At 51.0% G+C, this 281243-nt stretch overlaps 2 protein-coding genes and 3 long non-coding RNA genes across 7 annotated transcripts; 3 read left to right on the top strand and 2 right to left on the bottom strand.

The window, feature by feature from the left end:
* Positions 1–29528: 29528 nt before the first annotated feature.
* Positions 29529–35215, top strand: LOC129653995 (uncharacterized). The gene is made up of 3 exons (XR_008715339.1): positions 29529–29757; positions 32529–32597; positions 34846–35215. It is a non-coding gene; the product is annotated as an uncharacterized LOC129653995 (long non-coding RNA).
* Positions 35216–74307: 39092 nt separating this feature from the next.
* H6PD (hexose-6-phosphate dehydrogenase/glucose 1-dehydrogenase) lies at positions 74308–114482 on the top strand. Its single transcript, XM_055582388.1, has 5 exons — positions 74308–74699; positions 88765–89401; positions 90844–90961; positions 104438–104707; positions 105952–114482. Exons 1-5 carry the CDS (start codon positions 74695–74697, stop codon positions 107313–107315), a joined length of 2394 nt encoding a protein of 797 aa, XP_055438363.1. The 5' UTR covers positions 74308–74694; the 3' UTR covers positions 107316–114482.
* A 12778-nt stretch (positions 114483–127260) lies between these two features.
* Positions 127261–138591, bottom strand: LOC129653086 (uncharacterized). Of its 2 annotated transcripts, XR_008714954.1 has the most exons (4): positions 138366–138591; positions 136057–136555; positions 134615–134802; positions 127261–127595 (listed from the first exon to the last, which is right to left on the bottom strand). It is a non-coding gene; the product is annotated as an uncharacterized LOC129653086 (long non-coding RNA). The 2 variants fall into 2 exon arrangements; XR_008714953.1 differs by lacking the exon at positions 136057–136555.
* A 64-nt stretch (positions 138592–138655) lies between these two features.
* SPSB1 (splA/ryanodine receptor domain and SOCS box containing 1) lies at positions 138656–208924 on the top strand. Its single transcript, XM_055582389.1, has 3 exons — positions 138656–138850; positions 197649–198479; positions 206899–208924. The coding sequence occupies exons 2-3, from the start codon at positions 197786–197788 to the stop codon at positions 207024–207026; spliced, it is 822 nt and encodes a 273-aa protein (XP_055438364.1). The 5' UTR covers positions 138656–138850; positions 197649–197785; the 3' UTR covers positions 207027–208924.
* A 42709-nt stretch (positions 208925–251633) lies between these two features.
* On the bottom strand, positions 251634–267945 carry LOC129653083 (uncharacterized). 2 transcript variants are annotated; one of them, XR_008714952.1, is made up of 5 exons: positions 267907–267945; positions 265235–265378; positions 263391–263677; positions 257589–257659; positions 251634–255024 (listed from the first exon to the last, which is right to left on the bottom strand). It is a non-coding gene; the product is annotated as an uncharacterized LOC129653083 (long non-coding RNA). The 2 variants fall into 2 exon arrangements; XR_008714951.1 differs by having other exon boundaries at positions 251634–255021.
* Between the last annotated feature and the right edge of the window lie 13298 nt (positions 267946–281243).

The following is a 281243-nucleotide window of genomic DNA, read 5'->3' as shown; positions in this document are numbered from 1 at the left end:
GATGTCCTATCATGTTGCAGGTTTCTCAAAATACCACTCATGCTCATCACTACTTTTAAATTATGGTCATTACTTGGCCAGCTGCTGCTGGATCATATTTAATGTGCTAATAGAGGCACATATGTTTGTGTATTAGTCACTCAGTCATATCCAACCTTTTGGGACCCCATGGGCTGTAGACTATCAGGCCCCTCTGTCCATGGAGTTCTCCAGGCAAGAATGCCGATGTGGGTAACCATTCCCTTCTCTAGGGGATCTTCCAGACCCAGGGATCAAACCCAGGTCTCCTACATTTCAGGCAGGTTCTTTACTGTCTCAGCCACAAGGGAAGCCCAGGGGCACATGTATTACTCTAACAAATTTGGTTTTATCAACTATTTTGATAATTATGTTACACTATGTGCTGTGCTTAGTCGCTCAGTCGTGTCTCTTTGTGACCATATAGACTGTAGCCCGCCAGGCTCCCCTGCCCATGAGGATTCTCCAGGCAAGAATACTGGAGTGGGTTGCCATGCCCTCCTCCAGGGGATCTTCCCAACCCAGGATCGAACCAGGTCTCCCGCATTGCAGGCGGATTCTTTATCATCTGAGCCATCTGGGAAGCCCAAGAATACTGGCGTGGGTAACCTATCCCTTCTCCAGGGCAACTTCCTGACCCAGGAAGCGAACCGGGGTCTCCTGCATTGCAGGCGGATTCCTTACCAGCTGAGCTACCAGGGAAGCCCATGTTACACTATATTTGCTATATAATCCATGTATTTTTTCCATCTTTGGGTCTATAGGCACTGGTAGATGGGCAAAGGGGTCACGATATAACCACAGTCAAAAGGCTGCTCCCAGGGCTTGTCTCCATGCCGCCTCTGCCTTCATCCCTGGGACACACAGGTCCTGGATCCAGACTCACACCCGGACTCCACGTCCTGACCCGGCTGTGAGGGCACCTCTCGCCACCAGGAGGCGCTGCTTCCTCCGTGTCAGAGGAAGCCCAGGGGCAGATACAGGGCTTCCTCCCTCCATCTTTGTCCTAATTAGGGCTGGTTAACGGAATCTCCTGGCAACTTTTTTCCTCTTCTCATTCTCCGCTCCCCCACGCCCTTCTCTTCCTCTCCCCCATCCACTCTCTCTTAAAATAAAACTTTCTATAACGGAAAATTTCAAAAATGTACAAAAGTATATGCGAACCCACCGGATGCCATGAGTCAACTTCAACAATTATCGCCTCATGACCAACCTTGTTTCACCTACATCCTACCTGGGGAACTTTCTAAGTATGTAGATACCCAGGTCCCACCCAAGATGGGGGAGTCAGAGTCTTAGGGCTTAGGAAGCTCCCAGGCCGCCCTTGGGGAACCACTTTTACAAACTTGGCCCCGCCTCTGGGATGCCGGCTCCGCCCCCCAGCCCCCAGCCCGAGCTTGCGGGCCTTCTCCCATCTCTGACCCAAGTCCTGTGGCTCCCATCACCCCTCTCGCTCAGGCCCCACAGGACTCCCGCACAGCTGGTCCCTGCCCTTTGGTCGCTCTTCTGCATCTATCTGAGAGCCAGTACTAAGTGACCACACTTCACACCCTTGAGCAATCTGCGGCAGCTACGTTCTGTTGGCTCCTGGGTCTTTCGCTGCCTCTTCCTATGGACAGAGAACAGGCCCCAGAGTCCATCATTTCTAGACTGGAAAGATACTGCTAAGCTATTAAAACTTGACTGTGAAGCGTTCAGTAAAATCTCAGCGATGAGCTGAACTGGGTCACCATCACCCCGCCCCCACTCTGCAAACCCATAGTTGAAATCCTGACCCTCAGGATTTCAGAATGTGACTGAATTTGGAGACTGGGTTTCCACCCCCCACCTCCGCCGCCAGTATTTAACTGTGACTGCACTGGGTCTTAGCTGTGGCACCAGCATCTTCGATCTTAGTTGTGACATGTGGGATCTAGTTTCCTGACTAGGGACTGAACTTGGGACCCCACTGGACCACCAGGTAAGTCCCTGGATATAGGTTCTTTAATGAGGTAATCAGGTTAGAGGTCATCAGGGTGGGTTCTAATCCAGTAGACTGGCGTTCTCATAAAAAGGGGAGGTGTGGTCACAGACAGGCACAGATCATGTGAGGACACAGGGAGAGGAGGGCCATCCATGAACCAAGGAGACAGGCCTCAGATGGGACCAGCCCTGCCGACACCTTGATCTTGGACTTCCAGCCTCTGCCACTGTGAGAAGACAGATTTTCTGTGGTTCTTTGTTAGTGCAGCCCTAGCAGAGTAACACAACCCCCGAGCAGAAACAAGTCACAAAACAAGAAACATTCCTGAGTTCTGATGAACCAGTTTCTTATGGCTGTCAGAGGCAGCCTCAAGCACCAGACCCAGGTTCTGTATTTGTGTGTGTCCCCTGAGAGGCCCTGGGTTCAGCCAGAAGGAGAATTCTGGTTCCACCCAGTCTCCCTCGCCCCGACTCTCTGGGTGGGTCGGTCACCATCTTTTGCTGCAGCACCTGCTCTGTGCCAGGCTGTCTCAGGAAGTGGTCACCAAGTCCTGATCCCAAACCGGGTCATGAGTTTGACCTGGGACAACAGAGCCCTCATGACCTCCAGCCTGAAGGCTTATGGCAGGTGTTAGACAAAAGTGGCTACACAATTCATGGGCCAGGTGCACAGTGAAATTGCAGGTCCTTGTTCCAAAGTCGTTACCAAGTTCCATTGGTGACAGCCCAGATGCAGGCCCTGCTAAGCACAGGGTCCTGTGATGACTGCACAGACTGCATCCCCTGAAGCCGCCTTGGCTCTTAGGGAACAGCAAAGGGAGGAGCGAGGCCAGCGGCCAGGGCACAGCAGCCTCACCAGGAGCCACTGACTTGTCACCAGCACCTAGAATCAGCCACCTGCCCCTTCAGATCTGAGCCTCATGGAAGCTTCCAGACCATGACCTGGGGGAGATGGCTTCTATATTAAAAGTTAATAGTTTCATCTCTTCTCTCCTATTTGGATTCCATGTTTTAGCAGTGACTTCAAATAGAAAAAGACAATCCTTAAAGTTTGTCATTTAGAGACAGGATAATCTGTGATTTCTGTGCATTATGGAAATTAGACTAAGGCCTGATGCTCTGTTCTGGAATGATGCCTCAGGATCCTGGGGATGGAGTGACGAGGTACCAGCCTGAACAATTACTACAGAAACACCAAAGGGGCACAGGGCACCTCTTAGTTAAAGAGTCCAAGGACCTATGTATTTGGCTGTTTACTTTGGCAATTCCAGTTCCAGCAAAGGATGGATTTGTCCATAGTGGCTCCAGGTAATGTCCAGAGAGAGACGCAGGGGATGAAGAGCGAGGGAACCCCTCCTTCCTCTGTGTAGGCATATCATTTATTTGTGAGTTTCAAACAATAAATGGGGCTCTGGCGAACTCATGTCTAATGAAAACAAGGCAGCTCCTAGGATGGCAGGCACACTTAGGCAGGATGGGACCAGGGAGCTGGGGGATCCAGGGGGCCAGAGTGGCAGGATCCCCCTTTGAATGTGTGTACTGGGACCAGCAGACTGCAAGTGCATCTCATCTGCACCCTGAGCCCACAACTCACACTGACCAGGGGAGCCCCTGACTGCATCTAGTGGGGTGAGAGGTTTTCCCAAGGATCCAGCAGCTGCTGCTATAAGAGGCCTCTGGGGAGCAAAACTCCCCCAATACCCCCTAGTCCCTGGGCATCCCTACTAGCACCCTGTCTGGTGTAGGGCATGGACTAGGTGCTGAATTAAAGCTTTCATTTTGACCAGATTCCTCACCACACCCACCAATTTTAACCACTGATCCTGGGGGGAGAGAGCCCCAGAAAAGAGTGGCAAAGATTATTTCCTTCCCACCTGCCCCCCCTCCCTTAAATGTATAAAGGCTACAGTTATTTTGTACATGTTCAAGTGCAGGCTGGTCAGACAGAAAAAGTAAGAAATTTAGTTTTAAATATTCCAGGAAATCTCAATTTAAATTACATCAGTTCTTATCTGGGCCTCAGTTTCTGATCTGGAAAATGAGATTGTACTACAATGAACTTTCCCTAACGTATGATTCAGAGAGGGGACAATTCAGGTTCCTGTTGGGTTTTAAGAGCTGTGTAGGGTCCCTGTGGTCATACAGACAAATTAGGGAACAAAATGACCTTGCAGTTCATTTGTTGAAAGGACCCTTAATTATTGCCTCACCTCAGAGGCACCATCTGATGCTTCACCTAAAGAAAGTGTGTTTTTAAGGGCACTGGTTTTGTGGATATGTTTAAATATAAATGTAATACATATGTGTGCATGCATACATACATATATATATATATGTATACATACACACATGTTTTTGTTTTCAATAAACTTTAACTTTTGGAATAATTTTAGATTTACAGAAAAGTTGGAAAGAGAATTCCCTCATATCCTTCACTCAGTTTCCTCTAAATGTTAACATTTTACACAACCATTATCAAAACTTAGAAATTAACATTGGTAAATGTTAAAAGATCTTTCTAGGGTTTCACCAGTTTCTGTACTCATGTCTTTCTTCTATTCCAGGATCCAATCGAGGACACCACACAGCATTTAGTCAAATATATGTTGTAACTTTTTATTTTGAAATAACCATAGATTTACAGAAAATTGCAAAAAACAAAACAAAACAAAACAAAAAAACAGAGACATCCTATGTACTTTTGAGTCAGTTTCTCTCAGTAACTGTAGGACAATACTGAAACTAGGAAATGGATATTACTGATCCACAGAACTTATTAAATATATAGGCTGACATATATATATTTAAGTGATTTTTTTGGTTTTTTGTTTTTTTGGCCTCACCTCATGTCACGCGGGATCCGAGTTCCCTGACCATGATCGAACCTGCACCTCCAGCCTTAGAAGCACAGAGTCTTAGCCACTGGACCACCAGAGAAACACCTGCATATACATTTTAACCAAATATATGTTTTAACCTCTACTTTGCCTCAGTCAAGAAGAACAGATACTTTCCCCAAAAACATAAAACTTGCATTTAACTCTACCTGCCTCCAAACTAAAGTCCAGTCATGAAGTTCTTGGTCCCTCTCTCCAACCCACCAGCTACAAACTAGGATTTGCCCATTCATTCCCAAAGAAGTGCACTCTGCCCCAGGGCCGGACATGCTCAACTTAAGGACCCTGAACTCCCCAAGTTCAAGGCCAATGTGCATGCATGCATGTGTGTGTGCGTGCACGCAGGTATGTTTGTATGGGTGAGAGAGACAGACAGAGACAGGGAAGTAGCCCTCTTTACCAGTCTATTTTAAACTCACTCCTGTGAAGCCAACACCACCCCCTCACATCTCCACAGGAGAGGAGATAAAGAACTAGATGAATATCCAAGTACATGTCTTCTGTCACCATCAGATATAAAGATGACAGAAATATTCTATCCATCCGTTCTAAAGACTACAGGAGTAAATTCAACTGCCATGAAGACATCAGTTTTATCCGAGACCCAAATGGAACCAGAGACAACCTGATCTTTGTTTCCTGAATGATCATCCAGGGATGTCTACAGGTGACCTCTATCTGAGACAGGTCACAGATAAGTGACCTCTATGTGAGAAACAGATCATGTTTCTGTGCTGACATAACTGTGCACGTGTTAGTCGCTAAGTCGTGTCAGACTGACTCTTTGTGATCCCATGGACTGTAGCCCGCCAGGCTCCCCTGTCCGTGGAATTCTTCAGGCAAGAATACTGGAGTAGGTTGCCTGATCCCCTTCTCCAGGGGATCTTCCCGACCCAGGGATCAAACCCAGGTATCCTATACTGCAGGCGGATTCATTACCACTGGGCCACCAAGGATGCTCCTTGCCGGCATAACTAAAAGCAAAGCTAGACAGGAAAAGGCTACTTTGCAAATGATTTTACCTGAACTCAAATTAACACTCTAGTTAAATCATAATCCAAACCTGTGGTCCCTTTGGGCTTCCTTGGTGGCTCACATGGTAAAGAATCCATCTGCAACGCAGGAGACCTTGGTTCGATCCTTAGGTCAGGAAGATCCCCTGGAGAAGGGAATGCAACCCAGTCCAGTACTCTTGGCTGGAGAATTCCATGGACAGAGGAGTCTGGTCCCTTTATTTGAGAAGTTCAAGCCCCCAAATCAGTTGGTGGTTGGAGAAGGCAGAGGCATTCTTTACTTCAGCCTAAAACTGGGGGAAAAAATGTAAAGACTTTGGCTTATAATCGATCCCAAATGCTGTCTCGGTCAGAACTCCCGTGAGGGCTCTGGGCTGGCTCTGTCACTGCAGCCGGCATCCCAGGCACGCAATGGCCCTGCTGCAGCCCACACAGGCTCTGGGGAGCAGAGAGGAACTGCAGCCAGGCGGCCACAGGCATGGCCAGTGCAGTGTGCATGACAAAGGGATCCTCTCTGAAGCCAGCCCGCTGAGCAGAGGAGGACCGGACCATTCCCACGGGAACAGATCTGGCTGCCTGCTTTGCTTTCCAGCAATCAGAGAAAGGGGACTGGCTTAGCCTGGAGGAGGGGCTATCAGGCAGAGTGTGTCAAGGCCAAGGTTCAATTTCAAATCCCAGAAAACCATTCTAAGGCCCTTCTGACTCTTACAAAGTGGTCAGAATGGAAATAGTCTCCTCTCCCTTCCAGAGTTTAGAAGCACAAAGAAAGACAAGACAAAGCTAAGAGATGGGGTCCAGTTGGGTGGGCATGAGCAGGGGAGGGGCCCTGGGCAGTGGCTGGAGGGGGAGCAGCAGACGACACGCAGAAGTTGCAGGAGGGCCGGTCACAGTAGGTGCTGTCCTCAACTGCATCAACAGTATCCATCGCTTCATAGACCCTGGAGGCTTGTCTTACTTTAGTCACTGGGGTCAGAGGAGTCAGCCACTGGCATGTGGCTTTGCCTCTGGGATTCAGGTGAATTCCTATAAGCACTATATGGGAGAACAATGGGGAAAATCAGCGGGACAGTGAACTGGGGAACTCACCACTCAGTGTCAGCAAGTAGATAGCAACAGCAGGAAGGCAAGGACCCCAAGCTGGTTTGGCAGGCTCTGGGGACACACAGGGCCTGTCTTGCTGTTGGGTTATCCCGGGCTTGCTGGAGGCCATGGGGTGTGCCTGGTGATCCAAGACTTGGAAAAGCCACTGCTGTCTTGGCTCTCCATCCTTTGGTGGCTTGGATCCAGTTCCTGTTGCCATGGTAATCTGGCAGGCCTCACAGCTCGCTGGACCCAAAGCTGGCATCGGTAGGTGGAACTGGTGGGACCCGGAGAACCACACTCTCATCTCAGCTGAGCTCCCTTGGGGCAACCCTTCTTATCAGACACTAGTGCAGAAAACACCACCAGATTCTCCTCCCCATCAACTTCCTGGGCCTGGCTTCAGATGAAAAGAAAAACTCTCCCCAAGGCAGACACATCTCCTAATGCCCACACAGGTACCTTCTCTGAAGCATATGATTGCATTTGAAATTTGCTTCATGCAGGGAGGGAGAGAGAGTAGAGGGTGTTCACATTCAAATCACTCGGCAAAGGGGGTCCCCACAGGTCAGTGACACCATCCCAGGCCCATCTCTAATGACACGAGCCTGCAGTTAGGAGTACAGAGTTCTGAGCCAGATTGCTTGGCTCCCCTTTCTATCAACTGCATCCTTTGTTACTTTTAAAATTTATTATTATTGTTGTTTTCAGCTACACTATGTGGCTTGTGGGATCTTAGTTGCCCAGCCAGGGATTAAACCTGTGCCCCCTGCAGTGGAATCACAGAGCCCTAACCACTGTACCACCAGGAAGTCCCATCCTGTGTTACTTTTGCTCTTGGTACTTCTGTTTCTTCTCTGAAAGGCAGGGTAACAACAGATTCTTGCTCCTGAGATAATACATAAGCCCTAGGATGCAGGGCTTCATACATAGTAAGTGCTCCATAAACATTGGCGATTATCATTCCTACGTGCAAATTCCTCCTAGCCAGAAACCATCCATGGCCCAGCCTGTGCACCTTTTTCCTCCACCAGTTATAAGCAGGCAGCTCCAGGGGCCCAAGAGTTTGCTTCCCCAGCAGCCCTTACCAGCTGCCATGGCAGGGCAAAGCCTCCGACATCCTGTCCCAGCATCCCATGATGGTTCAAGTGTCTTGCCCCTTTCTTCCCTCCTGGGCCCACAACGTGCAGCACTTCTAGGGCAGTATACTTGCTGATTGCTTCCTGCATTATTACTCACAACAACCAGCTAAGACACTGCCAAAGAAACACTCACAGCTGGCCCCGCCGATGACAGGGGGCAGGCCTGTCCTGCCTCTGCTTGAAACCTGCAGAGAAAGAAATGGGGAGGGGAGGAAAGAGGATGGAGGAGAAAGCTGAGATTGCAAAGACCCCAGCAGGGCTGGCCCATGACCCACACTGATCAGGAGGAAAAATAAGCCAGCGCTTCCCTGGATGAGAAGTTAGAAAATGACAATAGTTTAAAATTCATGGGGACTTTCCTGGTGGCCCAGTGGTTGAGAATCCACCTTGCAACCCAGGGGATGTGGGTTTGATTCGCGGGGGCAGGGAACTAAGATCCCACATGACCTGGGGGGCAGCTAAGCCCAAACGCTCCAATAAGAGAAGCCCTTGTCCTGCAACAAAGACCCAGGGCAGCCAAAAAAAAAAAAAAGCAAGCAACAAAATAAAGCAGCAGTGACTGCTCCCAGATCCCAGGCACGGTCTGGAGTGGATCCATCAGAGTTCTGACAAAGGAGATATGGATGAAGATTTATGTCAAGGAGTGGACTCATGTGCTCACAGGGGCTGTTAGGCCAGGCTGAAGTCTGCAGGGCAGCCTAGCAAGCTGGAGACTCCTGGGCCACAGCAGACACTGCCATCCAACCACAGAATTTCTTCCTCTTGGGTCCCAGCTGGATTCTTAAGGCCTTCAACTGACTAGATGAGGCCCACCAACTCTCCTGGATGATCTTCAATCAGAGTCAGCTGATGGTGGATGACGACCCACCTGCAAAATGTCACAGCAGCACCTAGTGTCTGGCTGGGTTCCTGGGTCCCACAGCCTGCTCACGCAGACGCCTCCAACTGACCATCACAGAGAGGCAGCCTGAAGATTGCGTGACTCATGGCTTTGGATGCAGACCACCCAAGGTGTGTGTGGGGGGACATGCAGCGGGAGTTCTCTACCCCAGCAAGGGAAATCCCAGAAACCTGTGTTCCAGGCAAGGGGGTACAGAGGAAGGCAGCTCCCCAGCCAGAGGAATCTCTCTGCCCGAGAAGAGAAAGCCCCTGGGAGGGTGTCCCACACACATGCTGCAGGAGGAGGGCACACAGGCTTATCCCTTCTTGGCTACAAAATGTCCAGTGGGGCTGATGGAATGACTGCTTACCTCAGTCTTCTGCCCCCAAACAGGTGAACACGTCTGTATGCTAACAAAGCAAGGCAGGGGACTTCTGGTGGTCTGGCTAAGACTCTGCTCCCAATGCAGGGGGCCCAGGTTTGATCCCTGGTCAGGGAATTAGACCCCACATGCCACAACCAAAGATGCCACGTGCTACAGTGAAGATCAAAGATCCTGCGTGCCACAACTAAGACCCAGTGCAGCCAAAGAAATAAAGATTTAAAAAAAATAAAATAAAAGCAAGCCAGGCGTTATCTTTTAGTGTGGGAAAATGCCCCAAATATGTCCAGTTTTACCCCAAAAGTAAGTCCTGGCAGAACACTTTCATCAGGTTAGAGCACCAGTTTTCCTGTGTGTAAGCATCGGTTTTCCTGAGTTGCCTGGGAGCTTGGAAAGGGGCAGATTCCCAGCCCTACAGTGGAGCTTCTGATCCAGCAGGTCTGGGAAGGGGCCAAAGGCACTTCCTGCAGCGACCATACCCTCCCGTGAGCACAGGAACAAGAGGGGTCTGAGTCTCCCCTTCCCTTGACTCCCAGCCTAGGCCAGCCCAGGCAGAGGACCCTGGAAACTGGAAGCAGAGGCAGGCTTCCCACTGTGAAGATGACTACATGCAGATCAAGGGGCAGCGGCACGCCTGGCCAGTGTGGGCGCTCTCCGGCTGCAGTCCCGAGTGTGGCTCTGCCACTACCGAGGGTGGGAGGGCTGTGCATGTCGTGGGGACAGGGCATGTCTTCATCCCTGGCACAGGTCCAGGGCAGGTGTCACAGGGTGTGGGAAGGATGGAGACGAGGGGCCTGTCAGATCCGGGTCCAGCCCACCCTCAGGCTCAGAAACAGTCTGGAAGAAAAGATGCCTCAATGACTTCCATGGTGGTCCTGCAGTTGGGACTTAGAGATTTCAGTGTCCAGGTCTGGGTTCGATTCCTGGTGGGGGGGGGGCACTAAGACCCTACAAGCAGCTCAGGACAGCAACCCTCCAAAAGAAAGATGGCTCCAAAAAGCAAGATGTGGGGCTGGGGGTATCTAAGCCAGCCCCGCCCCCTGATTTCCATGCAGAACCCCATTTTCTGAATCTAGGCAGCAACTTTGATGAAGAGGTCTACCTAGGGAGGCTGCCTCACTCCCCTCCTCCCGTCCCCACCCCAGGCGCCACGGCTGATCAGTCAGGGCTTTCAGATGGAGAGGACAATCTTCCAGAGAGAGGAGGCCAGGACCTGAGGAACAATCTTTCCCATCAGAGACAGGAGGCTAGCGTGAATAATCAGTCAGTGCCTCAAATCTGACTGCATTCCATGAAATCTACAAAACACACCAAGTTAGCAGTCTTTCACGGAATCAGACTTTACTGGAAAGTCACGACCCATGTGAACATACTTTTTCAATGTACTTTCCTTTCTACTGAAACGCTTTGGTCCACTTGCCAGGTGAGCTTCTGCTGCATTAACACAAGATGTTTAAAAGGCCTGGAGTTCCGCTCAGAGCTGTGATGATACTTCTCTTCTCCTTGTGTGTGTGCTAAGTTGCTTCAGTCGTATCCTGCTGTTTGTGACCCCTATGGACTGTAGCCCACCAGGCTCCTCTGTCCATGGGATTCTCCAGGCAAGAATACTGGCGTGGGTTGCCATGCCCTCCTCCAGGGGATCTTCCCAACCCCAGGATCAAACCCACGTCTCCTGCACTGGCAGGCGGGTTCTTTGCCACTAGTGCCACCTGGGAAGCCCTTCTCTTCTTACAGGGGCCCTTTTGAGCCCCAAGCCCGATACATCTTGCTATAGAGCTAGAGCTGCCGGCCCAAGGAACCAGGAATACAAGAAAATACAGGGAACCAGAATACAAGAAAATCAGAAGTCATCTTCACCAGGGGCGTTTTAAGTTCCTAGCACTTAAATTTTAAGCATTAAAGAAAAAGTGGATTCTGAGAACAAGGCTCTTGAATGTCACCATTCCTGGGAAAGCAGGACCCGTTCTCCATCCACGGAGATGTGGAAATTCACTCAGGAAGCCTTCCTAATTCCACAGTGCATCTTTCAGAAAGCATGAATGTCCCCTTCATGAACCCATAACATATTACTTTCACTGGGTGCTGAAGACTCAATGGGGAGGATGTCCTAGGTCTTGGGAGACTCCTGGTAAGAGAGAGAGATATGGGGAGGAAATCACAGACGTGCAAAATCATAACTGTGAGCAGTTCTGAACCATAGGAACAAGTGCTTTGTAAGAGCCCGGCCTGGTGGCACAAGCAAGGTACTCAAAGAGTCACGGCTTTGCGTCACACACTCCTCTGCAAAGCTTTGCAAGGAATCCAAGACATTTCATACCAACCATAAGTGTCCTCTTGCATTTCAAAGTGATGTCAAAAGTGGGAGGAAGGATTTCCCTAGTGGTCCACTGGTTAAGAATCGCCCTGCCAATGCAGGAGACAGGTTTGATCCCTGGTCAGGGAAGATTCCACATGCCTTGGAGCAACTAGGCCTGCACACCACAACTACTGAGCCTGTGCCCCAGAGCCTGTGCCCCACAACGAGAAGCTACCACAATGAGAAGTCCGCACACCGCAGCTAGAGAATAGCCCCTGCTCACAGCTATAGAAGAGCCCAAGCAGCCACAGAGACCTAGCACAGTCAAAAATAAATAAATAAATAAATATATTTTAAAAGGAGAAAAGCTCGAACTCTTAAAAACCACTGGCCCAGATGTTTAAGGAAGAGGGCCTCCTAGGAGGTAAAAGGCTAAGTGTGGATACCATGATTATCTAAACTGCTCTTGCATTAAGAACTGCGTATTGAAAAAAATACATGTGTTTTGGGAGCAAGAGTTACTGCCCCCAAATCAGTCACAGATCTGAATAAATGTAAATTTTTGATGTGGCAATATGGCCCCAAATTCACACCCTCTCTCCACCTACTCATAGACTCTGATTTGATGCAGTTTATCTACCCTCCTCTCCTGGTCACATGGGCCTCAAGAATTCCATCACAGTAACCCCCTCCTCCTTGCCACTGATTGGCTGGGGCTGGACAGGGGGCATTGGGAAAAGTTTCCTCACTTACAATAAGAGACCCCAGGAAGAGTTAGGCAGGAGGTGAGCTGGTGGGAGACAAGTCAGTATGTGGAGGATGGCAGAGCAAAAATAGGGACAAAGTCTTAACTCCTTGACCTTGTTGAGTCCTGGATACATAACCCATCACAAAACTCCTCTATCTCTGCACTTATGTTTTATAAAAATTTTAATGTTCTGATCATTTGTTATTTTGAGTAGTGTTTTCTCCTACTTACAGAAGAAGGAATCCTAACCGATATATCCCATAATCTAAGCAATTTGAACACCACAAATTACTTTGGAATTAAAAATGAAAAAAAAAAAAAAAAAAAAAGGGCAAACCACTTAACAAAAAATGTTATGTTACAAAAGGTTCAGCAGCAGAAGCAGCTTCTGTGTCCTCTCCCTGCAAAGTGCAAGGGCAATTTGAGACAAACATGGCATCTGCTCTGAGCACCTGGGTGATGTTCCCGGATATTGGCAGATAGAGGAGGGCATGGACCGCAGAGAGGAAGCAATGCATAAGTTCAATTTATGCCGTACAGGACAAAATCAGTCCCCATTTCCGGCTGAGAGTCCTGGCTTTGTTCTTCAGATCTGTGCTTTTCCCTGCCTGCCCTCAAGCCAGAACCACTCCCCCGTCCCACCTCAAAGACTAAGGGGACAACTTCTGGGCTAAATAAAATGTGGGTGAAAACCTGGACACTGGCTCTCACAAGTCTAGTCCACCTTAGCAGGAGAGGTGATGTGAAACTTCAAACAATTTCAAAATAAAACTCTGCCCAAGGGCCGTAATGTAAGTTTGAGTTTTGGAAGGAGCCCAGCACCCTTCATGCTTCTGAGCTGAGACTCGGCGTGAGGCAGCTCAGCCCAAATCCGCTTGTTGTTGTTTAGTCAGTAACTGTGTCCAAATCTTTGTGACCCCATGAACTATAGCCCGCCAGGCTCCTCTGTCCACGGGATTTCCCAAGCAAGAATACTGGAGTGGGTTGCCATTTCCTTCTCTAGGGGATCTTCCCAATCCAAGGACTGAACCCACGTATCCTGCATTGGCAGGCGGATTCTTTACCTGTGAGCCACCTGGGAAGCCCAAGGAGCCTGGATGCTGAATGGCAAATCAGGAAGGCAAGGTCCAGAAACGAGAGATTTTTTTTTTTGTAACTGTGAATGAGGAGCCTGTGGAAGGAAGGCTTTGTTGTGGTTAGGTGGGCTGTTTTCCTTTTCCATAAGGAGGATTTAAGGGCTCCTGTGGTGGCTCAGAGGTAAATAATCCACCACGGATTCTATCCCTGGGTCTGGAAATCTCATGGACAGAATAGTCCATGGGGTTGCAAAGAGTCAGACATGACTGAGTGACTGAACAACAGCAACAACAACAATCTAGGCTCCGTAAGAAACCTGCTTTTCAGAACCAAGGACCAGACAATTAGATGTGTTTTTATGAGGCCAAGGCCAAGTTTCCCACATACAAACACGGCAAGTACTCTCCAAAGAAACTCATGATTTCTCTTGAAAATCTCAAAGGCTTTCTTTTCCCCCAAGTCATAAGTGTTGCCTGAAGTTGACAGTGAACTAAACCAGCAGAAAAGATAAAAAGATGGATTACCTGGTTTGTGGGCTGAGGGAGGACCAGGGATGGGACCCTCAGCTGTGGCCCAGAGGCCACTGGACTCGCTCCACCTGTCCGACCTGCCGGGCTCGCCTCCACCTCTGGGCCTGGGCTCGCTGCCAGTGCCCAGGCCCTGCCTTAGGTGTGCATTCACCTGCAGAGAGGTGCTGGCACCCAGGGTCCCCTCCCCTCTCTGCCCCCACCGTGTGACCTACTCCCTCCACCTGCCCAGCCTCTCAAGCACTGGAACATCCCTCTGAGTCACCTGGATCCTAAATCTACAGCTGGTGGAGAAAAAAACAAAAGGGGAGAGGAAGAAGGGAGGAGGAGAGAAGAAAAACCCAGCCCCCACACCCGCCAACAGTGCCCCGGTGATGGGTAGAGGTGGAGCCAGGTGGGACCAGGAGCCTGGGCAAGACCTTCGCGGGGATCGTCAGGGTCAAATTCCAGGGCTGCTCTTTTCCACTGGGTGGCTATTCTGGGAAAGTAGCTTTCAGCCAGCCGCTGACAGATTGGCTACCACAGAGGCTGGAATCCGGAAAACTCAGAGCTAGCACAGGTAAGGGCAGGGAGAACAGCCCCAGGGAATAAAGGGTGCCCCTGAAACTCCGCTCTGAGTGCACACAGACCCACTCACCCCTCTTGGTCCCAGCCCTTCAGGAAGCATCCCTGGGTGCCTGGAGTACTGACTGTCTGGTTTGAGAGAGGAGGTCCTGGCTTCATGTGCTAACCGGGGGTGGATGGGCACATGTTGGCGGGGCTGGTGGCATCTGGTACAGCCGGCTAGCGTCCTGCCATCCAGGATGAAGGGCCCTTGGCAGCCAGATCTAGCTTCTGGTCCCTTCTGTTCTCTGGCCAGTCCAGCCCAAGTCAATAGCAAGCATGGAGCTCTCCACACAGGCTGAATGTGAGGCCACAGGTGGCGCCAGGGGGGTGGGCCTGGGCATCCCAACTGCTGTTCAAGTTCAGTTGCGTGCTTCAGAGGTAGCCAATCGAGCCGAGCCTCGGGGAGCCACAGCAGAACAGAAGCACCGATGCCGGAGAGGAGAGCTGTGGGCACACGAGATCTTCCGATAACTAGAGTTTTCAAGTGCAAGGCAGGTGTTAAGATCTAAAGCCCCCACTTGGAAACCAGAACCGATTTCCCTAAGGAGTCAGTGAGGCAGGAAAAGGAGCCCAAGAGAGGACCAGTCAGAACCCAGCCTTCTTTCTCGGGGTTACAGCCTCGCTCACCAAGTGGGTAGAAGGCGTGGTCTCTGACCTCAGGATTGCATCAGTCCTCAGGGCTACATTGAGCTTTGTGCAGCCCCACCTCAAAGGCAGTAGCTTTCTCAGGGCCTCAAGAGGAGCCCCCAAAAGGCCAGGCCTTGCCCAAGGGTCCTGATGCACAGCAGTGGGTGCACTCTGGGTGGGTGGGTCCACCTGGAACCTGTCTCTCCTTCCCCCTTCTTCCTCCTCATCCTCCCCCTCCCGGCTCCTCCTCCCCAGCCAGTCCTAGGTCAGAGGCCTTAAGAAAATCCCCCAAGCACTGGCCAACTCCAGACCGCTCTGGCCCTTAGATCATCTGCTAGTCACTGGGCTAAGACCCAAATGAATGGGAGAAAAATGTTTGGCGATTTCAGAAAACTGAACTGCAAGGGTGCTCACAGTAAAATCTTCAGCAGGAGCCTCGCGTGTCCTTGAATGCTGGAGGCAAGGGCTTCAGAAGCAGAGCTAAAAGAGAAGTGTCTGCCTCCAATTTAGCAGACGAGAATCTTTTAGATTTACGTACAGAGTCCCATGATAAGTCATTTGGGATCCCCCAACGTAGGAAGGCTCTTGTGGTTAGAGCTGGGTGAGTCAACGAAACAAACAAATGAGCTCGATGAGGTCAGCCTTTTGGAAAAGGAACAAAGAAAACTGCACCCAAGTGAGAAGCAGCTCATGATGCCAAGGCAGTGATCACTGGAAGCCCAATCCGAGTTCTCGAGTCCAGGGGCTCTCAGTAGGGGCAAGTCTGTCCCCCGGGGGACATCTGGCAACGTATGGAGACCTTTTTGGTGGTCACGAGCAGAGATGGAGATGCTACTGGTAACGAGTGGGTACAGGCCAGGCAAACTGATGCCATCTCACTGCACAGGACAGACCCACAGCAGAGAATGAACTGCCCCAAATATCAACAATGCTGGGACTGGGAAACAGTTCTAATACCACAAAAAAGACTTTCCTCTCTTCTTTAAAAGTCCTGGACAAACGGTCACCTTTAATCACTGGACATGTCCTCAGCCCAGAGGGCCACCTGCTACCTGCCAGGCTAGGTGATCACGGGTCAGTATCTTTGCAGGCAGATCTACGTACAGACCCCAGCTTGAGCAAGCTGCCTGGCTGCCCCAGCCCAAGGGTCCCCATCCTCAGAACTGACTCCTACTGTGCAGCTGCAGAGACCTCCCAGTGAAGCCATGGAGAGGGAGTGGTGGCAGTCCTCATGGTCACAGCACACAACCTCACCGGTGACAGGTGCTTCCCGGGCATCAACGACCTTTCACATACTTTGTCACGCCCAAATAAATAAGAGCCCTGCCCATTAAAGCAGTCTTTCTGCGTTCCTGACCTTCCTGGCCAGTGAGACACCCAGGAGCCACACGTCCAAGGGTGCAGAGGGATGGGGACCTCACAGGAAGGCAGGGGACCGAGGGAAGCTGGGAGCTGAGAAGCTCGAGCCCCCCATCCTGAGCTGAGTCCAGCCAGACTCCATCCTCTGCCTCTGCAGACAGGCTGAGGGTTGGGAGTACCTGAGTAGCAGTTACCAGTCACCTGGTGAGCCCCCAGAGACTGGAGCTGGGCTGATCACCCGGCATCTGGGGGTGACCCTGGTTCTGAGCTGCAGACCCCACAATCGAGGGTCTGGATATGAGTCCAGCAGAGACAGAGGCTCATCACACTCCTGGAGGTTTTTCTACCGCGATGCTCAGTCAACAGTCAACGGAAACCATCCTGAGGGCTGGGTGGGTGTGAAGGACCAAGCCCAGGCTGACAGTGGCCGCCTTCAGGGAGTGGGGAGGCCCAACCCACTAACTTCATCTACCTCAGAACTGCTTGACTGTTCTTTTTAAAACAGTTTTTTAAAAAATTATTTTGAGGTGGACCATTTTTAAACTCTTTATTGAATCTGTTACAATTAACACTTCTGTGTTTCAGTTTTTGGCCAGGAGGCACGTGGGATCTTAGCTCCCGGACCAGGGGTCAAACCTCTGCCCCCTGCATTGGCAGGCGAAGTCTTAACCACTGGACCCCGTCAGGGAAGTTCCTGAACTGTTTGACATTTTATGAGCATTACTATTAATTTTATAATTTTAAAAGAACATGAAAAAAGATGACTGAGAGCTGAATATCTGGTGTCCAGGCCCTCTTTTGTGGGAACACACTTTGCCTGCTCAGGGCTCTCTGCACGGCCGTCTTGCAGGGACTCTGGACCCCGGGCGCCAGATCCCAGAGAGCTGCCCTGGCAAGACTCTGAGAAGACCACAGAGAAAGGGCAGAGGCAGTGAGGGAGGGCAGCTCTCTTCTGACAACTGCAGGGAACAAAGACGGCCCAGCCAGGCCAGCAGCCTGGGTGGGAAGGAGGCTGAGGACGCGACACCCCACGTCTCCTGCGACACTCCCTGAGCAGTTGACTGTCACCATGATGGTCTGAAAGACCATCCAAGTCCAAAGACCAAATGGATCCAAGACGAGGTTCTGGATCCATTGCTCACCCCGAGGTCCACAATGTGGAGGAAAGCTGTGCTCGGTTAAAATGTGTCTCCCACACCCCATTCCACCCCTGCCCCCCTCACACCTCTAGGCTCAGTGTCTCTCCTCACCCAGTCTGCTCGCAACTGGAACAAGGCCCAGACTCCCTGAAATGCCATTTTGACCTTCATGCACCCCACTTCAGACCCACGGAGCCCGAGCTCTGGTTCTTCCAGGTCCAATCGGTTTCCAGCCCGAAACCAGCGCTGTCAGCGCCGCCCAGCCCCTCACTCCTCTCCAACCCCCAGTTCTGGGGTGAAAGCGCCCGCACAGCAAGCCGCTGACAAAATGAAAAGACAGCCTACTGAATGGGAGAAAATTTGCAACTGACACAACCAATAAGGAGTTAATGGCCAAACTATATAAATAGCTCATCTAGCTAAAAAAACACATACAATTAAAAATGGGCAGAAGACATGAATAGATAACTTTTCTGAAGACACACAGATGGTCAACAGGCACATGAAAAGATGCCCCACATCACTATCATCAGAGAAATACAAATCAAATCCCCAGGCAAGAGATACCACCTCATACCTGTCAGAATGGCTATCAAAAAGATTACAGATAACAAATATTGGCGAGGATGTGGAGAAAAAGGAACTCTTGCACACTGTTGGTGAGAATGCAAACTGGGGTAGCTATTATGGAAAACAGTATGAAGCTTCCTCAAAAGAGATAGAAATAGAACTATCATAAGATCAAGCAAGTCCACTCCTGGGTATATATACCCCCAAACCGAAAAACACTAATTCAAAAAAATACATGCACCCCAATGTTCCTAGCAGCATCATTTGCAATAGCCAGGATGCGGAAGCAACCCAAAAGTCCATCAACAGATGAACAGATAAAGAAAATGTGGTGTATAAACATATAATGGAATACTACTCAGCCATAAGAAAGAATGCAATTTTTCCCATTTTGCAACAACACAAATGGACCTAGGGGGTATTACGCTTGGTGAAGGAAGTCAGACTGAGAAAGACAAATATTGTATGTCATCATTTACATGTGGAATCTAAAAAATAAGCAAATGAATATAACAAAAAAGAAGCAGACTCATAGATATAAACTAGTGGTTAACATTGGGGAGAAGGGGGAGGGGGCAAGATGGGGGAGGGGACTAAGAGTTACAAACTACTATGTAAAAAAGTTACAGAGATATATTATACAGCACAGGGAATATAATCAGTATTTTACAATAACTTTAAATGGAGTATAATATATAAGAATTCTGAATCACTATATTGTATATCAGAAACTAACATAATATTGTACACCAACTATACCTCAATAACAAAATTATTTTAAAAACTAAAAAAAAAAGAATATACAGGTGCGAAGGCAAACAGCACCAGTATTCCCAGTGGGTTAAAAGGAAAAGTCACTCCGATGCTATAGCAATGCTGCCCTATTGGTTTCCATAAGGAGGGAGCAGCTCCCTGAAGACCCAGTCTGGGATCTGGACTCTGGAAGTTAACTGGGGGTCTGGGTCGCAGTGGGGAGAGTGGAAGAGATACAGAAGCCAAGCAGACATTAATTCACTGCTCTGGGCAGTAAATTAATGGAGGAACCTACTCCGTGCCCCCCACCCCCACGCCCAGAGAGAAAGCTCAGGATCGAGGTTGTTTCTGAGGCCGGGCAGGAGAACTCAGTGAACCAACATGGTCAGACAGCTCACCCACCACACCACCTGTGTTTGCCCAGTGTGTCCGACTCTTTGCAACCCCATGGACAGGCTCCTCTGTCCACGGGATGTCCCAGACAGGAATACTGGAGTGAGTTTCCATTTCCTATTCCAGGGGATCTTCCCAACCCAGGGTTAGCTCTGTGCTGTGCTGTACTTAGCCGCTCAGTTGTGTCTGACTCTTTGTGACCTGATGGACTGTAGCCTGCCAGGTTCCTCTGTCCATGGGGCTTCTCCAGGCAAGAATACTGGAGTGGGTTGCCATGTCCTCCTCCAGGGGATCTTCCCAACCCAGGGATCAAATCCAGGTCTCCCACATTACAGGCAGATTCTTTACTCTTTGAGCCACTAGGGAAGCCAAGGATTAGGTCAAGGCTGGCCAAATAGGAATTATAAAGGAGGGATGTTTGTGGACCCCAGTCCATCCACTCTGCTCTTGTCCCCACATATTAATGGCTCACTTTTCACCTACGCCCCCAAACTATGCCTGATCCCTGACCACTGAGCTAATAACCCTGTCGTTAAAAGAATCAGACATGCTGAGAGGCAAACTGGCTGGCTGGGCAGGAAACTCAGCCCATTCAGGGGATTTTGCATCTGAGTATAGAATAAATTTGCTGTTTGGCTTAAGCCAAAAGAATGAAGCTCTAATTTGTAAATTTCAGCCACAAACCAGCTCTCTCAAGGAGACTGGGTCTTGGTGGCAGGGAAGGGTGAGCGTTCCCTGAGATTACACACCAGAACCTTCTGCTCACCCTTCTGCAGGCTCTCCTGCCTCCATGCCTTGCTGGCCAGCCTCTCTGTCTTGGGCACCCTCTTTCCAGCTTCAGCAAATGACTTTACATGTCCTTCAAGTCTTAGCCAGCCCTCCTCTCCTGGGGGAGGCATGGTACCTGCCCTGGCTGTAGGCTCCCCCACCCACCCCAAGCATCATCCATCAGCACCCTCAGCCTGCTCTCAGAGTCAGAGTTTGCATGCTCCACTTGTTAACGACCAGGCTGGGCTGCAGGTGCATTGGCTGTACATGAGGAGGCACGACACAGGTGATGCAGGAGATGAGAAAGTGTTTCAAGAACTTTAAGTGTAAGGAATTGTTTACACGTTAGATCCTCTGAGCGCATCTAATCGGCAAGTTAACGGTGATTTGGACTCTTCAGAAGTTTGTTAGTTTGGTGCCTGAAACCAGGAATGCTGCAGCCCAAAGGAACCAGTCAGTCAGCCCGGGCAGGTGCACTGACCCAGACGGGTCAGAGGTAGTGGGTGGGGGGCTGGGGGTGGTCCACTTAGCTGAGTGCCCATGCTCAGAGCAGACCTCAGACATCCAGAAATGCCCCCGGGACTGTGAGAGAATATATTGCTGTTGTTTTAAGCCATCCAGTTTGTGGTCATTCGTTACAGCAGCCGCAGGACACTCATATGTCCCTGGGGTCATCAGTGAACTCACTGCAACAGGAAGAGGGAGGGGGCCAGGGCTTGTGGTTGAGAAGAGGCCCCCGAGCAGCCTGAACTCCTGCCCTTCCTCAGGATGTACTGTCACCCCAATACTGTGCATTTTCTGTTAATCAATACTTTCCTTGGATAAACCTAGTTACCCCAACTTTACAGCTAGCTGAAATTCAAAATCAAGTAAGTGATATGACTAATATTAAATGAAAGCAGTGAATCAAAGTTTTGTTTTCAAATGACACCCACGCCTGATTTTGGGGTGGGGGCAGGATTGTCCTTGAGATCCACTTATCAGCTCATTCTTTAATCTGCCTACAATGCGGGAGACCCGGGTTTGATCCCTGGGTTGGGAAGATCCCCTGGAGAAGGGAATGGCAACCCACTCCAGTATTCTTGCCTGGGGAATTCCATGGACAGAGGGGCCTGGCAGGCTACAGTCCATGGGGTCGCAAAGAGTCGGATACCTGAGTGACTAACACTTTACACACAATGCTAATCAGATATAGGGGGGTTTCATGCCCCACAGTAATTTAGAAGCAGCCACTCAGACGGCAGGAAAAGGTTTGCTGAAATTGGATTCACTGGAGAAACCAAGCAGAGACAAATGAGGGGTGCAGAGCAGAAGAAGTGGAGATGCTCCAAGACACACTCGCCAACACTTAAAAAGAGCACAGGGAGCACAGCTCCGGGCTCGGTGAAGACCTAGAGGGGTGGGAAGGGGTGGGGGTGAAAGAGAGGTTCAAGAGGGAGGGGATATGTGTACACATATAGCTGATTCACTTTTCTCTACAGCAGAAACTAATGCAACATTGTAAAACAATTATACTCCAATTTAAAAAATGAATAAAAAATAAAAGAGCCAGGGGCCCTGAGGCCGGGGCCTTCAGGCCATGATTCCATACTACACAGCACAGCCTTGCATCTTCAGAGTGATGATCTGGCTAACAGAAGGTAAAATGGTATTTATTCTGCTTTAAGAAACATACTGTTCCCTTTGTCCGCCTGTCCCCACAGTGAACTCCAGGCTGGTCCCCCCGCCCACGTTCCCAGGCAGAGGGCATCCCACCCTCTCCTCTTGTTAACTCTGCCCTGGATTCAGTGAGGGGACTGGTGAAGAGCTGAGCACATGACCCAGAAGGGGCTCACCAAGCGAGCCGGGATCAGGGACACATAAATGGATGGATAAAGGAACAAGAAGAGATGGGTGAACTTCAGATTTTGATTAAATGTCTGAATTCCTCCCTGGGCTTGGCCCTTCTCTCTGCTGACTCTGCCTCAAACTCCTGCGGCTCCATTTCTCTTTCAGAAAATTCCTGGGACCATTTAACCATGGAAACAGCCATGACGATATGAATGGCCCAGAGGGCAGGTCCTCAAAATCCAGGGGGATCAGGAAAAAATGTCAGAAATGCTGCTGGTGTCCTAACTTAAAAAAAATTGTAAATAGCTGGCATGACAAGAAACTATGAGGACAAAAGGCCCACAAATAGAATTAGAAATGGTTGTGGGGGACTTCCCTGGTGGTCCAGTGGCTAAGACTCCAAGTTCCCAATGCAGGGGGCTTCAGTTCAGTCCCTGGTTGGGAAACTAGATTTCACATCCTGCAGCTAAAGATCCCACATGCCCCAACAAAGACCTGGGGCAGCCAAATAAATAAAATAAGTACTTTTTAAAAAAGAAAGAAATGGTGGTGGACAGATCCCTCAGGGCCCATGAGGGTGGCTTCTTGGTGGCCCTAATGCCATCTTCTCCCCTTGGGTGTGGATGGGACCTGGGACTTACTTCTGATTGCGAGAAGAGGGCTAAGGTGGTGGATCATGGACCTTAAAAGTGCCTTCACACCATCCGGGTTCTGGGATGCCCTGAAGTCTTTCCCACATTGTGGGGGTGGGGGAAGCAGCAGAGTGATCACAGCTGCAGACTGAGTCATGCTACCTGCACTCAAGCCATAACCACACTTGTGCCAGGGAGGTAAACCCTGCTAAGCCTCAGTTTCCCCATATGTAAAATGGGTACAATAGTAGCTTCCTCACAGCCTTGCTGTAAGGATTAAATAAGGTAATATTTGAAAAGTGCTTAGCACAGCATCTGGCATGCAGTAAGCACTCAACAAATGTTTGCTATTGGTGCATTACTTATTCACCTTCTGTTGGCCTGGCTGGACCATAAAGTCCACGTGGGCAGCAATGGTCTGTCTTGCCCGCTGTGGCACATAGCCTTGAACATGGGGTGGATCACGGAGTACGTGTGAACCATACCATCCTCTGTGAGGCAGGCAGGACGGGAATGTTTTTATTCCAAGAAAGTGAGTTGAGAGATGTTAAATTCTTGCCCCAAAGCACCGAGGAAATGGAGGGTAAAACAAGGACCGTCTGGATCCTAAACAATGTTCTTTCTATTTCTCCACCGCCTTCAGCACGCCTTCTAACAAAGTTAATTTGACACATATTTAAGGATAAGTGCTAGCCTGTAGTACAGTAATTAGGCTTAAATGGAAACAATTCACATAAATGAACATAATTAGCACTGTGTGTACACACTCGAGCTTGCATTTCTGGAAGTGTTTGGGAGAAGGTGTGATTCTCTAGTAAAGAGGAGAGACTGAGAGGCTGGGAAGGGTTTGCTGTCTTTTTTTTTTTTTTTAATTTGGTGTAGGAGGATGTGGCTGAGGAGTGGCGTGAAGGGAAGTTTCTGAAGTATTCTGGGGTTAAATGGCTTTTGAGGGGATGGGACAGTCCTCAGTGTGGGGGCCAAGGTGGTGGTGGGGTTTCTGGAGACATATCAGGCCCCAAGGTGCAGACTCGGTCTGAAATATTACTCTGGGTCCGTCCTCCCTTCTCCCCTGCTAAAAGTCTACCACAGCCGCCCGCTTACCCTAGCAGGGTCTCTCTACATCCCAGCCCACATTCCTCCACTGGCTCGGCCCCTGATCAGGGAGGTGGGCGTTAGTGGCAAGAAGACAGCCAGGTGGTCCCTAGGTGAAGGAAATTCAACACGGGCCCCCAGCCAGCTGTTTCTCTGCACATTATGAAGAAGTGTTTCTCTGCATCTCCAGGTTGGAGGCAAGGCTTTGAATTTGCTTGGGGTTTGGGCAGGTAATTCTGGGAACTAGCTTGCGGTGATCCAGGGGGAGGAACTGCTCCGTGGCTGATGTCATGGGCCAGGTTTAAACCTGCTTCACCCCATCACAGGTGGTGGGTTTCCTAATCAAAGGGGGTTACAACGGCAGTAGTTACCCACTTTCAAGCCTAGTTTAAATAATTTTGTTGTGAGATGATGTGACAACCTCAGAAAATGTTTTACCGTCAGGTTTAGGAATCAATTCGGCTCAAGTCAACTAACACCCCTCCTCCAGTGTGGACGTCCCTCCCCCACTACAGTCAGGCCAGCTCTTTCGCCTCTGCGTGGAACCTCCCTTTCCTCTGCCCACTTTCCCATCTACTGAGTGTCGAAACTCCACTTTCCTCATAGGAAGCTGCGATCAGCCTGGGGCTGATCTGCCAAGTGGAGGATGGGCCAGTCCAGAGGAGGTGATGGCAATTGGGCAGGAGCTGCCCAGACTGGTGCTAAGCTGAGGCAGGGAGGCCGGCAGCAGTGACTCAGCATCACTGGCAGGAAGGGACAAGACGAGCATCAAATGACGGGGCAGTAGAGGTCAGGACTAGACTGGTTGACCATAGACGCCATTTATGGGAGCTGCTGGAGCTCGGTTACCGCTCCGGTGCATGTGTGCTAAGTTGCTTCAGTCATGTCCAACTCTTTGTGACTATGGACTGTAGCCCCCCAGGCTCCTCTGTCCATGGGATTTCCCAGGCAAGAATACTGGAGTGGGTTGCCACGCCCTTCTCCAGGGGATCTTCCCCACTCAGGGATCGAACCCTCATCTCTTACGTCTCCTGCATTGGCAGGCGGGTGCTTTACCACTAGCGCCACCTGGGAAGCCCATTACCACCCGCCCACAGCCAAGGATATAAAGGATATGGGAGCAGAGAGTATTCTTTCTGCATCCACCCAAGGCATTCTGCTCCACTTAAATCTCTGCAACACTAGTTAACAACAACAAAAAGGAAAGCAGCAATTTTGGGGAAGGGGAAGAAAGGGATATCTGCAATGCAAAAATCTAACAAACAAAAAACTTCAAAAACCTCACTACATTCTATCAGTGTAGAGGAAGTTTCTTCTGATTTAGTCAAAGATTAAACATGCTTGATACCTAACAGCCACCACAGTGCCCTGCTGCATGGCTGATGTACATTATCTAATTGATTTTACACTATGAAGTAGGTCCTAACACAAGCTCAGCTTTACAGATGAGGAACCAAAACCCAGGCAGGTTAAGTTGTATTTGCAGATTCATGCAGCCAATGACAGAGATGGGCCTGGCAGGCAAGTCCTTGACTAAAAAGCCATGAGCTTCATGGACTTTGGGGTCCCAGGGGGAACTGAGGTGCCTTTGAAAGGAGAGAAAAGATCCATACTTGCTAATGGACTGCAGCATCTGGCAGCGTTTGCATGGCATCTACAGCCAGACCCTGAATGGGAGCGGATACCCAAGGTCAGCCACCCAAAGCTTTCACTCCTAAGGACTCTTCTGTCATTGAAACTGGGATTTCAAGTAGTTCTTACCAGTCCTCCTGACTAGCACACACATCAGCCCTGGTTGTCAGACAGCCTAAAACAAAATGATGCCGATTCTGTGGGTGCTAGAGCCAGGACTCTCTTCCTCAGGGTGTCTCTGTATTCTTCCTGTGAGACACAGGCAACCCTGACAGCAAAGGCCACCACTGCAAACTCGGCAGGAACTGCTAGAGAGCTCTGGGGGAGCCTACACCCACACCACTCCCTAGGGACCTAAATTCCGAGGTCCTTGTCGCTTTTCAGCAATTAAAAATGATGATCAGTGATTCCCTGGTGGCTCAGTGGTAAAGAATCCCCATGCCAGTGCAGGGGAAAACAGGTTCGATTCCTGGTCCAGAACGATTCCACATGCTTCGAAGCAACTAAGCCTGTGCACCACAACTACTGAGCCCACACCCTAGAGCCCGGGAGCTACAACTACTAAAGCCCAAGCATCCTAAAGCCTGTGTTTCACCACTGCAATGAGAAGCCAGAGCACAGCAACCAGAGAGTAGTCCCCACTCTGCGACCAGAGAAAGCACTCACGTAACAGCAAAGACCCAGGACAGCCAAAAAAAAAAAACCAGGATCATAACAGATAACCAACAAGGACCTACCGCATAGCACAGGGAACTGTACTTAATGTTTTGTAATAACCTATAAGGGAAAAGAATCTGAAAATACATATATATGTACAAATGAATCACCTTGCTGTACACTTGAAACTACCACAACATTGTAAATCAAATATACTTCAATCAAAACAAAACGAAACCAAAAAAAATATTGCCAAGATTGATATCAAAACAACAAAAATGAAGATCCTGATCTCCTCGACCTATCTACCCCACAGAGACCAGAGGATATACTGTCAGGCGCTCTACTGTGGCTGGGTGGCGCGAGGGGGCCTGGTTACCCAAGATCTGACCAGGTGGAGGCTGGGGACAGAGACAGGGCATGGGGACAGGCTCTCTGTCCTCCAGCCACCCCTGGGGGGCAAAGAGCTTCAGCCAATTCCACCCCACCCACCCACTTTCATAAGAACTCTCCACCCAGTCTAACTATGCCATAAATGCATCAGATTCCTAAATATGTCTCATGGATTCCTAATTTTGCTAATGCCATTCCCTTCAATTTACTTTTCCCTCTCCGCAGAATCCTGGCTGCTCTCCCAGGCTCAGATCATATCCCTTCCAGTTCCACAGACTGCCTTGGTGTCTCCCCAGCCCTGTGAGTCCCATTTAAAATCCTGTTACATCCCCCGCTGGGCCTTTAGGTACTCAGCACTGCACAGCAGTCCTATGACATTTCATGTGTCCATCTACCCAACAAATATTTATCAAGCACGTGCCATATTGTTCTGTCACTTTCCTTGTCCATTCTCTCTCCATCTCCCAAGGTGACTCCTTTACCTCTTCTCAAGCTCTCCCCCAAGCCTCCCCAAACCCCCCTCAGCAACCTCACCCAGTCTCAAGGTATTAGGTAGTCACTAAGATTCCCCTGCCCTAAACTCTCTCCTATGCTCCAGCTGCCAGCATCAATACCATCTCCACTCGGGTGTCTAACAGACGACCTACTGTAGCCAGATCAGAACCTTGTAGCCTGTGCCTCCCAGTTCTCCCCACCTCCATAAATGATTCACCCATCTGTGCAAGCCACAAACTTCAGTCATTTTCGTCTCTTTTTTCCCTGCCCATCCTCCCTTGTCCATCCAGCTACAGACTCAGTTGACTCTACCTTCAACAACTATGGCCTCTATCCCCTCTGGGCTACAGGCCTCCTGCAGCCACTGTGGTCTCTAGCAGGACCAAGGAATCGCCTCTAGTAGGTACTCCCTAGCTGCCACTCCTGTGTATGTTCTCTACACAGCAGCCTGAGCCATTGTTTCAAAACATAAGATCATGATATTTGTAGCTCAAAACCCTCCAAAGGCTGGGGAACATCACCCTTTGGATTTCATTCTAAATTCTCAGCCCTGCCCAACTTAAACAGTTACCACTCACCTCCAGCCTCTCTGGCTTCCTTGTAAATTTCTCAAATGCACCTTTGCACTTGCTGACCCTCCCACCTAAAAAACGCTCCCCTCACTTTACTGACTTAACCTCACCCTCCCAGGGAAACAATACCCCTCCCAGCACTTCACCCTCCAACTCCTTCACAGTATTTATCATGACCTAACATTATTTGAAATATTTATTTTGTTCATTTATTTCCTCTTTCTTCCATCAGAAGATCAGCTGCGCCACCAAAGCAAGGGTCTGCCTGTCTGGCTCATGGGGGTATTCTCAGTGTTAGATGATGCAGGCACACAGCAAGGATTCAATAAATATTTGCTGAATGAGTGAATGAATGGGTGCTGACAAGTCATTTTCTTGTTGCCTACTTTTGACCTCCTCTAACCCGAGGCTGAGCAGCCTCTAACCAGGGGCAGCATTTTGCGCATGCTTTCATTTTCCTGTACCTGCTAGCCCAGGGCCCAGTTACAAGGGCAGGTTCAGGGCTGGGGAAGACCTGCTTGTACCATCAATGGTAAGTGCTGCCTGGATTGCGGTGAAGAGAAGGACCCGAAGCCAGTCTAGGTTTAGCATCATTGATTTGTGATGGGTGCCAAGGGGTGGGGCGTAAAAGTGCAGTTCTTGGGGACACCCAGCCTGGTAACCAAGGGGTTCTTGAGGCCAGAGAGAAAGATGGACTGGCAGGTGGAGCAGGACTGTCTTGGCCAGTCCTCAAGGTTGGGAAGCTCAGGAAACAAGCCACTAACCCACAGGGCAGCTGATGCCAGTGGCCTCAGGGCACCAGCCAATGTCCCCATCAGCTCTCTGCTCTTGGATAGATCTTCAAGGGGAATAACAGGGAGTACAGGAGAACCCCCTCCTCCCTAGGCCTCCCATCTCAGCCACTGCCATACAGAGGCTCAAGGGAGCGGCCATTGTCGTAGAGGTCTCTCAGATCTGGGGGCAGAGGCAGAACTGGCCCCACATACCTCACAGGGAGCCATTTTGCCTTCCTGACACGATTTCTGGCCAGAAGAGCTCCACAGGCACTTATCCAGGACGCCCAGCCACTTCCTGCTGCAGGAGACCAGCGAGGGTGTATGGGAGCCTGGGGGCGCAAACGCCCTGGGCCTGTCTGCCCAGCACGTGGTCCCTTTGCTCCCTGTGCCCCAGCAGCACAGAAACCGTGAAGCACTGGCAGGTCCCCTATGAGGTGCCAGCCTCATCCACCTAAACTAACGGTGGGCGTCCAAGCATGGCTCCTGTGCCTACCAGGAAGGTGAACTAACTACCGGAAGTGCCATCCTGACCCGGAAGTGCCATCCTGATCCGCGTCCCCAAGCCCTGACAGCGTTTCCACCAGCTGGGGGTGCGGTGGGGGTGGGGAGGGGGTGGGGAGCAAGGAGAGACTGGGATGGGGAGGAGGAGGAAGACAGCCCTCCGGACTGGAAGTTTGAAATCCTCTCTTTAAAACACGAACTGGCGGGCTGGACTTCTTATATATAACACTCCTTTAGTGACTGAAGCACTTGTCACAACCACCTTGGGGACTTAGCTTCAATGCCCTCACTTTCAGGAAGTCAAGGTATTTGCTCAGATAGCACGTGGCTGAGCAGCGGCAGTAAAATCAGAATCCCCATTTCCACTCTTAGACCAGTGAGCCCTCCAGGCACCCACGACGGAGACTGAGGAGGAGAAAAATAACCAGCCATGCAAAAATAAAAAAAAAAAAAAAAAAATCCTTTCAAGATTATGAAATCAAAGAGCATTTTGTTGTTTCTTGGACGTTCTTCTTACTACTCTGAGGCCGCACAATTCAACAGACTTCTCTTTATTGTTGTTAAAGCACTTGCTCTATCTCCTGCCTCTTTTACCAACTTTCACACCAACCGAGAACGCAAGCGTTTACCTGGGATCCATCCTTGGACGGCGAACGGGTCGCGCAGGCTTCCGGCCTCCTCCTCCCCGGGGTTTGGCTCCAAGGCTCCCACAGAATCTCGAAATCACCCCGGATCGGCGCGGCCACCGAGGGAAGCAGCCCGGCTCTGAACAAGCCCAGGCAAGCCCAGGCAGAGCCCGCTTCGCGGTCCTTCCTCCTGCGCGAACCACCCGGCCCCGGGGCGAGAGACGCGTCTCTCTGGCCCCAGATCCGTGGAGTCGTCTCTCTCCAGAGGACCGGGCGCGGGCCCTCTCCTCCACCTGAGAAGGAAAAGGGCGCAGGTAAGGGCGCGGAGGGGCGGGTGGGGGCGGCGCCAGCCCTCAGGGAACTGGGCGGGAGCGCTGCAACCACCCGAGTCACGTCGGGGTGGGGTGTGCGCTAGGACAGAAGACCGGGGTGCCGCGGCGGGGCGCGCTGCCGGGGCACCGAGCACGCTCCGCCGTGGAGCCGGTCCCCCATAGGCATCGGGTCCCGGCCCCTCCACCGCTGCCGCCTGCGGGGACTGGTGCGTCCTCTGCGACAGCGCGGACAGCGCGGCGCCCCTCGTCTCCTCCCGGGGCGCGCTCCCGGAGCCGACGACCGGACTCCATGGCCATCGCGACTCTTCCGGGAGCTTCTCGCCGCTCTGCGGCGGGACCGAAGCCCAGGCGGGCCGAGGGGGGCCTGTAAGAAAGCAAACGAAACCATGGGGCCCGCTCGCCGCAATGCCCAACCCGCGGGCCTCAACCCCAGGAAGAGGGAAGGAGAAACCGCGTCCCGAGCGCGGATGAGGGAGGTGTCCCAGGTCTGGACCTGTCGTGTCCGGGACATAGCCAGCCCGGAAAGCAGGGAAGGACCTAACAGCCCAGATTCGTGGAGCCGGGGAAGGACTTCTAGCGCCAGAATCAGACACCCGGCAGGGGCCACCGCCCGCCGGCGCCCCGCCCCCACTCACCGCGCCCCCAAGTTCCGGTGCTGCTTGCCGCCGAGGTGGCTCGGCTCGCGCGTCCAGGGGCGCAGAGGCGGGTGGTGGTCATCGCCGAGATGCGGCGCTGGAGAGTTGGGCGCGCCGGGCGGGGACCGCGCGGGGGCAGGGCTCGGCTGAGCTGAGGGGCCGGGTGCAGCCCCCAGCATCTGCCTTACAGGTCCCCGGAGGCACAAATGCGGACGCGGCGAGGCGCCGGGCAGCCCTTGAGGTGCGCGCCTCCCTTTCCTCGCGGTTTCTACACTGCCCTGCGCATGTCGCGGGACGCCCCTGGGGTTGATGGGGACACATGTGCCGCGGTGGCCCCGAAGACGCCCTTCTCAGTTGTGGGGAGAGGATTCCCCAGCCACCACCCCGCCCCCAGCCACCATAGATCCTACCCAATCCGATCAGGTTTGGACCTGGGACCCTTGGGAGACAAACTGCCCTGCGGCCCTCACGGCCTGGTATGAAGGAAAGAGGAGTTACCCAGGCCTCCCCCTGCAAGAGTTCTGCGCTCAGGGCTGTTGCTTCCTCCGAGGCAAACCCTCTTAGCAAACTCACACTTGCGGTACTCTGCACGTTATGCACCGAGACCCTGCAGGAACTTGTTTCCTCCACAGGGACACAACTGAAGGACTAGGGTCTTCTTGGCCCCATGAGACACCTGCATCTTGCACTGGGAGAAGATGGTCCTTGGCGGGAAGTGGCTGCTGCCCCAAGCATGTCATCACATGCACACTGCGGGGAGCAAGTGAGGCCAGCTGTGAGCTGACCCCATTTGACAGATGACAGTCCCCAGCTCACAGGGATGAGTCTGCGTGGAGCCCATGTTCCCAGCCTTTTCCAGGGATTCTAGAAAAGTCCCAGAGAAGGAAAGAGCCGGTCAGAATGCCCAGATGCACTGGATAGCTACCTTTCCCCACATGGGCAGTGGGGCAGAGGACCATTTCCCACCCACCCTCCCCCCAGGGTGGCCATCACTGTACGGTAGCTTGAGTGGGGAAGGTCTTTGCAGATCCTCAAAGATTCAGGAGGATTTAATGAGGCCAAGGCTTCCCTCGTGGCTCAAACAGTAAGGAGTCTGTCTGCCATGCAGCAGACCCGTGTTTGATCCCTGGGTCGGGAAGATTCCCTGGAGAAGGGAATGGCATCCCACTCCAGTATCCTTGCCTGGAGAATCCCATGGACAGAGGAGCATGGTGGGCTATACAGTCCACGGGGTCACAAAGACTGAGCGAGTAACACTTTCTTTTCAATGAGGTCAGTGGCTCTGGAGGTGGCACAGGCGACAGAAGGGAAAAGCTGGTTCTAATTCTGATTCTGTGTGTGACCTCAGGGAATAATAATAATAAAGCTAACTCACACTGAGTGCTCAGTGTGCCAGAAAGAAAGTAAGTGAAGTCGCTTAGTCTTGTCCGACTCTTTGTGACCCCATGGACTGTAGCCTTCCAGGCTCCTCCGTCTATGGGATTTTCCAGACAAGAATACTGGAGTGGGTTGTCATTTCCTTCTCCAGGGGATGGCTTCCCTGGTGGCTCTATCTGCCTGCAGTGCAGGAGACACTGTGTGCCAGGCATCAACCTAAATCCACCCTAGATAATAATCTCTTTCAATTCTCAACACAGTCCTGTGAGATACATACCAGTACTACCCCATTTCCAGGTGAGAAAGCTGAGGACCAGAAAGGTAAAACTTGGCCACCATCACAAGGGGGAGAATGAAGTGGAACCAGGACCCATATTCATTCCTTTCTGACTCCCAAGCCTCACTCCTTAAGCAATTGCATCTGGCCTCAATTTGGCAAATTGCTTAGCCTCTCCACGCCTTGGTGTTCTTGTGTGTACAGACAGCATCAGGCTCACGGTATGGACTCAATATATGTTGGTGGAATGAATGAACGACCCCCACACCCCTCAAGGTGGTCGTAAAGACTGCAGTAAATGGAGTTGCTGCACACAGCAGCACTTCATCAGCTTACCTAAGGAACCTCTGGAGCCCTGGGCCCAAGGAAGCTATAGTTCCCTGCTCCACACTTATGGACATTTGGGAGCATTTCCAGCTGAGACCTCCACCCTCACTGGTCCTTTCTTCTCCCTTTCCTTTCAGAGCCACCAAAACGCCTTGACCTGGCCGGCTGACAGATGAAGGAGTACATTTGGGAGACTCCAGACTCCGGTAACTAGAGGACTTGAAATAAGATTTATATCCACTTTTCCATTCAGAGGCCAAACCACATTCAGGCCTCTTTTTTACCCCCCTTAATCATGTTTGTGTAAGTGAGGACTGGTTTATAAAGGCATCTCCATATGTCAGTCTGTCTCACCAAGGGTGTTCAGCCCATCTGTATTTCCCCTAGAATTCATACCATACCCAGATGCAGATGTACACACACCCCTGACTAGCAAGCAAGGGCACTATAGAGAAAGGGGGCTACAGAGGTAGCATGCACAAGCTTCAGTTCATGGCCCCCACCAGACACAGCTTCAAAACAGTACACTCGGGAGGCATTCATGTCTTAAATTTAACCACAGAAGCCCTAGAAGTCCTACTTCCGAATCAGCCTATGAGATTGATCTTGTCCAAAAATGTGAATTAAAAAAAAAAAAAGAAAGGCTAGGGACTTCCCTGGTGGTCCAGTGGCTAAAACTCCGTGCTGCCAGTGCAGGGGACCCAAGTTTAATTGATGGTCAGGGAACTAGATCCCACATGCTGAAACCAAAGATCCTGCATGCCGCAACTAAGAACTGACAAAGCCAAATAAATAAATATTTTAAAAAACTAAATGTAAAAAAGGATAGTGATATCCTAGGATTACATCACACTGATGGTTGCACAATTTTGTGAATCTAGTCTCCCTCCATATCTAAGTGGGGGTCAGTTCCAGGGCCCTCTTAAGATCCTCAAATTTGAAGATGCTCATGGTAAAGAACCCGCCTACCAATGCAGGAGACCTAAGAGACTCAGGTTCGATCCCTGGGTTGGGAAGATTTCCTGGAGAAGGAAATGGCAACCCACTTCAATATTCTTGCTTAGACAATCCCATGAACAGAGGAGCCTGGCAGGCTACAGTCCATAGGGCCACAAATAGTCAGACATGACTGAAGTGACTTAGCACACATGCAAGTTCCTTACATAAAATAAGGTAATATTATATTTAAATATAACCTATGCACAGTCTACTGTGTACTTTAAATCATCTCTAGATCACTCATAACACCTGATGCAATATAAATACAATGTAAATAAGTATAGCATTGTGTCAGTCACTCAATTGTGTCTGACTCTCGGTGATCCCATGGACTGTAGCCTGCTAGTCTCCTCTGTTCATGGAATTCTCCAGGCAAGAATACTGGATTGGGTAGCCATTTAAGTTTAACGTAAATGATAGGAAAATAGTTGCTGGCCATTGGCAAATTCAAGTTTTGCGTTTTGGAACTTTCTGGAAATAGTTTCTTTTAATTTTTTTCAGTCAACTGTCAGTGAAATTCATACAACTGATATCGATACAGAACCCATGGATACAGAGGGGTGACTGTATACTGGAACCCACCAAACTATACTTTTAAGTGGTGAAATTTACGGTGTGTAAGTTTTATCTCAGTAGAGGGAAAAAAGGGGGGCACCATTCTTCTTAGTGGCCCAAAATAAATGGCATGAACCCAGCACGTTTCTGAAAGCCCCAGAACTCTTTTTTTTTTTTTTTTTTTTACTCCAGCACGCTTGATAAATGCTAACTCCCCTGACTCAGAAGATTCCTTGGTGGTCCAGTGGTTAAGACTTTGTGTTCCACTGCAGGGGTTGTGGGTTTGATACCTGGTTGGGGAACTGTGATTCCGTATGCCACAGGAAACAATAAAAAGAAATAAATAAATTGGGCCAAGATACAAAAGAAAATCTAATCCTGGTGTAGGTAACACAAGGGAGTCGGGCATCCTGTGGCAGTTCTGCCTGGACCCTGGCAGGTACTGATAAGTCCAAAGCAGCCTGTCTTTTATGCCCTCGAAGACAGGACTGTGGTGACACAGGGTCTGAGACTGGACCCTGCAGAAGAAAGGGGGCTTGGCGGTGGGGAGGACTTGCCTATTGCAACCCTGCGTCTGTGAATGACAGATGTTGCTGCCATACTGGTAAACAAGGATGCTGCAACCTTCAAGCCACCACATTACCAGCCACCTAGACCATAAGCCCTGAGGGAACTCAGGATGGAGGCAGGAAGCACCCACTCCCCAGCTAGAAGTCAGCCGCTGCAGCCACCGCCAGGGGGCACCCTGAGGAGACTCAGGATGAGAAAACACGGTATTCTGGCCCAGAGAGCAGAGGGCATACCAAGGAATGACGTCAGCAAGCCCAGACCTTTTCAACTTTCTCATGCATAGACAGGCGCTAAATTCCTTAACTTGAGATGTCTGGTATTCTTTAACAGTAAGGTGGCTCAGTGGTAAAGAATCCGACTGCCAGTGCATGAGACAAGGATTCAATCTCTGGGTTGGGAAGATCCCTGGAGGAAGGCATGGCAACCCACTCCAGTATTGCCTCGGGAATTCCATGGACAGAGGAGCCTGGAAGGCTACAGTCCATTGGGTCGCAAAAGAGTCGGACATGACTGAACAACTGAACAACAACAATAGCAGCAATATTTTGATGTTCTGACTACTTGGTCTTTGTTGCAGAAACTCCTATGTATCCTGGCTCCTCGCTTGCCTCTTTGGAGCAGTCCCACAGGACTATCTGAGAGGTTATGTCCTGGGCTTAAGTTCTTTAAAGGTGTCCGCCAAATAAAACAAAACTCTCAGCTCTGAGGTCGTGCTTTTTTTTTTTTCAGTTGATATACCGGAAAGTCATTTGGTGGGCCCATGGTGGATGGGCCAGTGTGGGGATCTATGTGTAACCTGTGGGGGTGCTCCAGGGAGCCTGCCTAGCCCTTGCAAAGCCCTTGTGTCAGCAAGCACACTCTTCAAAACCCCACTTCTGAATAAGGAAGCGCAACTTGACTTGTTGGGTTGGTGAAGAAATCTCCACTGAATTAAAAATAGCAAATAAATGTAAGAAGTCAAAATGCTGTACAAAGGGGAGAATTACTTTAAGTGTTTACTCATGGCTATGCTGACTGGGCATTTTAACTAAACACAGCTTTATGTTTCTCCAGCTCCTAAAGTTGCCCCATGGCTTGTGCATCAAATTCACATTTTTTTCTCATTGAGGACAGAGAGAGGTCTAATTATTCTTAGGAGATAGCCCTATGGAGCAGTTGATTGATTGATAGATCAAGCACTTTATTTCTTTTTTAGTTTTTTTTTTTGGCTGTGCTGCATGGCTTGCAGGATCTTAGTTTCCCCAACCAGGAATCGAACCTGGGCCTCCTGCAGTGGAAGCACAGAGTTCTAACCACTGGAAAGTGAAAGTGAAAGTCACTCAGTTGTGTCTGACTCTTTTGCAATCCCATGGACTTCATGGAATTCTCCAGGCCAGAATACTGGAGTGGGTAGCCTTTCCCTTCTCCAGAGGATCTTCCCAACCCAGGGATCGAACCTAGGTCTCCTGCATTGAGGGCGGATTCTTTACCAGCTTAGCCACAAGGGAATCCCAGAATACTGGCGTGGGTAGCCTATCCCTTCTCCAGAGAATCTTCCCAACCCAGGAATCAAACCGGGGTCTCCTGCATTGCAGGTGGATTCTTTACCAACTAAGCTATCAGGGAAGCCCCAACCTAACCACTGAACCGCCATGGAATTCCCATAAGCATTTTATTTCTGATGTAGATAACTGCCTTATTCTATTGATTAGGAAGGAAAACAAAAAAAAAAAAAAAAAAAGAAGAAGAAGAAGAAAAGAAAAGTCAACCCACGCCAGAAGGAAAAGTGGCTTGTCCTATAGAAGAGAGGGTCATCCTTGGAGGGTTGGTTGAACACAGTTCCATGCCTGGGCTTTGAGGTTGTTGAGTGGGGAATGTTATAGAAATGCCAAGGACATGGGGCTTCCCTGGAGGTCCAGGGGTTAAGATGCTGTGCTTCCAATTTAAAGGGCGTGGGTTTGATCCCTGATTGGGGAACTAAGATCCCACATGCTGCGAAGCATGGCCAGAAAAAAGAAAAAAATGCCAAGGACAGGTTAGGACCCCCATGAAATGGGACAGATGTTAAAGAGATACAGTAATTGGTGGAATGAGCCACCCACCTAAAGTAAGTCTACCCCCAAAGGAATGCTGAGGTCAACGAGAGAGCCGGAAAGCCTCCCAGATCCTAGAATATATAGACATTCCAACATAGGACCATGGGGATTACACTTATGAATGATGCCTCAGGCCCCTGTACTTACTGGAACCCCTTTTCTGGCCGGCCACACCAACACCCATCCTCAACCCTTTGGGTGGATGCTACCAACTTCTGTATTTGCAGCCATCACCCCTTTCTCCTTAGTTTGTCAGGTTAGCATCACCTCTATCTTTCTATAAATAGAAAGAATGCTTAGCACAGCCTTCAGAAAATCATGTGTAGCAAGCATCTGGAAGAGATAAAGGGCACTCACAGGACATCTTTGCTGGAGCTGGGTCTCCTTCCCTGGTAGGAACGCCTTGGGAGAGCAGCTGCTTTGGGCCTCCAGGGAGCTGGGGAAGCCAAGAAGCAAAGCAGTTGTGAAAACCAATGCAATTCCAGCACCAGGTGTGCAGGGAGGTGGCCTGCAGGTGCCTGGCAGGCTGCTCCAGTCTCCTTCACCAACCTTCTCTCCAAAAAGGGACTTTGCTGGGAGGAACTTCTCCTTCGAGTTAAGGCATTGCAGTCCCCAGGAGATGCCTGAGAGAGCGTGTACCTTCCAGAGACCCGTGGGCACTGGTGTCCCCAACAGAATCTATTAGTACAGACATCCATGGTGGAAGATAGAGATGGGCAGATGCAACCGAATGTGGTGCTCAGGCCGCTAGGCTAAGCACAAGTGCTAAGCGGAGGCTCCTTAGTGACCTGGAGTCTCTCGGAGCTTCCAAGGTAGCCTGGGAGACCTGTGGGGTGAAGGCCAAAGGGGAGGGAGCATCAGAAACAATCTGGACCCATTTTCAGATTTTTATCCGCCCTATCTTACTCCTCCTGTTTTGAAGAAAAACCTAATTTGTACTTTTCTTTAAAAACCACTTATGTCTGGTCCACTCCCTGTTATCAAATAAGCACATTTATCACACAGACGGAAGCCTGGTGTCTCTGAGAACTTGAACGGACTGTTTACAACACTGGGGCTGCAGGACAAGGTGACCTTCAGATCACAAAGGGGCAGTGCTTTGCGTGCGGCAGGGCCGGTCAGAGGACATGAGGCATCCAGGCCAATGCCGCGTCTAAGGCAACCTGGGAGTTTACAGGATGGAGAGATGTCAAGACAGGATTAGAAAAATGCATTTTAAACATTTAAAATTTAATGCTCTTAGATGTAAGTCATACAGAGAAAGACAAATGTCCTATGATATCACTCAGATGAAGAATCTGATAAAAAATGATATGAATGAATTTATAAAACAGACTCACAGATTTCAAAAACAATCTTGTCACCAAAGGGGAAAGGTAGGGGGAAATAAATTGGGAGCTTGGGATTGACACACACACACTGCTATATATAAAATAGATAATGATATTCTGTGATAACGTATATGTGAAAAGAATGAAAATATGTATGTGTGTGCATGTGTGCTAAGTCGCTTCAGTCACATCTGACTCTTTATGACCCTGTGGACTGTAGCCCACCAGACTCCTCTGTCCATGGAATTTTCCAGGCAAGAGTACTGGAGTGGGTTGCCATGCCTTTCCATCTCCTTTCCTCCAGGGCATCTGCCACACCCAGGGATCAAACACACGTCTCTACATCTCCTGCACTGGCAGGCACAAGACAAGCCCTGAATATATGACAGTGAAAGAGAAAGGCTTAGTCTCTCAGTCGTGTCTGACTCTCTGCAACCCCATGGATTATAGCCCGTCAGGCTCCTCTGTCCATGGGATTCTCCAGGCAAGAATACTGGAGTGGCAGTCATTCCCTTCTCCAGGGGATCTTTCCAACTCAGGGATCGAACCTGGGTCTCCATCATTGTAGGTGGACTCTTCACCGTCTAAGCCATCAGGGAAGCCTGAATATGTATAACCAAATCATTATGCTGTACACCTAAAACTAATACAACACTGCAAATGATTATGTGAAAGTGCAAGTTGCTCAGTCGTGTCCGACTCATTGTGACCTCATGGAATATACAGTCCATGGAATTCTCCAGGCCAGAATACTGGATCGGGTAGCCTTTCCCTTCTCCAGGGGATCTTCCCGACCCAGGTATCGAACCCAGGTCTCCCACATTGCCAGTGAATTCTTTACCAGCTGAGCCACAAGGCAAGCCCAAGAATACTGGAGTGGGTAGCCTTTCCCTTCTCCAGGGGATCTTCCCAACCCAGGGATCGAACCCAGGTCTCCCACATTACAGGCAGATTCTTTACCAGCTGAGCCACAAGGGAAGCCCAAGAAAACTGGAGTGGGTAGTCATTCCCTTCTCCAGTGGATCTTCCCAACCCAGGAATTGAACCAGGGTCTCCTGCATTGCAGGTGGATTCTTTACCAACTGAGCTATGAGGGAAACCCTGTAAATGAATTATACTCCAATAAAATTTAAAAAATAATACAGTAAAGTCAAATGCTTTTAACACACACACACAACTCAAATATAAGATAATTGCACTGTATACTAGAAATTATTTTTAAAAATCTAAGCGTCTTTTTTGAACATGGAGCCGAGGCCAGATGTCTCAGCCCCAGCAGACAGACCCTGGAGCAAGTTGCCCCAAGAAAATAAGTGACAGGTATTGACGAGGCACTGCAGCAGGCATCTGAGCCCCAGGACAGGACAGGTCAACTTCTAGGCACACTTATAAACTCAAGTGACTGGCACACTGGCAAGATGTCTGAGTGCCCACTCTTGACCAGGCTTGACTCAAGGAAGAAGGAGCAAAGGGTAGACCTGGAACCATTAGGTGTCACTGAGAAGTGACCCTGTCCCTCAGTGCCCTGCCACCCTATTGTCATACACTGAAATGCTCTTGATTTTTTTAACTGAAGTATACTTGATTTCCAATGTTTCAGCATTGGATTTCCAAATTTCAGCCAAGTGATTCGGTTATACACATATATATTCTTTTTCAGATTCTTTTCCATTATAGAGCTTTCCTGCTGGCTCAGCTGGTGAAGAATCCACCTGCAATGTGGGAGACCTGGGTTCTATCCCTGGGTTGGGAAGATCCCCTGGAGAAGGGAAAGGCTACCCACTCCAGTATTCTGGCCTGGAGAATTCCATGGACTGTGCAGTCCATAGGATCGCAAAGAGTCAGACATGACTTTCACTTTCACTTTTCATTATAGGTTATTACAAGATATTGAATATCGTTCCCTGTGCTATACAGTAGGTCCTTGTGGTTTATCTGTTTTTTATATAGGAGTGTGTATCTGTTAATTCCAAATTCCTAATTTATCCCTCCCCCCTAAATTCTATTGACTTTTTAAAAAATATTTCCCAAAGAGCCTCAGAACCAGCATTTCACTTATTTACTTATCTATTTATTGGCTGAGCGGCATGTGGATCTTAGTTCCCCAACCAGGGATTGATCTTTCTCCCTGCATTGGAAGTGTAGAGTCTTAACCACTGGACCACCAGGAAAGTCCCTCTATTGATTTTTTTTAATGGCAAGTATCAGGGGACTTCCTTGGTGGTCCAGGGGTTAAGAATTCGCCTTGCAATTCAAGGGGTGCAGGTTTGATCCCTGGTCGAGGAACTAAGATCCCACAAGCCTCGGAGCAACTAAGCCCTCCTATGTTAACCTCTGAAGGCCTCGCGCCCTGGATCCCACACAACACAACTAGTCTTAAGCGCCCCAGCGAAGGATCCTGCACGAGGCCAACAGAGATCCTGTGTGCCGCAACTAAGACTCCATGCTACCAAATAAGTAAATATTTAAGAATAAGTAAGCAAAGGCAAGGATCATACCCTCTGTTGTGTGTACCTACTCACAGCTCAGATTTTCATGTCAGTGGATGCTTGTTGGGTTGAACCAAATTATCAAAGAATTCTTTGGGAGAAATAATTTATACCACTAGAGTAAAAAAGTTATGTGTTGTCTACTGGTCCTATTTGAGATGCCCCCAGTCACATTTCTTGGTTAAATTTCTCTACTTCTGTCAAGTTTACCTGCATCTAACCAGGGGTCTGGCAGCTCCCTTGCTCTGCAGCAGTTACATTGACAGGCCCATGCGGTGAGCTAATGACACAGTCTTACACCCACCCCAAACTGGAGAACCAAGAACTCCAGAACCCCTGGGCAGGATAGCATGCCATCTAAAAAGCATATTTTACCATAGAGAGCAAAGGTCATCTCATGACACGAGAAAATGAGCTGTCTTTTAGATAATTGCAGTAATTCACCTCTGAGTAGCTGAAGGTTATTAGCAAGAAAAATTTTAGTCTCAAGGGTATTCAGGTTGGTCTTCCTCACAACTGCAAATCAGCATTAAACAAGTGGGACCACTGGGGAAAACAGGGAACTCACTGGGCATGAGACGATGAGCTGAGATGCTGAATAGAAATCCCCAAACAAGGACAGAAAGACAGACCATCAGGGGAGAGACCAGTGGGGAAAAAATGAGGCCAAACCCAGTGGTTGATTCACGTGGACTCCGGTCTGGGTTTGCTACCGTCCTTCTGTAACATTCCCCAAACAAGAGGTGGGCATAAGGACCCACTTGAAATCCCAGGGTGGGCTGAACCTCCTGCACATGGACCAGTATGCCCAGTGCAGGGTTGCTGGTGGTCCAGCCATCTGTCCTTTGCCACCCTGTTCAAGGATGGCCAGCTCTCCCTGTGAATTTTGTGAGATTTCCTCAGATAACAGAGGCACAAATGACTCATTAAGCCTACTCTAAGAACTGTGAACAAAGAAAACCACAGCATACCCCTCTGTATTGAATTCCCCAAGACCTTTCTAAGAAGCCAAATGAAATGTGGGAGGACCCAGGAGATGACACACATTCTGAATGGCAGGGAAATTTCTAGGTAAACTTTCTGTTTTATTGGTCAAAACATAATCCTGAAAAACTTCTGCCTGAATGCATGCTGCTGCTAAGTTGCTTCAGTCGTGTCTGACTCTGTGCGACCCCATAGATGGCAGCCCACCAGGCTCCTCTGTCCCTGGGATTCTCCAGGCAGGAATACTGGAGTGGGTTGCCATTTCCTTCTCTGGCCTGAATGCATGGGACCAAATAAAAACTCATATCCCCATTTCCCCAAACCGCCAGGACCGCAGTGAGAGGCTGGGTTTTCTTCCTGAGTCCTGGGCTGCCCTCTGCTGGAGGAAGTCTGAGCTACAGAATTAATAACTGAACTGGTAGCCACCAGGCTTCAGTGGCCCCAAATTCCCAAAACTCCAAAGAGAAACAACTAGAAAAGAAGTCCTACGTTTTCTCCCCTGGACACTTTGCCCAGTGAGAGCTGTAAACCAGAGGTGCTGCAGACCTGCTCAAAAGCAACGTTCAGTTCCCAGGACAGCACTGCCTGATGTCCAGTAAGTTTTGCTCATGGTCTTTAGAACCTGATATCAGTGTCACCTCCAGGTCCCCAATTTACTTACCTTGTCCTGTTTCACTGGAGTCAGGGTGCTCGATGGGTCCAGCGCTGATGACTTTGTCCTTGTCCGACGTGCTGGTTGAAACACATCCCAGGGACTCACAGACCCGCCCTTGTGCTTCCTGTCTCCTTTGGGCAAGTCAGTTAACCTCTCGGCCTCACGATCCTTGTCTCTGAGCTTGGGCTGCCATCAGATGATTTCAAAGTATCTTTCATGTGTGGGGCTAAAGTTTGCATGCATAAGAGGAAAGGTAGCTTCTGATCCTTAACCAGATCTGCTGAGAATGGGCACAGCAGAGAAACCGCTGACTCTGCATTGGGGGAAAAGCAAAAGTGGTCAGTGGAGAAAGCACCTTGAGCCAAGATCTGGCCCTGGGACCCCATGATCCCAGCAACACCTTGGAGCCTCTTCCTGTCCTCTCCACCTGCCCCCTCCCCCCCCCCCCCCCCCACCGCCTGCCTCTTCGTCCTCCCTGTCTTCGGAACCAGGTGGGCACCACCAGTGTCCCATTTCCAGCTGAAATCCAAGCCCACCACTGGCTCTCATGGCCCTCACCTTTGCCTTACACCTCAGTTCCTGGAGGAGGCCCGGGGACTCGGCTGGCCAGTTGGCTCTGCCTGGAGGGTACAGGCAATCCCTCGGAGAGCTACCTGCCCCTGCGTCCTTGGCAGGAATACTGGCAGCCGCAGCACTGCGCCTGTCCCAGACTGAGCAGGAAGGCTTCTGGTGTCAGTTCTGGGGCAGCCTCCGGCTGGTGCAGGCCCTCAGACTGATGACATCAGCAGGGAGCAGGGTCTGCAGGCCCCTCGACCCCTGCCATCTCCCCCTCCTCTTCCTCCTCTGCCATCTCCTCCTCCTCCCAGCGCAATGCAGGCTTCAAGGGCAGTCTCCAAGGTGGAGACGCTCAAGCGAGCCATGGGAGGGAGCGGCCCCCAGCACCCAGGCTCTCCCTGCAGAAGTCCAGGGCCCAGGACAGTCAGAGGCATCAGTCTCCGAACTGTCTCAGCCCCAGAAGAGCAGGCAGCCTGACATCACTTCCCATCTTGCCCAGGAGACAGGTCCCAGGGGACGAGTTGGGCAGCATTTTCATGGCCCTGGTATAAATGAAGACCTGCACGGGAGGCTTCTATTCTGAGCAGAAAGTGCTGCCCAGACCCCCTGGGGAACTTCTCTGTCCCCGGGTCCCTGACTCCTGCCCCCTCAACCCTCACTTCATCCAGGAGGGTCCACAGCGGCCAGACACCACCCATACCTGCTGGCTCAGCTTCCCTCTGCAGGGGAGCTGGACTCCCTCCTCATCCAACTTTAACCTTCTTCAACTAACTCCATGACACTGGGAATAAAAAACCTCTCTCCCATCACCTTTGTGCCTCAGTCCGTCTCCATGGGCTTTCCCAGACATCCTGAGTGGAGCATTCAAGGATATGGTCCGAGAAGGTTCCTCTGCCATCACCCAAGAGGATGCCGGAGTTGAGAATCCCTTCTTACCCCCCAGCTGGAAAGGCAGCCTCACTTTCCAGACCGGTGTCCACGATTCAGAGCAGGAGGTCCAAAGCCAGGGCCCAAACACAGCATCCCTGGGCTCGTCTGAAAGCCTTCACTCTCCCAGCCCTACCGAGGTGCCACACAGTCTTGTTCTTCTATGGAGGTTTCCGCAAATCGCGCCCCACACTTGGTAGCTGCTCCGTACAGAAGCAGGTGAAAATGATCCATCCAAGGATGCACGAAGACAGTCGCTGGTACCAGAGCCCGGCTTGTCATCCTTCCCAGCCGGGAAGGAAGGCTGCCTCCGGCTCCAGCCCTCAACTCCGAGGAAGTCGAGTCGTGCAGAAAAGGTTGTATAAATAAAGCCCGAGACTCACTCACTGCACCAATCAGAGGCCGGGTGCTGTCTCGGCGCTGGCTGCGCGCAGCCGCCGGGAGGTGGCCGTCGGGACGAGAGCGCGGCAGAGGCGCGCCGCCCGCCAGCCCGGAGCAGTGGTGCAGGGCCTCTGCGCCGCTCGCTGCTGCAGCCCCGGCGGCGGCCAGCACTGCTGACTTGGCCCCGGGCGGCGGGGAGGGCGGGGGAGGGCCTGCAGCGGCTTGGGTCCCCACCGCCCCTGCGCAAGGAGACCCGGAGAACCAGCAGCGCGGGCTCCGCGGGCCAAGGCCGGGGCAGGTGATGGCGGGGGGAGAGAAGAGGGCGAGGGAAGCCCTGAGTCAGCACTGGTGCATCGCGAGCCGCCGGGGAGCCTGGGACCGAGACGCTCACCACCCCTCCCCGGCCCCTCCAGGCACCCTTCCCCCCATACCCCCGCCCCCCACCACCGAACTTAGGGACCAGCCCTAGCTTTACTGTGTCCCCGCAACAATTACAGGGCCGGGATGCGCCTGTTGTAAGTGGTCTGGGAGGTGGAAAGAGAATTCTTTTTAAAGATCAGCCCAGTCCCATGTCACCTCCTGGAACTTGTCCACCGGCAGGGAGGGGGAGAGTTGCTTCCTGTTCCCACCCTCCTGCAGCCCCTGGGCTAGTGGGTCTGACAGTGGGGGAGATGGAGGCAGGGTGGTGGTCCTCACCAACGGCACTGATTTTCTTCCTGCAGAAACTGGTCCCTGGCTGTCCAGCGAGTGAGGCCAACTTTCTCCACACCAGCTCCTCAGCAGCTGGCTTCCCCATCCTACTTCCTGAGAGATGAGGGCCTCCAGGGGCCTGCCAGGGCTAAGACCCTGCACACCTGTCCATCCCAGAGGCTCTCAGTGTCACTTTGCTTACTTCTTCCCCAACTGCCTCGGTTCAGTCGTTTCGGCCCTGACTGCACCCACGTGAGGGAAGAAGAGCTCTCACCATGAGAAGCTTGTAGAAACCCCTCATTTCATCTGGTATTGGCAGCACATGTCATTTGTTTTCCAAGCCCCAGTTATGTGCGTGGCTCTGGGGTCACCTGCTCCCCTCAGGGCACATTTGTGAAGTTCCTGCCTCACCTGACCTCCCCTTTGGGAACCAAAGACCAGTGGACATGGGTGGGATGCTGAGATCAACAGTGGCATTTTCTCTGTAGCCATGGAGGGGTGGCCGCCTTCTTGGCTAATTCCAGATACAAAGGAATTAATTCCAGATGTACAGGATGCTTGTTTTTTAATCCAGGCAGGGGAGGGAGGTGCTGAGTTGAAGAGGAGTTTGCCTAGGGCATGCCAACTCTAGTCTCTTGCTTCGCAGGGTGGGAAGGCCACTGACACCTCTATGACACTGATGAGGGAAAAATTCATCAAGGTTTGTTCAAACAGCACATCCTAGCAGCTTTCTGGGCTGTGGGGGGGGGTGGGTGGGGATGCAAGTTCTGCCTGATGCACCAGTGAGGCTCCAGGGTCAGCCCCACATGATGCTGATCATCAAAGACCCTAGTGTGTGGGACCCCTGTGGCTCATCTGGGTGCCCCCAGGCTCGAAGTCTTTCACATCCAAGGATGTTAGTCTGGAAAAATTAAGTAGCTGTATATCTCAGGGGGTTCTGCAAGCCCACACTACAGATTTATGAGCTGAGGTCAAAGATGGTGTTAAATATACAGGAAATGTATAAAAATGGTTGGAGCAAGACAGAGGGACAGGGGTGTTGAAAGTGAAGAAGTATCAAGATGCCCCTAATTTGGGAGGGGGAGCTGTTTTCACCTACAGAAGGCTTTTCCAGTCTAGGCAATTATACAGTCTAAAACCCTACAAAATGTTTGTCTATGAGCCCAAATTTCCCCAAAGGCTTGTGGAGGGTTTGATGGGACCACCTCTCACATCCTGAGGAGCTATGGCTGGTACAGCCGCTGCCACAGTGCAGGCAAGATTTTCTAAAGATGAGCCCCCAACTCTGACACCCAGCAACCCAAGGAGGTCATGGCACATGGCCAGCCTTAGCCTATTGCTGCTTCAGGGACTTGCCTGGATACTTTATATCTGAGAGGTTTCCTGCGCCTTGTTAGAGCAGATTTATTGCCAGACCTAAAGTTATTTTTGTTTGTTTGTAAAAAGATACCTTTTTGCTTTGGGAAGAACCACATAGGAGCTCAGCCTGTCTAGTACCCAGGACCACCTAGGCACATTGGCCCTGCGTGACATCACCCCCAGTGCAGACCTGGATCCAGGCACTCCATGTCCCGGAATGCCATGCCAGCAGTGCCAGCCTTGGCACTCCTCCAACCAGCACCTACTGAGGCAGCAACTACCTTTGGGTGGCCTTTCAGCCAGACAGGGAGGAGTCTGGTCCTGGAGACAGAGCTCAGACGCCTTGGGCTCCTTGTGTATCTCCCCAGAAAGAGCTGCCGCCCCAAGAGTGCTTTAAGCTGCTCTTGTGCAGTCCCCCTCCTCATTTAGATGAGGTTTCTAGGACCCCCTACAACTGCCTGGCACCCTGTGCATCAATCACCATTCAACACTACTACTAGTAACACATCCTTTCTTAAATGCTGCAACCTCGGCCCTGTGGTCGCAAATCATCGTTTGAGTTTCCCACCAAAGCTCATCTCAACAAACCCACAAGAAGAAAACCTCCATCCCCAATGAACAAGGCAGCGAAAGCTGCTTCTGTGTTCCCAGGGTTCAAGCCAGGCTGCAAAGATCACAATAGAGATCAGACCAGAATTCTCCACACGGTTTAAAGAGCCAGTTAACCCGACACAAACGCACACACGCACGCAGGCACGCACGGAGGCAAGGACTAAGCTGAAACTCATCAGTGAGTCTGTGGGGTCTCCCCGTGTGCCCAAGCGTGTGGACCAACCCAGAGTCAGATCCTGAACGCACTTTGGATTTTGCCCAGGGCTGAGCGCTCCCCAGGCTGAGTTACCCAACGGGCTGACCCAAGAGTGGGAGTCCCTCTCTTTCCTCTTCCTTCTGCTGCCTCCTCCTGCCGCTGAGGTTCTGCAGTCACTTGAAGGAGAAAGATTTCGCAGTACGGCATTCTTAAAGCTGCAGTGTCCAAATTTTCCTTCAAACCCCAAGTGTCACAGACATCCACTCACTTACCGGGGTCCTTTGCAGAGGGTGGGTGGGCCAGGAGACATGGGATAGGAGGCTTGGAGAAGCCAGGCAGGTGGGAATCAGAGACTCAGACTCTAGCAAGGGTAAAAAGGAGAGGCAGACTGCACCGTGAGAGCCTCTGCAGTTAAACCAGGTTGCTGGGACTGCAGCAGACTGCAATGGAGTAATTTTTTTTTTAATCACCAAACCCCCACCAAAAATTTCCCCCCAAACTTTTATTTATTGTAGCTGAATTAAAACGCAAGGTGCAAACATGAAACCAACATAAGAAAGAAATCCGATTTTTTTTTTTAAACAAGAATTCGCACCTCATTTAACAATTGTTTTGGAAAAATCTACTCTTGTGAGCAACTGACTCAGCTTTCCTTACACAGAAAGCCATGCGGCGAAAGACCTGGATGAACTTCATGGAGCCAGAGTTTCCTCAAAGTGCAGGGAGAGGGTTTCAGCTTTTTAGAAAAGAAAGTTTTTTTTAAACCCAAAGGAAAGGGGATTGTTCTGCCTGGCCATCTAGGGAGTGGGGTAAAATGAACTGATCTAGCATCCAGAAACCCACACACCCCTCCCAGAAAGTTACCTCTCTCTTCTCTGCTCAGCGGCTGCCGGCTGCTCTCCTGCCAGGATGCCGGCAAGTTGCAGACTGCTGCTGGGGAGGCAGGACCCAAAATAAGAAGTGTCAGCCGGGTCCCTGCACCGAAATGATGCCAGGAGTCAACGCTGCCGGCGCGGGGATGGTCTCTCCCCTTTTCCCTCCCCCACCCGGCTTTAATTTAAACCCCTGACACTGCAAGATGCCTGCTTCTACAGAGTCACATCTCCAAAAAGCCTCCTCATCGCAAGGTCCAAGGCTTTTGCTCCACCTTCTGCGTTTGTTCATCTGAAGATGATTTTCTGGCCAAAAAAAAAAAAAAGAAGAAGAAGAAGAAGACAGGGACTGCAGAATCCTTAATTCTTTCCTTCTTGGGACTACATTTTGGAGGAGGTGTGACTTGTTTAGAAGTTTGAGAATTGCAGCCTGATGCCCAGGAAGGAGCAGAAGCAGTGAGTGACAAGCCCGCTTTGCTTCAGGCGAAAGTCTACACCGTCACTTTACCCAAAAAATGGACAGAGGTAGACCTAGGGTGAAAAATATAGGAAAATTCCTCTCTGTCTGCTGGCAAATTTTCAACAGTTTGGGAAACCTCTATTTTTGCTTTCCTTCAAGAAAATCCCATTTTAAAAATTAGCAGGCACCTAAAATGTAAAAGATACAAAAGTGTACATTTTGTCCTGCCACGTCTGGGATTCTTGAAGTTTTTGCTCCTACCTCCGTGCAAGTTAATATTTAAAATGGAGATGGAGATTTAATTGGGAAAATTCCAGGAGCAAGAAGCCCTTTAAATGCAGATATGTTTAAAACAGCACATCCTAACATAATCCACAAGAGATAAAGCAGAAGAGTAAACTGAGAAGGAGAGTAGGGTGAGGGGTGAAAAAGGAATTCCCAGATTTTGCATTTAACGCAAACTCAGAGTCTGAGAAAGGTCAATTAAGGAGAAAGGCTGGGGGAGGGGAGGGGAACAGAGATTCCTAAATAAATTGGTCAGAAGGACCGACTGCATCAATTTCACGTACACTTCATTACCAAAGTAAAGCCTGGTGTGTAACTGGTTTCTAAAGAGACCCCGAGGGAAGGCTCTGCAGCCGGCATTCTGCCCGGGGACACACAGGGCCACACTGCTGCAGTGCACCAGCCACGACGTGGGCACCGCATCCGCAGCCGCCCTCACCCACCTTCCTGGCACTCGGGTTTTGGCAGAGACGCGTAGGGCTGTGCACCATGGGCTATGCTGGCAGACAGAGCCAAGGACCTGCCACCATCAGGCTAGGGGCCCCCTCCACGGTGCAGCCCTGGTTGTGGCAGGGGGTGGCCACAGACTCATGGAGGGTCCCAGTGGAAGGGACCCCAGAGAGCAGGCAGCCCCACGCCCCCATTTCACAGACGGGTAATCCTGAGACCCAGGAAATGGTAGGACCTCTCCCAAGGTCACCTGGCCAATGAGAGGCAGAGCCAGGGTTAGAATCGGGGTCCTCCCATCCTTTGTCCTGTGAGTTTCTCACCCTATTTGCCATTTCCCCTGCCCTGTAGAGGAGCCGTGTTCCTCTGCCCCTTCCTCACGTGACCTTGAGGATCACCTCTCTGTTCTGTGGTCAGTCTCCCCTCCCTAGATGGTATGCAGACTTAGGCCAAGGAGTTTCAACTCTCTGGAAGCGGGAAAATTCCCAAGTCATTTTCTCACTTTCAGAGGCAAGACCATACTTAAGGCCTAGGAACCAAAGCAAGGGTTTTTTCAGTCTTCTCCTATTTTGAGACCTACAGGGCCATCTGTGTTGTTCTAGGGCTACTGAAACAAAGTGCCACACATTTGGTGGCTTAAAACAACAGACACTGATCGTGTCATAGTTCTGGAGGCCAGAAGTCTAAAATCAAGATGTCAGCAGGGCAGTTCCCTCTGGAGAATTCATTCCATGCATCTCTCCTGGCTTCTGCTGGTTACTGGTGATGCTGGCCCTTCCTTGCTCAGTTCAGTTCAATTCAGTCGCTCAGTTGTGTCCAGCTCTTTGCAGCCCCATGTACTGCAGCACACCGGGCTTCCCTGTCCATCACCAACTCCTAGAGCTTCCTCAAACTAACGTCCATCCAGATGGTGATGCCATCCAACCATCTCATCCTCTGTCATCCCCTTCTCCTGCCTTCAATCTTTCCCAGCATCAGGGTCTTTTCCTTGTAGATGCATCACTCCAACCCCTGCCTCTGTCTTTGAGTGGCATCTCCTCCATGTAACTTCTTCCCTTCTTGTTTGTCTCTTCTATTATAGGGACCCATGTTATTGGAATTAGGCCCCATTCTAATCCAGCATCATCTTGTCTTGAGATCCTTAATTACATCTTCAAAGACACTTTGCCCCTATAAGGTCAACTTCAGAGGTTCTACATCTTTCAGAGGGGAAGGGCCATGCTCCACCGCTCTGCACTGTCCACTGAAAATTTTCATATGAGACCCAACAGCAATGGAATATCACAGCACTGATCCCACCCCAATCACTGGAGGTGCCATAACACAGAGCCTTTTGGTTATAAGGCATCAATAAGAAGTTATGAGAAGTTAATCATGCCATTTGCAGTAACGTGGGTGGACCTAGAGATTATCCTACAAAGTCAAGTAAGAGGAAGACAAATATCATTTGCTATCTCTTGTGTGTGAAATCTGAAAAATAGGATACAAATGAACTTATTTACAAAACAGACTTTGAAAACAAACTTATGGTTACCAAAGAGGAAGGGAGGGATGGATAAATTAGGAATCTGAGGTTAACATATGCACACTATTATTTATAAAATAGATAACCAACCAAGGAGCTATTGTATGGCACAGGGAACTATATTCAGTATGCTGTTATAGCCTATATGGGAAAAGAATATGAAAAAGATTGGATAGGTGTATATGTATAACTGAATCACTGTGCTATACACCTGAAACTGACCACAATATTTTAAATCAAGTATGCTGCAATATATATAAAAATTAAATTAAGGGACTTCCCTGACAGTCAAGTGATTAACAATCCACCTTTGGATGCAAGAGGTGCGGGTTCAGTCCCTGGTGAGGGAGCTAAGATCCCACATGACTTACCAAAAAACCAAAACATAAAACAGAAACAATATTGTAACAAGTTCAATAAAGACTTTAAAAATGGCCCGCATCAAAACATTTATTAAATAAATTTTTGAAAAAAGAAGCTAAAAGCTATGTGTACAGAATGGCCTCCAAGTGTCACTTTGGTTAATTCTTTCAACAACCCTCTGCAGCAGGTACTGTCATTACCACCCCATTTTGTGGGCTGTGCTAAGTTGCTTAGTTGTGTCTGAGTCTTTGTGACCCTATGGACCATAGTCCACCAGGCTCCTCTGTGCATGGGATTCTCCAGGCAAGAATACTGTTGTGGGTTACCATTCCCTTCTCCAGGGCATCTTCTCAACCCAGGGATCGATCACCCTATTTCACTGTGAGGCAAACTAAAGCACAAAGAGGTTCAGGTCACACAAGCTACTGAGCAGCAGCATGGAGACCATCTGGCTCAGAACCCTTGCTCTTGATCACACTTCTGCTCCCTTGTGCTGGGGTTGCACATACTCTTCTCTCTCTTGGCTCGACATCATTGATGTTCTGTCTAGTCTGCATCTCCAGTTGGTTTCTTTTACAGATATTTTCTGGGCATGTTTGGATGTGTGCTCTGTGCTGGTCCATCTTCTGGTCAATGTTTTTTGTCATCCCTACACCCCTATAGTCAGAGCTGTGTTTTTTCCAAAAGTCATGTATGGATGTGAGAGTTGGACTGTGAAGAAGGCTGAGCAGCACCAAAAAAATAATGCTTTCAAACTGTGGTGCTGGAAAAGACTCTTGAGAATCCCTTGGACAGCAAGGAGACCAAACCAGTCAATCTTAAAGGAAATCAACTCTAAATATTCATTGGAAGGACTGATGCTGAAGCTGAAGCTCTAATACTTTGGCCACCTGATGTGGAGAGCTGACTCATTGGAAAAGACCTTAGTACTGGGAAAGGTTGAGGGCAGGAGAAGGGAGTGACAGAGGATGAGACCGGTTGGATGGCATCACCAGTTGGATGGCTCAATGAACATGAGTTTGAGCCAACTCCAGGAGATGGTGAAGGACAGGGAAACCTGGCATGCTGCAGTCCATGAGGTGGCAAAGAGGCAGACACGACTGAGCCATAACAACAACCAGGAACACCTCTGCAGCCTTTAGACACACTGGAGGGACTCAGGAACATTAACTATGTGGATAAGCCCAAGGGGTCATCCTAAGAATGGAATGCACATCTAAAATTGTCACTCCTGATTAACAAAACATCCGTCAGGTCAGTAATTAACACGAAATGAGCATCCACTTTCAAATCAACAAGAAAGAAGAAACTTGGTAAGAACAGTGGTCTTTGGGAGCTGCCAACACTGTGGGTCCTTGCGTTGGGTCTTCTGTCTCAGGCTGTTTTAGTTAATTTGGTGAGCCTTTCCCTTTCTTCTAGAGTTCCAACCCCTGTTAGATTTCTTCTCAGCCCTTAAGTCCTCATAGCTTTGGCTATGACTTAGACCTTGAGAAATAACTGGGGCTGTGTAGTTCCTCTTTGGGTTTCCTACACTGGCATGGAGCGGTTTGCATGCACAGGGGTAGAAAGCAGATACAGTTCCAGTTTTTTTCACTGGCTGCCTTACGTGGGGTTAATATGCAACAGTCCCACTGTCTCTTACGTGTTCAGTAGCAGTAATAGAAGTCTAGGTTCCAAATACTACTAAATACATTAGGTTCTAAAATATTACTCTAGATCATATCTTCCCTTTTTTTTATAAATACAATTTTATTTGTATTTAATTTATTTATTTTGTCTGCAATAAGACAGTTCCCCAACTAGGGATCAAACCCATACCCGCTGCACAGAGTCTTAACCACTAGACCACCAGGGAGGTCCCAGATCTTTCCCTTTTAAGGAGAAGGCAGAACCCTCAAAGGCCCAGAGCTGCCTGGAGATAAACTCTAGATGGCCATATGACTCAGGAGATTCTCTGCCTCTTACATCATAAAAAGTCCCTTGACCTTTACATAGCAGAGCATCTGGGTTGGAACTAGAGAACATTGTAGAGTGCATCACAGTGCCTTTTCTTTCCGGATGAGTAAAGCTTTCTGTGATGACTTCCATGTGCTTGGCCTTTTCTCTATCAACACAAAACCACCATCACCAGGGAGGGGTCCAAGAGGGTGGCTTTCGTGTTCAGCGGAAGACAAAGTCTTTGCCTGCCTTGAATTTCCTACAGGTTTGATAGCTGCACTGAGCGCAGCTTGTTCTGCTCTGAGCAATGCCACGTGAGGGCACAGGGAGGGCAGAGTCAAGTGCATTTTACGATTAGGAAGAACACTTCCACCCTACACGGTCACACTGTTCCCTCCTCCTGCTTCTTCACGGTCAGTTGGGGAACAGCAGTCTCCTACCCTCTTGATCTGCCTCTGAGTCTGTTTAAACAAAACCATAAATGCTCAAATATCAGATCTGCCAGCTTACATACGCATTTTGTAGGTTTTCTCAGTTGTTTCTTTAAAAACTCTTGGTTGAGGGACTTCCTTGGTGGTCCAGTGGTTAAAACTCCATGCTCCTACTGCAGGGAGTGAGAGTTCCATTCCTGGTTGGGGAACTAAGATCCCACATGGCCGAAAAAAAAAAAAAAAAAGTGTTGATTGAGCACCTACTATGTGCAGAGTGGTGGAGAGACACACATTTTGTCAACACTGGGCTGAAGGCGAGCTTGCGCTCCATAGATCATTAATGTATCTTTGCTGAGGCATCAGAGGTTCACAGCTTGAGCTGAGATTCTTCCCCAAGATGTCTGTGTTAACTGCCAAGTGATGATGGGGGCATCTTCAGGCCCCAGCTGCCTGATGACACATAGTTCCAGTGCAAGAAGCCTACCTGGGATCCTTGAAATGGTCACCTCAGCCATGAACATCTTTCACTGTGTCCATGGGATCTGCCTCTTTTGGCCTATGCCCGAATGTCCCCTTATCAGAGTCACTCTCTTCTTCAAAACAGCACACCAGCACCACCTCCTCACTCTATTCCCTGCCTTGTGAGCAGGTGTATCAGCACTTGACATTGTCCACTTGTTTGTTAGTATCTGTCTCCCCATGCTGGGAGGCCACCTCCCCCAAAGCAGAGAGGTTGGCTCTTTGGCTCATGGCTGTGTCCCCAGCACAAGGACAGAGCTGGCAGGCAGGAGAGACTCCCTGTATTTTTGTAAATGAACGAAAGGACGAGCAAACACACCCCCTTTCTTTTCTATTTGCACCCAGTGGAATTCTTCAATTTCCGGCAAACCTATAATCACCACCACATTGTTGTTGTTCAGTCGCTAAGTTGACTCTTTGCAACCCAATCGACTGCAGCACGCCAGGCTTCCCTATCCTTCATTATCTCCCGGTGCTTGCTCAAACTCATGTTCATTGAGTTGGTGATACCATCCAGCCATCTCATCCTCTGCTTCCCCCTTCTCCTCCTTTTCTTAGTTTTTCCCGGCATCAGGGTCTTTTCCAATGAGTTGGCTCTTTGCATCAAGTGGCCAAAGTATTGGAGCTTCAGCTTCAGCATCAGTCCTTCCGATGAATATTCAGGATTGATTTCCTTTCGGATTGACTGGTTTGATCTCCTTGCAGTCCAAGGGACTCTCAAGAGTCTTCTCCAGCATCACAGTTTGAAAGCATCAATTTCGGTACTCAGCCTTCTTTATGGTCCAACATTCACCATCTGTACATGACCACTGGAAAAACTATAACTTTGACTCTATGGACCTTGTCGGCACCTGAGGACTTCTAATTTTCCCCCATCAGTGAAACCTGGTTTTCCCCAAGCCCATAGGATGGCTCTGCACATCATGGCCCATGGAAGTTACGGCTGTCCTTCCTGGAGACGCAGGCCAGGAGGAAGGGCTGGCAGAGCTGGCCATCTCTCTATGATCTGCCTTCTCATCCTAAAATGAATTGCAAACACTGTACCAAGGCCCAGGAGGTTATGAAGTCCAGCCTGGACCCTTGCCTCCAGCCTCCTTCCTCCTCTTGGCTTACCTCTCTCTCCTGCTCAACCCAGCAGCCCCTAGCCTCCTTGTGGTCTTTCTGGAAATCCCCCTGATAGCTCTTCTTCAAGTGTCAGCCCAGCTCCCCTCTTTGAACAGCCTCTTCTGATGGGTTCCCTGGAGCAGCTCTCAGCTCCATGATTCCTCCCAGTCAGTCGCCTCAGCCTGGTGTCTGTCACCATCTGTGATTCTCTGGTACATCTGTTCTTTCGGGAGAATGACAACGTTCATCCCTGATTCTCTGTGCAGGAAAAATTCCTGGGTCAATACCACCACCGATGTCGACATCAAGAAGAACATCCATTGAATCAAGGGCTGCATGACTGCTCCAGGCGCTTGCTGCCGTGTTCCTACAGACTTCTGTTTCCACACCTGTCTGAATCTGCCAAGGCCACCTTAACAGAATACCACAGACTGAGTGGCTTGCACAAGAGCAATGTGTTCCCTCAGTTCTGGAGGCTGGAAGTCCAAGATCCAGGTGTAGGCAGGGTTGATTTCTCCCGAGGCCTTTCTCCTTGCTGGGTCCTCACTTGGTCTTCCCTCTGTGTCTGTCTGTGCTTTTGTTTTTTTTGATTCTGACAACTTTTAAAGACTTTATTGCTGCTGCTGCTAAGTCGCTTCAGTCGTGTCCGACTCTGTGCGACCCCAGAGACGGCAGCCCATCAGGCTCCCCTGTCCCTGGGATTCTCCAGGCAAGAACACTGGAGTGGGTTGCCATTTCCTTCTCCAATGCATGAAAGTGAAAAGTGAAAGTGAAGTCACTCAGTCGTATCCGACTCCCAGCGACCCCATGGACTGCAGCCCACCAGGCTCCTCCGTCCATGGGATTTTCTAGGCAAGAGTACTGGAGTGGGGTGCCATTGCCTGTCACAATACTGCTTCTGCTGTTTCTTTCTGGTTTTTTGGCTGAGAGGTACATGGGATGTTAGCTCCCCATCCGGGGATCAAACCCATTCCCCCTGCACTGCAAGGTGAAGTTTTAACCACTGGACCACCAGGGAAGTCCCCTGTGCCTGTGTTCTAATCTGTTAAGGACACCAGTCAGATCGGGTCAGGGACCTCTAAAGACTTCACGTTAATGTAGTTGCCTCTTTAGAGACCCCGTCTTTAAGTACAGTCACACTCTGAGGTTCTGTGGGTTGGGATATCAGCATACAAATCTGGTGGGGGACACCTAGCAGCACATAGGCTATGCACTCGCACCACCCCCTGCCCCGGCCCTTGTCATCGGGTGCCCTCTGCGAGCTCTCCCACTCTCCTCTGACTTTGACCTTCGGCCCCAGTCTCACTCCCACCCCTCCTCTCAGTGACCTTAGCATCCCTGTTGCTCATGTTTTACTCATAGAAGGTTTCTCCTCAGATCCTGTTTCTCAGGCTTGGTTATCCGGTTGCTCAGCCCACCACACAGCAATTACTCCATTTGGTGAGCACTTACTCAGGGCTGGGTGCTGCCCCAGCACTGCCCACGTTTAAGCCTCACATAACGCAGGATGCGGCTCTGGCTACCCCCAATATTACAGGCAGGAACCAAGCTCACACAGGTCAAATGAGCTGCCCCAGGTCATGGAATTGAAAGTGGGGGGACCTGGAGTGGGACCCAGACTTCCAGCTCCGTGTTCCAAATGCCGTGTTTGCCAACAGATTTCCAGAGCATTCATCCACGGGGAGAGGGGCTGAGACAGGCAGACTCACTTATAGAGCAAAAGACAGGGTGATCAATAAGAAATGGGAACATTAGAAAGAGCAGAATGAGAATAAAAAGCATGGGACTTCCATGGTGGTTCAGTGGTTAAGACTCTGCTCCCAAAGCAGGGGACCTGGGGTTCAATCCCTGGTCAGGGAACTAGATGTCACATGCCTCAACTAAGAGTTCAAATGCCACAGCGAAAAAAACAAAACAAAACAGAACGAAAACAAAAAAAGATTCTTCATGCCACAATGAAGACCTGGTGCAGCCAAATAACTAAGTAAATAAAAATATTTTAAAAAGGAATAAAAAGTGTGGCAATCTGGGTCTATTTCCACAATGCCTAAGAGCCTTCCACACCTCAGTAGGTCCCCAGTGCATCACCATACACCTCATCATAGGTTAGGTAATAGCATGAAAAGAGCCTGTTCAGTTAGGACTGGCAGAGTCAGCAAATAAAAGTACAGAACTCTCAATTAAATTTGAATTTCAGATGAACAGCTAACTATTTTTTAGTATAAGTATGTCCCATGTAATATATGGGGGATGCTTTTACTCAAAATCTATTTCTTGCTTATCTGAAATTCAAGTTGATTGGGTGTTCTGTATTTTATCTACCAACTTTGTTCACTACATATACTATATGCTTGATTTTAAAAAGGAAGAGGGTATACAATGTATCCTAGAGCGATTTCCTTCCAAAATGGATAAAATAAAATGATGGGTACTTAAGTGATTCTTCTTTATAACAGATGTCACAGATAAGACCTGTGTAAATGATGGAAGCCATAAATAAAGACTTAATAGTTTTATTTCTCTTTCATATAAGAAATTCTAGGTGTCAAAGGTCTACAGTGTCAGCTAGAGTCTGGATTTTTCCCACCTTTCTCTTCTGCCATTCTTGGCACGTGAATTTCAGTCTTACCGTCACCTCATGAGCCAAGAGAGTTGCTGGAGCCCTAGCCATTACATCAGCATTCCAGGCAAGAAGCAAGGAGCAGGCAGAGGAAGAATATGAAAAAAGTGTATGCCAACTGTCTATCCCCCCTTTCATAAATTCTACTTGGCAACTTCTACTTATATCTCATTGGCCAGAACGTAATCACATGGCCATATTTAGCAGCAAGAGAAGCTTGTAAATGTGTTAATAATTACATACATTGCCACATGGTAAAAAATTAAGGATTTGTTAGTAGAAGAAGGGGAGAATGGATATTAGGTAGGCAGGTAGACCATAAAACACTATATCCTCTTTCCTTACATATTAGGGCACCTGGCCTTTCTGTAGGAGGACTTTAAGGGCCTACTTTTGGAAAATGTAGGCAATTTTAACATGACTGATATCTTGCTTTATAGACTTTACTCATTATAATTCTAAGCCACCAAGGTTTACAATTTAATATAATAGAAGAGTAATAAAATAAAGCAGCAGATTGATCTTTTTATATCTCAAATCTAATTAAAAATAATTTTTAAAGGAGAAGAGTAAATTCCTTGAAGAATAAATTCCAGGTCTCTCTGGATCTCCCCACTTTATCCTTAGATTATGATTCAGTTCAGGCTTTGCCCAGATAGATCCTACTGTGCCCAGCATGGTGCAGGCCCAAGGGATAAAAGGAGGGGGGAATGTTGCCCATCAATGGATTATTTGCTCATGGAGGTTACATATGTGAATGAAATGGTCTGAGATGGTGCCTGGGTTCCTTCCTGGTTGGATTATATGGGGAAATCACTCACAATCCTGACAAAACTCATCCAGTGGGGCAGAATTCTGGTCTACTGATGCTCCAGGTAGGCTGTAAAGATCTTCTTTATCTACTGGAGTTCTTCCTAGTGACTCACGTTTGGGAGCAATTTTCTTTTCCTCTTTTTAAATAATAATTTTATTTATTATTTTTTGGCTGTGTTGGGTCTTTGTGGCTGCTGAAGCTTTTCTCTAGTTGCGGCGAGTGGGGGCTACTCCTCATCACTGTGCTGTCTTCTCATTGCGGTAGCTCTCTTGTTGCAGAGCACGGGCTCTAGCTAGAGCATTTGGGCTTCAGTAGTTGTGGCTCCCGGGCTCTAGAGCACAGGTTCAGTGGTTGTGGTACACGGGCTTAGTTGCTCTTCAGCTCGAATCCTCCCGAATCAGGGGTCAAATCTGCGTGGATTGGCACGTGGATTCTTCACCAGTGAGCCACCTGGGAAGCCCCTGGGGCAATTTTCTGTCTCCTGAAATCACTCTGATTTGCATGAGTCTCTTGAATTCTGCTGAGAATATTTCCCCTTTTAGATTTAGTAGGAAGCAAAGCTCTTAAAAGATGGGTGAGGGGTAGGGGAAGAAATCTCTGCTTTGCCCTCAATCATTAAAAGAGTGTGTATTGAGATGTTCAAAAGGGACTCACGGGCTTGATTTCAGCCACGGGTCCAGCCCTGAGAGGCCAGAATTCCCAACTCCAGGGGGTGCAAATATGCAAAGGAGAGGTCAAGCGACTGCTTTGCATCCATCAGCTCAACAACTACTTGGAGGAGACAAAAGATTGCAGCACTTTTGAGATCAGAGAAGAAAGCTTGTCAGTGGTCCGTGTCCTGCGAGTATCGCCCCCACGTGGAGGATCGGGGAATTGCTTCCTCTTATCTCCATCTGGCTGAAGGAATCTTTATGGAGACAACTCAGGGGACAACACAAGTACCCTAGTTGTTGTTGTTGTTTTTTTCAGTTGCTCAGTCGTGTCCGACTCTTTGCGACCCCATGGACTGCAGCACTGCAGGCTTCCCTGTCCTTCACTATATCCAGGTGCTTGCTCAAACTCATGTCTATCAAGTCGGTGATGCCATCCAATCATCTCCTCCTCTGTCGTCTGCTTCTCCTCCTGCCTTCAATCTTTCCCAGCATCAGAGTCTTTTCCAATGAGTCAGCTCTTCAAATCAGGTAGCCAAAGTACTGGAGCTTCAGCTTCAGCATCAGTCCTTCCAATAAATATTCAGGGTTGATTTCCTTTAGGATTGATTGGTTTGATCTCCTAGATGTCCCAGGGACTCTCAAGAATCTTCTCCAGCGCCATAGTTCAAAAGCATCAATTCTTCAGTGTTCAGTCTTCTTTATGGTCCAACTCTCACATCCATACATGACTACTGGAAAAACCATAGCTTTGACTAGACACACCTTTGTTGGCAAAGGTCCCCCACCTGACTCCCAAGTCCAGGTGCAACTCCCATCTGAGAAATCTAAAGGTGGGGAGGAGGCACCTGACTAAAGCACCCCCTGGTGGTGACATTCTTTTCTTGAGAGCCAGTGCAAAGTGGGAGCTTCTGGGGACCACTGTGCATCTGGGAGAGTCTTAGATCCTCCCAAGGGATCGCCTGGAGGGGAAAAGAGACCTCAGAGGGACAGGTCTGATCTCCGGGGACTGAGGATGGAATTACAAACAACAAAACACCAGCCAGAGAAGGTGTTTTCACAGTAGTCAAAAAGAACAGCAGGCGTCACCTCTTCCCTGTTAAATCTCCAAAGACTCTCCAAAGTGCCTGGTCTGAGAAGCTTTGATTATTCGCTGAGCCCAGCAAGCAGCGATGCCAGCGCCCAGACCTCCCAGTCCAGGTAAACCTTGTCTGTGACCTTCTCATGTCTTCTTCCTGCAGTTTTAGAGCAGGCAGAGATCCCAGCTAGCAATTGCAGGGCTGCCCAAGTGGGAAAACAGGAGCTGGGCATGGGAAGATGCTGTACCTTGGAAGGACTGATGCTGAACCTGAAGCTCCAATACCTTGGACACCTGGTATGAAGAGCTGACTCATTGGAAAAGACCCTGATGCTGGGAAAGAGTGAAAGCAGGAGGAGAAGGGGATGACAGAGGATGAGATGGTTGGATGGTATCACCAAATCGATGGACATAAGTTTGAGCAAGCTCCAGGAGATAGTGAAGGACAGGGAAGCCTGGCATGCTGCAGTCCATGGGGTCGAAAAGTCAGACACGATTTAGCAACTGAACAACAGGACGTTTAAAATCCTGGCTGGAGAGAGAGGCTGGGCAAGTCAGTTTCCATTTCAGATTTCATCCAAAGGTGGAGGAAACATTCCAGCAGATTTGAATCGACAGAAGGGCGAAATGAAGTTTTGTCTTTTGCATCCAATGAGCCCCACTTGTTCAATGCAACTTTTGCTACACGCAAAAGCTTTAAAACTATCCCAGGGTTAATCTCCTAGTTGCCAGAAAGCACAATAAGCAGTGCATTAATTAGGGCTCCATTTGGCACTTCCTGTCTCACCTCTAAATACTTGTTTATGTGGCACTGGTTCTTCTAACAGCTGCCTCATTCGTGCTGTATTTGTAATTCGGATTTTCTTTAAGTACCTGGGAGCCATGCTCTAACATTACCCAACTTTCTGGAACTTAATACAGATAAACTCATTTGGGGTCTCATCCATCTGGCACTTAATTCTAGAGGAATTAGGAGGATTATTAGATTATTAGAGTTATTAGTTATTATAGAGTTATTATAGAGAGTTATTAGCGTGTTACCCAATTGTATGGGGGCTTCCCACGTGGCTCAGTGGTAAAGAATTCTCCTGTCAACGCAGGAGAGGTAGGTTCAACGGCTCTCTGGGTCAGGACAATCCCCTGGAGGAAGAAATGGCAACCTATTCCACTACTCTTGCCTGAAAAATTCCAAGGACAGAGGCGCCTGACTGGCTACAGTCCATGGGGTTGCAAAGAGTCGGACTGGACTGAGGGACTGAGCACACACACACCCCATTGCATGGGCTCTGAGAACAAAGTATTTCAGATACCTTGGCATATGTTTGAGTTTCATTTGCCTTTTATTTGGTAATGAGGACTCACATACTCAACATTCTCCCAAATTGGACTAACGATCAAAATGAAGTGTCTGATTTTAGCTAACACATAATGGACTTTTACAATAAGATTGCAATCGGACAGTTGAGGAGGCATTGAAAGGGATACAGAAGTAAGAGAGAAGATCTGGGCCCTTGGAGAGGTTTTTGCTGTGTGAACATCGGCTACGATCCCAGCTCCAACAAGTGTCAGCCTTGGGGATAAACTTCTGTGTGTCTAGCACTCCCCATACAAAGATCAAAAAGGATGACTGGGACTTCTCTGGTACAGTGAAGAATCCACCTGCCAATGCTGGGGACACAGGTTCCATCCTTGGTCCAGAAGGATTCCATGTGCCTCAGAGTACCTGAGCCTGAGTGCCCAAACCACTGAAGCTTGCAAAAAGAGAGGCTACCGCAATGAGAAGCCCAGGCACTGCAGCAAAGAGTAGCCCCCACTCGCAACTAGAAAAATCCCATGCACAGCAACAAAGACCCAATGCCACCAAAAATACATTTTAAAAAGGATGACCAGCTTGTCCTAATCCTAGGACACAGGGGAGCCAGGTAGGCAGGGTATCACGGCCTAACCAACACCACGCAAGTTAGACACTTCTTGGATCTTCATCCACAGGAAGCTGCCCCAATGTGATCTTTTTTTTTTTCTTTTTGTGATTTTTAAAGTTGTGAAAAGTATACACAACATAGGACTTCCCAGGTGGCACTAGTGGTAAAGAACCAGCCTGCCAATGCAGGGGACATAAGAGATGCAGGTTTGGTCCTTGGGTGGAGAAGATCCCCTGGAGGAGGGCATGGCAACCCACTCCAGTATACTGGCTCGGAGAATCCCATGGACAGAGGAGCCTGCCGGGTCCCTAGGGTCCCACAAGAGTCAGACAGGACTGAGCGACTTTCACTTTCACTTAGTGGGTATGAAGTGGTGTCTCATTGTGGTTTGACTTGACTTTCTCTAGTGACTAATGATGTTGAGCATCTTTTTATGTGCTTTTTGGTCATTTGTAGATCTCCTTTAGAAAAATGTCTATTTAAATCCTTTGCCCATTTTTCAACTGGGTTGCTTGGTTTCCTTGTTGTTGAGTTGAGAGAGGTCTTTACATATTCTAAATATTATAAATATTTTCTCCTATTGTGTGGATTGTCTTTTCACTCACTAGTGTCCTCTGATGCACAATCAGGTAGGACTTTTTACATATATTGAAAAAAAGAAAGTTTGATCAGACAAAGATCTGCCAGCTGGCAGCTATGTCGCTGTGGGTTTAGTCACTAAGTCATGTCTGACTCTTTGTGACCCCATGGACTGTAGCCCACCAGGCATCTATGTAATATTAATTAATTCATTTATTTAACTAACAAGTATGTATTAAGGAGGACTTCCCCAGTGGCTCAGCAGTAATGAATCTGCCTGCAGTGCAGGAGCCAAAGGAGATTCGAGTTCAATCCCTGGGTCCAGAAGATTCCCTGGAGGAGGGGATAGCAACCCATGCCAGTATTCTTGCCTGGAGAAACCCATGGACAGAACTGCCTGGCGGGCTACCGTTCATAAGGTTGCAAAGAGTCAGACATGACTGAAGTGACTTCACACGTATGCATGTAATAAAGAGAGCCTTGTTCTGGGGTTTATATTTACAAGATATAGTAGCCACTGGGCAGCTCCTCATCAAAGTATTTATAGCCTAGTTGACAAGACACTTCCCAGAGGCTGGAAAACAACAATGAATGTTTGCAGGTGACATATGATCATTTCAAACGTGTAAATTCCACTCGGATGTGATGGGAGTGCTCCTGCAGCAAGGGTGGGTGGTCAGGGAAAGCCGCACAACTTCACATCACTTGCTTGGAGGCACACAATCACATTTCTCAACAGCAATCAATATTTCCATGCTCACAGTGGGTGATGGGTGACATGTAAACTAGCAAGAACTTGGGAACATTAACCTTAGGTGTTACAACATCCCCAGCTTAGTCCCTAGCCAGGTCAAGATGATTATATTCTGGGGCTAGAGCTTCTTTGTAGCTTTGCAATAGATATAAATACACCACCAGTCCCTCCTTTCATGGAGGCTACACCATCAAAATTGCAGAAACATTTTTTATTGAGTGCCTATTTTATGTAATTTTACTGCTGTTTAGTTGCTAAGTTGTGTCCAGTTCTTGGCCACCCCATGGACGTAGCCCTCCAGGCTCCGCTGACCATGGGATTTCCTAGGCAAGAATACTGGAATGGGTTGCCATTTCCTTCTCTAGGGGATCTTCCCAACCCAGGGACTGAACCCGAGTCTCCTGCATTGGCAGGCGGATTCTTCACCACTGAGTCATCAAGGAAGCCCGTTTTTATGTCACAAGTGCTCTCTTTTCTTATTTGGTTAGATCATTTAAAAAAATATTTATTTTTAGTTGAAGGATGATTACAATGTTGTGTTGATTTCTGCCACAGAGCAGCATGAATCAGCCATAGGTATACATATGTCCCCTCCGACTTGAACCTCGTTCCCACCTCCCACCCCATCCTACCCCTCTAGGTTGTCACAGAGCCCTGGTTCAGTTCCTTGAGTCACACAGTAAATTCCCACTGGTTATCTATTTTACATTTGTTAGTGTATATGCTTCCATGCATGCGCTCTTTTCTTAGTCTTAATTTTAAAATAATAATAAAAGTTATTTATGGTTGTATACCACTAAATTTAGCAGAAGTAGATCTTACAAAACAAAAAAGTTAAAAGGCCATTATTTATACAATCAAAAGAGCATATATTTTTAAAAGCCTTCATCTTAAATTTTTACGAAGAGATTTTCTAAGGCAGATAAGTATACTTTGCCTTAAAACGCAGACTAGTATACCTTGCCTTAAGTGACAAAAATGTTGCTGAAAAACAACATATAATTCAGATACAGTATTCCCCTCATGCGCAATATCTGAGTCATATGTTGTTTTTCAGTAACATTTGTTACTTAAGGCAAGGCATATTCTTATTTCAGGGAGCCTAATGCCACTGATTTGAAACTGTCCCTACTTGTAGCCTGGCTCCCCTATGAGAGTTTAAGCTCCTTGAAGGTAGCCGTGTCTCCTGAGCCTTCAGAGACTTGCTTGAGAGTGAGGGGACCCAATTGCCTAAGCCAAGGGTTCCCCAACTCCCAGGCCATGAACTGGTACCAGTTCATGAGCTGTTAGGACCTGGGCTGCACAGCAGGAGGAGGTGAGCTGGCCAAGCTTCATCTGTCTTTACAGCCACTCCCCATTGCTTACTTGCCGCCTGAGCTCCGCCTCCTGTCAGATCAGTGGCAGCATTAGAGTCTCATGGGACCTTGAACCCTACTGTGCGTGAATTATCCTGAAACCATCCCCTCTCCCAGCTCCCAGTCCGTGGGAAAATTGTCTTCCACGAGACCAGTCCCTGGTTCTAAAAACGTTGGGGACCAGTGGCTTTAATCCAAACAGCCAGACAACATCCTTGATTCTTCCTCCTTCATCACCTACATCTAAAAACATCAGCAAATCCCATCAATTTCCTCTCCTCTCCAGAGCCTCTCCCCACAGAATACAGGTGCACCTTGTGTGTCAACCATGTGTTTCTGATCCCTTGATGTCTGGGGCCTTGCTGACTGTGGAGGGACTGCCCCTCCCAAGGCTGGCCAGTTCCTAGATATAGTGATTCACTCTGGAGTGTGCCTTTCATATGCGAACAAATTGATCTAATCCCTAAGCCCCAACCTCCTTCTCCATCAGGCTCTCACACCCTGGGCCACTATCGACCTGCCCCCATTACCCTGGACCAACAACAGACAAGTAGGGGGCAGCCTCTACACCCCAGAGCCTGCTGATACTCTTCAAACTGGCCAATCCTAAGCCTACGACCCTGTCTCACCCATGCCTTCCCATGGAAACCACTATTGAGGCTCTTGTACACATTTTCCCTCACTCCCTCTGTCTCCTGGCTGACCCTGGTGCATCCTCATGACCCTGCATGGGTGGCAGGGCATGCCCACTCTTCTTGGGTACTGCAACCGACTACCTTCTCAGCAGCAGTTCTCTTTTGATCTGTTTGCCTTGCTGTATCTGAACAGTAATTGCATCTACATTTTAATCCATCCTGGAGTTGTGGCCCTAGGCTGTCTGGACTCTATAGTAACCCCCACCTACTCAATATGCTTCTCCTCCAGGCCTGCAGCCGTGAACCCGGCGACTTTCCGAAATGAAAACTGATTTTGTCAGTTCTCTTATTTAAAATTCCCCAGGGGCCTCCACTGCAAATTAGAATAAAATCCACGTTCCTTCCCATGGCCTAGAAGGCCTCTCGTGTCCCAGCTTCTACAACCTGTTCTCAGGCCTCCCCCTGCTTGGTGCTCTAGCCACACTGGCCTCCTTTCAGAGACACCAAGCTATTTCCTGCCCCGGGGCCTTTGTACGTGCTGTTCTCTCTGCCTGGAACACTCTTCTTGGTTTTGTGCAACTGGCCTTTTTCCCTCTAGTCTCAGTCCAATGTCACCCCTGGAGAGGCCTTCCTTAACCATACAGTCAGACATCCTATTCCATTATTCTGTTTTATTTTCTTCATCACAATTGTGATTCTGTAATTATTCTTTTGGGCTTCCCAGGTGGAGCTAGTGGTGAAGAGCCTGCCTGCTGATGCAGGAGATGTAAGAGATGCAGGTTCAATCCCTGGGTCGGGAAGATCCCCTGGAGAAGGGTATGGTAATTCACTCCAGTATTCTTGCTTGGAGAATCCCATGGACAGAGAAGCCTGGCGGGCTACAGTCCATGGAGTCGCACAGAGTCGGACACAACTGAGAGACTAAGCTCAACACAGCACAATTATTCTTTTGGGATTCCTAGGCAGCGCTAGTGGTAGAGAGCCTGCCTGCCAATGCAGGAGACACAAGAGACACAGGTTCTATCCCAGGGTTGGGAAGATCCTTTGGAGAAACATAGGGCAACCCACCCCAGTATTCTTGCCTGGAGAATCCCATGGACAGAGGAGCTTGGCAGGCTACAGTCCCAGGGGTCACAAAGAGTCAGACATGACTGAAGCGACTGAGAATACACACAATTATTCTTTCACTGGTTGATCTTCTGTCTCCCCACCACATACCCCGACTTGGAGTAGAATACAAGCTCCTTGAGAACAGGAGCCTTGTTCATGGCTATGTTCCCTGAGCCTAGACAGCCTGGCATGTTGTATTGGATGCATGAATGAACAAGGGGTACCTTACCTGTGTGTCCAGGACTGGAGAGGGGAGTGGAAGGGGCTGAGGGGTGAGTGATTGCCCCCTGATATGACCCTGCAGCCACTTGGGAGCTGCTGGTTCATCAGAGGCTCCCAGCTCCTGGCTCCAGACCAGGCCACTGCAGAGCAGGGCTGGGAAAGGCAGACAGCATCTGCTTCCTGGAGAAGCCAACCGGAAGCTGGCCTCTGTCTCGTGAGGTTCTGCTGACCATCACATTTCCCCAGCAAGGGTGCCTTGTCCTTCCGCAGACCCCAGGTTCATCTGTCGCCCGCTCCAGAGGCTTGGCTGTCCCCAGGCTGCGGCTCCACTTGGCCCGAAGGATCTCATGCGGCTTTTGCTGCTGCAGAGATGTCTGGGGTGGCTGCCAACACTTTTATCTTTTCATTTCATCTGCCAGCCAAGAGCTTTTTCCTGCTCTTGCCTCTTGAAGCTTAAGGCAAGGAATGCTGACCTTGAGTACAGGTGCTTCTTGATTCGTCACTCAAGGTTCCCTGCCCTGGTTCACATTCAAGCCAGCTGCTTCCCAATCTTCTCTCTTCCTTTCCCTTGGCCTCCCTGTTCCCTGGAAGCCTTGAAACAAACTTTGGGAATTTTTTTCTCCCTGAGATCTGGGTTTAGGCAGTAGGAGCCCTGCTAGTATGCCTCCTTGAGTTCCCTCGGGGCCTAATGGTTAGGATTTGGTGCTGTTACTGCCTGGCCTGGTTGGGTGGCTGGGATCCTGCCAGCTGTGCCACATGGCATGACTAAAGTTAACAAAACAAAAAGACTTAGCTTAGTTTGCCCCCTTCACTCAAGGGTACCAAGGCACCTCTTTAGACTCTGGCCACATGGCTGCTGGGAGAAAATATTGCCAGAGTCATAGCCAAGTGCAGAGTGAAGGGGACTCCAACCCCTGAACACGGGGCTCTGATTCCCCACCTTCACCACATTCATCTGACGAACATGTTTTGAGGATCTGCTGCTTGCCAGGCATTGGTCCGCTGGAGTCTCGCTTACTGGACTGGGGAGGGACTTGGATCATGTCCATATTGTACAGCAATCCAAGAAGATGTGTTTGGAACCCATCATATGACAGTTCAGCAAACCATTCTGGGACAGCTGGATAGCCACATGCCAAGGGATAAAGTTGGACCTCCTTCCTCTCACATCATCTACAAAAATTGACCAAAAATGAATCAAAAGCCTAAACGTACAAGCTAAAACAAACTTTATAAGAACATGTAAGCATACATTTTCATGGTATTGGACTAGGCAAAGCCTTCTTAGATGTGATTCCAGAAGCACAAGCAACAAACCAAAAAAAAAAAAAAAAGATAAGCTGGACATCAGAATAAAAAAAATTCTCATGATACAAAAGACATCATCAGGAAGGTGAAAATATAACCCACAGGATTGGAGAAAATTTTTGCAAATCTGGTAAGGGGCCTGTGTTGAGCATATATAAAGAATTCTAACAACTCAGTGGTAAAAGAACCCACTTGAAAATGGGTGAAGAATATGACTAGATAGTTCTCTAATAAGAAATGGCCAATAAGCATACGAAAAGATGCTCAATGTCATGTGAAAGTGAAAGTCGCTCAGTTGTGTCTGACTCTTTGTGGACCCCCATGGACTGTAGAGTCCATGGAATTCTCCAGGCCAGAATACTAGAGTCTGTTCCCTTCTCAAGAGGATCTTCCCAACCCTGGGATCGAACCCAGGTTTCCCACATTGCAGGCAGATTCTTTACCAGCTGAGCCACCAGGGAAGCCCAAAAGGTCACATATTATATGATTCCATTTATATGAAATATATAGTGTAGGAGAATCCACAGGTACAGAAAGTAGATTTGTGGTTCCCTAGGGCTGAGAGAATTGAGGGGAAGTAAAGACATTACTTTGCCAACAAAGGTTCGTCTAGTCAAGGCTATGGTTTTTCCAGGGGTCATGTATGGATGTGAGAGTTGGACTGTGAAGAAGGCTGAGCGCCGAAGAATTGATGCTTTTGAACTGTGGTGTTGGAGAAGATTCTTGAGAGTCCCTTGGACTGCAAGGAGATCCAACCTGTCCATTCTGAAGGAGATCAGCCCTGGGATTTCTTTGGAAGGAATGATGCTAAAACTGAAACTCCAGTACTTTGGCCACCTCATGCGAAGAGTTGACTCATTGGAAAAGACTCTGATGCTGGGAGGGATTGGGGGCAGGAGGAGAAGGGGATGACAGAGGATGAGATGGCTGGATGGCATCACTGACTTGATGGACGTGAGTCTCAGTGAACTCCGGGAGTTGGTGATGGACAGGGAGGCCTGGCGTGCTGCGATTCATGGGGTCACAAAGAGTCAGACACAACTGAGCGACTGATCTGATCTGATCTGAGGGAGTCAGTGCCAACAGGTACATCATTTCTTGTTGGGGTGATTAAAATGTTCTTAATTGATGTGGTGATGGGTGCACAACTCTGTGGATATATTAAAAAACAATGAATTGTACACTTTAAATGGATGAATTGTGTAGCATGAGAATTATATCACACTAAAACTGTTACCAAAAAAATCATGTGATGAAAACCCTGGAAAATCAAGAGGGTTTGAGAATCTGTGAATTCATAATTTGTGGTAGGCAGAATTGTGACTCTCTAAAGCTGTCCAGGCCCCAGTGTGTGCAGTCTGTGGGTATGTCACCTTATATGCCAAAAAAGACTTTGCAGGTATGATTAAAGGTATGGACTCTGAGTTGAGGGAGATCATCCTGGTTTACACAAATGGGCCATCTAATCATATGAATCCTTAAAAGCAGAAGTCCAATCCCAGATCCATCAGAGAAATGAGCCTGACAGTAAGGATGAGAGATGCTAGGCACTTGACCTGCCATTGCTGGCTTTGAAGACTAAGGAAAGGGGTCACAAGCTAGGGAATGTACTAGTCTGTAGAAGCTAGGAATGGTCCTCAGCTGACAGTCACCAAGGCAACAGGAATCTCAGTCCTAAAACCACAAGGATCTGATTTCTGTACCCAAATGAACAAGGAAAGGGCTCCTCATAAAAGGAATACAGCACTGCAACTCTTTGGTTTTATCCCAGTGAGATCCACATCAGACTTCTGGCCTACAGGACTGTAAGATAATATATTTGTTTTGTTTAAGCCACTAAATGGTAGTCAATTGTTATGGCTGCAATAGAAAACCAACATGTAGCTGTTACTTTATGTAGACTTTAATAAGCCAATATTTAAAACAAGAAAAGAGTGCTAGTCATTCTCATGGCTGGGGAGGAAAAGGTATACTCGTGGCTGAAAATCCACAACACCTGTTCTTTCCTCCCTACCCCATGCAAAGACTGAAGGAATAGAGCTCACTTAGTGACTGCTGCCCCAAAATAGCTTGTCTGAAAAATCTCCATGGATGGAGGAGCCTGGTGGGCTGCAGTCCGTGGGGTCTTGAAGAGTCGGACACGACTGACCGACTTCACTTTCACTTTTCACTTTCATATCATGCATTGGAGAAGGAAATGGCAACCCACTCGAGTGTTCTTGCCTGGAGAATCCCAGGGACAGCGGAGCCTGGTAGATTGCCATCTATGGGGTCGCACAGAGTTGGACATGACTGAAGCAACTTAGCAGCAGCAGCAGCCCCAATATAGAAACTGTAACATGATTTTATTTCTAACTCCTCTGCCCTATCTGGTGAGTCATTCATCTCTCCAGGTCTCACTTTCCACATCTGGGAAGCAGGGCAAATTAACCCTGACTTCTGCCTACCCAACAGTTTAGAAAGAAAAAAAAAAAAAACCCAAAACTCAGCTTCAGAGCTCCAGGGCGCTCGTTGGCAGACACAGTTTGGGTACAGGACACCCTCCCCTCCATGGGCCATCATTCCTTTATTCTGGCTTCCTTCAGAGCATTTTGGGCACACCTGGTCCCTCAGGATGTGGAATACCTTGTCATGTGCCTTTGCAGCTGCTGTTAGCACAGAAGTGAGAGAAGCTTCAGGTATCCAAAGGTGCTGAAGCTCATCACAAAGTCCTATGGACAAAGTTTGAGATTTTTGGTTTGGGGGGAGCAATACTCTCACACTTTGTTGTTGTTCAGTCGCTAAGTCACGTCTGATTCTTTGTGACCCCATGGACTGCAGCATGCCAGGCTTCCCTGTCCTTCACTAGCTCCTGGTGGTTGCTCAAACTCATGTCCATTGAGTTGGTGATCCCATCCAAACATCTCATCCTCTGTCACCCCCTTCTCCTCCTGCCCTCAATCTTTCCCAGCACCAGGTCTTTTCCAGTGAGTTGGCTTTTTACATCAGGTGGCCAAAGTATTTAACATCAGATTCAGAATCAGTCCTTCCAATGAATATGTAGGGTTGATTTCCTTTAGGATTGCCTGGTTTGATCTCCTTGCTGTCCAAGGGAGTCTCAAGTCTTCTCCAGCACTACAGTTTGAAAGCATCATGGGACCAAATTGTTTTCATGATGGAAAGACAGCAAAGTAATGGGTCAGATCAGACTAGGAGGAGCAGAGTCAGGAGGAGACTGAGATAGGACTCCAAGACAGGGAGGAGGGCAGAGAAATGAAAACATCTCAACTATGTGTGGGTGTGGAAGTACTTTTCTCATTAGGGAGAAGTGCTGTGATGCTCTAGACTCACTTCATGTTACTCCCCTGATCCACACCACTGACACCTATGTGGACACAAGCATTTTCTTAATAAGCTGCTTTTCGTGACTTGGCTTTGGGATGTTTTCATTTATTTAAAATTTTTAAATTTTATTTAATGAATTTATTTACTATTGGCTGTTCTGGGTCTTCACTGCTGCATGCAGGCTTTCTCTAGTTGCAGTGAGCAGGGTCTACTCCCTAGTTGCAGTGCTCAGGCTTTCCATTGCAGTGCCTTCTCTTGTTGCAGAGCTCGGGTTCTAGGTCACGTGGGCTCAGTTGCCCTGTTGCATGTGGGATCTTAGTTTCCCGATCAGGGATCAAACCCATGTCCCTTGCATTGACAGCTGGATTCTCAACCACTGGACCACCAGGGAAGCCCATGGAGTGTTTTTAAAGATGTTCTGGAGGTAACTGAAGATCACTCTCATGATGTCTGTACAGGGATCTGGGAAACATCCCCTCCATTCATCTCTGTCTCTGGGCACCTGCCTTCTTCCATCTGTACCTCCTTTGGCTTGGGTTTATGTGGTATGTGAGTGCACAGTGCACCCAGGGCCATGAACATGGGAAGAGCTCTTGACTGAGTCCTGGCATTGTCCAATATGGTTTGGCTGGCCCCTGCCCTAGACCCTCCTAACCACTTCCAGCTGTAGAGGCAGTCTGGCGGGGGCCTGGCTCCTTAACTCTCCCCGCAGTCCCCACCCAGCATGGCCAAGTCTTTGCTGACATCCAGCAGCTCCCTGCAGGCCCCCACATGGCCCCTGGCCCTGGTGACAGTGGAGCCCAGCCCGCCTTGGCTCCCCAGCCTTCCTGGAACCCTCTTGCCTAATATCCTGTGTGGTAATCATGCCTGTTGGCCCTCCTTAGTCCTGCTGGCCACTGCCAAGTTCCTTCTGCTAGTTCCTGACATTCCTACCTCTAGTGGAACCTTCATGAAATAAAAAGCTACTAAAAGTTTTTTCTTTCTGGTCAGAATGCCCCCTCTTGGGTGGTCCCACACTCCTTAGCATAGGTGACCAAGTAATCTCCTGTGTCTGGGATGGAAGAAAGGTGGGTCTGAAGAAGGGAAAGAGCTAAGATGCTCAGGAATGGGTATGGGATGGGGGAGCTATGTCTGGGAGGTGGTCCTGGGTGGTCGTGCATTAACTCAAGGTCACCCAGGGTCAGCTGAGAAGTAGGAAGAAGCAGCTGCTTTTCTGATGGCCATCGCCCCACTGGGGGCACTAGCAGCAGTGTAGAGCTGGGAGAAAAGTGATCACCAAGGTGAGGGTGAGGGTAGGCACCATGCGATCATGGGGAAGAATGGGGCAAAGGACTGGCATACCATCCACTGAGTGCTGAGAGGCAGCTCACCGGTCATCTCCTTTATCATCACTCCATCATCCTTCAGATAAGGTCTTCTTCCCATCCACTGTCTTGCTAATAAAGCCCCAGAGGTGCAAGCTACCACTTGCTGAGCACTTATCACAGGTGGATGGCTTAGCAGTAAAGAATCCGCCTGAAATGCAGAAGCTGCAAAAGACACGGGTTCGATTCCTGGGTCAAGAAGATCCCCTGGAGGCAGGCATGGCAACCCACTCCAGGGTTGCCAGTCCATTCTTGCCTGGAGAATCCCATGGACAGAGGAGCCTAGTGGGCTACAGTCTATAGGTTCGCAAAGAGTTGGACATGACTGAAGTGACTTCAAGGCTGTATATTGTCACCCAGCTTATTTAACTTCTATGCAGAGTACATCATGAGAAACGCTGGGCTGGAAGAAGCACAAGCTGGAATCAAGATTGCTGAGAGAAATATCAATAACCTCAGATATGCAGATGACACCACCCTTATGGCAGAAAGTGAAGAGGAACTCAAAAGCCTCTTGAAGAAAGTTAAAGAGGAGAGTGAAAAAGTTGGCTTAAAGCTCAACATTCAGAAAACGAAGATCATGGCATCTGGTCCCATCACTTCATGGGAAATAGATGGGGAAACAGGGGAAACAGTGGAAACAGTGTCAGACTTTATTTTTGGGGGCTCCAAAATCACTGCAGATGGTGACTGCAGCCATGAAATTAAAAGACGCTTACTCCTTGGAAGGAAAGTTATGATCAACCTAGATGGCATATTCAAAAGCAGAGACATTACTTTGCCAACAAAGGTCCGTCTAGTCAAGGCTATGGTTTTTCCAGTGGTCATGTACAGATGTGAAAGTTGGACTGTGAAGAAAGCTGAGCACTGAAGAATTGATGCTTTTGAACTGTGGTGTTGGAGAAGAATCTTGAGAGTCCCTTGGACTGCAAAGAGATCCAACCAGTCCATTCTAAAGGAGATCAGTCCTGGGTGTTCTTTGGAAGGACTGATGCTAAAGCTGAAACTCCAGTACTTTGGCCACCTCATGCGAAGAGTTGACTCATTGGAAAAGACTCTGATGCTGGGAGGGATTGGGGGCAGGAGGAGAAGGGGAGGACAGAGGATGAGATGGCTGGATGGCATCATCGACTCGATGCACATGAGTTTGAGTGAACTCCGGGAGCTGGTGATGGACAGGGAGGCCTGGCATGCTGCGGTTCACTGGGTCGCAGAGTCGGACACGACCGAGCGACTGAACTGAACTGAACTGAACTGAAGTGACTTAGCACGCAGCACGCAGTGTCTTCAAGGTCACACGAGCGTAGACAGAGATTTGAAGTTGTCTGGTGGAGACACGGCCATAGCCTGTTCTCCCACCCCTAAATCACTTCTTCTGGAGATTAAAAATTGGGGGCAAAAAAAAAAAATTGGGGGCACCACGCCGCTCCTTCTACAGATGGAGAAATGCAAGGCCTAGGGAAGTCAAGTGATCAGTTCCAGGTCCCACGGCTTGTGCCAGAATCTGACGAGGAGCCAGCAACTCGGCTCCACAACACAACGACTTCCCTCGGCCCTCCCGTGTCCAGGAAGGCGGCCCGGCCCCTACGACGCACAAGAGATCCCAGAGACGCAGAAAAAGGCCCGCTCACTTCGCTCTTAAGACAAGCCCATCCACGCGAACCAGGGAAACATTTGAGAGGGGCCCGCCCGCCAACCCCTAGCGACCCGAGCTAGGGGGCGTGGTCTCGCCTGCGCCTCCGCCTCCGCCGCCAGCTCCTGCTCAGCCCCATCGCGCGCGCCCCTCGCCCGGTCCTGCTGCGCGCGCGCGCGCGCGTCCTAGGCCCGGGGTGGGGGGGGGGGGGGCCCCACTGCGCGCGCCCCTGGCCTGGCCCTACTGCGCGCGCGCGACCCAGGGCCGGGGCCCCACTGCGCGCGCGCCGAGGCCGCGGGGGTTTGACGCCCAGGCCCAGAGGGTCAGCCGCGCCTCCGGACACTGACGCGTCTCGGGTTGGGCCGGGACCGGGCGGTCGGGCCGGACTCGACCTCACCACCCGCCCCCCCCCCGCTCGTCGCTCCCGGCGTCGCTGGCGAAACCCGAGCGCGCGTTAGGCGCGGGGCCGCGTGACGCGCACCTGTCGGGGCTGGCCGCGCTGACGGAAGAGAATGCGCCGGGCCCCGACCTGGCCTGAGCCCGGCCAGCAGCACCGCACGGCACGCGCCGCCCCCGACGTTTCCCGGAGAAGCGGTCGGCTCTGACGGGCGTGATGAAGTAAGCTGCCTCCCCCGCTTTCTCTCCGGCTTCTTGGGCCGCAGGAGGAGTCTTTTGCAGCCGGGTGGCGGCTGCGCGCTCGCGCCCCTGCGAACCCGCAGGCCCCGGAGGCCAGCCCCGCGTCGCTGTAAAATCCTCGGGCGTTTGATTGGAAGAGTCACCCCAGCCACCACCCACCCGCCCCAATTTCCTTCCCCGCGTTCCTTCCGCAAAATAAATTATTCACTTCCTGCTCTGCAGATGCCTTGGCGCGGCAGTGCTGCGTGGTGGCGGGTTGGCTGGAGGCAGCCAGGCCCCGTCGAGGCTGGTCCGGAGGGGCCAGCGGCGTCTCCTTTTCCTGGACTTTCTGGAATTCAGTTCAGTGAGAGGAGGAATTGGAGGCCCCCACCCCCACTCCCACTTCCCTTGGGGATCTGCTTAATCTTTGGCACTAGAGCCTAGGTTTCCATCAGCGTTTCAAATACCTCCATCCAATGAATGGTTTTCCAGAAGCAGACCTGTCTGGGTCTTTGAAAATCAGTGAGTCAAACTTGAGTGTTTAAACGGAAGTGAGAACTTCTGGAGAAGTCATAACCTGAAATTCCTTGCCCACCCACCCCACTGTCCCCCAGGCAGGCCTGTGGCTCCTGAAAGGTAGTCAAAGCGGGAAACCTTCAAAGACTGGTTGTATTTTAAACTATGTTGTACACTAATCGGGGCTTCCCCGGTGGCTCAGTGGCGGATGCCTGCTAATGCAGGAGACACAGGGTTTGATCCCTGGGTGGGGAAGATCCCCTGAAGGTGGAAATGGCAACCCACTCCAGTATTCTTGCCTAGGAAGTCCCATGGACAGAGGAACTTGGTGGGCTACTGTCCATGGGGTCACAAAAGAGTGAAGACACATTAGTTAGTACATACGAGTTATAGTGATGGATAGAGTGTTTGAGTTTAGGAGGCTAATCTTCTGGCAAGTTTTAGGAGGACCTGAGAGGAAAATGCTCAGTGTTTGGCATGAACAGAGCTCACTTTTAGGCAATGTTTTTTTATGTAACCCTTTCTTTGAGGTACATAGCTGCTCAGCAGATAAACACTCCAGGCAGGCATTCAAGTTATTTTATTCGAAGACTAATAAAATTTACTATTGTGGGATGGTTTTAGGCCCTTTAAAGGGGAAACTGTCAAATCTGGGCGAAGGGAAACCAAGAGGCACCTTTGGTCATCTGTGGCCAATCCACTTCTCATTTTCTTAAAAAAATATTTATTTGACTGCATCAGGTCTTAGTTGAAGCATGCTAGATCTTTAGTCGTGGCATGTGGGATCTAGTTCCCTGACCAGAAATGGAACCGTGGCCTTCTGCATTGGGAGAGTAGAGTCTTAGCCACTGGGCCACCAGCAAAGTTCCTACCCACTTCTCATTTTATTGATGGAATTTGAACAAGGCAAAATGTCATTGCTTGTTGCCAGATTTCACCATGGATTCTGCCAGTCCCTAACCCACAGGCAGAGCAGGAAGTCTGGTTTTGCTTTCTGTTGCCCTGAAATGGGAGCTTGGTGGCTCTTTGTCTAGGAGACCTTACCACCTTTACCTCCCAAAGTATTTTCACAGCCACCATCTGGGTTTTTTTTCTTTTGGCCAGACATTAAAACGAGGTGAATGCTCCCCATCTTGCAGCTGGAGAAAAGGCCCTGAATAGTTAGTGAAAGTCCCAGGGCTGCAGAGTTAGAGGATTACTCTACTGCTGTATTCTTTGGCCTGGATTATAAACCCCTTATGGGCTGGGGTAGAGACTTTTTTAACCATCTCAGGTTTATGCTGCTGTTGCTGTTTAGTTGCTAAGTCATGTCCAACTTATTGTGACCCCGTGGACTATAGTCCACCAGGCTCCTCTGTCCATGGGATTTCCTAGGCAAGAATACTGGAGTGGGTTGCCATTTCCTTCTCCTGGGGAGCTTCCTGACCCAGGGATTGAACCTGCGTCTCCTGCATTGGCAGGCAGATTCTCTACTGCTGAGCCACCTGGGAAGCCCTCTCAGCTCTGTAGCCCTTTGATTTTTCATCAGTATGACTGGAAGGTCCTGAAGTTGTCAGTGAGCTGTTCCTTGGCATTTTTTCCTGCTGTGCAAAGTCAGTTGGTTTCCCAGCAGTTCCAAGAGACAAGCAAGAAACGCCACTTTATTCATGATGCTCTTGGTTTAATAATGATAGTGGCTAACAGTTTTTGGACACTTACTATATGCCAAGCATTGTGCCAGGTGCTTTGTATGGATTGTCTCCTTTTGTGCTTCTTATTAACTTGTTTTCCCACTCCGTGGTTGAGGTTGGTTGGTTAGTTGTGTCCAACTCTGCAATCCCATGGGCTACAGCACGCCAGGCTTCTTTGTCCATCACCAACTCCCGGAGCTTGCTCAAACTCCTGTCCATCGAGTTGGTGATACCATCCAGCTGTCTCATCTTCTGTCGTCCCCTTTTCCTCCTGCCTTCAGTCTTTCCCAGCATCAGGGCCTTTTCCAGTGAGTCAGTTCTTCACATCAGGTGGCCAGAGTATTGGAGCTTCAGCTTCAGCATCAGTCCTTCCAATTAATATTCAGGACTGATTTCCTTTAGGATTGACTGGTTTGATCTCCTTGCAGTCCAAGGAACTCTCAAGAGTCTTTTGCAACACCACAGTTCAAAAGCATCAATTCTTTGGCGCTCAGCTTTCTTTATGGTCCAACTCGCACATCCATACATGACTACGGGAAAAACCATAGCTTTGACTAGATGGACCTTTGTTGGCAGAGTAATGTCTCTGCTTTTTAATATGATGTCTAGGTTGGTCATAGCTTTTCTTCCAAGGGACGAGCATCTTTTAATTTCATGGCTAAAGTGATTTTGGAGCCCAAGAAAATAGAGTCTGTCACTGTTTTCCATGGTTTCCTCATCTATTTGCAATGAAATGATGGGACCGGATGCCATGATCTTAGTTTTTTGAATGTTGAGTTTTAAGCCAGCTTCTTCACTCTCCTCTTTCACTTTCATCAAGAGGCTCTTCAGTTCCTTTTTGCTTCTTGCCATAAGTGTGGTGTCATCTGCATATCTGAGGTTACTGATACTTCTCCCGGAAATCTTGATTCCAACTTGTGCTTTATCCAGCCTGGCATTTCATGTGATGTACTCTGCATATAAGTTAAATAAGCAGGGTGACCATATACAGCCTTGATGTACCCCTTTCCCAATTTGGAACCAGTCCATTGTTCCATGTCCATTTCTAACTGTTGCTTCTTGACCTGCATACAGATTTCTCAGGAGATAGGTAAGGTGGTCTGGTATTCCCATCTCTTTCAGAATTTTCCACTGTTGTGTTCCACATAGTTAACGGCTTTGGTGTAGTCATTAAAGCAGAAGTAGATGTTTTTCTGGAACTCTCTTTCTTTTTTGATGAACCAGCAGATGTTGGCAATGTGATCTCTGGTTCCTCTGCCTTTTCTAAATCCAACTTGAACATCTGGAAGTTCTAGGTTCACGTACTGTTGAAGCCTGGCTTGGAGAATATTGAGCATTACTTTGCCAGCATGTGAGATGAGTGCAATTGTGCGGTAGCTTGAACATTCTTTGACATTGCCTTTCTTTGGGATTGGAATGAAAACTGACCTTTTCCAGTCCTGTGGCCACTGCTGAATTTCCCAAATTTGCAAGGATATTGAGTGCAGCACTTTCACAGCATCATCATTTAGGATTTGGAATAGCTCAGCTGGAATTCCATCACCTCCACTAGCTTTGTTCATAGTGATGCTTCCTAAGGCCCACTTGACTGTGCATTCCAGGATGTCTGGCTCTGGATGGTGAGTGATCACACCATCATGGTTATCTGGGTCATAAAGATCTTTTTTTATAGTTCTTCTGTGTATTCTTGCCACCTCTTCTTAATATCTTCTGCTTCTGTTAGGTCCATACTGTTTCTGTCGTTTATTGTACCCATCTTTGCATGAAATGTTTCCTTGGTGTCTCTAATTTTCTTGAAGAGATCTCTAGTCTTTCCCATTCTGTTGTTTTCCTCTGTTTTTTTTGCATTGATTACTGAGGACGGCTTTCTTATTTCTCCTTGCTATTCTTTGGAACTCTGCATTCAGATAGGTATATCTTTCCTTTTCTACTTTGCCTTTAGTTTCTCTTCTCCCATGCCTCTCATGTGACTTGGGGAAGGGGGCCATGGCGCCAGGACACCTCTGCAGAAGTCTCCCATGACACAGACACGGCCACAATCTGAAATGAGACAGATATCTAGCAGCACAAGTGTTCCACCTGTGGATGGCAATCAGGCTTTGCCATGCTTTAGTTCCTTTGGCCTAAGTATAATCTGTAGTTGAGGTTGGAAGAAGTTAAATAACTTATATAAGGTCACACAGCTACTAAATAGCTAAGATCCCAGAAACTAGCGTCTCCCTCCTCCCCCAATAAGGGCCTTTCAGGTTTTAACAAAGCAACTCAGCCTTAAATACAATGCGTCTGCCTGGAATGCGGGAGGCCCGGGTTCAATCCCTGGGTCGGGAAGATCCCCTGGAGAAGGAAATGGCAACCCACTCCAGTATTCTTGCCTGGAGAATCCCATGGAGGGAGGAGCCTGGTAGGCTACAGTCCATGGGGTCGCAAAGAGTCGGACACGACTGAGCGACTTCACTCATTCACATGATGTCAGAAGTAAGGTGAGTGAATCACTGTTAGAGTGGACGTCGGAGGCCAAGGCCATTTACAGCAGTTCATTGTCAGGGCAACCTGACCTCAGGAAGCAGAGCTGCTGACCAGCTTGGGTCGCTTATGGGAGCATTTAGACCACTGTAATTCCAGTCTTGGAAGGGAGCAGAATCTGTGTCCACTAAAACAGCATTGTTATTGTTTTGTTTTTTTAGTCTTTTTGGAAAATGTGTATTTATGTATTTATTTGACTACACTGGGTCTTAGCTGTGGCTCGCAGGATCTTCAGTCTTCATCGCAGCCTCCGAACTCTTCGTTGCAGCATGTGGGATCTAGTTTTCCTTCTAGGGGTGGAACCTGGGCTCCCTGCATTGGTACTGTGGAGTCTTAGCCACTCCACCATGGAAGTTCCTCTAAAACAGTGTTTTAAATTTGTCATTTGGGGTTGTAGTCACACATTTTTTTTTCTTACCACATTGCAGCAGGTTTAATAGTGGCCCCCAAAGGTGTGCCCAGTTTATAACCCCAGAACCTGCAAAGGTGACTTGATTTGGAAAAATGATCTTTGCACATGTAATTGTGGATGTTGAGATGAGATCACCCTGGATTTAGGGTGGGCCCTTGTTCGTTTGTGTTCAGTCGTGTCTGACTCTTTTTGACTCCATCGACTGTAGCTTGCCAGGCTCCTCTGTCTGTAGAATTTTCCAGGCAAGACAGCTGGAGTGGGTTGCTGTTTCCTACTGCATGTCACACGTTTTAGAGGTAGGTGGGAAGGTGCCAGAAGCAGACTGCCTATATTCAAGTGCTGTCGCCTGTAAGCCGCCTGACCCTCAGTGAGCTCTTTTATCTCTGTGCCCCTTAGTTTCCTCTCTTCTCACTCTAGAAACTGGTATAGTGACAGTGCCCATCACATGCTGCGCTGTGCTCAGTCACGTCCAACTCATGGCGACCTTGTTTGTGGACTGTAGTCCATCAGGCTCCTCTGTCTATGGAATTTTCCAGGCAAGAATACTGGAGTGGGTTGCTGTTTCCTTCTCCAGGGAATCTTCCCAACCCAGGAATCGAACCCGCATCTCCTGTGTCTCCTGCATTGGGAGGTGGATTCTTTACCACTGCACCACCTGGGAAGCCACCTACCTCATAAGCTGTGGCAAGAATTAAATGATGTGACTCATGTGAAGCTCTTAGCCCAGTATTTTGCAGTTAGTTAAGTGCTCTATAAATATCTCTTTTATTATTCATAGTATCATTTTAGATAGTGAGCTGCCGCTAATGTGTGCTGGGTCACAGTGCTTGAAGTCGCCATTAGAGATTCATCATCCACACAGGCCGCCCATACAGAGTCGGCAAGTGGGGTTTATTTGTTCATTCAGCAAATGTTTATTGCGTACCTTCTGTGGGCCAGGCCCCGCTTTTTTAAAAAATTAATTAACTGATTGATTTTGGCTGTGCTGTGTCTTCAGTGCTGGGCGAGGGCCTTCTGTTGTTGCCGAGCACGAGCTCTAGAGAGAGAGGGCCCAGGAGTTGTGGAGCACAGGCTTAGTTGCCTGCGGGCATGTGGAATCTTCCCAGACCAGAGATGGAACCCTGTGTCACCTGCTTTGGCAGGCAGATTCCTATCCACTGTCCCACTAGGGAAGCCCCAGGCCTTGTTTTGGATACTGGAGATAGGCAGTGAACAAAACAGAAAAACCCATGTCCTCATAGGGACTTACTTATAGCATCTTGAGGGGAGGGGTGATAGATGATAAACAAAATAAATCTGCTTATCATATGTAGGTATGTACTATGGGGAGACATAAAGCAGGAGATGAGATGAGGGTTGCAGGTTTACAGTTTTACACAGAGTCAGCTGAGAAAGCCTCATTGAGGTGACATTTCAGTAAAGAATTGAAATTAGTGAGGGAGTGAGCCACGTGGACATCTGCAGGGAAAAGTAGGTCAGGCAGCAAGAACAGCAAGTACAAGGGCCCTGGGGCAGGAGGATGGGTGGCTGGAGCCCAGAGAGGGACAGAGTGTAGGAGAAAAGATCAAAGAGGTAAGAGATGGAAGGCCAGAGTGTGTAGACCCTGCCGGCCACTGAACAGAAGGACGGGATCTGACCGATGCTGTAAACAGAGCACTCCGACTCCAGGGTTCAGGCAAAGATAGAAATGAGAGGCCAGGGAGGTGGCTTCACACAAAGGTGATGGTGGCTAGGACCAGAGTGGAGAGATGGAAGGCGGTGAGAATGGTGAGTAGCTGTATTCTAGGTAAATGTTGGTGATAGAAACCATAGGATTTGCTGTCAGATCGAATGCCCCAAGATCTCTGGCCTGAGCCCCTGGAAGGGGGGAGTTGCCATTTACTGAGGATGGGTGACCTGCGTTTGGAGCATTTGGGAGATAAGTCAATTTGTTTTGAACGTGGTACATCTTGTAGACATCCAGCAGTTGGTCACAGTCACAGTTGACTGTGTGAGACGGGAGTTTAGGGGGAGAAAGTCCAGACTGGAAATAGCAGCCTGGTGTACAGGCAGTTGTGTATTGGTAAATGTTTAACAACCTCTGGAAGGGATGGCGGTTGGTGGCTGGGAGCCAGCTTGATAGCATTTGCCAACACCTGCTGCATAAATAAATGTTCCCACGCCAGCCAGTTTCAAGCACACCATTACAGAATATCTTCACCTTATAGATACCAGTCAATCCTAAAGGAAACCAACCCTGAATATTCATTGGAAGGACTGATGCTTAAGCTCCAATACTTTGGCTACCTGATGCGAAGAGCTGACTCTTTGGAAAAGACCCTGATGCTGGGAAAGATTGAAGGCAAAGGAAGAAGGGGGCAGCAGAGGATGAGATGGTTAGATAGCGTCACTGACACAATGGACATGAATTTGAGCAAACTACGAGAGAGAGTGGAGGACGGAAGAGCCTGGTGTGCTGCAGTCCATAGGGTCGCAAAGAGTTGGACACGACTTTGTGACTGAACAATGACAGATACAATAGGTTAAATAATGTCAAGAGCAGAGATAATAGTAATATGAAGTAAATCAATTAGGGAGTATTGAGTGTTTAATATCTTTGTTTTTTAATATAGCTTATTTGATTCTAAATTCGTGTAATTCGGTTTTAATAGGGGCCGTGTTTAACAACTGACTTGACAAATTCCTGAAAATTTAGGAATTGAATCTCTCATGCAGATATGTGATGGCTCTCACACACCATTTGAATTGTTGGGACCAAATATTGACCCCCGAGGTGATGATAATAAGGATTCTATGTGTTTAGTGGGGGAAATGGTCTCAGAGATCTTGGGGTTCTGTCTCCTGTCTAGCCCCAGGTCACAGTTGACGATGACAGGTTTGACTCACCTCCACATGGGGGTGTCTGTGCAGAAGGCCCAGAGCACAGAGGGGAGTGTGGGAAGCACACTGGGGCTGCGAGTGGAGAAGGGACCAGCACATCCCTTCGTACTTCAGCAAAAACTCCTCTTCACTTTGAACTTTTGTTTCACTCCCACACGCTCTTGTAAAAAATACCAAGCTCATGAGTTGTGATTTGAAGAAAATTCCTCTTCCCCCTGCCTGGAAATAGAAGGCAGAGGTCAAAAGTGTGGATGTAGCACCAGGGAAGGGACAGAGTGCCAACAGCTGCTGGCGTCCACCTCCCGGCTCCTTTCTCCCGCCCCTTGCCTGCTGGGGCCACAGGGTCAGAGCTGCTTCCTCCCGTGGTTTCCCAGAACCGGCTCTGCCATCCAAGTGCCCGCCCAGGCCAGGGCTGTGCTGAGATTGGTCCTGGGTGTGCCCCACGTCTGCCTCTCTCGCTTGGGAACCCTGCTTCTGGCCCATACCCTCTGGCTGGCCATGTCCGTGCTCGCAGCTTTGGGGATGTTAGCAGAGCCGCACTTTAAAAGGTGAGTCTCCCAGGAGGCCCAGTAGGAACCCCTCACCCTGGAGCTGGGGGCAGCGAGAGGTGCCCTGGACTTTGGACGTGGGCCGGCCAGTCCCAACTCTTGGATGAGCCTGTCACACCCTGGAAGAAGCCTCTGCCACACCTCACTTTGTAGCAAGGTGGGAGCTAGTGATAAAGAACTCGCCTGCTTAAAGTAGGAGACGTAAGAGACGTGGGTTCGATCCCTGGGTTGGGAAGATTCCCCTGGAGGAGGGCATGACAACCCAGGCCTGGAGAATTCCATGGGGAGAGGAGCCTGGCAGGGTCTGGTCCATAGGGTCAAAAAGAGCTGGACACAACTGAAGTGACTTAGCATGCACGAATGTGCATGCTGCTGGCATGTATTTGGAATAATAATTGTAAATGAGATCACATCCTCCACACACTGAAGTTAGAGCTTCAGGGAGCTTGGTCTTCTAACTTCTGAGTTACTCTCAGTTATCAGTTCCGTGCTTCCTACTTTAGTCTTATATTTCCTGGCCTAAACTGCCTTCATAAAGGTGATGGCCATCTCCCATGTAATAGAGAGGTTATCTCCTTTCCTTGGAAAACAGTTTGCTGGGAGGAAAGTGCTGTCGAGCTCCTCTAGCTGCCTCTCTTCACAGGTGGGGAAACTGCAGTTCCCAGCAAGGAACATGCAAGTTCAAGGTTACAAGGTGTTTAGATTCTTTTAGATTCTTCTGTGTACTAATCACCACGTATTCCAGTCCACAGTTGAATACACTGTCCTCCTGTCCTGGAGTGGCTCATACATTGCACTCATGGTTTTCTTATTTATTAATTAAACAGATGCAGTTCATAGTAGGATTGGGCGTTGGAATGCTACTTCCGTGTTTTTTGGCCAAGTTCAAGTATGTAATCTTAGGAGAGTATTTCTTAGCCCATTTCTCTCAGAGGAGGCAAGGAAGCAGGAGAAAGGTTTTCAGAAAATCCTTCAGAAGGAGAGGCTTACAGCCCGGGAGCGGTTTAGGCCACAGGTGGCCGTGGAGCCTTGATCCCTGTTACCTCTTCTCCAGGGGCTGGGAGCCTGGTCTTGACTTTGATGTAATTGGACTTCTCGGAGCCTGTTTATTCCTCTGTCAGGGCAACAGAGAGGACATCTGTATACCTGTATACCCTCCTTCTCAGGGTGTAAGGGCAATTGGGGGTGTTACATAGACGTCTGGGCGTGTCCTGTACTGTCTGCAGGGCTGGGCTCTGGAGCTCCCGAGAGGAGGGGGCAGCACAGGTTTTCCTGGCAGCTGCAGCAACCTGATGCCATGCTGGGCAGGGGCAGGGGGCACTGTACATTAATTAACTTAGCATTTGCTTTTTGTTTTGTTGGGTTTGTGTGTGTGTATGTGTATGCATGCAGTGTGTATGTGCTCGGTCATGTCTGACTCTTTGAAACCCCATGGACTGTAGCCCACCAGGTTCCTCTGTCCATGAGATTTCCCAGGCAAGAATACTAGAGTCAGTTGCCATTTCCTCCTCCAGAAGATGTTCCCTACCCAGGGATCAAACTTGGGTCTCTTTCATTGGCAGTTGGATTCTTTACCACTGCGCCACCTGGGAAACCAATATATATATATATACATTTGGCTTACTGGGTCTTCTGGAGAAAGGTATGGCAACCTACTCCAGTATTCTTGCCTAGAGAATTCCGTGGACAGAGGAGCTGGCAAGCTACAGTCCATGGGGTCACACAGAGCCGGACAAGACTGAAATGACTGAGCACGCACACAGGCACTGGGTCTTAGTTGTGACATGTGGGATCTAGTTCCCTGGTCAGGGATCTAACCCAGGCCCCCTGCTTTGAAAGCGAGGAGTCTTAGCCACTGGATCACCAGGGAAGTCCCTAATTTCGCATTTGTGTAGGGTTTTTGTCACTGGTATCATCTCAGCTAGTCTTCGCAAACCTCCATTTAGTTTGGGGGGTGTTAGCCCCTTTGATAGGTGAGGACTGATGAGGTGACTTGATTGGACCACACAAAGCTCAGACATGGCCTTAAGCCCAGGTCCTCTGACCCAAAGGGCACTTTCCTCCATTCAACTTGGGGAGCCATGTCACACAGCACCTGGGGCCTCGGGCTCTGGAACTGGACAGTGGACTTGGCTTGCTGTCTGCTCATCTGTGAAATGGGATCCTTGCAGGACTCCTTCCCAGCGCTGTGTGGAGGGAAGGTTGAGAACGTGCATTTACATCATCTGGTACACACTGACTGCTAGGTAGATGTCAGGTATTATTAGTCTCGAGGTCATTAGTAACCAGGTTTTGCAGGGGGATGTGTCCATCGCCAACATTCAAGGTGGCTTTGAAATGAGCATGTGTGCACCTGCCCTGGGCCTACTGGGGTCAGAGGTTCACTGCCCTGGTGAAGGCAGTAGGAGGCAGAAATGTGTGTTTTGAGGGGACTTTCCTGGAGAATCTGCCTGCAGTGCCAGAGACCCGGGTTTGATTCCTGGGTCAGGGAAGATGCCCTGGAGGAGGGCATGGCAGCCCACTCCAGTATTCTTGCCTGGAGAGTCCCATGGACAGAGGAGCAGCAGGCTACAGTCCATGGGGTTGCAAAGAGTCAGACATGATGGAAGCAACTTAACACACATAACACACATGCATTTTGAACAACCCTGCAGCCAAATCAAACCTGATGCTCCCCTCTGACACTGGCCCTGACTCGGCTTCACCACTCAGCATTCCAGACCCTGCTTCTCACGGTGGGCTCTTGGCACCTTAGGCCCCATCTCCAGGCTCTCTGCCCTAGAGTCTGCATTTTTGATAGAGTTCTCCAAGAGATTCATAAGCACACTGAAGTTTGAGAAACACTGTTAAGGTTAAAAGACATGGTAATAAGAAAACCAAACATTCAGGACTGCTCCCCTCCTGACTCGTTTAGGAAAGAGTTGCTCCCTGGTTGGTTAGCAACCACAGAGTAAGCAGCCGTGTTGCAATAACTGATATTTCTGATGTGTATTCATTTAAAGGAGGCTGGGGACGTAAGCAAGAGATGAGGGCATCTAACCTGAGCTCTGGGAGCCTGGAGAGGGCTGGGCAGAGAAGACTGCAGCAGACTTCAGAGTCAGAACAGGGTTAAATGGAGGCCCGGGGGTCGGCTCAGGTTTTCTGCCGTCTCCTGGGGTGGGCATAGCAGTGCTGGCCCTCGGAGCTCCCTCGCCTGCCACAACAGGCCCGTCCAGACCTCTGGCTGCCCGTGTACGATCAGGAGCTCCGAGATGCGGCTGCCAGCTGGCTGCTTCTCCTTCTCCAGGCTGTTGCCTGGGCTTCAGATTTCTCTCTGCCTCTTTCCTGCACTGACCTTGCAACTTTTCCTTCTCTCCAGACAGGGGCGGTTTGCCAGTTAAGAAGGAAGTGCTTGACGGGTGAGGGATAGGGATCGGAAAGCAGGCAAGGAAAGCTGAATGGCCCCGTGGTCCAAATTTGGGCATGAGTGCCAATAATGGACAGTGAAGAGGAGGCTGGGGGTGCCGCACGTGTGGCCCCTTGGTCCTTCAGTTAGACCTCCCATGACAGGAAGGTCTGGTGCTTGTAGATTCTGGTGCAGATACTGTTGCTGGGTCCTCATCTTGGTTTGGCCACTAACCAAGGCCATGTTGGAGATGAATCTCAAGAGAGGTGGGGAAAGAAGGAAAGGACAGATTGAGGGGAGGGGTCTGATGTCAGAGTGGGGGGCAGATCTGGTCCTTCGATACAGCAGATAGTGTTGGGGTGAGGGGATTTTCAGAATTCCTTCTGTCTCTTTAAACCTCAGTTTCCCCATCTATATAACTAGACCAGTGCCTCATTGTTGAAGACTGTGTTAACCCTTTATTTGGAGAACACCTGCCATATAATTGTGCCAAGCCAGTTGGGGCCCCTGGCCTAGGTCTGAGAGCCGTGTCACATTCCTCCCAATTCCTTCTGTCTTTCCTTCAAAGCACTGGCCTTGGCAGGGATTTGGAGAATGGGAGAGCCAGGGAGTAAGAATTGAACATATCCAGCCCTACAGCCTCAGTCTGAGCAGAAGGCCAGAGAAAGAAACCCTCTGGTGCATCAGTGACCGGTCTGGGGCCTCGCCTTTCCTGCATGTCAGCTGCTTCAGATGAGACTGAAAACTAGCCAAGAAGTTAGACTAACCTCAGGGAGACCGTAGTGTGTAATTCCTGCCCATCAGCTCTGGAGCCAAGGAGCCAGATGCCTGCCCAGCTTCCCCCCCTTTCTCACCACAGGACTTTCACCTGCCTAAGCCTCAGCTTGTCTGTCTCTAGAAGTGGGGGACTGTGATAGTACTCCTTCACCGGTGGTTTTTTTTCTGTAATATTTCTTTATTTGGCTGCGCTGGGTCGTAGTTGTGGCACATGCGATCTGCGATCTGCGTTGCAGCATGCAGGATTTTTAGTTGCAGCGTGTGACCTCTTAGTTGCAGCGTGTGGGATCTAGTGCACTGATTAGTAGTCGAACCTGGGCCTCCTGCAGTGGTAGCTCAGAGTCTTAGCCACTGGACCACCAGGGAAGTCCCCCCTCTACTGGTTCTTTGCAAGACTCTTGTCTGGATTCAGGGAAATCTGATGCACAGAAGTATTTAGCTCAGTGTTTGGCACATGCCAGCATTCAGTGTTTGCTGCTATTAACATACACTATAATGTATGCTAACCCATTCTAGTCCCATAATGATTGCTACCACTTATTTAGTGCTTAATAGGTGGTAGGCATTGTCCAAGACCTGCTCAGCAGTCACTCATTTTCTCCTTTTAACAGCCCTCTGGTGTAGGTACCATGAATACCCTCATTTCTGATGAGGAAACTAAGGTACAGAGAAGTTAAATAATTGTTCAAGGTCTCAGTTGGTTCCAGAATCTAAGTTTTTGATCACAGTGCTGCAGCAATGATTAGTGGTCATTTTGTGGACTTCCCTGGCAGTCTGTGGCTAAGACTCTGTGCTCCCAGTGCAGGGGGGATGGGTTCTGTCCCTGGTCAGGGAAGATCCTGCATGCCGAGTGGCCAAAAAAAAAAAAAAAATGTTAGTGGTCATTTTGTGCTTGGAGCCCAATAGATATGGGAAGAGCCGACAGAGAAGTGAGGGGGCAACAATGTCCCCCCCATCTCCAGGTCGTCATCTAAGACCATGGCCTGCTGCTCTGATGACCCCGGCCACCCGTGCTTGTGGACGAGACTGGTGTTGGTCATAGAGTGGACGGCTCCAAGCGCACGACCACGCTGGGGCCTCCCTGGGGGCTGCCGCTGCTGCACAGAACGGGCCCCCTCCAGCGAGTGGCGTTATCTCTGCTTACAGGGCAGGCTCCCGGCCCACTGGCTGCCTGGCACAGAAGCCAGGCTGTGAGGAGGGAGAGGGAAGCTGTGCGACTGAAACATTTCCCTGTGAAACAGGTGGCTGTTCCTTGCCAGGAAGGAAATGTTTGATAACCTAGGAATGTGTTCCCCCACAACATCGCAGCCACCGAGCCATGTCTGATCCTTCCTCGTTGCTTCTCTGTCTTTCCTAGGCGCCCAGGCGTCTGGAAGATGCTCATGGCGGCTATGTGCATGGCCCTGCTCAGCGGCTTGCAAGCCCAGGATCTCCCCAGACAGGTCTCCATCATCCTGCTGGGTGCTACCGGGGACCTGGCCAGAAAGTACCTGTGGCAGGGCCTGTTCCATCTGTATCTGGAGGAGGTGGAGAAGGGCCACCATTTTCGCTTCCACGGGACTGCTCTGACGAGCACCGAGCAGGGCCAGGAGGTCATCGCCAAGGTCCTGGAGTCCCTGTCCTGCCCTGGGGATATGGCCTCGGGTCACTGTGCTGAACTAAAGGCTCAGTTCCAGCAGCTGAGTAAGTACCGCCGGCTGAAGACTCCCGAGGACTACCTGGCCCTGAGCAAGGACATTGAGGCCCAGGTTGAGCACGAAGGCCTCCGGGAGACCGGCCGAATTTTCTACCTCTCGGTGCCGCCCTTTGCCTACGTGGACATTGCCCGCAACATCAACAGCAGCTGCCGGCCAGGCCCCGGTGCCTGGCTGCGCGTCGTGCTCGAGAAACCCTTTGGCCATGACCTCCATTCCGCCCAACAGCTGGCCACAGAACTGGGGAGCTTTTTCCGGGAAGAGGAGATGTACCGGGTGGACCATTACCTGGGCAAGCAGGTGAGCCGCAGCCCGGAGCCTATAGGGTGGAGGAGCTGGGGTAGGTAAGACGCCACCCTCCAGGTAGCACCACTGACTGTGGAATTGGCCCCAAAGGCATTGTGAGATCTGGGCTCCAATGGTCATCTTGACTCTGGGCAGGAGGCAAGTGGCAACGGCAGGACTGCTTGGCCCTTGTCCATGCATCCTGTTCTTTTGTGTATCATGGCTTCTGTTTCCCAGCCTGGCCCTGTGTTCTGTACTGAGGGGGCCCTGAGACTCTCGGGTCTGGGCCCGGCTTTTGGGTGGGCATGCTGTGAGAATTCGAATTAACCATGTTACTCCGCACCCATCTGCCTTTTCTCAATACCTTTTCCTTTCCGGGTTCTGTTTTGAGCCAGAAGCCTGGTAACGAGATCTTAAAACAGGATAGGGACTCTTTGAGTCCTTGCTTCTCATCCAGGCCCTGTGGTGAAGCAAGGGGCTGGCCTCCTGGGTGAGGCTGGTCAGCTGGCCAGTTCAATCTGAACAGACCCTCAGGGCCCCTCAGGACACCTCTTGCTGGAAACCAGAGCAGAGAACACACAAGCACGTGTGTTCTCTGGCCCTGACCAGGCCATGGGCCAAGGGCCACATGGGGGTCATCATGTTCCATGGGGTTGGAGCTGCAGTGTTCCAAAGGTAAGCCCTTAGACCAGTGCCTGTCCTGGTAGGTTTTCACTTGTTTAGGGGAAAATTAGAAAAAAAAAAATACTGGATGGTATTCAATTTGAAACTTTTCTTGTTCCATTTTTAGTGTTAAAATAACTTTCTTTATTAAAAATGGATGGTAACAGAAGATCAGTTCAGTTCAGTCTCTCAGTCGTGTCTGACTCTTTGCAACCCCATGGACTGCAGCATGCCAGGCTTCCCTGTCCATCACCAACTCCCGGAGCTTGCTCAAACTCATGTCCATCAAGTCGGTGATGCCATCCAACCATCTCATCCTCTGTTGTCCCCTTCTCCTCCTGCCTTCAATCTTTCCCAGCATCAGGGTCTTTTCCAGTGAGTCAGTTCTTCCCATCAGGTGGCCAAAGTATTGGAGTTTCAGCTTCAGCATCAATCCTTCCAATGAATATTCAGGACTGATCTCCTTTAAGATTGACTAATTGGGTCTCCTTGCAGTCCCAGGGACTCTCAAGAGTCTTCTCCAACACCACAGTTCAGAAGCATCAATAGAAGGTAGAGAATCTTAAATGTTTTCTTTCTTGGCAAAGAAAAAGAAAAAGGCTGCTAACCCTGTGGAGGTCACTGAGAGGTTCTTGAGTCCTTACTGGGCTGTGAAGGCCTGGCATCTGGGGACTGTTGCTCTCGAGAGTGTCTCCTCTGAGTGGGATAGAGAGGTTGTGGGCCCTTCCGTGGGGTCAGGATTCCCTCTTGGTTCCAGGAGAAACCCATAGCTCTGCAGTCTTCCTCCCTGGCAGGTAGTGGCCCAGATCCTGCCTTTCCGAGACCAGAACCGTGCAGCCCTGGACGGCCTCTGGAACCGTCACCACGTGGAGCGGGTGGAGATCGTCATGAAGGAGACATTGGACGCAGAAGGTGCGTGAGCGGTCCCTGCCCTGCATCAGTGGTTTGGCATCGGCCCACAGGGCTGGAGGGTCTACCTGGCCCCTGCGTCAGGGCCAGTGCTGCGTGCGTGCATGCTCAGTCACTAAGTCATGTCCAACTCTTGTGAGACCCCATGGACTGTAGCCCGCCAGGCTCTTCTGTCCATTAGATTTTCCAGGCAAGAATATTGGAGTGGGTTGCCATTTTCTCCTCCAGTGCTTGCTTAGAGAGAAGATTTTGCTGGTGTGCGGTCTCCTTTCAGAGCCTGCGTGTGCCCAGTTCTGTGCCATGCTATACCCCAGGGTGCCCGCGGGCAAGCCCCGGATGGTGACAGCTGCCCTAAGGGAGCGTGTAGTTGGGCTGTGTAGACTTGGCCCAGGCACTGAAAACGCTGGCTGCCAGTAAACCCTGGGAGGGAAGCTGGCTTCCTTGCTGAGGGTGGTGGAGACCATCAGCGCGCAGGGCTCCCAGGCTTCTGCTTACAGCAGTGGCCCCCTCTGCTTTCATCCTGAGTGTCAACCAGCAGCTGTGCCCCTTGAGCCCTGGCTTTCTGTGACTCCCATCACATCTCATGAGCATTGGCTGCATGTGTTCAGAGCTTTGGTTCTTTTACCCCAATGATAAAAGCTAATTCTTACCGTGTCCTGAGGCCCTAGTAGCCAAATGGGAAGGGCGCTATTATTAGCCTCCACCTACGGATGAGGTTTGGTGATGAGCCCAAGGTCACGGCCGGATATGGTGTAGCCAGGTCTCGGTCCAGGCAGTCTGGCTCCGGCCCCGGGCTCTGCACCATTGCAGCCAGCTCATCCCCTAACTGCGTGTTGCAGCCCTAGGCCACTGTCCCACCCATCGGTGTGGGCCTGGGCAGAAAGGTGGGCCCCCGATCCCTTGGTCCTGGATGGGGCCCAGGAGGTCTGTGTCTCTTTTCCGCTCTGTTCCTCCCCTCAGCATTCTCCCCTTTCCCCTTTGAAGTGTGTTTAGTGCTAGAAGCTCTCGGTGGGTGTGGGGGGTTTCAGGCATGGGGACCCAGCTGCCTGCTGTCCCCTGATGCCTCATGGGTTCACCTGGGGATATATATCAGGACAGACTCCAGAATGAATATTGCAGGTGGTGCTGTCAGGGCCAGGTGGGAGGAACAGTGGGCTAGGGTACCAGACAGGAGCCAGCCTCCAGGGTCCCTGCCATCCTAAAGAGGAGCTGGGCTTCTCTGTCTGGAACCTGTGTGAGAAGAAGGTGCCCTCCTCACTGTAGTGGGTCTTCATGGCTCTCCTCAAGCCTTCTGGATTTCCTCTCCTGTCCTCAGCAGGGGCTCAGGCTGTGGGTTTCCACCTGAGACCTGTGTGTGCCTCCTGTCTTGGCAGGAGTGAGGGCTGGGCCGTGCCCTGGCTTCATCCGCAGAGAGATGACCTACAGATCTGGTGCCAAGCACCTGGCTGGGGGCGGGTGGGAGCCAGCCCCTCTCTGCCTGGATGTGACACTGGGTCTCCTCTCCTCCCCCATTTCTGGCAGCCCCTTCCCCAGTCCTACCCCGTGATGTCTGGAGTCCCCAATTGGTGTTGCTTCTTATTTCTTCCACTCTGCCACATCATTCTTCTTGGTGGTGGTTGTTCAGTCACCAAGTCCTGTCTGACTCTTTTTGACCCCATGGACTGCAGCACACCAGGCTTCCCTGTCCTTCACTATCTGCCAGAGTTAGTTCAAACTCATGTGCATTGAGTTGGTGATGCTATCCAACCATCTCATCCTCTGTCATCCCCTTCTCCTCCTGCCTTCAATCTTTCCCAGCATCAGGGTCTTTTCCTATGAGTCATCTCTTCGCATCAGGTGGCCAAAGTGTTGGAACCATCCTTCTTGATATTTGATGTCATTTGTAGAATCTATATGAAGCCAGGAGCTGGGCAAAGGCCCTTCCTTGCAAAGGTACCTTTGAATGTCAGAGAAAGGAAAGCAGAAAGGAAGACAGAAAGGTAGGCTGAGGCCTGAGCAGATCTGTTAGCCGTGGCAAGCCCATGGCAGGGAGAATCTTGGATTTGGATGCTAGTGTGACGGCTGAGGTTTAGAGCAGAGGGCGGCCCATGGCTCTGCCTTCAGGGCTGCTGTGTGGGACCAAAGCACCGGCCCGGTTGCCTTCGGGGTGTGGGTTCCAAGCAGTGGGTCTTATTTTTGCCAGCTCAAGTACATGCTGCTTCACTGGGCCCAGAGCAGGGCAGGCCTCAGGGACCCACCCGTTGTGCGCGGCTCACAGCCAGGGCGGGGCTGGTTCAGACCGCTCTCCTTGTCAGAGGTGGCCAGTGGCACAGCAGCTGTCCAGGGTGCCGCATCTCCCTGGCCAGGTGTGCACACAGGCCTGATGGTGTAGGGTGGGGTGACTCCCTGCCTCTGTGCTCACCCCTTCAGCTGTGGATCTGGGTCCTCGGGAACAGCCAGAACTGGGGGTTCTCTTCCCTTTGCCTCTGTTTCTGCTTCTCCCTCCCTCTCCTTCTGTCTTGTCTCTCTCCCTGGGCCTAGGGGGCCCAGAAGGACAAGCGCTCTCTGCATCCCAAGGGAGGGGCCTTGTGCGTCCTCAGCACTGGTCCTCTCTCTCCCCTCCTGATCTGCTTCAGGGCCCTGCCGGACTCAAGCTCAGGCTGGAGAGAGAGGACAGGAGCTGGGGACCCTGCAGTCACCCACCATGGCCAGTAACGCTGTGCCCAGCAGACCAGGGCCGTGCCTGTGCCTCCCCCTGGGGTTGGGGGTGGGAAGCCGCAGGAGGAAAGACTGCCTGCCCTGCGGGAGGTCACAGCATCTTGCTGTCCGGTGAGCTCAGCCGGCGAGGTGCTGCAGTGAGGCCAAGTGCGGCCAGCAAGCATCCAGGCAGGAGTCCCAGCCCGGGGGTCTGGCCATTAAGCAGAAGGGCAGAGTGTGGGGGCCTTCTCCCCTCCCCCGCCCCCCTCACTCACTCTTGTGCCAGGAGGCCCTGGAGGGACCCTGCTCCTAGACTGTGGCCTAAGTGCTGGAAGGGAGGGGGCTACGGGCCAGGCCTGGTCCCAGACAGACCCTGAGTGGGGGCTTCTGAGCAGCACGGGGGTTTGGATGTCTCCTCCACCCCCCCGCCCCACCCCAACCCATCCCCTGGCTCCCTCGCTCCATGCCTCCCTCCCTGCTGTGAGAGCTTTTTTCTTCTCTCCTGCCGCAGCCTCTGGCCCAGAGGAGTTCACTGCAGTCGAGGCTGCTGCAGAGACAGGAGAGGGGAATAAAGGAGGTGGGGGAGGGGAGCAGGAGGCCCGCCCCAGCTCCCTCTCACCCTGTCTGGGCCACCCTCTTGGAAGTCCTGTCCTGAGAGTCACAGAAGCCCTGGCCAACCACTCCCTTGGGGGGGGGGGTCTCCCAAGGCAGCCCTCTGGGCCCTCCAGGGAGTGACCATGTCTGGGCCACTAGCCCCTGTGTGGAGGTGACCCCTGCTGCCCTCATCACAGCTATGGGGATGGGCTCTTCTGGAAGGGGGGCTGTCCTCATGGACTGAGGTGCAGCTGTCAGGCCGGGCTGCCGTCCCCCCACCTAGAAGTGCAGGGAGGGGGTCCCAGGTCTGTGGCACCCCATAACCCAGGTTCTTAACCACTACGCCCTCAGCTTCAGTCTGTCCAAGCCCTCAGCAGTTGGCCTTCCTGTCGGGAGGTGCCCCAGGCGTCTCTCTGCCACCCTGGTTCCCCTCTGGCTGGAAGGCTCTCCTTTTTTTTGGCAAGAGGAAGGATGGAGCTTTCCTATGGACCATGTGGCTGTCCCTGCTTCAGGGGGCTCCCTGTTCTGACATTGGTCACCCTGAGGGTTGGACTGACCATTCCATACCCCTTGCTGAGGCAGCCAGCATCTCCAGGTACACGACAGCTGTCCTGTCTCCTGGCCTGGTGTTTGGGGGGGCAGTGGAGGGGGATGCTGGCAGCTTGCTCAGCAGGGCCAGCGCCCCTCCCCGTGTCCGCAAGGTGAGCCCAGAGCCGCTGCTGGGCCTCCAGCCCGTGGGCTCGCTCTGTCCTCGGCCCTCTCCCCGTTTTTATTCTTAGCGGTCCCAGAACCTATTGGTAGAGATCACAGCCAGCTTTTCATTTTGTTTTTGCTTTGCTGGGAAAGTCCAAATCTCCCACCGAAGGAAGACAACCGGGAGGGGGTTCTGGTCTAAGATCTGAAGGCTGCATGTTCGGCAGCCTCTGCAGTGATGGCCACCCCTGTTGCCTCTCCCTTGGGATTGTTTTAAGGATTAAGTCAGATAATGCGCATGGAAATGCTCTACAAATGGAGACTACTGTTCTCCTTCCAAGTGGGCTGGGAGGGGAAGCAGCAGCGTCTCAGTCTCTCTGGGCACCAGGTGACTTGTAGGTGACTTGTGTTGGGTTATATAAAGATGGTAATTGATCTCCAATTCTCTCTTATGTCCATTCTTCACCTAATATTTTCTCTCTCTCACACTTATATATGTACTTAAATTTCCATGTATTGACAGCCTGCATAATGTATCCCTTTCAGTCTCTCTGTGTTTCTGTTCAGTCCTGTTTATATCACAGAATATGAGTCGTTCTATTATTAGGCATGTTGTTTCCACTCTTTGCTGTTTTAAATAGTACTTTGAGAGCTTTAAAAAAAATAAAGGTATTCACACACCGTAAAATTTACCCTTTTTTAAAGTGTACTATTCAGTAGTTTTTAATATATTCACATAGTCATGCAACCATTATCTAATTATAGAACACTAATGAGCGTTCTAAGAAGTATTTTTTCTTTACGTGTACTTCTGAAGTGGAAGGACTAGCCCAGATGGGTCAGCACGACCTTATGGCTGTTTTTACATCTTACTGGACTGTTTATCAGAAAATTCGCAACAGCTGCATTCGTCACTGGTGACATTCCTACACTCTGTCCACATCGGGCCCCCATCTTCCCTGTTCCTGTTGTTCTGGTGGGTTTGCAGCTGCTCTTCTCAGGGTACCTTGCATGGGGTGCTGCCCGGGAGGTTGTCAAGGGGAACATGACCCAGGAGTAGAGTGATGGGTCTCCCATACCTGCAGTCTTGTGACTCCAATGAGTTCAGTGTTTGAACAATTGAGGAGCCAAGTTAGTCTTTTCTCCCAGTTGTCCAATCTGGTTGTGCTTTGTTCCAGAGGTCCCCAACCTCTGGGATCTAATGCCTGATGATCTGAGGTGGAGCTAATGTAATAATAATAGAAATAAAACACACAATAAATGTAATGTATTTTTAATCATTCTGAAACCATCTTCCCCCACCCCAGGTCCATGGAAAAATTGTCTTCCATGAAGCTGGTTGGTGGCGCTAGTGGTAAAGGACCCACCTGCCAATGCAGGAGATTTAAGGGATGGGGGTTTGATCCCTGGGTTGGGGAGATCCCTTGGAGGGGGACATGGCAACCCATTCCAGTATTCTTGCCTGGAAAATCCCAAGGACAGAGGAGCCTGGTGGGCTATAGTCCATAGGGTCACAAAGAGTCAGACACAACTGAAGCGACTTGGCACGCACATGCATGCTTTATTCTATCCTTGTTCACGTATTTTTAAAAATCAGTTTTTTTTGGTGGCGGTGGGTCTTCATTGCCGTGCTCCGGCTTTCTCTAGTGGTGAGCAGGGGCTGCTCTTGGTGGCGGTGTGTGGACTTCTTGCGGTGGCTTCTCTTGTTGTGGAGCACAGGCTCTAGGACATGGAAGCTTAGCAGTGTGGCTCTCGGGCTTAGTTGTTCCTCGGCATGTGGGATCTTAGTTTCCCAACCAGGGATTGAACCCGTGCCCCCTGCATTGGCAGGTGGATTCTTATCCACTATACCACCAGGGAAGTCCCCCTTGTTCACATACCGGTGGGATTTTACCCCTCAATTTTCAACCTAGGAAAGATACTAGGAGTCATATGTGTCTCTTTCAGGAAAAGTCAGTCCACAATAACTGGTGGTAACCAGAAAAAAATCACCTTGTTGGGTGCTGTCAGGAGGACCAGCCCCCACCTGGGCTTTACTGCCCTGCCTTTCCCCCATGAGGTGCCAGCCATGGGCCTGATCACTCCACTTTAACTGGAAAGACAGCTCCGCAGGAAAGGATCCAAGTCCACAAATACATGGGCTGCGCTGAACACAGGCTCACTCCCCCTCCCACCCCCAAGCTTGAAATTAAGGAATGAAGGAAGCTCTCTTTTACACAGCGGGTAGTAAACCTAAGAATGCCTCCTCTCCAGGAGTGAGAGCAGATAAAAATAGGAAAAGGGCCACTTAGGGATTTGCTGAGCTAATGACTAGTAAGCAGATAACAGAACTCTTTAAGACTCTGCTGTGTTCTCTCCATCAAAAATTCATCTGCTCTCAAAGCTTTAACTGTCCTCTTTACACTCCTAAATCTACTCCAATTCATTGATTCCAAGATACACATTTTTACATATTTGAGCCTCTCTGAAGTTGGGTCTACCATGGATGGGGTGATAGAATTGAATTTGCAGCCTGTTTCCATCTTGTTGTTTCAGTCGCTTAGTTGTGTCCGACTCTTTGTGATCCCATGGATTGTAACTTGCCAGGTTCCTCTCTGTCCATGGGATTTCCCAGGCAAGAATCCTGGAGTGGGTTGCCATTTCCTTCTCCAGGGGATCACTTGACTCAGGGATAGAACTCTTGTCTCCTGCATTGGCAGGCGGATTCTTTACCACTGAGCCACCTGGGAAGCTAAAACATGAACTCCTTCAAGCCAGATCTTAGTTTCTGTCTCATTTTTGATTTGATGGAATTTAGTCTATGTCCAGCATTCATTGCCTTTCCAAGCCCTGGTCTTATAATCTCCAGTTACCTCTGAGATACTGATATTTTCACTGGATGTATATCACCATGTCAGACCCAGCAGATTTAGAACTTAAACTACCACTGCATTGTTCTCGTGAAATACTGCCTGCCTTTTCTAATTTTTTTTTTGGCCGTGGTGGGTCTTCGTTGCTGTGTGAGGCTTTCACTAGTTGCAGTGAGCAGGGGCTTTTCTTCATTGCAGTGTGTAGGCTTCTCACCGCAGCGGCTTCTCTTTTTGCAGAGCGCGGGCTCTAAGAGCGAGCAGGCTTCGGTAGTTTCAGGGTGTGGGCTCTGTAGTTGAGACTCGTGGGCTACAGAGAGCAGGCTCAGGAGTTGTGGCACTCGGACTTAGCTGCTCCACGGCATGGGGGATCTTCCTGGACCAGGGATCAAACCTGTGTCCCCTAGTGAATTCCTAACCACTGGGCCACCAGGAAAGCCCTCTATCTTCTTCATTTTCAAATAGTGGCTGTTCTCTGAGTTGTCAGTTGTCTCTGACAGACCTTCTCTTGCAGCCCCTGTGATAATAAAAATGCTAGCCAGTGTGTATCAGTGCCTTCTGCATGCCAGGTATTGCTCCACGCCCCATGCATGTGTTAGCTCATTGATGTTCACAGCAGCCCCACAGAGCAGGCACTGCGGCCAGTCCTCTTTTATATGTGACGTAGAATCACTTTCCCGAGGTCACAGGGCTAAAAGAAGGCACAGCAGGTCCTTGAACCCATGCAGCCTGGTTGCAGAGACTGCAGACCATAACCCCACATGGCCTTTCATGGATCCAGCCAGTCGTCATGCAGTTTTCCCTCATCCTCTCAGTGTCTCTATGCTTCACTGTTTGCTGTGGCCCTTGTTACTTCCTTCAGTTGCAGCCAAAGCTGTTCATTGACTTCATTCCCACTGGTCCCCTCTCTGTTCATTTTGCAAATCGTAGATGGCTTAATCTTCTCACAGCACCTCTCTCAGGGTTCCACCTCTAATAAAAAAAGAGTTTTATTGAGAGAAATTCACATATCATTTGTTGTTGTCTAGCCTCTGAGTTGTGTCTGACTCCTTGCAACTCCATGGACGGTAGTCTACCAGGCTCCTCTGTCCATGGGATTCTCCAGGCAAGAATACTGGAGCAGGTAGGCGTTTCCATCTCAGGGGATCTTCCCAACTCAGGGATCAAACCCAAGTCTTTTGCATTGGCAGGTGGATTCTTTACTGCTGAGCCCCCATCATATAATTCACTTACTTAAGGGTAGAGTTCAGTGGGCTTTGGTATAGTCACAGAGCTGTGCATCCATCACTACAATCAGTTGTAGAACATTTTCATCAAAAGAAGCTCTGTATTCCCCCCCACCCCTGATTAGCTGCCACCCTCTGATTGCGCCCCTCGTCCTCACAGCCCTGGAAACCATAAACTTACTCCCCATCTCTGTGGATTTGCCTATTCCAGACATTTCGTGTAACTAGGATGTACAGTATGTGATTTTCTGGGTCTGGCTTCTCTCACTGAGCGTAACGTTCTCAAGGTTCATCCACACCTGTGTCAGTGCTTCATTTCTTTTTTTTTTTAATTAATTATTTTTAATGGGAGGATAATTGCTTTACAATATTGTGTTCATTTCTGCCACAGATCAACATGAATCAATCGCAAGTATACATATGTCCCCTCCCCCTGCCACCCCATGCCACCCCTCTAGGTCATCACAGAGCAGCAGGTTGAACTCCCTCTGTTGTACAGCAGATCCCCACTGGCTGTCTTTTTCACATAGGGTGATGTATATGTTTCAGTGCCACCCGCTTCATTTCTTTTTATTGCCAGATAACATTCTGCTGTGTGGATGGATTCACCACATTTTGTTTATCCACTTAACAGTTGGTGGACATTTGAGTTCTTTCTCCTTTTTGGCTGTCATGAATAAGGCCGCTGCAAACATTTGTGTACAGGTTTTTTGAGAACATATGTTTTCTTTTCTCTCGGGTGTCCACCTAGGATTGGAGCTGCTGGATCGTGCAGTAACTGCTTAACTGGTGAGGTCGAGGACTTTTAATAGCTCCTCAAGCCCCTCAATCTCCTTTCCAAAGGCCTTTCCATCTGTTCTCGATCTCTGCTCTTGCGAATCACAGACTGGCCGCTTCTGCCAGACTAGCCAGGCTCACCCCCATCCATCATCTGACCTGTGTGTCGGGACCTCCGCCCTCTAGCTTACGCTTCTCACCCCAACCAGGATGTGGCTCAGGGGCAGAGTCGGCCCCCCACATACAGTTCTTTGAGACGCACAGCAATTTTAAAAATCTGAATTATTTGTACACGTGAGATTGTACTTAATGATCCGGTTTTTCATGTCCTCTGTATAAATGACAAGGTTCGGTCACTGTGGGCCCACATACCTGGGACACGGCCCTGCCTTGTCCTCCTCACACCTTTCCTGGCCCGTGAGGTGCTGAGCCCCTGGCCCCTTGCGTCGACCCCCAACCCAACCAAAAAGCCCAGCTTGGTTTCCTGCTTCAGCCACCAGCCTCCACTTCTGAAAGCCACCAGAGCCCTGCTGCTCAGCCCATGCCAGGCGCCCTGTTCTGCCGTGCGGCTGTTTGGGTGGGAAGTTACAGGGAGCCCGGGAGGTGGTGAGAGTGGCAGGCTCTGGGACCTGCTTTGTTGTGGTTTAGTCGCTAAGTTGTTTCCGACTCTTTGAGACCCCATGGACGTAGCCCACCAGGCTCCTCTGTCCATGGGATTTCCCAGGCAAGAATATTGGAGTGAGTTGCCATTTCCTACTCCGGGGGATCTTCCTGATCCAGGGATCTAACCTGTGTCTCCTCCATCTCCTGCATTGCAGGTGGATTCTTTATCGCTGAGCCACCAGGGAAGCCCCTGGGGCCAGCTGCCTAGGTTCCAATTTCATTTTTACCCCTTTCCCAGCTGTGTGACCTTGGGCAAGTTGCTTGACTTCTCTGAACCTCAATTTCCTTACATTGTATTTATTTTTTACATATTGAAATATGTATTTGTTTGGTTGGCTGTGCCAGGTCTTCATCGTGGCAGGATCTTTAGCGCGGCATGTGAACTCTTAGTTGTGGTATTCGGGATCTAGTTCCCCAACCAGGCATCAAACCCGGGCCCCATGCATTGGAGCATAGAGTCTTAGCCACTGGACCACCAGGGAAGTTCCTCTTTACATTTTAAAATGAGGGTAATAGCAGGACCTCTGTACATGTTGTTACTGTGAGGGGTAAATGGACTGATACACATCCGCCGTTATTGCTATTATCTGTTATCTTTTTCTTGATGTCTTCTCAGTCATATTGTGAGGACTTTGGAGACCAGACCCCTGTGGGGCCAGGAGCTGAGCCTTGGTTTCCCAGCTGGGGGCATTTAGGGTAGTTTGGCTGCAACAGCCAGGCTGGTTGTCCTGTGTGTCCCGGGTTCTGCCTCCTTGACCAGAGCTGCAAACTCACGCTCCGCTCCCGAGGACCAGACACCTTCCCAGGAGCCGACTGTGGGTCTCACTTCCTGCCCCATGACTCTGGCGCCACTGCCACGCCTGGCCTGTAGGGCTGAACTCAGGCCAGGTGGTCCCTGCTCACCGTCCAGCTGGCCCGAGGGCAGGTGGGCCAGGCAGGTCTGAACCAGGGGCCTTTTCTTTGTGTTGGTTTGAATTAAGTATTGATCAGATAAAAAAAGAACGATTACACAATCCCAGGTGGCACTAGTGGTGAAGAACCCGCCTGCCGACGCAGGAGATGCAAGAGACCCGGGTTCGATCTCTGGGTCGGGAAGATCCCCTGGTGGAGGGCATGGCAACCCACTCCAGTATTCTTGCCTCGAGAATTCCATGGACAGAGGAGCCTGGCGGGCTACAGTCCATGGAATCACAGAGAGTCAGACATGACTGGGCAGGCACGTGCACACACCACACAATCTAGGTAACATATGCAGAACTATGATATGACAGGTGCCAGTGAACTTGCCAACCTTGGGTCCCTCCCCTAGTCCCATCCCAGTTCCTCTTCTCCACATTCCAGGTTTTAGGTGGACTTTCCCTATGCTTCTTTATCGTTTCTGTGTGGATCCAGTTGTCTGAAAACGTGCTGTTTAATTTTGAAGAGTCATCACGCTATGTGTGTGTGTGTGTGTGAGTGTTGAGTCTTTCTGTCTCTTTAACCTGCATTCAGGATAATCTGCATGGATCTGTCTTCTAATAACTGACTTTTTTTTTCCCCCGACCTTTCGTAATCCGTATAACCTGTCTATGGAATTTCTTATTTCCCCTTGTATTTTTCACTGATTTTAAATTCTGTTTGTCCTGGTCATATTATATTTTCAAAGCAGTTTATATATTTATATTACATCATCGGCTTTATTTCTCTGAACATGGAACCTCCGAGGTGGATCCCTGGTGGTGTGTGTGTTCAGCTTCCCAACCGCACAGCGTTCTGCGGAGTGACTGCAGCGCTGTATCTGATGCATGAGATGCTGCAGGGAGCAGGCAGATGCAGTCCTAACCTGACAGAGATGATGCTTGAGATGCTGCAGGGAGCAGGCAGATGCAGTCCTAACCTGACGGAGCATCAGGGTGGCAGGAAGAGTGAGTAACAGGCAGCACCAAGTGAGTCAGGGGAAGCAGCCGAAGAGAGGGCCCTCCAGCAGGGTAGGCCGAGAGTTTGGTAGAATCTCCTAGAAGCCAAGATCTGAAAGACGAGCAGAAGCTGCTGGGTGACAGAGCTGATCCCATGTTACAGGTGACGCACTCAAACCTTCGATAAACAGCTGCTCTTCCGGTGGTGATGTCACCTTTTTCTGTACGTAAGGCTGTGAATTGGCCCGAGTCTCGGCAAGTCAGCGGAATGTGAGCTGTGCCATGTGAGCGGTTGTGGCATTTGACCACTGGCTTGTATGTATTTGAGTCACTGGTAGTCAGAGGTGGTTCTGAGCCCTGGAGGAGGAAGTGTGACGTGTGTGGTTAACCAGCTCCTGACTGCTCACCCCAGCCCTGGACCTCTGACTTCTTCCTCTCGTGTAGACAGGCATGGTCATGGACCCGCCGTGCCAGACCCTGTGGGTGTAACAGGAGGGGTGCCTGGCGCCTCCACGCTGTGCCAGGCGCAGTGAGCGCTGTTGCCACTGCCGAGCTCTGGTCGGTGTTCTTTCTGTGGATCACCTTCTTTTACCTTCTCGGTAACCCCATCCACTGGCCACCTGCCATTTCCACCTTGTGTTTTAAGCTTAAATACACCTGGTTTCCCATCAACCCCTTCCTCTACCCAGTCCCCTCATCTCAGATAATGTCACCATGCCCGTCTTCTGCTCAGGCCTGAGCAGACACCTTCCCAGGAGCCAACTCCCCCCGCCACCGCCCCGAGTCCTTGAAGCTGGCTTTGGCTTCACCTTTTCACTGGTGCTCGCCCGCATGGGTCAGGTTGCATGCTAAGTTGCTTCAGTGATGTCCAGCTCTTTGTGACCCCATGGGTCATAGCCCACCAGGCTCCTCTGTCCATGGGATTCTCCAGGCAAGAATCCTGGAGTGCATAGCCATTTCCTTCTCCAGGGGATCTTCCCAACCCAGGGATGGAACCCGCATCTCTACATCTCCTGCATTGGCAGGCAGGTTCTTTACCTCTAGTGCCACATGGGTCAGCGGGTCCAGTCAGTTCTGACTCCAGAAGGGCCGTCCGCCCTCTCCAGCTACTGCACCCCATCACTTTCGTCCAGGTCCCAGCATCACCCCCCCCAGGTCCCAGCATCACCCCCCAGGTCCCAGCGTCACCCCCCACTAGGTCCCAGCATCACCCCCCCAGGTCCCAGCTTCACCTCCCCCAGGTCCCAGCATCACCCCCCACCTAGGTCCCAGCATCACCCACCCAGGTCCCAGCATCACCTCCCTCCCCGCTCCCCCCGCCGCCCCCACCCCACCCCCGGCCTCTAGGCCGCCACGTGGTCTCCTGCGGTCACCCCCGCCACAGCAGGCCGGGGGGTATGACTGTGCGGAGCTCTTGCCATCTCCTGCTTCAGCCCCTGCACTGCTTCCCCTGAGCCTGGAGACAAAGCAGCCTTGGCCCCTCATCCTGCAAGCCCCGCCCTCCCAGCCTCGCCCTCCTGCTCCCCTTCTTCTGGCGCCTGGCAGCCAAGCTCGACCAGCCTCAGGCTTTTCCTCTCTTAGCTCCCTTCGTCTCTGCCTGGCTTCTTGCAGGACTGCCCTTGCATGTCTCAGAGCGGACTCCTTATTACCCTCTGCCATGAACTCTGTCTATAATGTCTTTATTGGCTTTTCCTCCCTCCCATCTTCCCCCCCTCCCCCTGACTATAAGCTGAGGGCAAGGACCTGGCACCTTTGTGGGCTTGGTAGGGGGTGACAGTGAGCCCCCTTTGATGGCAGGATGAGGAGCAGAGACTTGAAAGTCAGGTGACTCACCCAGGGTCACGCACCAGCAAGCTGCCCAGGCCCTCACGGCGATGCCTAGCTTCCCGGGACCAGAGCCTTCCCCAGGCAGAGGCCTGGAGAGGCCCACGGGGTCTGACACCTCCTGGTGGGGTGGGTCTCATTGGCTCAGGGCCACCCACCCCCTTCCTGCCCTGTTCTGCTCTGGCACTTCAGACTAGGGAGTGTGGCTGTGGGCACAGGAAGCACAGGCAGAGGTCAGCCACGTGCCCGGTCCTTATGACTCCTCCCGCACCACCCCCCCGCCAGGCCGCACCAGCTTCTACGAGGAGTACGGCGTCATCCGCGACGTCCTGCAGAACCACCTGACGGAGGTCCTCACACTGGTGGCCATGGAGCTGCCCGTCAATGTCAGCAGCCCAGAGTCCGTGCTGCAGCACAAGCTCCAGGCCTTCCAGGCGCTGCGGGGCCTGCAGAGGCACAGCGCTGTGCTGGGCCAGTATCAGGCCTACAGCGGGCAGGTGCGCAGGGAGCTGCAGAAGCCAGACAGCTTCCACAGCCTGACGCCGACCTTCGCAGGTGGGCCCCCAGGGCTGGGCACGGGCTGCTGGGCCGCCCCCCCACCCCCAGGTGGAAGCAGTCCTCCCAACACAGACCCCTTCAGGGTGGGTCGGGAGGGGCTGGAAGTGGGATTTTACCAAAGTGCTTAGAGGCGAGTGAGAGATGCCCCTGCCTCCCTGGCCTTCTGCCAGCCTAAAGCAGCAGGTCACCTGCTGGCTCCCTCTGGACAGAGGGACAGACACCTCAGTGGTGATCTCTGTTCAGTCCACGGATGTTTCCAGGGCTCGCCCAGCTGGGCTCAGACCTGGCTCTGCCCTGGAGGAGCTTATCCAGCCCCCAGAGAGGCTGCAGGCCGGGGGCACACCTGGCTGGCACGCAGCACGCCAGGCAGGCAGGTGCCCACTGGGGCACTTGCACAGGCTCAGAGCTTTGTGGGCATGGCCGGCTCCCTGACACTGACATCACAGCCCCCAGCAGCAGAGCAGCGGCTGCTGGTCGGGCGCTGACCACGTGCCAGCGCTGTATGCACATCATCTCATTTAATCCTTCCATGCAAACACATCAGGGAGGTGTCGGTGTCATCCTCACTTAAAGGTGAGGGGCTGTGAGGCTCCGCGAGGTTGCTAGAAATGTGCCCAAGGTCACGCAGAGATAGGCCGTGGGAAAACCAGGTTTGCAGCTCAGTCTGGAGGGCGCTCTGCGTCTGACTCTCACCGCCATGGCCCCCTGCAGGCCTCCTCAGCTGCACAGTGGTTCCCTGCAAGCCTGTGGCTGAGATGCCTGGCTCCCCCTCTCCTTCCCCTGCACCCCCCATATCTGACGGCCTCAGCACATTCTCGGCGCTCTACAGACAGGAAGGAAGCACCTTTCCCTAGGAATACCTCCCCCCACCCCCATTTAGCATCAGTGCCACCTTGCAACCCCACCCCTGCCCCATGAGACTTCTCGCAGAATCTCCCAATTGGAGCCCCTCAGCCCAGCTCCCCTTTGGGGACAATGGCGCTGAGAGGCCCCTCAAGGGCGATGGGTGTCCGAGGTGGCCCATGAGGCTGCCTTTTGAGCACCGACTGGGAAGAGAAGATAATAGAAGAGGTGAGAGGTGGGGGTGAGGTTAGCATAGCAAGGCCAGAGGTTCCCAGAGGAGGAAGCAGAGAAAAGGAGGGTGGCCAGCAGGAACGAAAGAGGGGAAGGTGAGCCGGCCGGGAGGTCCCGGGTCCTGTGCTGGAGCGTCACCCCCGCGGTCCCCCTGTCACCCACCCCAGGCATCCTTGTTCACATAGACAACCTCCGCTGGGAGGGTGTCCCGTTCATCCTGATGTCGGGCAAAGCCTTGGACGAGAGAGTGAGCTACGTGCGGATCTTGTTCAAGAACCAGGCGTTCTGCGTCCAGAGCGAGAAGCATTGGGTCGCTGCCCAGAGCCGCTGCCCGCCCCGGCAGATCATCTTCTACATCGGCCACGGCGAGCTGGGCAGCCCTGCCGTGCTGGTCAGCAGGAACCTCTTCCAGCCAGCCCTGCCCTCCGCCAGCTGGAAGGAAGTAGAGGGCCGGCCCGGGCTGCACCTCTTCGGTCTCCCACTCTCTGATTACTATGCCTACAGCCCTGTGCGGGAGCAGGATGCCTACTCCTTGCTCATCTCTCACATCTTCCACTGCCGGAAGGACTCCTTTGTCACCACGGAGAACCTGCTGGCCTCCTGGGTCTTCTGGACACCCTTGCTGGACAGCCTGGCCCACGAGGTCCCACGCTTCTACCCAGGAGGAGCAGAGAACGGGCAGCTGTTGAACTTTGAGTTCAGCGGTGGCCACCTGTCCTTCTCCCAGCCGCTGCCGGAGCAGCTGGTGCCGGGGCTGGACTCTGCTCCACTGCCCAGTGACTTCCAGGTCCTCAGGGCCAAGTACCGAGAGAGCCCGCTGATCTCGGCCTGGCCCGAGGAGCTGATCGCCAGGCTGGCGGGTGACATCGAGGCCGCCGCTGTGCGGGCCGTGCGGCGCTTTGGCAAGTTCCACCTGGCTCTCTCGGGTGGCTCAAGCCCGGTGGCCCTGTTCCAGCAGCTGGCCACAGGGCACTACAGCTTCCCCTGGGCCCACACGCACCTGTGGCTGGTGGACGAGCGCTGCGTGCCTCTCTGGGACCCCGAGTCCAACTTCCAGGGCCTGCAGACGCACCTGCTGCAGCACGTGCGGGTCCCTCACTACAACGTCCATCCCATGCCCGTGCACCGGCGCCAGCGGCTCTGTGCCGAGGAGGACCAGGGCGCCCAGGCCTATGCCGAGGAGATCTCTGCCCTTGTGACCAACGGCAGCTTCGACCTGGTGCTGCTGGGCATGGGAACCGATGGGCACACGGCCTCCCTCTTCCCACAGTCGCCCGCCGGCCTGGACGGCGAGCAGCTGGTGGTGCTGACCACGAGCCCCTCCAGCCCGCACCGGCGCATGAGCCTCAGCCTGCCCCTCATCAACCGTGCCCGGAAGGTGGCCGTGCTGGTCATGGGCAGGATGAAGCGTGAAATTGCCATGCTGGTCAGCCGCGTGGGCCACGAGCCCAAGAAGTGGCCCATCTCGGGTGTCCTGCCGGACTCTGGCCAGCTGGTGTGGTACATGGATTATGATGCGTTTCTGGGGTGATGGAACCTTGGCCCTTTGCTCACCCCCGTGCTTCCCTTCATTCACCCTCTCTCTACCCTCTCAGTCCTGCCCCCTGCCCATGCGTGACTTCCTCTCTGGAATCTGACACCTCAGGGTCAGGCCCTCAGCAGGGAAGGACAAGACCCTGTCCCAATCCTGTGACAGTCCCCGTCTAGTGGTGGCGGGTCCCCATGGAACAAGGAAGAGATGGCAGCTCTGCTCTCGAAGAGCCAAGTCGGGAGAAATGCCCACTTGAAGAAAAGACCTGCAGCAGTTACGTGTGGGCATCCACCAGCGCAAACAGGACCGTCTGAAAGCTCCCCGCCAGAGCAGGAGTGCAGTCGGGGGGTGGTTAACCAGGAGGTACCTGTGGGCCAGGAGCCTTGGACTGCCTCCAGCAGAAAAGCAGAGTGTGGATGCTGGAGCCCAGGTTCCCACCTGGAGCCACGAGTGCCTGCTAGGACCTGCTGCCGCCTCCTCCGTCCTTTTTTTCTCCAGCCTCCAGCTCAGCCTGCTGTCCTGTCCCCTCCAGGGCCACCTCCACCTGCTCTGCATCTCAGGTCCCATCTTCCTAGACCTCCACCAGGGAGGTCTTCCCACCCCCTCTGCTTCTTTGCTGTCCCTCAGACACCCTAGCAACAAACGCTAGGATGTGGAAACGGATCCAGGAATCTTGCGAGTGTGCTGTGGGGCTCCTTTTCTCAGTAGGTGGACTTTACCAATGGCAGGAGGCGCCGGTTCCCCGGCTCCATCAGGGAGGAGCCCTGCCCCAGGCATGTGCCGCTAGGCCCCAGCCTCGGCCCCGCTGGAGCCTGTCTTTTGTGGGGGGCGGGTGCCGATAGCGTGGACCTGCCACCACAGCCAGACAGCTGTGCGTGAAACACTGAAACTCACTGGACAGAGTTGGTCAGACCATTCCTGGGATCCACACTGAAGAAGATCCTTTTGTCTCGGGACTTCCCCAGTGAGTGTTTCCGCTCTCAGCGTCCCCTCTTGTTTTACCTGAAAAGATCCAGTTAAATCTTTCTCTTTTGGTAACATCTGGGGGGAGTGAGATATGATATCAGGGCACCCAGACCATCCAGGGGCTCTGACCCTCACCCAGCTGGAGCCAGGCCTCCCTGGCAGGGTGGCTGCAGCCCACATCAGCAGTGGCAGTCCACCGCCATCCCAGGGCCTTCGCTGGTTGTCAGTGCCGAGAAGGGGCAACTGCTGCTCACCCTCTCACACTACCTTGTGGAGGCAATGACCTCTTGTGTGCCAGCCCCTCCTGCCACCGCTCACCTCACCACTAACACAACACTGCAGACTTGGGGGAGGTGGTCCCGGTCAAGCTTCTCATTTAGAGTAAATGGGTGCTCCTGAGAAGCCCTGGGCCAATAACAGCTGTTTCTCTGAAACCCCCAAGTGGTAGGAGGCATCTACAAAATTCTTTTATAAAAAAGTGAAAATTCTCAAAACGCTTAATTTCAGCTTTCTGCAGAGCCCAAGTTACATCAGTGAAGGATAAAGCAGGGTTTTGTGTGAAACAGCTTCCCCATCTTATAGGCACAGTTTGTATCAGATCAGGCAGATACAAAGTGTCAAGGTCACACCAAGGGCTTTCCTGGACAAGAAGGAGCATCATGAAATGTGTCTTTCAACTTTTGATTGTTTGCACTTTCTTCAAGGCTGTTCATACTTCTTCAAGAATTTACAAGAATTCTTGCTTTGGAGATGTTTGCCCGTGAGGTGGGCGCTGGCCGGGGGCTCTGCACATAAAGGTACCCATTAACATTTGGCTTCCCCCAGCCTCCAAAGACCCCATCCAGACAGGACATCAGTATTAATGCCCAGAAGACTCACCTTGGCCGATCAGAGCACGTTTCCCAGGTGGGAAAGTTTCCTCCCTTTCTGAAAATCAGTGTTTTTAGCTTTGAGGCTTCTGATGGGAGTGGACTGTGGGAGTGGACACGTGGCTGCAGGTGTCACATCTGGCCACATGGGGGCGCCCTCAGACTACCCCTACTGTCTGGACACAAAGATGCTCATCTCTCCCCCCCCACCCCCGGCTCCTGAGCCTCCCTGGATCCCTAGCACTGAGGACCCCCCCTTCCCCTCCCCCTGCCCAATCTGTTCCTTAGGAACTTCTTCTGTGAGAAAGAAAGGGACCTGCTCGTGCCCAAGTGTCGCTGCAGGATAAGGGGCCAGCAAACTTCTGATGTCACCATTTCTGAGTAACAGCGAGTTACCACGGGCCTGAGCCAGGCATGTCTCGTTCTGAGAGGAGCACCTTGCCTCAAAATGCACCTTCATCTTTGGAGAGCGTGTGTAGGGGCCAGGCGAGGGCAGGAAGTGCCAGGGTTTCCTTCCCAGAATCAAGTGCTCTGGGTTTTGTTGTTGTTGTTTTTTAATTGGGGTACAGTTGCTTTATAATGTTAGTTTCTGCTGTACGACAAAATGAATCAGCTCTTTGTACACACATATCCCCTTCTTCTTGTGCTGCGTCCCTGGTGGCTCGGTGGTAAAGAATCCACCTGCCAATATGGGAGATGTGGGTTCGATCCCTGGGTCAGGAAGATCTTCTGGAGAAGGAAATGGCAACCCATTCCAGTATTCTTGCCTGGAGAATTCCATGGACAGGGAGCCTGGCAGGCTACGGTCCGTGGGGTTGCAGAGAGCACGCACGCATGCGCCTCCCTCTTGAACCTCCCTCGCAGCTCCCCCCCACCATCCCACCATCTAGGAAGCGCTGTCATAATGTTACACCAGCTTAGTCCACTGGGAGCCCTTTGTCATATTCCCACTTCCTCCCGCTCCCCTTCCCCTTTTCTCTCTCCTATCCTGTGCTGGTGGTTTTCAGACTTTCTGGGTCATGATCCACAGCAAGAAACACTTTTCATCATGAGTCAGCGCTCAGACTCACGCATGAATCTGCATCTCAAGCAAAAGTTCCATAAATGAATTCTCATCCTGAGAATTCTGGATACCTTCTTTTAAAAAAAATTCTTTTTTAAAAAATACTGCTTATAATTCACTAAATCAAGCTGATCCATAGTTTGAAACATGCTGCTCTAATCTGACTTTACCCTGTTGTGTAAACCGAGGTCCCAAGTGTTGGAAGGGAGCACAGGCACCCAGCTCACACAGGGATGCTCATGAGCACTCTGGAACTGGTACCCAGGCTTCCTGTTCCTGCAGCTTCGTGCATCAGGCTGGTCTCAACTGATGCTGCTACAGCCTCTGTGGTGGGATGCTCACTGCTCCCATCACGAGGGAGGGGAGGAGAGGGTGATGGAAGACGCATCATTCAGAGCCCCAGGGCTTCTGGAAGCGGCGATGATGTGTCCTATACAGAGGGGTAATGGGTTCTATACAGAGGGTGGCAGGCTCAGTACTAAACATTTTCTGCTGTATGGTCTTGTTTAATCTTTACAACAACCCCGTGAGGAGGTAGAGGGATCCTGATTGACTGATGATTTTGAAGTTGAAACTGGAGTTGTCTAATGACAACAGGCCAGTTCTAAATTGGATGTGGGCTGCAGAGTTGTAGACATGTGCTCCCAGCCATCCTGCGGTACCACCTCCTTCCCAGGGAGCCCAGTGCGGCTCCCAGAGTTTCCCAGACGGAGTCCAGGCAGCTGGAGCGGCCTTGCAGGCCTGTAAAAGGAGGCCAGCCCCTCCTCTTGGAGGCCGGCTCACATCCTCCTCTCCGAAGCAGGTTTATCACCAATTGCTGCAGGGAGAGATTTAGGGACTTTCCCAGCTGCTATAAGCTAGATTCTGATGTTGCTCCTGGAGCAAAGTTTCCTGCCAACTGCAAGTTAGGACAGTCCTGTCCTCCTGCCCCACTTCTCGTTCCTCTGCCGACAGTGCTTTCTTCCCAGTCCCGGGCCTCCTGGGGACCAGCACACCCCAGGCTCTGCCAGCGGGCGGGATTTCAGAACACTCCCTTGGGGGCTCTTGTTCCAGAGCTCGCAGGCCCGGTCTCCCCGGTCTGGGACCTTCCTCCTCCCCATTTGTGTAGAGAACCAGACAGTGTGGCTGAGAAGGGAGGGAGACGCTTCCGCAGAAACTTAAGGGGCGGTTTCCTACAAGTCAGTTTTCAGAAACAGATTTTTTTTTTCTTGACAAAAATACACACAGTCTTACAGAAGCAGCCTCTGCATCAGCTTTACCAGCTCTATTTTTATCTTAAGCAGACGGGGACCCACGGACCTCAGTCCACGCCGGGCAGTGTGTCTGTGTCTGAGAATGAACAAGTCACAGGAAAGGCCAGTGGTGACAGAAGGGTGAGGGGGCCGTGGTGGCAGGTCCCCGAGCTTGGTGTCTGCCCGCCGCACAAAAGATAAACTCAGCGGGGCCGAGGCTTGAGAGACGGCTGTGTCTCGCGGTGGCTGCCTGTGTGGCCCAGTAGGGGCCATCCGCGCCCCCCCTTATCGATTCGCTGAACTGAAGAGCATCCCTCTCCCAGCTCTCCCACCTCCCCTCTGGGAACCTCCCACTTCCCCTCGAGGCTGCAGCTGTGCCGTGGCAGTTGAGATTCCCATGAGGAAGAGGGTGGGTCCTCCAACCTCATCCCTGTTTGGCAGCTGGTCTGCGCCCAGGGACAGCATCAGGAGGGATCTGCAGTGAGGTCAGCTCTTGAGGAGGCCCTGAGTGTTTTGACTGAGGTCATGGATCCATTCCTTCAAGAACCCCACCTGTCCCCACACTGTGCCCCACTGATGGGCCAGCGTTGGCCCAGGCGTCAGCCTGCCAGTCCAGGGTCCATCTTCCCTTGCTCACTTGGAGGTTGGAGCTGGGCACCAGCGTGTCCTCTGTGGTCCTTTTCCCTTGCTCACTTGGAGGTTGGAGCTGGGCACCAGCGTGTCCTCTGTGGTTCTTCTTCCCTTGCTCACTTGGAGGTTGGAGCTGGGCACCAGCATGTCCTCTGTGGCCCTTTTCCCTTGCTCACCTGGAGGTTGGAGCTGGGCACCAGCGTGTCCTCTGTGGTCCTTTTCCCTTGCTCACCTGGAGGTTGGAGCTGGGCACCAGCGTGTCCTCTGTGGTCCTTTGCTGCACACTGTGTCACCTCCATGTGAGATGAAAATCCTGCCTCCTGCTCTTCCTGCTCTAGAGGCCTTCCCAGTGCCAGGCATCTTCACCAGAGGAAGCCCGTGGGGACCCACACCAGCCTGTGTTCTTGGAAGATGTGCATCTTCCAGGGCATCCCGGGACCCCTGTCCAGAGGTTCAGGCTTCTGGCCTCTGGCTGTCAGCACCCCAGGTGGGGCCGGAGTGAGGAGCTCTTAAGGATGCCTCAGCTCATTGCAAAGCAAGGTGCACACTCAAGAGCACTGTCAGCGCAGGAGAAAAGTGCCCTGAGACTGGAGGAGGCACTTCTGACCTCACAGCAAGCTGGAGGAGTTGGGGGAATGACCCCTTTGATGAACTGTCCTCTCCAGCCAACTTCCAGGAGCCCATCTCTCGTAAAGCGGACGCCAGTGCTGTACCTGCGTGAGTCCCGTAGATGGGGAGGGGCGGAGATCTCAATTAAGTATGCTGCTTTTATTGGTGCTGGTTCTTGATTCGTGATGGTCTTTCCCTTGCTCTCAGGTGTTCTAAAGGAAATCTCTGCATCTTTTCTGTCCCTCTGGCATGGGAAGGGATAAATACACTTCCATTCACTGAAAGTCACATGGAATATGGTTGAGCGACTGGTAGCTTTAGAAACAGAAGTGTAAACAGAACTACGTATGTTCATCAGTTTGGGTCCTTAGCTGTACCCCACGGACGTCTAGAAAGGTCGTTATAAATGGTGTGAGGTACTCGAGTATAAGAGGAAAGGACCCTGGAGAAGCTGGTAATCAAGGCTGAAGGCGCATCTCTGAGACATGACCTGCACAGTCTGCCCCACCCCTCCTTGGTTTGGAAGGACGGGGTGAGAGCAGACATCACGGGGCCTCTGCCGGCTCCGAGAGCCACTGCTTCCCGAGCCCAAGTGAAGGTTTCCAGCCTTCTTGGTGCTGTGCTTAGCAGCTGTTGCCAGGAAGAGCCCTGGATGGGGCTCCCCCTGGATGGGGGGTGTGGGCTCTGAAATCATGGTGTGTTGCAATCTGGGTTGTGTCCATGCATTCTGTCCTGTGCGGGGAAACAGAAATCCAAACAGGATTTCTGTCGGGAGGGAAGAGAGACAGGCAAGCTGTTAGTTTGGAGGGACTGTTTGTTCCCCCGGGTGGTGGGAGACCATGACCATAACCCCTCCTCTACCCCCCACCCCCCACCCCGGCCAATGGCATGAACATGCCACACCTTTCTGCAGAAAGAGCAACTGCTCCTGGCTTTTATGGAAACACTGGACACTTTTAACGATGCCTCTGACAATGAGACATATTCAGATCAGAGTTTTTAAAATGCCTTTTTTGTATGTCAAATGTACCATCTATTTTTTAAACAATAAAATTGTTTCCCCCAAATCCCTGCTCTTTATTTTTTCTGGGAGACGGAGTGTGATGGGCCATGTGTGTGCTCAGAGAGGGTGTGGCAAGGCAGACCCAGTTACCCCGCACCTATCACAGGTGGATCTGAGCAGCCAGCCAGTCCCCACTTGCTTGAGGGTCCCTTGGGCTCCTGAGAGAGACAGTGGGGGGCAAGACAACTGGGTTTCCTAAGTTCACAAGCAGCCTGAGGGACGTCATCTCCCCGTCAGCCTACCTGGCGGATCACTCTTGGAGCAGGCCTCGCCTGGAGGGCATTCACTGTGATGTCTGAGGTGGGTGTCGGTCGGGGCACCTTTGGAAGCATCAGTATTTTGGTAAAATAATGCATACTCGTTATAAGTGAATTCATACACTGCCAAAAAGTACACGAATGAATGTTAAATCACTGCAATCCAGTCCCCTCCACTGCAGAAGTGTTAGCAGAGCAATATTAGCAGAGGTGACCCGAAGCTCACGTCCTCACTGAGCCTCTGCTCCTCGTGTTCTTGACCCTTCCATCTGCCCTTTATTTGGGAGGTCCACCGTCCACCCCTCTTCAAGTTCCTCTTTCTCGTCCGCGTCCTCTTCACTAGCAGACTTCTCAGTAGCCTTCCAGTCACTTCTAGCCCCACATTCTGTTAGAAGTGGTCTCCAAGGTCACCTCTGATCCACTGGACACAGCCACACCTCAAGGTGGCTGCCACGCACCGCTAAGAGTCCACCACTTCCACAGCATTGGCCACCACAGCCCGGGCAGGAGACCTCATTTCACTGACGGTCAAGAGGTAACTGTCGTCAAGACCTGTCGGCTACCACCAAATCTGGGGGCCAGGACAGAGTCTGGGGTCGGGGGGCCTGGCTGGGGTTGGGGGACCTGGCTTTCACTGCTGTCCCCTCGTCTTCCTTGATTCTCTTTGTGATTGTCATTACTGCTGCTGCTGCTGCTGCTGCTGCTGCTAAGTCGCTGCAGTCGTGTCCGACTCTGTGCAACCCCACAGATGGCAGCCCACCAGGATCCCCCGTCCCTCATTACTGGGGGGACCCCAAAGCTGAGGTCTGTCCCCATTCTCACTTCCAATCAAGATGGGAGGCACGTTGGAAAAACTGAATTTTCTCATTTGGATTTTCATTTATGTATAAAAAAGACACCATTAAGGGACTTCCCTGTTGGTCCAGGGGTTACAACTCCTTGCTTCCCACTGCAAGGGGCACAAGTTCCATCCCTGGTCAGAGAACTAAGATCCTGCATGTTGCACAGCATGGCCAAAAAAGTTAAAAACATGAAGTTGTCTGCAGTGCCTGCCACCCCACCTAGTAGTTTTTCATGTTCAGCAATCTCCCTCTCTCAGGAGATGCTCTATCTCTGTGTCACATGGTTTGGTAGCCTTTATTTTTTATGTTTATTTCATTGTGAGCCTTCTCCACGCATCCCCGTGGTCTTCATACTTGGTTTCCACACAAGTGTGAGATCCACTGACGGGAAGCCTCCTGGAAGCATGTCCCCTCCTCTGCTGTTGAACATTTAAGTTATCTCTAGCATTCATCAGACGGTGCTAGTAGTAAAAAACCCACCTGCCAACGCAGGAGATGTAAGAGACATGGGTTTGATCCTTGGGTCAGGAAGATCCCCTGGAGAGGGAAGTGGTAACCCACTCCAGTATTCTTGCCTGGAGAACTCCATGGACTGAGGAGCCTGGTGGGCTACAGTGAGGTTTAAAATGACTCAGTGCTTGTGAACCACTTTGTAATCAAGAAACAAACCCCGATATGACAATAATTATAAACACAATAATAAGCAATGGCCTAGGAAGGAAAGGAGATGCCAAAGGAAGCTGAAAGCCGCTAGGGCAGAAGAGAGAGGAGGGAACCACGGGGTCAGTATGATCACAGGCTGTATCCCCAGCACAACCCTGAAACAGAAGTGAGAAGAGGCTGCAGGCCAGGGTGTCGGGCCCAGAAATCCGCTGGAGGTCCAGTGGCTAAGATTCCAAGCTCCCAATGCAGGAGGCCTGGGTTTGATCCATGGTCAGGGAACTAGATCCCACGTATCTCAACTAAGACCTCAACTAAAAGATCCTGCCTACTGCAACTAAGGCCTGGCACAGAACAATAAGAAAAAAAAAAAAGAGTTCTTGAGCCCGGGTTCCACACTTTGGGTTTCCAAGCCCCCTGATTCCCAGGCTGCAGGCTACTTTTTTCCTGAATGATGGCCATCACTTGCTATTTTAACCCAGACTCCTTCGGTTGCAAGTGACAGAAACCCAACTCAAACTAGATCTGAAAGAAGGACATCCTGGCTCCACTCTTCGGAAGGGCCAGGGTGGGGCAGATTCAGCGGGACCGAAGTCAGGGAAGTCAGCCAATGTCACCAGTAAGCTGTTAGGCCCCTCTTTCACTGGGGCTGCCAGATTTAGCAAATAGGTCCACAGGACACCCAGTGAAGTTTGTGTTTCAGGTAAAGAACAAATAACCATTTTATTTTTAAAAATGTTTTTAATTGCTAGTTGACTGTTAAAGATTTTTTTTTTTTTTTAATATTTATTTGGCTGCATTGAGTCTTAGTTGTGACATGCAGAATCTAGTTCCTTGACCAGGAATCAAACCCAGGCCTTTGCATTGGAGTGCAAAGTTGGGCCACTGGACCACCAGGGAGGTCCCCAAGTGTCATTTTAGTAGCAGTATGTCCCAGGGAGCATTTGGGATGGACTTAGACTAAGACATTATTTGTTGTTCACTTGAAATGCAGGTGGCTCAGTGGTAAAGACTCCATCTGCCAATGCAGGAGATGTGGGTGTGATCCTCGGGTCAGGAAGATCCCCTGGAGAAGGAAATGGGAATCCATTCCTCTATTCTTGTGGGAAATCCCATGGACAGAGGAGCCTGGCAGGCCACAGTCCATGGGGTCTCAAAGAGTCAGACATGACTTAGCGACTAAACGCATGTGCACACAGGAAACGCAGATTTCCCAGGGTGTCCTGTGTTTCATCTGGCGACTCTACTGTGCATGGTGGCCTCGTTCCTGCCTCGATACATGACCTTTCCTGTGAGGGATCGTGGCTGCCAACAGCTCACAGCATCTCGGTGACCTGGGATGCCCAGGGGAGAGAGAACCTAGGGCTCATGGCTCTGCCTGGGACACCCTAGGGAGGACTTGATTGGGTCCAGCAAGGGTCACTGTGGTGTCAGCACCAGGAGGTGCCTGGAGGGCCCGCTCTCGTCCCTCCCCCTCATCGGAGCACCCCGCAGATTCTTGGATATGAACAGTTGGGGTTTTCTCGATGTGTGTCAAGTGCTGCGCAATCGATGTAGCCTCAAGGCAAGGACTACACGCCCCTTTTTGGTAATTTGTGCGTGTGTGCGTGTGTGTGTGTGTGTCTGTGTATGTGGCTGCGCTGGTCTTTGTGGCAACGCAAGGGCTGTTCTTTAGTTGCAGCAAGCGAGGGCTACTCTAGCGGTGCGTGGACCTCTCATTCCAGTGGCTTCTTTTGTTGCAGAGCACAGGCCGTAGAGCATGTGGGGTCAGTAGTTACGTCTCACAGACTTAGTTGCTTGGCGGCACGTGGGGTAGTCCTGGATCAGGGATCAAACCTGTGTCCCCTGCTGGGGCAGGCAGATTCTTAACCCTGGTTGTGGTGGTGGTGGTTGTTTAGTTGCTAAGTCGTGTTCAACTCTTTTGCGACCCCGTGAACTTTAGCCTGTGGGATTTCCCAAGCCAGAGTACTGGAGTGGGCTGCCATTTCCTTCTCCAGGGTATCTTCCCCATCCCGGGATCAAACCTGTGTCTCTCGCATTCGTAGGCAGATTCTTGACTGCTGAGCCACTGAGGAAGCCCCCTTAACCACTGACCCTCAAATCCTGTGCTCCCCTGTCTAATCAGACCCCTGCCCCAAAGCCTCTGCTCATGGGAATTCAGGTAGCACCCAGCTCTGGACTGATCCCTGGATGAGGTTGGGTGGTGGTGGAGGTGGGGGGGGGGCAGTTGTCCATCCCTGGGGTGTTGTGATCAGCACGAGGATCTTTCCCAGAAGGAGAAACAGTTGCACCCAGACCCACGTGGCCCTCCACTTGAGCTGAAAGCACGCCGGAGAGCTTCAGACTTTTCACCTGGTGCTCCCCAGGCCTTAGAAATCAGGGCCGCCTAGTGAACAGGAATAACCACTTTAGCAGTTGTTATTCTGTGTTCTGGAGAGGGAACATCCACCCAAAAGTTTTTCTAATCATCAAGCTATTTCAGAAGCAAGTCATCCCCCGAGAAACCCAAGCCGAGGGTTGTGTTTACAACCAGTTTTGCAGGCCATCCGCTCCGCCGCCCACCTGTGTTCGGGAGCAAAGTTAGAAGGTGAGGCAAGAGGGCGTGTCCACAGGTGTCCCCTCACTCCTGAAAATAAACCTGACCGGAGTGCTCTACTTGCCCCCCCACCCCCACAGCAAACGCTAAAATTACTCCTAGTGCCTCCAAAATTCCAGGGCCACCACAGCCTCCCCAGTCTTAGCCGTGGTTTGATTCCTTGCAAATATTATGACTTCATGGGCTGCCATGGAAGGTTTTCACAAAATCCTAAAAGGTGGGGTAGACACCAGAGACCGCAGAGGTGCAGTTGCCCAGCTCTTGAATTTTATTTTTTATTATTAAAAGACACATTTATTATTTTAAATTGAAGACAATCTCTGATATGTATGAGTTGTAACCACTCTTAGGTAAGTGCTACAGAAAATATCCTGCATTAGAGCAGAGCTTATCAGTTCAGTTCAGTTCAGTCGCTCAGTCGTGTCCGACTCTTTGCAACCCCATGAATCGCAGCACGCCAGGACTCCCTGTCCATCACCAAATCCCGGAGTTTACCCAAAGTCATGTCCATCGAGTCGGTGATGCCATCCAGCCATCTCATCCTCTGTCGTCCCCTTTTCCTCATGCCCCCAATCCCTCCCAGCATCAGAGTCTTTTCCAGTGAGTCAACTCTTCACATGAGGTGGCCAAAGTACTGGAGTTTCAGCTTTAGCATCATTCCTTCCAAAGAACACTCAGGACTGATCTCCTTTAGAATGGACTGGTTGGATCTCCTTGCAGTCCAAGGGACTCTCAAGAGTCTTCTCCAACACCACAGTTCAAAAGCATCAATTCTTCGGCCATCAGCTTTCTTCATAGTCCAACTCTCACATCCATACATGACCCGTGGAAAAACCATAGCCTTGACTAGACGGACCTTTGTTGGCAAAGTAATGTCTCTGCTTTTGAATATGCTATCTAGGTTGGTCATAACTTTTTTTCCAAGGAGTAAGCGTCTTTTAATTTCATGGCTGCAGTCACCATCTGCAGTGATTTTGGAGCCCCAAAAAATAAAGTCTGACACTGTTCCACTGTTTCCCCCTCTATTTCCCATGAAGTGATGGGGCCAGATGCCATGATTTTAGTTTTCTGAATGTTGAGCTTTAAGCCAACTTTTTCACTCTCCTCTTTCACTTTCATCAAGAGGCTTTTTAGTTCCTCTTCACTTTCTTCCATAAGGGTGGTGTCACCTGCATATCTAAGGTTATTGCTATTTCTCCTGGGAATCTTGATTCCAGCTTGTGAGCTTATGGTCTCTCTTTAACTTTCTATACTATTTCTAAGCAGTTTTCATTGTCCAAGGAGAACATTCATGAGTTCTTAATCAGTCATTTGTTGAGCACCTACTATGTGCAGCATTGTGCTACGTGAAGTGGACAAAAGTCAAGGAAGACTTGATCCTGGTTCCTATATGTGACAGTCAGGTTAGAGAGAGGAGACACATGCAATCAGCTTATAGATTCAGGCCAGCTCTTGAATCTGAGCTGCCGTCCAAGCTGGTCGAACTGAACAGACGAGCTATGAGTGGCTGCAGGTGCCATACACTAGTCACCTTCGGCGGAACGGTCCCTGGGCTGGACCTCAGGCAACCTGGAGGCAGTTTGAGGCCCAGGGCCCGCTGCAGCCTCCCCTCTGAGGGTCGTGTCTGCATGGTCTGCCCGTGTCACAGCCTCTGCCCTGGGATGGCCTGGTGACTCATAAATAGGCTCCATTTTTCCTAAAAAGGGACTCTTGTAGCCTGTCTCTTCTCTCCTCCACAGTGTCTAGTCCTCCTTGCCCCTTCCCTCTCCAGCCCCCCAGAATCCACCCAGCAGCTCCCTGCAGGGATGCCCCTCTGCCTGCTTCACCTGCAGTCCAGGCTGGGAACTGGGGCCTCGTTCACTGCCCAGGAGGCAGCTGAACACAGCCCGGCAGGCGTGGGCACCAGGCTTTGCAACATCCTCTTTCATCTGTTTCAACATTTAGTTTTCAGTGTTGAGAGGAGGCCCGTGGCAGGCCCTGGCCTGAGGCCTGGGGTGCTGAGTGGGCTTAACACTATGGGGTTCACCTCCCTCTCCCTTTCTTCCCTCCCCCACCCCCCACCATGAGGAGGCCAGGCCCCTTCCCCTACCCCGGAGAGGTCCAGGGAGAGGAGGTGATACACGAAGGGTCTTCTGTTTGCCCACCTCTGCATCCTGCTCCACCCCCACCCTGGTCTGGGCCCCAGGAGATTGCATGGACTGCATCTTATGCTCCCTAGGCCCCCCGGCTCCAGCTGGATCCATCAGTGGAACAGGAGCGACAGAGAAATTTATTACCCCAGCTGTGAAGGGTCCCCTGGGCTGGCCGTGTCCTTAAAGGAAGGTCACAGTGCTTGTGCAGCCAGACTCCCCGCGTATCTCTCCCCCTTGAGGTTCTAGCGCTTGTTCCCTGGCACCAGCTCTTCAGGTCTAGGGGTGGAGTCAGCCCTCCACCCGGTCCGAAAGCAGTACTGCCCCCCTCATAGACCCAGGTGTCTGTTAAGAGCCCCCTTTGCAGCTCTCCTCAAATTAGTCTTAATTTATGTGAGCTTGGACTGGGCTGGTGCCTGGACTGATACACTTTCCCTGGAATTTTCTACCTGGAGCTGGTGGAAAAGAGTGTTTTTCCTGTGACTCAGAGCTGTTGGTGTGTTTGCCTGGGGAGCAGGCAGCCAGGCCTCCTGTCTCAGAGAAAGAAGCCACTTAGACAAGAGGCACAGAGTTCCAAGCATCCCCGTCACCCCCAGGTTTGCTCCACCCGTGTCTTCCCAGTGTTGTGAACCAATCCATCCCACCTCTTTTTCCAACTTAAGATAATATGGATTGGATTTTTGTCAGCTGCTGCATTGTATAGTGGACAGATTATTCTAACACTACATTGGAAGTCTGATGAGAGGCATGATGGAGGCCATGGCAAAGCCAGGAGGGCTTCCTGGAGGAGGAGGTGCTGAGTTGAATCCTGAGGGTTAGTACAAGTTCAGATGAAGCAAGCTGAATTGGGTTCGGGGGGGCCACACAGAGTCCTGTGCTGTCGAGGGTGACAGTCCAAGTGACCACTGTGGGCTTCAGAGGCAACAGAGGCCAGACCTTTGGGCCTTGAAGGCCAGCCAAGGAATGTGGACATTACCCCAGGTCGATCTCAGCTTTTCAGATTTCTCGAAAACGTCACTACACAGAGTTGGGAGAACTTGAACCACAGGACAAACAAAGCACCACCTCCTAGGACAAAATCTGTGCTCCAGGAGTTGAAGGAAAATATTTTTATGCTAAAACAAATCTAGAGCAGAAAGTAAAATTCCATCCCTTCCCAATATAAAGCATGAGACTCCAAAGATATCTCATGGTGGTCAGGCTGATTTGGGGAGGAAATCTGGAGCATCAGTTCCTGGGATAGTGGGGTCATCAAGGCAGCTTCTAACTGGAGAGGGGTCCAGCCGGGTCTGGCTGTGGTGTGAAGGCTCAGCGAGACGGGTATCACCCAGACCACCCGGCCCTGCAGTCATCCATCCATCATCCATCATCCATCCGTTTATCCCACACACAACTCATCACTGTGGTGAATGCTGGGGACCCAAATGTGAACAAGGCAGGCAGGGTCCCCTCTTCCACACCAGCATGTGATCTGTCCTGTGATGGCCCCTCCCCAGTGGGCTTCCCTGGTGGCTCAGTGGTAAAGAATCTGCCTGCCAATGCAGGAGACATGGGTTCGATCCCTGGATTGGGAAGATCCCCTGGAGGAAGAAATTGCAACCCACTTCAGTATTCTTGCTTGAAGAATCCCGTGGACAGAGGAGTCTGGCAGGATACAGCCTATGGGGTCACAGAGAGTCAAACACGACTGAGCACGCGCACACATACCCTCCTCACTAGCCCAGCAAGGGTCAACTACTCATCTCCATGGCCTTGTAAACAGTTGGCGCCCTTTACGTGCTTGTTGACTGAGTCAGTACTGCCTCAGGACGTTGCGTGAGGTTGTGTGGACCTGTGTTTTGGATCAGCAGAGAGGACTGGCTCCAGGAGGTCCCGGCTCCGACTCTGCCCACACGGCAGCTCCCCCTCGGGAGGCGCTCCTGCCAAGAGTGATTTCCTTCAGGGCCCGAGGCCTGTCCAAATAGCAAGGGTGTGCAACGTAGCCTGTGGTATGGTTTCCGCCCCTCGGTAGTATGCTGGGAGCAAGTAGGCAGATCCTACCGTCCTGGGCCTCTCCAGGGTCCCCTGGGAGGAGACAGCACGCTATGGGCTTAAGGGTTGGGTTCTGGAGTCAGAAACATCTGGGTTCAGATCCCAGCCCTGATGCTCAGGGGCAGAGTGACAGCCCAGTTTTACCACTGTGAACTTCGGTCTCCTCTTCGGCTGACTGGGAGAGTCAACCCAGCTTTCAGGGGAGGAGGCCCTGAGCCTGGGTTTCATGTGGTTTCCTGGGCCCTTCAGGAGAGACCCAAGGCCAGAGGCACGGGCTCCAGCGAGAGCAGGCAGTATGTCCCCCACCACACCCATTCATCACACAGTAGGGGTCACTCGGGTGCTGGGGCCTTCGTCTTACACAAAGCGGGCTCTCAAGTGCTGACCTGGGGCGGGACCAGCAGGAGTTCGCAAGAGGCGGCAGTTCTGGGGTTCTGGGGAGCAGGCCAGGGGGCCAGAAAACACTCCACAAGTGGGGAGCCTCAAATTAGGTGTTGAGGAAACACTGCTGATGTCACACTCACCCACCATGTTTGCTGAGCACCTACTGTGTGCCAGGTACTGTGTGACGGGCTTCGGATGGGACGGAACCTTCCTCAGGGCTTCCCATCTGGTGGTGGAAGAGATGAGGCTCAGGCGATGGGAGAGCCTGGCCGGGTGCGGAGGTCAGGAAGGGCTGCTGTGGGCCTCAGCTCAGCCCCTCCCGTGTGCCGGCCTTGGTTTCATAATCCACAAGCAGAGGGCACTGGAGCTGCCAGAACCCCAGAGGATGGTTCCTGTCGTGGTCCGTGCGCGGGCTGGAAAAGAATTTCCAGACACGAGGCAGAATGAGAGGCGAACAGAGTTTATTAGAGTGGGAGACGCTGTTAGAACAGCAGGCCCACTCAAGGGAGAGTCGAATCTTTTCACAGGCTAGTAGCCAAATTTTCAGAGCTTCAAGATAGAGAAATTCCTACTGGAATGGTGGCATTAGGTAATTGGTTAGGATGCTATAGGGTGGATATTTTACCTAATGTGGGATCAGGGAACTGGCTGGTTTAGATCCAGAGGCTCACGGCAAGAGTTGCTATGGAGCTTGGTCAGTCCCAGAGATTTTTATCCTGTGACCTTGGTACAGGGCTTCACACCTGTGACCTTGGTATAGGGCACCACAGTTCTCTCTCGGGTCCTGGCAGCCCTGACAGGATGTGACTCCCAGGTTTCCCTCCCCAGGGGCCTACTGATGACCTGGAAGCCCCTTGGAAGTTCACAGTCTTCGAGAGTGTGGCTGGGGAGGCCGATTTACCAGCAAAGCTGTCCGTCCAGCAGTTAGTCTTTCCTCCTGCACTTGCCAACGTGCCCAGGCTTCAGCTCCACCTCCCGGGGATCACCCGGAACCTAGAAGCCCCTAAGGGGAGACGGATCTTCTCTCTTGGGTCTTAGCTGTAGTCCCTATGTCCCCCCCCTGCTCTGGGGGACAGAGGGGACCTCCACACATGCACAGGGCTTCCCAGATGGTTCAGCGGTAAAGACTCCACCTGCCAATGCAGGAAACACCAGTTCAATCTCTGGGTCGGAAAGATCCCCTGGAGAGAAAGTGAAAGTCCATAGCCTGCCAGGCTCCTCTGTGCGTGGAATTCTCCAGGCAAGAATATTGGAGTGGGTAACCATTCCCTTCTCCCCTGGAGTAGCAAATGCCAACCCACTCCAGTATTCTTGCCTGGAACATTCCACGGACAGAGGAGCCTGGCAAGTTACAGTCCATGGGGCTGAAAAGAGTCGGACATGATGGAGCACGCGCTCACTCCACACAGGCACAAGTTACAGTCATTGGGGAACATTCTTGCAACTGTCCCTGTTGGGCAGAGAGAAACCACCGCAGGTTGACAATCCCACATGTGGCTTCAGGCATCCGCAGCAGAGTCTCTCAGATATGGCTTCCAGACAGAGCTCAGCCCGCTCTTGGTACACGCTAGCTGCCTGGGTGGTCTGGTATCAGAATGAAATCCAGAGGCCAGAAGGAGCCTGGGTTCAAGTTGCCACCAATTTCCGGCAAGTTCCTTCTGGATCTTCAGGCAAACCTACTGGCTGAGTAGGAAAAAAACAGACCCTTCACTTGAAACCAGATGTTAGCATCTGTCCAGGAAGCCTGGAGTATTGCAGTCCATGGGGTCGGACATGACTGAGCGACTGAACTGAACTGAACTGCACCAGCCCAGGAAGCAGGCTCCCCCCACTTTCCCCCCTTCCTCCCCCCTCCAATCCTAACTTGCAGGCTGGGTCAGTCACCTCCCCGCCACACGGCAGACGAAGACCCTGTTCAGAGGAAGCAGCTTCTTAGCGGGCACCTAAAAATATTGACTTGGGTTTTTTTCTTTAAATAGAAAGGAAATTCAGCTCACTCCACCCCAGTCCTCCTCCTTCTGGGTAGTGAGTGGGCACCCTGGAGACCTCACCCAGACTCAGCTTCCCCGACACTGAGCAGCTATGGCGGTCTGGGAGATGGAGCGAGGCCAGGGTGGAGGACAGGGAGGGACTCGCCCACTCCTGAGGGCAGATTCCTGGGGCAGGGTGGGAGGGCCTGACATTTAAAAAAAAAATTTATTTGCCTGCACCAAGTCTTAGTTTCTTTCGGCATGCAGTACTTTTCATTGCAGCATTCGAACCCTGAGTTGTGTCATGTGGGATCTAGTTTCCTGACCAAGGATGGAACCCACACCGCCTGAAATGGGAGCGTGGGGTCTTAGCCACTGGACCATCAGGAAAGTCACAGACCCAGTGTCCAAAGCACCATAAGTCCGGAGGCCCTGGGCATCTCTGTGACCTAGAAATCACAGGATGAAGTCATAAACGACCCCTGATGCCCCAGGACACCTGGCTTACTGACCTGGTCTCCTTTAGATCTTCCAGGCACCTGGCGGCCGGGCAGGAGCTCTCCCTCTGGCTCAGACCCCGGGGCTCTATGCTCTGCCTGGGCCTGACAGACCTGCTCCCATGTCTCCGTGGCCGGCTCAGGTGGGTCCTCAGCACATGGCGAAGAGCTGTCCCAGGGCCCCCTCCAGACAGGATACCTGTCTGGATTCTGAGCCACCATGGAACACTCCAGAGAGATGCTTGTGCTCAGACTGGACCGTCTCCAAGAGAGGAGTGAAGGGAGAACCATGTGTGGAGGAGTATGGCCCCCAGGTCAGAGCACAGATAGGTCTGGGTGAACACAGGAACCTGGCCAGCGGGATGCCTTGGGGAGAGGGGACGGGGGATCCCTTTGTACCATTTGAAGCTCCTTTTTTGGACTCGATTTGTGTTTTAATCAAAATAGCGCATGCAAGTAGTTTTTAACATTTCAGAGTAAAGTAAAACAAGTAAAGCAAAATTCCCCAGCAATTTCCTGTCCCACCCCTCCCTACGCCCAGTTGCTATACCCAAGAGGTGGCTACTTACAATTCTTTTTTAGCTATTTCTTCTGATATTCATAGCTGTATTTCTCAACAGCTTATTTTTTCACTATGACATCATCCAAATGTAAGAAACCATATCGAATAATAGCTAAGATGCTGACTTTTGAGCCAGATTACTTGGGTTCAAATCTAGACTCTGCCATTTACTAGTAGAACAAGAATGAATAAGTTATTTATCTCATCATGCCTCAGATTTCTTATTATAGTGTGGGATAGTAATACCTGTCCCATGGGGCTCATGTAAGGAGTAAAATAATTTACACATGTACTTTGGGCCTGGCATGAAATAATCTCTCAATAAGTGTTGGCCATCAACATCATTTATTATTAACATCCTTTCATGAGAGATAAAAATCCACACTCCTTCCAACTTCATAAGATAGTTACATCACTATGTTTTTATTTTTTTTAATTTTTGGCTGTGCTGGGTCTTCACGGCAGCACTCGGGCTTTATTTGCGGCACTTGGGAGCTTCTCTCCAGTTGTGGCATTTGGGCTTCTCTACTTGCAGCACAAGCACACAGGCTTGGGAGCTGTGGCACACAGGCTTTGTTGTCCTGCGTCATGTGGGATTTTAGTTCCCCGATCAGAGATCCAAGCCAAGTCCTCCGCACTGCTAGTAGATTCTTAACCATTGGATCACCAGGGGAGTCCCCACCATTTTGATTAAATAAACATTTATTGTATTTATTATAAGGACTTATCTGGTGGCTCCAATGGTAAAGAATCTGCCTGCAATGCAGGAGATCAGAGTTCGACCCCTGGATTGGGAAGATCTCCTGGAGAAGGAAATGGCAACCCACTCCAGTGTTCTTGCCTGGAGAATTCCATGAACAGCCTGGTGGGCTACAGTCTGTGGAGTCAAAAGAATCTGACATGACTGAGTGACTAAACACACATACATACACATACATCTAAATATCATTTATAGCCGAGCCACATAGTATACTATGATTAAATTTCTTTTCTGGTGTGTGTTTTGCTCTGTTTTTCCTGTGGTTAATTATTGCCTTGTCTTTTAATTTTCTATCACTAATTCTTCCCTCAAATCCCCGAGAAAACTGTGACTCCCCTTAACACAGGCATCCACCAGTCCCGCTTCTGGAGCCTTGTGGCCTCAGCTCCAACCCTGCCTGGTTACTCCCCGAGCGAGAGTCCACCATGGGCAAGGGCCGTGAGAAGGAACACCCAGGTCCTGGCTTCTAAATCTTCCTCTCCAGCAAGAGGAATCAGGGCTTCTTGGGAACATGGCTGTAGCAGGGCAAGCGTAAAATGAGCCCGGAACAGCTCGCCGTGTAGGAAAGGATAAGCACTAACGGTGACATGTAATTGTGGAATGGGTCTTTCTGCTCTGAAGGCCTTTATTGGGACGACTGGCAGAACTCGTAGGGTCTGAGGATTAGATATGTTCACATCCCAAAGTGAGGCTCCTGATTTGAAGGGATGTATTGTGCTTAGGTACGGGAGTAGCCTTGTTTTGGGGGGTGTTGAGGGATCACATCAGAACTCTCAAGTGATTCAAGAATTTTAAATTATTATTAATTTTATTATTTTTGTTTGGCTGGGTCTTCATTGCTGCTTTCTCTTTGAGGGCTTTCTCTAGTTGCAGCAAGTGGGGGCTCCTCTCCAGTTGAGGTGCATGGGCTTCTCACTGCAGTGGCTTCTCTGGCTGGGGCACAGGCTTCAGCGGTCGCAGCACATGGGCTCAGTCGTGGTGCATGGGATTACAGCGCATGCTGCTGTTGCCCTGCAACATGTGCAATCTTCCTGGACCAGGGATTAAACCCATGTCCCCTTCCTTGGCAGGCAGATTCTTATCCACTGTACCACCAGGGAAGTCCAAGAAAAAAAAATTCTTTACATTGTTCTTGCAACTTTCCTGTGAGTTTCAGGTCACTGAAAAACAACAGCAAAATTATTAGTAAAGGTAGAGAGTTGTTAGGGAAGGTCGTACCTTCTCTTTGCTATAGCCACAGATGATGCAGATGCTGCTAGTCTGGGTCCCTGAGAAGGAGGCAGGGCTTCCCTATAAGTGAGATGAATTTGGAGTGTGGATGATAAGTCAAAACTCTGAGCTCTGGGGAACTGGTACCATCATAATCTCACCTATCTTGACCAGCTTGGAGGCTCTGCTCAAATATCTGCCATCCTTGGCTCCCCTTCACCTTTGAAAGTGAGGCTTAGAAAGTGGATGGAGAGACTTAACCTGACAGTCCAGAGGTTGGGAATCTGCCTCCCCATACAGGGGACATGGGTTCGACCCCAGTCCAGGGAGATTCCACATGCCTTGGGGCAACTAAGCCCTTTCTCCACAACTACTGGGCCCGTGCTCTAGAGCCCGAATGCCACAACGCAGCAAGAGAAGCCACCACTGCGATGAGAAGCCTGAGTAGGGGCATGGGAGGGTGGGAGTGGTGCTTATCCATGGGTGGAGTGCACTTGTTTGTTGAGGGCCCTCAACTGTGAGAATCTATAGGTCTTTGCTCTTGGACGGTTTAGTTTTTCCCCAAAAGATCCCTCTGGTTTCTCGTCTTTGGAGGAAAAGCTTGGTCGCCAGTGCCCCGGGAGCTGGTGAAAGAAGCAGTGTTTCCACTGTTAGCAAACCAAGCTTGAGTTCACGCACCCACTCACAGTAAAGCCAGTCTACTGCTCCTGGGTTGTGGTGAAGGGCAGTTCAGTGTTTACTGCAGGCACCAAGCAAGGAGTCTAGGCAGCTGGTGCATAAAAGGCCTGAACTCCCCAAAAGCTTTCAGGGAAAGGTTTTTTTAAGAAGACAGGACAGAGGAGCCTGGTGGGCTATAGTCCATGGGGTCACAAAGAGTTGGAGTGAGACTTCCTTGGTGGCACAGTGGATGAGACTCTGCCTGCCAATGAAGGGGTCATGAGTTTGGTCCCTGGTCTGGAAAGATTACACATGCCTCAGAGCAACTAAGCTGCCCACCCTAGAGCCTGTGCTCCACCACGAGAGAAGCCATGGCAGTGAGAAGCCTGTGCACTGTGGTGAAGAGTAGCTCCCACTTGCCACAGCTAGAGAAGCTAGAGCAAAGCAATGAAGACCCAGAAAAAGATAGGGGAGGGGAGGGGGGTTCTGATCAGTTTGTGGACATTCTTCTGATTGGTTGTGATTGGTGAGTGGTGAGGCAAGTGGGAGTCAGCATCATTTACCTTCTGGTTCCAACCAGCCTGGGGTCTGCATGCCTATGGGCAGTATATAGTTATCTTGCACCTGCTGTGGGTTTTGCGTGTGCTTAGTTACTCAGTCCTGTCCAACTCTTTGCCACCCTTAGGACTGTAGCCCACCAGGCTCCTCTGTCCATGGGATTTTTCAGGCAAGAATACAGGAATGGGTTGCCATTTCCTCCACCAGGGGATCTTCCTAGCCCAGGGACTGAAGCCGAGTCTTCTGGGTCTCCTGCATTGCAGGTAGATTCTTAACCTGCTGAGCCGTCGAGGAGGGCTTCCCTGGTGTCTCAGATGGTAAAGAATTTGCCTGCAGTGCAGGAGCCTGGGTTTGATCCCTGTGTTAGGAAGATCCCCTGGAGAAGGGAATGGCTTCCCACTCCAGTATTCTTGCCTGGAGAATTCCATGGACAGAGGAGGCTGGTGGGCTATAGTCCATGGGGGTCACAAAGAGTTGGACATGACTGAGTGACTTTCACTTTCACTTTCCATCAGGGAAGGTCATGGTGGGGGTTTTAGTATCTGCAAAATAGCTCAAAGGTTCAGCTCAGTTCAGTTCAGCCGCTCAGTCATGTCTGACTTTTTGCGACCCCATGGACTGCAGCACACCAGGCCTCCCTGTCCATCACCAACTCCTGGAGTTTACTCAAACTCATGTCCATTGAGTTGGTGATGCCATCCAACCATCTCATCCTCTGTCATCCCCTTCTCTTCCTGCCTTCAATCTTTCCCAACATCAGGGTCTTTTCAAATGAGTCAGTTCTTTGCATCAGGTGGCCAAAGTGTTGGAGTTTCAGCTTTAGCATCAGTCCTTCCAATGAATATCCAGGACTGATTTCCTTTAAGTTGGACTGGTTGGATCTCCTTGCTGTCCAAGGGACTCTCAAGAGTCTTCTCCAACACCACAGTTCAAAAGCATTAATTCTTCTGTGCTCAGCTTTCTTTATAGTCCAACTCTCACATCCATACATGACTACTGGAAAAACCATAGCTTCAACTAGATGGACCCCTGTTGGCAAAGTAATGTCTCTACTTTTTAATATGCTGTCTAGGTTGGTCATAACTTTTCTTCCAAGGAGCAAGTGTCTTTTAATTTCATGGCTGCAGACACCATCTGCAGCGATTTTGGAGCCCCCCAAAATAAAGTCTGTCACTGTTTCCACTGTTTCCCCATCTATTTGCCATGAAGTGATGGGACCAGATGCCATAATCTTAGTTTTCTGAATGTTGAGTTTTAAGCCAACTTTTCCACTCCTATTTCACTTTCATCAAGAGGCTCTTCAGTTCTTTTTCCACTTTCTGCCTTAAGGGTGGTGTCATCTGCATATCTGAGGTTACTGATATTTCTCTCGGCAGTCTTGATTCCAGCTTGTGCTTTATCCAGTCCAGCATTTCTCATGATGTACTCTGCATATAAGTTAAATAAGCAGGGTGACAATATACAGCCTTGATCTACTCCTTTCCTGATTTGGAACTGGTCTATTGTTTCACCTCCACTTCTAACAGTTGCTTCTTGGCCTCCATATGATTTCTCAGGAGGCAGGTCAGGTGGTCTGGTATTCCCATCTCCTTAAGAATTTCCCACAGTTTGTTGTGATCCACACAGTCAAAGGCTTTGGCATAGTCAATAAAGCAGATGTTTTTCTGGAACTCTTTTGCTTTTTCAATGTCAAAGGACATGGCTAAGCATATTATCTGTAGTCCTTGAGAAGCAACTAAAGGTCCCTGGCTTTGTTTAATGGCTCAACTATGATTATTTTACCTTGCTTGATTGTTTTCCTCCAATCTGATTACCACTCAGCAGTGGAAGTGATATATGCAAAACGTGTATCGGAATAATTAACGTGCTCACAAGGCTCTAGGCAGTATGCCTTCTGCCTGTCCCTTCAGCCCACATGAATGCCCCCTCCCCCATCTCTCCTGGCTCCTCCAACTCCCTGCTGCAGCTCCTCCAAGTGTCAAGCTCCCACCTGTGTGTGAAGCATTGTCCCAGGGCCTCTCTGCCTGGATTTTCCTTCCTTGCCTGCTAGTCATCCTCTGCCTCTTCTCCAGCTCCCAGCTCTCATCCTATCCGACCCGATTCTGTCTTCCCATTGCACGCTCTCCCATGTACCCCTTCCTCTGTAGACAGGTCACAGGAGTTATTTTCACTCTTACTTTACTTTGAGCTCAGCGCACTGTAGGCTCTTGCATCAGTCGGCTGTTGCTGCATAACAAACCACCCTAAAACACAGTAGCTTCCAGTCACAAATCATTTGTTCTCACTCACATTTCTGCAGGATGGCTGGGGGCCAGTTGCTCCCACCAGGCTTGACTGGGTGACTTTGCTTTGGAATCTAGGGCTCCCTGATGTGGCTCAGAGCTCTGTTCTATGCGTTCATCCCAAGGAAGAAGGGGTAGTAGAGACTCTTGAGAAGCTCTTCTCCTGATGGTCACAGAGGTGCCAAGAAGTAGAGCCCAGTGGTGCAGGCTCATTTCAGTCTGTTTGCATCACACACTGCTCACATCCCATTGGCCTAAACAAGTCTGAGTTCCAGGTCACAGGGGTGGGGAAGGACCATCTCCAGTGGCTGGGGTAGAGGACAATAAATATTTCTCTCCAGCAGTTTTCAATCAGCATTTGCTTGAGCAAGATCAAGCATATGGGCATAAACAGATGCAGAATTCCAGGAGGGTCCTGCATGCTTTGCAAGTTTGACAGGCCCAGTGCTGGCCTTCAGGAAAGTGTCTGGGAGATTTAATGCAAAGGTCAACATTAAGATCCCATGGAAGAGCATAGAGATGCCCATCTAATTTCATCATGCTGCAGAGGGAAATCCTGGGGTGGACTCTCTCCTCACTTCCCTAATCGCTCTAGTGATTTCTCCTTTCATTATACCAACCCTGTAGATGCCCCACAGCCCACAGCCAGCCAGCGGTCAGCCTGGGTGCCCTGCCCGAGAGAGCGTGCTGCCCTGCCGGCCACACCCAGCAGTGCCCTGCTTTCTCCCTTCTGCTCTCAATGACAGACGGCGTGTTCCCACGTCTGGAAGTTACCTCTCAGAACCTGTTCCTAGGGTCAGGCAGGAGGCTGACCGAAGCTTCCCTGCTCAGCCTGGAACTTCAGCTGGGCAGCCTTCTCTACTCACAGAATCCTCCTCCACAATCTTACTATAGGTTTGGATACCTTAATTCTTTCTCTCTTTTAAAGTTTATTTGTTTACTTTTGGTTGTGCTGGGTCTTGGTTGCTGCCCAGGCTTTTTCTCCAGTTGCAGCAATCGGGGTCTACTCTCTTGTAGAGCACAGGCTCTCGGGCATGCAGGCTTCAGTAGTTTCGGTTCGTGGGCTCTGGAGCACAGGTTCAATGGTCGTGGTGCATGTGGTGCCTAGTTTAAGGCACTCCATGGCACATGGGCATCCTCCCAGACCAGGGATTAAACCTGTGCCTCCTGCACTGTGAGGGAGATTCTTCACCACTGAGCCACCAAGGAAGCCCCTGGATACCTTAATTCTTTCTTCTTCCAACCTGCTCTCTCCTGGAGAGACATATTCAGGACATTGCCAGTGAGCATACAGAACCGGCATCACCAATTCCCAGCCAGAAAGTGCCAGGCTTTGTGCAGAAAAGTGAAAGGACTGATGCTGTAAGGTCTTGGAGGCATTTTGCCAGCAGTGAGGCAGAATGGGAGCTGATTCATCTCTTTCTCCAAACTGGTCTCTTGTGGGATCAATGCTAAACCTTAAAAGCTCGCAGCACAGAATGGGAGCTCACTCTCACTAAAATGCTTGCTTAATGAGTGTGGTAGTAGAGCCTCTAGCTGGAAGAATGGGTATCCAGAGATAAGCATGGAATACAGAGGTCAAAGCTGAGTCCGGACTCATTTTCAAGGGGTCGACCAAACGTGGCAAACTGCTGTGGGGGAACAGGAAGGAAATATGAGTCCCTGACTATCAGAGGTCTCTGCTCTGTCATTTGGGACGACGGGTGACCTTTCTAGAACCTTTTCATAGAGATTTAGAAATGTATATATTTGTTTGGCTGGTTGTACCAAGCCTTAGTCAGAGCACGTGAGCTCCTAACTGCGGCATGCGAACTCTTAGTTGCATCATCTGGGATCTAGTTCCCTGACCAGGGATCAAACCTGTGCCCCCTGAACTGCAAGCATGGAGTCTTAGCCACAGGACCACCAGGGAAGTCCCATATGTAGTCTTAACGGTCGAACTGAGTCCACTTGAATACACGTTTGTTCCTAAAGAAAAATAGTCCACAGAGCAAATTTATATAAAACGACTCTTTCTTATCAGTTACTCTCTGACATGATCTCATTTACTGTTTATTTTCTGTCTCGCCCCCTCCCATGGAAATTCTCTGAGGTAAGGAGCCTGGTCCATTTTGTTCACTGCTCTCTCTCCAGCCTGCAGAATAGTGCTGTTCAATACTTATTCATTCGGTTCTTCAATATTTAGTAAAAGAATAAATACTTGGAGAGGTGCTTCACTTGTACTGGCATTTGACTATAATAGTGAAGATGTTCCCATGGGGGAAAAATACACTGAAAGACTATTGAAAATGTCCAGTGGAGAGTCAAGATAGGCATCAAGATCTCAGCCAGCTCACTTCTTGGCACTAAAAGTGTTTTTGAAGAACTTTTCAATAATTATTGTGACAAATCCAAGGTCATCTATTCATTTCTTCTCAAGGTCATAGGAACTCTCCTCAAGCCTGGTTGCTACCCAATATCTCATTTAAAGTAGCTGAGGACTTCCCTGGTGGTCCAGTGGTTAAGACTCCATGCTTCCAATGCAGAGGTCACAGGTTCGATTTCTGGTCAGAGAACTAATATCCCACATGCCACATGATGCAGCTAAAAAAATTAAAAAAAAAAAAAATTAACCTGCGGAAACTTTGCTCAACATCACCCCTTTGTTCTGATGACCAGCAGTGTCTGATAGAGCTACACTGCAATATCACACTCTACCAGCAGGTGTCACTGTCTGCTAATTATGTGATCCGGAGTGAACCCCAGAAGAGTTAAAGAAGAGAATGTCTACCAAGTCTCAGGTGGCACAGTGGTAAAGAATCCACTTGCCAATGCAGGAGACATGGGAGACTTGGGTTCGATTTCTGATCAGGAAGATCCCCTAGAGTAGGAAATGGCAACCCACTCCTGTATTCTTACCCAGGAAATCCTATGAGCAGAGCAGGGCAGGCTACATTTCATGGGGTCACAGAGAGCTGGACACGACTGACTGAGCACGCACGCACTAACTCATGAATGCTATAAGATCAAAGTTCTGAAAGGTAAGGTCTACTCTACTTCAGTTTCACTTCATGACATCTCGTATTAAGGATGCAGAATGGGTCTAAATTTGAAAAATATGTTTCAGTTCTTTTTGTTCTGGTGGATCTTGTCACACTTTTGTGTTATGGATCCCATGCTTTTCTAGAAAACTTTTTTTTTTTTAATTGTCAATAATAGTATCTCTGACTCACTTTGTTGTACAGCATCAAGTAACACAACACTGAAAAACAATCATACTCCAATAATAAAGTAATAATATCTAAAATGTGTCTATTATCTTGACATTCCTCAAAACTTTCTGCATTTCATTTTAACACAATACCTTGCACATGTTGTGCTCAATTAATATTTGTGGCATGACTGCTACCCTTCTCCCACCACCAAATTCTGGGAAACATGTAAGCGATTCAACAGAGGAGGAAACTGGGTCCTAGAAAGATAAGGTAACTCACCCAAGGTTACACAGCTGGTGAATGACAGTGCCTGCTGGAAGATTCTTGAGACTACAAGGAGATCAAACCAGTCAATCCTAAAGGAAATCCACCCTGAGTATTCATTGGAAGGACTGATGCTGAAGTTGAAGCTCCAATACTTTGGTCACCTGATGGGAAGAGTCGACTCACTGGAAAAGACCGTGATGCTGGGAAAGATTGAGAGCAGGAGGAGAGGGTATCAGAGGATGAGATGGTAGATAGCATCACCAACTCAATGGACATGAGTTTGAGCAAGTTCTGGGAGATAGTGAAGGACAGAGAAGCCTGGTGAGTTGCAGTCCATGGGGTTGCAAAGAGTCGGACGTGACTTAGCTACTGAACAACAACAATCAAGACTACACAGTTGGTGAATGGCAGCTGGGGTCTGCATTACTTGTCTAATACCAAATCTCTCGTCCATTCCCTTCAAACACCAAAAGGGACTCAGAGACAATGGGAGCCCCGAGGAGGTGGGAGCTTGTGAAGGCAGCAGAAGTCTGCTCTAAAGGCTTGCAGTGTGTCTGAGATAGTTCTGGACAGACCTTTTATCATCACAGACAGCAGCTGAGAGACTTCTTTGGTGGTCCAGTGGTTAAGACTCCAAGCTTCCACTGCAAGGGGCATGAGTTTGATCCCTGGTCAGGGAACTAAGATCTGGCATGCTGTGTGGTGTGGCCACAAGAGAAAAAAAAAAAGAAAAAGCAGCCGACAGCTAATTTGTTATCTAACAATTTCTCCCCATAATTTTCCCAAAACAGAGAAGGGAGCAAGCTGTGCTTATGCAAGTGATGAAATGTAAGTGGAGGTCGAGGTGCAGTTGAGGGGGGAGATGACACCACCAGAAGCCCAGAATCATGCCCCCTCCCTACTCACCCCCATGGAATGACAGATAAGTGGTTTAAGACTTGAGTCAGTCTTCAAATTCCTGGATGGTTATCTGCTGATGTCACAATATGTAACAACCCTGATACTGGGAAAGACTGAAGGCCAAGACAGACGGGGGCGGGAGAAGATGAGATGGTTAGATGGCATCACCGACTCAATGGACATGAATTTGAGCAGGTTCTGGGAGATAGTGGAGGACAGGGAAGCCTGGCGTGGTGCAGTCCAGGGGGCTCACAAAGAGTTGGACACGACTTAGGGACTGAACAACAACATGTATCTTTTTAACAAAACAATACTGTTCGTGCTGATAGGACGAGTATACACCCCTTTCATACAATCTGGACTCCACTATTGCTCAACACTGTTCCCGGTCACTGCGGGATGACCAGCTTCCCAGCATCGGTTGACCTACCTGCCCACGTTCTGGAGGAGAGGAAGGCTCACTCCCCAGGGATTCCTCTGGGATATTTAGGTCAGTGAGATCTCATTACCCACTGGATCAGAGCTGATATGTGGGAGTGCTGAGGCTGTCTTACCTGGAACAGTGTGTTTCAGGGTCCTCGTATCAAAGGTGGGGTCTCAGGTCCCAGATGGATGGACTGCCACTTGAATTATACCTTGGTCTGCCTCAGTCTAAATTTCCTAAAGGAAATCAACCCTGGATATTCACTGGAAGGGCTGATGCTGAAGCTGAAGCTCTAATACTTTGCCCACCTGATGCGAAGAACCCACTCATTGGAAAAGACTCTGATGCTGGGAAAGATTGAAGGCAGAAGGAGAGGGGGGCAACAGAGGATGAGATGGTTGGATGGCACTGACTCAATGGACATGAGTTTGAGCAAACTCCGGGAGATGGTGAAGAACAGGGAAGCCTGGTGTGCTGCAGTCCATGGGGTTGCAGAGTCGGACACGACTTAATGATTGAAGAAGAACAACAAAGTTGAACTCCAAGCTCTGTTATGACGAGGCCTTTCACCAGTTACTCCTGCTGATGCTGGAATCTTGGCCTCTGGGCAGTGGTGCCGAACTGAACCTCTGAAACAGAGTTTTGGGTGACATAGAAAAGAATACCCTTATTGCTTTGCCAGGCAAAGGAGGCCTCTGTGGGCTCCTGTCTTTGAAAACTGTGTGTCTCAACACTGGAGGATTTGATGAGGAGTTTTATAACAATAGTACAAGGGTGGGGTTGCTGGTAAGACTAGGCTGTGTGCAGGGCCTGCAGTCCTTTGATCTGCTCTCAGGTGATCTTTATTTTTAAAATTTTGGCCACACAGTCAGGCATGTGGGATCTTAGTTTCCCGACCAAGGATTGAACCCAAGTCCCCTACAGTGAAACAGAGGAGTCTTAACCACTGGACTGCCAGGAAAGTCCACCAGGTACTCTTTTTGATGAACTTTGGTTTCTTCAGTCTGGCCTCAGGTGGTCCTCCCAAGGCATGGAGAATGCTGACATCTTCCATTTGTTGGGTTTCAATTCTATGTACTCAGTGTACTCGGTCGTGTCCGCCTCTGTGTGACCCCATGGACTGCAGTCCACCAGGCTCCTCTGTTCATGGAAGTTTCAAGGCAAAATACTGGAGTGAGTTGCCAATTCCTACTCCAGAGGATCTTCCCCACCCAGGGATGGAACCTGAGTCTGTTGTGTCTCTTGCGTTGGCAGGCAGATTCTTCACCACTCGTGCCCCATCAAGGGCTTTAAGATACTGTTACGTGTGTCCCTTGAGGCAGAATGAGGACTCTACCCCAAGGCTGTTTCTTGGTTGTTCCTCCCTTGACTCTGCATCGCCCCTCTTCCTGGATATGCAACTGCTTGAAACAGCCCTTTAGAACTCCCAGGAGGTGCTGGAGGCTGAACGGAAAGGCTCCCTGTGCCCAGGAACCCCTACAGGGCTCACTGCCTGATCTCTACAGTCAGTGTAACAGTTCTGCCCTTACAGTTATGGTAAAGATGAAATTACTACGGAACCACATTCTTCTTAACAGCTTCTCCAGTGTGAATCTTCCGTGCCCTTCGGTGAACACTACACACTACTGGGGGTGGAGGAATGTAAAGAGATTTGGTCTTTAAAAAGTTCTTTCTTTAAAATCTTCCCAGTTTTAGAGTGCAAGTGACTGCTCTGTTGAGGGGAGTGGAGGAAAACTCCTTTGGTGGCTTGGAGCCAACTGACACTTGTATACGGACAAGTCTTGGTGGGGTGGGGGTGGTGGGTACCCGCCTGGCACTCTTTCATTCATTTAACAAACATTCATGGGGAACCACCAGGTGTATGCTTAAGGCCATCAAGAAGCTGGTGATGCCCTGGTACTGGCCCCTCAGGGTCTGGGAATCCCAAGACACCCTCCCTGGGCCCACCTAGATGGAAATGCCTCAGTCGGGGGTGGGCTCCAGCAGGACTGGCAGTCCTTGGATTATCTGCTGGCCAATAAACTGCTCTCCTGTGCCCTAGAAGTACAGAAATTTTAGTTTCTGATAATTTGAGATGAGGGTTTCCTAGGTGGCTCAGCAGAAAAGAATCCACATGCAATGCAACAGAAGTGGGTTCGATCCCTGGGTGGGAAGATCTCCAGGAGAAGGAAATGACGACCCACTCCAGTATTCTTGCCTGGAAAATCCCATGGACACAGGAGCCTGGTGGGCTATAGCCCAGGGGGTTACAAAGAGCCGGACAGGGCTGAGCGACTAAACAAGCAAATCCTTGCTGCCAGGGTTATTGAAATAACCCTGACCCTCCCAAGAGACAAAAAAAATTATTAGTAGTAAGCACCCCCACCCCACCCCCACCCCGCCCCTACGCTGACCCAGCACCGCTGCAGCCCTCCGGGTGTTGCAACCAAGGCCTCTTACCCAGCGGAGGCTGCCCAGCGTTTCCCAAAGACGCCTCCGGAGGGACCACAGCCTCGGCGCCGCCCGGAGCGCCCCGATGGCCTCCGGGTGGGGCGATGGCGCAGGCAGAGGAGGGGGGCGGCGGCAGAGGCGGTGCAATGACCTCCGGGCACGTGACATACCACCCGCCCCGCGCCCCAGCCGCGGGCCCAGCCGCGCACGGCGCCCCCAGCGCTGCCGCCTGAGCCCCAGCCGGGGGAGGGGCGAGGCAAGAGAAGAGGGGCGGGGCGGGACGGGGGCGGGCTGGTCCCGCCCCTAGCGCGTTCCTTTTTCACTTTAAAGCCTTCGGTTGCATTTTCTTCTTTGCACAGAAGTAGCGCGCTCGCAGCAGGCACCAGGCTCCAGCGCTGGCGCCGGGGCCGCGGGGAGGAGGCGACTTCGCTCCCTGCGGCGAGAAGCCTCCTCGGCCCTGTAGAGCGGGCGGCGGCGGCAGCCTCCCCGGAGCGGTAGGCAGGGCCGGGCGCGGGGACTGGGTGGGTGGGGGTCCCGGCCCGGCGCGCGCTGGAATCGCAGCACCTGGGGATCGAGTGGGCACCCGGGCGCGGGGCTGGGGTGGCGTCCCGCCTGGAGACCTGGTACGGGTGCATGGGGAACCCTTCTCTCGGCACGGGTCCCAGGAGAGGGGCCCGGGGCGCCGCCCATTGCTGCTGCGGCTGCTGCCCGTGCAGGCGCGGGCAGGTCGCACGGCCCCGGGCCCCACCTGCGGGGACGAGACGGGGCGGGAGTCCAGGCGGCCCCGGAGACCGTCGGACCCGGGATTTGAGCCTTGGCGGCTGCAGACCTAAAAAGAAGCCCGGGACGCATGGCGGCCCCCGGCGACTTCTAGTCGCCCAGACGCCGGGGGGGCCTCAGGACCATCCCTATGGCGGAGGCGGGGGCGCCGACCTGCCCCTTCCGCTCAGGGGCAGCGCGACCCCACTCCACGGAGTTACTTTCGCTTTTCCCGCCGGCAGGGGCCGGGATCCGCATCGCGGCCCAACTAGCACCCTCGGGGGTCCCCAGCTCCGCCGGCGGCGCCTCCCCCAGGGAGCCCGCCGGGCGACACCCCGGGCGGCGCCGCCCTCCCCGCCGCCCCGGAGCCGCCGCGGCTGCTCGGGCAACCAGGGGAGAGCCGAGAGTTCTGTCGGGAAATCGATTAAAACAGAAAATCCAGAGCAGCCCGAGTCAGTCGGTGGTAGCTGTCCTGTTCAAGTTCAAGGCAGAGGCTCCCGGCAATGCTAACGGCCCCGCGGGGCGATGGCTTAGTATGCCGGGGAGGGACGGCGAATTGTGTGTGTGAGTATGGTGTGTGCTGAGTATGTGTCTTTGTGAGCCCGTCTGCGTGTGTGCGTGAATAAGTGTATGAATGTGTATGTGTGATGTGTTTGTGTGTGTGTGCCTGTGTGTCTCAGAGTGTGTGTCTTTGTGCGAGTTAGTGTGCACCTCAGAGTGTGTGTGTGTGGTGAGTGTGTCTCTGTGAATGTGTGTGCATCTCTGAGTGCGTGTGTGTCTGTGTAGCTTGAGTGTGTGTATGTGTGTGTGTGTGTGTGTGTGCCATCCATGGTAACCTGGCAGTGGGGATCGCTGGCTTCTGGATCCGCTTAACTTGCCTTTCCCAGCTTGGTTCTCAAAACAGGGCTGTCCTGAACCAGGGTACAGGGCAGGAGGGCAGGGTGCCTGGTACCAGCTGAGGAGGGTGCAGGCTCCTCCCTCCCTCTCTCTTTTTCTCTGAAAATGAACTGAACAGTTCGGGGGTGAGTTGGCAGGGGCCGCTTCCTGAGTGAGTAATATTTAATTAAATGCTCCAGCCAGTAGCATCAGAAACTGGTCATGAGTTGAGTTTTAACAGGTGTTGATGGTAAAAAAGCATCTCTGGTGACTAAAGCCTGGTGTCCTTGAAAGAATTCTCTCCTGGGTAGAACATTTAGGGGGGGCAAACCTGGAATCCTGGTTTGGGTGTGAGGACAGAAAGCAAGCTAGGGGACGGGGCTGTCCCTCCCTTTTCTGATGAACCCATTCCTGACACCACCCCCTTCCCAGTGGCTCCCCCACTGGAATCACAGAGCTGGGGAAGCCGTGTCTTATTAATACTTATGGGGCATTCATCTGGGCCGACCCTTCCTTTCCTGCAGAAGCCCAGAGAGGGTGGCTGGCTTACCCAGACTGCACAGCCAGAGCTTGTGGACCAAATCTCGGGAGCCCTAACTGTTCCTGGTTGGTTACTGTCATTGGTTACTGTCGCTAGTGCTGAGATCATGGGCCAGGCACTTCGTATCTCCCCAGATGTCAAGTGATGGGCTGGATCGGATCATTTCAGTTTTCTTGTTCTCTTACTGCTTTGTCTTCTGCAGAGCAAGCTTTACCCAGTAGATGGAGAGAGAGAGAGAGAGATGGGGTGGCATGGCCTAATGCAATAATAACTCTACAAACTTCCTTTCCTTTCCCAGTCTGGCTCCCACTAGGGAAGCAGAGAGAATAAAAACAGAGGCACATTGACCGCAGTGGCTCTGACAGTCACGAGCAGGGCAGGCCTGGCGTCAGAGAGGTTGGGGCTTTAGGGAGAATCAGTGGATTCTGGGGCTTATTAGGGAGGAGTGGTTCTGCCCGGGGTCCCCAGTGATGTCACTTTGGAGCTGGGAGAGGCTACTTTCATTGGGCTGCTCTAGCAAGTCTGAAACCACCCTTCAGTGGGCTCCCTTGAGTTTCCTAGTAAAACTCTGACATGGCCTGGGCAGTCATCTTCCTTTGAAGCAGGGGAGGAGGGTAGGTGTCCAGCTGGTGGAGGCCCACACTGCCTGCTGCTGAGCTGAGAATGATGGCTGCATGTTCCCTCAGGGCCGTACCTTCTCCCACCTTCCCTGTCCTCCTGGGTGAGCAGAGACTTGCCTGCCTTGTATTTTCACATTTAGTAAAACCTCTGATTCATACAGTTTTCGAGCTGTGTTCACGAGCTTCGTCTGGGAATTTTGCAACAATTCCTCCCAAGAGCTAGATTCTGGCTGTTGTTCATGATCGATTTATCTTTGTTCCTGAAAAGTTTGAGAATGAGCTTCTTAATCAGGACAGAAGCACAGGGTGTGCCTCGATCCACCTAGGGATGCATAATCTCATCCTTCCTCCACAGGCCTGACTAATGAAATTCAGGCTTAAAAGGACCTTTATTTTGGACTTTCAGCCGAGTGCTCTCCTATATCTCGGTTATCTGATAGCCTCCCCCCACCCCCCTTTTAAGAGTAAAAATTCTGCTCCAGTAGGTGCCAGACACTGTGCTGCTAAGTGCTTTATGGGTGAGATCTTGTCTGACACTGATGATGGTAAGAATAAGAATATTAAAGAGAAATAATGTTATCTGCTACTAGGCTCTGATCTGAGTCCTTGACACATTAACCCTTGTCTTTTTCCTAAGAACCCAGGGCAGCAAGTGGGTTCTTCCGCTGTCCACATGGCTTGGCCAAGGTTAGGGATTTTGGCACCTAAGCCCTTAATCAGTACAGCCTCCCACCTCCATCACCTTAGCCTTTCCTTAAGGAAGCATGTGTTAATTTTTAAGTAAAAAATTGTTATGATTATTGAAAATTTCAAACATATACCAAAATTGAGAGAAATATAAGGTTCCCTCACCAGCTTCAAGTGTCAGCATGCACACACATGAATGTATATGCACATATGCACGCCCGCCCCCACCCACACATAAACACACATCACACACACATACTGTTCCTGGCTTGTGTATGGCTCGGATGCTTAGTCGTGTCTGACTCTTTGGGACCCCATGGACTGTAACCCAGCAGGCTCCTCTGTCCATGGGATTCTTCAGGCAAGAATACTGGAGCAGGTTGCCATTTCCTCCTTCAGGGGATCTTCCTGACCAAGGGTTTGAACCGGTATCTCTTGCATCTTCTGCATTGGCAGCAAATTCTTTACCACTGTGCTACCTGGGAAGCCCTTTCCTGGCTTGTTGGGAAACAAATCTTAGATGTAATGTCAGGTTACCTGTAAGTTCTTCCTAAGAAGCTGTTAGAGGAAGCATTAAGTGTCCAAGGGGCTTCCCAGGTGGCGCTAGTGGTAAAGAATCCACCTGCCAATGCAGAAGACAGAAGAGACATGAGTTCAGTCTCTGGGTTGGGAAGATCCCCTGGAGCAGGGCATGGCAATCCACTCCAGTATTCTTGCCTGGACAATCCCATGGACAGAGGAGCGTGGCAGGCAACGGTCCACGGAGTCACAGAGTCAGACACGACTGAAGTGACTTCATGCACGTAAATATCCAAGATGTGGACTTTGGAGGGTGAGCTGGGGTAAAGGTACTTTTCCAGACTTGGAGCTGAGGGTCCTTCCTGGCTGGGCCAAGGGGAGGGTGGCTCTAGAGAGGGATCTGTCCTGTTGCCACGCACCACCCGCTGCAACCCAAAAAACATTTGGGAAACTTCCTGCTGTTTTGTGTTTTAAAAGTTCTATTCCTTGCCCAAAATAATGAAGAAGTGTGTCTGCTGGTTGGGTGACATAGCACACAGGCTCCCTGGGCCTCCGTTGGAGGAGCTGCCAAGGCACAACCCTGGCTGCGCCCCCCCACCAAGGCTGGGCCTGGGCAAGGCAGGCCTGGGCTTTCAGGCAGGGCTGGACAGCAGGAATGTGGAAGTGGTTGATCCACAAGTGCTGTGCCAGACCTAAGCCTGAGCTTAACCATCTTGAATTCCCCCTGTGGATGATGGTGGGCATGGAAGCCTCAGCCACCCTCGGGGTACCTCTGGAGGAGTGAAGGAGGTGGTGGGTCATGCGGTCCCAAGGCTGTGGACGTGTGGGATGTCAATGCCACACTGAGTAGAAATCTAGGATCAACCTGGTGACATGGTCTTGACAGGTGCCCCAGCTGTGAACAGCCCTCGCTGGACAAGCTGCTTGTGGTCACACACAGCTGCCGGCTCTGCCCTCGGGGCCTCTGGTTGTTCAAAATGTTGCCTTGGGTTCCGTCACATCTGTTTCCTGCCGGGCAGATGGCAGTGACCACATTTTCAGGGTGAAATTGGCAGGTTTGGTGACTTGTTGGGCGTAGGGCATGAAGAAGTGGGAAGAGTTGCAGGTGTCTGTTGAGAGGTCAGAGTGGCTGGTGACCCTTTAGGGAGGGCTGGGGGCTAAGGAGACATGGGTGTGCCTTGAACCTATCCCAGGTGGAGATGGTCTCTGCAGATATGTCCAGATGGCAGGTAGGCCTAGGGCTCAAGAGAGAGGTCTGGGCTGGAGACAGAACCTTTGGAACCTTCTTTTAAAGAGGGTTAGTGCCATCGCACAAGAGAGCGTTTGGCATGAGGTGAGGCATGCCTGGGGCATGGAACCCTCATTCCCAACATTTCAGCTAGAACTGGGGAAGAGACCCTGGCACTAGCACCCTCAGCCTAGTGTTCCCGCCTGGCCTGTATGTCCTGGGAGAGTCCACCCGACAAAGAGGGTGTGTGCTGGGGTCTCCACAGTTGGCACCTGGGTGCCCAAAGGCCATCTGGAAAGACTTCTCTTGGCTTAAGGGTTTGATTTTTCTCTCTCTTATCTTAATCATGGTAAAATGTACATAACATCAAAATTATGTCTTAACCACCTTTAAAAGTTATTTATTTGATTTTTGGCTGCACGGGGTCTTTGTTGCTGCCTGAGGGCCTTCTCTTGTGGCGAGCAGGGCTGCTTGTGGTGCACGGGGCGTCTCAGTGCCCTGGCTTCTCTGGTAGAGCACAGGCTCCAGGTGCACAGGCTTCAGTAGTTGTAGCACCTGGGCCCAGTAGTTGTGGCACACGGGCATAGCTGCTCTGTGGCATGTGGAATCCTCCCGGACCAGGGATCGAACTCGTATCCCCTTCATTGGCAGGTGAACTCCCATCCACTGTATCACCAGGAGTCCACATCTTAACCATTTATAAGCGTACAGTTCGGTGGTATTAAGTACTTCACTTTGTTCTACCACCATCACCCCCTCCATCTCCAGAACTCTTTTCATCTTATGAATCTGAAGCTCTATCCCCATTAAGCACTAGCTCCCCACCTCCCCTATCCAGCCCCTGGCAAGCACCATTTTACCTTCTGTCTCTGTGAATTAGACCACTCCAGGCCCATCAGATAACTGGAATCACATGTGCTTGTCCTGCTGTGCTCGGCTTACTTTTCCTAGCATGTCTTCAGGGTTCATCTGTGCTGTAGCACGTGTCAGAATCTCCTTCCTTTTAGGGCTGAATAACATTCCATTGTATGCATGGACCACATCTTGCTTATCCATTCATCCGAGGCTAGACGCTTGGTCTCTGCTTTTTCATTGCTCTCCCTGAGAGTTATAGGCTCCCGGGAAGGAGCCCTCATCGTGGGCCTTAGGGGTCCCTGTGGGAATGCAGAGGAAGGGGGCTCTGATGATGGGCTTTGGGGCTCCTGCCCCTCCCCAATGTGACTGGCCCAGCCTCACAGCTTGCTGTGCCCTCCAGCTGGTCAGAGGTAGATGAGGCTGCTCATGGGGTCATGCAGGGACCTGGGAGCCAGGGTCACAGCCGGGGGGAGGGGCCCCAGGACTCAGGCTTCACTTGGCCGAGAGCTCCCAGACCTGCTGTTCGGGTGGGAGAAGCGGCCCCTCCAGCCCCATCCAGCCTCTTGTTCCCAGGGCAACACGCACCTGGTTTCCCCTCCCTCACTCCCCTGGCACTGGAAGGTCTTTCCAGCAGCTCTTGGAGGTCCCCGTGCTAACTGCCCAGGCTCTCCAGGACCTTCTAGCTCGTGTCCACTCACCATCCTGCTGCTTTGGCGCCATGGCCCCCTCTCTGCCTACAGAGCACTCTCCCCGCCCCCTTCCACCCGGACCACTGCTGCCGCCTCTTGGCCCTTTCTACCTTGTCTCCCCCACAGACCCCTCCCACCCCCACCCACAACCCCTCCTCACATCTCTCTTGGGCCACCCACCTCCTCATGCCGGCCCCCCTCGCCCCCTCCTAGCTTCAGTCACCAGCATCTGAATCCTGCTGACTGCCCCCACCCCTTGGACTCTCGTCATAGGACCTGACCGCCAAGTTTTCAATTCCCAGATCGGCATCTCCCCCACGGCTCCGTGGACCATCAGGAACTCCAAAACAAGCCTCTTCTCGTGCGCTGTTATTGACCCACTCGTGTTCATTCTTTCATCCAAACTTTTATTGAGCCCCTGTTGTGTGTGGCCAGTCTGCTGGGGCTGAGAATACAAAGGATGGAGTTGAGGGGGGTTCCTAGCTCTCCGGGTCCTATCTATTGAGTGGGAGATGCAGGCTTGTCTCCCTGATGACCTACCCTGGGGTGTAGAGGGATACTGACAGAGAGAAGGTCGTCAGGAGGCAAGTGGGCCTTTCAGGTGGAAGGATGGCAGGTGTGGAAGGTGAGTGTGGGCCAGTGTGTGGCTGGAGTGGGGCTGAATGAGGGCAGAGAGGATGGAAAACACCAGGAGGTGAGTTTGTGGGGGAGAGGGGCCAGGATATTAGGAAACACTCCCACAGGGAGGGCAAGGACACTGGGGGATACTCCAATGGGGAGGGGAGGACACTGGAGGGTGTTCCCATGGGGAGGGGGGACTTTGGGGGCTGCTCACACTGGGAGGGGCGGAACCCAGTGGATGCACCTGGAGGATGGGCTCTCATGTGGGCTCTTCAAGGCAGTGACTGAGTGTTTCAGGGCAATGACTGGTTCTGTTGGCTGTCTCCACCTTCTTGGCCATGAGTCCCCACAGCAGGGTGGCTGAGTCCTGGGCCTCCATCGTGGTGGGGTACGTGTTGCTTCCTGCTCCAGCTCATTACATTTTCACTAGGTAGCTTTGACTGTGGAGAGCTCTCTGGGCACCACAGAACTGGTGTGTGAGGCAGGGGAGAACCCATTCTCCTGGGGTATGCTTCTTACCCTCCAGCCCAGATGCAGAAGGCAGTGTGGGGGATGTGGGCATAGGTGGGCAGGCAGGTTGGGCTTGGGGATGCTTGAACGCCAAGCTGGACAGTTTGGATCTGATGGAGTCACCATTGTAGGAAGAAGAACCACACACAGGAGATCAGGAGGAGAGGGGGCAGCGTGAATGCAGGCACAGTGCTGGGCTCAGAGCACTGCCACCCACAGCCACCTAATGGAGGTTGGCTTCTCTGGATGCTCTCCCAGGGGCTGTGTGTGGCCAAGTGGCTCAGCCTTCATAATGTCAGTGAGGGCTGTAGAATAGATACGTGTTACCCCATTTTACAGATGAGGAAACTGAGACCAGTTCAGGGCTGCTGGGAGCTAGGAGCTGAACTGTGCAGCCTTGGCTCCCGGGTCTACACACTTAAATACCACGCTCTGCCACAGAGAAGGGGAGCAGCAGAAACAAGTGAGCTGTGAGACAGGCTAGAGGGTTAAATGTCACCTGTGGCCTGGTGCATTGACTGGTGGGGGCTGACAAGAATCAGAAGTGGCCCTAGGTTTGAGGGGAAATGATGCCCACCACACACACACACATGCACGCACACACACATGTAAATGGGGTTGGTAGTTCTAACTCCAGGATGTCTCCATATGCTCTGTGATACTAGCCGATTATAGTTTTCTTTTTTTAATTGAGATGAGGTCCATAAAACATAAAACTAGCCATTTAAATTTCTTTTCTTTTGGCCGTATCATATGGCACGTGGAATCTTAATTCCTCGACCAGGGATCAAAACCGCACCCCCTGCAATGGAAATGTGGAGTCCTAACCATTGGACCACCAGGGAAGTCCTCCAGATGACCCATTTTTAAAATGAGCAACTCAGTAGCAATTAGTACACTCACAGTATTGTGCAACCAGCTTCGTCTAGTTCCAGAACGTTTTCCCTCCAAAGAGAAAGCTTGTACCCATTAAGCAGTCCCTTCCCGTGTCCCTCCCCCAGCCCCGGGCAAGCACAGTCTGCGTCCGGTCTCTATGGATTTGCCTATTCCGGATATTTCCTATACATGGAACCATCCACTCTGGGGCCTTTTGTGTCCGGCTTCTGGCTAATTACGTGGGGCACAGCAGATTGAAGTGTTTCCTAGAAGGAAGTTGGATTTCCCCTCCTGACTCGCTTGGGGGTCACTCGAAGGTAGAAACAAGAGCTTGTCTAAAACATCCACCTGGAAAAGGCAGGAAACAGCAGACACCTGCCTTTGGCTCCTTTTCCATTGCCACCAAAGACCCAGACACTGTCCACTTGCAGTCAGCGGACTTCTTCATTGTTCTTAATTTTTTTCCAGTGATCTTTTAAAAGTGAGCACCTGAAGTCTCAGCTCCCTTCTTAAAGCCCTTCAACAGCCACTGTCACTGGTAGGGTGAGTTTCCAGAGTCGTGACACAGCCCTCAGGGCACGAGCTGGTCTGATCTCACTTTGTGAGCCCCTCCTGCCCCCCTCCTTCCCTCTCAAGCAGCAGCGTCACCTGTATCTTTTGTGGACCAGCTCCGAGGCTGGGGGTGGTGGTTTCCCGGGGTAGGAACTTTTTCCAGGATTGGTCTCTGATAGCGTTGCAGTTTGGTGCCACTTTCGAATCCTGTTGACCCGTCTGGAAGCAGAGCTTTAGCTTCAGCCAGGTATTTTCTCTTCCCCTTCCCTCCCAGTTTTCTGAGACCTGACTGTCTTTGTCTCATCTGAGGTGTGACTGAGAGCTTCTGCCCTGCTCTGGGTCGGTGATGTCCTGACCAGTGCCCACGGGCAGTGGGGTCATCTGCTCTGTGTCCACCCTTGACTCAGTCAGCAGCCATGGTGCCATGACTGTGGGTGGGGAGACGATGTGTTGACAGGTCCAGAAGTGGGGACGGTGGCCCGGGGGTGACCTTGAGATGTCACCCGAGGGCACACTGGCCTGGTAGTCATAGGAGCCCTCTGACAACATTTCCCTGCCTTTTCCTCCCATTCTTGGACCAACACCTCCTTGAGGGTGTCTTGTTGCCCGTCTGCTCTGTGTACGACTCTGCCGGAAATGGTCTTAGCTTGCATCAAACACCCCCGTGTGCCAGGCACCGTGCCTGCCGCCATAGATGGATTTCACAGCCTGTGAGTCAGGCATGACCTCCCTGTTCACAGAGGAGAAAAGTGAGCATCAGAGATGTCTTCTGAACCACAGAGGTGACATGGCTCTGTGGGTGATAGAGGGTTGGCCTGATCAACAGCTGTGTTCTTTCTGCTGTGACTGCTGAGCACACTGCATTGTTTACTGGGCACTGTTTCCCAGACACCACGCTAGAGGGGTGGAAGCAGCTCTGGGCCCTCTGGGATCTGGGATCAAGCAGGTGGAGACGAGAGACGTGTGCTGGAGACACTAGTTAGCTGCCAGGTATGCTAGTGGGCCTGGTGGGGGGCTCCTGTGACTGTCTAGGGGGGCTTGCTCTAGACTGGGGGGTTTTCATGGTGGGCTGCAGTAGAGTGACCCTGAGGAGGGACAGGTTGTCACGAGGAGGATCACGGGCCATCTGCCCTGTGGCGGGGAGCCCTGAACACCAGACTCAGGAGTTGTCAGCTCCCCCCACTGACCCCAAACATTGCTCCTGTGCTGCCCCCATAAACTAGACATCTTGTACCGTTTGCTCTGTGGTCAGCACTCTGACCAATACCTCTTGGAAGCATCGCTTCAGCGCCCCAGTCCTTTTGCCTGGATGTGCTAGACACTCGGTGAGCAGATCATTAACTGTCTGCTTGGCGATCTGGCTGCAGGGCTGATGGACACTGGGGTTTCTGGCTGGGGTGGTGCCGCTGCTCTGTGGCCCTGCACCTTCCCTCAGGTGTAGGAGCTCCTGGGGAGACCCCTGGAGCTCCTGCAGCTGCCATAGGAGGGCCACACAGGCAATGGGTCATGTTGTTGGACCTGCCTTTTGGGTTGATCCCAGGAAGCCTCACAGAACCCTGAGATTAAATGCAGGACTCAGAGGGAGGCAATTTTTATGGAGGGTGAGGGGCCCTGCCAAGTGCAGGGTTGGGGGCACTTCAATGGATTTCTGGGGGAGGGAGGGTTCTTGCTTGTCTGAGGGTCTCTCAATTTGGAGCTTATAAGAAGCTCTAATGAGACCGTTGCCCTGCCTTTGTGAAGCTGGGCAGGATCATCTTAAGGGCAACACCAATGTGAACTGTTCTCATTATGTATAAATTATATATAAATGTCAGGGTCCCTTTAAAAATTCATCCTCATCTTTGGAGAACTTTGATGTTCAAAAGATAGGGCTTTTCCCCACTTCCTTCCAGTTCCAGCCTGTGGGGCCAATATGAGCTGTTTTGTATGTTTTGTCTCTTTGCCCCCCACCTCCTGCCTCAGGCCCTCCAGGTTCCCAGAGAGCGTATCTTCCACACCATTGTGTCACTCTCAGGGGTGTCTAGACAGCTCGGGATAAAGGGTTTTTTTGTTTAATCCTTCATCATCCAGCCAGTGTTCCCTGAATGCCCGCTCTGTCTCAGCTGCCATGGCCCGCACTGAGAGCTGCCCACACAGCTCCGACCCAAGAGGCGCATCCCAGCCGAGTCCTGAGCCATGACTGGGGTTTCTCTCTGCTCCCCTCCGCCCCCAGGGTGTCTCACCCCACTGAGGTTTTGGTTTGCAGTCAGTGTTTACATGTATTTTTTAAATGGAAAAATGTGAACACAAGCCAGAGCAGAGGCTGGTGTGGGGGAGCAGTCGCCAGCCAATCACTGGGCTCGACCGCACGCAGCGGACAGCTTCCTTTCTAGGCAGATCGTACCAAGGGATGCCCGTGAAGTTCAGGAGGGTCAGGTGGGGCTCTTGTGCTTTGGAGGGTTGAAACTGTGTTCTTGTTTCCTAGGCAGCTCTGAGAAGGGGATGCTGGGCATCTCATGGGCGTCCCATGACCACCTGCTAAGGAAGGCTGGGCGGGGCTGTGTGGACCCCATCATCTCAGCCCCTGATTTCCTGCCAAGCCTCAGGGATGCCGCAGAGAGCAGTGGGAAGACAGGCCATTTAAATAGAGCACTTCAACCTTTTTCTTGAGCAGGGTGGGGTTTTGTACGAGGCTCAACTTAGGGGGAAAATTATTTTAGCTGCTGGAAGTAATTTGGGGGTCTCCTCTCTTAGAGGCAATTTAGGAGTGGTCTTCTCCACCCTCTCCTGCCCCTGCCATCCCCCACAACTTCAGTAAACTCTTAGGAATAGATAAAGGTGAGGACCAAGATGAGTTGCAGCACCCAAGATGGTTCTGCCTGAGATACTGAGTTCTCTGGTGTTTGGTGCAAGGTGTGATATTAGCCACAGGAAGAGGGATTAAAAAAACAGAAGGTACAATCTGTTTGTAGGACATATATTAAGTTCACCTTAAAAATGCATTTCAGATACAGTAGATGCAGACAAATACAGTTTGATTCCACTTACCCAAGGTACCTAGAGTAGTCAAATTCATAGAGTGAGAAAGTACGATGGTCGATGCCAGAGGCAAGGCAGTGGGGGTTGGGGAGTTAGTGTTTGATGGGGACAGAGTTTCAGTTTAGGAAGGTGAAAAATTCGGGAGATGATGATGGTGAGAATTGCATAACAATGTGAGTATACTTAGTGCCACTGAACTGTACAGTTAACTATGGTTAAAATAGTATTTTTATATCATGTGACTTTTGGTTGGTTGGTTGTTTAGTCGGACTCTTTGCAACCCCATGGACTATAGCCCGCCAGCCTCCTCTGTCCATGGGATTTCCCAGGCAAGAATACTGGATTGGGTTGCCATTTCCTTCTCAAGGGGATCTTCCCGACCCAGAGATTGAACCTGCATCTCCTGTATTGCAGCCGGATTCTCTACCACTGAGCCACCAGGGAAACTTTTACCACAGTAAAAAAATTTTTTTTTTTTCAAAATGCACCAGGAGGATACATTTGGAACATCCACGGGGACTTTTCTCCTTGGGTTGAACCACACATAAGTCCTAGTCAGATGAAGTCGCTGTGTTTAGACAAAGCAGAAAAGTGGAGCTGGCTTCCCCTCCTTCCATCATGGGCACCCCTTGAGGACCAAGTTTTGCTTTGGGTTACCTGTTTTCCCTGAATTTTTGTAAGACAGAGCAGGTAGTACCCACCTTTCTGGATACTGTAGCAGTGGGAGGCTCAGAGTGTAAACAGTTGGGGCTAGTGGATTCGCTTCTCTGAGGGTGGAAACTGGGGCAGGGGAACTGCAGTTTTGCCAAGTTCCGTAAGTTTGCCAAGTCTCCTGGTTGCTGGTAGAGATGCAGATGAGTACAATCATAGAGTTTTCTTAGGTGAGCCGCTCATGGGCTGAATTTTGAGGACTGGATGATCTCAGCACTTGCCCTCTCATAGAAGCAGGACGGTTTGGGGGAAGCACCTACTGATGGCTGCCCAGGTGGAGTCTGGGGCTATGGAGGATGCAAACGTGAGGGGATCAGCAATGGCAAGTGCCAGTTGTACAAATGGGACTGGAGGCTGTGTGTGTTCCTGGTGGACCTGCATACGAGGATCACCTTTTCCTTTTGGGTTTAGACCACTTTGCTTAATGTTTATTGAGCACCTGCTATATGCCGGTCACCGTGCTCAGCCCTTTCCTGTGCATTAACTTATCCTGCTCCCAGGAATCTTGTTGAGTGTGTGTGTGTGTGTCGGGGGGGGGGAGGTTATTGTTCCCATTTCACAGATGGGAAAACTGAAGCACAGAAAAATGAAGTCATTTGCCTGGGACCACACACAACCATGTTAGATACAGACCCAGCCTGTGGTCTGAATCACTGTTGCACGCAGCCTCTGAGCCTGAGGACGCACATGATCTGGAGGAGGTGGGGAGTGGGTCTGGAAGCAACAGTCACTGGAGGAGACCGTAGCCAGGCAACGGAGGGAGCCAGGCTGGGGAGGGGAGAAGGGGTTCACGTGATGCTGCAGTGTGGGATTGAGGCGGGCCCAACCTGGCCTTGCTGTATCACCATGTTCAGCCCTTAGCAGTGGAGGCTGAATGTGCCGAGAGTCATTGGTGAGGCCGGGAAATGAGAGATCCTGAGTCTTGATTTTTTCCCTTTCAGGAGGGACCCAGACAACTTGAAAATGTCCTCAGACTCCACTGGACAGTTTCAGCATCTCTGCAGAGCTGTTAGTAGGTCCAGCTGTGTCTGCTGACTCCTACCTCCCCTGTCCCTTAAATAAAATAGCCGGTCAGCTTGGATAGCTGGGGCTCCCCATCCTGTGAGCAGCCATCCTGGCCGCCCCTCCCCCCCCTCCACAAAGGACCCTGCCTGGGTTTCCCTCGGCAAGACTGGCACAAATGTCTTCTTACATTGTTGTGTTTTCCTCTGAGAAAAATCAGCCTTAAGCCTCAGATTTTAATCACCTTCTCGAAGGACACTTCTGTGGATATTTTGAGTGACAAGTGGCTAAGGTCATGCTTCTAAGTAAAATTAGACTTTTAAACTAGGTCACCAACTCAGATGCCCCCAGGGGCCAGGAAGGAGGCATAAATGAAGCAGCCCGTGGAAGGCTTTTGGGCAGGGTGAGGACTGTGGCAAAGCGGCATGCAGGTGTCCAGTACGAGGGGGTGGCTGTCTTACCTGGAGATGTGGAGTCCAGGGAACTACAGCGTCCACTTCTTTCTCTCCTAAGGGAGGCCAGGAATCTGGATTTTTAAGTTTAAGACAAATAACTTAAAAAGCTTACTTGGTTTTTTGTTTGTTCTTAAAGAAACAACACAGAATAGAACGCCTGTGCCCTTTCTGTACAGATGAGATGGGCAGGGCCAGGGAGCCTGGTGGAGTCACACAACTTGGGGCTTAAGGCACTGGGACGAGACCTGTACCTGCTGGTACCTGGCCTGGCCCCATTTCCCCCTGGCGTGCCACATCCTGGATAAAGCAGCAGGGCTGGGAACCAGCTCAGTAAATTCCCCTGCACCAAGAGGTACAGAGCCTTAAGACAATTGCATCCCTGCTCTCCTTTGCTCCCCTACAAAAGGTGCGTTTACGGCTGCCTCTCTGGCACCAGGCACAGAGAACTTCCTATAGATTGACCTGGGGAATCTCTGGCACTGGCGGAGATCTGTTGTCCTCATTTTACAGATGAGGAAACTGAGACCTGCAAGTGCAGCTGACTTCACAGAGGGGGGATTTGAGCGTGAGTCTGACCCTGAGCCTCAGCTTGTAACCGTCCCCCGTGTATAGCAGTGAGAAGGACATTTCACCCTTCACCTGGAGCCGGGGGACTCTCCCACAGATGGCAATGTGTTCTCAAGCTGACCCACCCCCCAGGGCATCCCCTGGACTTTGGGAAACCTGGTGTGGAGGCCGGTGCCACCCTGCTGCCCCCCTGGTTGGGAACCTCGAGAGCACAGTTGGCTCCACCCACGGAGGGACCACTCCTCGGCTCACAAGGTTGCTGACTAATTCTCTTTGCAAACGGTTCGGTTTCACATGCTTGAGTTTCCAGTAACTACGTGGGTGGATTTGTTTCATTTAAGGGCAAAACAAAACAAAACACGGAGGGGGTTTTCTTTCCCAAGAAGAGGACTCGCCAATTATGGGTTTACTGCGTGCGGCTCCGGGCATCATGGTGCCGGTCGGCAGCCAGCAGGGCCCCTTGCCAGGCGAGCTCCGAGGTGGGAATCGCTTAGTCATTACCCGCAGGGGCCAGGTGTGGGAAGTTGGGGAGGTGCAGCGGCCACTGGGTCCTGCAGAGGGAACAGGGGCCCTGTGCTCCTCCCCGGTCAGCCCTGTCCCCCAGGGCGGGGGCAGGGGACCCAGGGAAGGTGCCAGGTGAGTGAGATAGCTGGTTTTGCTTGCTGTGGGGCTGGCTGCACCTCCCAAGGGACTGGGCCTGGGAAAGAAACACTGCCCGGCTGGCCAGGCCACCTGCTTCAGGTGAGTTGGAGATGGTGGTGTGCCCGGGGACAGTAGATTTTGTTGGGGAAGGAGTGAGAGACAGCTCCCATGGGCAAGGGAGTATGTGTATGTGTCTGCCTGCCCCTACAGGCTCCACCAGGTGATGTCTGCATGCTGGTTTGGCGGGGGCACTGGCCAAGCTGAGCAGATTTAACCTTGATGTTGGGCCCTGAGGGTCCTGCCATGCCGGGCATGACCACTTTAGTTGCTGGATGATGAGGGGCCGTGGCTTGGGGCCAAGGGGCTGATTGATGGAGAGGGCCTCCAGGGGCTCAGGGAAGTTGCTATTTATCAACAGGTTTGGGGTTGTGTGGTCTCAGAGCCCACGTGTTGCCTTGGCATCTCTGGCCCAGGGTTTCATCTCTGGAGGATGCTGTGCATCTAGCCTGGCTTTTCTGGAGAATGGTGTACATCTAGCCTGGGTTTGGGGCTGGAGCAGTTATGAACCTGGCCTCGGAGTCAGATGGAGGTGGCCAGAGTCTTGCTGTAGTACTTCTTGCCTCTGTGACGTGGGCCTCAGTTTCCATCCATCAAATGGGGGTGCCAGAGGACCCTGTGGATGGAATAAGTTGACATGGATGAGCTGCCAGTACTGTCCTTGTTGTAACTGAACTCTAAGGCCTGGGGTGGGGCGGGGCCTTACTGCTCATGCACCTTCCTTCTCTGAGGAGGGAACATGCCTTGGAATTTACAATCCTTAATCCTGGCCTTTGAGAGCTTGCTTGGAAAGGAAGACGGGCAAATATACTGGTAACTCTGAAATAATATCATGTTAGACAGAGGGTATTAAGGCAGTGAGAGGCAAGTAGAGTTCTGGAGGATTTTGATGAGGTTTAGCAAGTGAATCCAGGAAGGCTTCCTGGAGGAGGTGACACTGAAGCTAGACCTTAGGATATGTAGGAACTGGAGAGGGAGGAGGAAGAGAAGAAGGAAAGCGATCTTTCACTGGTCAGAGGGAATGTGCATATGCTTAAGCGCTCAGATGGTCCCCAGTGTTAATAAATACCATCATCAAAATCGGCAGGACTCCAGGGTTTTCAAAGATGTTTTTATAGATGTGGGAATTGACGCTCAAAGAAGCCAAGTCATTTGTCTGGGATCTAGGCTGGAAGGCAGAATTTAAACTCATTGCCTTGGCTTCCTGGGCCAAGGGGTGAAGTGTGTGTGTGTGTGTGCGCGTGCACATGTGTGCTTGCATGGGCTGGAGAGTGTCAAGCCACCAGGTGGGAGAAGACAGTTTTGAAGCTGTTTGCCGCCGATTTCCTGTGGCAAGGGGGCCGATCTTTTTGAGCCCCCGCAGTTCTGCGGGCTTCTTGGGTGGATGCTTTTTATTCTCCGTTGACCTTCTGGCCTCGATCCGTGTGCTGGCTCTGGCCTGCCCTGGCCGCACAGACAGGAAACGAGGACCCAGGTGAAGACCTGAGGGGAGTCCCAACCTTGGTTTGGTTTTTGTGCCCGGGTTCTTCTGGAACTTCCCTGAGCCCTGGGCCTTCCCTGGAGCTCCCAGACAGGCGTGAGGGTCTGACCAAGCTTCCCCTGGGAGCCAGGGGATGCTGTGGGCAACCGTGCCTGTGACAGCCAGGTGGGGACCAGAGGAAGCCGCCACCTTCCTCTCCCTTTCCGGGCAGATTGTTCTGGGCTGATGCTGCGTGGGGAGGGCTTGTGCTTCCTGTGGCCTGCTGGGGGTGCGGGGTGAGGGGTGAAGATAGATGTGAGCAGCAAGAGTCCCATGATGCCCCTGGGTCCTTGGCCTGGGAGATGGCCACTCATGCCTCCCCTGGTCTGGTCCCTCCAGGTCTGTGCCACCTAGGCTGTCCATCCTCCCTGGCCCCTGCCTCCTTTTTACACTTCCTCCCCTGCAGTGTGGGCCCTGCCTGATGCAGAGCATCTCCAGGCATTGGTGGTACAGGAGGCAGAACACGATGTCCCTCTTTGTCCCCGAGGCCACCCTCGCCTCTAGTCTCAGGCTTTCAGCAGGCTGGGAAGACTGGGAGGTTTTGTTTTTAATATTTATTGATTGATTATTTATTTATCTAGTTGCACTGGGTCTTAGTTGCAGCACATGGGATCTTTATTTGTGGCAGGTGGGATCTTCGGTTCCCTGACCAGGGATCGAACCCTGGACCCCTTGTACTGGGGGTGTGGAGTCTTAGGCACTGGACCAACAGGAAAGTCTCAGGACCATGAGTTTTGATTCTGACTTTCGAACTGGATCCTGGGTAGATGACTTAGCCTCTTTGCGTCTCAGTTTCCATGTCTATAAAGTGTGTGTGAGGATCACCGCAAGGACTGAACCACGTGGTGCCTCAGAGAACTGCTCTTCTGTCATCTAGCAGTTCAGGCGGCTCGTCCAGGTCAGTGCCTCGGCGGGGCTCTGGACACAGTGGGGACCCTCAAGGATTCTCTGTCCGTGGTGGGGACAGTCGTGTGAGCTGTAAACAGAACAGTGTGACTGGTGTGGTGCACAGCTCCGAGGAGGGCCCCCTAGCCCAGGAAGCCCACCTTGCTGGGTGCTGCTGTAGTGAGTCCTAGAGAGCAGGCGGGGGCTGGGAGGTGGGAGCCGAGGGGCTGGTGCGGAGAGGGCAACAAGCAGAAGCACCTTGCGGGCTGCAGGCTGAGTGTGGACACAGCAGGCTGGTGACAGAGGCAGACGGGGCCACCCCAGCCACATGCTGTTGACCTTGACTGTAGGACAAACCCCACCCACCTCAGGGCACCCCACAGTGGCTGTTCCTCTTCTGGGCCCGTGAAATGCAGGAGCAGGAGGGGAGACTGTCTGCAGGGACGGAGACAGTGCTGGCGCCCTGTTGCTCCACTCCCTGCTTGGGACCCCGGGTGGAGGCTGGTCCCCTCTGGAGTTTAGGAAGAGATGGGGGATGCCTGAGGTTAGGCACTTGGGGAAATCCTGGCCTGTGTGGCTGATGGTGAATGGGGAGAAGACCTAACCATGGAGCAGGCCCGGGTGTCCTCTCGGATCAGAGGCGGGGGTCACAGGCTGGGAAGGGACAGAGTGAAACTGAATTGCAATGGAAACAGGTGATGGATTTTCTGTGGCTTTGATGTTCGGGCTCCTCCCACACAGGCGTGTCCGGTGTGGTTTTGGGTGGGGGGTGATGTTGGTAGGGTGGGGTTTCAAGGCACCATCCAGCCTGGTGTCTTGTCCTGGAGACAGGATAGCCCCCTTGACAAGAGCTCCTGAGTCCACACCCACTGGTCCTGTGGCTGCCCCAGCTTCTGCCTCCCCACTTCTCCCGTCTCCTGGATCTCGTGGGAGGACCCTGGCTGGACCTGGCCTTGCGTTGGCCACCTGTCTGCCCAGTCCTGGAGTCAGAGGTAGGACTCTCCTTCTCAGAAGGGCAGAGGGGGATTCACGCTTTAAACCCATTGGGTCAAGTGACTTTTATTGTGGCAGTGGGGCCACCTGTGTGGACAGGGTCAGAGTTCTCTGCCAAGCCCTCCAGATATCCAGGTTGGTGTCTGTGTCTCACTGTTTCTGGGTACCCTCCTCCCTCCTTTGGTTTGTCTTTGCCTCCCTCTTAAATTTACATAGCAGTTACCTCCTTCTATAAATATTTACTGAGCACCCACTATGTCATGGCCATTGTTCTAGGCAGGGAGGTTATAGCAGGAACAGGATAGATTGGAGGGTGATAATTAACCATTACTGTCTGTCAGGCCAGGACCACCCTCTGTGATTTGGGTGCATTTCTATCTTCAGGGTCCACTGGCAACAGCTTCTCCTTCTCCCCCAACCCCCAGCTAGGTGGATTCATTTCATGTCACCCTGGGAACTGGTGATACAGTACCTGGCCTGAGGGGCTCGTAAGGAATCCAGGAGGTGCTGTGGAAGTCCTGGGGATGTGGTGGGAGTCACTGAAACCTCCTCCAGGGTGAGATCTTGGTTCTCTCTGGTCAGGTCCTGGTGTCTGCCTAGCACGCCAGCTAGGACCAGGTCCAGGCTAGTGGGAAGAACTTGTTGGAGGAATGAGTGAATGAATGAGCTAGCCAACCTCTTCACTGACTGTAAGAAAGTTAGCATCTTTGATCCAATCCGCTCATATTCCGTGGTTGTTTGTGGACTCTTGTCTCCATGAAGGTGGGGGCTCCATCTAACTAGTTCAGCAGCCAAGGTGCTTAAGACCGTGCCTGGAACATAGTGGGGCTTGTTCAGCCAATTCTTCTTTAGCCATCACTTTATCTGGGCTGTAGAGGGTGCTGTAGGCACCCCCGAGTGGCTGCCCCCCACTCCCGCTGATCATGTCCTTCCTTTCGACATAGCCTGGAGGGTGGGCTCCGTGTCTCTTGTTCCCTTGTGAGGACTTTTCATTATGTCACTGGTGTACTGGATATGGTCCTATTTCCCTTTGAACCTTCTCCTTCTACACACAAACACACACACACAGCTGACAGGTACTGGATATGGTCCTATTTCCCTTGAACCTTCTCCTTCTACACACACACACACACACAGCTGACAGGTACTGGATATGGTCCTATTTCCCTTTGAACCTTCTCCTTCTATACACACACACACACACACACACAGCTGATAAAAAGCTCTTAAACCTCCTCAGTTTAGTCTGCTGAGGCCTTGCAGATGGTAGGCCTTAAACATTTGCATTCCTTGGCTTAGCCTATTCTCTGGAGTGTCGAGTTTCTGAGTTAGTGGTACGTGGAGGGTAAAGCCAGAAGTCTTGACAAAGAAAGCGTGTGTGTGTGTGTGTGTGTGTGTGGTGGAATTCCAAATATTCTGGATGGTGCAGAGTGGCCTTCAAGTGCCAGGGCCCTTTCTCAGGGGAGAGCAGGCCTGACCTGTCAGCCATCCCCTTGGTACCCTCAAGAGAGGTGTTTCAACAGTTTGCTTCTCAGATTTTTAGTGAACACTTAATGTTTAGCCAAAAATGGATAAGAGGACTGTTGCAGAAGCTCATGAACCAGGGCAGGAGACAGACACGGGCAGCTAGCTGATGCTGTGTTTCATCGCACGTATGGCACATGCAGAGGAAAGTTCACCATTCTGTCATGAGCTGCCCATTGGCACTGTAACGAACTGTCACCTCCAGAACCAGCCCGATTTCAGTGATGTTAAGATGTGAATCACACTGAATCGTGATGGGGAAACCGTGAAAGGGTGGCCTAGCCAAGGGCATCACTGAGTTCATGGAGAGGTTCATTCAGCTTCAGCAGGTACCTCGGGGTGGGGGCAGTTTCTGGGCAGAGTAGGGCTAGGAATACAGCAGCAGCAGTGAGATCAATGCCAGTGGGCACCGCTGACCAACGTGTGGCCCTGTTCTGGGCCCTCACTGTTCATTTGTTCACTTAAGCCTCTTACCTTCAGGGGGAGCAGCCGCAATAAGTCTGTTGTACAAGTGGCAAAGGTGGACCCAGGTAACTCACACCTGGGAATAGCATCAGGCAGGGGATTTCAGTACCCACTCTCCCTGAGCTCCCATCCCAGGAGGGTCTTTTTTATTCTTAAAAAATACTTATTTATTTATTTGGCTGTGCTGGGTCTTAGTTGCAGCCTACTAACTTTCAGTTGTGGCATGTGAGGTCTAGTTCCCTGACCAAGGATCGAACTCAGGCTCCCCTGGACCAGGGAAGTCCCTCTCTCTTTCTTTTTTTTTCTTTTTAAATAGTCTTTGGACTTTTTCCAGATTAAATATCACTGATCATTTTAAAAATTAACTTCTATTCCAGTATAGTTGATTTACAATGTTGTGTTAGCTTCTGCTGTAGAGAAAAGTGAATCAGTTATACATATACATATATCCACTCTTTTTTAGATTTCTTTTCATACAGATCATTACAGAGTGTTGAGTAGAGCTCCCTGTGCTATACAGTAGGTTCTCATTAGTTATCTATTTTATATATAGTAGTGTGTATATGTCAATCTCAATCTCCCTATTTATTCCTCTCCACCCATTGAGGACAGCACACAGGCCCCTGTCCTTCACTATCTCCCCAGGTCTGCTCAGATTTATGTACATTGAGTCAGTAATACCATCTAACCATCTCATCTTCTGCCACCCCCTTCTTTTGCCTTCAGTCTTTCCTAGCATCAGGGTCTTTTCCAATGAGTCAGCTCTTCACATCAGGTAGCCAAAGTATTGGAGCTTCAGCATCGTTCCTTCCAGTGAATATTCAGGGTTGGTTTCCTTCAGGATTGACTGGTTTGGTCTCCTTGCTGTCCAAGGGACTCTCAGAGTCTTTTCCAGCATCACAATTCGAAAGCATCAATTCTGTGGTGCTCAGCCTTCCTTATGGTCTCCAGGAGGTAGTTAAGGACAGAGAAGCCTGGTGTGCTGCAGTCCTTGGGGTTACAGAGTCAGACACAACTGAGCGACTGAACAGCAACAAACAACCCCCTGAGTGGCTCTTTATTAAAGACCTGAACCTCTGGGGCTTAGAGCCTGGTGCCTAGGATCCTGCTTCTTTGTCTTGGACCCATCCCTGTAGCTTGTCTTGAGTGAGCGCTCCATATGTCCCAGGCCCTGGGGTGCATGTGCATCATCTACCCCTAAAGCCATCCTGGTGAGACAGAGGGTTATTGTCCTCATTTCACAGCTGGGGAAACTGAGGTCCAGAAGATCTCAGGTCAGAGATGGGATTTGAAATCTGGGTTGGCAACTCCCAAGTCCTTGCCTGTCCCTCACTTTCACAAATTGTCAGCCTATGCTCATTTGTTATTTTTTCCCAGTTTGTATCATGCCTTGACCTTTTGGCAAGTGGGATGTCAAAGCCCTGACTTGATGACTGAGTGAGAAGGGGCATCTGTGAGTAAGACCCAGGGTGGCAAGTGTTTCTCAGAACTTCGTGAGAAGTGGTATAATTCCTGGTGAGAGAGGTACTTATGGGCTCCTGGGCCGAATTCTAGAGAGGCCAGGACCGCCTCTGGTTCCCCTGAGGGTGAACATGGGCAGAGTCATTCAGAGGGTCAAGAGAGCCAGTGTGGCCAGGGTCCGGCCATCTGGTCCAGCCATGCCAGTGGTCAGCGGGAGGCCCCCATGTGGAGGGGAGGGGAGCGCTGCGTTGGACGTTCAGACACCTCCAGCTCTCCCCCAGCCCCCTGTCCTTTGTTGTCTGGCTGCGTCAGACGTCTGGGTTTGCTGGGAGGTTCCTGAATGGGCCTTGGAAATAGGTCACTCCCTTCCCGTGCCGCCGGCGCTGACCCACATGTGACCTTGCCCGTGGTGACAGTGTCTGGCTGTCACTCTTTGATGCTGTCTGTGGAGGGGCAGTGAATGAGTAGGGGCAGGGAGGCCGCCCCTCCCCTCGCCGGCGGTCGAGGACTTTGCCGCCCAGCACCAGTGCCCGCCGGATGCGCCTGCCGGATGCGCCGGCCAGCGGCCCTCTTTCCCTTGGTCATATCGGACAGGGGAAATCCAACACTCCCGACCCTCTGTCTGAGCATCCGACCTTTTCCGCTCCATGAAGAGCCCTGGCTGGACCGGCAGCTTTGACTGGATGCCTGCTGAACCGGAGCCGAGGGGGCTGGCAGCTCCACTGGGCCCCTCCTCGGCCCCCAGCCCCTCTGCCTGGCTCGCGCACGCATGTGTGTTCTGCAGAGTTGCTGGGGTTTTTCTGTCTCTCCCCCTGGCTGGCCTGGGAAACCGTTCCTCAGAGATCGTGGTGGGTCTCAGATGAGCTTGCTGTGTGGCCCTGGGCACAAAGTTGACCCCGAAGATCCGCACTTCGACATTGACCAATGTCTGGAGTCAGTACTGGACAGCACTTTCCCTCACCTGGGCCTGGAACCCTGTCTGCCACAGAGGGCTTAATTTGGGCTTAATTTTTCGGCTTCATGGAACCCAGACATGCCCATTGCAGAGACAGAACACCAGGTTCATCACCCTCCAAGGAGGCGGTGTCCTTCTCACACCTGGCTGCCCTGGATCGCTGGCACCAGATTCCTGGAAAGTGGCCTCTGCCAATCCTTAAGGCCTCCTGGGCCTCAGCGAAGACAGTGGACACTGTCCACACCATTGACATCCCAATGCTGGGGCCCCCTGGTGACATGCAGTACCTGTCTGCTGCGATGCTCGCACACCTCAGGGGTCGACTGTTGGGTCTCGGAATCACAGGATTTCAAAACCAGGGGGCTGGTTTGGGGCCTCTTCCCTCCCACCTCTCAGATCCTTCCTCCTCTCGAATCCTTCCTCCCTGAGGCCAGTGGGAAATTCAGGAACTTCTTTCCTGCAGGAAGGAAGAATCAGGATACAGACCCAAAGAGTGGGTGACATGCAGGCTTGATGTACCATCTCCCCTTGGCCGCCTGAATCCCTCCTCGGGGTAGCCTGGTTGCTCTGTTCTATCAGTCCCTAGTTTTTTTTCCTAGGTTTTTTAGGCCGTGTGATTTTTGTGTGCCAAAGCAGGGGACTGGATCCCTGCTGGGTAATCACATGTTCATGCTTTTCCGAGCTAGTTGGCGCATCTGATGCAGCTGGAACGGGCTCCAGATGGACCGTGCTGTGCCATGGACCCACTGCACGCTCGGCACCAGCACATTGTGGGGTCTTTCCAGTTCCTGGCATTGGTGAACTGTGGCCTGATTAGCTTCATCACATTTGCCAGCCTCCTTTGTGGCAGGTTCCACTGCGATTCTGTGGCTCAGGTGGTCCTCCGGGAGGTTTCAGTGGGGAACGGCCCTTGCTGTCTTCTGTGGTGTGTCTAGGTGCCTGGTCTTGGAAGGGTCAGCTTGAAAAGGCTTGGATCCTGGACACTGTGTACCCAGCAAGGAGGCCAGCTTGGCTGGGGATGGGCAAAGTCAAGACAAAGGCCCAGTTGTGCCCTCAGAGAAAACCCAAACCTGGGTTTCCCTGCAGCCGAAACTGCCAGTGCCCGGCCCACCTCATTCCCATAAAGGGAACTTTGTGTGTGGCTCCTGGCGGCGGAGGCAGCCAGCATCGCCCGGCGCCCAGACGCTCCCTGGGAATGGGCGTGACCGCCTGGGAGCCACAAGTCGCTGTGATGATAACTCCTGTGACCCTTGACCTCTTAGAGCCGACATTGGGCCAGATGATGTCCAGACAGTCCCTGTGTTGGGGACAACGAGTCTGTTCTCCGTGTCTGTAGGCCAGCCTTGTTGGGACCAGACCAGACACATTCTTTCTTGGAAAACCGAGTAGGTGGGGGGCTGCCAGGACCGGACTATGATAGGAGGCACCTCGTGAGCCAGTCTGTGCCAGTGGGCGGCAGGGGGCCGTGGGATCCCCGTCTGGAAGCCAGCTCCTCCCTTGCCCCCCACCGGCTGCTGCCCCCTGAATAGAGGGCTTGTGCAGACACTTGACGCTGGAGCCCCAGGGCTCAGGGTGGAGTATGTGGCCGAACTGCTGCTGCTGCTCCTGGGATTTCCAGGAAAGAACAGCCAGTGCAGGAGAGAAGTGGTCCAGGCTGCCATGTCTCTGGGTACCAGTCGGCCGGGCACACTGAGGATGGTTTGAGCTGTGTAGGAGTGGGCTATTGGGGTATTTGGGAACTGAGTTTTCAAGAAATGAGGGGTCTGCACATCAGTTGTGGGGAGATTCCAGAGCAGGTCGAGGGCAGACATATGGATGCCTGACCCTCTTTAAGAAAGTGGTCAAAGACAGGGAAGCCTGGTGTGCTGCAGTCCATAGGGTCACAGAGTCTGACATGACTGGATGACTGAACAGCAGTGCACGCGAGAGTTTGAGGGGGCTCTGTGCCCGGTACATAGTGGGCACTTGGTAACCTTGCCGAGGTGACCTGTGTGTCTAATGGATGCCCCCCAGGTGGTTTTAATCTGGGAAGCCGCACAATCAAATGAGCTTTTGAGAAGGCAGAGCCTGGGCCGGGCTGGAGGCTGGTTGGGAGGGGGCGTGCGGCCAGGGCCTTGGGCAGACTCAGGACAGAGCCTGGCCCCCCACCCCCCCCACCCCCAGGGCTGGGGTGGGGAGCCGCCTCCCACTCCCGCTTCCTCCTGGGGCAGCCTGTCACGCTGGCCCCCACGCCCCTCTCCATACGAGGCCGTCTGGACAAGTTTGGGTGGTGGAGCTGGATCCTATCATTAGCTTTGCCCCCAGCATCCTCTCAGCCCTCTTCTTATCCGGAGAGCTGTTTTGTTCACTTCCCTCTTTTAGCTGCCGGCTAATGTTTGTGGCGGATGAGCAGGGTGTGTTTCTAAAAGCAGCCGGCTGCCCGGTGAGGCCGCCTTTTCACTTGGGTGGCCCGGCTTCCTGGGCTGGCATAAAACTCCCTGCGGTTGAATTTTTTTTGCTCCTTAAAAATTCAAGGGAAGATACATTCAGGTCCCCTCATCCGCCCTGACTCATCCCGGGAGCAGAAATGATGCTTCAGGGGGCCTGGGGTCTGTGAGGTCAGAGTAACCCACCCACTCCACCCTGCACCCTGCCTGTTCCCACGAGTGTGGCTGGGCCAGCAGCAGCTTTGGAGCCATCTGGTGGAATGCTCTCCATGGGGCTGAATTTGCTCTGCCCTGACTTTGGTTGGTTGGGTCTTTGGTGCTCATGAGATTTCTTGGCTAACGAAGCATCACCGCTCAGTCACCCAAAGTGCCTGTAAGAAAGTCAGTGGGTGGGGTCCAAATGGCCCCCGAGCAGTGGCTAAGAAGGTGAGATGCCACGTTGCTCCCCTGCGGTCGCTGCCTGCCTCTGGCCCAGTGTTTCCTGCTGGGCGGGCTGGCCTGGGAGGATGGGAATGAGGGTTGGGAGGCCCAGCCCTGGAACTGGGGGTTGAGTCTGAGGACCCCAAAGCTGCCGTGCCCACGGGCTCTCCTGCAACTGCGGTGCCCACCTTCCAGAAAGGGGCCCCAGGGCAAGGTCACCCTTTGCTGCACCCTCCCCCACCTCCCCAGCCCCGCAGCCAGCCGTCTTCCCTCCCACTCGCCTGGCGGTGGTAACCCCCGGCCGGCTGTTCGGAAGGGGCTTTCCTCTTTACTGCAGTTTAGTCTGCGTTGGTTTAATTTGAAAGACTTGTTGCCTCTGAGTCAAAACATAAAAATCCCCTTGGATGCACTGTGGTGTTCATTGCCTTGGGAGCCGCTGGCGCCATCTCTGGGGGGGTCCCTAATCCTTCCCTTCCTGCCGCAGCCAGGTGGGCAAGGCTCCTGGGTCTTTAGATCCCAGGCCTCCACCTCCCCTCCTCCCACCTCCATGCATCTTCTGGGGCAGACGCTCAGGGCTAGGTGTCAGGATGGCTCCCCATCCTTATCGGATGTTGCTGGCTGTGGACCAGCCCAGCCCCCTTTGTTGGGAATTCCCTGGCGGACCAGTGGTTTGGACTCTGCACTCACTGCCAAGGGCCTGAGTTCAAGCCCCGGTCGGGGAACTAAGATCCCTGCATGGCCAAAAATAAAAAAGGGAAACAACAAATACAGAGTAAGCAGCCCCCCTGTGTCCACATGCTGAACATGTAGAGGGTACCAGGGGGCTCCATGAGCTAGCTGCCTCCAGAGTGGCTGTTTCTAAGATGGTCTGCAGGGTTATAGGTAGAAATTAGTAGCTTTGTTTTTACTTTTATCATCTCTTGTTGAATATCTGGGGGTTTTTGGTGTGTGTTTCATAATGCATGTCATCTGTTGATACAGAAGTATGTGAGTATAATATGTGCCCAATATATGTCTTCGGGGAGATACCTGCTTTAAAGCTAGCAAACGGGGTGCATAACCAAAAAAAGGCTGATTCATTCTGCTGTAAATGAGCTCTGGTTTGTGAAGGGAGGGGGCATCACTGGGGTCCAGGGAGGGCTGTGCTGGGGCATTTGCGGGTGCGGGGCACAGAGGGTGTGGCTGTGGGGTGGGCAGACTGCAGGCTCTTGGGTCCTTCCTGGTTTTTGGTCACTGTGTGTTATTCAGGTACACACGGAGGCCTGGGCCTGCTACAACAGGCTCTTGGAGGAGTTTGTGGGAGAAGTTTGGCTCCTGTAGACACCATGATAGACACCATTTCTTTTATTTTTTAATTATTTGTTAAAGTTACTAATTAACTTGGCTGTACCAGATGTTATTTGCAGCATGCGGGATCTTCAATTTTCATTGCGGTATATGGGATCTTAAGTTGTGGTGTGCAGGATCTAGTTCTCGACCAGGGATTGAACCCAGACCCCTTGCATTGGGGGAGCAGCATCTTAGCCACTGGACCACCAGGAAAGTCCTGGTGGATACCACTTCTTAAGTTCTAGATCAAGGGTTCCTAAACTCTTAAGGGCCAGAGTGTAAATATTTAGGCCTGTTGGAACTACTTGACTCTGCTGTTACAGCAGGTGAGCGGGAATGCCAGAGGCAATGTGTAAACCAAAGGGAGTGGCTGCGTGCCAATAAAACTTTATTTACAAAACCAGGCAGTGGGCCAGATTGGCCCATGGAGTCATTGTTTGTCAAACTCTGGTCTAGATTAATAGGAGAGACCCAATGGAGGCTCAGAACCAGCCAAGATTACCCACCAAAAAGCACGCCTCTGACCTTGCTCCACTGGACCCACCCTCAGGAGACTTGGGGGCAGGGTGTGGCCCAGCAGACAGTCAGCGGAGCAGTAAGCAGCCCCTAACATCCCACTGGACAGCACTCAGCTGGCAGCACGCTTTCACACCTTCTTTAGAGCCAGAGAAGTGTGGCCTTGGGAGGAGGCAGAGCCCTGCCCATCCTAGAATCGAGATGCAGCAGAGCCAAGAGAGATTTGGAGGCCCTCCAAGCTGGAGTCCCTAGGGATGTGGAGGGGAAAAGTGTGGAAAGAACATCCCCTTCTCTTCCAGGGTGGGAACCACTAGAGTTGAAACCTGCCAAGCTGGACTTCACCTGCAGGACTTCTCAGAGCCTTGAAGATGCTGATGGGTTTTCTGATTCTCTTGGAGGGAATATAATATTTCCCCAGACTTAGAAACAATTTTTCAGGATCCGTCCAGATCACTTTAGAGAAGAGCTGCTTTCCTTCAACCCTCCGTTTTATAGACCTAACGGAAACCTAATGTCCAGAGAGGCTGAATGTCTTGCTCAAGGTGACACAGGAGGCTGGTGACAGTGTTGGAATGGGTGCTGACTTCCTACTCAGCCACCTTCTTCCTGGTGTGGCCTTGCCCTGACCTGAAGTCATAGGTATGGGTGTCCCAGGTTGTGCTTCTGGCCACAAGAAGATGACATTGTCCCAAGGATGCACTATATTCTTCCATCTGAAGCCCGCTCTGTCTCTGGGTTTCTTAATCTTGCACTGTTGACTTTATGGGCAGATTCATTTTGTAGCAGGCCCCCACCCATAACATGTCACCCCAGCTGTGACCACGAAAAATGTCCCCAGACCTGGCCAAATGTCCCCTGGGGGTAAAACCACTCTGGTTAAGATGCACTGAGCCAACATGTGTGGAGCCTACATTTGCTGGAGTTGTTGATAAATGTTAGAAAGATTTGTGGGAGTGCAGGAGAGTTCTCAGGGCTGGGGTGGGGGTGGTGGTGGATGGGGCAGTTGGGGAAGTGTCCCAGGCAAGTTGCTGGAAGAGTCCTGAGTGTGTAAAGCAAGATGAGGGAACAAGAGGTGGTTCAGTTCTGCATTAGGGTCAGGTGAAGACAAAGATGAGATCCCAAATGGATGGAGGGTGCGTGCCGTATGGTCAGAGGACTTCACTGCAGCACTGGAGGGGAACGACCCTGCACGCAGCAAGTATTCTGGAAAGGTGATGAGGCTGGTGGAGGGGACAGATGAGGGGGTGCAAAAGACAGTGGGCTGGAGATTGTTTCAGGAGGTGAGCCTGACAGACAATCGGAAGTCAGCTGGAGTCCAGGCGACCTCTCGGACCTCAGCCTTGGAGGACAATGGGCTTGGGTGCAAATGTGTGCAATGGGAGGTGTGTGGAGAACATTCTGTGGGTAGTATCACCTACAGACTTTATTCTCAAAACTTTGATGTTCTGAAGCTTTTAGAGTTTTTTTTCTGGGCCTGATGCCTTAGAGTCCGGGGAGGAAAATTGATCCAGGTGACGGACAGCTGGTTCAGAATAGTCTGGGAACAGGTGTGCAGAGAGAAGGAGAAACCTGACAGGCTGAGTGGGTCTTGAACCACCGTTTGGGGTACACAAGGTATCCTATCTCAGTAAAGGTTTTAATCAGCTCCTGGGTATCTGCATTAGGGCACCAGTCACACAGGGAGGGCTTGTTTCAAAGCCTGACAGGACAGACTTCCCTGGTGGTCCAATAGCTAAGACTCTGCCCTCCCAATGCAGGGGGGCCTGTGTTTGATCCCTGGTCACAGAGCTAGAGCCCACATACCACAACTAAGACCTGGTGCAGCCAGATTGAAAAAAAAAAAAAGTCTAATGATTATGGAAAGGAAAGGGACTGTGCCCATGGACGCAGGTGTTTAAGGTGATGGAGAATGTGCAGAGGGCTCTGGAGGGTCTGCCTGGTTCTGTTGTGACAGCCTTCCAGGTGAGTGGACGGTGTGAAGTAGCATGGACACGTGTGCGAGCCAAACTGGGGGAAGGGAGCAGCTGGAGGAAGGAGGGAATGTTCCTAGAGAAAGCAGTTCTGTGGCAAAGTGGGCTGAGGTCAGTGTGGGAGCAGCCTCTGGTGCCCGTCTTAGATGTTTGTCCTTGTGATCATGGGTGGTCTAAGCAGAATGCTAGAGACAAGGTGACTCAAACAGCAGACAGTGCTGGAGGCTGAGAAGTCCCAGGTCAGGGAGCTGGTAGCGCTGGTGTCTGGTGAGAGCTGTCTTCCTGGTTTGCAGACAGCTCTCTTGTTGTGTGCTTATGTGGCAGAGAAGAAGATCATCCCTCTCCTGTGTCTTTCATAAAGGCACTAATTATATTCACAAGGGCTCCACCCTCATGATCTAATCACCTCTCAGAGAACCAACTCCTAAAACTATCACTTTAGGGGTTAGGGTTTCTACATATGAGTTTTGGGGGGACACATTCAGTCCGTAACATCTTTTTTTCTTCTTTATTCCTTTTTAATTTAAATTGAAGTATAGCTGGTTTACAATGTTGTGGTAGTTTCGAGGTGTAGAACAAACTGACTCAGATATAGCTATATATCTGAAAGAACACACTATTCTTTCTTAGGGCTTCCTAGGTGTTGCTAGTGGTAAAGAATCTGCCTGCCAATACAGGAAATGCAGATTTGACCCCTGGGTGGGGAAGATCCCCTGGAGTAGAAAATGGCAACCCACTACAGGATTCTTACCTGGAAAATTCCATGGACAGAGGAGCCTGGCAGGCCACAGTCCATGGGATCCCAAAGAGTTGGACACGACTGAGCACACACGCGCGCGCACACACACACACACACACACAATTCTTTCTTGAATTCTTTTCCGCTATAAGTCACTACAAGGTGTTGAGTATAGTTCCCTGTACTATAAATAGGTCTTTGTTTATATATTTTGTATAGTAGTGTGTATCTGTTGATCCAAACTCCTAATTTTCCCCCAGCTCTTGGTAACCATAAATTTGTTTTCTATGTCTGTGAATCTGTTTCTGTTTTATAAATAAGGTCACTTGTATCATTTTTTAAGATCCCACATATAAGTGATATCATATGATATTTGTCTTTGTCTGACTCACTTCACTTAGTATAATCTCTAGGTTCATCCATGTTGCTACAAATGGCATTGTTTCATTCTTTTTATGGCTGAGTAATGTTCCACTGCATTTATGTACCACATTTTCTTCATCCATTCCTCTGTCAATGGACCTCTGTTTCCTTGTCACAGCTGTTGTGAATAATGCTGCTGTGAACGTTGGGTTGCATGTGTCTTTTCAAGTCACGCTCGAGCATGACAACATCTGAACCATTTTTATGTGTATAGGTCAGTAGTGTTAAGTACATTCACAGTGTTGGGCAATTATCACCAGCATCCAGCTCCCTAACTCTTTTCATCTTGCAAAATTGAAACTGTCTCCATTAAAGAAACAAACAACTCCCTATGTCCCGCTCCCCCAGCCTTGGTCATCCGCCATCCTACTTCCTGTCTCTCTGAATTTGAGGTATTCTTGTTACCTCATGCAAGTGGAATCACACAGTATATGCCTTTTTGTGACTGGCTTATTTCACTTATCATAATGTTCTCAAGGTTCATCCATGTTGTAGCCCGTGATAGGAATTCCTCCATTTTTAAGGTCAAATGGATCTACACGTTTCATTCATCCAGTCATCGGTTGATGGACACTTGTGTTGCTTCCACCTTTTGCCTATTGTGAATAATGCTGCTGTGAACATCTAGGTGTACGATATCTGTTTGAGACCTTGCTTTCAATTCTTTTGGGTCTATACCCAGAAATGAAATGTTTTAGGAACCTCCATACTGTTTTCCATAGTGGCCGCACTGCTTTACGTCCCCACCAGTAGTACACAAGGGTTCCAGTTTCTCCACATCCTTGCCAACATCCCTTCTTTTCTAATTCTTTTAACCTAAACCTTTTATGGAAGGGTAAGACACCCTGAGTAACTCATACCTTCCTTCCTGCCCAGGCATATATGTATGTGTCTTTGGGGACACCATTCTTTGTGTTTTTAAAAAATATTTGGCTACACCAGGTCTTAGGGCGAGCGGGATCTTTAGTTGTAGCATGCGAACTCTCAGTTGCAGCATGTGGGATCTAGTTCCCTGACCAGGGATCGAACCCAGGCCCCCTGCATTGGGAGCATGGAGTCTTAGCCACTGGACCATCAGAAAATCAGGGGATACCACTGATTAAAATGGGCTTTCCTTTCATAGTCTACCCTGTTGTCCTCACTGAACGCATGTGGAGATGCCCTCAGGCTTCAGTGTGGTTCTACCTTGTTCTTTTAATTGCTGTGCGATGAATGGTTCATGGTATAGATGTGACAGAGTTGTCCACCTGCCACCTGATCAGTTGAACATGATGGCAACACTCAATTTAGACTGGCAGAAAACGGCAGTGCCTCGTAATAAGCACCTGTGTAGATGTCCTCTGTCCAGGTGCTTTTATTCTTGTGGCCCACGCTCCAGGAGCAGCATGGCTGGCTAAGCCCTCAGCTCGTTTCCCCAAAGCTGCGAGGTTCAGAGTCGACGAGCCACACTGGTGCACAACTTCCTCCCCTGCCCATCGGTAGGAGGTGCCATCTCTCTACTGACTGTGTAGAAATCTGGGGCAGGGGGTGCAAGGTGATGGATCACTTATTAGTACTTAATTTTTTGTTTCCCTGTTTACCAGACAGGACAGGTGTTTTTTTTGTTTTTTTTTTTCATATAAGCTTATCACTTGCATTTAATTTTTGTTCCTGAGTTGCTTCATCAGGTCCTCTGGCCATTTGACCATTATGCAGTAAAAGGACCAGAAGCAAATGTGACAAGCTGTTGACAGTGGTTCATTTTAGGTGCTGAAAATATGTGTCTCTTTTGTACATGTTTGAGTTACATATTTTCAAAAAGAAAAGAAAAAAAAAGACTAATATCTAAAAGAGAGTGTTTTAGGAAGATCCGACGGGGTCAGAGAGGTGTTGTGGGCAGGGAGACCAATTTTGGAGACTCCTACACTAACTTTGCAGATGATGATGACTTGAACCATGAGAGTGGGCGACAGATTTGGGCAACTCTGGGGGGTGGGATTTCTACCATTTGATGATAATGTGGAAAGCCAAAAAGAGGAGGAGGAATCCAGGAAGATGAGGGGTTTGAATCTGGGTGACTGACCAGGAGAAGGACAGAGCTTGGCAGAGATGTAGAGGCTGGGAGGGGGCCCTGTTTGAGTCTGGCAGGGAGCTGTGTGGGATGCAGGGCAGGGTTGCCGTAAGAGTCATGCTGTTCAGTGATGCTGTCGCCATAAGGGTGATGTGTCAATTTCACGGGGAGATGCTCCCTGGAGCCGTGAGAGCAGAGGAGCCCTTGGAGAGAGGAACATCTGTGATTAAGGAGAGGAGGAAAAACTGGCGAAGGATCTGGGTGGGAGCCTTGCAGAACAGGGAGCACACTGTCACAGAAACCAATATTTCAAGGTCAAGGTCACAGTCAGGGTTTTCAAATACAGTTGCAAGGTAGATGCTTTTTCAGGCCATTCAATGTATTAAACAGGAGGTCCTAATGTGGAAGAGCACGTTCCCTGAAGTGTCTGGGGCCTGAAGTCAGCTTGCTGGTTTCTGCAGCCTGAGTGCACAGAGGGTGACCGAGGTCACAGGAAGTGTGGGTGGCTGCAGGAGAAGAGCCCTGGCACCCAGCTCTGTGCCATTCTGGTTTGGTTTCAATGGTGCTTCACCCTTAAGTGTGGACTGAGCTGCCCTTGGGGGCCGTGCTGGGCACCTGCCACCCCAGGTGTCCCAGGGTCCTCGGGGGAGTCCGCCAGAAGCTGCCTTCCTCTTGAGAATCTCAAGTATCTCCATGTGTGCTATTCAGCGTCTGTTCCCGAGCAGCCTCAAGGGACCAAGGGAGACATGAGTCATTTCCTGGATAGCAACCTGTCCCAGCTTCTTAGCCGTTTGAGGCCTGGCCTTTCCTTTTTAAGTCCACCTCTGTTTCCCGCCAGTGCTGCCTCCTGATGAGGTTTGTGAGGCACCTGCAGTGAGAAACAGCATATGAACACCCCCACGGGTATTCAAGTCCTCCTTATTCCAAATGAAAAATAAGAGAGATTGGCCAGGGGGTTCTAAGGAACCCAGTAGCCAAGTAAATGGTGGCATTCTGCCTCTGCCGACTTTCCAGCATGACTTCTGGGACAACAGCCCTGTGTGTGGACAGCCTTGGCCATCGGTTGGCTTAGAAATGCAGATGAGGTGGGTCCAGGGGTGGTGGTCAAACACCTTAGCTTTGTCCAGCATTTGTTCCCGTAGCGTCAGAATAAAGGGACCCACTCCCCTTTTCATCACTTTTTGTGTCTCACATTTTTTTCCTTCCTTATTTTCATATAAAATGAAGCACTTTTAAATTGTGGTAGAGTGTACATAAAATTTACCATTTTAACCATTTTTAGATTTTTTTTGTTTGTTTGTAGATTTTTTAAAATTGAAGGATGATTGCTTTACAATCTTGGTTTGATTTCTGCCATACATCAACATGAATCAGCCATAGGTGTATATATGTCCCCTTCCTCTCGAACCTCCTTCTCACCTCTCACCCTTTCCTGCCCCTCTAGGATGTTAGAGAGCCCCCGTTTGAGTTCCCTGAGTCATACAGCAAGTTTCCATTGGCTATCTATTTTATATATGGTAGTGTATATGCTTCTATGCTTCCCTCGTAGCTCAGTGGGTAAAGAATCTGCCTGCAGTGCAGGAGACCCGGCTTCAATCCCTGGGTTGGCAAGATCCCCTGGAGAAGGAATGGCAACCCACTCCAGTATTCTTCCTAGAGAATCCCACGGACAGAGAAGCCTGGCAGTCTCCTGGGGTCGCAAGAGTCAGACACAACTTAGCGACTAAACCGTCACCATGCTTCCACACTACTCCATTTTAACCATTTTTAAATGGTGGTGGCATTCAGTGCACCGTTGTACAACCATCACTATCATCCACCTTTGGAACTTTATCATCTTCATGTAATGGGCAACTGTGTCCCCATTAAATATTAACACCCCATTCCCTTTCCCCATGCCTCCCACCTTTCCTCCTTCTGTGAATTTGACTACTCTTGATACCTTGTATGAGTGGAATCACACAGTATTTGTCTTTTTTTTGTAATTGGCTTTCTTCTCTTCGCATCATGTCCTCAAGGTGCGTCCATTTTGCAGTGCGTATCAAAATTTCCTTCCTTCCTTTTCTTGGCCACCCCTCGAGGTTTGTGGGATCTTAGTTCCCTGTCCAGGGATCAAACTTGCATCCCCTGCATTGCAACGTGGGATTCTTAACCACTGGACCACCAGGGAAGTCCTCCTTTTGCACTTTAAAAGAAGGTTATGGTTCTCTGGTTCTGTGGTCAGTGGCTGGAAGATGATCTTCAGAGTTAAGATCTGCTTACCCAAATGTCATGTAGCAATAAGACCCTGATGCTGGGAAAGATAGAAGGCAGGAGGAGAAGGGGATGACAGAGGATGAGATGGTTGGATGGCATCACCGACTCAATGGACATGAGTTTGAGCAAGCTCTGGGAGATGGTAAAGGACAGGGAAGCCTGGTGTGCTGCAGTCCATGGGGTCGCAAAGAGTCAGACACGACTGAGTGCCTGAACAACAACAGTAGTAATTATAGCCACCACCGAAACCCTGAATACATGTGTAAACGTCAGGTATTGTCTGATCACCTACTACGTTCTGGGAACTTTTTGGCCTCTTCAGGTATACTCATTATCCTCTTTGCAGATTAGGTATTTATCATCTCATTTTTTCAGGTGAAAAATTGTAGTTGCTTTCTCATGGTGTTGATTTAAAGCGATATTTCTCAGAATGTAAACACACCCAAGCTTTCTGTTTATGTAAAAGAAATGTTCTAATTCTTTCTTCCTGGTTCTTCACCTGCCTCCCCTGAAGTACTTATGGAACGTCTGCACCCACAGCTCTTTTCGTTAAGCTGTGCAAGGGCAGATGCTCTGTGGAAAGACGGGATGTCACTTCTCCGTTCCCAGTATTTTCTGGTTCTATCCAGAAATCCAGTGGGGTGCTGGCTGAACTTAGGAGCAGGCTTTCTTTTTAAAAATTAATTCTATTTATTTATTTTTGGCTGTGCTGGGTCTTTGTGCTGTGTGGGCTTTTCTCTAGTTGCGGCGAGCTGGTACTCTCTAGTGGCAGTGCTCAGTCTTATTGCAGTGACTTCTTTTGTTGCAAAGCATGGACTCCCCTGGTGCAAGGACTTCAGTAGTTGTGGCACGTGAGCTCCCGGGCTCTAAAGCACAGGCTCAATAGTTGTGCCACACGGACTTAGTTGCTCCAAGGCAGGTGGGATCTTCCTGGACCAGGGATCAAACCCATGCCCCCTGCATTGGCAGGCAGATTCTTAACCACTCGTGTGTGCTTAATTGCTCAGTCATGTCTGACTCACGACCCCATGGACTGTAGCCCGCCAGGCTCCTCTGTCCATGGGATTCTCCAGGCAAGAATACTGGAGTGGGTTGCCATGCCCTCCTCAAGGGGATCTTCCCAACCCACGAATGGAACCCAGGTCTCCTCATTGCAGGCAGATTCTTTACTGTCTGAGCCACTGGGGAAGCCCAAGCATACTGGAATGGGTAGCCTATCCCTTCTCCAGGGGATCTTCCCAACCACTGAACCACCAGGGAGGTGCCGGGAGCAGGCTTTCTGATCTGGCGCCTCCCCATCTGGCGCCTGTGCCTGAGTCCAGACTCCTCGTCATGATAGTCAAGGTCTTTGTCATCCAGACTATGTTCCCTGCCCCTCTCTCCCTCTCTCCAGTTACTGCTCAAAATTCCCAAATGCCATTCTAATCTCCTGACCACCCTTTGGGTCCCAAATAGACGTCCTCACTTCTGTTTGTGACAGGGGAAGGGTTCTCTCACAGCAAGGGTGGTGTCTGTCTGCTTCTTCCCTCAGCTCACCCTTGCTACTAAAATCCCAGCCTTGGTCAGAACCCCTCAAAGGGGATGTCCCCGAGAGTCCCACCCCACCTCCACCCCCACCTATCTCAGCAACCCCCAAGGTCGAGCATCCTGCTTCTACTGAAGCTCTTTGAAGACACCATCTCTGCTGGGAAGCAGTGGCTACCAGGCAGTTTGCTGGCCTGTCTCCTCCCCACCACTCCCACCAGGCTCTGCCTTGTGGGACAGACCATCAAATTTACCAAATGGATCGTTAGTGGTAAGAGAAGAGCAGGGCTGTGTTAAGAAGCTCTTTACTTTTTCCTGATGGCTTAAATTTTCCTTCACCATGTGAGGAGAAAGACTACAGGAGAATGCCAGTTTGTGGATATTTAAACAGAAAGTGGCACTGAGTGGCCTCTTCCCTAGCCAACCAGGCTCCTGGTGGGTACAGCAGCCATGTGTGCCATGCCCAGGTCCTCAAAGGGATGCAGGAATGTGTTGAGGTGGGGATGCCAAGCGGGGGTCTGGTATCTTAGCCCAGGGATGCTTGGCCCCTTCTCTTCCCTGTCTGGGATCAAAGTCAAACCTGGATGTCTGAAAGAAACTTCATCAACTCAAGTGAGAGGTGGAGGGGTCTTTCTGAGAGTTTCTGTCCAGTTGTCCCAGAAATGCTCCATTTCAGTTCTCAGCATCTCAGAGCCACGTCTGAGACTCTAACCCCAGTGTTAACTTCCACCACTCAACAGCCCCTGAAGAACAGCTCTATGCCTCTGGGGCAGGTGAGGGCGGGGACTGGCCCCTGGGTCCCTCTGAGACAAACAGAGAGAGCCTAGGCCGGGCAGCAGGGTGACCAGGTACTCGGGTGAGCCAGGTCTTTACCTCCAAATGTGCTGATTTGATTTATTAAAAAGCAGGGCCTCCTCAAGGTGCTCAGCCTGTCCGGTGAAGCTGCCACTGCTGCTGCTGTCACCACTGTGGTCCCCCTTCCGCCTCCAAAGCACAGCCCAGGCTGGTCCTTGCACCTGCAGGAACCCAGGCTCCCTCCCTGGGGCCACTGGCTGAGCTGGTCAGTGAGGTTGCTGACTTGCTTTAGCTTCAAGACCTCCCTGGTTTGGAGACAGGAAACTCTCTTTGGGAAGGGGCAGAGTGAGGCTGGAGGTGGGCAGAGGTGCACCCGACCTCTCACCCTGCCCCGCTCCTCTGGGTGCCTTACCGGGGAAGGGTCCCCCACTGAGTACCACGGGGGAGCGGGGTGCAGCTCCCACTCAGAGCCTGAGCCCGCCCTCCTGATGGGGACCCTGGGCCAACAAGTCTGCTGAGGCTGTGGGGCCTCCACCCTCCTGCTTCCCATTCCTATGCTTCCTTTCCAGCTTCTTTCTCTGTTTGTCTCTCTGTCTCTTTCTCTGCTTTCTCTCTGAGTCTCTGTGTCTCTGTCTGTCTCTGTCTCTATGTCTCTCTCTTTCTCTGCTCTCTGTCTGAGTCTCTGTCTGTGTCTCTACCTCTCATTTTCTCTCTGTGTCTTTGTCTCTGTCTCTCTCTGTCTCTTTGTGTCTCTGTCTCTGTCCTTGTCTCTCTGTTTCTCTCTCTGTCTCTGTGTGTGTCTGTCTTTCTTTTTTCTTCTTTCTTTCTCTCTTGTCTCTCCAAATCTCTGTCCCCTAGGAGGTCCGTGAAGCCAAAGCGGGCTCTTCTCTCTTGAGACCAGCGTGGCTTCTACAGGATGGGATAACTGACCAATGTCCTCTGCAGGGTGAGGTAGGGGAATTCAAGAGGGTGAGACAGGCCCTGTTTTTCTGGGGTTTGGACCTGCCGCCACGTTCCCCATCTGAGGTCAGCCATCTGGCCCCAGAAAGGTGCCGCACCTTCACCGTGAGGGAGTAGGGGGAGAGGGAGGCTTGAAACCAGTGCTTGGAGGACGTGGAGGATCCGCAGTGGGGGCGGAGGAAACCTCTTCCTGCACGTGCCCCCACCTGGGAGGACCTGGAGATGGGGCTGGGTGTCACTCAGCCCTCCCCCTCTCCACTGGGGGCTCCCCATGGTTTCTGCTTATGGGTCTGGGGTCACAACCAAAACTCCGGGCTCCAGGATGTCTTCTAAGAGGAGGTATGTGACTGGCTGAGGGTCCCAGGTCTGCTGACAGGCAACAGTTGGGGATCAGTGCCTGAGCTGTACCTGAAGCACCCCCCGCCTCGTTGGGGACAGTCCTTGGGGGGTGGCCATGACCCAGGCACTATCCTGGCAGATGGTCCACCAGCCCCGGCTGGAGCCTGGCAAACGAGCTCTTTACTCTTCGCTGGTGAGTTTCTGTTAGTTTCATGACAAGTTGCTTGGAGACAAGAGAGCTGGTTGTTGCTAGAAGGGGATCTAGGAAGGGGGATGAGGCGAGTCTGCCCCTGCAGGCTGACCAGGATTCTGGAACGTGCTTTGGGCACTGAAGTGGCACGCTGCCCACCTGCGACTGTGTGCCCCGCTTTCTCTGAGACTCCAGCCTTGCTCTGCCGGGGGTCCCTGCGCGGGGTGGAGAGAGGGTCCCTGGGTCTTGAGGAGGATGCAGCAGCAGCAGGAGGGAGGGAATGGGTTACAAACCAGCCTCCCCTTGGGCCAGCAGCCTCCCTTCTGGAGGGCTTTTAAAAACTGGCCGATTACCTTGTAATTGTTCCCAGCAGTGAGGAGCCAGTCCAGTGTTTGTTTTGCCTTCTGTGTTCTCCCAGCCAGCGGTAACCAAGGGCCGCTTCCCCTTGGTGACGGTGGAGCTCACTCCGGCCAGGGCTGATCCAGCCGGGCGAGGGAGGCCTGGGGACCCGCAGGGCCCGGCCACTGGCAGGGAGGCACCCTGCTCCTGGGGCATCAGCGAGCTGCTTGCACTCCACTTCCGTCTCCCCCGGCCCGGGGATCGAGGGCTTCCCTCCTGGAGCTCCCCCATCTCTGGGCCCTGGCCCGAAACATTCCAGAACCCCGCCAATCCTCCGGTAGGTGTCCGGGAGACCGTGAGGCCAATACTTGCGGGCAGGCCGTGTGGGAGTGGGTCCTGGCCAGGGTTGTGGACCTGGGCCAGGGTGCTGCTAGGGGCCAGGGATGACCTTCATTCTAGATTCCGGCAGGATCCAGGGTCCTGAGCTAGTTCTGGGGGAGGTTTTTGCAGAGACGGAGACCTGCTGTGAAACAGCCCAGGTCGTGGAGGCCAGCCAGGGACAGCTCCGTGGCCGAGAGGACCAGGATTGATCTCGGATGGCCCGGATTCTGGTCGGGTGGGGTTGTTTGACGTGAAAGCAAGGGCTGCAGGTGTGGCTGCAAGAAAGCATGAGGCTCCTGGAGGCTGCGGGCTGGCTTGGCTAGTCGGGGAATCGGGGCTATCTGGAGGAGCAGAGAGAGCTGGGGCGCAGAGGAGGGCCTGGAAGAGGTGTTGCCACCACCTTGGGCTTCCCAAGACCCCGATCGACCAAGGGCTTCTAGAACATCTGGGGCTAAGGAATCCATAGCCTGTTCTGTGTGCCCTTCGCCCTTGTGGGTCTGGCGAGGACGGGGCCCTGCCAGGCTCTGCCTGTGACTTCTGTTAAACTTGTCGGCTTCTAGATTTGTTTTTTTGGGAGTCCGTTATGTTTCAGGACTGGCTTCCTGGAACGGGCTGGACGAGCCTCTGTTTTCTTTATTTCTGATGTGTTTCCTGCCAGCCTCTGCCTTGAGGACCCATGCCCAGCCCCCACCCACCTGGGCACACGGATCACCTGTGATAGGGCTGCTCAGAGGCAGGGGCCAGGCCCAAGACTCTGCATTTCCAACCAGCTCCCAGGCGATGCCTCAGCGGCAGACCCATGGGCTCCCCGGGAGGGGTCGGGGGGTGGGGGGCGTGACCAGATGCAGGGCACTTGGGGTGACTGGCTCCCTTGCTGCTAAAAGGATCACTTCCCAAGGAAGGAATCATCCGGCTCCGTGTGCAGGATCTTAGGCAGGTCTGGTTTTCCATTTGGGGGCCTGGAGAAGAGGTGCTGTCAGTCAGGATCGGGGTACCTGGGGGATGGGCAGGGCACAGCACCTCTGCCCTGGTGCTCTGCCCAAGCACCTCTGTCTGACTTTCACAAGGATTTCTTCTACCAACCCAGCTGCCGATACCATTTAACCTCAGTGATTCACTGAAGTGCTTTTCAAGGGAAGGTGTGCTACAGAAACGTGGGTCCCAGAGGCTTGTTTTGTTGACAGGTCTTGCCGCCTCAGCAGAAAAGAGGTGCTTTTGATATGGGAACGGAAACTTGGGACAGCCTTAGAAACACTCAGTGTGTTGGGTGGGAGGGGACCATGGTCCTCTTCTGGTTACGGGATGGCGCTGCCCCGGGGCTGGCTGCCCCAGTTGGGCGCCAGGGAGGGGTCCCCACACCTGGGTCTGTGGTCTTGTGCCCCCATAGTTGTGACGAGGCTGCCTTCCTTGACACTGAGGTGTGGGGGACACGTCCCCCGCTCCCCGTGTCGCCCGTGAAGGTGACATGCTGCTGCTATGATTTTATGGAAGGTCCAGCTTGCAGGGGAAATAGCTTTCTGAGCGTGTTCTGTCTGTAGTCGCAGTGCAGCCCTGCAGAGGCGAGCGCATGAAACGGGCGTGTGTAGCCCTCACTCCTGCTAGGTACCGAGGCCCTGGTCCAGCTCCACTGGCCCTTCCTGGGCTCGCTTGATTCTGAAGTATGGCTGACAAGCTTGCTGGGCAAAGCCAGTGCCTCCATCTGGCTTCTTCCTCCCTCTGCCCCGATTGCCATCCTGGATCAGCCCATTAAATGGTTATTGGACCAATTTCCCTTTTTTCCATTTCCTCTTTCCTCCTTTTGTATCTTCAAATGTGATAAGCGGACCAGATTCACCCCAGATCCAAGTTGCTTTCCCAAGAAACTTCTCCAGACATGTCTGTCCTGGCCCCCTGGCCCCAGAGAGCACAGAGGCATGGCAGACCCACCACCACTGCCGGAGCCGGCACATTGTCGGGGGAGCGGCATGGGGGATGAGATGGGGGCAGACAAAACCATGGCTTACTTTGAGCGGCCTCAGCTTCAACATCACCTGGGAGCTTCCAGTGGAGACCTCTCTGTCACCATTAGTGAGCTTGACGTGGTGAGAGGCGGCCACCGAGCTGGGTTGTGGACACCCCAAGGCAGCTGTTCTCTGGGAGAGTACTGAGTTTGCAGTGGGGATGGGTGTCAGGATTCGCATGGCTGCATTCCACCCCTGGGGAGGAGACGCCTCCTTAAGAAGCCCTTCCTGCCTCCCTCCCTCTCTCCCTCCCTCCCTCCCTCCTTCTCCTCAGACCATTAAACTACACATACATGGCCACTGTGGCTCTTTATTAAGTGCTGAGCTTTTTTAAGTGTTGGCATCCCCATTTAATCCCTAAAGCAAATCAGTAGGGTTGAACAGTCATCATCTCCATGTCAACAGATGAGGAACTTGAGGCTCAGAGAAGTTGGAGCACTTGTCCAAGGTTGCCCAGCTTGTGGAGCTGAAAGTTAAACCCAGGCAGCCCGACTTCAGATTGCAGCCTTCTCCATCTTTGTCTGTTGTAGTCTTCTCCCTTTTTCCTTGATCCACCCTGTTTTAGTTCCAAGAAGTCTTCAGTAGAAGCCTCAGAGCTACCCAGATGAGGATGCCAAGGGGCTGCGCTGGGCCCGGCCTTTGGGGTCATTACAGTCCGCCTTCATTGGGGTCATTACGGCCCACCTTCACTGGGGTCATCACAGCCTGCCTACACTGGGGTCGTCACGGCCCACCTTCATTGGGGTCATTATGGCTAACCTACCTTTTGCATGTTCAAGAATGGGATTTCCCCCCCAATATATCCAGTATCACCAACTCAGTGGACCTGAATTTGGGCAAGCTCCAGGAGATAGTGGAGGACAGGGGAGCCTGGCATACTACAGTCCATGCTACAAAGAGTCAGACACAACTTAGTGACTGAATTTCAACAATGTATCTAATATTGATATCGTTTTTTAATTTATTTTAAAATATCTTTATTTATTTGGCTGCACTAAGTCTTAGTTGTGGCATGCAGGATCTTTAGATGAGGTTGCAAACTCTCAGTTGCAGCATGTGGGATCTAGTTCCCTGACCAGGAATCAAACCCTGACCCCCTGCATTGGAAGCATGGAGTCAGCCACTGGATCACTGGGAAATCCCTGATACAGTTTAGACATACTTACCAAACTCACAAGAGACTGATGTATAAACCTGAGGCAGGCTACTCAGGTTGCATTAGCGTTTGCCTCTGAGAGGAGCAAATGGGAGACACCAAACCAGAGCTCAGGGAAACTGACAAGTGGCCCTCATGATTCGTGCCTCAAGTTTTGTAGCCTGATATCCCTGTTAGGCCAGGAGTAGACTGAACAAGAGCTGGAGTCATGGGGCCTTGGATTAGACCACCATTAGATCACTGGGCTCTGCATCTGTGTCTTCACTCACCACCACCTTTAAAGCTTAAGGAGCCTTTTGCTAGACAAGATATGATATGATGTCTCCTAGGGGTTATGGGCTTCCCAGGTGGCGCTAGTGATAAAAAGTGAAGTGAAAGTCGCTCAGTTGTGTCAAATTTGCGACCCATGGACTATTCAGTCCATTGAATTCTCCAGGCCAGAATACTGAAGTAGGTAGCCATTCTCTTCTCCAGGGGATCTTCCCAACCCAGAGATTGAACCGTGGTCTCCCGCATTGCAGGCAGATTCTTCACCAGCTGGGCCACCAGGGGAACCCTAGTGGTAAAGAATCCACCTGCTAACACAGGAGACATAAGAGATGCAGTTTCAATCCCTAAGTCAGGCAGATCCCCTGGAGGAGGGCATGACAACCCACTCCAGTATTCTTTTTTTTTTAATTAATTAATTTATTTTAATTGGAGACTAATTACTTTACAATATAGTAGTGGTTTTTGCCATACATTGACATGAATCAGCCATGGGTGTACATGTGTCCCTCATCCCGAACCCCCCTCTCACCTACTTCCCCATCCCATCCCTCAGGGTTGTCCCAGTGTACCGGCTTTGAGTGCCCTGTTTCACGCATTGAACTTGGATTGGTGATCTATTTCACATATGGTAATATACATGTTTCAGTGCTATTCTCTCAAATCATCCCACCCTCGCCTTCTTCCACAGAGTCCAAAAGTCTGTTCTTTATAGCTGTGTCTCTTTTGCTGTCGCGCATATAAGGTCATCATTACTATCTTTCTAAATTCCATATATATGTGTTAATATACCGTATTGGTGTTTTTCTTTCTGACTTACTTCACTCTGTATAACAGGCTCCAGTTTCATCCACCTCATTAGAACTGATTCAAATGTATTCTTTTTAATGGCTGAGTAATACTCCATTGTGTATATGTACCACAGCTTTCTTATTCATTCATCTGCCGATGGACATCTAGGTTGCTTCCATGTCCTGGCTATTATAAACAGTGCTGCGATGAACATTGGGGTACACGTGTCTCTTTCCCTTCTGGTTTCCTCGGTGTGTATGCCCAGCAGTGGGATTGCTGGATCATAAGGCAGTTCTATTTCCAGTTTTTTAAGGAATCTCCAGACTGTTCTCCATAGTGGCTGTACTAGTTTGCATTCCCACCAACAGTGTAAGAGGGTTCTCTTTTCTCCACACCCTCTCCAGCATTTATTGCTTGTAGACTTTTGGATAGCAGCAATTCTGACTGGCGTGAAATGGTACCTCATTGTGGTTTTGATTTACTTTTCTCTGATAATGAGTGATGTTGAGCATCTTTTCATGTGTTTGTTACCCATTTGTATGTCTTCTCTGGAGAAATGTCTGTTTAGTTCTTTGGCCCATTTTTTGATTGGATCATTTATTTTTCTGGTATTAAGCTACACGAGCTGCTTGTATATTTTTGAGATTAATTCTTTGTCAGTTGCTTCATTCACTATTATTTTCTCCCATTCTGAAGTCTGTCTTTTCACCTTGCTCATAGTTTCCTTCATTGTGCAAAAGCTTTTAAGTTTAATTAGGTCCCATTTGTTTATTTTTGCTTTTATTTCCGTTTCTCTGGGAGTTGGGTCATAGAGGATCTTGCTGTGATTTATGTCAGAGTCACTCCAGTATTCTTGCCTGGAGAATTCCATGGACGGAGCCTGGTGGGCTACGGTCCATAGGGTCACAGAGTCGGACACAACTGAAGTGACTTAGTGTGCATGCACTCACGTGGGGTTATATCTAGTTCAGGTTACACTCTGGATCCTACCGCTTCCACCACTCCCCCATCCAAGCTGCGTCCTTGCATTGAGTTCCTAGCTGGTCTCTGGCTACCAACAGCCTCTTCTCAAAACAGCAGCCAAGGGACACTCGGTTAGAAGGGAAGTCAGGTTGTGTTCTCTGCATGCACAAAGCCCTCTGCTTGTTTCTCATGACACTGAAGACAAAATCTGAAGTTCTTCCTTGTGACCCTCAAGGCCTGGTGTGCCTGCCCTCTGCACACCTTGCACCACCTCCCTCCACAGCCTCTTCCTCCTCCTGTTCTGGCCACACCACATCTCTGTTGTTCCCCTGACCTGCCACACATGCTCAGACCTCAGGGCCTGTGCACATCCTGTTCCTTCTGCCCAGGACACCCTTCCCTTTGAATACTCACATGCTTGTCTCCTTTGCTTCCTCCAGGTCTCTGTCCATGTATCACTGTATCAGAGAAGTCTTTCCTCACCACCTTCCCCCATCCCTTTCTCTGTCCTTGCTACTCTGCTTCATTTTTCTTTGATACTTATTACCTGGCCCCATGCTAGATATGAATTTGGGCAAACTCCAGGAGATGGTGAGGGACAGGGAGGCGTGGTGAGCTGCAGTCCATGGGGTTACAGAGAGTTGGACACGACTTGGTGACTGAACAACTACAACAGTGTTCATTCATTCAGTCAAGGCTTGTTTGTTTAGCACCTGCTTTATTTCAGACAATGTTCTAGGCATGGGGCCTCCCATCTTGAACACAATAGATGAAAACCTGTGTCCCGAAGCTCACATTGACTGTTCAGAAGATTGTTACAATGGCTATGTCTCCCTCATCAGACTGTAAGCTCCTTGAGGGCAATGATTTCTACTTCTATAGTATGTATGTTGTTCAGTTGCTAAGTCATGTCTAACTCTTTTGCAACCCCCTAGACTATAGCCCACCAGGCTCCTCTGTCCATGGGATTTCTAGGCAAGAATATTGGAGTGGGTTGCCATTTCCTTCTCCAGGGGCTCTTCCCAATCCAGGGATTGAACCTGCGTCTCCTGCATTGGCAGGGGGATTCTTTACCACTGAGCCATCAGGGAAGCCCTATAGTATGTATATGTATAATGTATATAGTAGGTGTCTAACAAATATTTTGGTAATGAATTCCAGCCCTAAAGCACCTAATTTGGACTTGGCTTTCCCAAATGCTCATTAGCTGAACATTTGCAGGCCACCGCTCGGTTTGGATCACTTCTGCAGTTGTCTCTTATAGGTTTCGTCAAGTTTTGCCAGCTTCCACCTGGGGAAGATGCTTTCTGGCAGAGTAGGTGGAACATTCTCTAGCTTTCCCAGGCGCCAGTTCCCAGTTTTGAATCATCCACTTTATTGAGTTCCTTGGACTAAGGAACAAATAAAGGGTCTCAGGAAGCCCAAGCTTCCCTATGGGGGATTAGCAGGTGCTTGTGGGATGGGTGAGAAAGCAACTCAGGTATTTATGAGCACCTACTATACTTTGGCCACCTCATGCGAAGGGTTGACTCATTGGAAAAGACTCTGATGCTGGGAGGGATTGGGGGCAAGAGGAGAAGGGGACGACAGAGGATGAGATGGCTGGATGGCATCACTGACTCGATGGACATGAGTCTGGGTGAACTTCGGGAGTTGGTGATGGACAGGGAGGCCTGGCATGCTGCGATTCATGGGGTCGCAAAGAGTCGGACACGACTGAGTGACTGATCTGATCTGATCTGATCTGACTGTATACATATATGGCTTCTCTGGTGGCTCAGTGATAAAGAATCTGCCTGCCAATGCCAGAGACATGGGTTCGATCCCTGGTCTGGGAAGATGCTCTGGAGAAGAAAATGGGAACTCACCCTAGTATTCTTGCCTGGAGAACCCCATGGACAGAGGAGCATGGCTGGCTATAGTCCATGCGGTCGCAAAGTGTCGGACAGGACTTAGTGACTGAATCAATCAAGTATATACGTATATAGGCCTAGAGCATGGCCCTTTGGGACCCATTTTTCCGTGTTTACCAGGAGTGAATCTGGCCAAAAGGGGTTTGTGGGAGAAGGTAGCACCTGGCATGAGAAACTGAGGTCTCTCCAAGTCTGTGAGCTATGATCAGGAACACAGACACACGGGAACACAGAAACTCCACCCATGAGAGCGGGTTTGCATGCGGCAGCAGGTCCAGTCACACTGTGCATTAGCCTGGGGCCTGCCTGGCCTGGACCAGCGCCCTGCACTGTGGCATCATCATGGCTGGCAGGTGGGCACCAATGTCATCGATGGGGAGTGAGCAGGCGCTGAGTGGCCTTGTAACACAGTAGCCTTTGCCAGTTTGTAGCGGCCTCGGGGTGTTGAGCTGCTCCGGAAACAAGCCAGAACCTGGAACTCCGGGTGTTGTCTCTCCTCAACCTGCCTCCTTCCCAGCGTGGAGGATGTGTGGATGCAGGGTCCGCGTGACCTCGGTTCTCATACATCCTCCTCCTCCAACCAGTGGCACATGTGTGTGTGTGTGTCGGTTTGTCTCCTCCCCGCACCACATCACGGATGCAGGCACAAGGCTGCAGGCACGCATTCTGGATCCCCAGGAAAACTCCATCCACAGGTGCCGTCTCAAAGCAGTGGGGCTGCCAAACCACAGCTCTGAGCTCTTTCTTTCCTAGGAAAGGAAGGAGGTAGGCTGGGGAGTGGAGAACTCAGCTCTAGAAGGCTCTTTGCTGCTTACTATGAGGCTTTTTAGCCCTGTCTCCCTGTGTAACCCTGGCTGAGGGGCCTGGTTCTGCCCACTGGGTCTCCACAAGCTCTGGGTTCCTCTCTGCTCTGCGGCCCTTCGAAGCCACATCTACCTCCTGCCATGTGGATTTTGGAGAAGTGCATAGTTTTCATCCATTTGTGTTTTTTCCTTTGTTGTGACATTCACATAACAGTAACCGTTTTCAAGAGGACGGTTCCGTGGCATCCAGAACCTTCACGATGCTGTGCAGCCACCACCTCTGGCCAGTTGTAAAATGTTTCACCCACCCCCACCCCCCATAAAAGAGACCCTGACCCCTTAGCCTTCACTCCCCATTCCCCACCCCCGGCCCCTGGCAACCACCAGACTGCTTTCTGTCTCTATGGGTTTGCCGATTCTGGCTGTCCCATAGACGTGGGAGCACTGCTGTGTGACCTTTTCGATCTGCCTTCTTTCCCAGCATGAAGGATTTGAGGTCCACCCACGCTATGGCAGGTGTCATATGGCAGTCCTTTTTTCCTGTATATGGCTGAGTGATAGTCCATTATATATGTTTTCCATTTGTTTGTGCCATCATGTACTGATGGACATTAGGATTCATCCATTTATGGTTTTGCAACAACCATAGGACAACAGTAAGGAACTCTGAAAGAAAGGAAAGCTCATAAACTCATCACTCTAAACATAGAAACAATTTTTGCTGCTTATTTTCATCTCTTTTCACACATGTGCCTGTATACTTCTTTCTAGACTTTACTAGTAGGGCAGATACAGTTGTGTCCTTCCTTCCACTTTAGATTGTTGTTCATTCACTAAGTCATGTCCAACTTTCTGTGACCTCATAGACTGCAGCACGCCAGGCTTCCCTGTCCTTCTCTCTGAGTTTGCTCAAACTCTTGTCCATTGAGTCAGTGGGTGATGCCATCCAACCATTTCATCCTCTGTCACCTCCTCCTTCTCTTGCCTTCAATCTTCCCAGCATCAGGGTCTTTTCCAATGAGTCGGGTCTTTGCATCAGGTAGCCAAATTATTGGAGCTTCAACTTCAGCATCAGTCCTTCCAATGAATACTCAGGGTTGATTTCCTTTAAGATTGACTGGCTTGATCTCCTTGCTGTCCAAGGGACTCTCAAGAGCCTTCTCCAACACCACAGTTCAAAAGCATCAATTCTTCGACGCCCAGCCTTCTTTATGGTCCAACTCTCACATCCGTACATGACTACTGGAAAACACATAGCTTTGACTACATGGACCTTTGCTGGTAAAGTGATGCCTCTGCTTTTTAATACACTGTCTAGGTTGGTCATGGCTTTTGTCCCAAGGAGCAAGTATCATTTAGTTTCATGGCTGCAGTCACTTAAGATAGCAGACCTTTTCCCTTGCCCCTCGTACAGTGATCCTTTCAGCTAGCATCTTGGACAGCTGTGTCCATCTCCATAGATTTGCCAGCTGGGGAGACCCCTTCCTGCCTCCTCACCTCATCCCTCATGTGACCAGCTGGCACCATGGGAATCTGGTGCCCGGACCCTTGTGCTTGCCTGGAAGTTCAGGATGAATGTATTTGCCACCTGTGGGCCTGCTGTGGTCTCCCTTGTTGAGTTATCAGTGCAGGTGTTCAGGACTTTCCAGGCTGACAAGATTGGAGGAGGAAGGCCAATAGCCTACAAGAGGAAGTTTCTGCAGGCCATTGTATCTTTAAAGGATATTTAAGTCCCTTTTTTTCACCAACTGGCCTGTGAGGCCCAGGGATTTGCCTCTTCCTTGGCATCCTGTTGAGTTCTGTGAAATCTCATCCAGGGAACCATGATTAGGTTGCAGTAGGAGACGCACTGCCCCATTCCTTTTAGAATCTTGCCCAAGTTCATTGGCTGTGGTCCATTCAAGGTCTAGTGGACAAACCTTCAGCCCAGTGAGTACAGAAACTTGTGAGCGCCTTCAGACCCCACAGTTCCAACAGCAGGAAGCCTGATGGTAGGTTACTTTCACATTGGATTTTCTTCTTCTAAAAATAGGCAGTGGGGTGGGAGGTTCTGAGGTCCAAGATTTTGAGGGCAATGAGAGGAGAGGTGGCCATGAACTAAATGGGAAGACACACAGGAATTCCCTGGCAGTCCAGTAAGTAGGACTCCTTCCAATGCTTCCTTTGCAGGGGGTATGAGTTTGATCCTTGGTTAGGGAACTAAGATCCCAGTCATGTGACACAGCTAAAAAAAGAAAAGTTACCAAAATTGTGATAATGGAATATTACATAGCTATTAAAGCATAAAGTTGATGTAGGCTGGAGCTAATATATTTATTATGACTTAGAAAAAGCAACTTGGGTATAGTGTGTGTGGTGTGATCCTTTGCTGTGAGTGGATAGTCCCTGTATCTGTGCTAGAGTAGGAGGGTGATATTTTATTTCTCTGTGCGCATGGATTTCTTATGAGCATGGACTTCCCTGGTAGCTCAACTGGTAAAGAATCTGCCTGAAATGCAGGACACCCTGGTTCAATTCCTGGGACAGGACGATGCCCTGGAGAAGGGATAGGCTACCCACTCCAGAATTCTTGGGCTTCCCTGGTGGCTCAGATGGTAAAGAATCTGCCTCCAGTGTGGGAGACCTGGTTTCGATCCTTGGGTTGGGAAGATCCCGGAGAAGGAACAACTACCCACTCCAGTATTCTGGCCTGGAGAATTCCATGGACAGAGGAGCCTGGCAGGCTACAGTCCATGGGATTACAAAGAGTCCGACATGACTGAGCGACTTTCAAAAAAAAAGAGCATATATAACATTTGAAATATTTCAAATCAGGACAGAACAAGAAATTTTAAAAAATGGTAGTCATCAGTCCAAGCTTGTCAGTTCTCAATGTGGATTTGAGATTCCAAAATCTTGAGCTGTAATTCCTTTAAACTAGCAGTGTCCTAACCCCTGGAGGGCTCATTAGAATGCTGACCCCACCCCCAGCATGCCTGATTCAGATTAGGGTGGGGCCCAAGCATTTGCTGTCTCTAAGGATGACACTGATCTATTGATCCAGGGACCCTGCTTTGAGAACCACTCCTTTGAACCTGTGGCTTCCCTGGTGGCTCAGAGTCTGCCTGCAATGAAGGAAATGTGAGTTCATTCCCTGGTTCAGGAAGATCCCCAGAGAAGGGAATGGCAACACAATCCAGTATTCTTGCCTGGAGAATTCCATGGACAGGAGAGCCTGGTGGGGTACAGTCCATGGGCTCACAAAAGAGTTGGACACAACTTAGCGAATAAAGAACAGCTTGTTAAAGGGAGGTGGGAGAAGGCAGGGAGTGGCAGGTATGAAACACCTACTGTGTACCCCCAATGTTATGTGAAGTGCTTCAGCTACACCAAATGCCACTCTTCCCCCTCCTTTTACACCCTAGGTGGTTTGAGAGCATCACCTGAGCCTACAGGTGGGATAAGCAAACACAGGCCCCTCTAGCTCTCTCAGCAGCCAACCCCTCGAATCTCTCTGGGAACTGATTCCTCTTGCAGCCTCACATCTCTCCTTGGCCTCCCTCCTGCTCATTCCTCCTGGAGGGACATGGGGTGACCTATGGGGCCACTCTCAGAGGTTACCTTTCCCAGTTGGCACGTCCCATTGGAAGAGGCCAGAGTGTCACCTGCTCGCACTCAGGTCTCCAGGCCCTAAAGCCTGGACGAGGTCAGGCTTCGCTCTGGGGGTCCCGATGCAGGCGAGTCGAGTTGTCCCAGGCCTCCTCACAGGCCACACGGAGCTGGAGTGAACAGGTGAGCGTGGGTGCTGCAGGCGGCCAGTGCAGAGAGGACCCTTGTTTCCCCGGGGAGCCTTGTCCCGGCACTCACCCAGGGAAAGGCGAACCCCACTTCTCTCGAAGCTGGAGCACACTCCCTGGGACCAGCAGTCCACCGAGGTTTGTGGGCTTCTGCCACCAGCCGGGGTGGGGCGAGGAGGGACCCGCGTCCCTGAGCCTTCCCCCTTGGGCACCCATGGGCTCTCCCCTGGGAAGTGGCGACAGTGTCCTCCACGCTCCCTTCCTGCCCACTTCCCACAGACACCCCTCCCCCGTCCAGTTCCTGCATGGCCCGGGCAGACCCAGTGTGACGGACCTCCCAGCCTGAGTGGCGTGGGGAGTCCAGCATCTAGACTTCCTCCTCACTGGGCATCTGCTGCTGCCTCAGAAAGCTTTCTGGAAGGTCACCGTGTGTCTTTGTCACTCAGCTCCCTCCCAGGAGCAGAGCTGCTCATGTGAACGCAGCCATTGTCGTCATAACCTCAACTCGGCTGCAGCCGTGACTTTTTTTTTTTCATGATTTTTAGTCTCTGAATGAATGTGAATGCTGTTTCCCAGAGGCCAGGCTCAACTGATTCGAGCCCTTTCTGAAAGTGCCATGAGTAATCTGGGTCCTTCCGTAGGTGTTTACGGCAGGTGCATCTTTTGGTCTTTTGAGGTCAGAGGCTAGAGCTCCAGCCCGTGTGGGATTTTTCTCTCCAGAACCACTCATCAGAACTTTCCAGAAAGGTCCAATCCTTTTTGTTGATTCTGGGGGCAGACGCTGACTTTTCTAGCCCTGCTTGAGCAAGAAGACAGCTTTCCTGTATCTTCCTGGGTGTCTCTCCTCAAGGCTATAGGTGCACAGAGTAGAGGTGGTAATGGCCACATAACATGGCTTTTGTCCTGTGGTTGGTGGCATGTTGGCCCAGGCTCTGTGGTCAGGCTTGCACGGAGCACACCCTCCCTGGGTGCTTCCACCACCAAAGCGTGAGCCCCTACTCACGAAGCACAAATCCCCAGTTTTGTGCTCTCTGCCACGCAGCCTGGCTGCAGAAGCTGTGTCCTGATGTAATAGCCCATTGCTCAGGCCTGCTTCTCTTGCAAAATCCTCGGCTGTAACCAGCGGGCTGTAACCAGCGCTGTGTGAGGCGGGGAGGCGGAGGGAGGGAGCTTATTTGATCTGCAGGTGAAAGGAGGCTTTATAAATAGGTCACCTTGTTCCACATCCTGAATTTTATTCTTTCCCCATCACGTGTTGAAACAATGGTTTTACTGTTCTGGGGGCAGTCGGATGCACTGAGGGGGAACTGAGCTGAAAGCGGGGTTGGGTGTTCGCCTGCCAGGCCACAGTGACCGCCTCTGTGTGTCCCCTGCCTCCCCACCCCGTCCCATCCATTTGTCACCTATCACCTTGGACGTGTCTCCAACAGAGGGTATTGCTCGCTCAACAAACATTTTTTGTCTTTAACAACAAAACAAAAGGGTAATTTTTAGCAGTTCCAATTGATCCGAAAGTGCTTTTTTGGAAGGCGGAAATGCAGAGCTGCTGAATTAATTGAAGGGACAGTGTCGCATTCCCAACAGGTGCTGAGGGCGCTGTCCCAGCTGAGTCAAGGTTGGTGGTCTTGCCCCTCTCCAGCCTCTGCCCCCTGGAGGTCCTCCTTCCTCATCCTGGCCTTGGCAGAACACAGAGCCCCGTATAGCCACCATGCCTGGGTTTCCCATCTGAGGATGGCACAGGTCTTTTCTTGTTTGGAGCCCACAGAGACAGATTATTGTTTTTCAGTCGCTCAGTCGTGTCTGACTCTTTGCAACCCCATGGACTGCAGCATGCCAGGCTTCCCTGTCCTTCAGTATCTCCCGGAGTTTGTTCAAACTCATGTCTGTTGAGTCAGTGATGCCTTCAGACTGTCTCATTCTCTGTTGCCCCTTCTCCTCCCGCCTTCAATCTTTCCCAGCTTCAAGGTCTTTTCCAATGAGTCAGCTCTTCACATCAGGTGGTCAAAGTATTGAAGCTTCAGCTTCAGCATCAGTCCTTCCAATGAATATTCAGAGTTGATTTTCTTTAGGATTAACAAATAGCTACCCCATTTTTGCTGGGAAAAAATAAAATTCGAGATGTAAAAGCAGTGCAATTAGAAGTCTTGGGAAAACTTACTGTAGAAATACTGTCCTCTTTTGGGAGGATGGCTCCAGAGCTGTAACTGGGAATTCTTGTCCTGTGTTTTAAATGCCCTGCTGTCTCCTTCATGTATATCTTCCTGGGTAAATTAAGTATTTATCCTGTGTTTGCTTTATAAGAAGTGACACATGTGGAAAGACTTTAGGAGTTGCTTTGGGAACAATTTGCTCTTGTGAATGTAGTGTGTTAAATCAGTATTTGTCCACCTTTTTATTCTTTTTTGTGTGCTTAAACATCCTTTTCATTGCAAAACAGAATACATGCATTAAATTTTTTTTCAATTCAAAGAGTCCTTAAAGTTAATGCATCCCGCCCCCCACTCTCCAATATTAACTGTTGTGGCAGTTTGGGTGTTTATTCTTCTAGACCTTTCTCTATGCATATTAAAAGTTTTGTTCTTACAAACGCCAGTTTGTGCTCTGCATGTTGTTCTCCAATTTGTTTTTTAAAATATAACAGTGTCATGTTACATGTCACGTTAAGTCGGCACATCTGAGGGGCCACCTCCTTCTCTCCACAGCTGCTGGAGTTCATGGTGCAGTGGGCATCTTTGCCCACATGTCCCTGTGCAGGGCTGTAGGGTTTTACAGACGAGACCCCTGGAAGTGTGGTCAGTGGGTGATTGCAGCGTGTTTTACACCTGACTGGAGACTGTCACGCGGCACCTATATGCCGAGAAGCATGTCCCAAGTGGAGTCTGTCTGTCTGGGATACATGCCCACACCTGTACGCAAACGGCCTTTCCCCCACATCTTCCCCTGTTTCTTGTGCATCCCACAAGGCTCGCTGGTCCCTCTGCCACCGATAGAAGCTTGTCAGCATTACTTTCCTCTTGCATAGTGAAAACCGTGGGTGTATGTGTTCTCAACCATGTGTGCCCAGGAGACATATATCAGTGTGCCCTTCCCTCCCGCTTCAGAGAGGATTGCTGCCTTAGATCAGCAAAGGCTGGGTACCCTTCCCCTGCCTCAGGTCTTGGACTCCCAGACAGTGGGCTTCAGAGATGCTTCTGACTCCTCCCCACTCACTGGGGGTCACTGTCCAGCTCTGGGCTTCCTTCCCGGCATGTCCTCCAATTCTGGATATGGTTCCCCTGCCTTCTGAGAGCAAAGAGCCCACTGGAGGAGCCCAAGAAGCTGGAGGGAAGGTGCTGTGTGAGGCTTTGGTCTTCCTCTCGGTGGAGAGCTGTGGCTCCCAGCAAATCCTCTCTGAAGCCAGGCTTTGGGATAGGAGTGCTGTTCCCCAGACCCTAAGCCAAAAGCACGTAATTGGCTGCTGGTGCTGACCAGGGGTTCATCCACTTAGCGCTAGGGGTCCACCTGGAATTCCATTGTGAATGGGCAGCTTTGGTGGGTTCTTAGAGTCCCGGGCCACCCCGTCCCAGGAAAGACACTATGTGGAAGGCTCTTGCCCATTAGAGGGTATGAGACACATCCCCTTTCACAGTGAACCATGAGTTGACTTTTATCCCAGCAAGGATGATGGGTGTGGCATCAGGTGGGAGGGGCGTGTTCATGGTAGGTGGAAAATGTCCAACCGAGTCAACCACAGGGCTTTGAAGACATCCTTCCCCTCTGTTCCAGAGCTTTTTTTTTAATGTTTATTTTTAATTTTTTAAATATTTATTTATTTGGCTGTGTCAGGTCTTTGTTGCAGCACTTGGGATCTTTAATTGTGGCATGTGGGATCTTAGTTCCCTGACCAGGGATCGAACCCCAGCCCCCTGCATAGGGAGTGTGGGGTCCTAGCCACTGGACCACCAGGGAAGTCCCTATCTCAGAACTTTTGATCTCATTCCCTCTCCTGAAAGTAAATGCAGACTCCATGAGGCCTTGCCAGGCTTCTAGTGTGATGTGTGTGTGTGTGTGTGTGTGTATGCACACTTGTTTGTGAGAGCTGTATCCCTCTGTGTCCCTCCTCAGGGGAAAGCGAGTCCATCTGCAGTACCAGTGTGAATCACAGTGTCCCTGTCCTGTGACTGTGACTGCCCACTACTCCTGCTTCCCTTCTCCTCCCACCCCCCCACTCCCAGCCCCATACCCCCCAGGGTATGAGAGGAGATGGAACCCTCACAACCACGTGCTCTGCTCTGATCCTGGGGACGGGCTTTCCTCTTTGACACCCATCTTACAGAAGAGCAAACTGAGGCTCAGAAAAGCGTCAGATGAGTCTCAGGCAGAGGGCTGAAGATTAGAAGCCGCAGGAGCAGGGCTGGCAGAGGAATGATGCAGAGTCTGGAGGCGAGGATGGGAAGGAGGCTGGAGGGAGCACCCTGGCAGGCCATAGTCCCAAAAAAGAGGGCTAGTGGGTCCCTGCGGCCACATTTGAAAGTAGACAGGAGATGGAGAGCAGGCAGTTGGCTGACTCGGACAGACAGCTGACCAGCTGCTGAGAGGTTACGCTGTCTTTTCTGACCCCTCGTTCTGGGGCTGGACTGACCTTGCCGCCACACAATTCCTCCCAGCAAACATCTCGTGCTTTCCTGCTGCCGTGATCTGTGTGTGGGGTTGGCCAACTACCTCCTGGTCTGCTCTTGTAAATAAAGTTTTATTGGAACTCAGCCAGGCTTCTTTATTTATGTGATGTCTGTGGCTGCTCTCAGGCGACAAGGCAGAGCTGAGGAGTTGCACAGAGACTCTTGGGCCCACAAAACCTAAAGCATTTACCAGCTCCCCCTTGACAGAGAGTTTGCTGATCGTGGTCCAGCTATGTTGTGGTTCAATCACTGTCATGTCCGACTCTTTGCGGCTCCATTGACTGCAGCACTCCAGGCTTCCCTGGGCTTTACCATCTCCCGGAGCTTGCTCAAACTCATGTCCATCGAGTCAGTGATGCCATCCAACCATCTCATCCTCTGTCATCCCCTTCTCCTCCTGCCTTTAGTCTTTCCCAGCGTCAAGGTCTTTTCTAGTCATTCAGCTCTTTGAATCAGGTGGCCAGAGTATTGGAGCTTCAGCTTCGACATCAGTCCTTCCAATGAATATTCAGGGTTGATTTCCTTTAGGACTGACTGGTTTGATCCAGCTACAGTAGGGGTTACGTGTGTGCACAGGCCCAGATGTACTAGCCCACGAGCTCCCTCTGTCCCTCTCTCCCCCTCTCCCCCACCACCCTATCAACCCTTCCCTCCTTCCATCTCTGACTTGACCTCAATCTCCTTGCTGTGGTCCTTCTCAATTCCCACTCATTTCTCCCCAAATATTTTAAATTAATGTGTTGGAAGGACTTTCCCACCACCACCCTTCCTTCCCACCTGCCCAGGTCTCCTCTCCCCCCACCCCATCCCTAGCCTCCCCCTCACTCTCTCCACCTGCTCTCATGGGTGGGGTGGGGTGGGATCTTTGACCCCATGAGATTCAGGGAGAGAGGTCCTTCCTGTTATGAGGCTTGAGCCAGCTGACAGAGGGTGATAGGCTGGAGGGTGAGAGGAGTGACCTGCTCACTGAGATAAGGGGGTCCAAGCACTCCCACATGGGCATTTGCCAAGAGCCTGCCTCCCAGGACCCCTGGCCACCTTGAGGATGGGGCATCTCTGGGGATCTTGTCCCAGCTGATGAGAAGAAGACAGTTCCAGATCGGAAGCCGGTCTCACTGCAGATGCCTCCTGTCCTCCTGGTCCTGCGGGTCCCTGGGTGCCCGGTGGGGAGGCCAGTGGTCCCAGGTTGCCAGATCTTCTGCAGCCAGTCCCTGCCCTCATCCCCTGGCAGACGCTTCATCTTGTACCTTGGAGGGAAAATGACACGCTAACTGCAGCCCCACACTGGGCTCCCTTGTGTTGTCCTTGTTCCAGGCACCATCGTGCTCCTGGGAACAAGTGACCCTGTGATACTTCTTCAGCAGCCAGGCACCCATGGCCTCTTGCCCAGCTCCTCTGTGTCCTCATTTAGTCCTGTTTATGTAGCCAGGAGTCTGCCTGCTCCCTTGTCTGGCCAGTCCTGGGAGAGCTTGAGAGTGTTCATGCTCAGTCATGTCCGACTCTTTGTGACCCCATTGGCTGTAGCCCACCAGGCTCCTCCGTCCATGGGATTCTCCAGGCAAGAATACTGGAGTGGGTTTCCATGTCTTCCTCCAGGGGATCTTCCCTACCCATGGATCGAACCCATGTCTCTTGCGTCTCCTGCACTGGCAGGTGGATTCTTTACCACTGAGTCACCTGGGAAGCCAGTCCTCGGAGCCTATCGCCCAAACTAGGCAGCCAAGAGGCCCTCCCATGGGCCAGGGGAGTGGGAGGTAGAAGTTGTGATGGCAGGAAGCACCTTCTCTCTTGAGTGAGGCTCAGGAAATGGGGACTGGAGTGGCGGGGGTGACCAGAGTCCTATCTGTCCCACATTTCAGCCCCTCCTCCTGGTGCTGCCAACAGAGAGGACAGACAGTGGACTCTCCCCTCCGGCCTGTGGCTCTGATCTCCCTTAAAGGACACAGGGATGGTGTAGCCTGGGCGGAAATGAGTCGTCTTGGAGTCCAACTTCTTTCCCAGATGGGCTGTGGGGACTGGAGGAGCCAAACGCTAGACACCAGTTGAAGAATGTGGGTGGGAGAGGATGGCTGTCTAAAGATGGGTCCAGAACCACCCAGGGGTGGCAGTGAGAGCCCTATGCCCACCTGATTTTGGGCCAGCTGGGTGGGGGCGTTGATGTGCCCCCTGGAGCCACTGAGCCAGGAGTTTTATGCCCACCCTGGGGTTCCCTTCCCTAGTGTGAACTGGTGGTACATCCTTGGAGGTGGCTGTGCTGGAAGAGAGAGGAGGGACTGGGAATCAGCACCTCAAACGGTTTCTGCTGCCACGCAGGGATTCACCTGCCCTCCAAACAGCAGGTGCTGGGAGTAAACCTCCCATTGCTTTGACCAGAGGAGACGCCCAGTGCCCTGAGCCGACCTTGTGATCAGGCCAACTTGGCCTTCTGCCCTGAGAAACAGTGATGAGTTGGCGAGCCTCAGGCTGGACACCTGACACAGTTGGGCGTAACACCTGCCCCCAAGGCCACCTCTCCACACAGACTTCCAGGTGCACGGCCCCCTCCTTTATGCTAACCTAGCTGCAGGGACAGAGGGAATATCACTCGGTGCAGAGGCTCCGGTCTGCCCGGAATCAGATGTGATGGGAGGGACAAGCCTGTGTGATGTATGAACCTAGTGGATTTCTCCCCTTCTCTCTGCACCCCCAGCTCACCTCCGGTTTCTCCTTCCATCCACTAGGCAGTACCGGATGCTCCACATCACCTAGCAGCCTCCCTTAGGAGTGCCATCCCAGCCTGATTGAAAACTGGAGAAGTGGCCCCGCCATTGATGAGTTTGTCTTGGGCGTTGGTGACCAGGTGAAACGGGAGGCCGACATGGGGCAGAAGGTCACCGGAGGGATCAAGACGGTGGACATGAGGGACCCCACGTACCGGCCCTTGAAGCAGGAGCTCCAGGGTCTGGACTATTGCAAGCCCACGCGCCTGGACCTGCTGCTGGACATGCCTCCCGTGTCTTATGACGTCCAGCTACTCCACTCCTGGAACAATAATGACCGCTCACTCAACGTCTTCGTGAAAGAGGACGATAAGCTCATCTTCCACCGGCATCCGGTGGCCCAGAGCACGGACGCCATCAGGGGCAAAGTCGGGTACACGCGCGGGCTGCACGTATGGCAGATCACGTGGGCCATGAGGCAGCGGGGCACCCACGCCGTGGTGGGGGTGGCAACAGCAGACGCCCCCCTGCACTCCGTGGGGTATACAACACTCGTTGGGAATAACCACGAGTCCTGGGGCTGGGACTTGGGGCGCAACCGGCTCTACCACGATGGCAAAAACCAGCCAAGCAAGACGTACCCGGCCTTTCTGGAGCCGGACGAGACGTTCATTGTCCCCGACTCCTTCCTAGTGGCCCTGGATATGGACGACGGGACCCTGAGCTTCATTGTGGACGGACAGTACATGGGAGTAGCTTTTCGGGGACTCAAGGGCAAAAAACTGTATCCTGTAGTGAGTGCCGTCTGGGGCCACTGTGAGATCCGCATGCGCTACTTGAATGGACTCGACCGTAAGTGTCCTCGGCTCTGTTTTTGGTGATGGTGTCCCTGGCCTCCCTGTGCCCTGCTGGTCCTGGCTGGGCCCAGCTAAAAGTCTACAGTTGTTGCATTTAAATGTCTTTAAGTAGACACCCCAACTTTCAGATCCTCAGACTCTTGCCTTGCCTCAGATTAGATGGGATTTCTAGCTAGAGTCTGCAGTTTACATGGTAGCCCCTCATGGCTGGATGGTGGATGGATGGATGGATAGATAGTTGAGTGAGTGAGTGACTAAAGGAGTGAATAGATGGATGGAGGGGTGGACAGATGGATGGATGGATGGATGAATAAGTAATGGAGTGGATGGGTGGGTGGGTGGGTGGGTGGTTGAGTAGATGGGTGGGTGGATGGATGGTTGAATGAATGAAAGGATCAGTGGATGGATGGTCTTTGACAGATGTGGTTTGTTTTTGGTTGACCTGCCTCCAGGTTTGATCTGCAGTTGATCACCTTCTAGCACAGTAACCATCATATTATTGAGCTGGGCTTTGCATCCTGGGGGTACTAGGGCTGCCCACATAGTGAAAGCCAGTGACCTCTCATTCATTCGACAGCAGATACCCCCTGTGGGGTACACATGTTTCTCTTTGGAGCCCTCCGCTGCCCATCTTTCCCTTGCTGCTCCTGGCAGGCTCTGACAGGGTGAGGGCAGTGAGCCCACAGCCAGGTGGGGTGTCCACCTCACCTGTGTAGCCCAGCACTGTAGATCCTCCTGGTACTCCTGGCAGGTGTGCATCCAGCAGGTAACCTCCCTGAGGAAGTCACTCAGACCTGGTCTAGGGAACCAGCAGGGCAAGTTCTGTGAGTCCATCTCTCCATGAGTCAGGCTAGAAGGTTCACAGCCACATCTACCCTGTGCAGAGATGGGCAGGGATTGGGAGCCTGGGACCCCGGGTCTCAGGGGAACCTGGCCTGTAGTCCTGCTTATCTCTTCCTAGTAGAGAGTGACCACAGCCTCAGGGAGTTCAGTGCCATCCCCCCTTTTTTGTAATATTTATTTGGCTGCACTGGGTCTTAGTTGTGGCATGTGGTGTCTTTGATCTTCGTTGCAGCATGTGGAATCTCTAGTTGCAGCATGCGAACTCTTAGTTGCAGCATGTGGGATCTAGTTCCCTGACCAGGGATTGAACCCGGCCTCCAAGCATTAGGAGCTCAGGGTCTTAGCCACTGGACCACAGGGAAGTCCTTTAATGCCTGCTCTGTGCAGACAGATGAGTGAACTGTTGGGTCCAGGCTTCTGAGACTTGGTCTTTCCAAGAACGGGTCAGCCCTGGCCCCTCTGGAAACAGGTCCATCGGTGCCAATGCCGGGAGTGCACGGCTTCACTGCTTACGTGCCCAGCTCTGGGACAGAAGGCAGACCTCAGAGCGGCCGGGAGGGGCCTGTTCCCCCATGGCAAATCAGGGCGTGCACGAACAGAACTGTTCCCCTGCTGAGTCAGGACAAGGCTCGGTGGTGGTTCTGCCAAAGCAGTCCTGGAGGCCCAGATGGGCGTGATCGGTCAATGCCCTGTCAGCTCTGCATTAGATGGGAGGTTGGATGTCTTTGCAATTTTTCTTGTTTGGGAAACTTAAAGGGATGGAGGTGGAGGGGAATAGCATGGGCATGTGTTATGAGAAGGCCACCCCTGAGCTGGACCCCGGGGTGGAGGGGGGAGACTGGAAGTGCCCAGAGGCTTGAGCCCCCTCCACACTCTTGGTGTCTGATGAGGATGCTCCTCTGTCCCCACAATAACGCCAGGCAGTGCCAGGGCCCCATTGGCTTCTAGCCTTCTACTCTCCTAATCAGACATGAATGGGCCCCTCTCTGCACTGCTGGCTGGCTTAGGAGAATCCGGATGGGAAAACCTGTGAGGGTAAGACAGCAGCCCCAACCTCTGCAGGGTGTTTGATCTTATGTCCTAGAAGGGTCACTTTGGCTGCTGTGTAGAAATGGACGGTGGAGGCACGAGGGGCCACCAGGAGGCCAGGGAGGAGCCCTGATGGTTGTCCAGAGGAAAGGTGGGGGTGGGGACGAGGGCCAGGGTGGGCACCCGTGGACGTGGGGAAGTGACATTTGTGATGCTCACTCAGCATGTCACAGTGACTCTGCAGGTCTGGAGACAGGACAGTGGTCAGTGGAGATGGAGTTGAAAGCTCTAACCCTGGATGAGGTCACCAAGGAAAGGAAGGAGGAGCGGGCTGAGGCCCAGCCCTGGGGCGAGTCATTGTTTAGGGTGGATGATGAGGAAGGAAAAGTGGAGTAGCAGAGGCTGGGGGGAGGAGTAGTGTTCTGGACACCAAATGAAAAAAGGACTTCAAGAAGGACAAAGTCATGCCAAGTCAAGTGCACTCAGCCAAGTCAAGTACACTCAAGACTTGTCCATCAGCTTTGGCGGTGAGGCAATCGCTGGTGACCCTGACGAGGGTCATCTGGATAGGGTGGGTTCAAAAGCCTGAGGAAGGGGCTGGTGTAGAGAGGAGGGTGGTGTGGTTATTTCCTGGGGCCACCGGAACAAATGACCACCAACTGGGAGGCTTAAAGTAACAGAAATGGTGTTTCATCTCAGTTCAGGAGGCCAGGTATCTGAAACCAAGGTGTGGGCAGGGCAGTTTCTTCTCAGGCTCTGAGAGTCTGTCCTGTCCCAGCACGCCTTGGCTTGTGGACGCATCACTCAGTCTCTGCCTCCGTGGTCATGTGGCCTGCTCTGGTTGTGACCTCTTCTTATAAGGACAGGGCTCATCTGACTCCAGTATGTGTGAGTACTCAGTCACTCAGTCGTGTCCGACTATTTGTGACTTTATGGACCGTAGGAGCCCACCAGGCTCCTTTGTCCATGGGATTTTCCAGGCCAGAATACTGGGGTGGGTTGCCATGCCCTCCTCCAGGGGATCTTTCCGACGTAGGGATAGAATCAGAGTCTCCTGTAGCTCCTGCATTGCAGGCGGAGTCTCCTGTGGCTCCTGCATTGCAGGCGGATTCTTTACCGCTGAGCCACCAGGGAAGCCTTACTCCAATGTGACCTCATGTTAACCAGTTACATCTCCAAAGACCCTGTTTCCAACAGGGTCACATTCTGAGGTTTTCAGATGGACTTGAATTTGGTGGGAGGGGTGCTGTCCCACCCACAGTTCCTTCCCCTCACTGGGCTGCTGCCTTTGGGGGAAGATGAGGCAGTAAGAGACAGAGCCCAGAGTTCAGATGGTGGATATCTGTCAGGTGAGGTCAAAGGGCACCCAAGTCCTCTGCCCAGGAGGGTTTGCTTTACTCCCCAAGGCACCTGAGGAAGAAGGGATGTCAGAGTCCACCCAGGGAACAGGGCATGACAGGCAGAAGCCCTGGCCAAGTCTGACCAGATACATCTTCTTGGTGTCAGGCCTGGACTGGGCTCTGCAGTCTTCAAGCAGTCTTCTTACTGCTCCCTGGGTCATCTGGAAAGTCCACTCCCTCCTTCTCCACCCAGTCCCACTTCACCTGGCTGCCTGGTGCTGACCTCAGCAGGGAGCAGCTGTTTGCAGAGCGGGTCAGCCAGAGTTGTCAGAGTCCTGTGCACCCCCTCCCCCGCCTCACCCCACCCTGGGTGCTGCAGTGGGCATTTTGTCCTCCCAGTTTGCCTTCCCCTGAATGCCAGGTGGACCCTCCCTGGAAGAGTCCCTGCCCAGTGCCGGGAGCCTGAGCTGAGCTGGCCTGGACAGGGCCAGAGCATAGGCTGTGTGTCCTTGCGTGACCTCCACCACTGTCCAACCACCTCTGATCACAGACCACTTGTTCTGACTCTTCCTTGGGGCTCAAGGTCCCTGGGGCTGAGGCTGCAACCAGAGGGGCTGCTGTGTCATCTTGCTCTTTCCTGGGAAGAAGGGGCAGCAATGGCCATTGAAGGGGGAGACAGGGCCCAGTTTGGCTCCTAGGCCTGCCCACCCCACTCCCTGGAGATGCAGAAGGAAAGGCCTATTTTTTTTTTTTTAAGCTGTGCTGTGTCTTCGTTGCTGTGAGGGCTTTCTCCAGTTGCAGTGAGCAGAAGCTACTCTCTAGGTTCGGTGCTTGGGCTTTTCATTGTGATGGTTTCTCTTGTTGCAGAACACGGGTTCTAGGGCACTGTGGGCTTCAGTAGTTGCGACTCTAGAGCACAAGCTCAATAGCTGTGCTGCACAGGCTTAGTTTCTCTGTAGGATGTGGGATCTTCCTGGATTAGGGATCAAACCCGTGTCTCCTACACTGGCAGGTGGATTCTTTACCACTTAGCCCAGGCCTATTTTTTTTTTTTTTTTAATATTTATTTGTTTGGCTGCACCGGGTCTTAGTTGTGGCCTGTGAGATCTAGCTCCCTGACTAGGAATTGAACCTAGGCCCCCTGCACTGGGAGCATGGAGTCTTAGCCAGTGGACCACAGAGAAGTCCCAGAAAGGCCTATTTTCAAGTAGCAGACCAGCTGTCATTCAAAGGAGAGTCCTCCTGCACCTCTCTCCCCAACTTTTAATGGCACCTCCCATTAAGGAAGCATTTCCTTGCAGTTCAGCATTTTCAAATTCTCCTTTTTTTGGTTCCCAGGACCTGGGAGCCGTGAAGGTGGTGGGTGGAAACGTCTCTGAACTGGGCACTTCCTGACTTGAGACGTACATCCATGACCTCACAGACCCAAAGTCCATTCACCGCCCGTGGACTGGACACAGAACCAGGCTCTAGGGTTGCGGGTGGGCATCTCTTGTAGAACTAGGAGGTGACCCTGGCTGTGCATGTTCAAATCGTCCACCAGGTGGTTGCTCATCGTGGAGATGTAGATGTGGGCACGTGGCCTTGTCCAGTTCCTTGTCCTTCTGCCCCCGTAAATAGCGCCAGCTTCACTTCCTGATTCCTGAGCCATACTCCATGTGGATGGAGCCGGATACAGACCCTACAGCCCCACACTCCCCACCCTGGGTAAAAGGACTGAGGGCAGGAAGGCCTTCTGGGTCCTGCTAGTGACCAACCAGAATCTGTGGGACAGATGTTTTTCCTGGCATGATGTCCACATCCGTCTCTGGAGCCTTGCACTCAGTCTCTGCAATCAGACCAGGACCCCGGGCATCATAGTCTTGTCTCCTGCAAAATCGGCAATGGGTGGGGTAGGGGTGAGGATGACCTGCTGTTTAGAAACATTTCTTCCTGAGGGTGTTGATGAGCTGATTTGATACCCATTTAGCCAAGAGGTGGGTATGGGAACTCCCTCTCAGCCCTTCCCACGGCCCAGCAGGCTCTCCATCATAGTCAGTGGCTTTTGAAGCTTTCTCAAGTGTCTTCAGACATGAGGGGAAGCCCCTCTGGGGCTGAGCCACATCCTTGAATGAGGCAGTGCTGGAGGAGGATGGAGGAGAGTTTCTGAGTGGAGGCATGTGTGCTCAGTTGATTAGTCATGTCTGATTCTTTGCAACCCCATGAACCATAGCCCACCAGGCTCCTCTGTTCTTGGGATTCTCCAGGCAAGAATACTGGAGAGGGTTGCCATTTCCTTCTCTAGGTGACCTTCCTGACCCCGGGATTGAAGCTGTGTCTCCAACATCTCATGCATTGGCAGGTGAATTCTTGACCACTGCGCCTCCTGGGAAGCCCTCTGAGTGGAGGAGAGGAGCCCAGTTCCCCACTCAAAGGCTCAAAGGACCACTCGCTCCTCATCCTGGCATTGCTGGACTTCAGGAGCTCAGCCAATGGGACTCTGGGGAGCGTCTGGTCCAGACCCCTCGTCTTCCATCTGGGGAAGCTGAGGCCTGTGGGAAGGGAGCCATTTGCTCGAGGTCAGGCTGCTATGCAGGTGAAGGTGTGGGGCCGGGTCTGGGGTCACCAAGGCAGGTCCAGTGAAGGAGACCAGGTCTCTGCAGGCCGGCAGGTGGGATGATTCCATCCCGACCCACCAGGAGTCTGTGGGATCCTTGACCCGAACAGATGGAACATCATTTAGTTAATCCTTCCTCCAGGAAAGGCCCCGTTTCAAAGCTTTCCATGAAAAACATCTACCACTTCCATCCTGTCTCCTAGGCTTCCCTGGTGGCTCAGACAGTAAAGAATCTGCCTACAATGTGGGAGACCTGGGTTCACTTCCTGAGTTGGGAAGATCCCCTGGAGGAGAGCATGGCTACCCGCTCCAGTATTCTTGCCTGGAGAATTCCACGGACAGAGGAGCCTGGCAGGGTGGCTGCACGGGGTCTCAAAGAGTCAGACATGACTGAGCAACTGACACCATTACAACTATCCTGTCTCCTGGGACTGCCCAGGGGAGATAAAGAGCCATTGTCTGTCTTCTTTTAAAGCCTGGAATTTCATAAATGCCCTGTCAAGCCTAAGATGTATTCTTTTTTTAAATAACAGCTTTACTGTGATATAATTCACATGCCATGCAATTCACCCATTAAATTGCACCGTGCGGTGACCTCTAGCTTACTAACATCTGTGTAGCCACTGGTGTGGTTCATCTTAGAACACTTTCATCATCACCAAAGGGAACCCCTACTCAGTCATTCCCTGTTTCCCCATAAACCACCAGCCTTAGGATTTGGTCTTCAATCGCTGAATTTTTATTTATTTATTTATATTTTGGGCCACACAGTGCATGGTTTGCCAGATCTTAGTTCCCTGACCAGGGATTGATCCCAAGCCCTCGGCAGCATAAGCACCAAGTCTTAACCACTAGTATGTGACGTATGTGAAAGTCACAGTCGTGTTCAGCTCTTTGTGACCCCATGGGCTATACAGTCCATGGAATTCTCCAGGCCAGCACACTGGAGTGGGTAGCCTTTCCCTTCTCCAGGGGATCTTCCCAACCTGGGGATCAAACCCAGATCTCCTGCACTGCAGGTGGATTCTTTACCAGCTGAGCCACACGGGAAGCCCAAGAATACTGGAGTGGGTAGCCTATCCCTTCTCCAGCAGATCTTCCCAGCCCAGGAATTGAACTGGACCACCAGGGAATTCCCAATGGCTGAATTTTTAAATATTCTTTTTAGTATTCTGAGACACAATGGTGAATATTAAAGAACTTTCGTCACTTTTTAATTGGTGGAATGGGATCTCAAGGGAAATGCTGGGGGTTTTCTCAGTTTTTTGGTTTGACCTTTTATTTTGTTCACAAGGAGGTTTGGGGAGACTGTGGACGAGGTCACAGATCCACTCACTTCAGCTCTTTGTGTGTCCAGGACCCCGTGGTGGGGAGGGACCCTGAGCCGTTCATCTGTGCTCACCTGTACCTGGCTTCATGGGTGAGAGCAAGGAGGAGTCAGCCAGGCATGGGGGGAGGAGACGAGCAGAGCCCACGACAACTCAGCAGCCTCTGGGGCCTTGGAGGGCATGACTTCCTGGTTCCTTCTGGAGCAGAGGGTTTATCTGAGATGCAGGCTATGTGGAGCCTCTCTTGCAGGAAGCTAGGTCTTAGGCCCTCCCAGGGACACAAGGGCAGAGGTGCCCTTGCAGGCTGCTGCCAGAAGCCCCTTGGGATCCAGGTTCCTGATGCAGCTCTACCAGAACTGGGCCCCGACTGCAGGGGTTTGGACTCCAGCCTGTAATCCTGGAGCTTCGGTCCCCTCTGCACCTGCAGCTGTAAAATGGAGAGGAGAACCGTCCCTGTGAGCAGTCGGGTTAACACAGAATGATTCTCCTCCTGAAAGACCAAGTAGGGTCTGAGAATGGATATATGCAGGGGAGAGTCCATGAAGAGGGCCTCTAGTTCAGTGGCTTAGAGCTAACCCTGATCCTAACCCTTGCTCCTTGTCCTGCCAGTGGTGTGGCCCTGGGCAAGTTATTTGGACTCTATCCCTCAGTTTCCTCATCAGTAAAATGGGGATGATGATCATGGTATGTGATTATTAAATCATTCATAACAGACCGTCATGGGGATTAAATGAGGGCTTACAAGGGGGCCTGGCCCAGTGAGTTTTCTGTGTTAGCAATTAATAACTCATTTAAAAGGTAAAATGAGACAGAAATCAAACCAATATTGTAAAAGCAATAATCAATCAATTAAAAATAAATAATTTTTTTTTTTAAAGGTAAAATGAGGGGAACCTTTGGTGGTCCAGAGGTTAGGACCCGGCACTTTCACTACCGAGGGTCCAGGTTCCATCCCCAGTTGGAGAACTAAGATCCCATAGGCCATGCTGCATGGCCAGAAAAAAAAAGTAAAAGGAGTTAATTTGTAGTCATCTGGGTATTAAAACTAGTATCAAGACTTCCATGGTGGTCCAGTGGCAAAGAGTCCAAGTTCCCAATGCACAGGGCCTGAGTTTGATCAACCAAGACCCTATGCAGCCAAATAAATAGATCAATAAACATTTTTTTTTAAAAACGTCGGGTATCAGTAAGTGATGCTATTGCTGCTGTTGTTGGTGTTTGCTCTCAAACCACCCGGAGCCGTTCTAACAGGCGTCCTCTCTCTCCTCGTATCCGCAGCCGAGCCCTTACCACTCATGGATCTCTGCCGTCGCTCGGTGCGCCTGGCCCTGGGGAAGGGGCGCCTGGGTGAGATCCACGCGCTGCCACTGCCCGCCTCCCTCAAGGCCTACCTCCTCTACCAGTGATGCTCCGCCTGGGACCGCCAGCACAACCACCCCCCCGGTGCCAACTCACTGAGCCACCACAGCGCCACGAGCCTTGGACCGGCGTCCGAGGCGTGGGAGGAAGTCCCGACTTCCTTTTCATCCTCCCTGGCTGCCCAGCCGGACACAGACGGCTTTGGATACGGGCCCTTCTGCTCCCCTTCTGGACCTTGGCAGAAGTCCCCCGCATGCCGTATCACAGCCCCTCCTTGGAAAAAACAGAGAGGATAAACTGCTGCCCTGAGCTCTGACCTGCTCTTGGGGTGGCCTGGGTGCTCCCCACACCTGCCGGGACCCTCTGGTGCCAAGAACAGATCCCAGGTGTGCGAAGAGGTGCTTAGATGAGGGCCAGCGCCCGCCCAGCAGGGCAGCCACAGCGGACGAAGCTCAGGATGTCAGAAGCTCACCATGGCCACGGAGGCAGAAACCAAAATGGGACCTGCCCTAGGCGCATGAGCACCCAGCATCAGTCCTGGCTGCCGGTGCCTCCAAACCCTGTATTTATTCTTTTAACAGTAACAAAAGCCATTTATTTATTCCATTTAGAAAGGACACTTTGTTCGGGTCACTTCTCTCTGGAGTGTTCTGTTGCTTTCTTCCACCTGACCCTTCCTGGGATGTGTGTGCCTCACTGGCCCTTACGCTGGGTCATGTTTGTGATGTGTCCCCATGTGGGCACAGGGGGACCTCTGTGTGGGCCCCTCAGTCTACAGTTTCCAGGGGCTCTGCTCCTGAGTGCCTGAGCGGGCCCCTGAAAGGGCACCTCACATGCAATAATGAGTGTCTTAGGGACCTGTCTGCAAGGGCGGTGGCAGCTCCCTGCGTCCCCCCAGACGGCCACTTGTCACTCAGGCGCATCCATTTTTGCACGTGGTTTTATTTTTTTAGTCTTCTGTGGGGTTTTTTGGTGTGGGTTTGGTTTCATTTTCGCTTTCCTACCTGAGATTTGCCACATGAATACACGGAAGCTCTGGCTTCCCCTGTCGAGGACCTGCCGAAACAAGACAGGGGATGAGTGGGTCTGAGAGGCCAGGGGCAGGGCGGGGCAGGGGCGGGGGGGAGACCAGAGCAGAGTTGTGTGTCCTCGAAGCCAGTGCCTGTCTCTGCTTGGTGCCCCTGTCCGGGCTCTGGGCTGAAGTGGAGCAGCCTCGGTTCATCACAGTGCCCCAGAGCCGTGGGGTGGGGCAGGGTGGGGTGGGGCGGGCAGCCTGCTGTGGGGGGGAAGCACCCTCCCTTGCACAACTCCCCCACGTAGCAGACCCCAGCACCTGCCACCAGGTCACCTTTTCTTATGTCTTGAAGTCCACCCTCTTAGAATCTGCCTTCTGTTCATTTCTGTACAGGTACAATAGATGACTTTATTTGTTTAAAATGTTTAATATATATGCATATATATTTGTCCGTAAAAATTATGTTTTAAACAGCTGCTGTAGGGTACCTTTTAAAAAAAAAAGTCTTCCAGTGGAGTATATTTTTTAAAGCACAAAATTGGTGCCAAGACTGGGTGAGGAATGTAAATTTCCCCTTGCTATTTGGAGGTTTGTTTTTCCCCCAGTGGGTGGGAGGAACCGAACCTGAGACGTTTAAAGACTGTCCTCGCTCCTGTTTCAGAGTGGGCCATGTTCTGATGAATGTTACACATAAGAGGGTCTCATTAGACAGATCCCAGCCTTATCGCCTTGACCCAGTCGTCTCCCACAGACGCTGGACAAACCCCCGGGCTCCTTGTTGTCTCTCTGCACCCCTGACACCCCAGCTCCCCGAACCTCAGTCCCATCTGTCTTTCCTCTCAGCCCAGAGCCTTGTGGCCTGTACAGTTTTGAAACTCCTGTTCTATTTTATGATGGTTGATAATAGTCAGTAACCTAATAAAGGAAAGTTTATTAAAATACAAAGGCGCTTTGGAGTCCCTCTTTGAGCTCGGTGCTGTGCTGTGCCTAGTCGCTTCAGTCGTGTCCAACCCTTTGCGACCCCATGGACTGTAGCCTGCCAGGCTCCCCTGTCCATGGGATTCTCCAGGTGAGAATACTGGAGTGGGTTTTCATGCCCTCCTCCAGGGGATCTTCCCAAACTTTGATCTTTAGGGGAAGGGAAAGGGCATGACGAACCCCTCCCGGGTCCATGGTTTCCAACAACAGATAATGGGGTGACCCCCCAGAGCCCTTGGTGGAGGCTGGAGTGTCAACAGGGGTCCCAGATGGAGGAAGAGAATCCTAGAGGGATGATCCTAGAACATCCCCATCCTTTTCAGAAGTTCTTGAGCCTGTAGCTCAGAGTTAGGGACTCGCTGAGCTAGTAGAAAGGATTCTGCACATCAGCAAGGACCCTTGGCTCATTGTTGAGTTGACTGTTGGCTTTTCAGAGTCCAAGCACTGGGCACTCAGCTAAGGGAGCTGGTCCTTCACCCATCTTTACATCCCCAGTGCCAAGCACACAGGAAGGCTGAATGAGCCCATTCTGCTAGCTGCTCCCCACTCCGCACCCCAGTGGAGAAGATAGGAAGGTTCTGGCTTAGAGGACTGGTGACTGATAAAGTGAAGAGTCAAGAAGTTTACTAGATATAACCACACATCATGACTAGTTTCCAAAGAATTAACAAGAGTGCATTCCGCTCCCTGCGTGTGTACGTGTGCGCTTAGTCACTCAGTCGTGTCCGACTCTTGGCGACCCCATGGACTGTAGCCCACTCTGTCCATGGGGATTCCCAGGCAAGAATACTGGAGTGGGTTGCCATTTCTCCTCCAGGGGGTCTTCCCAACCCAGGGATCGAACTCGTGTCTCCTGCGTCTCCTGCATTGGCAGGCAGATTCTTTACCACTGAGCCACCTGGGAAGCCCTCAGCTCCCTGTGGGCACTTTTCATTCTAAAGGCATGTTGGGATCTGCTGGTACTGGGCAAACTGCCCTGGTCTGAGGCCCAAGACCCCTGGGACCAAGGGCCCCTGTTGCTTTCTCTGAGGACCTCTTGGCCAGCTTTCCTGAGACCACTTGCGTCAGACCCAGCTGAGGGGCGTTAGTTAAGATGCTCGTCTCTGGACCCTGCCTGAGATGGACAGAATGGACATTTCTGGGACCAGGTCCAGGGATGCGTGACTCCCTCCACCTCCCCAGGTGACCTTCTGTGAGAGTTTGGAGACCACTGGTGGTGACTAGGTCAACTCTATTCCTGGAAAAGTTGCAGGGTAAAGGGAAATCCTTTCGGTGTGTGGCTGGGTTGGACCAGCAAGGAGCACATGGCCTCCTGAATCAGACCTGGGTTCCAGTGTTTCTCTGACCCTCATGAGTTGTGTGATCCTGGTGAGCCTCTGCAAAGTTGCGTCACCATAGTCCCTATCTCTGAGGAGGGTAGCAAGAGTGACAGAAGTCTTTAATTTTTTAAAAAAACATATTTTAAAAAAAGTATTTATTTTTGTTTGCACTGGGTCTTTATTGCTGTGCATGGGCTTTCTCTAGCAGCAGTGATCGGGGCTACTCTAGATGTGATGCTGGGCTTCTCATGGCGGTGGCTTCTCTCGTTGCAGAGCACGGGCTCCAGGCACAGGGGCTTCCGCAGTTGCTTCATGTGGGCTCAGTGGTTGTGGAGCATGGGCTTTGCTGCCCTACAGCATGTGGAATCTTCCTGGACCAGGAATTGAACCTGTGTCCCTTGCATCCGCAGGCAGATTCCTAACCACTGTACCACCAGGGAAGTCCTATGACATAAGGCTCTAGAACAGAGCCAGACATATCAGCAAGTGTGTAAACACATGCTTTCATAGCTCTTGCACCTCTGGAAAATGACAGTTCCCAGATTGGAACTGGTCTCTGAGAATGGACCAAACATTTCTCATCCAACTTCCTGAGAGATATGCTTTCTTTCCAGGTAAAGTCTTCAAAGATCAAGGTGGGCGTTGGGAGAAGGGACACCTAGATGCCTTCCCCAGATGCAGTTGGAGGAAAGGGGTGGGCTGAACTTATTTTTAGTTTGGAGTTCATGTCTGGGTTGCCACTCCAACTTGCTTAGAAGGAGATGGCAGCAGGAGGAGAAGGGTCAGGGGGTGGAGAGGGGATGGGGGTGGGTGGCAGACACAGAGGGAAAATAAGGGCCTTTGTGTTACCGGGAGACTTCTGGGGAGCAGGGTTTCGTGTTGAAGGGAGCGGTCTTAATAAAACCATGGTGCAGACTGGCCCATGTGGTTGTAATTAATACCCTGCCTTCAAGCAGGTAGCAGGCTCTCGGGCTTGGCCATAGATGGGAAGAGCCCCCTCCTCCTTCCACCGTCCATCTCCTGCACATGACTCCCCACCCGCCCTCCATCCTGCTCCTCCTCGGCGGCGAGATGAGGAATGTGGATTTACTGAACCATAAAGTATGCTGGGGGAGCTGGGGAGGGGGCCGAAGACAGAGCAATTAGTTCATGCTCCAGTCCAGACACCCAAACATGGTTGGAGGCCAGCTGCAAGGAATATTTGAAATAAATGAGCTGCCTGGGGCCAGGAGTTTGCTGTGTTTTCTGTGCGGGGCCATGGCAACCAGGGAGGAAATCATGAGCTAGGGATTGGACTCTAGAATCAACAAATGATGTCCTGGCTGAGCAAGACCAGAGGAAGCCGCTCAGGGCTCTCCGAGGGCTTCTCGGGGTTCAGCTGCCGACGGGCAGGACTGCTCGAGTGTACTCCTGGTGGACTCGGTGGATTCCTGTCCCAGCTTCAGCCCTCTCTGCCGTCCATGGGGTTCTGCTCTTACTTTTTCTTTCTTTCAAGAAAAGAGAAAGCTGACACCTCCCTGGAACCTTTCTTCCTAGTCTGGAGAACAGCTGCTGGTCTGATAATGCTATTCCTGGGCCGAAGGGATGTTCCCACTAGGAAAGCCTAGGCCAAGGGCAGCTGGCAGCATAGAAGGTGCCACTGACCTTGCTCTGGGGTCTGTCTTTTCACCCAGCTCAGCAGAAGCCTCCTCTGTGACCGCTTTGAAGGTACAAAAGGCAAAGGCCCCATGAATCCCTTCCCTGACTCTTCTGAAGAAGACCTCACAGCCATCCCTAAGAATGTGTCTTATAGAAGCATAGGAATAACGGGACCTAGTCTAGGACCCTTAACTTGAAGTTCAAATACCTCCTGCTTCTGAATCATCTGGTGACCTCGAGGAAAAAGCAAAATCTCAGAAATTTTGATGCCACAGGTGGGATCTGGGAATCTGCCTCTTGAAACACCTGTAGCTGATTGGGAGACATTGTCCTCTGAGACCCATGCAGACCCTGCTCTGGCCCTCTTTTCCTTCAGAGACCTGCAAGGAGCTGTGATCCAGAGGAGCTTAGTGAGCACTAGAGTGGAAGGTTCCATGGGAATCAGCTCCACCTACTCTGAAGTGCAAGCAACAGCCCCAGAGAGCTGGGGCTGCGAAGCCAGCATCCTGCCCCAGCACAGAGGTGCTTGTCTTGGAGGAGTGAACAGGATGGGTCCAAGGGGAAACCTCAGGCCTGAACTTTGGCTTCGCCTGTGAAACCAGCCCTGTGAAAGCTGAACCAGGAGCTGACAGGCGCCATGACCCAAGCACCCCCAATCAGGGCCAGTCACTCCACAGATGCTCTCGGCTACTTCCCACGACCTTGGTGCCCACCCAGGACCACATGCCCCCATCTCCTCATGGCATAAGGAGCAGGCATTCCACTTTCCCTCACACCTGCACCCCGAGGCCCCACCTGTTGAAAGATTTTCAACCCAAGCCCATTTATGAAGTATCTTCCCAATGATTTCTGTTAAGCAAAGCAGCCATCAGGCTGCTGATAGCTTGAGGTAGAGCCAACTTCAGGCTCCAAGTAGAGAACCTCACCTTCCCACTGGTCCATGTGTTGACAGGGGAAGGGCCCAGACTCTGGAGCCAGAACAGCCCAGGATTGATGCCCAGCTCCCCTCCTCACCGCCTGTAGGGCAACAAGAGCCCCAGGAGCCTTGCTATCTCCATCTATGAAGTAATAGCCATGCTTTCCTGCTGAGGAGGTCCACTGAGACACTGTGCGCTTAGGGCAGGGTACATGAGGATAGCCGATACCAGGCATTCCTGCCTCACCACTTTCCAACTGGCTCTTTTAAAAATTAAGCTGAGGACTTCTCTGGAAGTCCAGTGGTTAGGAATCCACCTATCAATGTAGGGGACACAGGTTCAATGCCTGGTCTGGGAAGACCCACATGCCTCAGAGCAACTAAGCCTGTTGTTGTTGTTCAATCACTCAGTCGTGTCCAACTCTTTTTGACCCTGTGGACTGCAGCATGCCAGGCTTCCCTGTCTTTCGCCATCTCCCAGAGCTTGCTCAAACTCATGTCCATCGAGTTGGTGATGCCATCCAACCATTTCGTCCTCTGTCATCCCTTTCTCCTCCTGCCTTTAATCTTTCCCAGTATCAGGATCTTTTCTAATGAGTCGGCTCTTTGCATCAGGTGGCCAAAGTATTGGAGATTCAGCTTCAGCGTCAGTCCTTCCAATGAATATTCAAGCCCATGCCCCACAGCTATTGAACCTGTGCTCTAGAGCCCGGGCCACAACTGCTGAAGCCCATATGCCTAGAACCTGTTCTGCAGTAAGAGAACCCACTGCAATGAGAAGCTTGTGCACCACAACTAGAGAGTAGCCCTGCTCACTGCAACTAGAGAAAAACCCATGCAGCAACGAGGACCCATCACTGCCAAAATAAATACATAAATGATTTTTTTAAAGTAGGTTTGTAAAAACTTAAAGCACTGCCCAGCGCACAGTAAGTGATCAATAAAAGCCACTGATGTGATTATTTGCACACTGCCAGGGGTGTGAGAGACCCTTGTCTGGGCCCAGAGACCCTTGTCTGGGCTCCAGTGGCACAGACAAGACTAACGAGAATTTCCCGGGAGGGCATCGTGCAAGGCAGTTGGCTGGGCCTGCGAGCTTCTTTCCTTCTGGATGGAAATGAGGTCACTTTTCTAAAAATCAGTCTCATTGTCAGGGCGGCAGAGTACCCAGCAGTTAAGAGCAGCATGGTCCGGCTCAGTCTGTCTGACCCCCAGTCTCCACAGTTTTCATTTCTGGTTTCTGCCACAGTGAGCTACCAGACCCTGGGTGGTTTCAAACAGCACGCGTTTATTGTCTTAGTTCTGGAAGTCAGAAGTCCAAACTTCAGGTGTGGACAGAGCCCTGCTCCCTCTGGAGGCTCTCGTGGAGGGAAATCCTTTCTGCCTCTTCCAGCTTCTGGTGGCTCGAGCCTTTCCTGGCTGATGGCCACATCCCGCCAACCTCTGCCCCTGTCATCAAGTGGCCTTCTCCCCCTGTGTCTCCATGTCTGTATTATAAGGACAATTGTCACTGAATTATCCAGGATCCTTAATGCAATGGCACCTAAGACCCTTTTTCCAAGTAAGGTCACACTGACAGTTTCCAGGGTTGGAACAAAGACCTGTCTTTCTAAGGGCCATTATTCAACTCTCTACACACATCCCTAGAATAGAGTTCATAAGATACACACTTATGCCCATAAGGATACACACAGAATGCCCATAAGGATTTATGAAACAAACAATAAAGCTGGAAAACATAGCCCAGTGTCAGACTGGGCTAGGTGTGGTGGGTGCTGCCACAGGGTGAGAATTCCCAGAGTTACCAGCTACAGCCCCACGGCCCTCCTGCCCCAGCCCTGATGCCCTATCCCATAAGAGCAGGTTGGCTGTGGAACTGATAGATGGTGGGCACCTAGGCTGAGCGTGGAAGCCCCGAGGCCAGGCTCAGGCCGGAATGTGGAGAGAACTTGGAATTCGACCATGGACAGAGGATGTGGCCCCCTCTCTTTGCGCTTCCCTCTGATCAGCTCCAGTGAACCAGTGGTGTTGTCTGGAAAGTTATGGGCTTTGTTCAGGTGTCATCAGAAACTGAGCTCGGGCCAGGAAGCCCCAGTGCGCCATGCCCTGTGGACTCTCACTGCCCACCTCCCCATCTTTCTCTGGGACAGAGGGAGGCACTCCCACCCTGCAGCCTCTGCAGCCACACAAGGAAATGGAATGCGAACCCTGGGCTATTTAAAGAGCACAAGAGCCGGGGGCGCGGCTGGGACCCGGCCAGGCAGGGAGCCTCAGGTCAGCCTGGGGCTCCTCTTTGCACATGGCTTGATTTACGGGAGAGCTGCGAGCAGCTCCAACTTCAGACACAGAACTATTTGAAGCAGCTGCCAGATGTTGTGTCTGAGTTGGGTTTTTACAAGTTGCTTACTGGTTAGCAGCCTGCCTCCCGCTGGAGTTCATCTTGCCCCAGAGGGTTCGGGGCCCTGGCACCGGCCCACGATGGGCCTTTGTTCAGCGGCCTTGCCACTCCCTCCCGTGCAACCCAGGCCTGCTCTGCCTTGAGTGGAGCCAGTCTGGGAGCCTGATTCCCAGAGCATTCAACCTGGCTGGGGTGGCAGCATGGCCCTGACTTCAAGGTGTCTCAAAGGCACCAGAAGCTCGTGGAATGATCCCCTGGGATGCTGTTCAGTCGCTAAGTTGTGTTTGACTACAGCACGTTGTGTGTCTGACTATAGCTAAGTTATGTGGACTACAGCACACCAGGCATTTACATCCTCCCCTGTATCCCGGAGTTTGCTCAAATTCATGTCCATTGAGTCGGTGATTCTATCTAATCATCTCATCCTCTGTCACCCCTTTCTCCTTTTGCCTTCAGTCTTTCCCAGCATCAGAGTCTTTTACAACAAGTTGGCTCTTCACATCAGGTGGCCAGAGTATTGGGGCTTCAGCTTCAGCATCAGTCCTTTTAGTGATAGGCAGGGTCTAAAACCAACCTTGAGACTCTATGGACAGCTCTGCAATGAACGCCCCTTGGAGCAGGCCTTGCCTGCCAGGGTTGTCCCCAGGAGGTGTGGACCCAGACCTCACTCTTTCTTCCCAGCTCTTCCATCCTGGTCCCACATGGCCACCTGATACCAGCCTCTTCAAATGGAGCATGGAAAACCACAGGGGCCCAGATCTGAGACCACAGTTCATTTGGGGGTGGGGGGTGGTTCTGGAAGGTTCCCAAACCTCTGGAAATTCCAGTGAACCAGGGAAGTTCCAGGGAGGCACCAGTAAGACCAATCTTTGGATTGAGGCCACCGTGTCAGGTCAGAGGCCAATCTTGTCAAGTGGGCCAAGATGTCCCAGTGCAAGACTATCGGGGTCAACAGAACTCGGGCTTGGGGGGTTGCTTCTCAGCCCCTCTCCGCTCCAAGGAGGCCTATGGGGAGAGTCACATGACTCAAGTGCTCACTTCCTAAGGCCACTTGGAATGGCTGCTCAGAAGCTTGCTCTGGGGCAGAGCAGGCAACCAGGGGAAAGGGTGGGGACAAGGGGTGGGGTGCTGAGGAGCCGGGAGGGAGGGAGGTTGTGCAATTATCTTGCTGCATGTGAAAGCACACTTGTGTCCGTCCAGGAATCCCGAAGGCCGCCAAAGTGGACACAGTGTTCAGTCCACTCCTGAAAGTGCCAGCAATGTTTTGTCCACTGAGCAAGAGAACATCCACAGCTAGCGCCCGTATCTGGCTCTCCCTTAAATGAAATGCCTCTGGGGGGTGCGCTGGGAGGAGCTGGGTGGGGCGGGGTGGGGGCAGCTCACCGGGCCCTGGGGGGCCTGCCTCCCCCCTCCCCCCCTATAAGGGGAGGCCCCCCTAGACTGCCTGTTCTAGCAGTCCTCAGGGACCCACCTCCGAACCACTCTTTCCCAGCTCTGCTTGCTTTTAACTTCTGAATCTTCCAGAGAACTTGAAAGAGAGATGGCAAGCAGGGCACCTTCTCTCCAAGAGCCCAGGTTCCCTGTGGTGGAATTTAGGAAGTCCCCAGGCCCACCTGCAGGATGAGGCCCACAACAGTCGAAAGAAGCACAAAGAGACCCAGGCAAGGCGGCGCAAAGGCTGGAATTTGGGGCTTAGATTTAGAATATCAATTACCAAGAAAATAAAGTCTGTTACTGCTTCTATGGTTTCCCCATCTATTTACCATGAAGTGATGGGACCAGATGCCATGATCTTAGTTTTTAAATGTTGAGTTTTAAGCCAGCTTTTTTACTCTCCTCTTTCACTTTCATCAAGAGGCTCTTTAGTTCCTCTTCATTTTCTGCCATAAGGGTGGTGTCATGTGCATATCTGAGGTTATTGATATTTCTCCCAGCAATATTGATTGATTCCAGATTTTCTTGGGCTCCAAAATCACTGTGGACAGTGACTGCAGCCATGAAATTAAAAGATGCTTGCTCTTTGGAAGAAAAGTTATACCAACCTAGACAGCATATTAAAAAGCAGAGACTACTTTGTCAATAAAAGTCCGTATAGTCAAAGCTATTGTTTTTCCAGTAGTAATGTATGGATGTGAGAGTTGGACCAAAAAAGACGGCTGAGCGCCGAAGAATTGATGCTTTTGAACTGTGGTGCTGGAGAAGACTCTTGAGAGTGCCTTGGACTGCAAGGAGATTAAACCAGTCAATCCTAAAGGAAAGCAACCTTGAATATTCATTGGAAGGACCGATGCTGAAGCTGAAGCTCCAATACTTTGGCCACAAAGATTGAAGGCAGGAGGAAAAGGGGGTGACAGAGGATGAGATAGTTAGATGGCATCATGGACTCAATGGACGTGAATTTGAGCAAATTCCAGGAGATGGTGAAGGCCAGGGAAGCCTGGCATGCTGCAGTCCACAGGGTTGCGAAGAATCAGACATGACTTAACAACTGAACAACAACAACAATTGGCCGGGTTCATGGTGTTGCGAAGATCAAATGAGCCCTCAGCGTGGGCAGAGCCTTGAGAAGCTGCAAAGCCCGAGCTAGCCCAAGGTCTTTGTATCATATCTGTTTGTGAGAAAGTGAGAAAGATACGCATCTGACAGAAGCCTGCTGCTCCCAGAAAGCACCTGGCCTTCAGGTACTATGGCTCCTCCTTACGCAGCCAGGAGCTATCCCTGGACGTTGGGGATCCCCTCTGAGTATCCCTCACCCCCAGCTTCCTAGAAGGGTGAGTGGGGGATGAGCTGAAGTGGCAGCCCGCCCAGACTCACCTCTGGAGGACAGGCCCTAGAGGTCGTCCTGGCCACCTAGGAGGGAGACAGCAACCTCTCCCTGCGGGAGAATTTGGAGAAGAGGCATACAGCTCCTGTTGTCCCTTTAGGCAAGCACATCTTGATTCCTTGTCTGTGTCAGACAGGTGGGGACCCCAGGGACTCAGACGCAGAAAACCAGACTTCTGAACAGGAAGTTCAGTGGGAAGACACAGACTAGCACAAGTGGGAGATGGGGCTCTGCATCCAAGTGATACAGATTGAGCGACAGACTTGACCAGGGGATCGGGCCATGGATGCCCTAGCAGGGTTTTAAAGGATGAATAGGAGTTTTCCAGAGGGAAGAAAAGTGAGTCTATTTGTTTGGGTTCCTCTGTAAAATAGGGATGGTGATAGGACCTGCCTTGTTGAGTGGCTATTTTTAAGGTATAGGGAACAGGCTCTTTTTAAAGTATAGTGCCTGTGCACAAACAGAGTGCTATTTATGGGCTGAGTGTGTACTAAGTCGCTTCAACCATGTTCAACTCTGCGACCCTGTGGACTGTGGCCTACTGGGCTCCTCTGTCCATGGGATCCTCCAGCAAGAATACTGGAGTGGGTTACCATTTCCTTCTCTAGGGAATCTTCCCGACCCAGGGATCAAACTCACATCTCCTAAGTCTCCTTCATTACCATTAGCGCCACCTGGGAAGCCTGATCACAATGTCTGCAAGTGACCAAAAACACAATCCCAGGAACTCACTGTGCTCTTTGCACACACTGAAGCATGTAGTCCTACCAACAGCCCTCTGCGGCAGTGTTGCCACGATCTTGGATGCTCAGAGAAGCTCATTCAGCTCCCAAGGTCACGCAGCTGAAGTGGTGAGGGCAGAATTCCAAACCAGACCTCCCTGGCACCAAACCCTGGACTCTTGACCTCAGGCTCTGCCACCTTCCTCGGGCAGCCGAGAGCTTCCTGCCACCCTGTGGCTACACTCCCTTCATTCAGCATGTGTCTAGCAAAGACACCGTGCTGGATGCTGTGTTGGGCCCTAAGTGTGGTTCCTGGGCACAGAGTGGACTCTTCTTGCCACAGGGATGAGAGACTGGGCATCATGTCTGTTTGGCTTGCTACTTGATCTTAGCACATGGTACATGTCAGCAAATGCACATGGGGTGAACAAGAGAAGAGGTTAGGATGGTCGGCTCAGCTCATGATTTAGAGGGCCAGCAGGAGAAACCCTCAGGCTCTTTCTGAAGCTGAAAGAGAGGCAGCCAAGTCTTTTCTGACCACACAGGCCCCCAGTCTGGGGACCAGGCAGGGGGCCATGTTAAGATGAGGATTTGACCTCGAGAGGTCAAGGCAGCATTTAAGGCAATGAAGGGAACTTGGGACTTTCCTGGTGGTCCAGTGGCTAAGAATCCATGCTCCCAATGCAAGGGGCCCCAGGTTCTATCCCTGATCAGGGAATTAAGTTCTACAGGCTGCAACTGAGAGTTCACACTGAAGATCCCGCATGCCATAAGGAAGATGGAAGACTGTGAATGCTGCAACAAAGACCCAAAGCAACCAAATAAATTTTAAAAAGAAGAGGAAGAGGGAACTTGTCCCTTCAGCTGACACTGGGTGGGGGTCTGGGTGGGAGGGCCGGACACGCTTGGACAACAGGAAGCATCAGGAGAGGTCGAATTCCTTCCTGCCAAGCAGACCCCTGGGCCCCATCTGCTCAAGGGTTTACCTGCTGTGCGCTGTCACACCCTGGCCTTCTGTTCATAGGGGAGGCCGGGACCCAGGCGGTTCACACAGCGTCCTGTGCTTCATAAGCCCCAGGCTGTCTGTCCCCGGCAGGCTTGCAAGGGAGTCACTCGCATTCATATCCCTCCGAAGCCAAGGCTCAGAGGGGAGCCGGGATGGTCTGCTGGGGGCAGAGCAGGGTCCTGCCTTGCTTCACTCCACAGAAACTCCCTCCTGCCCAGTTGGGGCCCCCAGCTCTACACCATGTGTCTAATGAGCAGGCTCGTTGTAACAGGCTTGGGGTAGGCTGGGGATGTAGAAAAACCATTAAGGGACAGCACAGAGCAATAGCACGCGTAAATATTGGAACAGCTTTGTGTCATGCCAGTGCTCTCTTACCATGCAGTCCTCTCCCTGAGGTGCAGGGTCTGCGTTCACCCCCATCTTACAGATGAGGACACTGAGGCACAGAGCAGCTGGCCACACTGCCCACACAGGGCTGGCAGGTTCAGTCGGGCTCCCATGCACATGTGCTCAGCTCCCACCCTCTACTCCCAGGACCTCAGGGAGTAAAGGGGACAGGGAGGACCCTTGCCTAGGGTGGGGACTGCTGGGGTCTGAGGTGGGCATGGCTGAGATGGGTGCCCCAGGTGGGATCTGGGGAAACACCATCCAGAACAGAGTGAGCAGCCTGTGAGTGGCTCCGAAAAAGGAGAAGGGGGTCCTGGGGAGGGTGGGGCGCCAGCTAGGGCTGAAGGGTGTGGACAGGCAGAGGGCAGGGAACTGGGGAGAGATGAGGCTGGTGGTGAGGAAGATTGGGTGGGGTGCCCACCTCTCCCTCACGGGTGCCAGGTAACTTTGCAACTAAGGAAGTGGTAAGGTCAGATCACTGGGTTTGTTGTTGTTCAGTCCCTAAGTCGTGTCTAACTCTCTGCAGCTCCATGGACTGCAGCATGCCAGGCTTCCTTATCCTTCACCATATCCCAGAGTTTGCTCAAACTCATGTCCATCGAGTCAGTGATGCCATCCAACCATCTCATCATCTGTCACCTCCTTCTCCTCTTGCCCTCAATCTTTCCCAGCATCAGGGTCTTTTCCAAATGAGTCAGCTCTTCGCATCATGTGGCCAAAGTATTGGAGCTTCAGCTTCAGTATCAGCCCTTCCAATGAATATCCAGGGAGCCTCCAGCATTTTGCTCCAGGACACTCACGTGTGTTTTCACATCTGTTTTGGATCATGTCCCTCGGAAGCATCTTGAAGACAAGACCAGAGTTGCTGCCTTGTTGTAGTTTAGTTGATCAGTCATCTCCAGCTCATTTGCAATCCCATGAACTGTAGCCCACCAGGCCCCTCTGTCCATGGGATTTCCCAGGCAAGAATACTGGAGTGGGTTGCCAGGGGATCGTCCCAACCTGGGGATCAAACCCATGTCTCATGCACTGGCAGGTGAGTTCTTCACCCCAGAGCTGCCAGGAAAGCCCAGGATTGCTGCCTGGCGTGTTGGAAATGCTCAGAATGCATTTGTGAACTGATTCAGTGAATGAACGAATGGATGTGTGAGATGAGCTCCGGACACGTGTCTCCTTGATCAATCACTCTTCAAGTCCAGATAGCTGGGGTGACCAGCAGTGGTCTCTGTGCTGGGGGCGGGAGCCCCAGGAGATGGCAGCTGGGTGCTTGGCAGCCCTGGGGAGGCCGAGGTTTCCGTGGCTGCTTCAGAGGCCGGTCCTGAGCCCAGTGGTGGTCCTCTGTTCCCCCTTTCCCCCAAGGGAGAGACTCTGTAGCCCCCCACCTCCACCCCCTGGTGATCTCTGCCAAAGGGCACCAGAAGAACTGCGGGCTTCCCCTTGTTTTCTCTGAAAGCACCCCCAGGTCCAAAACAAACAAGGACCATTGACCTCGCTGGGTTACCTTGGTCTTCCCGGCCCAGAGCTGTTCCCAGCTTATTTTTATGAGCTGTTTAATCTGCACGCTGTCTTCTGTTCTCAATAAATGGGGCTGCGCATTCCAGGATGGCCTCGAATGATAACACCAGCTGTCTAGACGGAGGCCAGCCCGCTGACACTGTCATAAATAAAAATAGCTTTGTCTTCCAGCCTCTCTCTGGAGCCTGGGGAGGGCTGAGCAGACTCCCTGTGGCTTGGCCGGGATGCAGTTCCCGTCACCCTGCCAGCCTCTGCCCCTGCCTCCAGACCCCAGGCCCACACCTGGCGGGCTGAGAAGCCCCCACTGCCTGTGGGAGGGAGGAAGGCAGCCAGGCACCCTTGGAGGGGCCCCCTGGGACCTGGGTGCTCTCCCCTCTCTGTGGGCTGGCTACTGGAGTAGCAGACACGCAGGCAGCCACTGGGGGTTTTAACCTTGGACTCCAAGATCAGTGGACCTGGGTCTGGGCTGGTAGAGGCAACAGGCCCAAACCCAGAACCACTTGGGGTTAAACTGAGAGAAAGGGTGCCTCCTCCACCCAGCAGGGACCCCGAAATCAGCTAGGGTCCTGAGCTCTGCTCAGCATGAAAGTCACGGCACAAGGTCAGAATTTTACAGCCGCTCACCCGCTCCTTTGTCATCACTTGTCCCATATGTCACTTGTCCCTTCCGGCATTTGTTCACGTATTTGGTCTCTGCTTCTTCCTCAAACTCTGACTGAGGTCTGCCCTAAGGGACTCTTGAGAGCAGCAGGTAAGTGGAGGGGCCTTGGGGACACCCCCAAGCTCGGTGGGGATGGCCCAGCTGCATGTGTGTGTGTTCTGTGTGTGCCAAGAATGTGCAGGGTGGATGTCCAGTCCAGTGTTGTTGTTGTTCAGTCAACCAGTCATGTCCAACTCTTTGCGACCTCATGGACTGTGGCACGCCAGGCCTCCCTGTCCCACACCATTTCCCAAAGTTTGCCCAAGTTCATGTCCATTGCATCAGTGATGCTATCCAGCTATCTCATCCTCTAACACCCCCTTCTCCTTCTGCCCTCAATCTTTCCCAGCATCAGGGACTTTTCTAATGAGTCAGCTGTTTGTATAGGTGGCCAAAATACTGGAGTTTCAGCTTCAGCATCAGTCCTTCCAATGAGTATTCAGGGTTGATTTTCCTTAAGATTGACTGGTTTCATCTCCTTGCTGTCCAAGAGACCCTCAGGAGTCTTCTCCAGCACCACAGTTTGAAGGCATCAATTCTTTGGCGCTCCGCCTTCTGTACGGTCCAGCTCACAACTTGTATGTCACCAGTGGGAAAGTCATAGCCTTGACTATATGGACCTTTGTCAGCAGAGTGATGTCTCTGCTTTCCAACACACTGTCTAGGTTTGTCACAGCTTTCCTGCCAAGAAGCAAACGTCTTGGGGTTACCAAGACGTTTCATGGCTGCGGTTCTGATTTCATAGCTGCAGTTACCATCCTCAGTGACTTTAGAGCCCAAGAAGAGAAAATCTGTCACTCCTTCCACCTTTTCCGCTTTTATTTGCCATCAAGTAATGGGTCAGATGCCATGGTCTTAGTTTTTTTAGCATTCAGTTTTAAGCCAGCTCTTTCACTCTCCTCCTTCACCCTTATCAAGAGGCTTTTTAGTTCCTCTTCTCTTTCTCCCATTAGAGTGGTATCATCCACATATCTGAGGTTGTTGATGTTTCTCCCACCTATCTTTATTCCAGCTTGTAACTCATCCAGCCTTGCATTTCTCATGATGTGCTCAGCATATTGATTAAACAAACAGGGTGACATGCAGACAGCCCTGTCGTACTCCTTTCTCAATCTTGAACCAATCAGTTGTTTCATACAGGGTTCTAACTGTTGCTTCTTGACCTACATACAGGTTTCTCAGGAGACAGGTAAGATGGTCTGGTATTCCCATCTCTTTAAGAGCTTTCCACAGTTTGTTATGATCCACACAGTCAAAGGCATTAGTATAGTCAATGAAACAGAGGTAGATGTTTTTCTGGAATTCCCTAGCTTTCTCTATGATCCAGAGAATGTTGGCAATTTGATCTTTGGTTCCTCTTGCTTTTCTAAATCCAGCTTGGACATCTGGAAGTTCTTGGTTCACATAATGCTGAAGCCTAGCATGCAAGATTTTAAGCATGATCTTACTAGTATGGGAGATGAGTGCAATTGTCCAATGATTAGCACATTCTTTGGTACTACCCTTCTTGGGACTTGGGATGGGGATTGACCTTTTCCAGCCCTGTGGCCACTGCTGGGTCTTCCAGATTTGCTGACATATCGAATGCAACACCTTGATGGCATCATCTTTAAGGTTTTGAATAGTTCTGGAATTCCATCACACCCACTAGCTTTATTAACAGCAGTGCTTCCTAAGGCCCACTTGACTTCGCTGTCCAGCATGTCTGGCTCTGGGTGACTGGCCACACCACTGTAGCCATCCGGCTCACTTGGATCTTTTTTCATGTAGTTTTTTAGTGTATTCTTTCCATCTCTTCTTGATCTCTTCAGCGTCTATAGGTCTCTACTGTTTATGTCCTGTACTGTGCCCATCTTTGGGCAAAATGTTTCCTGGTGGCCAGTGTGGGGGCCTCATAAAGAAGGGCTCAGCTGGCCCCCCAAAGTCACAGGCCTGGATGCTCACACTTGCCCACGTGGTCTCATACAGGTCAGTGCATGTCTGCACTGCCAACTGCCCTCACAGGCCAGGCGCCCCTGTGCAGTACACAACCTCATCATCTAGACAAGGCAGGCCTGGGCCACCTCCCCTCTCTTCCTAGCCAGACTGAGTCTCTGTAACAGAAAATCTAGCTCTTCCATGGTTGGCGGAGGCTTTATTTGGGCCTCTAGTGTGCACTGGAGGAGCCCTGGGGGTCAGTGGGTGAGCAGAAGAAAGATTTACACAGAACTAAGAGGCAGGAACTTCTCTGGTGGTCCAGTGGTTGGGAGTCTGCCTGCCAATGCAGGGGAACACGGGTTCGACCTCTAGCCCAGGAAGATCCCACATACTGCACAGTAACTGAGTCCAAGAGCTGCAACCACTGAAGCCCGTGTGCTCTGGGGCCCATTCTCTGCAGCAAGAGAAGCCATAGCAATGAAAGCTTGTGCATCACCGCTAAAGAGAAGCCCCCACTTGCCACAATTAGAGAAAGCCTGAACACCACAACCAAGATCCAGTGCAGAAAAAATAATAAATAAATAAATATGGCTTCCCTGGTGGCTCAGACAGTAAAGCATCGGCCTGCAACACAAGACATCCAGGTTTGACCCCTGGGTGGAAGATCCCTTGGAGAAGAGAATGGCTACCCACTCCAGTCTCCTTGCCTGGAGAAACACATGGACAGAGGAGCCTGGAGGGCTACAGTCCATGGGGTCACATAGAGTCAGAAATTGGAAACGACCCTGACCCTGGGAAAGACTGAAGGCAAAAGGAGAGGGGGGCAGCATAGAATGGGATGGTTAGATAGCATCATTGACTCAATGAACATGAATTTGAACAATCTCTGGGAGATGGTGAAGGACAGGGAAGTCTGGTGTGCTGCAGTCCATGGGGTTGCAGAGAGTCAGACACAACTCAGCGGCTAAACAACAAATAAATAAACACGAGGCAGAAGCTTTGGGATGGACCCCGGCCTCAGAGAGCTGTGGGCTGGATTCACCAAGGACATGTGTCCAAGTGCCTGGCACACCCAGAGGACTCTTCCTGTGAGTGGAGTAGAGCTTCTGCTTCCATTATGAGGGACCTAGGAGCTAGATCTTGCCCTTCAGACTCCTATCCTGTGCTCCAGCCCATCCAGGAAGCCAGGGTTTCCCCAGATGGGATTCGGCACACCCACGCTTACTGGCTTCTCCAACACCGCCTCTGCATCCACACCAGGTAGGGAAACTGAGGGTCAGAGGTAGAATGGGAGGGGCCCTCGCCATGAGCTACATGCACCTGAGTCACCCCCAACCCCCCAGAGCCACAGCCAGGGGAGTGTGGGGGTCTTTCCTGCATCTATTGGACCCGGCCTATCAGATCTAAATGGCATCTTTAGACCAGAATGTTCGGTGGGTGATTTCCGAGAGCATGCCGAGCAGCTCCACGACGAGGAGGGACCACCTTCCTTGTCCCTCTGGCTGCAGACAGGCCTCTCTGCCTGGACCCCCTCAGACCAAGGTGGCCCTGAAGACCTTCGGCAAACAGACTGCACACTCCTGAGAGCTTTCTCCCTCCTCCCCTTCTCTCTCCCCTCACACCAACAGCGGGCACAGAACAAGGGGATTTCTGACCCAAGCATCTGGTAGTAACACCACATTATAAGGGAGAGTGAGATGCTTCCTGTGGCCCCAGGCCTCCGGTCACACAGACAGACTCCAACCCCTGGGGCCGGAGTCTCCTCCCTAACTGGGAGGCCACCCCACCCCCAGGCATCTTCCTTCCTCGGCTGCATGGAAGGACAGGGTCTGGGGAACTTGAAGGGACGGACAAAGAAGGGGAGACTGGCTGCTCATCCACCCCATGGGATGATTCTCACGCTTCCAGCTCGTTGAGGCCAGGTAAGCAGGAGGGGAAGAGCAAAGGGAGAGATCACAGAGTCTGTGTGCACAGGCTGCCGCTTTGTAAAACTGAAAGTGATTGAAAATCTGAGTCAAGGGCCAGGAAGGAGTGCTTTGACAGTGCACAGCTGGGAGGCAAGCGACTAGAGCAAAGTCAAACCACGACAGGCTGTTCAATGAACCAGCCTGGAAGCCTACGGCTTAGGCACCAGACCCCTGCAAGGCCCTCGAACATTCTACTTCAGCATAGGAAGCACTTCCAAGCTGTCTGTCATCATTTTACAGAGAAGGAAAGTGAGGCCCAGAAGGGAGTGGGGCAGGGGGGAAGGTTGGCCGAAAGCAAGATGCGCAGCTGGGAGGAGGCGGGGTCTGGGTTTGGATAAAGGCTGAAGCTCCAATACTTTGTCCACATGATGTGAAGAACCAGCTCATTGGAAAAGACCCTGATGCTGGGAAAGACTGAGGACAGGAGGAGAAGGAGGCAATAGAGGATGAGATGGTTGGATGGCATCACCGATTCAATGGACCTGAGTTTGAGCAAACTCCAGGAGATGGTGAAAGACAGGGAAGCCTGGAGTGCTGCAGTCCATGGGGTCACAAAGAGCCAGACAGGACTGGGCGACTGAACGACAACAATGGCAGCTCTGATTCCAGGCCGCCTGGCCCCTCCTCCTCCCCCTGTCCCCTGCTTCCCCATGTCACTCACTGCCTGGCACTGGGTCGGCAGAGATATGTTTATTCCATGCCCCTGTTGGAAAAAAGCAGAGCTGTGTCTGCCTAGCCCCTCACACTTCAGCCTCCCCACAATGAAGGCACCAGGGGTAGCAAGGACCACAGAGGATCAGCAGCCCAGGCTCTACGGGCCTCCCACCTGGCTGGGCACAGAGTGAACAGAAGGGACACAGAGGGGACAAGAAACACAGGTCCCGTGAGCAGCATGACAGCCCATCACAGGCCTGGAGATGTGACTCCAGCTCCAATGAGGACAGGGTGCTCATTGAACGTCAGCTGAGGCCCTGGGCAAACTCCTCTGGTCCAAAGTCCTGCTTGGTTCTCTTAAAAAAGGGAGTGGGCCACCTTTTTACAGCAAAGGAAACTGAGGCCCAGAGAGCAAAGGGTCAGCCCAAGATCACACAGCAAGGATGAGGCAGATGGAGTGCCGGCCTTCTCTTTCCACATCAAAGTCTTTGTGGGGCGCAGCTATGGTCTCTGGAGCCATAGAGACAGACTTTGAAGAAGCAGCTCCATCCCTCAGGAGGGTTTATGGTGTTGAAGTCCTGTCCATCTGCACCCCCTGCCCCTGACAGACTGCCCACCTCCTGCTCCCTAGATCTCTGGACTGGAAGGACCCTTGAGCTAAGGATGAAGGAGCCCCAGCCCCTCATCTGCCCGCCTTGCCCTCACTGTTGTGGATGACAGGTAAGACCTTGGCCCACCAAGTTCTACAAGCTGGAGGACATTGCAACTGCCCTTTCCAGAAGTCTCCATGGTACCCTGACTTCCCTTTGGGAGGAAGTGCCTACCTGGCACGAGACCCAATCCACCAATGTCTCCCCTGGGGCTCCTGCGGGCTCTGTCGAGAAGTAAGCTCTCTCCCTGCTGAGGAACTAAAGCTGGGAGGATGAAAGCCAGCTTGGCCCTTCTCAGACAGAGTCGCTGAGGACAGAGCTAGCACCGGGGGATGCAGAGCCAAGAGATGGAAACAGGTAGATTCCACACCATCATTTGCACATCCGAGGCATCTCAGGCCAGGCCACTCCCAAGGGAGTCTCAGGCACATGAGTCCATAAATACTCTTTGCTGAAGCCAGCGAGAGCTGGGTTTCTATCATGGCAACAATAAGCATTAGAGCAGTCCAGGTGCTCAGACCCTAACCCCTCTGCATCTTCACACCCTGAAGGATCCCTCCTGGAGGCAGAATTGGCTTTTCCTGGGACTGCAAGAAGATCCACCCAGTTCATCCTAAAGGAAATCAGTCCTGAATATTCATTGGAAGGACTGATGCTGAAGCTGAAACTCCAATACTTTGGCCACCTGATGCGAAGAGCTGACTCATTGGAAAAGACCCTGATGCTGGGAAAGATTGAAGGCAGGAGGAGAAGGGGACGACAGAGGATGAGATGGTTGGATAGCATCACCGACTCAATGGACATGAGTTTGAGCAAGCTCTGGGAATTGGTGATGGACAGGGAGGCCTGGCGAGCTGCAGTCCATGGGATTGCAAAGAGTCGGACACAACTGAGCAACTGAACTGAACTGGGATCCTGAGAGAAGGAGGATATTGCTTATGGCTGTGAAGCCCAGAGAAGCCCTAAAGCCCCACCTCTCAGTCTCAAGGCTTTGCATGAGTAACAGCCTCATGGAACTTGTTTCTTTATTCGAGTGGAAAATGAAAAGTCATAGTGTTAGTTGCTCAGTCATGCCAAACTCTTACAACCCCATGGACTGCAACCCGCCATGGAACTGTCCATGGAATTCTCCAGGCAAGAATACTGAAGTGGGTTTCCATTCCTTTCTGCAGGGGATCTTCCCCATCCCAGGGATTGAACCCAGGTCTCCCACATGTCAGGCAGATTCTTTATCATCTGAGCCACCAGGGAGTTATTATTAATATTATAGGACATCCCACCTGATCTCAAAAGGAGAGCTGTGGCTCAGGGGCATGGAGACAGAAGCCCCAGGGACCTCAATGGACCCCAGGTTGCCTGGGGGTGCAGGGAGTCCTGCCGCCCATGTCTGTGCTGATGATGATAACGTTGGCATCTGGGCACATTACTCCTTGTCTGTTATCACCTGGGCAGCCGTGAGATTTTCCAGAGAGCCACCACATGCTTTCTTCCCCATGCCCCAGGCCCAAGTCTGTGGTTACAGATCATCATGGAATAAAGCATCAGCAGAGGGTCTTCCTCTGCAGTAGGGTGTCCAGGAGGACCGAGATGGGGACACCTGTGGAGGGGTATTCTCTGTTTCCTCCCAGTGATGGGTGGAGACATCTGAGTGGGGAGTACTCTGGTCATCACAGAAGCTCCAGAGTCAACTGACCAAGCAGTATAGTGCAATCTGTCATGATCACCCCCAACAAGTACTAAAGTGGCTGCAGTAAGGATGAGGCAGCACGTGGGCAGGGGGTGCTTCTCTCCCTGTGACTCCAGCCCTTTCTCTCCCACCTGAGGAAACCAACCTCAGAACAAAGAGCAAGAGATGACATCATTATAAGACTCTGAGTTGCAAGTGCCAGAATCTCACCTCGAATCGGGTTAAGCCAAACAGGGGCCCTAGTAGTTCTGAAACAGAAGAGAAGGGGGCAGGGCACAACCTTTAAAAGAATGGCATAGGATTTCCCTGGTGGTCCAGTGGTTGAGAATCTACCTGCCAATGCAGGGGACATAGGTTTGATCCTTGCTCTGGGAAGATTCCACGTGCAGTGGAACAACAAACCCATGCACCACAAGTACTGAGTCCACACTCTAAAGCCCATGCTCTTTAACAAGAGAAGCCACTGCAATGAGAAACCCACTCACTGCAACTAGAAACTAGCCCCTACTCACCTCGAGTAGTAAAAGCCTGAAACAATGAAGACCCGGCACAGCCAAAGAGAATATATTAATAAATAAATTTTAAAAAAGAATGACATAGCCTAAGGACAAAACATAAACTGATTAGAACCAAATAGGCCCAAGGTGGTAGACAAGTTGACTTTCATTAGACCTTGAACCTCAGTTCAGTTCAGTTCAGTTCAGTCGCTCAGTCGTATCCGACTCTGCTACCCCATGAATCGCAGCACGCCGGGCCTCCCTGTCCATCACCAACTCCCGGAGATCACCCAAACTCTTGTCCATCGAGTCGGTGATGCCATCCAGCCATCTCATCCTCTGTTGGCCCCTTCTCCTCCTACCCCCAATCCCTCCCAGCATCAGGGTCTTTTCCAATGAGTCAACTCTTCACATGAGGTGGCCAAAGTATTGGAGTTTCAGTTTCAGCATCAGTCCTTCCAATGAACACTCAGGACTGATCTCCTTTAGGATGGACTGGTTGGATCTCCTTGCAGTCCAAGGGACTCTCAAGAGGCTTCTCCAACAACACAGTTCAAAAGCATCAATTCTTCGGCGCTCAGCTTTCTTCACAGTCCAACTCTCACATCCATACATGACCACTGGGAAAACCATAGCCTTGACTAGATGGACCTTTGTTGGCAAAGTAATGTCTCTGCTTTTTAATATGCTATCTAGGTTGGTCATAACTTTCCTTCCAAGGAGGAAGCGTCTTTTAATTTCATGGCTGCAGTCACCATCTGCAGTGATTTTGGAGCCCCCAAAAATAAAGTCTGACACTGTTTCCACTGTTTCCCCATCTATTTCCCAATGAAGTGATGGGACCAGATGCCATGATCTTCGTTTTCTGAATGTTGAGCTTTAAGCCAACTTTTTCACTCTCCTCTTTCACTTTCATCAAGAGGCATTTTAGTTCCTCTTCACTTTCTGCCATAAGGGTGGTGTCATCTGCATATCTGAGGTTATTGATATGTCTCCCGGCAATCTTGATTCCAGCTTGTGCTTCCTCCAGCCCAGCGTTTCTCATGATGTATTCTGCATATAAGTTAAATAAGCAGGGTAACAATATACAGCCTTGACGTACTCCTTTTCCTATTTGGAACCAGTCTGTTGTTCCATGTCCAGTTCTAACTGTTGCTTCCTAACCTGCATATAGGTTTCTCAAGAGGCAGGTCAGATGGTCTGGTATTCCCATCTCTTTCAGAATTTTCCACAGTTTATTGTGATCCACACAGTCAAAGGCTTTGGCATAGTCAATAAAGCAGAAATAGATGTTTTTCTGGAACTCTCTTGCTTTTTTGATGATCCAGCAGATGTTGGCAATTTGATCTCTGGTTCCTCTGCCTTTTCTAAAACCAGCTTGAACATCTGGAAGTTCACAGTTCACGTATTGCTGAAGCCTGGCTTGGAGAATTTTGAGCATTACTTTACTAGCGTGTGAGATGAGTGCAATTGTGCGGTAGTTTGAGCATTCTTTGGCATTGCCTTTCTTTGAGATTGGAATGAAAACTGACCTTTTCCAGTCCTGTGGCCACTGCTGAGTTTCCAAATTTGCTGGCATATTGAGTGCAGCACTTTCACAGCATCATCTTTCAGGATTTGAACCTCAGTATACACTCATTGTAACACATCAGCAAGCTAAATGGCACACCCACAGGCAGCATGACAGTTCCAAAGCCCACCATAAAGGTCCAAAGGTTGGTAGTGGCCCAATTCCTGGAAATCCCCACCCCTTCCCCAAAATAGCTGGAATACACCTCCCCTTCATTAGCCTATGAAATGGCCCACCCCTATAAGAACCGACTACCCCAGGGCATGCCCTGGTGCTCCTCTCACCTTCTGAGATAGCCCACACTCTGTCTGTGGAGTGTGTTTCTCTCCAAATAAGCCCACTTCTAACCTATCACTTTGTCTCTCACTGAATTCTTTCTGCAATGAAACGTTAAGAACCTGAGCTTCATTAAGTCCTGAGACCAGGGATGTGATCTCAGTTAAAAGACCACAGGTTTAAGTCCCAATCTGAGTTACACAGTTTCAGTTCATGTGTCAGCAAGTTCAGGATGGGGCTACTCGGGGCTTGACCGAGAGGTCAGGAGGCACCTGGGCCCCATCTCAGTTCCGGGTCCTGGATCATTTGCATGGGCTCCATCTCAGGGTGGCCCTCCCCCCGCAATGGCCGATGACTGCCAGCCCTCCCAGCTCCTGTTCATTCTCAGTAATTTTCTCTTTCCCACGATTTCTTCGAAAGTTCCAGGATGGAGCCTTATCGACTCAGGCCACCTGTCCCGGGGCTGGAGAGATGCGTCGTTGTGATGTTTTCATTTTCTGGTCACCTGTCCACTCAGGGGCTAGGGGCTGGGGTCAGTTCCACCCAACAGGGGGAGGGAGGGGAGGTTCCCAGAGGAAGGTCCAGGAGCTGCCACCGGGGATGGGGAAGGAGGGCCAGACAGGGCAGACCTCAAATGGCCTCTGTGTTAGTTCCCTGTGCTGCTCTAACAAACTGTCACAAAATGACCCGTGTGTGTGTGTTTGTGTGCGTGTGTTCAGTCGCTGAGTCATGACCAACTCTTTGCGACCCCATCGACTATAGCCCCCCAGGCTCCTGTGTCCATGGAATTCCCCAGGCAAGAATACTGGAGTGGGTTGCCATTTCCTACTCCAGGGGATCTTCCTGACCTAGGGATCGAACCCATGTATGCTGCATTGCAGGTAGATTCTTTACCACTCAGTTCAGTTCAGTCCAGTCACTCAGTCGTGTCCAACTCTTTGTGACCCCACAGACTGCAGTGCACCAAGCTTCCCTGTCCATTACCAACTCCCAGAGCTTGCTCAAGCTCATGTCAATTGAGTCGGTGATGCCATTCAACCATCTCATCCTCTGTCGTCCCCTTCTCCTGCTAGCACCACCTAAAACAACACAAATGTATTATCTTACAGTCTGGAGGCCATAGTCCTAAAATCAAGGTATCAGCAGAGCTGACTTATGGAGGCTCCAGGGCAGAATTTGTTTCCTTGCCTTTTCCAATGCCTAGAGGCCGCCTGCATCCCTTGACTCATGGCTCCTTCCACCAACTCCTCTTTCTCTCTGCTCTGGCTGCCATACAAAATAGCACTGCCGGGATGACTTGAACAATAGAAATCTATGTGTTACACTTCTGAAGGCCAGGAAGTCCTGGATCAAGGTGCTGGCTTAATTTCTAGTGAGAATTCTCTTCCTGCCTTGTAAATGGTCACCTCACTGTGGCCTCACATAGTCTTTCTTTAGCATATAAACACAAGTTGTGGGTGGAGTTGGAGACAAGAGTAAGAAGGAGGAAGAGGAGAAGAAGAAGAAAGAGAGACTCTTTCCTGGTGGTCCAGTGGCTATGACTCTGCTCCCAGTGCAGGGGGCTTGGATTTGATTCCTGGCCAGGGAACTAGCTCCCACATGCTGCAACTAAGATCCAGCACAGCCAAATAAAGTGAAGTCACTCAGTCGTGTCCAACTCTTTGTGATCCCATGGACTGTAGCCCACCAGGCTCCTCTGTCCATGGCATTTTCCAGGCAAGAATACTGCAGTGGGTTGCCATTTCCTTCTCAAGGAGATCTTCCCAACTCAGGGATAGAACCCGGGTCTCCCACATTATAGGCAGATGCTTTGCCATCTGAGCCACCAGGGAAGTCCAACAGCCAAATAAATAAATAAATATTAAAAAAGAAAGAAGAAGAAGAAGGGGAAGGGGAAGGAGGGCAGAGGGAGGAAAGGGAGGGGGAGAGAGGGAATGGGCAAGGGAAATAGGAGAAGGAGAGAATGCAACCTCTCCAGTGTCTCGTCTTATAAAGACACTAATCCTGTCTAGTCAGGGCCCCATCCTTATGACCTTGTTTAATCTCAGTGAGTTTCTTAGATGCTCCATCTCCAACTATAGCCATACTGGAGTTGGGGGAGTTGCTAGGGATTAAATATGTGGATTCTTGGGGGATACAACATTTAGTTCATGACTGTCTCTCTCTTTCTGACCCTCCTGCCTCTCCTTTATAAGGACCTTGTGACCATGTGCAGCTCACCTGGATAATATAGGCTAATCTTGCATCTCAAGGTCTTTCATCACGTCTGTAAAGTGACTTTTGCCAGCAAACTCATATCATCACAGGTTCAGGGGATGCAGAAGCAGACATCTCTGGGCAGCCCTTATTCTACAGCCTCCCCTGCAAGGATTAGCTCTGTGTCCATCTTAATGCCAGTCTTAACTCTTACTAGTGACAAATTATTTGGTCCTGCCTCAGAGAACCATACAGCCTTTTAGATCCTGCAGTTGGAACCCTGTCCCTGACCTTTGATCTATGCAAATGGAACCTAGCACTCAGTCCAGTGGCAGACAGAAAAGCTTCTGATCGGGAGGGGGCAGGGCAAAGCCGAGGCCCAGTGCTGCTGAAAGCCCAGAGGACACTGGTACCTGGAGCATCGCTGTCACCCATTGCCCCAGGAAGCCAACAGAAGGTACAGTGAGAGGGAAGCACCTGCTGGAAGGAGGGAGGGACTCAACTGCTCCCAAACTTTCTGACCCACCTACATGGACACAGGAGAGAATTCCAGATCAGTAAAAGAGCATTAAGATCCCCCCAAAAGAAAAAGAAATGATACAAATGAACTTACAAAACAGAAAGAAACTCACAGACTTAGAGAACAAACTTATGGTTGCCAAGGGGAAGGATGGGGGGAAGGGATAGTTAGGGAGTTTGGGATGGACCATGGAGAACAAGGACATCAAACCAGCCAATCCTAAAGGAAATCAACCCTGAATACTCATTGGAAGGTCTGATGCTGAAGCTGAAACTCCAATAATTTGGCCTCCTGATGCGAAGAGATGACTCATTGGAAAAGACCCTGATGCTGGGAAAGATTGAGGGCAGGAGGAGAAGGGGACGACAGAGGATGAGATGGTTGGATGGCATCATCGACTCCATGCACATGAGTCTGAGAAAACTCCAGAAGATGGTGAAGGACAGGGAAGCCTGGAGTGCTGCAGTCCATGGGGTCAAAAGAGTCGAACACAACTGAGTGACTCAACAGCAACAACAAATATTTTAAATGGATAACCAACAAGAACCTACTGTACAGCAAAGGGAACTCTGCTCAATATTATGTGGCAGCCTGGATAGGAGAGGAGTTTGGAAAATGAATACATGTATATGTATGGCTGAGTCCCTCCACTGTCCACCTGAAACTATCACAACATTGCTTGCTAATTGGCTATACCCCAATAGAAAACAAAAAGTTTAAAAAACAAACAAACAAAAAAAGATTCCCCCAAAGTGAGTGATTTATGAGAGGAGAGGGCGATGGATACCAAAATGGTCACACTTCCCTGAGCTGGCACCTCCAGGACTGACTTGACACTCAGCAGTGTCCTGGCAGCCTCCTCTCGGCCATTAGGACCCCAGCAGTGATGTTTGTGGACAAGGCTCTGGGCCTGCAGAAGCATTCTGGTCTCAGCAAACCCCAGGAAGGGGAAGGACTCCCCAGTAGAGCACCCTGGCCAAGGCTGATGCCCTGGTGCTCTCTGCTACCCTCAGGGCCTCCCTGTAAAAGCCCAGCCCTGCCCCCCACATCCTGTCCAGCTGGACTCCAGGGGACTGAGGCCTCCACAGCTTAGGTCACCCTGCTCGCGCTGGGCCCTGAGGCTCCTGTCCTGGGGAGGAACAGGTCCCTCCAGGCTGGGGGCTAGATGCGCTCCTGGACCTGGCAGGCTTCTCCCCTGGAATGGATTCCAGAGTCCAGAATCCTCTGCTCAGCCATCAGTGACCAGCAACTGGAGAGATTGAAAAGGACTCTTTGGTGAAGTCAGAGGCTGAGCAGCGCCCTTGTTTGGAGGGGACAAGCCCAGGCACTGCTCAGCTGGCACAGGGCCGCTGGCCAAGGCCGGCCGCCACACCCTTGGACAAGCCAGGTTTTTCCTGAGTGGAAGCAGGGTTCAAATCCCATGTGCTCTGCAGGACCCAGGAGTCAGGCAGGCCATCCGGGTCCCGTAGGAAAGGTGGGGAATGCTGGCCGGCAGCCGGGGAGGGGATGGGAGAGGATGTGGAGACGCTTCCAGGCTGCTTCTCCACCCTCCTGAGTCACACGGGAACGTTTGAGACCAGAGGCAGGTGGCCGGGGCAGGGGAGGGGGGCAGGGGAGCTGCGGGGAATGGGAACCTTCTCACATTCCCTGCTAGGATCACCATGGGGATAGGAGGAGGGCGGTGTGGAGGGGGCAAGGGAAGCTGGGAAGAGGTGGAGAGGAGGGTCAGCTGCAGCTTCAGCCTGTTCGCTGCTTCTTCTCCTCCCCACCTTCCTCCTGGCCAGGGACGTGGCCCACCAAGACCTCATTCTTTGGACACACTGGCGGGCCCCACCCATAGGACAGGGGACTGGCCTCCCCACTCCCCTCGGATCCCAGGGCAGCCTGGACTCACATTCACCCCACCCTCGCTCTCTCCCACCCCTGTGGACTTCTCCTTCACTCTACCCCAAACATCAAGCCAGGCAGGCCCCTGCAGGGCAGTAAACACCACTCTCATCTCTGTCTTGGCATCACGGCACAGATTCTTTCTAGTCCCCACTATGCCCCAACAGGGTCCCTCACAAATTAGTAACTAAGCAACCAGCAAGAGCTGCCTTCCATGACCCTGGAAGAGGTGACTAGGAATCAGCCTGGGTTCCCCCCACCAAGCCCCTGTCTGGGCTTTTAACAGGAGCCGCCCTCAAGCCCCCTCCCTGGGAGGATCCCGCTGTCCCTGGGATCCACAGGCTGTTTCTGGGCACCGTCCTTGTTTGCCATTTGGTGCTTCGAGCAAGCAGGGCCCTGTTTTGCCAGCTGCTGGCTGGCAGCTCGGTCCATCCTGCAGCTGGAGGCCCAAGCGGGGGAGCCCTGAGAAGCCCTTTGAAGTCCTGTCTGGGCTGACAGCCCTTCCCCGTGGCCTCCTACCAAGGGATCCCACTGCCTCTGGTGTGGACAAACACCCCCAGAGCTCCGAAAAGTGCAGCCATCTTTCCAGAAAACATGCAACCAGGCTGGGCCTGCTGGCAGCCGCTGCATGCAGTTCTTGGGGCTAGACCCATTGGGGTCGATGGCTCTCTGCAAACTGACATGGGCTTCAGGGTGCAAAGAGGAACCAGAAGACCTCAGGGTGCCAAGCTAAGCCCCACCCTGACCACCTCCTACACAGACAGGACTGAGGAGAACCTGGCGGGGTTGGGGGGGCAGTGTTTAGTGCCAGCTGCTGCCTTGTACCTGGGCCTAGAGGGCGGGCAGCGATGATTAGTCAGAGATTCCAAGTTGGGTCCGTGGCCAGCCCAATCATGGGGATCTTCTCCAAGTGAAAACCTAGGCCTGGGCTTGGATGGAAGTTGGCCTATGAGCTGGAAAGAGCCTGGTCCACCTGGCTGGAGATGTTGATGGCCCAGGCCACACCAGCCTCCAGGGGTCTGGAGCAGGGAGGAGTTTGGCTTTTCTATCTCTGCCCCTGGAGGAGAGGGGCAGGTTCCTTCCTGCCAGGACACACAAGGGTTTTGGGGACCAGCAACTAAGCTTCCAGTTCAGCTGCCCACAAACATCCCTGAACACTGCTCTCTGCCAAGCCCCATGGATGGTGGTGAGATGTGGAAATAGACAAAACCAGTCCCTGTCTTAGAGGAATTCCCAGGAGACAGGTAAATGGCATCACAGATGTACAGAAGCCCAGAGAAGCCACTGAGAACCACTGGAGAAGTGCCCCTGAGCTGAGCCTTGCACGATGGGGAGACTGGGTCAGCAGGAAGGGGTGAGGATGCCGAGAGAGGCCTCTGCAGGGGTGAGGGGGGCCGGGGCTCATTTGTTCAGCCATCCTCTCCCAGTGCCCCCCACGTGCCAGGCCCTGGGAGGCGTGAGCCAGTGCATAGCCCCCTAATCTGAAGCCTCTGTCATCCAGGAGGCTGGAGGCCACAGCTGCACCTGCCCGGCCGGTGGCCAGGGGAAGTGACTCGCCTCCCAGGCTCCTGCAGGCTGCATCTCGAGGGAGCCCACAGGAAAGAGTTTGCAAGTTTTATGGCCACTGAAGTCAGCTTGGGCCTGGGCTGGGCACAGGCCAAGCCGGCCGGTTCTAATTAAAGGACTGGGCTCCTTGCAGTGGCCCTCGGGGCCGGGGGCGACGCCAGGTTTGCAGAACAGCCAGCACTGTTTTGTACTGGTATCTCCCAGCAACGGGGGCCACTCTGACGGCGGGGAGGCACCCTGGGAGCTGGTGAGAGCCGAGGCCAGCCTGTTGCACGGCCTGTGAGCAGCCAGGCCTGGCTGCCCTGGGCTGGAGCTGGGCCTCCCACCCTTGCCAGCCCCTCGAGGGACTGAGCTTGGGGAGCACGGGTCCCTGTGGGGCTGAGGAACCACTGCCCTCTCCTACCCACGGTACCAGGGCCAGGACCCAAAAGGATGAGGGCAGAGCCTGGTACTGGCAATTACTTTATTGCCTTAGGTTGCCCTGAGCTAGCATTCTAATACCATGCCTGGCACATGCATGGTAGGTGCTCAAAATAATGAAGGACAATGGGAAGTGGGAGGGAGGTTCAAGAGGGAGGGGACATATGTATACCTATGGCTGACTCATGTTGATGTATGGCAGAAACCAGCATCATATTGGAAAGCAATTATCCTCCAATTAGTGTGTTAGTGATAGTTCTCAGTTCAGTTGCTCAGTCATGTCTGACTCTTTGCGACCCCATGGACTGCAGCACGCCAGGCTTTCCTGTCCATTACCAACTCCACCATGTTCCTCTGTCCATGGGATTTCCCAAGCAAGAATACTGGAGTGGGTTGCTGTTTCCTTCTCCAGAGGATCTTCTCAACCCAGGGATCAAACCTGAGTCTTCTGTATTGGCAGGTGTTTTCTTTACTAATAAGGGAAGCCCAATCCTCCAATTAAAAATAAATTTAAAAAATTTTTCAAAGAAGCCAAAAAAATAATAATAATGAAGGACAAATAACTGGAACCCAGTGTCCAGACAATGCCTAGCACACAGTTGGTGCTCAAAAAATATAGCCTGAATAGCCAAATCCAGTGGTTAGAACTTTGCCTGGCCTATGGCAGGAGCTCACTATGAAGGAAGCAATGAGATTTATCTTCAGCACGACGCCATTGGCTAGAAGCAGGTACCCTGCTGTGCTTCTCTTTTCCCCCCACCCCCACCCCACCCCCGCCCAGACCCTGCATCCCCAGTGCCCAAGCAGGAGGTTCCTGCCCCACTGCTGGGGGTGGGGGTGGGGGAGAGACGCCCGCAGGCAGCTGGTCAGACAGTGTGAGTCTGGCCTTTGAGTGCTATTCCCGGCAGTTCCTCTGATTCACAGCTGTCCCAGGAACAGTCATGGCTGTGTCAATAAATATTGGTGACTCTCAATGACCTCTCCGTCTCGCAGGGCTGTTTGGGCCTTCCTGCTCCAAAAACCCAGTCCAGGCCATTGTTATTCCAGCCAGTGTGTAACTCCTCTGGCTAGTGAGAGGGCCTCGGAGAATGAATGACCCTGCTGAGCTGATAATCCAGGAAGCATGTGCTGTGTCCCAGCTTTGCCTTTTCACATACCCACAGCTCCCCAGACCGCCTGGGAATTTGTGAACCTGGATGCAGACAGTTGGGCAACGTTGGGACCGGAGGCAGAAAGATATTCAACTTTGATCCTGCCCTTCCCCCCACACCCCTGCCTTGGGTGTCCCTTGTCTCCCTTCATGATCTGAATGGACAATATGTCACAGATGGACACCACACGGCTGGGCAGAGACAAGCCGCCCTTGTGGTTTTCAAGGTCCTCACTTTCCATGGTTTAGACTCAAGAGTTCGAATTTGCAGTATTTCCTCTATTGCACCCTCTTTACGGGGTACAGATTTTATCACAAAAGGACAACACAGTTATGAGCACAGAGGATTTCCTGTCATCTCCTAGATTCAACTTCAAAAAATATTTATTGCCTGCTACCTATATGCCTGGAACTCTGGGGAACACAACCAAACCAAAGACAGATTCAGCCCAGCCCTCAGAGAGCTGGCAAAGCAGATGGTTAAAGAAGCTACTGCTTAGAGAAGGATTAGGGCTTCGGTGGGCAAACTCTGATGCTACCAGAGAATCACAAAGACAAAAAGGGCCTGCGACCAGCCACCACGTGTAATTCTTGTTTGGATCCTGGATTAAAGCAAAATAAGGCTGGTCACTAATTTTAGGGACTATTGGGGAATGAAATTATGGATTGCATATTGGATCATATTCCTGCATCAAAGTTAAATGCTTGGGCATAAAAATGGAATTTGGGTCATGCAGGAGACTGATCTTGATCTTAGAAGGCCCTTGTTTAAATATTCAGTAGACAGGACTACCCTCCCAATGGTTAAGACTCTGAGCTCCCAATGCAGGGGGCCCAGGTTCCATCCCTAGTTAGGGAACTAGATTCTACAGGCCTCAAAGGAGATCATGTATGCTACAACTAAGACCTGGTACAGCCAAATAAATTTTATAAATAAATATTCAGGAGTGAGGGTCATTGTGTCTGTAATTAGCTTGAATATGTGGTTGTGATTGAGGAGTCATCACCTGCAGGCTGAGCAGGAATTAGCTGAGAAAAGCAGGGAGAAAGTACACAGGACTGGGGTTAGCCTGGCAGAGGCCAGCACTCAGGAGTGGCTGCAGGGAGAACACGTGGGAGGCAGGACATCCTAAGATGTGGCAGGCAGGAGGCAGCCAGGAAGCAGCCAGTAGGCAGGACAAGGACAGTGGTGGTGGGTGTGGAGAGAAGCAGGGGTAACTGAGGTAGAACTGACAACGCACAGTGCTGTATTGTATGTGGGGAGAGGGGGTGTGGAAAGGTCGAGAGACCTCCTAGTTTCTGGCATGAGATCCAGGACAATGAAGGTACCACAGTCAGAGGCAGAGACCTGACTTGGAGAGAAGCAGATTTGGAGTGGGAGAAGGTCGGGGCTCGGATCAGACTTGTCAAGTTTGGGGCTTGTCAGTTCAATTCAGTTGCTCAGTCGTGTCCAACTCTTTGTGATCCCACGGACTGCAGCACGCCAGGCTTCCCTGTCCATCACAAACTCTCAGAGCTTGCTCAAACTCATGTCAATTGAGTTGGTGATGCCATCCAACCATCTCATCCTCTGTTGCCCCCTTCTCCTCCTGCCCTCAGTCATTCCCAGCATCAAGGTCTTTTCCAATGAGTCAGTTCTTTGCATCAGGTGACCAAAGTATTGGAGTTTCAGGTTCAGCATCAGTCCTTCCAATGAATATTCAGGACTGATTTCATTTAGGATTCCTTTGGTGCTTGTAGGGCATCTCAATTAGAGTTCCATGTGTCTTAGGGGTAAAGAATCCTCCTGCCAATGGAGGAGACGCAGGAGATGGATTCAGTCCTTGGGTAGCGAAGATTCCCTGCAGGTGGAAATGGCAACCCACTCCAGTAATCTTACCTGGGAAATCCCATGGACAGAGGAGCCTGGCGGGCTACAGTCCATGGGGTCAGAAAGAGTTGGACATGACTGAACATGCATGCACGGCATGCACTGCCCCCCAAAAACTGTGAAACCAGAACTCTGACCTCAGAAATGGGCTGTGGGATGCTGTGTCCTTCAGCAATGCCATCCAGCCTGACGAGGACAGATGCAAGGACGTCTAGAACAGAAAATGTGTGACTGCCCATCCCAGGTCTGTTTTCCCAGTTTCCTCCCCATCTGCCTGGAGGGATGGGCGGGGCTGGGACCCTGGGACCGTGACATCCTCCATCCCCACAGGGCTCTCAACAGGAGCCAGGATCCCGACATGTACCCAGAGGCCACCCGCCTCCTGTCACGGGTCTGATTTCCCAGAACTCAGTGGAAACAAAGCCACACACTTCAGCCTGGACTTTCTGTGTTCCCACTTGTCTTGTTTATTTATCACCAGGGCAATGCTGTGGCAAGATTTGATCAAATGGGAGCAGGCTGGGCCAATGTCAGGAATCAGGCTGTGTGCCTGGGCTCTTCCTGGCTACCTGCAGGTGAACACCTCCCCCCACTATTTAGTAGTCACTCAGTACATAATTACTGAGCACCTACTGTGTTTCAAGCATCATCCTTTTTTTTTTAAACCAAAGAAGATTTGTGTTTTTCTCTCTTTCTTTCTTATTTTTTGAATTATGAAAGTGTAATAATGCATTTACAGGAGACCTGGAAAATACAGAACAGAGTTACATATAGTTTTACTATATATTCAAATTCTTTTTTTATATTACAATTCTTTTTGAGTAGATAAATTAAGATTTTTAGTTGGAGTTTCAATATCAAGCCCTCAAAAATTAATAGAATGAATAGACAGAAAAGTAGGAGGATATAGTAGACCTGAAAAGCACCATGAACCAATTCAACATAATTAAGATTTATACAATTTTCACACAACAGTAGGATACAAATTCTATTCAAGTTCCCATAGACTATAAACTAGAAGACACTGAAACATATCCAAGGGCATAAGATCAAGTGCAAAAGTTTGATGGTCTAAAGGTATTGAAATCCTACAGAGTCTGTTCTCTTATCACTGTGGAATTAGGTTAGAAAACAACATCCAAAGATATTTGAAAATTACCCACATATTTTCAAGTGCAATATGACATTTACCAAGAGAGATCTTAGACTTAGCCATTGAAAGCCTCAATTAAATTGGAAGACTGAAAATGGCAACATTCTTTTTTTTAAAGAAAATATTGATTTGGCTGCACTGAGTCCTAGTTCCAGCACACAGGATCTTTGATCTTCACTGTGGCATGCAGGATTTTTTCGTTGCAGCACGTGGGATCTTAGTTCTCCGACCAGGGATTGAACCCAGGCCCTCTGCATTGAAAGTGCAGAGTCTTAGCCACTAGACCACCAGGCAAGTCCCTCCAGGCATCATTCTAGATGCTGGCAATAGACTAGCAGGCAAAACAAGAGGTTGAGCTATACTAATAATCATTTCTTATTGTGAAAAATAAGTAACAAAATACAGATAATAATGGGTAAGCACGTGGTCATGCCTACTACTTATGGAGCACTCCGTATACACCAGGCTCTGTGCCCAGTGCCCTCCTTCAACCTCCACAACCACCTATGTGTACTAGGAATATCCCCACTTGACAGAGGGGACAACACAGGCTCAGAGAAGCTAGGTGCCAGCCGCCCTCCGGTAGGTGGGAGTTAAGAAGTTTGAGACTCGATCCTGGGGTCTGCCCCCAGAGGTTCAGCCTGATGCCTCTGCATCCTTCAGCTCCTGGGCTCCTCCTCAAGGCTGCAACTGACCACCTTGCTCCAAGCAATGCCACCCAGGGGGATGGCTAGAGAAGAGGACCCAGGGGCCAGTTCAGGCAGCTGTGGGTGGCACAGAGTTGCCAAATGTTGTTAGACTAAAAAGTTATTGGTTGTTTATCTAAAATTCTAATGTAACTGGAAGTCTTATTTCCACTAGTGAAATCTACTAGTCTTAGGGGTTGGGGTGCAGAGCAAGGTGGACATTCCCAGCAGGAAAAATCACGGGAAATGGGTTTGGGGGAACATCCCAGGAAGATTCACCTTTGGGCCACTTGTTTGTTTATAATTGAAGTCTCGTTGATTTATAATATCATGTCAGTTTCAGGTATCCAGCAAAGTGATTCAATTATAATAAATAACCTGTGTATGTATGTATGTGTGCTCAGTTGCTCAGTGGTATCTGACTCTTTGCAGCCCCATGGACTGCAGCTCACCAGGTTCCTCTGTCCATGGGATTTCCCAGGCAAAAATACTGGAGTGGGTTCCATTTCCTCTTCCAGGGGATCTTCCTGACCCAGGGATTGAACCTGTGTCCCCTGTGTCTCCTGCATTGGCATATGGATATCTTTACCACTGAGCCTCCTGGGAAGCCCATGTACATATCTATATTCTTTTTCCCCATTCTTTTCTATTATAGCTTATTATAAGACATTAAGAAGAGGTGGCAATAATACACAGAAGAACTGTACAAAAAAGATCTGCACGACCCAGATAATCACGATGGTGTGATCACTCACCTAGAGCCAGACATCCTGGAATGGAAGTCAAGTGGGCCTTAGAAAGCTTCACTACGAACAAAGCTAGCAGAGGTGATGGAATTCCAGTTGAGCTATTTCAAATCCTGAAAGATGATGCTGTGAAAGTGCTACACTCAATATGCCAGCAAATTTGGAAAACTCAGCAGTGGCCACAGGACTGGAAAAGGTCAGTTTTCATTCCAACCCCAAAGAAAGACAATGCCAAAGAATGCTCAAAATACTGCACAATTGCACTCATCTCACACGCTAGTACGGAGAAGCCAATGGCAACCCACTCTAGTACTCTTGCGTGGAAAATCCCATGGATGGAGGAGCCTGGTAGGCTGCAGTCCATGAGGTCGCTAAGAGTCGGACACAACTGAGCGACTTCCCTTTCACTTTTCACTTTCATGCATTAGAGAAGGAAATGGCAACCCACTCCAGTGTTCTTGCCTGGAGAATCCCAGGGACGGGGGGAGCCTGGTGGGCTGCCGTCTATGGGGTCGCACAGAGTCGGACATGACTGAAGCGACTTAGCAGCAGCAGCACACGCTAGTAAAGTAATGCTCAAAATTCTCCAAGCCAGGCTTCAGCAATACATGAACTGTGAACTTCCAGATGTTCAAGCTGGTTTTAGAAAAGGCAGAGGAACCAGAGATCAAATTGCCAACATCTGCTGGATCATCAAAAAAGCAAGAGAGTTCCAGAAAAACATCTATTTCTGCTTTATAGACTATGCCAAAGCCTTTGTGTGGATTACAATAAACTGTGGAAAATTCTTCAAGAGATGGGAATACCAGACCACCTGACCTGCCTCTTGAGAAACCTATATGCAGGTCAGGAAGCAACAGCTGGAACTGGACATGGAACAACAGACTGGTTCCAAATAAGAAAAGGAGTACGTCAAGGCTGTATATTGTCACCCTGCTTATTTAACTTCTATGCAGAGTAGTACATCATGAGAAACGCTGGGCTGGAGGAAGCACAAGCTGGAATCAAGATTGCCGGGAGACATATCAATAACCTCAGATATGCAGATGACACCACCCTTATGGCAGAAAGTGAAGAGGAACTGAAAAGCCTCTTGATGAAAGTGAAAGAGGAGAGTGAAAAAGTTGGCTTAAAGCTCAACATTCAGAAAACTAATCACGGCACCTGGTCCCATCACTTCATGGGAAATAGATGGGGAAACAGTGGAAACAGTGTCAGACTTTATTTTTGGGGCTCCAAAATCACTGCAGATGGTGATTGCAGCCATGAAATTAAAAGACGCTTCCTCCTTGGAAGGAAAGTTATGACCAACCTAGATAGCATATTAAAAAGCAGAGACATTACTTCGCCAACAAAGGTCCGTCTAGTCAAGGCTATGGTTTTTCCAGTGGTCATGTATGGATGTGAAAGTTGGACTGTGAAGAAAGCTGAGCGCCGAAGAATTGATGCTTTTGAACTGTGTTGTTGGAGAAGCCTCTTGAGAGTCCCTTGGACTGCAAGGAGATCCAACCAGTCCATCCTAAAGGAGATCAGTCCTGAGTGTTCATTGGAAGGACTGATGCTGAAGCTGAAACTCCAATACTTTGGCCATCTCATGCGAAGAGTTGACTCATTGGAAAAGACTCTGATGCTGGGAGGGATCGGGGGCAGGAGGGGAAGGGGACGACAGAGGATGAGATGGCTGGATGGCATCACCGACTTGATGGACATGAATTTGGGTAAGCTCTGGGAGTTGGTGATGGACAGGGAGGCCTGGTGTGCTGTGATTCATGGGGTTGCAAAGAGTCGGACATGACTGAGCAACTGAACTGAACTGAACTGATAAGACATTGAATATAGTTCCCTGTGGTACACAGTAAATCCTTGTCATTTATCTCTTTTATATATGGAAACATGCATCTGTTAATCTCATACTCCCAATTTATCCCTCACCCTACCTGTGGGCCTTTTATATAAAGTCTGAAAAGCTGACTTGGCTACTGGCTGACCTTGCCAGTCCCACCGGGGCCTGTCCAAGCCTGCCAGGCAGGAGGTGCATGACCTGAGTCAAAGACTCATGGCACTCCATCAATTGGTGGGGTGCTCAGTTTGGTGCTCTGTGGTGACCTAAAGGGGTGGGATGGGGGTGGAAGAATGGGAGGTCCAAGAGTGAGGGGATGTGTGTATACATACACTGATTAACTTTGTTGTGCAGCAGAAACTAGCACAACATTGTAAAGCAATTATACTTGTAAAAAAAAAAAAAAGCACCTACTATAGCAATCATCCCCGCCTGCAGACTGGTCCTGCCATGGGGGACGTGCTTTTAGCTTCTGCCTGGTCAGGTGGGAGGGTCCTTACAGCCTTTGAACCTCCCTCCTGGCTCACTCTCCCGGAATGATGCTCACGCAGGTTCTCAGACATTCAAGAACCTTTCCTTCCTGCCACCTATAAGTTCAGGCGGGAGCTTCCTGTCTCCTGATGGCTTTCATTCAACCAACATTTGCTTATGAGCTTTACTAGTACAAGAGTGACATGTGAGCCTGGCTTAGTGCTTCCTATTTACAACAGTAACTAGGACACTTCCTCATCTAGTCCCCCACATGCTGCCAACCCCACCCCCACCGCTTCCAGCCACACTCTAGAGCTGCTGGGGCCTGTCCCTTCTGCCTAGAACACTGCCTCCACAAGAGAAAGAAAGATCAATGAGATAGATGACTAGCACCTAGCCCAGAGCTGGCACAGACAGGATGTTTTGTGAATAAATGGATGACTCAGTGTGAAGGGCTCAGTGTCTAACATTTTGCTTGCTAGGCTGGACTCACCCTGAGCGTGCCCCTCGAGGTCACCCCTCACAAACAAGCACACACAGAGGGCCATCTAGGCCCACAGTCCGGCCCTTCCAAACAGCTCAGTCCAGGTTCACCTGCGTTGTCTGGGTCATCTCCAGGATGGACCAGCCCAAACCTGGAGGCTCCCACCCTGGGTTCTCAAATGCCTCACCTGGCACACATACCTGTGTGCCATATAGCCCCAAGGATGCCCAGCAAAAGTGACTTGATGGGCAGGGAGATGGACCCTCCAGGCCATGGTTACAAGAACCAGTTCCCACCTCAGCTCAGACACACACGTTACCTTCCCATAATGATCTGGCTGTGGGGCCATCAGCTGAACTGACACTGCAGATGGAACACCGTCTCTATGTTAAGAATTTTGACGTGCACACTCACATTCTGCGCTGGGCTGGTAAGTGTTTAACAACTGGCTGTCTGAGGGGGAGGTGGGTCCATAGATATATGTGCATAAGTTAAATATAAACTTTACTACAAATAAACACTTGATTACTAAATCCACCTCAACAAAAGAAATCACTCATGTCATTGAAGAGTGAGTGCCATTCTGACATGAAGGTTAATATTTCCATTTAATGAGGAAGAGAGAAACAGTGAAGATGTGTATTGGAACTTCCCTTTTTGGCTGAATTGCATCAGTGTTTAAGGTCTCCCGATGTCTCCGCAGTAAAGAATCCCCTTACGATACAGGAGACACGGGTTCAATCCCTGGGTCAGGAAGATCCTCTGGAGGAGGGCATGGGTACCCACTCGAGTATTCTTGCAGGACAGAGGAGCCTGGCGGGCTGCAGTCCACGGGGTCACAAAGGGTCGGACAAGACTGAGACAACTTAGCACGCGTGCACACATCACAGTGTTTGAACACAGGAAGAATACGTTTTTAATTTTTTTGTGCTATTCACAGTGCAGTGACCAGAGACATGACTCACTTTCAAGTTTAACCTACATTATCATATCCTCCATCACTCTCTTAAACCTATAAAATCAACAGGACAACAAAGCAAGCCCTGATTAATAGTGTTTACCAACTTCCTTGGTGTGAATCTTCCACCATAGCTGATTCCAAGCCACTGAGTTGGTGTCACCAGCCGTGGAATTGAGAAGAGACACACAGCGGCTGCCACTGCAGTCTTTCCAGATGTAAATCAACTCAAGGGCAAAGACAATAGTAACACACAGTAAAATAATAAGTGATGACTTTTGAGTAGTTGCTTTCTTTTTAAAGCAATTTATTGAATCGCAAGTTGTAAAACTAAATTGTTAGTGATGACCATATTTAACCACTGGCTCACAAAATTCCTGAAAAGTGGCCATTCCACTCTCATGAGGCAGCACAAGTCAGCTCCCACGATCCAGTGAGTACAGATCTCCTTCCCCTACAGCTCTGTAGAACAGGTTTTACTCTCCCTGTTTCACAAATCAGGATGTTGAGGCTCAGAGGCCACTAGTCAAGTGCTTGTAGCCAGGATGCTCTGATGCCAAGGTGATTTTAGACACCCACCTGTCGCTCAGCTGATGTGAACAGGGACTGAACAACAGGTGTGTTTGGGGGTTTGCTGTTGTGTCAGGAATCTGTGAACACACTATCTCAGTCTGATGTGGCCTCAGACGTCACAGCCCCAGCAGGCAGAATCCACAAAAACAAAGTTAACAACAGACTTCAAGAGAAGATAACATGGCAGCAGAATTTTCCCTTCCATAACATAATACAGGGGAGCTTTGCCCATTGCGTTCCAAGAAGAGAGTTCAGGGATTTCCCTGGTGGTCCAGAGGCTAAGACTCTGTGCTCGCAATGCAGGGGGCCTGGGTTTGATCCCTGGTCAAGGCGCTAGATCCCACATGCAGGAAGTAAGACCTGGCACAGACAAATAGATAATTTTTTTTCAGTTTTTAATTAAAAAATTTTAAAAAGAAGGGTCAAAGGCTTTCCCTGGTACTCAGGTGATTAAGACTCTTCACTTCCAATGCAGGGGGCACAGGTTCAACCTCTGGTCAAGGAACTAAAGCCCCCCACATGCTGTGCAGTGCGGTGAAAGAACAGACAAGAGCATAAGCATTAAAAAAGAGAGGCGGGGTCAAATCTCATAGCCCATATGCTGAAACTCTCCAGCCAAAAATAGTTCAGAAGTATGGGGTCGGGCCTCAAGGTTCCTCAAGCTCAAGACTACTGACCTTTGGGACTGGATTTTCCTGGTTATACTGGAAGGGAGTTGTCCTGGGCATCAGAGGATATTGAGAGCACCCCCAGCCTCTGCCCACTATATGACCTGAGTGGGCATAACAGCCCAACCTAGAGTTATGACAATGACCGGAAGTGTCTCCAGACATTCCCAAATGTCCCTGGGCAAGGGGTGGAGGACAGGAGGGAAGAATCACCCCAGGTTGAGAACTGTCAGGCTCAGGAAAAGAGGGGCAAGGGAACCCAGCTCAGAGTGGACATATGGAGGACAGACTGATGAACGATCTACGTGTGCCCTGGACCCCAGCGTTGGCCTAGGACCACTGGCTGAGCAACAAGAAGCTTTGGCCAGAGTGGAAGAGCCCAGGGAACTCTCAGAGCCAGCAAAACTCACTCCAACGGACTGCCAGCTTTGAGTCTTGAAGTCTGGGCTTTTTCTAGAATGATAATCATGTGGATTTGTGTGAGGGTGAGGCCCAGAAATGTGGACTTCTTTCAGACTCACCAGCTGTGTCTCTGATTACTTTCATAGCTACGGAGGGACTTCCCTGGTGGTCCAGCGGATAAGAATCCGTCTACCAATGCAGGAGACATGGGTTGGACCCCTAGTTGGGCAAGATTAAGCATACCACAGAGCAACTAAGCCCATGTCACAACTACTGAGCCCATGTACTGCAACTGCTGAAGCCCAAGCACCTTGAATCCACGCTCCACAAGAGAAGCCGCCACAGTGAGAAGCCCGAGCATCGCAACTAGAGAGCGGCCCCTACTCACGGCAACTAGAGAAACCCTGCTCACAGCAACAAAGACCCACTGCAACCAAAATAAAATTAACTAATTTTTTTAATGTTCTTAAAAAAAATAGCTATGGAGTCCACCGTGTGCCTGATGCTGCAGGTGCCAGGGAGACACAGCTGAGAGGGGAGCAGACCCTGTCCTCTGTCCCCTCTGGAATGAAAGCTCCGAGAGGGCAAGAATGTTGGGTTTTGCAGAACCCAGAGCAGGTGCTCCACGTGTACCTGCTCAATGGAGGGATGGGAGATGGGAATTTTCAGCGTGGCTGGGGGACAGATACATAAACCTACAGTCATACAGGGTCAAGGAAAACTTTGTGAACCCCTGAGTTGAGAGGAAGCACTGGCAGGAGCCAGCCAGCTAAGAGTGCCAGGCAGAAGGCACAGCACGTGGGAGGACATGAAGGTGAGAGAGCTAGAGCGAGAGAGCATTACTGCTTGAGTGTATTATTTTCTGGACTGCTGCTGCAATGAATGACCAAAAATTTAGTCACTTACAATAACATAAGTTCATTCTCTTAAAGAACTGGAGGTCAGAAATATAAAATCAGTCTCACTGAGTGTCATAGACTAAGTTGTGTTCCTCCCCCCAGATTCCTATGTGGTGTGTGTGTGTGTGTGTGTATGTTCAGTCACTCAGTCCTGTCCAACTCTTTGCGACCCTTTGGACTGCAGCCCACCAGGCTCCTCTGTCCATGGGACTTCCCAGGCAACAATACTGGAGTGGGTTGCCATTTCCTATATGCAAAAGGAAAAGGTCAGGTGAGGGCACAGCAAGAAGGCAGTCACTACAAGCTGTGAAGAGAGCTCTCCCCCAAAATCGAATCCTCTGGTACCTTGAACTTGGAATCCCAGACACCAGAAGTATGAGAAAATAGATCCCTGTTGTTTAAACCACCTAGACTACCACATTTTGCCATGGCTTACCCAGTAGATGATACACAAGGCAAAAAGCACAGTGTCATGAGGGCTGCTCCTTTCAGAGGCTCTAGAGGAGAATCCTCCTTACCTTTCCCAGCTTCTAGAGGAACCTGCATTCCTTGGCTCACGGCCTCTTCCTCAATTCGCTCCAGCCTCTGTTCCTGTTGCCACATCGCCTTCTCTGACTCTGATCCTTCTGCTTCCCTTTGATAATGATCCTTGAGATGACAGGAGGCTCACCTGAATAATCCAGGATCGCCTCCCTGTCTTGAGGTCCTTAACACTAGTCAAGTCTGAAAAATCCCTTCTGCCCATGAGGGCACATAGTTACAGGTTCTGGGGACTGGGACCTGAACATCTTTGTGGGCTCAGTCACTAAGTTGTATCCAACTCTTTGCGACCCCATGGACTGTAGCCTGCCAGTCTCCTCTGTCCATGGGATTTTTCAGGCAAGAATACTGGGGGCTTGCCATTTCCTTCTCCAGGAGATCTTCCCAACCCAGGGATTGAACCTGTATCTCCTGCTTGGCAGGTGGATTCTTTACCACTGAGCCACCAGGGAAGCCCATTTTTGGAGGGCCCCTAGTCTGTCTAGTGGGCTTGCTCAGTGGCTTAGCGATAAAGAATCCGCCTGCAATGCAGGAGACCCCAGTTCAATCCCTGAGTTGGGAAGATCCCATGGAGGAGAGCATGGCAACCCACTTCAGTATTCTTGCCTAGAGAATCCCATGGACAGAGGAGCCTGGCGGGCAAAGAGTCTGACATGACTGAAGCGACTGAATATGCCTGCATGCATGCATTTGGCCTAGCACACTGAGGTTGGGCAAAGAGAAGCTGTGTGTGTGTGTGTGTGTGTGTGTTGGGGGCTGTACTAGGTCTAGTTGTTAAAAAATCTACTTGAATTGGTTCCTCCTTAGGACCCACGCCATATCCTTCAGGGTGGAGCAAGCAACAATAACCCCTGCGGGCTTCTCTCTTACTTAATAGTACCAGAAGCCAAATTCATCCCCACTTAAGGGGGAAAACTATAAGCCTTGATCTAGAAACTGGGCCAGCTTCAGGTTCAGGTACAACAAGATCAACGAGGTCAAGTGATATCATCAGGCCTCCATCTTTCCCAAAGATAGAGTCTCCTCTAGGATCAGATTAGCTGGGGGGTGGGGGATGGGGCAGGTCACCTGAAACCTAAAACTTGCCATCCTTACCACTCAGCTGCCCCCAAGGTCATCTACAGGAAAGAGAACACCTGCCCAGCAGAAAATGCCTAGGAGGACTGGTGTCAGAGGTGTGAGTGGGTACCCTGATTGGCAGGTTCTGAGTCATGCGCCCACCCCGAAGAAGAGGAGGGCAGGGTCTTAGAAGTGCTGAGAACAGCCTCTTGTGTGATAGTGGGTGCTTCTACGGGGAGGGGAGGCGGTTGCTGGTCCTGCAGAAACAGCAGTGGCCCCTGGTTGTGGTGGCCTGGTTGAGGCCCCACCCAGCTTTAACTCTGCAGTGATCCTTCCAGCGGACCCCTAGTCTCTGAGGACCTTTCTGTCCCTGAAACCAGACGAGTCCAATCACAACACAGAGGGTGGTTCAGGCCTCCTTCCTCTGCCTCCAGGTCACCACTTGTCCTGGGCAATCAGTGACTTTGTGGGTTCTGCCATTGATTCTGGGGCACCCTGGTGTCTGAGGCCCCCTGGTACCATCCACATGGATGTTAGAAGCACAATCTCAACCTAAAATGAATGTCTAATATATCAAAGGAAATGTGGTAAGAAGTTTCACTTGAGTTCCAATGCACCAGGTCTAGACAGGAGGCCAAGAGGTGAGAGACAGCATTGCTCCAAGTCTGGGCTGGAGATAAGCAGTGGGGTGATGGAGGTTTCTTCTGAAAACAAACCATATACTCTGCACCCAGTGGGTGATTAGCAGATGTTTTTTGATGGATGTAGGCTGTTAGAGAATCAAACCAAAATAATTCCCCTTGTTGAAAAATAAAAACATGGCCATATCCTGTGCCACGTCCCCTTGGGCCTTGGGAAAGAGCACCTATGCTGCAAAACCAGTGCCTCTGCGTGCTGGGTTCTGGAGGGCAGTGCAGACGGCAGGTCCTGGCCATCGTGTCCCCCACACCCAAGCCTGCCCTGGTCCCTGGTGGGGAGCCCAGCCTCCCCACCCTGTCCTCGTCCTGACCCAGCAAGCAGGGCTTGGCTAGCCTGACCTGTTTTGCCTTTCTAAGTGGAAACAGGCTGCTGAAAAAGAAAGTCAGCTCAGGGCAGAACCTGGTAACTCTTGATTATGTTCACCTCTGACCAAGACAGAAACCCAGCTGTGGTTATCAGAAAGCAACTGAGAGGCTGGGAGTGGCGGGGCGGGAGGGGAGCAGGAGGAGGAAGGTGGGGGCAGGATGGGATGTTGGGGGAATAGAGAAGTTCTGAATCACAGGATCTTATTCATGGAGCCCATGTGGCCACAGGGTGGGATGGGGTGAGGGTGGGGAGTAGAAGTCCTCTGTGGGGGCAGGCTGCACAGAACAAGACTTCCATATCCCCCACCTCCCTCATGCCCCCCACCTCCCCAGAGTGCATAGCATTTCCATGGAAGGTGAAGGCAGCAACTCTCCCAAGATCAAGGGCGTGGAGATGGTCCCAGGCCTGGGAGGGGTGAGCTGGCCCAGTCTGTTGGGGGTGAATGAGTCAACAGTCACCTGAATCTTGCTAGCAGATTCCAGGGGACCAGGGTGGTGGCCTTGACAGAGCCCTGGAGCTAATGTCCCCACCTAAGCAGGGTGAGGCAGGGCAAGGCCCAGCAAGCCCAGGCCCCACCGAACCTCCAGGGCCAAACCCGCCATTGATTGGCCAACCCATGGAATGGAGGTGGAAACCCCCCTGCCTGTGGCCAACAACTGCCAGAACCACTTGAAAAGGGAAAGTCTCTCACTGGTTAGGAACTTCAGACTTTGGAAAGGTCAGGATTAATTAGCAAATTGGTTGCTTCGAGGTGCTTAGAAAGGCAGTGGAGGGGATGCAACCAGGATTAAGAGGCCAGAATGGAGAAGGTGGGTCTCGGGGCAGCCCATCAGCAAGCTGGCTCCCTGGGGTACAGGGGCAGCTCTCAGGTTGATGGTGGTGGGCTCACTCTGACCTGAGACTCCATGCAGGGAGCAGCTCTCATCCCAAGAGCCTGGGCCAATGCTCTACCTCTTCCCACAAGCACAGGGAAACTTCTAGGGAACTGGGACCTCCAAGCCCAGAGAGAATGCCTCCAAAATTCCTTGGGATCTTTTCTTTTTCTATGTGTCTATTTATAGATGTGGAAATATGCATGGAGAAAGGACTGGAAGGAAACACACAAAATGTTAACATGCTTATTTTCTTCTTCTTTCTTGGTGTCATTTTATTTTTTTTAAAAAGACTCCCAAGATAAGGAAAAAGATATTTTTAAGTATAATTAATCTTGATATAAGTGTTCATGCTTGTTACAGGAAAGTGGAAAGGAGAAATCAGAAATCACCAAAGCACTTCAACCATTAACATCTCATCATGTTTTCTTTCACTGTTCCTCCCATGCAGAAATTTTTGATGTAAGGCTGTTTGTTTAACATATCCGTGATCATCTTAGATTACTACAAAGCTTTTCCATGTGACCGCAGAATCACCATAACCATCTTTCAAAATGTCTATCTAATATTTATGCAGTAGATAATGTTAATACCATTATTCATCTGGCCATTCTCCCACGTTAGCAAATCTAGGTAGTTTCCAATTCACGATTATAAATAACACTGCTGTGAACATCTTTGTATGGAAAAGTCTTTCATTTTCTTGGGGATTATTGTCTTCAAATTCTCACATTTCCAGATATCGGATTACGGTGTGAAAATAGTAGACCATGATAGTCTCAGTTCAGTTCAGTTCAGTTGCTCAGTTGTGTCCAACTCTTTGATACCCCATGGACTCCAGCACGCTAGGCCTCCCTGTCCATCACCAACTTCCGGAGTTCACCCAAACTCACATCCATCGAGTCAGTGATGCCATCCCCCATCTCATCCTCTGTCATCCCCTTTTCCTCCTGCCCCCAATCCCTCCCAGCATCAGAGTCCTTTCCAATGAGTCAACTCTTCGCATGAGGTGGCCAAAGTGCTGGAGTTTCAGCTTTAGCATCATTCCTTCCAAAGAACACGCAGGACTGATCTCCTTTAGAATGGACTGGTTGGATCTCCTTGCAGTCCAAGGGACTCTCAAGAGTCTTCTCCAATACCACAGTTCAAAAGCATCAATTTTATTGTTAGCAGTAAATAAAACCCTGTGAGTCCAGCCCTGCCGCTTTTGACAGGTTGTCACAGAGGGTGAGGAGAATTGAAAGACTCCCCAGCAGAGTTGGGGAGCTAAGGTCTTAGGAATGAGCTGCCTGGACCACGAGGGAGAAACCCCTTGTGCCACAAGTGGGAAGCCTTCTCAGCCATGAAGCACCAGCTACATCTTCCAAAATGGGCAGGATTCCTGCTGACAGAGCAGAGGGTGGAACACTCCAGACCTGGGGCCCCAGGGTGTGGGTTGGCAGTTAGGGTGCATGGAGAGGAACCCAGGAGGTAAGAAAGCTGGAGAGGCCAGGCTGACAGAGGGGCAAGTCAGTTCCATGGGGGCGGGGACTTAATTTGTCCCCCAGTGAATCTCCAGAGACGTAAGACAAAGTCTTCCCCTCTTTCTTCAGTGTTTTGGAGCATTTCCAAAGTTTCTTCACCTTTCAAGCATCCCATCCCCTGGACTCCCCCGTCCTCTCCAGGCCTATGTCCCATCCACCCTCTCAGCCATTGCCTCCTCTACTCCCTCTCTGGTTCCCGTTTTTCTGCAGAGACCACAGCATCCTGTCCCCGCCCAGGAGAGCTGCTGCATACACGGAGGGTGAGCAACTTCCTGTCCCTGCCAGACTCCAAGGGGCTCCTGTCTCCTGGCTGGTCCAGCCCCAGAGCAGAGGGCCATCCCACACTCACACACCTCACAGCGGCATGCTCACACTTACCCACACATACTCACTCCCACTTTTACTCACACTCCCTGTCCACCCTCCTACTGATTCAGAATACCTTACCATGCTGCCCCATGAGAGAAGCAGGGTCCTGGCCAATGGGACCAGCTGGCTGGCATCCACTGTCCCCAGCAGCTGCAGCCCCCACCTCAGCTCCTGCCCCCTCCATGGACACCATGGAGGACTCCATGGTGTCCATGGACACCAGGTGACACGTCCAGAGGAAAGACCCAGGTCCCTGGACACCAGGTGACACGCCCAGAGGAATGACCCAGGTCCATGGACACCAGGTGACACGCCCAGAGGAATGACCCAGGTCCATGGACACCAGGTGACACGCCCAAAGGAATGACCCAGGTCCCAACCCTGGTCCCTCCACTTATTACCTGGGAGGAGACCAGGGTCGTGGCCTCTTTCCCTGTCTGCAGGAGGCTTGGGTGATTAAATGACATAACGTGTGCTAAGGGCTGAGCAGGTTGAGTGCTATGCAAGTCACAGGGACTGTAAACAGACAGTTGAACATCCTCACCACCAGAACACCTCAGACTTCTAGCTGCCAGGACAGCGCTGGGGCTCCGGGGCTGAGCGCCCTGCAGCTGCTCTCTGCGCCCACAGACACTAGAGCCGAAACCCAGCACCCTGGCCCTACCTCGTTTCCTGCCAGCCAGACATACTCAGACAGCACTTATCCCCAAACTGGGGCATCTCCGCCCTCAAACTGGGGACCCCCAGCCCCTCCCACCCAATGGCTTTGATCAATAACCATTTTATAACTCCCCTCAGGCTTCCCTTGTGGCTCAGAGGGTAAAGACTCTGTCTGCAATGCAGGAGACCTAGGTTCAATTCCTGGGTTGGGAAGATTCCATGGAGGAGGGCATGGCAACCCACTCCAGTCTTCTTGCCTGGAGAATCCCATGGACAGAGGAGCCTGGCGGGCTACAGTCCATGGGGTCACATAGAGTTGGACACGACTGAGTGACTAACACACACACACAACCCACTCGGCTCTGCTTCTCTGCTCTAAATATTCTGATGCTTTTCTTCCCTCTAGTCCGGGGATGCATGCTGCCCGCCTCCCTTTTCTGGCCTCAGAGCCCCTTTCTGCTCCATCTTTCCCTAGCCTGTCTGTCCACACCCCGCCCTGACCACTTGGCCACTGTGCACCCCCACCTCCTCCCTCTCCCTCCACACCTGCAGCCGCTTCCCCTTACCTCCTCCCCCTCCCCCATCCTCGCCACCCAATCAGACCAAGCCAGCTCCCTGGAACTCAGCCAAAATTTCAGCCCAGGCAAGTCCTTCCTTGAGCAGTCCTTCTGTGGACAGGGTGGCAGTGGGGAAGGAAGTGATTCCAGTGGGAGCATCAGGGGACCGGAACCGAGCGTGACTGGTGTGAACGGGGCACAGGAGTCACACCTGCATCCATTCTGCTGGGAGCCCCAGATGGCTGTGGAGGTCTTGTTGGCTCAGTCCTTGCACTCTGGGGCCAGGCAGTCATCTGAGGGGTGCGTGTTTGGGCAGACTGGACTGAGGCCCCCTGCCTGTTCTGAAATAGCTCTCCTGTCACTCTTGGAGAGATGCCCACAGCCAGGGGAAGATGAATGCCCAGCTACTCCTGCAGAGTCCTGAGCTCATCCCAGGCTGATCTGCAGCTGGAAGGCCTGCCTCTGCCCCCAGAAATCTCCTGAGGACCTTCCCATGGGCTGCAGGTGGGGATCCATGCCAGGGACTGGGAAATCTCCACCCTGGCCATTGCCCAGGGAGCACTCACACTGGCGGCAGGCATTTGATATCCATCTGCCCAGGATGGCTCACCTTGCGTGGGCCTGCTGATTATGAATTCAGTGTCACCGGGTGCGAAAGACAAATGTCATTTACACTGCTTTGCACTCTGTACAGCTTGGAAGCCAGGTTTGGGACCAGACAGAACTGAGTTTGAAGCCCAACCATGCCTCTCCTTAGCTGTGTAACCCCTGCAAGTGACTTAACCTCTCTGAGCATCAGCTTCCTCGACTGTATGATGGCGATTGCTAAGAGAACTTACCTTCAGGATTTGAGGATGAAGTCATCTCGTGCTTATGGAGTCAGTCATGGGGTGGGCACTCAGATGATCTCCTAGGAAAGAAGTAGAAGTAGCTGCTGTCATTGATATTATTTCTTTTTAAAAAATATCTATTTGTTTATTTGGTTGCTTCAGGTCTTAGATGGGGCACACAGGATCTTTGTTGCGTCTTGTGGGATCTTCCATTGTAGCGCGTGGACTCTCTAGCTGTGGCTCACGAGTTTCAGTAGTTTCAGTGTGCAAGTTTAGTTGCTCCCCCGCATGTGGGATCCTATTTCCCAGACTAGGGATTCAACTGGTGTCCCCTGCATTGCAAGCAGGATTCTTAACCACGGGACCACCAGGGAAGTCCTGATATTATTTCTTAACTCCCCTTGAGGCCGTGTGGGAAACAGGGTGCTGTGCCAGGTGCTCAGGAGGGAACAGCAGCCTTAAGGCCCTGAGCCAGGACCCAAGGGTGGGATTCAAGTACGAGGCCTGGTCCAGGCTTTTCCTCATTTGCAACCTGGAGCTCACCCTCTCCCATACCCCAGAGACAGAAAAGGAGAATGAGCCCATAGGTGTTTGTTTCAACTCCCTCTCAGAGGACCAGCAGGTGAAGTTCTGCTGGGCTGCCCATTTGCTTTGGTCACATTGCTGCTCTGTAAGGCTCTTATCACTGGATAAAGGCTGACAGTGACTTGGCTGGTTTCCAGGGCTAGCAGGAGAGAGAAGACCCAACTTCAGTTCTGCTTCTCCCCCATTCAAGAGGGCTGTTTCCTTCCACCCTTCCTTCTTCTTCTCTAAGAGGTCCCAGGTGGTAAATGGTGGTGGTGGTTCATGGTTTAGTCACTCAATCATGTCTGATTCTTGCAACTGTAGTTCGTCAGGCTCCTCCGTCCCTGGGATTCTCCAGGCAAGAAGACTGGAGTGGGCTGCCATTTCCTTCTCCAGGGGATCTTCCCAACCCAGGGATCGAACCCATGTCTCCTGCGTTGCAGGTGGTCTCCTGTATTGCAGGTGGATTCTTTGCCACTGAGCCACCAAGGAAGCCCCTGGTAAATGGGTGGGTGGATAAAAATCACGGTAACAGGTGGAAGCAGGAACCGGTTGGTGTGAGTTACAGAACCATCCTTCTGGTTTCATCTTCTTTTCCTATCTGAGTCTTTACCTGGCAGAATTAGATATGAGAAAGCCACTCCCACCAACCACACACACCCCCCTCTTTTTTTAAATTTGTAGCATCTTAATTTACTTATAATAAGATGTACCCACTCAAAGTGTACAATTCAGTGAGTTGTGGCAGATAAATACACCTATGAAACCACATAATCAAGACAAACACCAAATCTATTTAATTGGCTATGGGTGACCCATTTGTATTATTCATGGCATTTTTATTGACAGGTGGCAGGAGCTCAACTCATGCTACCTAGGCAAAGAAAGAGGAATATTGATCTGTGTAACTGGAACATTCAGGAATATACCAGCATCAGGTATGGCTGGATTCAGGCATTCGAGTGACATCATGAGTGTCCTTTGCTCCCTTGATCCCTAAGAAATTCTTTCCCTGTGTCTGGCAAGATGACTGCTGACATCCTACCTCTTTAACAATGCCAAGGGAAAGAAATGGTCTTCTCTGACAGCCCTAAGAACACAGCCAAAAAGCCTGTGACTTGCTTTATTGTGCTATTTGCTGTATTGTGGTAGTCTGGGGTGGGGGGCGGGGAAAGCCCTGCAATATCTCTGAGGTCCACCTGTGCTCCCACCACAGCCAATTTCAACCATCATCTGAAGCAACTTAGGACAGAATGGAGACACAGACATAAAGAATAGACTTATTGACATGGGGGGCCGCAGAAGAAGAGGGCGGGATGTATGGAGAGAGTAACATGGAAACATACACTGTGATTTACTTGCTCAGTCGTGTCCAACTCTTTGCGACCCCATGGACTGTAGTCCACCAGGCTCCTCTGTCCATGGGATTTCCCAGGCAAGAATACTGGAGTGGGCTGCCATTTCCTTCTCCAGGGGATCTTCCCAACCAAGGGATCAAACCTGGGTCTCCTGCATTGCAGGGAGATTCTTTACCAACTGAGCCACCAGGGAAGCTCCAACATATACACTACTGTATATAAAATAGATCAGTCAGCACAGTTCAATTGCTCAGTTGTGTCAGACTCTTTGCCACCCCATGGACTGCAGCACACCAGGCTTCCCTGTCCATCATCAACTTCCAGAGCTTGCTCAAACTCATGTCCATCGAGTCAGTGATGCCATCCAACTGTCTCATTCTCTGTCGTCCCCTTCTCCTTCTGCCTTCAATCTTTCCCAGCATCAGGGTCTTTTCCAATGAGTCAGTTCTTTGCATCAGGTGGCCAAGGCATTGGAGCTTCAGCATCAATCCTTCCAATAGATAGCCAATGGGAAAAAAGATAGCTAATGGGAATTTGCTGTATGACTCAGGAAACTCAACTGGGGCTCTATAACAACCTAGAGGGGTGGGATGGGGAGGGAGGTTCAAGAAGGAGGGGACAGATAGTATACCTATGACTATTCATGTTAAGGTATGGCAGAAAATAACACAATATTGTAAAGCAATTATCCTTCAATTAAAAATAAATAAATTTAATTTTAAAAATCTTTCGGGGGAGGGGGTGGAAAACACCTTCTGTTATGAAAGAGGGGAAGGAAGTAGAGACTGGTCAGACAGAAAGAACAGAAGAACTCCACTTCATACAAAGCTGCCTGAACAGATTTCAGAAAGGAATCTTCCAGAGTTTCCTCCCACCTGAAACTCTGGTCAAGGGAACCCAGGGTCAAGAGAACACTGACCCTGACAAGGCTGGACCCCTCATATTGACAGTCCAGTCAATATGCAGGACAAGGGTCCAGGCTGTGTTCCTCCCCTCCCTACCCACATCGCCCCCACCCCCCACCCCCTGCCACTGCCAGTCACATTCTACAGAAAATTCAGGAACTTTCTGAGCCCACCACTTTCTGCAAAGCCATTCCAACCACCAGACCCGTGATTTTCAGCTTGTTCAGCTCTTTTAAAACAACCCTTTCAAAGCAGCCCAGAAAATGGGGACTGTGGCTTGATTTGAGGTTAAACAAATAAGTGCCATTTATCCACCAACACTCGAGGAATGAGATTTCTCAAAGCAAATTCCCCAGCTACGTGCTCCAGAAAAACTGCTGCCCCAAATTGCTGGGTTCCAGTCCAGCGTTCTCCATTTCCGAAGATATTTGGGTTGCTTTCAGCTCTGCTCTGCACAGAGCACTCCGAGGAGGGTGGGGCTAGCAGCCAGGCACACCGCCTCTAGGCTGTGTCAGCCTCCCACCCAGCGCCCACAGGACCCTGGGAGCTCTTGGGTATTTCTCAGCCTGCTGGGAGATGGCTCCCCTCCAGCCCAGGGAGCCAGGCCAGACTGTTGGCTGCTCAAGGCAGACTATTTCTCTTCCCATGTTTTGAGGGCAGGCAAGAATGAGAAAAAGGAAGAAGAGAGAGAGGAAAAAAAAACAAAACAACTACTACATTCTCAAACAGATAAAACTCGGCTCTACCAGACAGGAAAGCTGAGCTTCTCAGCATATAGGGTGCAGAAGCAACTCGACAGAGAAATCTTTCTTCCTTTTCTCTCTGAGAAACATTGGTCTTTGTGCCCTTGCTGGAAATCTGGGCCAAGAGTTTTCAGATCTCCCTACTCTAAGCAGGAGGTACCCTGCAGCAAAAACAATGCTGCTGCCGTTGCTGCTGCTGTTTAGTCACTAAGTTGTGTCCAACTCTTTGTGACCCCATTGACCATAGCCTGCCAGGCTCCTCTGTCCATGGGATTCTCCAGGTAAGAATACTGGAGTGGGTTGCCTTTTCCTTCTCCAGGGGATCTTACCGACCCAGGGTTTTAACCCATGTCTCCCGCTTGCCAGGTGAATCCTTTACCACTGGGCCACCTGGGAAGCCCATAACTTACCTGAAATGTGCTCAGACCACTTACATTAGCCTACAATTGGGTAAACAGTGCTCCCCAAACATGCCATTTGCTCCCCTGCCTTTCCCAGCTATGCGTCTGACTAGTTTCAGCTGATGAATCTGAGCAGAAGGGATGCATGCCATGGCCAGGCTGAGGCAGTAAATCACCCAAGCCCCCACCTCTAGTCCACTCTGACAATGGAAGAGTGTTCCAGATGGCACACTTCTGCCCAACATCTTCTGCCTGGGTCCCTGCATGAGCTTGTGGAGCAGAACTACCTGCTGATCTGCTGGGATATACAATGTGATCAAGAAATAAATCCTTGGGACTTCCCTGGTGTCCAGTGGCTAAAACTCCGAGCTCCCAATGCTAGGGTCCCAGGTGTATTCCCTGGTCAGGGAACTAGATCCCATATATGTTGCAACTAAGAGTCCGCATGCTGCAACTAAAGACTCTGTATGCCATAAGAAGGACTGAATATTGCACATGCTGCAACCAAGACCTAGCACAGCCAAATAAATAAATTAAAAGAAATATTAAAAAGAGAGAGAGAAAGAAACCCTTATTGTGTTTAGCCACTGAGACCCAGGGTTGGTTTGTTACTGCCCCATTACCTGGCATGCCCTGGCTGATTCAGGCTCTGGCGCACTTTGCCATGTTGTTCGCTGGGAGAGACCAGTGTAGGAGAGGTGGAAAAGCATACTTCCTCCCCTTCTGGCCAACAGCCTTCACCAAAGAAGTGATTACGTTCAGGGGCCTACAGTTCCCTGTCTCACCAAAGATTGAAGGAACTTCTCTGAGGTTTCGGCCTGGGTCTGTGCCTTCCTTGGAATTTCTCCATGGCACTTGGTTGAGCATGAACACAGAAATGGTCACCACTCACATTCTCCCATTGCACAGGGAATGAAACACTCACTGGTGGTCCCCCATGAGGTGGGTGGGATTGGCTTAATTCCTATTTTAAAGATGAGAATATTGAAGCTCAGAAGGAGTCAATATCCTCCTAAGGTTCCACAGCTATTTAAGGAACTTGAATCTAGGTCTGCGCCTCTTGCCACACCATATTTCTCAAAATGTAGCTCACAGACTCTAAGGTGGGGCCTGAGAATCTGCATTTTCAGAGCTCCTCCAGCAATAATGATGCTCACCGAATCTGAGCATAAGACTTCACACCATACTCCACTGCCTCTTCTGTCAGACGAAGCCAGCATAGGAGCAACGCGATTTGAGGGGTAGAGAAAAGGACCACCTCCCCAGCCAAAACCACCACAACAAAATGTCTTCCTGGCCAGGCTGCTATTTGTGAAATTCTCCCCAATGAGCCATTTCTTTGATTTTTCCCAGCTAGGCACAACCATCTGCAAGACATCACTCTTCAAGGTACATTTCTGCAGGGAAGCAAGACCTTTCTCTGAAAGCAGGGATGCAGCTGGAGGCTGCAGGCAGGGAGGTCTGCAGGAGGAGGCTGGGCCTTGTGCGGTGGGGGTGGGAGGAGGGCTCCCAGGAGATGAAGAAAATGCACCTGCAGGAGGCGGTTAAAACCTCACGTACACATGCACACACAAGAAAGAGTCACACAGAACTGAAGAGGAGTCTCAGTCTTACTATTCACTACCTCGGTGAACTTGCAAAAGTGACTTCGTCTCCCTGAGCTTCAGTTTTCTCATCTGCGAAATGGCACTACTCACAGAGCCTACCTGCAGTGAGGTCGCTGTCAGAAGCAAATGCAATTGAACACGGATGACAGTTACTATTTATCCATCCCTTACCAACCGCCAGCAGCCTTTCTAAGTGATTTACACACATTAACTCGTTTAAGCGTCGCCATTACCTTACGATGTGGTGATGATCTTTAGTGAAAGTCAAAGTGTCAGTGGCTCAGTTGTGTCCGGCTCTTCATGACTCCATGGACTGTAGCCTGCCAGGCTCCTCCGTGGAATTTTTTGTCCATGAAATTCTCCAGGCAAAAATTCTGGAGCGGGTTGCCATGCCTCCTCCAGGGGATCTTCCCGACCCAGGTTTGATTCCTCTTACATCTCCTGCACTGGCAGGCAGGTTCTTGGCATCTTATTGGCAATAGATATTACTGTCTCCATTTTACAGATGAGGAAAATGGGCCTAGAGAAGTTAAATGACTTGTGGTAAGTCAGTAGCACAGTGCTACTTCAATCCGTTGTCAATTTGAATCTAGAGCCACTTATGACACATGATGGTGAGCCAGGACTTTTAAATTTAACCCCCAAAGTATTCAACCCCCAATATTTTGGCTACCTGATGTGAAGAACTGACTCATTGGAAAAGACCCTGATGCTGGGAAAGATTGAAGGCAGGAGGAGAAGGGGACGACAGAGGATGAGCTGGTTGGATGGCATCACCGACTCGATGGACATGGGTTTGAGCAAACTCCGGAAGTTGGTGATGGACAGGGAAGCCTGGTGTGCTGCAGTCCATGGGGTGGCAAAGAGTCGGACATGACTGAGCAACTGAACTGAACTGAACCCCAAGATGAAGTTCCCTGTCCCTCATTCATTCCTCCATGTGCTGAGTGTTTCTGCATGGTTATTCTATGCCAGAGTCTGGCTTAGGGAATGTGGCAACTCAGTGTCATTCTATTCTATTCTGCAGCTTCATTCTATTCTGCAGCAATGCAGATCTATATCAATAGTATATTTGGAGAGATTTCTATTGTCCCCAGGATCTAGCCGACCATCAGCCCCAGGGTTGCTCTGCAGGGCTAGGGGGACTCAGCCTCCTCCTGGGAGAATCCAGGCTCTGGGTGTTTCAGGAAATGTCTGACCTGCCAGGTTTCCGTGTGACTGATCAGTTAGAGCTGAGGAAGGGGGTGGGCCGAGAGGGGAGGTTTCCCGTCAGCCCAGCTTTTGTCTCTCACATGAGCCCGAGACAGACAAACCACAACCACAGACTCAACCAGCTGTGGAAGCATCGAACAGGAAACCCAGAACATCTGGTGCTTTACTTCCTCTGAAGGCTGTGCGTGTGTGTGTGTGTCCGCCTGTGTGCATGTCTGTTTTCTCTCCCTCTGTTGTTTAGCGGGACGGGGATGCAGACAGGGTTGGAAACCACAGGTCTTGTGGTGACAAGGGAGCCAGACACTCGCTCCCCAGCCCTTATGGTGCCTCATCCCTCCCCAACGGTGACCCAGGATCTGACCTAACCTCACAGGCCACCCTCCAACACCTAGTGTCAAGCCTCCACACACTTTAAGAAAAGGATTTGTTTTTTTTCCTTTTGGATTTGGGTGGTTTAAGAGGAACTTGTTTGCAGATGAAGTGGGAGAGTTCTGCTTAAACCTAACTTGGCCTCAGCATGACTGTGTGTGTTAGTTGCTCAGTCATGGCCTCAGCATACAGACCCACAAAAAGCTGCGCCTGGATGACAGCTGTCTCTGAAATAACTTGAGCAGAATCTGTGGATGACCTCTGAGGCTGTGTGCTGGTCAGGGGGCTGTTTTCCCACTAGTGGTGTTGTCCTATGTGTAAGGCCTGAAAAGACAGGCACTGAGAAGGGAAGAAACATAAAGAAGTGTCAAGAAAAGCCCCCTCAGCCAACACATGGCATGAGGTCTGCCTCGTAGGCCTGTTGTCTTTAGGAGGTAGGATTATGCTCATTTTTACAAATCATAAAATTGAGATGCAAAGGAGGCTCATAACTCACCCCTGGATCATTCAGCAAGTCAGGAGCAGGGCCAAGATTCAATCAAGTCTGACTCCTAGCTGCACCATATCTCCTAGATCTCACTTCATTCTTCAATGAACAGCAATCATGCCCAGCACACAACTGGTGCTCAAAGTCATGTTTCTGGAATGAGTCAATGAAATGAGCTATCACTGATGGCAAGGGCTGTCATCATCATTGTATCCTCTGGGGCTCAGCACCCCTGGGTGCTTCCAAAGTTCCTGAACAGTGACATTTCATTTACCTGGAGGTCATTTACCTAGCCAGGACAACTGCTTAGATCCTGGCTAAAAATCTTAAAGAAGGTAGAAGGAACCACAAGCTGTCAACAGAAGTCACAAATCCTTAAAAGTTCAAATACTTAACTCAAGAGAACTTTTCAGGCTGAGTCACAGTTGGGTTACCCTTAATTTACCTATTTCCAAAGAAGGCTGAGCACCAAAGAATTGATGCTTTCAAATTGTGATGCTGGAGAAGACTCTTGAGAATCCCTTGAACAGCAAGAAGATCAAATAAGTCAATCCTAAAGGAAATCCACCCTGAATATTCACTGGAAAGACTGATGCTGAAGCTGAAGCTCCAATACTCTGGCCACCTGATGCGAAGAGCTGACTCATTGGAAAAGACCCTGATGCTGGAAAAGATTGAGGGCAGGAGGAGAAGAGGGTGACAGAGGATGAGGTGGTTGGATGGCATCGCTGACTCAATGGACATGAGTTTGAGCAAACTCTGGGAGATGGTGAAGGACAGGGAAGCCTGGCCTGCTGCAGTCCGAGGGGTCAAAAAGAGTCAGACATAACTGAGTGACTGAACAACAAGTGTTAAACTTGTTAAAGTGTTAAAAAGTCTGTGTGCTGACCTTACAAAGCACTGGCTTAGAAAGGAGATGGTCTGCTAGAGGAAACTTGCTGGAAACACAATCTGGGAATTCAACTAGAATTTTCAAGACTAGTAGAAATTATTACAGGAATTAGATACACTTCAGCAACAGCTAGATTCACTGAATATGAAAAAAGAGAGCTTGGAATCTGTAAGTATAAAATGAAGTAAAAGTTTTCATATTACTCAGCTACAAAAGGCAATTCAGTTGAGTGTATTAATGGAACTCATTCAGGTATATATTTATTTTGTAGTTTACTAACAGGAATATAATATATTTTTTTCCCATTCAGGACTTCAACTATCCTAGTTGAGTAAAAAAGTAGATTCAGTGGGCATGGAAGCCCACTCCAGTGTTTTTGCCTGGAGAACCCATGGACAGAGGAGGCTGGCAGGCTGCAGTCCAAAGGGTCTCAAAAGAGTCGGGACATGACTGAAGCGACTTAGAACATCATGGCAGATTGTTATTGAGTACCTACCTGTACAAAAATCAGGGTGCCTGCTGAGGCACACAAAATCTAATGGTAATTTTAAAACATGTGAACAAGAGACTAAAAACAAATGAAAAAGGGGAGGTCAGTTCGTTAAAGATGTAAAAGCTCCCATTTGCTTTATTATTCATCTAAAGCATTTTGAGGGCTTCCCTGGTGGCTCAGAGGTTAAAGCGTCTGCCTGGAATGCAGGAGACCTGGGTTCGATCCCTGGGTCGGGAAGATCCCCTGGAGAAAGAAATGGCAACCCACTCCAGTACTCTTGCCTGGAGAATCCCATGGACGGAGGAGCCTAGTAGGCTACAGTCCATGGGGTCACAAAGAGTCAGACACGACTGAGCGAAAAGCATTAAAGGTGTCATTAAGGATGCAATGGCGCCAGGGACACGACTGAGTGACTTCACTTTCACTTTTCACTTTCATGCATTGGAGAAGGAAATGGCAACCTGCTCTGGTGTTCTTGCCTGGAGAATCCCATGGACAAAGGAGCCTGGTGGGCTACAGTCCATAGGGTCGCAAAGAGTGGGACACAACTGAGCGACTAACACACACACACACTCACACCAGTGTTCTTGCCTGGAGAATCCCAGGGACAGAGGAGCCTGGTGGGCTGCCGTCTATGGGGTCGCACAGAGTCGGACACGACTGAAGCGACTTAGCAGCAGCAGCAGCAGCACCAGGAGCGGTAAGAGACAGGAGAGACAAACTGATTCTCAGGTATCTGCCCTTCAGTTCAGTTCAGTTCAGTCGCTCAGTCATGTCCGACTCTTTGTGACCCCATGAACTGCAGCATGCCAGGCCTCCCTGTCCATCACCAACTCCCAGAGATCACCCAAACTCTTGTCCATCGAGTCAGTGATGCCATCCAGCCATCTCATCCTCTGTCGTCCCCTTCTCCTCCTGCCCCCAATCCCTCCCAGCATCAGAGTCTTTTCCAATGAGCCAACTCTTCGCATGAGGTGGCCAAAGTATTGGAGTTTCAGCTTTAGCATCAGTCCTTCCAAAGAACACCCAGGGCTGATCTCCTCTAGAACGGACTGGTTGGCTCTCCTTGCAGTCCAAGGGACTCTTAAGAGTCTTCTCCAACACCTTTAGGCCCTTAGAAAGCCAGATGGAACTGAAGCAAATCTCTGATGGTTTCTCTGGCTAAAATTAAAGGCATAGCAGCACAGGCACGCAGACTTTAAGAGTGCTCGCTCACAACTTGGTGTTTAAGAACTACACAGGCGCCAACCTGAAATGACACATGCGCAGTGTCCGAGGTCTTGCTCGTTTTCATACCTGCGGGCAGGCTGAGCCCTCTTCTGCGCTGGAGTTGATGTCATGCAAGCGCCGGGGGTACGTGACGTCATCCGAGCGCGCCTCCCACGGTACCCAAGCCCTGGGCTCAGACAAAGGCGTTGCTGTGGAGACGGGGCTTTGAGCCCCGTCTCCGATACGAGATTGGAGGAGAGAGGGTCAGCTGATGTCGGTAAGCTTTCCGAAAGCTTGCGGGCGGCGCTGTAGGTCTCTGTGTGCATGGATTCCCCTGGCAACTCAGACGCCTTCTTGAAGTTCGCCGGCGACTTCCAGGAACCCCCCAAAATTAGAGTCAGAGTCCAAAATTTAATTTGAAGGGTTTCTTGACTTAAGGTAATAAATTTCGTTGTACCTCTGGTCCAAGTAAAGTAAAAATTCAAACTGCCCTAGATCCTATTATGGGCCGGGCAGAGAGACCCCAATAAGGCTTAAATTTATCACTTAAGCAGCGTAGGGATGGGAAGAAGAATCTGGACCAGACGACTTAGGCCTGGGGGGTAACCTAACCTTTTTGAGCTTCAATTTCCCATATGCATGAAAATATTTTTTCCTAAGAAACTCTTTGATTCCTTTCTCCCTCGGACTCACACCGCCACTCTCTACCTTTCTCCAAATATCAAAGCTCCTTGAAAGAGTGTTTGTAGTCCCAGTGGCCCCCTCTCCCCACTCTTTGTTGAATCCTTTAACTGCACAGTTTCTTCCTGTTGTTTTCTCACCTGCTCTGTCGGCAACATTTGAAACAGTTTATCACCTCACCTCCAAGCAACACTTTCCTCACTTGACTTGCAGGCCTGCTCAGTCTCGGTTTTCTTCTTCCTACTGAAACTGAACAGGACCCTTTGGTCCTTGTACCCCACGTCCTCTGCCTGCCTTTTGTCTGGGCGGGGGGACTTTAGCCAAAGAATAAATTTGATCAGAGAAGTGAGAAAACACAGAAACAAAGAAAAACAATCAAAGGATTGTAAATAATAATAATGTACCATTAAGCATAGTTCCTTCTTAGTTCCTTCTCAAGGGCTATAGATAATATTCTGAGCCATATCTTGTCAGCTGTCTTACAGACACTGAAACCCCAGGTGGAAGAAGTTAACTACATCATGACCAGACTGTACCCATGACATAAACCACCAGAATTCCGAGAACTGTATGCAAGAAATGGAAACAAACTGACCCTGGAACTGAATATTAACTGTATTTAAAACTGTCGAGATGACATTGGTCAGACCACCGATGACCAGTTTCAAGGTGACTGTCAGCTGATAGTTCTGTTTCTGTATGTAGCCCCCTCCCTCAGCCTCTAAAAGCTCTTGCCCGCTGACTATCAGTGGCAGGGAGTTGGCCTTTGGACAGGCATCCACCCTCCCTTTGGTTGCTGGCATCCAAAATAAAGGAAACGCCCCTTTCAACCAACCTGGCCTCTTTAATGGCTTTTGAGCAGTGAGCAACCAAACCCCACTTTCGGTTACACTACTTCTCAGTCTCAATTGTTAGTTCTTCCTCATTCCACTGAATTTTCAATGTTGCAGTGCCCAGAGTACTGGTTCCTTGAATTTCTTTCTTTCCACTTACTATACCTTGGTGATCTCATGTAGTTTCAGGACCTTGGAAACCATCTATATGCTGATAAGAGCCTCTCCCCTGAACCCCAGTACTTAAATATACAACTATCTATTTGGAATCAAAACTTGAGTTCCACTCAGCTACTCGAACTCATCCTGTTGGAACAGAACTCCTGAGCCTCTCCATCAAAAGGTGTTCCCCCATGCTCTTCCTTCTCTCAGAGAGTGAAACACCTGACCTTCGAGCTCTCAGACTCCAAACCTTCTTCATCCTACATCCTACTCCAATTCTTCATCCTACATCCAATCTGTCAACAAATCCTATTGGCTTTTTCTTAAAAATATACCTAGAATCCTACCTCCACTTACACCGTCTTAGACCTAGCCCCTCATGTCTCATAGATTATTGTAAATGGTTATCGTAATGGCCTCCAAACTGTTCTCCCAGACTCTACCTTTACCCATCTCTTTCTCAGTCTATGTTTCACTTGAAAACAGCCTGAGTAATTCTGTTCAAAGTCATACCACATGGCTCCTTTTGTGAAAAACCTTCCAAAGACTTCTCTCTCACTCAAGTAGAAGCCAGAGTTTGACCATGGCTACAAACGTCATCCAGGGCTTCCCTGGTGGCTCAGTGGTAAAGAATCCTCCTGTCAACCCAGGAGACACAGTTTGGTTCCTGGATCAGGGAGATCCCCTGGAGGAGGAAAAGACAACCCACTCCAGTATTTTTGCCTGAATAATCCCACAGACAGAAGAACATAGTGGGCTACAGTCCATGGGGTCACACAGAATCAGACACAACTGAGCAGCTGAACACACACTCACAAATGTCTTCCATCACCTGACTCCTGGAAGCTTTCTGAGCCTGTCTCCTAATACCAACTCACTTCCTTTACTTCAGCCATATAGGTCATTTTGTCAGGCTTCCGTCTGCCTCCAGGACACTGAACTTGCTTTTACCTCTGGTTGGAGCTCGTCCTCAAATAGCCCCAAGTCTCCCTCTCTCACCTCCATCAAGGCATGACTCAAACAGTCCTTATTCAGATAGGCATTCTCAGACTTCCCTGGCATCCCAGTGGTTAAGACTTTGTGCTTCCAGTGCGGGGGGGAGTGGGTTTGATCCCTAGTTTGTGAACTAAGATCCCACATGCCTTTCTCAAGGCATGGGAAAGAGAGAGAGAGGGAGAGACGGAGAAAAGAAAGGCATTCTCTAACCTCTGATTTGCAGTTACATAATCCCACACTTCCACTGGGCTTCATGGCATTTATTGCCTACTAAAATACCATATAACTTCTTCATTTTATTTGACATCCCTCTTCATGTGAAGGCAGCGATTTTGTCCATTCCATCACGGCTGCATTCCAAGTGCCTAGATAGAAGTCAGCAAGTGATGGGTGCTCAGGAAGCAGTGAATATGCATTTCAAGCTCAGAGGGTTCAGTAGTGGTTACCAATCAGAGCTTTAGGGGCTTGCAGGAGTTCCAGTCCCCCTTTGCTGCTTAGCTGCTTTAGGAAGCTTAACTGAACCTCCATGTCCTCATTCTTAATGTCAGTGAAATAATACTTCAGACTTTCATTCAGCAACAGGGAGCACCTCACCCCCACATGACCAGCAAGCACTGTGCTTGCTAGTTGCTGGAGACTATGGAGAACCTAAACACACATTTCCTCCTGTCCAGGTGTCTGGATCCTGAGGATGGGATACAGATGACATCCAGGTAGTCTTCCAGATAAGTGACTGATTACAAACTGTGATGTGCATGACAGAGGAGAAGCAATATAGTGCTGAAGGGAGGGGGGGAAATGTCTCTGAGGGAGTGACTTCTTAATAGTATTAGTCAGCTTGGGCTGCTGCAACCCAATACCGCAGACCAGGTGGCTTCAACAACAGACATTTATTTTCTCACAGTCCTAGAGGCTGGAAGTCCAAGATCAAGGTGCAGACAAGTTTGGTTCCCCCTGAGGCCTATCTCTTTGGCTTACAGACTAGCACCTTCTCCCTGCATCCTCACATGGCTTTAAAACATTTTTTTAAAGTTTTCCATACTGCATAGCATGTGGGATCTTAGTTCCCAGAAGAGAGATTGAACCCACACTCCTTGTGGTGGAAGTATGGAGTCTTAACCACTAGACCACCAGGGAAGTCCCACAAGGCCTTTCTTCTGTGCACTTGCAACCACGGCTTCTCTCCAGATGTCCCAATCTCTTCTCATGAAGACAGCAGCCAGATCGGATTAGGGCCTACTCTAATTTTCTCATTTTAACATACTTAACTTATTAGAGGTTCTGTCTCCAAAAGCAGTCATATTCTGAGGTACTGAGGGCTGGAAATAACATCAATCAAGGCCCAAAGGATGCATAGAAAGGAGAGATGGGACAAGGGGAACCCCAGGGATAGGGAAGAATATGCACAGAAATTTCATGGCTGGAAAGAGTATGACAACTTGGAAGAAACGATAGGTCCATGTGGCTTGAGCTTGGAGTAAGGGGTCTTGGTAGGAGATACACTGGGGTTTGGGGGCAGCAGGGCCCTGGAAGCCACCTAGGCCTGTGATTGGTGATGTGATAAGTGTTGTCTTATGAAAAGATTCCTCTAAGCACAATGAGTGGAGGGAGGCCGTCCCCAGCTCCAAGGTTGTGGGATAGTAAGGATTATCTGATAGATTACATGATGAGTGTCTCATTCAAGGGCTCAATGAAGGGTCAACTATGAGTATTTTTTAAAATAATTGTATTTATTTATTTTATTTTTGGTTGTGCTGGGTCTTCATTGCTGCATGGGCTACTCTTGTGGCGAGAGGGGGCTATTCTCTAGTTGAGGCAGGCGGGGGCTACTCTCTAGTTGCAGTGCATGAGCTTCCCACTGGGGTGACTTTTCTTGTTGAAGAGCATAGGCTCTAGGTATACGGGCTTCCGCAGTTGCAGCACATGGGCTCAGAAGTTGTGGTGCTTGGCTGTAGTTGCTCCGCTGCATGTGGAGTCTTCCCAGATCAGCAGTCAAACTCTGTCTCCTGCGTTGGCAGGCAGATTCTTTACCACTGAGCCACCAGGGAAACCCCAACCATGAGTATTTTTAATAGTGCCCCCCAACACAGTTGATAGAGAGCTGAAAAAGAGACCAGACACAGGCTTAACAAACAGAAATGATAAACACACAAGCATAGTAAGGAGAAGCATCCAAAAGAAACCAGTCTCCACATTCGGAGGTGTTGGATACAACATAGCTTAGACAGATGTGATTTGTGATTGAAACTGAAAGTCTTAGATGAAACTAACACAAAAGAGAAAATGTGTAGATAGAGCAGATGAACACTTACCCCTGGAAGCCAAAATACAGTGGAAATTATTTGGTGAGAGGGAGCACTCATCTTTATTTTTTTCAGGCCCAGCTAAAAAGCTTCCCTTAAGCTTTACCTTTGGCGAAATGGATACACAACATGTAGTCCTAAAAGACTTGGGGTAAAGGGGGTGGTCATCTCCCACAGACTCTCAGTAATGGTGGGGACAGAGGGTTCTCAGTTCATTCCTAGAATTTGTATCAGGAAGTGAAACCTGGTGTCATCTCCCTCCCACCTTGGTGAGTGGAGAGTGGTGAGTCTACCCTCTGATGACTCCATGCAGCAAAGTTCATTGCTTCTTTGTGTTGGAGGGAAACAAGATGAGCATTTCATCTCAGGGGCTAAGGAGCAATAACTATCCACTTTGACAGTCTGGACAAGGGGCCATCTGCCAGTGATTGGGAATCTACAGGACAGCCCATCCTAATTGGGGGCCAAATGAACTTTGGAATCTGCTTTGCTGCTCCCCTGGTGGCTCAGATGGTAAAGAATCTGCCTGCAATGTGGGAGACCTGAGTTCGATCCCTGGGTTGGGAAGATCCCCTGGAGAAGGGAATGGCAACCCACTCCAGTATTCTTGCCTGGAAAATCTCATGGACAGAGGAGCTTGGTGGGCTACAGTCCATGGAGTCGCAAAGAGTTAAACACGACTTAGCGGCTAAGCATGTGTATCACATATATATATTACCTCTTGTAAGTCCTGGTCTGGCCTTGAGCTACATAGACCCTAAAGCCTCCTCTTTATAGAGTCAAGTATTTGTTAATAGCTGTACGGTACCCTTCTTAGGCCTCCAAGACTGATACCAAAAGCTCAGTTTCTCTGTACACCAGTGCTAAATCGAATCTCAGAGACAGAGTTTTGGGTGAAGTAGAAAAAAATAGCTGTATTGCTTCACCAGGCAAAGGGGGACACAGCAGGCTCATGCCTTCAAAACCATGTGTCCCAACTTGGGGAAGACAGTGAGAAGTTTTCTAGTAATTGTTCAAAGGGGGTGATTAACTCATGGACATTCTTCTGATGGGTTGGTGGTGAGGTAAGTAGGAGTCCACATCATTCAACCTTCAGATCCAGCTGCTCTGGGGTCTGCATGCTTGTGAGTAGCATGCCATCGTTAATCATTAACTTCTCCCACCTGGAGGGGGTTTCAGTATCTTCAAAATAGCTCAAAAATATTATTGTGTGTATACATTGATGGGGAAATGGGCCCTTGCTCCAAGGCTGCTCTTGACTGTTTATTCCTCCCTGGTCTCACATCCCCTCCCTTCCCTAATTAACAAAGGCTTGAATCTGCCCATTGGAATTTAGAGAAGGTCATGGAGGCTGAATGAAGACTGTTTCCTATAATCAAAAAAATGGGGGGACTTCCCTGGTGGTCCAATGGTTAAGAATCCACCTGCCAATGCAGGGGACACAGGTTCCACATGCCACAGAGCAACTGAGTCCGTGCGCTGAGCCTGTGATCTACAGCCCATGCTCTATAACAAGAGAAGCCACTGCAATAAGAAACCCATGCTCCACAACTGGAGAAAGCCCACATGCCGCAGCGAAGACCTAGGCCAGCCAAAAATAAATACATAAGCAAAATTATTTAAAAAAAGAAAAAAGAAATGGGGGACACAGAAAGGCCTTGTGCCCAGGAGCTCCACAGGGCCCTGAATGGTGTTGCAACTTCTGTCCCCAAACTGAACACCACCCGCTTCCCCAAAAAGTGTTCTTCTCTTAACAGTGATTTTATGACTCTCCTTGTACATAAATCTTAACATAACTGCCTTTGGATTCATTCTGATAAGAGAAACCACTGGGATAAATGGTACATTTTTTATAGTTTCTGCTCTATGTTTCCAGATCACCCTCCAGAAGGGGTGGTTTCTGTTTGTATGCCCAGAGTCAGTTTATAGGAGAGCCTATTTCCTCACTCCCTCGCCACCAAATTGGGGAATTTTCACTCTTTTAATTGTTGCCAATCTGATAGGGAAGAGTGATTATCTCACGCTTGCTTCCATTTCATTTCTTTGATTACGGGTGAAGCTGGACATGTTTTCCAACCACATCCTATACTTTTGCAATCAAGTTTTGGAGCTAGATGCAGGAGCTTACATGTATTCCAGTTACATTTTATCTTGCTGGATTCCATCAATCATTCCTTCCTGTTGAGATAATTTGGATCCCGATTCTGTGATTCCGACATATTGGCCTTCCCACACAGCCCTGTGTTATTTGCACGGTTGATAAGCAGTTATCTTTGGCTTCATCCGAGTTGTTGATAGATGTTGAAGAGTTTAGGGCCAAGGATAGGACTGTTGGGCAGGCCACTGGAGAACACCTTGGGAGGACACTGTCCCGGGTGCTGTTTGGATTCCACCTGACCACACCCAGGAGCCACGGGGAGGAGAGGGAAGGGAGCAGAGCCTGCAACACGGACAGGGGCCAGGTACAGATTCCAACCTGAACACTAATTAGCTGTGTGGCCTTGAGCAAGTGGTGTTACCTTAAAGGGAGATGTGACACATGATTATCTACTGTCCCTTCAAGCTCTTGGAGCCTGTTGGTCACTATTTTGTCCATAAAGATTTCATGAGAAACTTTCAAACTATAGTCAGAAGTCATCACTGGGATTTCCCTGGTCTGGTGGTCCAGTGGTTAAGACTGTGCACTTCCAATGCAAGGGTGCACGGAATGTGGGTTTAATCCCTGGTTGGGAAACTAAGATCCCACACGGCATGTGGCATGGCCAAAAACTAATTTAATACGTAATACACAAAGTCGTGTGTGACTCTTTTGCAACCCCGTGGACTGTAGCCTGCCAGGCTCCGCTCTCCATGGAATTTCCCAGGCAAGAATACTGGAGCAGGTTGCCATTTTCTTCTCCAGGGTATCTTCCTGATCCAGAGATCGAACTCCAGTCTCCCACGTCTCTTGCTTGGCAGGCGGATTCTTTACTGCTGAACCACCAGGAAGTCCAAATAGATAGTTAAATAAGATTTAAAAAAAAATCCGACAAGATTATTCTAAGGAAGGAACAGTAAACACCCCCATGTAACAGATAAAGAAACTAAAAGAGAAACTAAGTAACTGGTTTAAGTGACATAATGAGTCACTCCTAACTCTGGCCACCTGGCTTCTTATAGCCCTGTCTGCGGACTAGTTGTTGATTTTTCACCTTGTAAATTTACCACCAGCTTACATAAAGATGGCCATTCCTTGCTGTGTGATCTTGCTCATTCATACTAATAATAACTGTAAGAATGATAGCAGAGGCTGCTCCTTGGCTGTCCTGTGTGTGTGCCAAGTGCGGTCCTGAGTGCTTCACACAACTGAACCCTTTAATCCCGACAGCACCCTGCAGAGCCAGTGCTGTTTGCACTTTTTTTTTCCCCACAAATGATGAGCTGGAGGCACAGAGCAGAGTTTAAGTGACTTGCCCAAGGTCACCCATCCTAAAGGGCAGAGGAGCTGGGCTTGGGACTCAGGCAGCCCAGTTCTCCCATTTACTTCTCTCAGGAAAGAGAAGTAAATGAGGACAAAAACGTAGTCGCCATTAGAAGTTAGTGTTAGTCACTCAGTCGTGTCTGACTCTTTGCGACCCCATGGACTATATGTAGCCTGCCAGGCTCCTCCGTCCATGGAATTCTCCAGGCAGGAATGCTGGAGTGGGTTGCCATTCCCTTCTCCAGGGGATCTTCCCGACCCAGGGACCGAACCCAGGTCTGCTGCATTGCAGGCAGATTCTTCACCTTCTGAGCCAAAATGTGGCAAGGATTAAAAGTAATTTCTCCCCCCAGTTATGAATGTCTTGCAAAGAGTGGTCTCAGCTGTTTATGGAGGAGCAAATGGATTCTTTCACCCCCCCTGAATGAGCTGTGTGTAAAAGGGAGAAGGAGCCAGGTGGAAACAGGAAGTCAGGGCATGAATAACCTCTCAGGTGGGCGCACAGGCCTAGCAGAATCCTGAGTGGATGGCAAAAGCCAACAGTGAGCGTGACCTCGATGTGTGACACATGAACACCAGGACCCAGGAGCACAGCCAAGCCTGATCATGAGACAGGTCCCTGCTCTATGGCCCCCGCCTTCCAGTAACAAGATCCCAAGCACAGCGGCCGCTGGCACAGAGGAGGGAAGGGCTGCAGACCCGGCCAGGACTGGGCGCCAATCCACGGATTCCCAATCTCATCTTCCAGTTGCTAGACTACGCTGCTTTCCAGTACATTATTTGGGATATAAAAACGACAACGTAAGGAAAGCATTTTCACATAAATAATTTCAACCGCAAAGAGGCAAACTGGCTTCTGATTCCTTTGGCAGGAGCAGGTGATGAACTCACTCCGATTGACATATTGAGAGCTGCTCTTCCCAGATCCAGCTGGCAGCTTCATAATTATGGAAACGTCCATGTTGTTCCCACTTACCCAGGGCTAGGCCTGCTGGTATCTGATTCAGTGTTTACTTCATGAATGAGGTCAGTTCCCAGCACAGCTGGGCTTTCAGCAAAGAAACCAGAGTGGTCAGCAGACCGCGTCCTCACTCACATCTGACTGGGGATGTCAGGGCCGCCTTCTCACAGCTCACCCACATTAGCCACTCGCTCTGGCATTTTCTGGGGCTTGGCTCTCCTCCCTGCTTTGCTGACACTTCCCTGTAGAAGCAGACAGAGCCCGCGCAGCAGCCTGGGCTCAATGAGATCATGTCCAGGTTTCCCACAGTACAACGGTTCGCTCTTCAACCTGCCCCCCTGGTATTGCAACATCTTGCCCCTCATGAGTTTCAGAACTGCCAGGAAACTGGGTAGGTTTTTGGGGTTTTTTTGTGTTTTGGTTTTTTAAAAATTATTTATTCCAGGATGGTTCCATTTGTGTGGCGTGAGAATGACTCAGAATGCCTTGGAAGCCACCTCCAGAGGTAACTATGTCCCACAGGCCAGAGGATCCTCTGGGCCAACTCCCCACACTGATGAAAACAGGAACAAAAGCTCAGGAGGGCTCAGAACACTCGTTTATGGAGTGACATCCCCAAAGTTTGTGGAGGCGACTGGGAGAACTGCTGAGGGCAGAGGAAAGGTGATGATGCTCCAGGGAAAGGCAGGGCTAAGCTCCCAAAGGCTGCACGGGCAGCAGTAGACTTCATTGTCATTGACCCACTCCCCTTCTTGACTGCAGCCGTGGGTCAGCAGCAGGATAAAGCCTGGAGTCTGAGTCTGAAGCAGCTATTTCTCAGCTCTAGAGTGTGTGTGTGTGTGTGTGTGTGTGTGTGTGTGTGTTTAGTTGCTCAATCATGTCCAACTCTTTGCAACCCCATGGACTTAGTCATCCAGGCTCCTCTGTCCATGAATATTCTCCAAGCAAGAATACTGGAGAGGGTTGCCATTCCCTTCTCCAGGGGATCTTCCCAACCCAGGGATCGAACCCAGGACTCTTGCATTGCGAGCAGATTCTTTACTGTCTGAGCAACCAGGGAAGCCCAGAACGTCTTTATCTCAACGAGATAAGGTCCTAGGAAGGTTAGAGAGAGCAATTTGGTTTGGATTCCACAGTGATCATGGGAATCATATGCTGAGATGGTTTCACTTAAAATCTGGGGCAGAGTGGAGGGGAATCTGGAGTAGAAAGTGGTTTAGGAGCTGCAGGCAAAGGCAGATTCAACAAGGAAGCTTCCTCTTTCTCAGTCTTGACAAGGAAGAGGACATGGCACAACCCACGTTCGCACCTCCTAACAGAGCAATGAGACCGGTGGCTGCTAACACACATGTCGGAAAGCAGCATGGAGGAGCCACAGTCCCAGATGTAAAGACATAAGCTCTCTCCTCCTTTGACCTCAGCAGGGTTGTTTTAGAAATACTCTGCTTTCTCTCTCATCCAAAGGGTCAGTCCCGGGGTCACAGGAGACCTCAGAACATCTCTGCCCACCGGAGGATCTAAAGACCCTGTTCGAGTCGAGTCGGATTCAGATCACTTCCCTGACATCCTCCCTCTGGAGTACCACCTGAGACTTCTCTGGTGGTCTAGTGGTTGCAAATTCATCTGCCAATGCAGGGGACATGGGTTCAATCCCTGGTCCAAGAAGATCCCACACACCAAGGGGCAACTAAACCCATGCACCACAACTACTGAGCCCGAGCACAGCCAAAAATAAATATTTTTGAAAAAAAAAAAAAAAAAGAGCACAACCTGTGTCAGCCCCAAGATGCTCTATCCACTCATTCCTGTGACCCAAACCCCCAGGACTTGCTCAGTGCTGTTGCCTGTTCTAGCCATCACTGTCATGTCACCTTCCAATCGAAATGGTCTTTTCCCTTGCATGTGCTTCTGGGAATTTTTGAACACTAGACTCTAAACAAAGTTCCTTCCTTCACCCCGTCTGGCCTCATCACCTCAGTTCTCTGTCCATTCAGTTGCTGCCACCCCAGCCATCCTGCTTATTCTTGAACTTATCAGACACACGTGCAGCTGGAGTCTAGGAACATGCTGCTTCCTCCATCTGGAATACACTCTTTGGGTCATCCACGTGGCTCCCTCGATCCCTTCCTTTAGGTCTTCATCCACGTGCCTGCCAGCCAGTGAGACCTTCCCAACCACGCTCCTCCCCGGACCGCCCCAGCCACCCACCCCTGCGTGTCCTCCTTCCACACAGATGATCCCTGGAGCTCTCATCCGTATCTGTGACAGCAGCTGCTACCTGTCTGTTCTCTGCCTGCCTCCCTCATTGGAACACCAGCTCTGTGCGGGCAGGGATTTGACATTTTTTTGTCCACTGTCACAGCCCAGTACCTGTAGTAGGGCTTACATATCCACCATAAAGGAGGCTGAGTGCCGAAGAATTGATGCTTTCAAACTCTGGTGTTGGAGAATACTCTTGAGAGTCCTTTGGACAGCAAGGAGATCAAACCAGTCAGTCCTAAAGGAAATCAACCCTGAGTATCCATTGGAAGGAGTGATGCTGAAACTGAAGCTCCAATACTTTGGCTACCTTATATGAAGAGCTAACTCACTGGAAAAGACCCGAATGCTGGGAAAGATTGAAGGCGAGAGGAGAAGGGGACAACAGAGGATGAGATGGTTGGATGGCATCACCGACTCAATGGACATGAGTTTGAGCAAACTCTGGGAGATAGTGGAGGACACAGGAGCCTGTTGTGCTGCAGTACATGGGGTCACAAAGAGTCAGACATGATTTAGTGTCAGAACAGCACTAAATCCACGTTGAAATATTTTCTGAGTGTTCCCTGCACACCGGGCACTAGCCGACACACTGGATGTTTTTGCAAGTCTATTCAGTGATTAGGCATTCACTCTACTTTAAGGACATTACTTTGCCAACAAAGGCCCGTCTAGTCAAGGCTATGGTTTTTCCAGTGGTCATGTATGGATTCGAGAGTTGGACTGTGAAGAAAGCTGAGCACCAAAGAATTGATGCTTTTGAACTGTGGTGTTGGAGAAGACTCCTGAGAGTCCCTTGGACTGCAAGGAGATCCAACCAGTCCATTCTAAAGGAGATCAGCCCTGGGTGTTCTTTGGAAGGAATGATGCTAAAGCTGAAACTCCAGTACTTTGGCCACCTCATGCGAAGAGTTGACTCATTGGAAAAGACTGATGCTGGGAGGGATTGGGGGCAGGAGGAAAAGGGGACGACAGAGCATGAGATGGCTGGATGGCATCACCGACTCTATGGATGTGAGTTTGAGTGAACTCCGGGAGATGGTGATGGACAGTGAGGCCTGGCATGCTGCGGATTCATGGGGTCGCAAAGAGTCGGACACGACTGAGACACTGAACTGAACTCGACTACTTTAAGGAACTCACTTCTTGGCAAATAGAAGGAGAAAATGTGGAAACAGTGACAGATTTTACTTTCTTGAGCTCCAAAATCACTGCAGATGGTGACTTCAGCCATGAAATTCAAAGACACTTGCTCCTTGGAAGGAAGGCTGTGACAACCTCAGTTCAGTTCAGCTCAATCGCTCAGTCATGTCAGGCTCTTTGCCACCCCATGAACTGCAGCACACCAGGCCTCCCTGTCCATCACAAACTCCCAGAGTTTACTCAAACTCATGTTCATTGAATTGGTGATGCTATCCAACCACCTCATCCTCTCTCGTCCCCTTCTCCTCCCTCCTTCAGTCTTTCCCAGCATCAGGTGGCCAAAGTATTGGAGTTTCAGCTTCAGCATCAGTCCTTCCAATGAACACTCAGGACTGATCTCCTTTACGATGGACTGGTTGGATCTCCTTGCAGTCCAAGGGACTCTCAAGAGTCTTCTTCAACACCGAAGTTCAAAAGCATCAATTCTTTGGTGCTCAGCTTTCTTTATAGTCCAACTCTCACATCCATACATGACTACTGGAAAAACCATAGCCTTGACTAGATGGATCTTTGTTGACAAAATAATGTCTCTGCTTTTTAATATGCTGCCTAGGCTGGTCATAACT

This window comes from Bubalus kerabau, chromosome 5 (genome assembly GCF_029407905.1).
Source record: "Bubalus kerabau isolate K-KA32 ecotype Philippines breed swamp buffalo chromosome 5, PCC_UOA_SB_1v2, whole genome shotgun sequence".
Taxonomy (NCBI): Eukaryota; Metazoa; Chordata; class Mammalia; order Artiodactyla; family Bovidae; genus Bubalus; species Bubalus kerabau.
The sequence above is the reverse complement of the archived record's forward strand: the minus strand, read 5'-3'. Positions and strand labels throughout refer to the sequence as shown.

Excerpts from the sequence above, each read along its gene's own strand:
- H6PD (XM_055582388.1), top strand. Across the intron at positions 89,402-90,843 it reads ACCATTACCTGGGCAAGCAG|GTAGTGGCCCAGATCCTGCC; the intron begins GTGAGCCGCAGC and ends CCTCCCTGGCAG. Across the intron at positions 90,962-104,437 it reads GGAGACATTGGACGCAGAAG|GCCGCACCAGCTTCTACGAG; the intron begins GTGCGTGAGCGG and ends CCCCCCCGCCAG.
- SPSB1 (XM_055582389.1), top strand. The coding sequence starts at position 197,786 with ATGGGGCAGAAGGTCACCGGAGGGATCAAGACGGTGGACATGAGGGAC. Across the intron at positions 198,480-206,898 it reads CTACTTGAATGGACTCGACC|CCGAGCCCTTACCACTCATG; the intron begins GTAAGTGTCCTC and ends TCGTATCCGCAG.